Source organism: Metopolophium dirhodum, chromosome 7, assembly GCF_019925205.1.
Source record: "Metopolophium dirhodum isolate CAU chromosome 7, ASM1992520v1, whole genome shotgun sequence".
Lineage (NCBI taxonomy): Eukaryota > Metazoa > Arthropoda > Insecta > Hemiptera > Aphididae > Metopolophium > Metopolophium dirhodum.
This window is the reverse complement of record NC_083566.1, coordinates 34,872,122-35,160,479: the sequence shown is the minus strand read 5'-3', so window position 1 is coordinate 35,160,479 and position 288,358 is coordinate 34,872,122. Positions and strand designations below refer to the sequence as shown.

The window sequence follows — 288,358 nt, the reverse complement described above, 5'->3', positions numbered from 1 at the left end:
TTTTAGGTAATAAAAGAGCTTTTAATAAGAAATAGTACTTTCCAAGAGTTAAGTTTAGATTTTATTGCTTTCACAACAATGATACACCACTATCCTGTACAGAGATAAATGAATATGCACAACACCTATTTTCTTTATTATATCCTGGTTAAATGATAAATAATTAAAAAATATTTATATTTGACTTGTGTTTATTACCAGCTGTTTTCTGTTTAAAATTATGTTATTTTTTTTTTAATTGTTTATATAATGTCTGTAGGTGATAATCTAACCTTGACATTTATTATTTATACAAATTAACTAAAGTATAATGATTAGAACTATATATTATTTTAACATTGGCACATAGGTTTACAAATTTACAATTGTCTAATAATTAAAGAAAATAAATCAGTCTCAATTGATTTCAATTTATAAAGGTCAATTATATATATTTGAGTGAAATAAATATGGAATGGTATTTGATGAGTTTTATTACATTTTTTAAATGCTGCAGAGATAGGTAGGTTATAAAGTTTTTTTATTAGTATTTTCTTATATTATATTGTTTTAATAAATTGTATACATGTCTATATAAACGTCTAATATTTTGTAATATTACATAACTAGTTACTACCTATACCCACGTAGACATAATAACAATAAATTACTTAGGTATATTAGTATTGTAATACTTTATATTGTTTAGTTATAGGTACTACGTTTATATGCAGAATTTAAACCAGTTTAAAAGTTAATACATTTTATTTCGTAGATATAATATAAACGTCCAAAAACCGATCTGAAAAAATAAAACCATATTACATATTTTTAGATTAGGATGTAAGGTATCGTTTTAAATTTGAACGTGACATTGTCGCGTTTCAAAACGTCTCAAATAAGCCACTGTGTTTGATTAATTTAAAAATAGTAATGATTTTGATAAAAAGTAAAACAAGGTGGTTATCTGATTTCACTGTCCAGAGTTATTTGTTCCCATTTTCGCAATTTTATTAAAAATCGTTACCTATCTCGCAAAAACAATCAGTAATCACCGTGGTTCAATTTTCACTTTTCATTAACTAGACAGAGGCTTGTCAGCGTGTAATGTACAATATCTTCTCGAGCTTTGTTGCTTTATCAGAGGTCTGCAGAAAATATGTTTATGATTTATAAATAATAATAATTAATATTATAACAACAAAAATCCCACGTAGGTTAATCTTTGAAACCACTATAAAGTTTTAGGGTGGAAGAAATTCAGTCGACGATTGTTCACACCGATATTTGACATGCATAATATCATTGATTATAAATATTAATTTATAACCAATGGTAATTGGTAATATTTAGGATACCAAATAATCGTGCTTTCTCGTTTTAGTCATCTGTCATTGTATCTGTATATATAAAACAGTACGCTGACTGACTGATCTGCCAGCGCACAGTTCAAAGCCTCAAACCATTGGACGGATCGGGCTGAAATTTGGCATACAGATATTATGATATAGGCGTCCGCTAAGAAAGCTTGGAAATTCAACCCCCAAAGGTGAAAAATAAGGGGCTGTAAGAATACAATAGTGGCGCCATCTATCGAGCAATCTCTAATATAATTATACAATATTGGTTTTAAAATACAAAACTTACGTACTTGATATATTATGGAAAAGTGGTTCCTTTAATGATTTAGATGAGCAATAAGAAAGGATTTTTTGATATTCATATTTTAAAGAGGTGGTCAAACAGGGATCTTAAGATTCACGGTGGAAATTGATACTTTTTTTTGTTTATTAATGATTGCCATTGGTTGCAGGTTATATATACGAATTATTTCACAAAGCTATGGGTACAATTACGTCGATTTGTCCGTAAATATAAAATGAAATAAAATAACCCCCAAAATATACCTATTAATATATTAAATACTCCTAAAAACTCGGGATGATCAACTATGACTTCAATGCTATTTTAGGTACACTGTATAAACATTTCTTTCAACTACAAAGATATACTCATATAGTAAATAGTAATTGTTTTATTTTATCACCCACCTCGCTGTGTCCACAATGAATCCCGGAAAAAAAATCCCCAGACTACAATATTACTCACAACCACCTGCAACATGAACAAATATTTTTTAAACGTTAATTAGTATCTATAATTATCATTTACCACATTATTAATATTCAATTACAAATACGTATATTATACTATATTATATTATTAAAAAAATTATACATTGTAAATAATATTTTGTTTTAAATATTAAGTGTAATTCAACTTAATTAATTTAACAACTTCGCAAATATAGCATATAAAAATATTTCGAATGATCGATACGTCAAATAATAAAATTAAAAACATAGTATACAAAAATATTATACAAAATATAGGTAATAATAATAATAATTACCAAACAATAATTTATTAAATGTAGGCACGATACATATTGCGCATAATAAATTATCGTAATTTAAAACAAAATTGTATTTATAATATACAATTTTTTTAATAACATAATATAATATACGTATTTGTAATTGAATATTAATAATGTGGTAAATTATAATTATAGATACTAATTAACGTTTAAAAAATATTTGTTCATGTTGCATGTGGTTGTGAGTAATATTGTAGTCTGGAGATTTTTTTTCCTGGGGATTTTTTTTCCGATTACCGTCCACAATCTACCGCAGGTTAGATTAGACTGTTCACATAACCATAAGCGAGTCTCACGGGAAACGCCACACGGGATGACTAAAAATTAAAATTTAATATGATTTTGCTTCCATATGCACAGCAAATTATACCCAAAAAGAGTTAATTAATCAACATTTTTTCTCATTCAGCTAGTACAAAATAAGGAGTTGGACTGATGGAATAAAACACTGTTGCTTCTCCTATAATATATTATATAAATTATAAGTACTGTGTATATAATATATTTTACGCAGTGTCGTAAAGTATTTGAGTAAAAGTATTCAAATACTTTTTTCCGTATTAAATACTTTTTATTTTGAAGTATTTGAAATACTTTTTTAAATTGAATTCTTTATTTTTATTCTTTTAATTCTTAATTTGTTTCTATTTAATATAATTCTATAAAAATGCCATTCCGTCGTGGTTATCCTTCAACGTTAAAACAATATTGTAATATTATTACCTATATATATTTATCATGTATGGACAATTGGATATCGGTTTTCGTCGATTATTAGCTTAAATAAATGTTTTTTTTCTCCAGGAACCAGTTTATCGTCGACGACGATCGAAACGGTACATCGGTACCAGAATTAGCTTATTAAATCAATTACAAAATATATATTATGCAATAAGCTTTTCAGCTATTATACTTCTTAAAAAAATTATTAGTACTACCTACCTATTAACCAAGAAAATGGTTACCAATACCTAGGTAACGTTTATCGCCAACGACGATCGATGACGGTACCTATGGGATATCCAAATACATATAAAGCCCTGTTCATTGTTTTATGCTTTAAACTAATAGGTATATAACTCTTTATAGAGAAAAGTTCATTGTTGTGGAGCAAATATCACTAAAAGAGAACTAACACGAGTCATGACTGATCAGTCTTTTGATTATATCAGAACTAAATACAATTTTAGATTCTGAACGGAGCTATGAATGTATTGATTTTACAATGTGTGTTCTTTTTTTATTTTTTTATTTTTGTGCCTGTCATCACCTTTTAGGACGGTAAAAATGCTTAGATTTTCTTCAACAGTATCATTCTGATAAGAAAGTGAATCTAGTTGGTACTTAGGGGGGTCAAAAGTAAATTTTCCCAGTAGTTTTCAAAAGCGCCGTGAAAAACGAAAGAAAAATAAAATTAAGGAAAAACGGGAATTTTTGAGAAAATTGATTTTGGTTTTTGGTGCAACTCTAAAACAAATGACCGTGTATACATGATATTTTCACTGGTCGTTTATATTTGCATTTTCTATACACGATAACATTTTGAAAATATTTTACAATTTTTTAGCTATTTACTGACGTTGTTAGTTTTCTTTTTTTATAGTTTTTTTTTCTACAAATATCAATAAAATTTTATTTGTTGGATAAAAAAGCGTGAAAATTTAATGTAAGGCTCCTGATATATTGTTAAAACAGCAGTTGAAATATATTAAAAATACATAGTCACAGTTTTTTTTTATAAGCATTCAAAGTTCGAATTTTGACAAAGTTTATCAAATTTAAAATGAAATAATTATTTTGTAGTTAAACATTTATAAAATGTTCAACTTTTATAGCTAAAGATTGAAAAATTAAAACTAGGTTCCACGTAAATAGGTTATATATAAATTACTTTATTCACAATAATATCATCAAATATACTTGGTAATATCATAGGCTGACTGACCGTTTTTGCTCAAAATCGTTTTTCTTATACAATGGTGTTATATCATATAGAATTCAAATTTAACAACACCATCCATTACAGTGACCCACTTGTAATCAGCTACTGTATAGCAGAGCGACATCCACTTACCCACCTTTTTTACTTTTACCCCTCTCCCCACCAAAAAAAAAATATACTTGCCATAAAGTAGGTGTTGTTTAATTCTCTGTCATTGATATTCCTATTTAAATGTCAAAACATACAACTTATTACTTAGGTATAACGTCTTCTAAGTTATAAGACATAGGTACCTGATAATGTTCAGTGCAATTAAATTTATTAACTCGTATAAAGTAGGTAATAGTACCTGTTATATTTTATTCTTTTGTAAACCTAAAAAAATAGGGCATTTTAGAAAGGTTAAACATTTCATGCTTTGAGAATCGCTGTAGTTGTGTATACGGTATACCGTATACCTATTGGCTATTACCTATACTACCTATATACTATTTACTTTTAAGTTTTCAATTTTTTATACGTAAATAAATAGTAATAATAAGTAGCGAATTAATGATGTTTTTAGGGAGCGATGGCGGGGGTGTACTTATAAGAAATAATTTAACTGGAATTCATCAAAAATATCTAAAATATAGAATAGTATTTGATGAATTTTATGTATTAAATTTTTTAAATACTGCCAAGATAGGTAGGTTAGCATTATAGTATAGCTATAATCAAAAATATTATTATTAGTAAAATATAATACACTTTTGAACAAATATTTTGATTAATTATCGTTAATTTTTTTAAGTTTAAAACTATGAATTTGTGAACAGTAAAAAATGTTAACTATTTTTAGTAGGCATACGTATCATATAAGATTTTATACATATTATGTTAATTTGTAAATTATGTAGGTTAGGTTAGGTTAAGTTAACTGGACTATATATAGTTATTGAAATTTGAATAGGTAGTTGCCTCTACCTATTACCTTTATTTCTTATTAAAATAATAATTATAGAAGGCGTACATGATCGCTTGTTGTCGCTTGCGCATCACTATTGTTAATTTTGACTTTTTTGTAAGACATCGTTGCGCATCGTTCGATTTTTGGGTTATACATCGTTTGCGCATTGACCGTTTAAAAGGTCGAACATCATTTGCTCATCAATATTATTTAACAATAGAACTGAAAAAAAAGGTGTATACCAAAAACCACAAGTTGTTTTCTAAATTTCTAGTGGTATCTATCATTTACAACAGGCTCCTAAACGTCAAAAACTAGACTATAGTCTATAAATAACATACAACTTTTTACTAATAAAAAACAAAAATTTCGAGATTTTGGTGAGTTTTGTCAAAATCTGAACTTTAAATGCTCACTTAACAAAAACGTATTGCTATGTATCTTTATTATTTTTAAACATAACATTTTAACATTTAACATTTTTCATTAACTATAGGTATAATATTATATGGTGGTTAGATATGTGCATTGTTATGACTACAATTAAATTGAATTAATGCAATTCATTTTTAATTAATTGTATCTATTTATTACACGATATGACAATCATTGAATTTTCAATCAAAAATTATTTTTTTTATACCCTGTTAATTGAGCATGTTGATGTGCATATTATGATGTACGAACGTACGATAATTTGGTGCAGGTAAATAGACAATGCGCAAACGATAATCGGCCACTGATGCGCAAACGATGTACGATGTACATGATAATTAAGTAGGTAAGTAGGTACTTTGATTTTAGTAGCTTTATTTATAATTTTGATTTAGACTACAGAAGATGACTTTGTAAATCGTAGTAAGTATTTTAAGCTAAATTATATTTTTGTCACTTGTTAATTTATTGTATGATTGTTATATATTATACACTATACTACACTATAGTATTATAATTTATAATCCATAATAAATAATAATCTATGTCTACAAATTATAAAAAATAATCACTATTATTTTCATAAATTATAACTAATGAAAAATGAATAATATATATAAATTTAAATACAGCAATAGGTAAGTAAATAAAACTATCTATGCTTAGTATTTTCTGTAAAATGTAATATTCAAAGATAGATATTTTTTAAGAACTTTGAACTTCCAATAATATCAGCATAGATTAAATTAATATAAATTAAGATAATACTTTAAACAATATATTAAGTTTGATGAACTTAAAATTTTATTTATTCGTGTTAATTTATTATGCGGTTAGGTTATAAATTATAATATAACTGTTATATTTTACTGTATACGCTATAATATTTTCTTAACTTATTTAATAATATATGCGTATGCACTATGCATATTATACTGCAGTATATATAAGTATATTTTTATGGGGAGCCCTAATTTATTTTGTACTTAGGTATCTGAATTAGGGCTTAGCATTTATTTGTTCGGGTTTGGGGTTTTGGGTGTTCAAACATCAGAATTAAAAATTTAAACAAACGTTTGGATGTTCAATATTAATAACCTGTAATTATTCGGGATAATATTGGTCAATTATATCATATAATATGTTTATATACGAATATAATATAAATGTTAAAAATAACTATTTTATTAGTATCGCAATTACCTATTAATGGCTATTGGATTTGAATTACAGCAAATTAAGAAAATAGGTTTTCAGATAATTTTGAAAAATGAAAAGTATTGAGTATTTTTTGGTTTTGACCACCTATAAAGTAACAACTAGATTCAATTTGTTACCAGAACTAACCCCCAATCTAGTGAACCTACCGAATAATATTGATTTGCTGTCATATAGGGGATTTCAGTTTGGCGGTAATTTTAAAATTTTAAAAATCACGCGTAATACCTAACCTGTAAGCATATAATCTAACCATCTTTATAAAAATTACCTACCTACTTAAAATACAATTTACGGTCTATAATTTATATAAATAGATTTATTACGACTGGCTAATTTTTTTAGTGCTTAACACACGCCAGAAACTGTTTTATATTAATTATAATAATTATTTATTTACTTTATTTACTAAGTGATTTCTATAAAGTATTTTATGCGTAAAATTGCATCCACATGTTAATGCGTGTTATACTTAACATTTCATTCGTGGCCACAAATGTCAGTAATATTCTAATACATATTAAAGTAGGATATAAATATTTTGTATTACCCACCTACCTATCATCGGTGTATTATATTTTTGTTATTGTTAATTGTTATATCAGTTATACTATGCACATCGTAAATGTGTAAAATACGTCATCACTGACCAGTGACCACTATACAGAGTACAGACCAATGTGATCTCTGTGAAACAACGAATAAAATAATCTGCCGTAGCCCGTACGGAACCTATGTTATAATATTGTACAGTATTCAGTGTTATCTCGCGGTGTAAGACACTAGATGGTAGTACAGTTTTGTCAACATGTTATTCACCAAATAAAATATATTATATACAAATAATGTAGGTACCTATAGTGAAATAGTTTTAAAGAATACTTACTGCAGTTGTAGGTTAGGTAATTGATTACGCATTAGGTACCGGAGTCCAGAAGTCTCACATTAATTTGATATTCAATGGTTATTATATTATTATAATAATATGTGAAGTGATAATGTGATATTACTTATTAATTATTATTATTTATTAATGTATTGTGTAACACTGATAGTTCAAACACTATTATTACAGAAAACAAACAACATTTATTTCTCACAAATTACGGTTCACGTATCACGTTTGACAGATAAAAAAATATCGTCTTAATAAATAAAAGTAACACGTCAATTTTTAAATCGAACACAAGGTTATTTAATATTACTTTTATTACTATATTACTTTATCGTTAGGAGATTTTTGAGCTATCGAATTCTTCTATAGTACAACATAATAGTGTTCCAAAACGGATTTTATACCTAACTTTGTTGTGTTTTACTCCTAAAATTAAAAAATGTTAGTTAGAGGTATAATAATATAATAATTATAAATAGTAGGTACAACATAATTTCTTTTACATTTATTTTTATACCTAATACCATTAACTATACATAGTAATCAAATTCAGGGGCAGCGCTAAACTGCGGGGACCAGGGTGGGCATTGCCCTCCCAACATTTTGCCCCTCCTCTGCCCCACTATAATTTAATGTTGAACATTTTATTCTAATCTGAAAATTCATTTTAAATACTATAATATATAATATAGGTAATACTATCCTAATAATTTGTAATTGTTTATATTCATTTAATACTAATAACTAAAGGTATGTTGATATTTAGATATAATCATAGTAATTAAATAAAATAAATAATTCTAACATAATAAATTGCATTTATTGATTTTTATTTTAATAGGTAATACTAATATGTTGCATTGTTGCTATTTAGATACTCAAAAATTCCTCTCTGTGACTGTATTTGTTTAATTGTAATGAACATAAAATATGAATGTGCATACAACACATTTGTATGTCATAAGTCATAAAACCTTATTACAAGTTTACATAAAATATACTGTAAGTACCTACTTTAGATTATACCTTATACCTACTTTGGATTCCATATTATGTTAAAAATATGTTAGTAAATAAAGACATTTTATTAATTAGGTAATTATTTAATTATTTTTTTTTTTTTGATTATTTAGAAATATGGCATATTATACTCAAAACATTTTTAGCAATACTTTATGAATATATAATATAAGCAAATTAGTGGGTGATCATCAAGTGGTGGTTCATAAATACCCCATCAGAAAAAATTTTTTTTGTTTATAGTTTTATGTTTGTCTATATCAGGTAGGTACCGAAACTCCATCACTTATTTTTGAAGGAGTTTAAAAGCATATTTAATTTATCAGATTATCAGAACGTCATTTTTTATGTCTGTTGAGTTAACGGTCTTTTGATTAACCTCTATGAATTTGTTTCAACTATAGGTAGGTGTTATTATCAATGTGACAGTGTCTATCTGCGTTGATACTATTATTCAATATAGTACATTACGTTAACACGTTGTATATTTTTGAATATCTTATTTAAGAAATTTCCTTTAGATAATGTTAATCTTATAAGATAAATCTAGGACAATTGGTCCCCGCGAAAAATCATCGCATTAGTCCGCACGGTTTATAAGTTAAATACAAAATATTTTTTTAGCATAGTTAGTACCTAAGTATATATTGTAATGCTAGTGTTATTGTAGTGTTAAACTTTATAAGTTATAACTAAAGACCGGATTTATATTCTCTTAAAATACCTTAAATATGATGCTAATATTCTCGAAAAAACCTTAAAATGTTCTCATTATATTCTCTTAAAAATTCAAAAAAATATGCTAAAATATGCAAAATATACAAAAAAAAAGCAAAAATATGCAAAAATAATCAATAAACATCATTATATTTACTTTAATATGCATTTAAAATTTTTTTTTTTTCAATTTTATATTAATATTGAGTTAATTATTAGGTATTTAAAGTTTCGTATTCTAATGGAATATTATTGCACTTTAGTAAGAGTTGGAAATGATAAAATAAAAATTGTAAATGTTCAAAAAAATTTTTTCTGGGTACCGTAATATTAAAATTAAAAATAAATACAAATTTTTTCTCACAATTCACGAAATATTCCAAAATATGCTAAATGAGTTAAATATTCTCTAACCCATAAAATATTCTCAAACATGCAAAAAAAACTTTTTTCTATGCATTCAGAATTGAACAAATCATCCAAATTTTTTACTCTCATAAGACTGCATAGATCCAGTAACGATATGTAAAAACATATAAATCCGGTCTTTAGTTATAACTAAAGACAGGATTTTGCATATAATGCATGTTCGTATTTTTACATACAATTACATGCAATAAATGGATCCCCCCCCAAAAACTGATAATGACCATTCATGGTTCTAAAAACGTATACCCCCCCCCCCCCCCAAAAAAAAAAAAAAAAACCAAATTCCTAACTACGCCACTGATTTTCATCAATCATACTTAAATAAATAATATTACAAATTTGTATCCTGCATTTTTTTTTTGCATATTTTCTGCATATTTTCCATAAAAACGCACGTTTTTGCATAATAGTTACACATTTAAATTTTTTAATTTAATTTTATAATTTTATGTAGAATTATTTTATTTATGTTATACAATAGGGGAATTTGATGTGGTTTGATTGACGGGAGGGGGAAGTCACCCAATGACGGCACCCCGTGGAAATCGATTTAATCGAGTAGGTCTCTACACCAGTTCTTTTTCAGGCGCCTGGGTGGATTACCTGGAATTTGTTTGGAGTTGAGTGATTATAAGATTTGAGTGAGTACTGTATGTTTTGTGTGTTTTTTTGTAGGTGATCATAGCAAGATTATTTAAGGTTGGAATGCAAATGTCTTTATGAAGTGATTCATTGGTAATATACCGGGGCAGTGCCGCATTTAGACATTTTGCGCCCCGGTTTTGCAGCCTAACCACGGAAAATATTTGAGATAGATCCTCATTAACCTTTTAGATTTTGAGCAAAGAAAAGAATATTTGTTTTACAATGTGTGCTTTTTTTTCAAAAATATTGTTTAGTAATTGCTTGATCCTCTCTCCGCAAAGATTCATTTGAATTTATGTCCCTTAAACCTTGCTTATAATTCATCATAAAAATTGTTTTTTTTTAACATATTGAAGTAGGTACTTTATGAATAAATAAAATAAAATTATATAAAACTATGCAAATTAATATTTTATATTTTTTTGTATATAGTATTTTATAAAAATAATGTAACTATATAATATTAAATTAAAATTTTTCTTCTACTCTGTAGTGTTGCAAATTCTTGAATTACTTGGTTTAAGATTTTACATATTTTAAACTATTTATTTTTGCACATTTTGATTAGGTTAGGTTAACTCTGATTAATACATAGGTAGTTATAACTTATATTGTAACTTGTAAGTATAATTTATTACAACTGTTGAGGATTATTCACCAAACAAGTCTTGAATTTTTTTATAGGGCTGGGATTTTAATGCCCTTAAAAAATGAAAAAATGAACTAAACAAATGCATTTAAATTGTATTAATAATAACTTAAAAAATTGGAAAAAAAATTTTAAATTATACTACAATAATGTATTTTTTTTGATAATTTATTGTACGTTGTTACTTTTTAGTTTTTTATGCTTCTGTTTTCTTAATCATTCATTCTAAAATAATAATTTTAATATTTTAACTTGTTTTTGCTAAAAAATGTTGATAAAATTGTTATCGACGATAACTTGTACCTATGTATATATGTATGGTGTAATAAAAATAATAATTCATAATAGGTATATAACGGTGATAATTTTCGGAGAAAAGCCTAGCTATGATGAAATATATGAATATATGATACTATATATAATTTATTATTCGTGCTGTCGGCAGTTTGCCGAATGTTTCTTGTGAATCGCAACAATTTTCGTTCATTTCATGAAGAAATTGTGAAAAATGCTCTAAAAACTAAGAAAATACAAAATAAAAATACTTTAAAATAATCAGTATCACCAAAAACACATTTTATGCTCACGGATCAACGTAACAAAACATCAGAAAAAAAGATGACTTTGCATCAAAATCCCAGCCCTACTAATAAGTAATAAGTAATAAATAATAATTGTGTTGTAAAATAACACGCCGCACACGATAGCTAAATTTATTATACGCCGTATTATTATAACTAACTGATGTCTATTGACATAATCACAACTAATTTGGGAACTGTTATTAAGTATATTAATAATTATCGATCGCTGATAGCTATATTGCTATAAATACATTGGTTGATTGAATAATACATCTCAAACAGCCTAATACTATATTATAATAATACTATTAGATCATATACAATGATCTAAGATAATACTATTATATTAAATTATATTATATAGTACTGATTACTGTTATTAAAATAATTAAAATAATACAATTTTAATAATTCACAAGTAAACAAATTTCTGACCACAAAATTTTGGCGCCCCCAAAATACTGGCGCCCGGGGAAGTTGTACCCAGCGCCCCCCTAAAATGCGGCCCTGTACCAGGGGGATCCTGATATCAATCGTAGACATATAGAGTATAGACTGGAATGCCTGAATAGTTCTAGTATTTGATGGTTTGGCAGAACCCCAAAGTTGAATGCAATAGTAGCACACGGGTCTTAGAAGAGCCATGTTAATTTATTGTTCTTTTGATTTTTAATGAGAGCTTTGAGCGGAGGAAGGGTCGAAAAAGGCGAAGTCTCGAAATGAGAGCTTTACGATTGTTTTTTAAGTGGGGACCCATGTATGTAGAATTATTATATATAAAATTGTTCCACAACACAAAAATTAGAAATATTTTTAAAAATATAATATTACGTTTCCGTAGATCATTATTATTTATTACTTATTAGTTGGTAGGTATATCTAGAGAGTCTATATAAGAATATTATATAAGATACTAGCTAATCCCGTGCACTTCGTTTCCCGTTAAATTTATCAACTCTATATGACTCAAACTTTGTTCAATTCGTTATTTAATATTCGGTGTATGGTGTTCAAAATGTATCTTAACTTTTCTGTTGCCCGGAATAAAAATTCTGATTTGCAGCAGTATATTAACAGGTAGGCAATTTACCTGCGGTAGATCACGGACCCCGTGCTGTTAGTACGTAACTTTATAATTTAACTCTAAAGTATCAAAGTTATACCAAGAAAATGTCACTGAACTCCTCCTAAACGGCTGGACTAATTATGAATTCCGAGTCTGTCGACCAATATTTCCTCCTCGTCCACGAAGACGTGGCATTGTTTTATGTACGTAACTTATATGTGAGTATAATACGCTCAATATTTACGTAATTGCAATACATATAATATTAAAATACAGCTTACAAAAAAATTAAATGCATTGAATGAATACACTGATTTCACGGCAACCAATAATTATTATTATTATAACAGTTTAAAAAAAAAACCCATGGCAACCATTTATAAACAAAAATTTCCACCGTAAATCTCTAAATCCCCGTTTGAACACATCCCCTGGTTGGATGTAGGGGGATGATTTGTGAATCTAAACAATCCGGAGCGTCACCCAAACGCATACAAAAAAATTCATTCAAGTTAGGAGGAGTTCAATCACAACACACGTACAGTAGAATTTGTATCCTATTTACTTCGTCTAACATTATCGACTTATCGTCAATACTATATATATACATAACACGCCGAACACGGACTGGTAAACTCACTACTTTACTTCGAAGCGTACATTCGGCAATAGTCAACGACCAACGTATTATAAAAACGTGTTCATTGTATATAACATTGTTTGTGTTTGTTACTTTACAATGTCAAAGTGTCCAAGTTCAAAATTACCATCACTTAGGAAAATGGATTGAACCATATAACAAATCAAGTGAGGTTTTCAAAACCTTAAATAATAATTCAGTTTTTTGTCAGTATTGTAATGAAGTAGTTGTAGTAGAAAAAAAGTTTCAAATTTATCAGCACGTTAAGTCATTTTCACACGAAAAATATTTGAAAACCCAGACTTCTAAACAAACATTCGTTTATCAACAGCATTAGGTGAAAATCAATCAGTATTTTTCCAAGAACTTTGTTCAGCTTTGATTGCATCTAAATACCGCTGCATAAATTGCAAAATACCAATTTCAGATCTTTTTTGGAAAAATGTACTCATCTACATGTACCTGATAAAAGTACCCTAAGGAAGAATTATGTAATCAAATGTTACACAGTTGTTTTAAAAAAAATACGAAAAACATAGGAAATTCGTTCATATATTTTTGTATCGATGAAACTACTGACCCACGAGGCAAATATCTTATAAGTTATTTATAAGATATAGCGTCGTTGGAATATTAAAATTTTTGGTACTACATATAGCATTATTATTATATATTTTGTGTTATGTCTGCATACCTACTATTGTATAGCTATAGCGTGTTTAGTGTATACCTACAAAAATTTAGTTAGTCATCAGTCATCACTCATCACATTTCGTCAATCGTCGGCACAGCATCACAGCGCATCTGACACTGCAGTCTATAATATTTAATACTTAATACGCATTTGCACTGCGGAGGAGTACCTAAACGGGCAAACGAGATCCAAACAAGATGACGGACGCAGAGAAAAATACATTTTCCACATTTTCCTCAGCCTAGAGTTGGGATCACAGCTACATCACCATAGTATTCGGATTGGCCGTTGTAATCATCGTATCATTCGGTCGTCGTTGGCCTATTTCTTTGGGTTCACCGTGGCATAAAGTATTGTGTTGTGCGATGACATTTTGGGAAAGAAGAGTGAAATCTATATGAATCTATAGTCTACAGCCCTGGTGCACCGTATTGTTTTTAAAGGGACGCCGTGCTTCTGTAACATTTTATATGGTCCAAAAATTGATTTGAAAACCCGACGATGGCGGCGATTGAAACAATTACGATTATGTAAATAAAAATGTTTAAATTATGTATAATTTTAATAAAATACATATATTCATATTACCTACCTACCCATTACAATTTTTTCTGGTTTTTATTTATTTTTATGTTTTTTATAGTTAGTCATGTTATGTTTTTGGAAGGGCGCCCTTAATTTAAAAAAGGCACCGCGAACAAAAACAGTTTGAGAAACGCTGCAGGTCTATAGAATTCTGTATTCACGTTTGCGAGTCTCGTCATTCGTCACTTCCGGTCCGTGTCTATGGTCTATGGTCCCGAGGATTGCCGAGGGCAGTATGTCAAGGTATGACGCACGATTAGTCACGTATATTATAATATACATGGATAATGAATATTATTCACATGTTCCTCGTACTAAAAGACGCCATTATGGTATTTTGTATTTTACTGTTTTACCATTATTTTTTTACAATTTATTGTAGTTGAACATATAATAATTTGTTTATAGTATTTTTATAGTGGGAACACAGACAGTACACACGGGACACGTTTGGGTGTTTAACCATCCCCCCCTCCCAGATTTTATTTTACACTATAAAAAGTAGAAATGTTTTTATGAAACATTTTTTAAAAAAACCCCACATTTCTCCACTTTATTAAATGTATGTATATACCACTGATGTTGTTTGTATAATATTTAATTTTATATATTTTATAAGTTTGTAAAATCCAAATAGAACATTTATAGATACATCTTACATGTATAATTTTCGCATAACTATGTGTTCAGCTTACTTAAAAGTCACACTGTAGTGGTCAAAATTTTATCGTATGTATAGAAATTTTGAATATAAATAACCAGTGTAAATTTCATGTATATAAGTTAATTTGTTTTAGAGTTAATTACACCGAAAACCAAAATCCACTTTGTCGAAAACCGATTTTGAAATTTTCGTTTTTCCCGGCGCTTTTGAAAACTATTGACAATTTTAAATTTGACCTCCCGAATGCACCAACTAGTTAACTTTCCCATCGAACAGGATACTGTTGAAGAAAATCGAAGCAGTTTTACTGCCCCAAACGGTGGTGACGGACAAAAAAATAAAAATTTAAAAAAAAACATACATTGTTGTAAAATCAATACATTTATCGCTCTGCTCAGAATTTTTTTTAGTGTTCTGTGTTGAAGTGGTTCCCGAGATGATTTAGATTCTTGATTAGACCCGGTAGGTCCAACCCGGGGAGGTGCTCAAACAGGGATCTACGGTGGACATTTTTGTTTAAAAATGGTTGCTATTTATTATAGGAGAAATATTTAATATTTAATATAAATTAGTATTTATTATTTCGTTGCCATTGGTTAATCGAGCAAATCAGGAAATCAGGTGCATCAAATCAAAATTTCGCACATTGTTCACGATCCGTCTACCAGGGAGGCTGAGTTGCACCCAAAAGGAGTTGAAAATTCACAATTTATTTTAAATTTGTAATTTTTTACGGGCAACGAAGTGCACGGGATCAGCTATAGTATATCAGTATATGTACCTATAAATGTCAGAGTTAAATTGTATAAGTGAACCAATAATTTTTCTCAAAAAGAACTTAGTTACCTATAGTGTCACTGACTAAACGCATTGCAGTAGTGCAACTAGGGGTGTGGCTAAAGGGTTTTAAATATCCCCCTTAAAATTTTAACCCTATAGTTGCGCCTATGTTCACCTGTAAATTGTAGGTCTTAGAAAATGTTGGTAAAATAATAATTTTACCGTAGTACAGTAGAATATTATTATTATATTGTAACTAGCTGATCCCGTGCACGTCGTTGCCCGTCATGTATCAACTCTATATGACTTAAACTTTGTTCAATTCGCTATTTAATATTCGGTATATGGTGTTCAACATTTATCTTAACTTTTCCGTTGCCCGGAATAAAAATTCTGATTCGCAGCAGTACATTATCAGGTAGGCAATCTACCTGCGGTAGATCGCGGACCCCGTGCTGTTTGTACGTAAGTGTATGATTTAACTCTAAAGTATTAAAGTTATACCAAGTTTGTCGTTTTTACTTACCTAATTCAATCTACGGTGGATTAATATGATCAATTTATACAAAATTCTATACTAACCAAACTAACTGTATACTAAAATCAGATGAATAAAAAAAAAACAAATTTAACCCTTTGTAAATATTAACCTATCTTCTTCCCAGAGGTTTAATCTACCCACTAACTATATATATACACAGACTAAACTCTGGAACTACTTATCAGATCTAATGTATATTGACAAAATATAATAATACAAATCAACAAATATGCCCGATTAACCAATAGCAAACAATATATTATGCACCGGTAGATTTTCCTAAAATTTTCTTTCATATAAACCTTCTCCGTAAAATACTCTTTTGTTTCAAAAAAAAAATCAAAAAGATCTGATAAGTAGTTCCGGAGTTTAGCGTGTACAGAGATTTTCATTTCACATTTTTATAGTTAGATTTTATATTATCCTACTAATATTATAAATGCGAAAGTTTGTAAGTATGTTTGTTACTCTTTCACGTAAAAACTACTGAATGGATTTTAATGAAACTTTACAATATAATATATCTGATACATCAGAATAACACATAGGCTACAATTTATAAAGATATATTGTATGAATTTTTTTATTTTAATTTAAAAATATGTGTAAATTGTATACCTATACCTTTTTTAGTAAGAAATAGTCGCTGGCTGAAAATAAATAACATTTAAACAATAAATAATTTATTCAAACAATTATTATAATATTATTTAGTTTAGCAAAAAAAAAAAAAAAACAACAATTAATCAATCACAAGTGAAGCGTGATTTTGTTTTCTATTTAGTAAACTAGAATTATAATTTTAACTTTCGAGTTTATATTATTAGTAGGATATAATATATAAATGAATGTTTGTGTATAAATTAGACTTCTGAGAAGAAGATAGGCTAATTTAAAAATGGTTAAATTTGTTTTTTTTATTCATCAGTGGGCCCCGTGTTGTTTGTACGTAAGTGTATGATTTAACTCTAAATTATCAAAGTTATATTAAGTTTGTAATTTTTACTTAATTCCACCTACGGTGGATTAATATAATCAATCAATACAAAATCCTAACCTAACCTAACCGTACTAAAATTCGAATAATAAAAAAAAAACAAATTTAACCATTTTTAAATTAGCCTATCTTCTTCCCAGAAGTCTAATTTACACACAAACATTAATTTATATATATCCTACTAATATTATAAACGCAAAAGTTAAAATTATAATTACAAAAATTATAATGCTATACTTGCAAATAATTCTAGTTTACTAAATAGAAAACAAAATCACGATTGATTAATTGTTTTTTTTTTTTTGACTAAACTAAATAATTATAATAATTGTTTGAATGTTATTTATTTTCAGCCAGCGACTATTTCTATTACTAAAAAAGGTATAGGTATACAATTTACACATTTTTTTAAATTAAAATTAAAATAAAAAAATCCACACAATAAAGCTATATTATTGTAAGGTTTCATTAAAATCCATTCAGTAGTTTTTACGTGAAAGAGTAACAAACATACTTACAAACTTTCACGTTTAAAATATTTGTAGGATTGTCATATTTTAAATTCTGAACAAAGCGATGAATGTATTGATTTTACAATGATGATATGCATTTTTTTATTTAGTGTCTGTCTTCGCGATATGCAGAAGGAAAAATGCTTCGATCTTCAATTTTGAGTGTAGTTTTTGATACAAAATTAGTTAAACACCCAAAAATTTGTTGTTAAAGATTTATGAATTGTTCAATTTTTATAGATAAGACTTGAAAATATAATATAATAGGTTCCTCATTAGACATTAATACTTGAATAGTTCATACTAGAACAAAAAATCTAAAAAAATATATACACTAGGTTTTTTTTATAGACATTTGAAACTGGGAATCGTGTTTATAAAAAGTAAATTTTAGGAATTGTGTTGCAGCCCATAAGTTTTTGTAGAAGAAAATAATACATCCATACGTAAGTTCCCAAAAAATAAATAACGAATACAAATTTCCTTTCTTATTCAGACTTTAGTTAGGACTGGTATCATGAATTCATAATAAGGTTCATCTCATACATTTTTATTAAAGCTAGTGGTTTTACAATGGTGTTTTTTTTTTATATATCCTGTATACGAAATTTCTACCAGAAGAAGTGCTTCGATTTCAACATATATGATATAGTAGGTACCTTATCTTTTAGCAAATTGGATCAAGATTGTACTTCAGAGATGTCATTTTTTGATTTTGAATGTTATGGGAATAACTACAGACAGATTACGAAAAACCGTTTAAAATGGGATTTTAATTTCTAACGATATATTAATTCAACTTAAAGGCTATAATAAATAATAAAAGCGGGGAAGTGGATGTCGCTCTGCTGTACAGTAGGTTACAAGTGAGTCAATTTATAATGGATTGTATTTAACTTGAATTCAATGATATAATATCATTGTGTAAGAAAAACGATTCTGAGCGGAGACGGTTTATCAGTCTGGATTTTTGTAATTTTTATTATTTATTATGGCCTTTAAGTTATTATTATAATATTATAATTTTTTATTCGTTGCTATACGGTGATAAACGTTATAATTTAAAATCCCATTTTAAGTGGTTTTTTGTAATTTGTCAGTATTTTTACCCGTGGCATTAAATAACTATTGAGAAAATCGAAAAATGACTCCTCTAAAGTACCATCTTGATCCAATTTCCTAAAAGATAAGGTACTATATGTTGAAATCGAAGCACTCCTTCTGGTAGAAATTTTGTATACAGGATATAAAAAAAGAAAAAGTAGACACCATTGTACGACTATAGCTTCTTCGCTCCGCTCAGAATATAAAATTTAAAAAATCCAGACTGATAAACCGTCTCCGCTAAGAATCATTTTTCTTATACAATGATATTATATCATTGAATTCAAGTTTAATGCAATCCATTATACATTGAGTCACTTGTAACCTACTGTACAGCAGTACAGTAGACATCCAATTACCCGCTTTTTAAATTTTTTATCTAGAAATTGTACAATTTGTAAAGAAAATTTTTACAATAAGCACAAATGTTTTTTTAAATTTATGAAAACTATTATAAAAATGAAAATAAAAAAATTTAATTTAATTTACAACATTTCAAACTAGCCGGGTGTGTGTGAAGTGGCCATCCATTAATGGAACTTCATGACATGTAGAAGCGTAGTCTTACTTCTTACATTTCTATTAAATTCTTCGTAAGCTAACAAGTCAATAATATAACTCTTTAATTTTCAAATGTTTTAATACTTGAATAGAATTCTGGAGTATTTTAAAAGGTTTGTGAATACTCAACAATTTCGAGTAATGGTATCGACTTGACTCGTTTTCGAAAAAACAATTCTTAAATTTATAGTTGGACAGTTGGTATAATATTATAATAAGTAATAGCATATTTTATAAATTTATTATATAATCGAATCCTGGCCGGTGGCCGGTGCATCGTTCCGCGGGCAGCTGCTGATGCCTGTAGCCTGTACTGCACTAGCACTACTGCTATATAGCATGAAAACGCGTATGGGTCGTATTATATTATACCATGCGCGGCGGCGGCGGCGTGGGCCGCTACGGCTACGACTACTTACTTGCAGCACACCCGTCGCCCCGTAATCTAGATCACGGTTTCACATATTTTCCCCATAACCCCATTCCGTGTCCGATTTCCGCCGCCGCCGAGGATGTAAATAACAACAACACTGCCCCGGCAACGATGGTGGGGACTGCGGCGATTGACGGTCGGTGAGTGAGGGGCAGGCCGGTGTGCGTTGTTTTGTCTGGTCTGACGTCCGTGTCGACGCCGACGCCGCCGCCGCCGCCGACCGTCATGGTGTGCTCGTTTGCGTGAGCGAGTGTTTATTGCGCATTTGCTGAGGACCGAGGAGCGACTGCGTCGTATTTTACTATTTTATAGTTGTGTGTGTACGCGCGCGAAGCACATCGCACTTGACTGCGACGTATCTCTATATGCCGTGCGGCGTCCTATGATATTGTATTATAGTTGTACTTTATAATATTATTATTGTCGCTGTCGTAACGCGTAACAACATCGTATGATATAAAAACATTGTTATTATAATATAGTATAAAGTACTGTTGAACATAATATCTTTTACATTTTCCGAAACAGCGTCCGAGTGCGCCGCAAAATCCGGACGTCCGTTTTTGTTATTGCTGTTACATAATTTTTCGTACTGCGAAAGTGTGTGATTTCACGTACGAGTGTACAATACCGGTAGTCGACAGGATATAACATTATGTAGGGTTTACGTTACGTCTGATACTTTTTTATTGTACATACCTAATATCAACTATTTTATTCGCGAACACGAATAATATTATAAACAATTAATAAATTATATACGTGATAACCGATATGTACGTATTATCGTAATATTATAATTGTGTACGACTGTAGCAGACAGCACCGGCTATAGTACTATAGTCCATAATAATAACAACACAATATTATTATTATTATTATTAAAATAGTGTGTGCAAATATAATAATAATAATAATAATAATAAAAGAGATGAGAAAATAAACGTGACATACGCATGGTGTATGGAAATGGTATAAACGTTGCGAGAATATTATTACCTACGTCGCGACGCATATCTGATATAATATTCTCATTCATTAAAACAGCCGAGTGCATATAATAATAATAATAATAATAATAATAATAATAAAATAAACATCGATTTCGTGGACGGTCGGTCGTGTCACGTCGCCGCCGTCATCGTCGCCACCGCCGCCGTAATCGTCGTCGTCGCCGCCGTACTAAAAGTCCGTAGTCGCGTTTTGCCCGTACACTATATACGCTATTAATAATAATAATAATAATAATAATAATAATAATATTTTAAGTGATAATAATATTTAATATATTATTATTATTATTTATTCGTCGTATACGACTAAACACAACGAGAACACAATATAGGTAATAACGAAAAACCACTGACATCACATTATCGTACCCAGTGTAGTTATAAAGTATTGTATTATTATTATTATTAATAATTGCTATTCTTATTGTAAATTATTACAATATTATAATATTATAATATTAACTGTTCATAACAAAATAAATCGCATTGAATATTATAAAATCTCGTTCCCGACTGTGTTGACGAATCCGGGTTTTTCCGTTATGATATTATTTCGCGTTGTTTTGATCGCATCGGGCTCCGGTGTCATTGACCTTTTCTCCGCGGTGCGTGTTGTGTTGACAATGGCGGAGCGACGCGCTTGCTGTGCGCATTTTTCTGTTAAAAACGTCCTCCGCTGAGGGCAATATTCTAACGTTGCTCAGTGTGTGCTCGGTTTTCGCGATCGTTTAGTGACAGCGTATCATTTGCTCCGAGTTATCGTAATAATATTACATACGCAACGATAGTGTCGACAATAAACGAATGCAGTCGGCCGTATTGCGCATTCGGTGTACATAATATTATTATCATATTATATTATCGTACGCGTACTACAAAAACTGCAGAGTGCAGCGACGAAGAGAGATCAAAAAATATATATTATACTGCTACTACTACTACTACTACTACTACTTGTGTGCGCGATAGTGTCATAAATATTATATCGTTATTTCAATAATATTATTGTAAGTCGTCGCCGTCGCCGCCGTTGTTGTTTTTTTATTTGCCGCCGAGTCGAGTGTTTTCCCGATCGAAACGAAAAAAACAAGTGTGCTCGTGCCCCGCCGCCGCCGCCGTGTTCCTAAGATTTGAACGACGAATAGTGCGTCACAACAACACGGATTTAGGAGGTAGGTGCTACAATACCGCATAGATACGGTACACACATTATACCATCATAAACCGACTGCTACAACACCGTGCACAGCGGTTGTAGGATCCAAAAGTACCTAATTATTGTTTTAAATTATATTAGGTAGTAAATAATAATGTTGTGTAAGACGGGCGTCGGTCGTATAGGTCATGCTATAAGCTACATACTACGTAGGTATCTACTATCTACTGTAGAATGTGTGTGTGTGTGTGTGTGGTCAAACGACGAGAAATCTATATAAAAAAAAAAAAAAAAAACCGACAACAATTTAATATTAATAACAACTGTTGTTGTGAATGAATGAGTGACATTGGTGGAGCTGGTCAAATAATAATTGTGCATCTGTGCTATCGACGCGTTAGGCGTCGCACGTTGGTTCAGCGCTTGGAAAACGGATATTACACTGTTACGGTTGTTAAGAACTCAACGAAATCAATTAATGTTACGAGACTGTTTGGTGGTGCGGCGGAAAATTCCGTTTCAACGAAACAAATCGCGGGGTCATTGAGTCGAAAAAATAATAAAATAATGAAAATTTTTTTTCCTCGCGAACAGTTTGTCGTGATAAGTAGTCGGTGCAAAATTATCAGCGCTGATAAGAAATGTATTATGTGTACCAGCTATTATTATGTATATTTACTACTATAGTTACCTACCTACAACCGACTATTATTATTAACCATTGACTTCGCGAATATCTCGTTTCGATAGTTGTGAATAAAGTGTGCATACTGCTTTTCGACCGTCTTCACTTGAGGTTTTTGTTTTTTACTCTCAATTTTTCAACTTTTCGCCGTTGTGTTTTCATTGCTCGTGCAGAAGTGCCTATCCGATTTACATCAGTGTGCCGTGTGTCCCCAATCATATCTCTTGGCCGGTGTCCGGTTTACGCTTGTGTGATCATTACAAAAGGACCCTGCTGCGCTACTTTACTATTTGTTAACTAGGTAGGTACCATAATATTGGTCTATTTTTTTTTTTTTTTTTTATCAACTCAATTATTTTGGTTTGACTGAGAATTGTGTATCTACATTGCACAATAATAATATACATCTTATCATTGACATTCTTGTACTCTTGTACGTATTTTCTGTTTTTCGGTTTCTGGCAATAAATCAGTGTACCTATTAGAGGCATATTCAAGAACTAAATAGATTCATAGTTTAAGAACATTTTAATTTGTTTATCACTATTGAACCGTATTATGTAAGTACAGTTTATTATTGAATTAATTGGTTATCTCCAGAGACCAGAGAGTTATCTCTCATTAGTCATTTCATATTTTCCTGTGTAGGTATTCAATATTATATTTGCAATGTTTGCTTGGCACTAGTTCTATTTAAAACATTTAATGAAACAAGTAGGTATTTATTTTGTGAATAACAACTTTTCCTTATTTGTGTAGGCCATGTTGTCTGACTGTTATTTTTTTTTTTAACATTGACAAAAATAGGTACGTACATAAAAAAACATTTTATTTTGTGATAGTTTGTAATGCATAGGCATTGTTATGATAAAAAAAAATTTAAACATATAGTAGGTACATTATTGTTAATACCTATTAATTTTCTAGTTTTTAGATTAAATTAATAAGACTAAACATGGGTAGGTATGTAAGATATGATAGGTATACTACCTATTGGTTATATTTTTATAAAAATTACTTTTGAAAAATTATATGTTATCAACTATTAAAGAATTTAAACTGTAGTACATTATAATTGGCAGATATTTGTTTATATTATTTGTTCAGTTTTATATGTGGCTAGGTTAATTTTACTTTTTCATTCAGGAATCTCGTTAGTGTGATATGTACAACCTCGAGTACAACAAAAGTGTCCGTCTATAGAATGTTAATTAAGATAAATCAAGTAGGTAGCTCTAAAATATAATTTACCTGTTATATAACTTTACTTATATGCATTCCAATAGGCAATATTTGAAATCAAATTTCAACTATGCAAGAAAATGTCTTATTGATTAATATACATGTTAGTAATATTGTGTTAGTTTAGTAGGTATACAATTTAAGTATTTCATACCAACAGTCATGAGATATTCTCGAGTACATAATATTATCCTGCATATTACCTATAAATATGTAAAAAAAAAAACTATCAATTACAAATAACTAATTTACATTTAGGTTTTTTGAGAAATATTAATGTTACATAATATTATATATGTGTAGAATATCGGTACTCCATTCCAAAATAAGTTCTGCTCACTATTCCTCTCTTTTGCTGGTCATTGGGTCATTATTTAATTTTAAAGGGGATATTGGAAAATTTTAAAAGAAACAATAGGTGGCATAGGTTGTAGTGACAATTTATGGCAGTTGTAGAGGAGATGAGAAATTTCAAAGTTTATAAATATAGCAATTCTTAATGTTTAACTAGGTAGGTAGTAGGTATTTAAAATACTAGGTAAATAGCTACTAATGTATCCGTCTAAAATATTTATTCATCAATATACATCACATAAATTATATATTTAGGCATCTACCTATAGCATATAATTGGTAATAACCATTAAATACCATGCATCATAGTAAAAAGAAAAACATTTTGAATACGTATGTTTAAATAGATACATCCTTCTTAACACAATTTAAAATTATTTTTAACACTAAAACACTGGAGAGTCGAGAATGGAAATAAATTTGTGAGACTGAAAGTTTTTACATAACGGTTTATATCTTAATCTTATAAAGGTTCTAAGCGGTTCTAAGGGAGTACCTCAGCAAAATGCCAACATTTAAATTGAATAAAAATAACATGATATTTTGTAGATAAACATACCTCGATTAAATCAATTGCATATAATACGAGATATAATATGTCTTACACATAATATATTATATGTTTATATCGAACTACAGGATGATTTTTTTTTAAATGTAAAATAATTAAAAGTACTTCCTTAATAATTTCTAAAAATAAAAAGTTATAGTTTCAATGTCTTGTGTTGGTCGTTGGTGAAGTGTACGTCCAAGATTATTTACAGGATTATATCCTACTATAAAATATCTATTATAACTTTTGGGTTCCAATAAAAAAGCATTGATATAATATTATATTACATGACTCAATTATTATAGAATTACCTAATAATATAAAACCGAGTATAAAACTAATTTTTATAGATAGGTAATTAAGTTAGTATTGTTTGCTCGTGGATTTTTTCTCCAGATTCCCTATAATATATTTCCCTATTTTTAAGATTTTAACTCTTAAGGTGGTGCCTATATATCACGGGAAAGGGATAACCAAGTTAATCATACAATTAAACAATGCAAATCAAAACTAGCCAACTAATATAGTTTTATTTAGCATGTCATGGCAGTCCATGCAAATAATTTTAATTTTATATTGACAGATGAATCATTGTATTTAATTTAAATTGTACAAAGTTAAAATATATACGTGATTATAATAGACTGTACATTAATATAATTTGTTGATTATTTATTTATAATTGTTAATAGTTGACTTTAGAATATTATTCGAATTTTGATAAATTTATAATGACTATTGTCTAGTACATATCTCAAAAACACCAACACTTGAAGGAACTGACATTCGTCATGTTTTTTATTTATATATTTATGACTAATTGGTAACTAATAAATGTTGTTTTCGCTTCTACTCTTGCAATGATTCATTAGTTCATTACATACTTATTGAATGTTATATATATTTAAGTTTCAAAAGTTTCAAACTTGGTACTTACAAGTACCAAAATATTTATATATCTTTATAAAAAGAAAATAATAGATTAATCATTAAATTATTGGTTTAAAGTAAATTAGTAATAGTATTTAAAATTTAGATTAGATGTTAAGCAGATTATCTTATAATTTATATGGAGTATTCTAAAAAAGGAATGATGAAAATAATCTGAAAATAATTATAAAATTAAATATTATTACATATGTTGTGTATTATTATTATTTAGATTATACTTTTAAACTAAATACCTAATCTTAAAATTAATATCTTTCAAGCATGAATCAATATCAGTTATCACTTATCACATTCTATTCAAACTCAGTACATAATACTTAATACTATTTAAAAAACAATTACATTTAATACACATATATATATATATATATCTGTAGCTAACATATGCATTTAGTGTGTTTAATTAAATGAGTAGGTAACAAAAAAATTTTACATAGAATACTGAAAGCAAGTAACAACATTATAAATGCAATTTAGTATTTATTATTTTTCTGATTTCATTACCAATAAAAATGATAAAATATAAAATATCCTGTTTATTTATTACAGAAACTTGTTTTTTTTTATCTTATCACATTCCACCGAGAATATTTTAACCATTAACATAATATAATTTTTTTTTTTTTACATAGTAGGTACCTATCAAGCTTGTTCTATTTAGTAAAAAACAAAAATTATATTATACCTATATTATGTATATAGTTTATTTTTAATTTATTTTTATTATATTTTTCAGATTAACTATGTAAAAACATTTTGTTATAATGTGTGGAGAGTGTGACAAAATACGCTGTTTACGTGACAGCTGCCCTGGTTTGGGCGGATGTCGATTATGTGGGAATTTTTCTTCCAATATTTACTATGAACATTACAACTTTTTAAGACCTTCATCTTTAACTAAATTTTCAAAAGTGAATCCAAAACATTACCGAAAACCATGGTTGATAGCGTCAAAATCTGTATGGAAGTCTGACTTTCTATGTATAGCCCTATGGTGTGTTGCTATTCTTAGTGTTAGTCAAGCATCTGCTGAACACCAGACACAAATTACAAGTTTACCTCCAATAGTCACGCAAGCTACAAATAATAGTGGAGTGCACTTCTCAGCTGGGAGAAGTAAGTTTTGTAATTATTACCTTAAATTATAAATATTTATAAATGTATATATTTTTTTTTTAGTATGTCAAAGTAAAGATATTAGAAATAAAGCTGAGAATCTGAATGCTCTTCGTGGTTGTAGAGTTATTGAAGGGTTCCTTCAAATTGTTTTAATTGACAATGCTAATGAAACAAGTTATGAATCGTTATCATTCCCCGAATTACGAGAAATTACTGGTTATTTATTGTTATATCGTGTAAATGGTTTAAAATCACTGGCTAAACTCTTCCCTAATCTATCTGTAATTCGAGGACAAGACTTATTTATGTCTTATGCTATTGCGATTTATGAAATGGTTCATTTGCAAGAATTGGGTTTGTACAACTTAATGGATGTTGTAAGAGGAGCTGTTTACATTACTAAAAACCCAATGCTTTGTTTTACACAAACTATTGACTGGATAAGAATTGCGCCTTCTGGAAAAGAATCACATGATATATATGTAAGTATAAGAATTATAAGAATAATGAAAATTCAATACCTAACATTTTTAATATTATTAGGATAATCGTCCTGTAAATGCATGTCCTGTGTGCCCATGGACAAATGACATAAGTTGTTCTGTTTCTAATCACACTAATGAACCTTTATGTTGGAATACTGAACATTGTCAAAGAAGTAAAGTTTTATTATTAAACCTTTTTTTTTTAATATCTAATAATTAAAATTATTTTTTTAGTCTGTCCACCAGAATGTGGTAACCTTAGTTGTACTGATGATGGCACATGTTGTCATGAACAGTGTCTTGGAGGTTGTACTGGTAAGAAACATGACGATTGTTTTGCTTGCAAGTATTTAGCAGATGAACGGGATTGTGTGAAAGAATGTCCAGCCGAAACATTGACGGTAAGTAATAGTGACTTCAACCATAACGTTGATTTTAATTACAATTTTTATTTTATAGTATCAAAACCGGCGTTGTATTCTGGAACGCGATTGTTATCGTATGCCACGATCAAGAGACTTACAAAATGGGTTACATTTACAATCATGGAAGCCATTTAATAATAAATCTTGTGTAATGGAATGTCCTCCTGGATTTGAGGAAGTCCCTACTGAGAACAGTTATGGAAAAGTTTTTAAATGTCAACAATGTTCTGGTAAAGTCTGATGCATTATGAATTGAAGTCATTAACTAATTGTATATGTTTGATATTATTATAGGACCATGTCGTAAAGTTTGTATTGCAGCTAACGTGGAAAGTATACAGTCTGCACAAAAATTAAAAGGTTGTGTTATTATTAACGGATCGTTGGAAATACAAATACGCGGTGGTAGTAAGTATAAAAGAGTAATAGTAAATATATTGGAAAACCTCCTTATTTTCTTAACACATTGACTGTCATATGGCCGCCGGCGGTCACAAAATATGTATTATCGGTAACGCTTAGCATATTTTTCCATGTCATTTCATTTTGTATATAAATTGTATAAATTGTATTTATAAAAAAAAAACATTTAGAAATATATAAAAAAAATAATAAAATGTTAATTACATCAAAAAATTAGTAATGATTCAGTACATTATTGTAGTGCTATCGCAAAGTTAATAATATAAAACCATATTCATTTACGGTTGCCGGCAATCATGTGGCGTGGTAGTAATGATCTATAACTATAGGCGCTGACAGTCGTGAAAATATAAAATTTTAAAATCATAGATGATTGCCGGCAAACGCATGGCAGTCAGTCAATGTGTTAATATTTCAAGTGTCAAGTATAACAATATTATTATTGTTATTATTTTTTTTAAATTTTGAAACAAAAATAAATTATCCTATACATTGATTTGATAAACATACAAATAAATGATTTATATTATAATCTAGTAACTACTGTATTGATTAATAATCTAGAACATTTAAATAAATTAATATTAACTATATTCCTTGTGTAGTTACTAATTATTTAATTATGTATGTGTATTTTTTAGTGAACATTGTAAAAGAATTGGAAGAAAGCTTAAGTATGATTGAAGAAATTACTGGCTACTTAAAAGTGGTTAGATCATTTCCATTAGTATCATTAACATTTTTAAGAAAATTACATGTCATTAGAGGAGAAACATTAGAAAGTTCAAAGTAAATATTTAATAAAATTTACTACCCATGTATCTTTCTTAAGTTTTAAATGAAACCTATATTTTATTCAAATTAAAGGTATGCATTAGTTGTATTGGACAATCAAAATTTAGTTGAACTGTGGGATTGGAGTACTCGAAAACCTGATGGTGAATTACGAATTGAACGGGGTCAAATATTTTTCCACTTCAATCCAAAGCTTTGTATATATAGAATAAAGCAATTACAAACTAATTTAGGTGATAGATTTAAAAATGTGGATGACCTGGAAGTGGCACCCAATTCAAATGGCGATAAAATGGCTTGTAAAAATTTATTTATTTACATTTTTAAACTTTAAAAAAAAATAATAATTTATGTCTCCAGGTACAGTTAAGAAACTGAATGTATCAACAGAAGTTGTACTCTCAAATTCGGTTCTACTGAAATGGTCACCTTTCGAACATTATGATACTCGTACATTGTTAGGATATGTAGTTTATTATTTAGAAGCACCATATAAAAATGTTTCTCTGTATGATGGTCGAGATGCTTGTGGTGGAGATGGGTAAATATAAAATTTTAAATGAATAGAAGCTTAACATTTTAAAAACATGAATAAAATGAAAGTCCTACATTAATTTAATATTTAGATGGAAAACTGATGATGTGGAATCAACAGAAGTAACTACTTATGATTTGGTTGCTCTAATAACAGGACTAAAACCTTATACACAGTATGCATATTATGTGAAAACGTATACAATGGCCTCAGAATCCAATGGTGCACAAAGTGATATAAATTACTTTCGCACAATGCCAGGAAGTAGGTTTTTTGTATAATTTATTTAGATAAATGTTAAGCCATAAACTTAGATTATAAATAAACCTACATTTTACAGCTCCAAGTCCTCCACAAAATCTTCGTGTAAAATCTGTAACTGCTGATAGTATAAGTATTGAATGGATGCCTCCAGCTGAACCCAATGGTGAACTTAAACACTACATTATTAAATATACATCGATTAACATATCTGGGGATTCATTATTGAAAAGGGATTATTGCCAGAATAGTATGTATTTTTTTTTTCATTTAAATTGTGTTCCAATTAATTTTGTTTATATAATTATAATTAAATATTTAGGTCCAAATGTGAATGAATTTCCTGACAGTTATTCTGGTAGTTTAAATGAAATGGTTAATAATGATCAGAAAGAAAATTGTAATTGTACTGATCAACCAGAAAAAAAACAATCCAAAATTAAGGATGAACAACAAATCCAAATTATGATAGAATTTGAAAATAACTTGCAGAACATTTTATATGTTAAGACGTATGTATAACTTAATATTAGTAAAACACGGCTTTTGATGAATATTTTACAATGGTTTTTTTAATTTTTTTTTAAAACATTTTTTATGTGTGTTACTTCCTATTAGATTAGCAAAATTGCTCAGATTTTCAACTCCAGTATTTTTTCTGGTAGAAAAGTTAATCAAGTTGGTACTCTTTTAGTAGGGGGAGGGATAAATAACTTCAAGTAATTTTCTTAATTATTGAAAAACAATATGATTCGGCATAATCAATTTTCTCGTTATGTTGTAATTCAAAAACAAATAACCATAAATATTTGAAATTTTTACCAAATGTTTATATTATAATTTTCTTAGATACTATAATTTTCAAAGTAATTTGACTTTTTCGAGCTATTTATAAACATTTGAACATTTCAATGTTTCTTCTACAAATTTTGATAAATACAGTTTCACTCTGTCAAAAAGCTTGAAAAAGTAATACAATGTTCTTCATACATTTTTATTGCTCAAATTAAATAAAAAATTATTGTAAATCATTAATTTTTTATTATAGCTGCGTCAAAATTTGTCAAAATTACAGACATTTTAAAATTGTTTTGTAGTTAAAAGTTTTAAATTTTAATAGCTCACGTTTGAAAATTTAATACATGGCTTCTAAGAAGTAATTTTTACCAAAACTCAAAAATCCAATAAATATATTAACTTAATAGCACAGTTTTTTTTTTATAGTCATTTGAATTTCAAATCTTAACGAAATTGAATAAATATTGATATAGATTTTAGTGTTATTTTATTGTAATTCTATGATATTTTTTGGGATTCTGCATTTTATTATACCGGGTGATTCTTTTATTAAACAACACTTATTTCAAAAAATGTACATTTTTTTGAAAATATTTTTTTACATAGATTCAAGTCACTTATAAAACAATGTTTTTATTAAAAAATTAGATTTTTAAATATTTTTTATCTTTATAAATTTTTAAGTTTTTACTTTTTTGAATGACAACATAGGGTTTTAATTTTATATTCCAAAGCAGAATATTTTTCTTAGTATTTCTTAGTATTTTAGTTTTTCTTAGTTTATGAGTTATAAATAAAGACCGGATTTATATGTTTTTACATATCGTTACTGGGTCTATGCAGTCTTATGAGAGTAAAAAATGTGGATGATTTGTTCAATTCTGAATGCATAGAAAAAAGTTTTTTTTGCATATTTGAGAATATTTTATGGGTTAGAGAATATTTAACTCATTTAGCATATTTTGGAAGAAAAAATTTTTTTGAACATTTACAATTTTTATTTTATCATTTCCAACTCTTACTAAAGTGCAATAATATTCCATTAGAATACGAAACTTTAAATACCTAATAATTAACTCAATATTAATATAAAATTGAAAAAAAAAAAAAATTTAAATGCATATTAAAGTAAATATAATGATGTTTATTGATTATTTTTGGATATTTTTGCTTTTTTTTTGTATATTTTGCATATTTTAGCATATTTTTTAAATTTTTAAGAGAATATAATGAGAATATTTTAAGGTTTTTTCGAGAATATTAGCATCATATTTAAGGTATTTTAAGAGAATATAAATCCGGTCTTTAGTTATAAATATTCAAAGTTTAAATGAGCGCAGTGTAGTGGTACGGGGTTACCCCGCGAAATGTTTGTCTACTTCTCCGCTCATCAAAACTTTGAATATTTATAACTCATAAACTACTCACCCCAAATTCTATTTTCATGTATCAAAATACTAAGAAAAATATTCTGTTTTGAAATATAAAATTAAAACCCTATGTTGTCTTTCAAAAAAGTAAAAAACTTAAAAAAATATTTATAAATATAATTTTTTAGTAAAAACGTTGTTTTATAAGCAACATGAAACTATGTAAAAAATGTACACTTTTTAAAAAAATGAGTGTGATATAAGAATCAGCCGGTATTTCACTATATGCAATGTGATATTCAAAATATTTAGATTCCTTTTAAGAGGATGCCACTCATGCATTTGTTGTCTCCGTCTTATACACGTATGACATACCAAATTTTCGTTCAATTGTTTGCTGTTAGTTTTTATATTAGAGTTATTTATATTATCAAACTTTTGGGTAAGAACATTATCATCTGTGTTTAAGCATCATCAATATTTTAGATGTTTTAATTTTTAAGATAGTATGGGTATGTGAAATATCACACTATTGATACTAGTGAACGAAAATTGTATTTTGGTATGTCATACGTTTGTAAGACAGACAACAAAGGCATGGGTAAGCATCCTCTTAAGCTATTAACTATTTATAGTTAACACTGTATAATTACTAATAGTAAAATAAATTACTATAATAATTATTAATAGTAGTATACATTTATGATAATATTAAATACTTGGTAATATAGGCTGACTGAACAACTATTGCAATGGCAAGGTATACTTGACTCTCATTTTACAGCATAGCGGTTACCCACTCTTTCCCTTTTTTATTTTTTGAACACATTTTAACATGTTGAATATTTTTTTTTTAAGTAATAACCCTAAAAGTGATACTTTACCAAAGAAAAAACGGGATGTATCAAATTTTGATCTACTAGAGTTCCCAAATAGTACAATAAGGATCAATCTTTTATCTGATGCAGATAAAAATTTGGAAAGTATGTTATTTATATTTTAATAATATAATTTTATAATAAATATTAATATATATATATTTTTTTAGATGAAAATAAGAAAATAGTAGTTCCTAGTAATCAGTTGACATTTACGCTGCATGAAAATTTAACTCATTTTACTAGTTATAATATTGAACTATATGTGTGTAGAGAATGGCTCAAAAATGAGATTAAAGAACCTAATCAAAACATTAGTAATTGTAGCATTCAAAAAGCAATGACAACAGCTCAAACAAGCAAAAAAGGTAAACTAGTTATTTTTCTAGGTTTTTATTTAAAATAAAACCTTATCCTTATACTTATTAACTGTTATTTTTTATTGTCTTAAATCTATAATAATCTTTATTAGGTGATTCACATTATGTAAATTATTTATTGTTTTTTTATTGATCGTGAAGCCCGGCAACTATGGCCATTAGCTGTTTGTTTTTGTTTGCAGGGGAGGGAACTGTAGGTGTAACACGTGTGTGTAGTTTTGGCAGATTTTTTAGTGGGCACCCGTGGGTATCTGCCATGCCCGGGTGGGGGATGGCGGCACTTATCTTCTGACACCGTAACTTGCCCGAAGAAAAATGCCGCCCATGAACCGAGGTTTGAACCAGCGTCGGTGTGCGTCACAACCGACGCCTTAGTCCGCTCGGCCACTCAGTCCCCCTATGTAAATTAGTCTGGGATTGAAACCAACATACATTTTAGAACTTGTATTTATTGTAATATTATAAAATAATTTTAGAAATAGAAACATTACTCAAATTCTTAAAATCAAGTTTTTAACTGGTGTCCTACCTGAATCTTGCATCGCTATGTTTAAACTGTCGAAATAACCTACCTTAAAAAATAAGTTGATAAATAAAATAAATTAATACATCAAGTTTTTGTTGAAATATCTAGTGAACCCTTAACAAAAGATTACCCATTGTGTAATCAATATCTACAATCTCGGTGAAGATATTTTTTCAAACATCAACGCTAAAATAACTAACTTGGAAACCAAGTGTGCTAAATTCTGACTTTTATTGTTTGTTTATAGTAACAAAAAAATTGTCATAATAGACTAACCTAACTTAACAGTTAACTCATAAAAGTATCAAAATATCTACAGAATTTAGGACGAATTTATGCTTTTCTTAATTATCTTATTATAAATCTACTTAAAATTTTTTTTTTAATTTTAGAATCTGCTGATAGAATCGATCCCTTAACTGTTAAAGCTGTTAACGCGAATACTACCAGCCCAGGTTCAATTAAAATATTCTGGAAAGAGCCTGAAGTTTCAAATGGACCTATTGTTAGCTATCAGTTGGAATACAAAAAAGTCGGAGATCATGTAATATAAATATATATAATTATAAATGTATTAACTTGAAAACAAAATATTAATGTACTCGTTTATTTTTGGTATTTAAATAGCTTAATCCACCTGTTGTTTGTATAACCAGACAGCAGTATCAGCAATCTGACTACTCACATACTTTATCAAACGTAGCACCTGGAAATTATAGTTTTCGATTACGTGCAAGATCATTAGCTGATTATGGAGAATTTACACAATATAGCCATTTTTTAATTCCCGTAAGTCTTAATTTGGATTATTTATTATTTATTATTTATTCATTTTATATTTTAAGGAGGCACTTTCAATTACCACTCCTCAATTGATGTTTATTATATTCATGGTTACTGGAATGATTGGTGCTGTAATCATGTTAATATTCTATGTTTTACATCGTTATTATAAAAATAAATTGGCTTCAACAAGATTATTTGTAACATGTAATCCGGATTACGTTAGTTGTGGTGAGGTTAATTATTTATGATGAACTTTTTAATAATACAAGTATAAATAGTAATATAGTAATACATGTTTAAATTATTGATGTTTATTCTGTAGAATATCAAACTGATGAATGGGAAATTCCCCGTGATGATGTTGAAGTTTTAGAGCCATTAGGCCGGGGTTCTTTTGGTATGGTGTATCGTGGTAATTGGAAGAAAAAAGAGAATGAAATTGTACCATGTGCTATCAAGACAGTTACTGAAAATAACAATTTGATGGTTCGACATGATTTTCTTTCAGAAGCTAATGTTATGAAGTGAGTTCAAACATAAACTTCTTCTTGGGTGCTCTTAACGGCCACTAGGACCATCCCGACAAACCACTAAACCTCTAAGTCTCTCTGCCTTCTACTTTTGTTTTCCGATCTAGACCGTTCCAATTTAGTGATTCTATGTCTATCTTTACCATGCCTTCCCAAACATAAACTATATTATTTTATAATTAATCCATAGTCAACAATTTTTTTATAAGCATTTAAAGTTTGAATTTTGACAAATGCGTAAAAATCACAAAATGTGTAGATCATTTAGAGTTACAAATGACTAAAAATTTTTCTTTTTAAATCTAAGATTTTAGAGTGTAATACAAGATTCCTTATAAGGTTATCTATCTTTATAAAAAAAAAATATCAAAAAAAGTCAAATTAAATTTTATGAGCGTTAGAAGTTTAACTTTCAATTCATATACTTGATAAAATTTTCAAAATATTTTGACTTTTTGACCTGTTTACGGACAATTTAAAATTTCAATTTTTCAAATTATTTTTTTTATAAATATCAATACAATTTTATTTGTTATGCCAAAAAGCTTGATAATTTCATACAAGGCTCCTGATATATTGCTTAAATAGCATTCAAAAAATATTATAATTCCATAGGCACAATTTTTTTTTATAAGCATTTAAAGTTCGATTTTTGACCAAATTTATCAAATTTAAAATTTAAAAATGATTTCATAGTTAAAAATTTATAAAATGTTAAACTTTTCTAACTAAAGATAGAAAACTTACAACAAGGTTCCACGTAAATAGGTTATTCTGTAACCAAAAAAATCTCAAAAATTTAAATCTGTTTTTTTTTATAGTTATATTTTATGTTCAAATTTTGAGGAAATTAACTATTATATTAAATAACCTAGGATAACATTTTTACTTTTTTTATTATAATTTTATAATATTAATTCAACTTGCCGGTTACCGTATTAATAATAAGTAATAAGTAATAACAATATAAATATATTATAAAATATTCACACTGACAAACTGTCATCGCTCAGAATCGTTTTTTGTATACAATGATATTATATCATTGAATTCAAATTTAATACCATCCATTATACAGTGACCCCTTTGAAACCTACTGTACAGCAGAGAAACATCCACTTACCCACTTTTTTTAAAAATGTATTACTATTACAATGTATCTTTTAACAGGGAATTTTGTTCTGCTCATGTTGTACGCCTATATGGTGTTGTATCACAAGGTCAACCAGCATTTGTTCTAATGGAATTAATGCCTCAAGGTGATCTCAAGTCATATTTGCTTAAACATCGTCCAGAAATGACAACTGATCCTTCTCTTAAACCTCCAACATTAAGGGTATTTAATTTTTAGAGATATATAATAATTTGTCTTTATTTTCATACATCATGTAATAAATATATAAATATTTATATTTTTCTTTTTATAGGATAATTTACGTATGGCTATTGAGATTGCTGATGGAATGTCTTACCTTTCATTCAAAAAATATGTTCATAGAGATTTAGCAGCTAGAAATTGTATGGTTAGTGATAACAACATTGTTAAAATTGGAGACTTTGGTCTTACAAGAGATATTTATCAGACAGATTATTATAGAAAAGGTAAATGTTTATCCTATTTGGTTAATATTTTTCATATTTTAATTTAAATGTATATTTAATTTTAGATTCTGAAGGTATGATGCCAATCCGATGGATGGCTCCAGAAAGTCTTCAGTCTGGTCTTTTCACTTGTTTTTCTGATGTCTGGAGTTATGGAATAGTCTTATGGGAAATGGTGACGTTAGCAGCTCAACCATATAGAGTAAATATATCGAAGTATAATTTTTATTTTACAATTATTAATGGTTTGGTAATGTTTTAGGGTGAGATTGACAAAAATGTCATATCTTATGTTAGTAGTGGCGGTATTATGGAAAAACCAGACAACTGTCCTGATATTATATATGACTGTATGAAACTTTGTTGGCGTTTTAAAGCTTCAGAACGTCCTACATTTGCAGAAATAGTGAAAATGTTCTTGCCATGTGCTCGTTCAGATTTTGCACAAACATCCTTTTTTCATAATGAATTACAGTCTGAAACACAGCGACTTGATGTTTCTGAAAATGGTATCACAGAAACAGAGTCTTTGGAGAGAGAGCGTAAGCAAACTGAACGAGACCAGATAACAACAGCATTAGAAAACCAAGCACATTATTGGAGAGGGTCATTGCCTTTTGAACGGTTAGCACCAAAAGCAGATCTGGAAGAAGATGATGATGATGAAGAAGATTCAGATAATGAGTTGCAACGGTTGCATATTGAAAACTTTGCATGTAAAAGGCCACCTAACGGATACATGTCCATACATAATGGTAATGGTATAAATACCACTATATGCTGACCTTAATTTTATTATTATTATTATTATTATTATTATTATTATTATTATTATATATATATTTTTTTTTAATAGAAGTAATTTTTTAGATCAAACTTTTTTTCTCTTTTATATGGTATATTTTGTTTTTATATTTATATAGTTCCTAATTGTTGTGTCAAATATGCAGAGATGGGTCTATGTTATGTGTATAGAAATTTATTTTACCGATAAATCACACTATTTATATTTTGTATGTAACATATATCATATACATATTACATACCTATACACATTTAAATATATTTTACCAATAATATTAAAATGTGTGCGATTTTCTTTAAGTATATACACTATAACAGTTTGTTCATATAATTTTTTAAACATTAATTTAAATAACTTGACTGTTATGGTAGTTAACAGTTATAAATAATGAATACATTTTTTAATTTTTTTAATCTTGTGAAAGAAAAACTTTAAACAAATAAAATTTACTAGTTATATTATCAGATATAAAATTGATTGAAAAAGCAATAGTTTTATTATTTTTAATTTTTAATTAAACCATGACAAGTTGACAAGTATAATATTAACACTTTTTATACATTTTATTTTAAAGTACATATCCCATAAATAAAAGTTTTCATACCTCTGTTTTAAATCTTAAAAATTCAATAATTCACTTATGTTTACATACGCAATTTTTATTTTTTAAGTTTAAAATAGATATTTTTTTTTCAATTTATAATAAAAATATATATAATATTTAACCCATCTTTGCAATATTAATTGAACATTTTTTTTTAACTTCCTGTGAATTACCCGCCACATGGGTAAAATCAGATTGAACTTGCTCAATGCCAAAGCCAGTGTATTTTTTCAATATAGGTTTAGTTCCTTTTTTTCTTTTCTTTCCACAGGTGTGCAATTTAATAGTCTATAGTTTTTTATTATTATTATTTTATTATTATTATTATTATTATTTTATAAATCATATTCCTATAAGACTGTCTTTTATAAATAAACTACTTATGTAGTTTCCATAGTACACACATATTTAAAGTTGAACCTTTGTTACCTGAAACTTAGATTTAAGTTTAACATATAATTTATGTATATATAAATTATATATATATATATATTATCATTATAAGACATGATTCTGGTTCAGTTTCAATATGCAAAAGGAAGTAAAAGGAGAAAACAAACACATAGATAATTTGGTTATATGTATTCATTAATTTTAGTTGAAAGTGTTTTTATACTTTTATTTTATTATTTTATAAAAAGTGGTGTAAATATGTTTTAATTTGATAAATTGTGTAAACTAACATTTTTTTTTGTATCTATAATATATTTATACTTATACTATGTGTTATATAATATGTATATTATATATATATATATATATATGAGAAGTAGCAATCATATGTCTTGACCAAATGTTTTGTCATAAGTGCAGTAATAAATGTATAATTATAATTGTTCCTAATCGCAGTTTGTAGATTCTAAACAAATACATGATTCAATATAATAATAATGATTTCATAAATAGTAATTTAAAGAAAAAAATTATTCTAAAAATACCTTATTAAAAATAGTCATAATTTATTTTTTTGTTCAATATTATTTTGCAGGTTTTTATAAAAATACCGCAAAAAGCAAGAAATAATAAATTTTTAATAGAAATGTGTTAATTATCTAGTATCTGGTGTTCTGTTTACTCAATATCTGGTATGGAACATACCTGATTCTTGAATTTGCTATATTTTATTGAATGTGATAAATGTTTTACTTATTGTATGGAATCATGTTTTGGTATTCTTAAAAAATTAATTATTTTTGTCGAATACAAAGTGCTTGTATATTGCAGTTTTATAGATAACAAAATATCATCACAAATAATTTTGTCAATTTTGATATTGATTACCTATTACTTACTCATAACATTACTTAATTATTTTAAACTATATTTTTTCAGTATATTATATCATAAAATATTTTTTATTGTCTATATTCTTTCAAGTATTCTTCATTCAAGAAAATTTTGTCACATTCGATAAATTAAAAAAAAAATCTCACATTCTCATACTATTAATATACATTATTATAAAATCATATTCAATGACCATTGACCTATAAAGTAATGAACTGGTAACAGTGAAAGTTCTGGGGGTCAAGATTATTGGAAAAAGATAGCGTACAACTTGGTTATCTACTAAGATCATCTGTCCATCAATATCCATTTATAGTGGTAGACGGTAGTGAGAAAGAATTTCATCTTCAAAGATAGTAACATTTTTAGAAAAAGATAGGATAAACTTAAGAGTTTTGGTCCAACTATGCACTGGTATTTTATGTACGTATTCACTATTTCGTTATAAATTAGAAGCTCTGAACACAAAGTACAGTGAACAATTTGTTCTGGTGGTGTGGGTAGTGTATGGATACTATTTCATAGTATAATAATCATGGAAACATGCCATAGGGTAATAACTATTGTAATATGTTATCCATTTTGACATGAATAAACGATATATGAGTACTTTAATACTTGATAGAAGATAGTATAGTAGGTACCTAGTTTAGAATATCGTGCTAAACAGTAAACTTTCAGTTTAACTTTGTTTTTATTGTTTTTAGGTATACGAAAAAAGTTCATATTGTTTCAAAATCCATAATTTTTGTGTTTTTGAAACTTTAATAACTTTTTTAGTAGTTCCGATATCGAAAAAATAAAAACGATATTTCGCAGCCAAAATTCTCCTTTTTATGTGGAGAAAATATTGTTTTTCTTCCTTATGACTGTAACCTTCTCGGTTCTTTCCCACGCTAAATAGTTTTTGGTATGTTTTACATTTATAAGACTGCAGAGACAACGCACGCGGGTGTCGGCCGTAAGCGTGTAGCATCCTCTAAAGGTGCCCGAAATTGTTTTATGAATTTCTAACTCGAAATAATTTGCCAATTGTCATGATTAAAATGAATTTTGTCAACATTTTAACTGTACACGCTCATAAAAAATTATTGTAAATTTGCTCTCAACTTTTTTTAATTTCCACTAACAACTTATGAGGAATGTTGTATTACATTTTCAAGTTTTTTCACCAAGCATAAAATATTATTATCGACAGTAATTTTAAAAAAAAGACGGGTAAGTGGGTGTCGCTCTGCTGTACAGCAGGTTACTGTAATGGATGGTGGTAAATTTAAATTCTATGATATAATATCATTGTATAAGAAAAACGATTCTGAACGAAAACGGTCAGTCAGCCTATGATATTACTAAGTATTTTATGATATTATTGTGAATAAAGTAATTTATATATAACATAATATTTACATGGAACCTTGTTTTAAATTGTCAATCCTTAGATATAAAAGTTGAACATTTTATAAATTTTTAACTATACAAAATAATTGTAAAAATTTTAAATTTCACAAATTTTGTCAAAACTTTGAATGCTTTAATTGAATGTGCTTTATATGCACTTTAAACTTTAAATTAAAAAAAATCGTGCACATGTATTTTTAATATTTTGCAACTACTATTGTAAAGTAAAAGTATATAAGGGCCTTGCATTACAAAAACAAAAAAAAAAAAATGAAAACTGAAAATGTCCGTAAACTGCTCAAAAAGAGTCATAATGTTGTGGTTTATAGAAAATGAAAATATAATCATTCAGTGAAATGTTCATGTATCTATTTATTCGTTTTTGAATTACAAAAAAATAATAAAATCGCTACATGAGAAATCGCGTGAATATCCAATCTTGTAAAAATATGAACTTCAAACGCTCATAAAAATTTGACTTTTTTATAGATATTTTTTTTATAAAGGTAGATAACCTTATACGGAATCTTGTATTACATTTTGAAATCTTAGACTTAAAAAGAAAAATTTGCTTGTAGACATTTTTTTTTTGATAAAGGTAGGAAAACTTATGAGGAATCATGTATTACATTTTCATAACTTAAATTTAAATAGAAAATTTTTAAAATGTTATGGTGTATAGAAAATTATAGTATAAACATTCAATCAAAATTTCATGTTGTTCATTTTGTTTTTCACTGTGCTTTTGAAAACTACTCGAAAATTTTTACGATTGACTCAAAAGTATTAACTAGATTCACTTTCCTATCAGAAAAGATACTGTTGAAGAAAATCCGAGAACTTTTGCTGTCCTAAAATGTGATGACAGATAAAAAAGAAATTAAAAAATTAAAAAAAAAACATTACATTAAAATCAATACATTCATCGCTCCACTCAGAATCTATAATGGGAAAATTATTTTTAGATATAAATTCATAAAAATGTTTCTATTTATATCTAAGCTTTCAAAATGTAATATAAGATTATTTTTAAGTTTTGCTACATTTAACATAAAAAAGGTGGGCAAGTGGATGTCGCTCTGCTGTACTGTAGGTTACAAGTGGGTCACTGTATAATGGATGGTATTAAATTTGAATTCAATGATATATCATTGTATAAGAAAAACGATTCTGAGTGGAGACGATATGTCAGTCTAGGTATAAGACATATTATACACTTGTGTATGGTATTAAAAAAAAAATTGACCTATAATAAATTCCAAATTAATCATATCACAATATCCATTAGGTACATATAACGCGTTATACATCAACAACAAACCGTGATACTATCATCATAATATATCGATGAAAATATTACAAATTAGAAGTTTCAAGTGCCCACGAATAATATTATACAATCACAACAAAATAACTAAAATAGTTATTCTAGGTTTTTATGTAATTTCGTCCAAATTTGAACTTAAAATGACTATACAAATAAACTGTGCTTGTGTATTTTTTAGATTTTTTGGTAACCGAATTATCTATTTACATGTAATCTTGTTTTAAATTTTCAATCCTTAGCTATAAAAACTGAACATTTTATAATTTATTAATTACAATGGTTGATAATTTTCGAGATTTTGATAAATTCTGTCCAAATTTGATCTTTAAATGCTTATAAAAAAAAACTGTGCCTATGTATTTTCAATATTTTTCAACTGCTATTGTAAAAATATATCAGGAGTCTTGTATTAAATTTTTACACTTTTTGGCCCAACAGATAAAACTTTATTGATATTTATAGAAAAAAAAACTAAAAAAATTGAAAACTGAAAATGCCCGTAAACAGCTCAAAAAGTGTCAAAATATTTTCAAAATTGTATGGTGTATAGGAAATGCTAATATAAACATTCAGTGAAATTTTCATGTATCTACAGTTATTCGTTTTTGAATTACAAGAAAATAAGGAAATCGGTACATGAGAAATCGAGTGAATATCTAATGTTGTAAAAATATGAATTTAAAACGCTCATAAAAATTTAATTTGACTTTCTTGTAGAAATTTTTTTTTTGATAAAGTTAGAGAAACTTATGAGGAATCTTGTATTAGATTTTAAAATCTTAGATTTAAAAAGAAAATTTTTTATGAATTTCTAACTCAAAATAATTTGCAAATTTTCGTGATTTTTCCGTATTTTTTCAAGATTTAAACTTTAAACGTGTATAAAAAAAAACTGTGACTAAGGATTTTTAATTTTTTTTCATCTGCCTTTGAAACAATAACCTAGGAGCCTTCTATTAAATTTTCAAGCTTTTTTACCCAACAAATAAAATTTTATTGATATTTATAGAAAAAAAATTTAAAAAAACTGAAAACTGACAATGTCCGTAAACAGTTCAAAAAAAGTCAAATTATTTTCAAAATTGTATTGTGTATAGAAACTGCAAATATAAACAACCAGTGAAAATTTCATGCATCTACGGTCATTTGTTTTAGAGTTACACCAATAACCAAAATCGATTTTGTTAAAAATCGATTTTGCGTAAAAATTCCCGTTTTTCCTTAATTTTTCTTTTGTTTTTCACATCGCTTTTGAAAACTACTGGGAAATTAAAATTTTGACCTCCCCAATGCACCAACGATATTCACTTTCCCATCGAACAAGATACTGAAGTCGAAAATCGAAGCATTATTTCGACTACTTATCGTGTACACAGACACAAAAATAAAAAAATAAAAAAAAAATAAAAAAAAAAATAAAAAAAAAAATAAAAAAAAAAACACACATCATTGTAAAATCAATACATTCATCGTTTCACTCAGAATCTAAAAAACTTTACCGTAAATAAAATTAAAGTTTTCGGGCGTTTGAATTTATACATTGGATATTTACCAGTAAATTAACAAATTCTCATACAATTTTCTTATTTGTTCTTTCAAAAAAACTAATAACCGTTGTCCGTAGATACTTGAAATTTGCACCAAATGTTTATTTTATCATTTACTTGATAAAATTTTCAAAATATTTTGACTTGTTTACGGACATTTTAAATTTTTTAGTATTTTTTCTATAAATATCAATAAAAATGTATTCGTCGGGTTAAAAAGCTTAAACATGTAATACAAGGTTCCTGATATATAGTTACAACAGCAATTGAAAAATAATAAAAATACATGGACACGATTTTTTTAATAAGCATTTAAAATTCAAATTTTGACAAAATGTATCAAATAAAATTTTTTTTTTTATTATATTGAAATATATCTACAATCTATACAATTTTTTATGTACAATAAGTAGGTTTGATAATTGCCAGTAAAGTCGCGGTCGCACGATGATAGTAAAACGCGATAGTTACTATCATGAGAATATGTGATAGTACTATCACACTATCAAATGTGTTCACACAAGGAGTGTATGAAGGTGATAGTAAATTGTGCTAGTAGGTGGAAAATTGATATATAAGAAAAAAGAAAAAGATTTAATAAAAAAAGATGTACAAACACTACAATAGTATGATAGTACGGTAGTCGAGTGTCCGCACGATGATAATTACTATGACTATCGTGAAATCTACTATCACACTATCATGCACGCATGTCACTATCGATCTATTCGCACTACGACACTCTCTTGATAGCAGCTTTCACGATAGTAACTATCGCGTTTTACTATCATCGTGCGACCGCGGCTTAAAAATTATAGGGTTGACATGAATATTAAGATTAGGGAGGATACCAAGTGGTAATAACACCCTATCAAATTTATAAAATGTTCAACTTTTATAGCTAAGGATTAAAAATTTAAAACATGGTTAAGCAAAAAATCTAATCACATATTTTTTTTTTATAGTTTTGTAAAATTATTCAGATTTGGACGAAATTACATTTTAACTAACCTGTAAGAATAACGATATTTTAATTATTTTGTTGTAATTTAAAAATATTATTTGTGGGTACTTGAAACTTCATAAGTATATACAAATAATATTAATTCAACTTATAGACTACTGCGTTAGGTTAGGACTATATGCGTAGGTACATGGTCGTCCCCAGAAAATATTATTATACATCATTCTTTTTCATTAAATATAAATTTCAATCACCGTGGACATTCTCTATACCAAATTGTGTCAGTGCATTTTCAATAAATTTTTCTTTATTTGAATTTACTTTTTCTCTATCTACACTCAACATGCATATTCCATTCAGTCTATCATCACCCATCGTTGATCGTAACCATGTTTTAACACGCCTTATCAATGTACTAAAAGAACGTTCTGCTGTACAGCTTGTAGCCGGAAGAGACAAAAATATTTCCAAAGCAACAGCTATATTTGGAAAAAACGTACAGTTACAATTTAACAAATCGATAAAATCAATATCTTGGCAGTCCTTATTTTGCCAAAAACTGTACCAACTTTCCGCTTCAGCTTAGAGATTATCAATTTTATAGAAATCAGCAATTTTTTCAATGCTTTCAAAATACATTTTTTTTCTCCAAGTTTTTAAAAATGTTGGGGTGAAGATATTGTAGTAAAAATGCATTATCATTTTTTTATCAAAACGTTCTTTTATATAGATTGTAAAATTGAATCGATATATGGTATAAAAATTGAAACTCGGTAATAATCTTCACAACTCTCAGTTTCATAGTTCGCTCTTAGTGACTGTTTCTTTACCGTTCTTGGACGTGTAATGACAATATCTAAATCAATGTCCATATGTGCCTAAATGGACGACCATTTTCCAATTTAAGATCATTTTTATTAATGATAGTTTTCATAGATAGCCATCAGCCGTGCGTTGACATAATATGTTATGGAAACTTAGTAGACCTATTTTTAGAAGGTTAGTCATTAACGACCCATTTTGCAGGATTATGCAACTCAACCACTTTCTGTCACGAACGGAGTATACTTGCAATGAGCTAAAATGTAGTAACACCTCAGTAATGTACCTTTTTTGCCTATACAATTCGCCGGGCAACACATTCTGTTTGTGCGAAAAATTTAAGACAATTAATCCTTATCCATATATATATAAGAACGGGTATTTTTTGTGTTCCCATTTTTTGACGACGCTATTTAACTTTTTTCCAATTTTTTTGTCACAGAGTTGTTCCAAATACCTTCCTGCAAAGTGTCACTATACGTTACCCAATTTTCAAAATTTTGATTTTAAAGGGTTATATAAATCCAAATACCTTCCTGCACAGTGTCACTATACGTTACCTAATTTTCAAAATTTTGATTTTAAAGGGTTGAAATTGGTAAAAATAATTTTCTTTCCTTTGTTTCTAATCTTATACTCTGTATTCCATAATGATCTAAAAATAACAACAGTGCTTGTCGAAGTAAAATTGTATACATTTCATAAGCCGAATTATATAAATTGCATTATCAAAAAAATTTAAATTTAACTTTTACATTACTTTAACGATTAGTTAAAATGTATTTACTTTATGATTTTATATATATTTTCGAGATATACGCCGTAACGCCGAAACACGTAACACCGGATTTTAGGTGTGTTTATTTTTCCAGGGCGAAGTTGGGTGATACAGCTAGTAATAATATATATAACTTTATATGCTAGCTGTTTTAACTTTTATGGAATCAATCAAATAAACTAAATTAAAATAATATTTTTAATGTTTTTTTTAAATTTTATTTTACTTTTTAATTTATTTTTAATAATTTTATGTTTTTTTTCTGTAAATGAAACTTAAAATTTAAATGTTTACTATTGCCCATTAATTTTACAACTCATATTTTAAATTACTTTGACACACATAATTCATATCTCTAATAATAATAATAATTTATAAATTCAATTTTAATCAATTATTCAAGATTTTTTTATTTAGTTGTTTTAGATTCTGATTGATGTGTTTTTTTTTTATTTTACTTTTTTATTTTTGTGTCCGTACACACTACACAATAAGTAGTCAAAATAATGCTTAGATATTTTCAACTTCAGTATCTTGTTCGATGGGAAAGTGAATATTGTTGGTGCGTTAAGGAGGTCAAATTCTCAATAATTTTCAAAAGCGCCGGGAAAAACAACATACAAATTAAAGAAAAACGGGAATTTTTAAGCAAAATTGGTCTTCCACAAAATCGATTTTCGTTTTTGGTCCAACTCTAAACCAAATAATGAACGTATATAAATGAAATTTTCACTAGTCGTTTATATTTGTATTTTCTATACACGATAAAATATTTTGAACTGTTTAAACAGAACATTTTCTGTTTCCAATATTATTAATCTTTTTTTCTATGAATATCAATAAAACTTTATTTGTTGGGTAAAAAAGCTTGAAAATTTAATACAAAGGCTCCTACTAAATTGTTACAATGACATTTGAAAAATATTAAAAATCCTTAGTCACAGGTTTTATTTATAAGCATTTAAAATCCCGAAAATTACTTTGAAACTATTTTGAGTTGAGAATTTATAAAAAATTTTCTTTTTAAATCTAAGATTTGAAAATATAATACAAGATTCCTTATAAGTTTGTCTACCTTTATATAAAAAAAAGGCCTACAAGCAAAAAAAATTAAATATTTTTGAGCGTTTGAAGTTCATATTTTTACAATATTGAATATTCACTTGATTTCTCATTTAGTGGTTTTGTTATTTTGTTGTTATTCAGAAATGAATAACTGTAGATACATGAATATTTTACTTAATGTTTAAATTTTCATTTTAAAATTTTGAAAATATTTTGACTCTGAGCTGTTTACGGACATAGTCAGTTTTCAATTTTTTGTCTATAAATATCAATAAAATGTTATTGGTTGGGTAAAAAAGCGTGAAAATTTAATGCAAGGCTTCTGATATATTGTTATCAGATTTACAATAAAACAATGGTGAAATGGTACTCAAATTATTATTTTAAGTATACTAAAATATAAAGGATGAAATTCTGCAAATTTTGATGGTAATAACTCGAAAAACGTATTTTTTGAGTTGTGTCACTATTTTTATTTTAGGGGTGTGAATTATGTATAATTATTGGTTTGATTTATGGTGGTGAGGGTTTACTTTACATTTTTTATGCGTTACATTAATTTACTTATTGTGCCCGAGTATTATTTAACTTCTTCGGCGCCATTTGTTTTTTAACAACGTTGGCTCTTGGCAAAATAGCAACTCAAACCATGATATAACTGTATGTGACACACTCAGTCTATGATATAAAATATTATAGGTATGCAATATGCATCGAGAATTTAAAAATCTGCTTCGTTTGGCGTTTACCACAATATAGATTAATTTTAAATAGTATTATCACTCTATCATTCTGTGCCCATACCTGTGATTTTGGCGGTTTTATATGAAACTATTTCGTTCTTTCGTATCTCATTAGTGGTTATCAACCCAGGTAAAAAAAAACAATTTTACATTTTACCCCTTGTGGTTGGGACTTGGGAGGATAATATACTAATACCCCCCCCCCCCCTTCCATTCTCTGTATGTAAGTTTGTAACACGGGCATTTGTAAGTACGGCATATAGCTTAGTATAATTTTCTTACTCTTTGGGTCGTTTGTTTAATTTTTAATGGATGGTATATTATACTGACTACTATTATATTATTATTATGTTCATGGACAGCATGCAACATTTCGTATTATAATTATTATTTTCCATACACGCGATTCGGATGCTTGTAAAATATTCAACTCTGCGTGACGACTATATATATCGGGCACAGACATAATTACCTATATTATGTATCTATGACCTATGTTGTAAATAAATAAATTAATCGATATAGTAAGTATCCAGCACGATTTAAGATAGTACTATTTTAAATCGTGGTAGCCAGCACAGAATAAAGTAGAATAATGTAGTTACCTACATGTTCTATGATAAGTGGTGACGACTAAATGACGACCTAAGGGCAGCGTTGGGTAAATTACCTTTAAAAAGTAATGCAATTACGTTACTCGTCACTTCAAATATTTTTATTTATATTACATTTGCGTTACCTGAAATTTTTTTTGACACGTTACATTGCTTTTTCATTAATAAAGTGCGTTACAAATAACGTTACTTTTTTTTATCATTTTTTTTAAAAATCATATTCAATTCATATGATTAAGTATATATTTTACAATCATAGACCTAGTGATAATAGACCTATTATAGTATTATGTACAAATGTACGGGCTATATGTCATAAGTCATAAATCATAATTAATTTTTATTACATTTCATTTTTAAACCGAACTCTTTTCTTTCTGCTAATAAAGTGATAACATTATTCCTGGAATGTTAAGTAATATTGTTAAATATTATCGGAATCAAAAATAAATATAATTGGTTTTTAATTTTTCTGGCATATCTTATCGGTTTGTTTTTGTAATACATTCAAAACTATTATTTTAACGACGTGGAAAATAACGCGTTATAGTGCGTTACTTCATATCAATTACTTTTCAAAAGTAATTTTGTTACAATTGCGTTACTTTAAGTAAAATGTAATGAAATTACTGCTGCGTTACTGAATAAGTAATTGCGTTACGTTACTACCCAACACTATTGCTGGGGCCTGGGGTAGCGTTACCCTGGCACCCAAACGGAAAATTTGATTTTTCTTGGGGAAATATTTAGGTAAAAATTCTTAAATTTTTGGTACAAATTATAGTACAATTAAGGCGCCTTGTGCCGATACTATTTTGTCCTCATATAAATACACTCTGCGGGAATAACGACCGCCCTGTAGAATAAACCAAATTTCATATTTTTTTTTTAATTATGAACTAACTAATTTTTAACTAGATGGAAATATTCTACAGCCCACATCGATCTCTTTTTTCAATATTTTATTCCAAACTTTATAATATGTCTAAGAAAATACAAGACTAAAAATATTTTTTTTACAATTTTTTTAATACAATTATTTAAAAATAAAATACAAAATCAGAGATCGTTGCGGGCTGTAGGAAGTCTTCTTCTATCAGATAAAAAAATAATCATCAAAATCCGACAATTCTACAAAGCTCGAGAGTTATTCCCGTAAAGTTATTTTTTGCGATATAATATACCCCATTAACCCCCCCCCCCCCCCTTAAATATATATCGGATAGTAGATTAATGGAAAAGTCTTATAATTGAGGTCGCAACAAAAATACAAAATTTCATTTTCAAATTTTATAGAATTGTGGAAAATTTGAAAAACTGGCACCGGGACCCTTCAAATATTCGAACATTGGGGTGGCAGGGTATAACCCACCTAAGGTCGTCAACAACTAAATGAACCATTTAATAACAAGAAAAATTATTAACAATTAACAAGCCTGCAAAACGTTATTCCTAAATTTTGTATCAACAAAAAATATAAAGATATTAAACATTGTATAAATTTATATAAATATAAAATCCAAATTCACTAGCTATTGAAGCAGAATTTTCACTATGGCAGACAATATGGACCAAGATTTTTGAAAAAGATAGGTCATCAAACGTTTTTAACGCGTTGTCCCAGTGCAATTTAAATTTTTTTCGTCAATTTCTTACTTATTAAATGTGTCAAGAACTTTTCTGGTATCAACATCAACACTAAAACTTTTCAACTTTTCAACTTTAAACCGCCTCAAAACTTTTATAATACTATTATAATCATAGTATATTATGTCTTAGCGCTTTCTATAATAATAATATAATAGGTAACTGATATTTGAGACTTGAACAATTGATTACTGTATTTACTGGTGGTCGGTGGAAGACCAATGACGTCATGACGACAAATCATGTAAGGCTGTATGACACATAATATTATTAAAATTTAAAACCATTTTATTATGTAAGATATTATGATGTATATATTTGCATACCTATTGCACTTTTTTAGTACTGTCTGTCTGTCTTATTAAATATTTACTGATAACGACAACAACGTAAAAAACACGTACTACGATAGAATAAAATAAAACGAAACACACCGTGATATTTTGTCGTTTGTGTGACCGTGTTCCGTAGTGGAGGGGGCGGCGGCTTTATCAATAATTCTTACTGTTATCGATATCGAGTCGACCTCCACCGTCGGCCACACGCCGATGCTTATTGCAGCTCGTCTAATGTCTATATAGTTGTCTATGCTCGAAGTTCAAAAATAAAAAAAAAAAAACGATTACTCCAAGAACGCCGATAAAAGAAATTATACATTTGTATACCATGGCCGTTGGCTAAGCAACGCGTTATTTCCTTAATAATAAAAGGGTGCACATACTTCGTCCACGGTATACATTGCACACGTACGGACTTTACCATGTCGGTTCGAGGCGATGTCAACAACGATGGAGGTGGCGTCCCCGAGCACGGTTGGAAAGTGGATTTCGATCACCAGTTCCCCGATCCCAGAACGCCGTCTTACTTGCCGAGGATCAAGCAGATATTGCAGTTATTACCGCTGATCGTTAGGTAAAATTAATTCGAATGTTTCGTAGGCTACGTCTGGCCGGAAAACCTGCAGACTGGTTTGGGCCCCTGCATTTGTTTTAGTGCTCATGATTTTTTTTATTTTTTTTTTTTTATTATCATTCCCCAAACAATACTTGGATAAGAATTAATTGGTGTCCACCTTATAATTTAAAATCTAAACCACTAACCAGTTACAGTGTCTAATGATCATTTTGAAATTTCACTTTCAAAACTTGACACAGAGTATCTTTGGTTACTGTGCACCAACCGCATAGGTGTAACTAGGGTTAATTTTTTGGAGGGCTAAAATTTTATCAGCAGCACAGACCGCAGGAGATTCATCCCCGGGGGGCTCCTACCTCAACTAAAATACCGGGTGGCTACTAACAATACACAAATCAATTCATATAAAACAAACTAAGTAGTAAATTATACAATATTAATTAAAATTATAAATAATTATACACCTACCACGACACATTTTTAATTCAACTTTTACTCCAATACAAAATGTACGTATAAAGTACCTAATATCAATCGTATAAAATAATGTTAAACCAATACTAATTTTCTATTAGTTGCTGAAAATGTTTAAATAATTGTTTTTGTGTCAAGAATATAAGTTACATTTCAATATTTATACCATATTAATAAATTTGAAAATCGTTCTTTTCTCAATGTCTCATTGTTCTCTAACAAGCTTTTAATCGCCGCATTGAAGAAAATGAATATTTGCAGGTTAGGTTGGCAACAAGCTATTTTTCTTATTACCAAAAAGCATAATTCATAATGAGTTGATGAAATATTTTTTTATTTAAATGTGAATAAAATTTGAGATTTTTTTAATTTGAAAAAAAATTTTCCAATTTCTATACCAAATTTTTATTTGTTATAAAATAAAAACAAATTTTTAAATTAAAAAAAACCTTGAATTTTGTTCACTATAAAAAAAAATTATTTTATCAACTTGTTATGAATTATAATATTTGGTGATAAGAAAAATAGCTTGTTTAAAATTAAATAAAATGTTTATATTGATGAATGATGATATTAAACATAAAGGGTATAGATACAAATTAAAAAGTAAAACTTACTAAAAATTTGTATACATTTTTGTATAGTTAGGTAGGTTCTTTCAAATAATAATAAAATAAGTACTTACACCTTATGTTGATATTTTTTATAAAAACATAGATGATTTTTTTTTTTTGTTAATATTCTTAACTCTTAAGAGAATGAACACGGGCATTTATTGTCTCTGTCTTACAAGTGCTTAACATAGCAAATTTACGCTCAGCAGGTCATGTTTTACTTTGTTATTTTAAAAATTAGACTGTATTGATTATGAAACTTGATAATAAGAACATTATCTATTTTGTATGTGGGGTTTTTTATGATAGTTAATTTTTTTAGTAAGTTATGATCATTTTTAATTTATGCTATATTATACAAGCAAGACTTGCTAAAAAATTTAACCATTGTAAAAAAACCCACATACAAAAACAGATAATGTTCTTACTATCAAGTTTCATAATAGTTTGATTCATTCTAATTTTTAAAATAACAAATCTAAATCTATTTGTGCCTATGAATTTGTTCACTTACATAAACAAAAAAATAATGTATTTTGTAGGAAGTCATATTCTTTTTTATTCTCTTATTTCTTCACATCTAATGTATAATGATGTTTTATTATATTTTTATACTAAGCAATACATTTAATTTAAACTATTAAATTTCATACTTTGTCTTATATAACTAAAAAAATTGATGTTTTCATTGAAAAAAATGTTCATTAACTAGGTATACCATTGATTATATAGTGTACTAAGTGTTATCGAATTATTATAAATTAATTATTATTGATTTGACATTTGAATGATCCCTGGAATGACCTTATAAAATAGTGTACTTATAAAATAATGATCTGGGATCATTTATAAAAAGTGGTATTATGTAATAAAAAATATTCATAGATCAAATTAGATTAACCTCAAGATCTACTTAATTTATATTAATATTACTAATATTAGTAATTAAACAATTAATTTTCAGTTAACTTATTAGGTACTAACTATAATTTAGTTACATTATTTATATTATGGCTATAATCAGAGTCGGACTGGCCCAGACCACCGAGTGGCGTATTTAGGAACTTTTTATAGAGGGGGTCTAGTTAATTTTCCAAATTCATATAAGTGGGGGCTCCGCTACAGAATATATTAATATATATACTAGATGTTAAGATGGATATTTATGAGGCCAAAAGGGGATCTGGACCGCAAATACGCCACTAGTCCAACCGCTAGTCGGCAATTGGGGACGGAGCTCTGGCCTAATTATGGTATTGGCATAGGCGTGCGCACGGGGGGACCATTCACCAAAAACGACAAGGGTCCTAATTATTAATTAAGTGTAAATTAAATTAATGAAATTATTGACGAATTCAAAAATGTTGTTCCTTTTAAATGTCGATTATCATTATAAGATTGTATATCTATATATTGTTATGTAATATTTATTAGTATGAATAATAAAATAAAATAAATATTTTTAGTGTATTTGATATCTTTAAAACATTTGTCTGTATCTATAATTGTTTTCAAAATTATTGTGGGCCCTAATTTTTAGTGTGCACCCCCGGAACCAAAAGTCTGCGCATGCCTATGGGTATAGGGGTCCCCTAAATTTATATTATATAACATACATTTTCACTGTATAAAGATATTTTAAGTAACCGACTAATCAATTTTAAAAAATGAAATATTACCAAATGGTTGGTCAAATTTATTATTTTTATTGTTAACATATCATTATAATAATTTTTTCTAGGTATGTATTTTACATGCTATCATGTTTTTTAAAAGGCCAGAAACCAATAATGGATTTTCTATTTCCAATTAAGTCAAAGCACATGTACGGTAAGAATTTTTATTGTTAAATATTTATATCTTTACAATTATTAATTAAACAGTTTGGTTAAAGCTTGTTAGTAAAATAATGATAATAAGTAATAACAATTTATTTTGATTATTTTATATTTTTAGGTGTACCTTTGGGTGGTATTGGAGGTGGAACAATAGGCCGTGGATTTAAAGGAGAGTTTTGTCGTTATCAAGTTGTGCCTGGCATGTACGAGTATGAATCGGTTCAAGCAAACCAGTTCATTGTAAATATTCAAAATACCGAAAATATTACTGTATACAATAATGTTCTGTCATGTTTGAAGTAAGAGCAAATGTGCACTATTCATATTATATTATGTATATAAAATTAATTTAACCATTTAATTTTGTACATTAAACATTTTAGGTGTGACAACAAAACATTGTACAGTTGGAAATGGGATTTTCCATCAAATCAATGTAAGTATACCGGTCTCTATCCAAGATCATGGACCGAATATTTAATTCCAGAATTTCATATCAAACTCATTTGTAAACAAATTTCACCCATTATTCCACATAACTATAAAGTATGTAATACCGTTATATTTTATTAAGCTTTTTTTAGTATATGTATATCGATATAACCTAATATTGTTATAGGATAGTTGTATCCCGGGTGGTGTTTTCATATGGACAGTAGAAAATAATAGCGATGAACAATATTCAATAAGCTTAACATTTACATTTGCAAGTGGTAACGGCATTTCATCATATAATTCAGGTTATTACAATAGTATATATTTTTAAAATTAATATATCAAAATCTAATTTAAGTCATACAAATTGATTTGTGGTAAATAGAAAAATATGTTATATTAATTCTTAACTACCATAAAGCCTCTATTAAATATACTTTCTCTGTAATAAATGATAATACTTTTATTTCACTCATACATTTTGATATTTCTAATACGTAAGTAGTAAATATTATTTAGAGATTACACGACTATTGCTTGATAAATGGTACAAAATAGTTATTTCCTATAAATATTTTGTTTTACTGTAATATAAATATTATTAATTTCTCATTTTATAATTACTTTATTTTGTTTTAATTCTTTAGACGAACCTAGCTGTGAACCATTCAACTTAAACAAAGATGGTACTGAGGTTGCTGGTTCACTGATACACAATTGTTTTAAAGAAATGAAATGTACCTATGTTATCGGTGGATTAATAAAAGTAATTAAACTAAATGTTCAAGTATTTGATGTATAATTTTGAAATTAATAAACATTTTTACTATAGGAAGGTGCAGCTTTCAGTCAATTAAATTTTGATCCAAAAGGCAATGGTATGACCATATCAAAAAGCTTACATTTATTTGGAGAGTTGAGAGATATGCAATTAGGGCCTAGTAATATGTACAGTAAGTAAAACATATCTAATACCACATGAACAAACATTGAATGGATAAATAAATAAATATTAATTTTTTATATCCTTTTAGTGAGAAATGAAGAAGTGGCTAGTGCAGTTTGTTTAAAACAATGTTTACTCCCAAACACATCAATGACTTATGAATTTGGATTATTTATAGATATGCCTAAAATTAAATTTCCTAAATCAAAAACAGAATATTTCAGGTAAATTATATCTAATTTATATTATTATCAAATATATTTAAGAATACTAAAAGCATAATATTTAAGGTACTATACTAAGTTTTTTGACAATAATGGAACAGCTGGTCCCGAAATAATGCATTATTCAATGCAAAATTTTAAAAAGTGGGAACAAGAAATTGAAAAATGGCAAAATCCAATTTTAAATAATCCGTAAGTACATAATATAAAAACCTAATGACCGTTTATAATTATTTATTTACAAATAATAACATTGTGTTAATTTAATTTTGTTAAGGTTATCTTACATTATTACATGATCTTTATTAATTAAGTATTTTGATTTCTATTTAAAAATGATGATATTAATTTATCAAATATACAATTTAAGGACATTGCTCATTGATCGTTATGTTTTTGCAGCTTATATAGTTATATATAATCTTATAATAATATATTTTACTTATAGATCATCTAAAATAATATTAAAAATTTTTTTTTGATTATTTTTATTACTAATATATTTACAAAATCATATAATAAACTCATTATTTGAAAAAAATCTTATTAATGATATTAAGGAGTAGTCCAAAATAATATGTTTACCATTATTTATGTTAATAATATTATTCATCTGTGATTAACGATACTCACCAATTGTGTTGGTGACACCTGCTACATATGTTGTCTCCGTCTTACACACGTACAATATAGAAAATTGTTCGCTCAGTAGTTCACGTTCAGCTCCGTTAGTTTAAAAATTATAGTGAATTATTGACATCTTATAAAATTTAAAGGTAAAATTATTACCTAGGTGCTTAGGGTATTTTATAGACTTTTTATTATATTTTAATTTTAAAGCGAGTTATACCTAAGTACTTTAAAATTGTAAATTGTTTGTACATCTTAAAATAATCATAACTTGCTCTAAAATTAAAATATAACAAAAAGTGTGTGATTTACCCTTGATAAAAATGTTACCTTTAAATTTTATAAATGTCAATAATTCACTCTAATTTTTAAAAATTAGTTTAAACTAACAGAGCTAAACTTGATCTGCTGAACGTACAATTTGCTATGTCATACGTGTGCTAGACGGAAACTACATTGCCACGTCCTCTTAAAGTTATAAACCTAATTTTTTATGTCACCCACTGGTTGTTAATTAACTTTAATTTTTTCTATTTAAATTATATTTGTTTTATTTGACTTTTCATGTACAATACATAATATATTTTCATGACGAGTAACTGAAAATGGATATGAGATATTATATATTAAATACATAATATAAACATTAATTAATTAATTTAAAAAATGTCATGCAAGTATTCTTGTCTCTATCTTATAAACAACAGCACGTTTAAACAGCTACACTTAAAAACTATTGAATTCACAGAATAATCAGTATAATAATTGTATATGTACAATGTACTCATACATTTGGGTTCATTATTGAAGTTGGATAATAAGTTTAACTAACCGCTCATAAAAAAAGACTAGATTGATGAACATGTACAACTATTGGTCATATTACCGAGATTTTGCTGTTTTTTGTATTGTGTATTTAATATTTATTAACAATTTTCTTTATTATTATTTTGATTTCAGATTATTACCTGACTGGTATAAAAGTGCTATATTCAATGAAGTATATTTTGTCGCTGATGGCGGAACTATTTGGTTCTTACCTCTCAAAGAAGATTATGAACGGTTAGATGTCACAGATCCAAGATATCAATATGGATATTTTGGGTATTTGGAAGGTCATGAGTATCGAATGTACAATACATATGATGTACATTTTTATGCATCTTTTACATTAGCAAAACTGTGGCCTAAACTACAGGCATGTATTCAATACAAGTTTAGAGATACAATTGATAATGCATTGAATATTACTAGAAAACACTTGTCCTGTGGTACCAGAGGTCTACGGAAATATAAATATAGTGTACCACATGATCTAGGTGATCCAGGTTTGTTTTAATTAATTAATTATTTTTCATTAAAAGGTATTTGTTTCATGAATTATTATGTTGTTTTTTTGATAGAGGAGGACCCTTTTAACTTGGTGAATGCTTATTTAGTACACAATGTATCAGAATGGCGTGATCTTAATTTAAAATTTGTTTTGCAATGCTACAGAGATTACACTATGTTTGGTGATAACAAGTATTTGGCTGATATGTATCCACAAGTAATTCAATTTAAATATTTATCTAAACAGTTTATTTTTACTGATATGAAAATAAAATATTTTGTGTTGTATGTTGTACACTTGTATTTACAATGAATTTAAATAAATAATAATTTACTTATATTATATAGATAAAAAATGTGATGGAGAAATCATTGTCTTGGGATACTGATGGGGATGGAATGATTGAGAATTCTGGAACTGCCGATCAAACTTTTGACACATGGATAATGACTGGCATCAGGTAATAATAATTTTATAAAAATAATAGGAAATTCATTTACTTGATGAAAAAAATTTTTCTTAAAAATGTTCAAAATATTTCTTGTATATTCAAATATTTTTGTATCTTTTTATAAGAACATCTTAACGTTAGGGACTAGGGTACAGATCAGATTAATATCCACCCAATTATCTAACAGTGTGATTGGACATTTTTAAGGGAACAATTTTTTATTTTAATTTAAATTAAATTTAAGTAGTTAGTAAATAGTATAAATAGGTATAAATAATACATCTCAAATATCTATGATTGTTCATTTTTGAATTACAACAGAAAAAAACAAAATTGATTTTTATCAAAATCGTGTGTTTTGTTAATAAACCCATTTTTCCATTATTTTTCGATAGTTTTATCTAATTATTGAAAAAGTACTGCAGATTTCCTAATTTTGATATCCTATAATATTAACTACATCAAATTTAATAAATTTGAACTTGAGTTTTAGATATTTTACAATATTTATGTTTTTAGTGCTTATTGTGGAGGTTTATGGTTAGCTGCTCTTTATTGTACTGTTCAGATATCAAATATTCTTAAACATGAAGATATCAGTGAAAAATATTCGACCATATTAAATAAAGCCAAGGAATCATTTAATGCTGCTTTGTGGAATGGTAATTTGGTTTAAGTTGTTATCATATTAACCTTAAAAGCATTGAATTTTGTGGTGGTCAAATAATTTTGTAATTTATTTATGATCTACAAAGCTCAAGATAGATAAGTGTACTATGAGGTGTACAATGTAAGGCCTCAAAGATATAATGAATGTACAGGGTAAACTCTGGAACTAATTATCAGATCTTTTTGATTTTTTTTTTAAACAAAAGAGTATGTCAGAGAGAAAATTTCTATGAAAGAAAATTTTCGGAAAATCCACCGAAAAAGTAGGAAATCTGGATGTCAAAAATACAATAGTGGCGCTATCTGTCCAAAAACAAAAATAAACTAAATAATAAAATTTGAATTTAGTTGATTGTTACAGATTAAAATAATAATACTGTATTATATATTGGTTGCTTTTGGTCAATCGGGCATGTTGATTTGTTATTTTTTTTATTATTATTATATTTTGTCAATATCTAAATAAATTAATGTTTGTGGGTAGATTAGACCTCTGGGAAGAAGATAGGCTAATTTAAAAAAGGGTTTAAATGGTTTTTTTTTATTCACCGGATTTAAGTACGGTTAGGTTAGGATTTTGTATAAATTGATTATATTAATCCACCGTAGGTGGAATTAAGTAAAAACGACAAACTTGTTATAACTTTGATACTTAAGAGTTAAATCATACACTTACGTACAAACAGCACAGGGTCCGCGATCTACTGCAGGTAGATTGCCTACCTGATAATATACAGCTATGAATCAGAATTTTTATTACGGGCAACAGAAAAGTTAAGATAAATTTTGAACACCATACACCGAATATTAAACAACGAATCTAATAAATATTGAGTCATATAGAGTTGGTATATTTAACGGGCAATGAAGTGCACAGGATCAGCTAGTATATTATATACGGTTAGTCTTTGTTTGGATTAATATTGGTAGAAAGTTAAATGGTGTTTACAATAGACAATGGTGTCAAGTGTATTTTTAATGATTTAACAGAACCTTCCTTGTTGTCATTTAAAAATGGGAAGAATAAAAGGTTAGATTATGATAAAACTAATAAATATGTGTAAGATTAATTGAATATTTAAAAAAATTATGTATTTATTTTAAAATAATGTTCCTACTGTAGTGTATTATTTTTAATTACAATACTTCATTACAACAATAAATAAACATATAACTATCATCTACATTCTATAAGGAAAAATTTAAACTAGATGTTTTATCTTATATAATATTAAGTTAAAAATTGGTTAATATTTATTTGTCACAATTTTTAGTAGAATATTTGATAATCTGTATATTATTAATTGTTTATCACATGTGTATAATTTAATATTTTGATACTTAAATAATTATAAATATACTTAACATTTTGTTATAGAATACTGAACAGAATTAGAATGTTAGTACATTTATTTTTTCAGGTGAATATTTCAATTTTGATTCGTCTGGTCAGCATCATTCAAAATCAATTATGGCTGATCAATTGTGTGGGGAATGGTATTTGAAATGTTGTGGTGTAAACGAAGAGGTAATGGATGATACAAGCGGTTTCAGTTTTAATATGTACATTTTTATCAAATAATTATGTTTTTATTTTAGGTACTCCCAGTTGATAGAGTCAAAAAAGCTCTTCAGACAATTTACAAGATGAATGTACTTGGGTTCAATGATGGAAAAATGGGAGCTGTGAATGGCATGATGCCTGATGGAAATCCAGACATGTTTTCGGTGCAAAGTGAAGAAGTTTGGACAGGAGTTACATATGCTTTGTCCTCTTTAATGATCGCACACGTTAGTTTTATATTGTGAATTATAGTATTACGATGAAGTACATTATGTTAATGATAAACATTTGTTCATAGGGTTTACGTGATGAAGGTTTTAATACAGCCAAGGGTATTTATAATACTGTTTATAATAATATAGGCATGGCGTACCAGACACCAGAAGCTATTTATTCTAAAAATGCATATCGCTCTGTTGGTTATATGAGACCCCTGAGTATATGGTCTATTCAAACTGCATTGGATAATTTAAACAAAGACTAACTACTAAGATAGTATTACATTTATGTTCAATTTTGTATAATGCGATAAAAGTAAAAATATTTTCTAAATATACAGTAAGTGTATTAGGTATGCAAATATGACTATGACTAAATTGAATGAGGATAATGCTGCACAGTTCTTACACATATTTAAGTTGCATGTTTGGTTATTAGAGGTTATTGCATTAAATTGTGCTTCAATTGGTTCCCATGGACAGGTTCGACACTCATCTTTACCCATCGGTATGCCATGTTCGTTGAGTAAAATCATGGCTTTATTTCCATCCCTACATTTGTAAAACACTGCTATTACATTTGATGCAAATGGATCTATGAATGATGTCCTCCATTTTCTAGTTTTCATCTGTTCAAAGTTTGTACTCAGTAATGGAATATTATCTTTTCCGATGCCCAACCTGGCAACCACGCTCAAAACATTAGGTGAGTGTCCAAAGTAAAATATTCCTAATGGTCCTTGTTTCCCTCTGGAAATGTTCCTATAAAATTAACAAACTACATTGTAATTATATTATTTTTTTTTATGTTAATGTTGTGTTGTATTTAGCATAAGTTTTATTAAGTTAGGGTATGGGTATGTTGCTTTTTTTTTAGTACATGAACATCATTAGATTTAAAATCTAGGTTAAAACGATATTTATGTAGTGATATGTTACAATATATTTTATAATTAAGTCTAGTGAGTTAGTTTTAGTAGACTAAAAACAATTATGTAGCATTAGCAACATTGTAAACTAGTTTGTGATCTCTTGACATGGTTACTATAAAAAAAAAAAAAGTTAGATTAGGTTAGGTTAACCTTTTTTTTTATAGAACAAAACAGTAATATAGTATTATATGTTAATATTGTGTGTTTTATTTTGTTGCTGTACCTACAACCTACTTTGTTGTATCTGTAGACTCTTCTCTCTTTCATCCACTCCTATTTTTATAAGCTTTAGCTTAACTTATTTTTCTATGTTGCTACGTAAATGATTTTAGTCTACTAAAATTTACTGACTAGACTTAGTTGTATATTTTGTTACATATTACATAAATGTTTTCTTGATATAGTTTATAATTTTAATAATTTTTATCTTTGATAAATTTAGGAAACATACCTTTACCCTATAAGATTTAAATTGTATGCTTAATACAACAGGTATGTTATTAATTTATTATAAAACAACTCATACTTGAAATTGTCTATCAAGTCCTTCACAATAGGGCATCCCATGCTCTCTCCAATGGGATTTCCATACCCATTGTCATAGTAATATTTGAGATCATCTACGTATTCAAGGATCTTAAGAAAAAAAAAACATTATTGTCAACAAAATTAAGATTACCCCGATAGTGGTGAAGGGTTGTATTATAACATATATATTATTATTTATTCTATTCAAGGCCGACTAAAACATGGCCGTACTCACGACCTTCTTAGTTAACTATTCATACTTAGATAGTAAGATAAAAATCCAACATTATTATGTTAACAGACATTTATATTATTATTTACAAATAATTACTATTGTTATCTTCTTATTGTATAAACACCATTAATATTATTTTATCATGTTAAAATAGTCAAAACTCAAATCTGTGTATAATATTATATCCATAGATGTAGATAGCCTAGGCTAGGGACATCTTATAATTAAATTAATAAAAATAAAAAAAAAAATTATATATTCTCTAATATAATACTGTGGACCGTGGAGTGCCGAGTGATACAATGCAGTAAGGACCATTAGAATATTGGATGCAATCCATTAGGATATCAGTGTTAATTATTAATCAAATAAATGTGTAGGGGCCTAAGGACCTAGAACAGTAGTTGGTAACCTTTTCAAATTCTGAGGCCACCATTCAAAAATTAAAAATGTTTCACGGGCATTGTCAGATAAAAATTAAAATCTTTTAGTCTTATTTTAAAATATAATGGCCCTTACAAATTACAATACTATACAAGTTGAGAAGAGTAGTGTTAAACTGATTGATTTGGGAGCGATTTTTGGATATCTTTCTGGTGTAAATGTTATATGCATAGGTATTAGGTACATAAACTATTTTTAGTCGTAGACTTATTTGATCTATAATTAATACCTCCTTGATAGTTGGAACTTTTCGAGATCTTCACAATTACATAAAATAAACTCAACACATTCATATGCCGCAATATCAAAAAGACTGTTTTTTGATTCATTTTGCTTCATTTCTAATTTTTTTTTTAAAGTTTCATTACCTATTCTACTCTTGGCTGACTTCAGTATATTCCAAAATGTATCATGGTACGTTTTTATCATTTGCATCACGTGTTTGAGATACTACTAGAATTGATGCTTTTAAGTTTTAGTTATACCTTTTCTAAATCAACTGCTACAATTTCTGTTATAGACCTTACACTAGGTTCTTTAGAGGGTTTTAGTATATGTTTCACTTGCACATACAAATAATTTTGCATAACATCTTCAAAAGTTGGAAGTACATTTTTACATCTTTAGCATCTCCAAAAATTAAACATTTATATTTTTACCTGGACAAAACACAAGCCATCTTGAACAAATATTTAACAAACAAACTCAAAAACAATAAACTTCACACGACTCCATATACGAATATACAGCGATACTGAATGTAAAATCGAATTTATCTATTGAATTAATGATGACATGTCACATTAAGATAAGATAGGGCAACTCGTAAATAGAATAACCCAATAAACCAAGCAAAACAATTGTACTATACATTTCATATGCCTTGTGGGACTTCTTAATCTAATCCTAAGCATATTAAAATTATATATAGCATATAGGGACCCAAACACATATTTCCCCTGAAACTATTAGAAAGTTTATATTTAAGATTCATTTTTTCATTCCACCCTAACATAGAGCCATAGAGGAATGTTATTTGGCTTAACAAATCTTGTGGGTTTATAAACCTTACGTAAATTTTGTAAAGACTAGGTCTTCGGTCGGATTATAAGTTATAATTTTGTCTATTTTAAGGTAATGGATATATTTGTTAATATTTTAAATGACTGAATCACGGCTGCTGTAGATTTACAATAGTTATTATCTACATTCTACATCCGCTGACTAAATTATTATTAAGGGGATTCCACCCGTTAATTTTTTTGTCTTTGTCTAACACACGCGTGACATAGTATAGTTTAGACGTGTTTTTTTGTCAAATATACCAAATGATCTAATGAAGCGATAAAAATTCTAAAAACAGATTTGAATTTTTCGTCAAGTCTACTTGAAATCAACTTCCTTGCATTTTTTATATTATAACCCAATTCTCAAAATCGTTATATTAAAAAGAGTAATTAAAAAATTGACGTATTTCAATTTTTGGAGAAGTTAAAATCAAAAATGTGGGAAAGTCAATTTCAAGTAGACTTGACGACAAATTCAAATCGTTTTTTAGAATTCTTATTGCTTCATTAGATCAATTGGTATGTTTGGCAAATAACCCGTCTAAAATCCTATGTCGCGAGTGTGTTAGGTAAAGACAGAAAATCACGGTACCGAATCCTTTCAATAAAACTATAATAGGATGACCCTAAATTGCCTATACAGAGCGCCGTCCTAACTCGTGCGTATTTTGGTCATAATGTCGATAAATCTTATGACGTAAAATGTCCATAAAACACTAAAACATAGCAATGTTTTTAACTAACCAACCTCCCTTGTCCCTACTACAAACAAAACAACTAATGGCCATAGTTTCCGGGCTTAAGCTCAATGAAAAAAATAATAATAATATACCAATAGTAATAATTTAGATTAAAAAAAAAATTATTTTTTTGCAAGCTGAAAAAATACCTTGGGTGAGTTACTCTTTAGCTGCTTACAGAAGTTGAAATTATTAGCTACAAACACTCCAAGTCTCAAGGATTCTATTGATATAACTTTTATTGGAGTAGTTTTTGAGTCTATATTAACTTAGAACCAAAATCCATTTTTGTCTTCTCCCTTGAAAAAATTATCAATTTCCACAGTAAATCTCAAAATTCTTGTTTCAGTCCCTCTCTGGGTTGGACCTATACTATGTCCAATTGTGAATCTAAACCATCCAGGGACCCACTCAAACAAAAAAATTTCATAAAAATTGGTTTAGCCGTTTAGGGGAAGTTCAGTGGAGTACAGACATACCTACAGAAGAATTATACAGGTATACAAACTAAAGATGGTTCGTAATTCGTATATCCAGGGGCGGCAAACGGTCGATCATAAATGATTTCATAGTGGATCTCCTTGGCCCCTTGTTAGAATTTATCAATTATTATTATACATTTAGACATTTATCAGATAAAGCTGTTAAATGCATAATATTTCGGATTGATCTGTATGTGTGAAATGGCATTTTCTCACATTAAAGTTATAAAAGCAGCTGAATACCGAGCTATACTTTCTGATAAAAATTTAGAGCAGCGTCTTCGTTTAATAGTTAGAAACTATACTAATTACCACCTAGATTAGAATTAACTGGTCATGATATGCAATGACACGCTTCTACATCAACATTAAAATGTTTATACGTTTTGAAATTATTTAGAAATATAATGTGAAACGCATCCATTTTATAGATGACTTTACATTTTTTATGTTTATTATTAACTTTTGTGATAAATATTAATATAAAATATTTTTTTGTTCACATTAGTCGATCTTCATCAAAGAAAAGATACCTATAAATTATATTCTCAGTAGATCTGAATCAAACGAGGTTTAGCCACCCCATGAACTATATGCAAATACACAAACAATTAAAGTTTATGGAGAATTATCCAAAAATATATATATCATATTAAAATTAACGATGCTCCACCCACCATTAATAGATCGGACATTGAAAGCGGAATGGTGGAGATGAATACGCGCAAACAAAAAAACCACATTTGAAGAGTTCTAAGTAGACGTGTGAAGGATGCATTTGTTAAAAGGTTGAGTAACTGAGTAAGTAATAGGTAGGTACTATCAGTACATAAATATGACGTGCACCCGCTATAATTAATAGTACACCGATTATACCGAATAATAATTAATAATTGTATCATTTGTATACTGTAAACGTACTTCGAAATCGTACTGCGTGAACACGGCACACCATGCTGGTCGCGACTGTATGTACCAAGCTTTCTCATACTTGCACGATTCCAACATCAGTGAAACATTTTCTAAAAAAAAGAGCAGAAAACAATTTTATTATACTTATATTATACAATACTACGCGTTGCACATATTAATAGTGACGCTATCGTGTAACATAATATAACTTTATTTTTAAATTTAAAAAAAAAATCGTAATTTTGGAAATATTTGAGTTTGGTTTGTACATATTATTATCTCAATTAAAAGATCGCTATCAACAAGTAAAATAATGGTTATTCAACTTCTACATTTTCTGTTCTATCTGTTGCGTCTCACACTGGGGACTAATTTAAGTTTTTTCTAGTATGTAGTGTTTACGCGTATCCTTATAAATAAAATGTATGGTCAACAAATTGTTGATTCATATATAGGTCTATAACAAACATATTTCATGATATCAAATGACTAGGTATACATTTTTTAAAATTAATTAATTTATCTTTGTGTTTATAGTTTTAATTTTGTATTACTAGGTAGGTTTATAATATACAAACTAAAATATACATACTATACATCATCCTATATCTAAAAAAGTAATGTATTACATTTCTAATGGTACCTACCTACAGTGTTCGGACTGATCTAAATGAATATCTAGATAATTATTTGTTCATATTTTATCTTATCTAGATAAATAGTTACAAGATATCTAAACGTTCATCTTAGATAATTTTTTTTACTAACCTTAATAAATTCATCTAGATACATTTTTTATTGATAAAAATCGCGAAATTGTACAAACGCATTTTAAATATTTATATAGATTCTCAAACCAAGTATATGGTTTATAAATAATGTAATTATTTTTATTTATATCATTATTGTTATTATGTTCCTAGTGCCCAACTAAAATATATCTAAATTTAAAACCCATTTAAAAAAAAATTGTATCTTTTTTTATCTAGATACATTTGAGTTCCATTATCTTTATCTTTATCAAGATAAAAAAATACTTATCTAATCCGAACACTGCCTACCCTGTAATACGTTTAGTCTGTATAATACTGCTACATTGACACCATTAAGCGTTCTTTTCGATAAAAATGGTTAGTTCACGTATACAACTAAGTATACTAATTAATTCTTATATATTTATACACATATTATTATAATAAAAAGAGTAAACGAATGTTTCGGCAACGTTTCATATTAAATCATTATTGGAATCACAAATCAAGTATATATTGTATAATAATATGAAATGTGTGGAATCGTGTTTCAGTGTTTGTATATTTCCTTCTTTTTCTTTTTCTCTTCTTCATTCGCCCTCGACTATATGGGGTTGGCTAACCTTGTCCTGCAAATGGTTAGGTTCTACTATATAGCTGAAGTTTTTTTCCAAACTCACGTATGCTATGCATACACATGGGTAATGTACTAATTTTTACCTGTTATGTACTTATGTCTAGCGGGGGAACTTATACTTGCCCTATAATATAATACACTACCTATATATATAGAGACTTGGTTAAATAATAAATAATTCTTTCCTACTATTGGAATATTTTCAGTGATATTATATCAAATGCGGCCACTCGGGTATGTAAATAAAATATTATGTGTAATGATATTTAATATTTTTTGTGTACCTTTACATGGAAATATTAATGAAAGTACAAAAACAATGTCAAGCTGTTCTACTTCTTTGCATACTAGCGCATCCTAATATTTAATAATATATTTATTGAATCATCATAAATTACGAAATAAGTACAAATTATATAATATATAAATATCCAAGCTTTGATCTTACAGTGTGATCGTGATGTTTAGGTTTATAAGCATCAATATTTTTATCAAAACAAAAGAACACTATAAATATATTAACTACCCAATATAAGTCCACAACATGATAACTATATGTTTTTTTTTCAATATAAATCTCAAAAATGAATTTATTGTAACATTAAGTTTATGCATAATACGCGCTCAGCCCCTTGGCCCATACTACTAAACCATATATAACGCAATAAATCAATAAGATTAATACATCGCATCAATAATGATATTACCTGTATGGCTGTATACCGTATAAAAACCAAAAAATTCTATATATTTTAGTTCCCGTCATTTAACACTACCTGCAGGATACCTATAATTATTGAAAAGTGCAACGCCCTAAAAGTTACCTACATATACACGAACAATAGTACTTTTGTTTTCAATACTCATTGACAGCAGTTGACCCACTACAGACAAGTATTCGTTAATATAATATTATATTGACCAAACTATTCTAACAAATCATTATTGTTTAAGAATGTAAAACCATTTTTAGTTTCTGAAACGTTGTAGCGTTTTGGCGTGACGATTACGATGACTGCTACAGCTGGTTTTTGGTAGATTATTTTTGTATTGTAGTATTTTATTATATACATTAAAATGATTCATTGTATTAATCTAATATTCATTTATTATGTATAGTATAATATAACTAAATAGGTACCATATTATAGTATATAACCGGAGGTGAATAGGCCGATAGGGACAGAGGACAAGATTTTCCCTATGGTTCCCGACTGTTGGTGGCCCCAAGGTATAAAAGCATACTTTCTTTTTTTTCAAAAACGTTTAAATATTATAATCTATAAAAAAATCATAGTTTATACTAGAAGCTTTAAATAAAAAAAAAATCCATAAAAAAAGTTATCCATCCCTTGTTATTTGGAGAGTAAACATTTCTTTTCCCATTTTTCTAAATATTGTTTTTCACACCATTGTTATTTTGTTAATAGTTTTTCTTTGAATTTTTGTGAAGGATGTCTGTCTGTAGAAACAATACGTTTTGTGGTTCATGAACGGCTTTGTGTGGTGTGTAATCTGTGCAATTTCAGGTGTGATGTATACTGATGTATAGCCTTATATAATCATATTCTCTATAACAATAAAAGTGCCTATCCACCACTGGTTTCTGGGTGTGTCTGACACGACTGTGTGTAATAATATAATAGTACCTAACTTATAAGCCTGCGCACAGTTTACCAGGCATCAGCTATACGTAGTACGCATAGAACGTGCAGTGGTGGATCTAACACAGAAAATATGGACATTCACACCGTTGTCCGAGTGAGTCCTGTCCCTTCATAATTGTTTTTAAAATTACCTAAACCGAAATGGAAAATTATTCGATTTAATAATTTTAGGAATGGTGTGTCATGTGTGCATGGTGGATCTTCCACAGTAATAATAGAAAGTACCAATTAACTTAAAATATACATATATTATTTTTTTTTTTTTTATCTTTAGCATTAGCCCATTAGAATTTTACGGTTGTAGTCACCCATCCGGGAACTCAGAAGCGCGCTCAGGAATTTTGAATGACCCCCTAAACTTCCCCTTGAGCGTTAGTGACTGAGGCTAAACACCAAGCCACACCAGGCCCCGTAATAAATTTTAATATATATATATTAATGTCTATGATTGTGAATATTATCAAAGACAGATAATTTACCTATGACAAGAACAGAAAGCAGTGAGTTTTACAAGCTTATAACCAAGTAAATATAAATATTTTTATTCATCTTTAAATTTTGCTGTATAAAAGTCTCTTTCAATTTGAATATTTCTCTTAAACTAAAACTTCGTAGTCATGTACAATATGACTGTGAATTTTGTAGACAGATACCTACCTACCAAATTAATTCGTTTAGTTAATTCTTATATAAATTAATTATAATTAAAGTAATTTAACTCATAATATTTATTAAAAAACGCAAATGTTGCTTTAAACCTCCGTAATTATTTTATTGGGACATTAGTAATGTTTACGGACTATGAGCCTTTGTCCTTAAATTCGCCACCGAGTACGTGATTAATGTGTTTTATAGTTGCAAGAATTTGACGAGTCGCTATTAATATAATGAACGACCAAGTTCTTATGGTAATTGAAAAACGTTTGTTTAAACCGGTGAGTGTTATTTATTATTGTGCATTGTACATACAACTGAAGAGTTAAGTCGAATACACTTAATAAATGGCTATTAAAAACAATACTACGCTTACAGGGATCTGCGTGTTCGGGGAGCGGGGTTAGCATATTATAACCATTATTGGAGTTAATCAAATAATTAGTCGAACGAATCCGTTCAATTATATTCGTTTAATTAATCCAATGACCTCGCGTCGCGTAGTTATAGAATATAATTACGGTGATTATCCGGTGGCCGGTGGGCGGTTAGTTCAGTAAGTACCTAATAAAAATTGAAAACACGTGATATTATATTTCAGGTATCTATATAAATAAAAATGAATGTTTATTTGTTGGTTTGTCCTGTGTATACTCATAAGACAAAATACTGTTGGACTGTTTTCAATAAAAGCTATATCAATAGATTCCTTGAGACTCTGCATATGGTGTGTATCAGTGACATGTCCAGGGATTTTCAAAGGGAGGGGGGATGTTATAACAAATTTATAATAATACATTTAAATTAAGTGTAGTGGTAATACCAAAGACACAAATAAGAGGATTCATCGAATATTCGAATAATGGGGGATAAATAGCCCATACCCCCTTGGCCCTTAGGAACGCAACTGGTGTTTATAGCTTATTTGTTCAACCCCTAAAGGTTACTATAGCCTATTTGGAATATTTAGTAACAAAATTCATACGTGATCTATAAACAATAAAATAGTTGCTATTATTGTTACAGTTTATATTACTAGGTACAATAATTATTGGTGGAAATATGGCATATAAAAATGTTTATTAATATATTTAAAAAAAAAATCTTCAAACAAAACAGGTAGGTACTTCTATAAACGCATTTACAATGATTACTTTTAAAATTTGCAGCCAAGATTTGTTTTTTTAATTCTGAACATATTTTTGATGTGAACACAAAAAGAATAATACCAATCTTAACGATATTAGATTTACGTCGTCTTTTAAGCATTTGTTGTATCAGTCTCCAGTTTTTTATGTTTACATAAAACTATGTCCAGAATTAAGAAGTGGAAAATAATAAAATTAATCATTGTAATTTATTATGTTTGTATTAGGTATATATTTCAACTGAAACAAAACGGAAAACGATAGAAAGATAGATTAATTTTAACCTGAGCGAAGTCGGGTAATAAAACTAGTACCTATTATATTTTAATATGATATACATATTTGCAATGTTCCGGTAGAGGCGAGGAAATCGAATTTCATGTACACATCATAACATAGGTACCTACAGCACTACACTGTTGGACGATTTACGAAAACACCGCACCGGGGTCGCTAGCCTCTTGATGTGTATATACATTGTCAGTTGTGTAAGTACTGGTATAAATGTAAAATACAATACGTACCATAATATAATAATAATATATTGTAATTATTATTATTATTTGTCGTCATTACTCATTAACGACGAATAGAGACAACGCAAAAGCTATACATAATTCAAATATATTATAATAGGTTAATCGGTTAATGGATAATATATTGGATACTATACTAAGTAGCAGGTATGTTAAATATTTATGCATATTACATAATATTATTAATATTATATACTTATACGGTTATACGGTTGGATGAGTTGCCAGCCGCGCGTTAAGTTCCTAATAATAATAAATTAATAATTGCAAAAATGTAAAAAGCGTCATGTCATATTATTACTATTTTTGCTCACGCGTGAAATATTGACCTCTCGTACACAAACTCACCGTAACTGAGGTTTTGTTTAAGGCCCATCGCCATAGATACCCTGGACACAACGGACCGCACGAGTGGGCCGTCCTCGAACTTTTTCACTTCTCCTTGTCCCTTTGTGTCGTCGTCGTCGTCTTCGACCTGCTTGCACTTGTACAGCTATTACACATAATTATTATTTAATATACCTACCTAAGTCGTCGTCATTGGCTGCGAAGTGACGTGCCGAAATTAATAAGAGGATGTCAGCGCAATGGTTGTTTTATCTCTCTCACCCCGCGCATCATAGATATAACGGGTTTACGCAGTCTGAGTAGACTCGCTCAGTTCGGGTTCTAGAGTAAAAATACCCATATTAATATGAAAAGATGACAATATTTCGAAGAGCAAGACTGTGCGTTTTTTTCATTATTCCGAATATAACACTCGATATATCGTTTAGAAATAACGACCATTTCATCATGTAACTTCTAACGACCGGTAACTTTCTAAAAAATATTTTATTTTTAAAAAACGCACAGTCTTGCACACCGAAATATACTCATATTTAAATTTCATAATTGGTGTTTTTATTCTAAAACCAAAATGAAATGAGTTCTACCCAGACTGCGTAGGTATACGTTTTGTCTATGTTGCGCGTGGGTGAGAGAGAGAAAAACAAACAGTGCTGACATCCTCTTAAATTTAATTATAATAAGATATGATTATAGCCATTTCCCGGTATTTATTTTTAACTTGTTAACTATTAATCATTTACATGAAATGTACACTTGACACACGCCACATACTGTTGTATAGCTGCATACAAGCTTATGAAATACCTAGTTAATAAATATTTCATAATATTTGTATGTAAATTATTATAATAATAAGTGGATATACACCGACCTTATTTTTCCACCTCCATTACATGACCTAAATGTTTATTATGTTTACACGAATGATGATTTCAGTGGCGTACCCTTTAAGTGCAAAAAGTCACTGAATCGAGAGTTGGTAAGGCATGGGGTATAACAATTATATAATGATAGGTATGGATTTTTTATTGTAATGTAAACAATTATAATTTATAATATATTGTACCAGGTAAATATTGAAGGACTTTTTTTAATATGGTCTCATTTTTTTACGATAGGTAGTTTTCAGGCGCTTACTAGTCTCCCGATATCAAAAAGGTTGATAATTCTTATACGAATTGCCGTCCAGAGTTTCGATTATATAGTATATACGAATTGCCTCCCAAAGTCTCGATTATATAGTATATACGAGTTGCCACTCGAGTCTCGACGTACCCTAAATTTTATCGTAAGCAAAAAGGGTCTATAGGGGCTTTAGTATACTAGTTGCCTCCCAATAAGCATGTACTTCCTAAACAATTCATACATTTTCAAACAGTTTCTCAAAATTATTAATAATTTCAAATTCGAAATGTATGACTTTAAATTTTCACACTATTTAGTAGATAGGTACATTTATATCAATAAAAGATTCCTTTTTCTCTCATTCATGGACATAAGCGTGTTTTTAGCTCTCAGCATATCAACACATGCACGAATACAAATTAGAAACAACATAGATTTCATTGATACTTATATGAAAAAGTCGAATGAAAATAAAATAATATCAAATTTTGAACACATACAAATATACAATATTGACTATTTGACTGATAATAGTGATAAATATAAACTTATAACTTTATAAGCAATCTTATAATAAATAATAAAATATAATAGTAAACTAAAAGTAGCAAGACAATATATTATTTTTATTACATTGTTACAATATTGTTTACCAAATGTGTTTTTATAGACTCGGTAATTATATTACCAAATGTTTTATATTGACAAATTATATTATTATTTTTAACAGATGTGTATTATTTGTACACATGTCTCATGTATATGTTATATTTATATACAAAGTTCGGAATTGTACATTTCGCAATTTGTACAGTGATTTTTGTACACATTTCGAATTGTACAATGGTGCTGTACAAGTTACATTATACAATTCACGATGTGTATAATAATTACTGTACAAATTGCGAAATGTACAATCATTGAACAAATCACAAAATTTAAAAACATATTATATAAATTACAATATGATAACTATATAGTATGTCTTAAAAGTATTTTTTTAACAAATATTACATATTAGTAAATCATATAAAAATAGATATACCTGATCTTTTTTAAGAACATCATATATTTCATCATTATGTAAATAGTATTTAACTTCATTATTTTCTGATCTATTTAAAATCTATCCAAAAAAATCTATCTAATAAAATCAATTTATTAACTTCACCTACGTTTATAATATCGTAGTGATTCAAACGTCTGTAGTCTAATGAAGTCTTATTTTTCCGATGTTTAGCTTCAAGTACCTCATTTATTATTTTTTTGTAATTTTCTTCATTAGCTTTGGCCATTGAATTTACACTTAAATTAATATTTTTAATTTTTTCGTCAAACAAATTTTTTAAATTAATATTTTTTTCAACTCATTTTGCCCGATTCTATAATACTATAATCACACTAATATAAGTTGAAATATTGCAGCAGTTCCGAGTAAAATGCACTAGTCCGTACTAAAATCTGTTTAAATTATATTTCTGAACGACTCAACGACAGTATCGTAAAGTCGTTTAGATAAACTTTATCATTTTTATTGCATTATACCTTTACTAATATGTTAGATTCCACATAACGTGGGAAACACAACTCATAAGACTAAACGAGATGACAATATATATCTTATTATAGATTCACGTATTTTATTTTATATCACAAGATGTACTGTGTACAGTAATATGTAGTTTTATAATAATATTTTTTTATACGAAAAATTGTAATTTATATAATATGTTTTTAAACTTTGTGATTTGTACAATGATTGTATCTACATTTCGCAATTTGTACAGTAATTATTGTACACATCGCGAATTGTATAATGCGTAACTTGTATAATCTAGTTACTTTGTACAGCACCATTGTACAGTTCGCAATGTGTACAGAAATCACTGTACAAATTGCGAAATGTACAATTCCGGACTTTGTATGTAACATATATACCTAAGACTGAGGGTATTTTAATCGTAGTATATATAAATATTTCTAAAAATCTAGAAAATGTGTTTAAAAATGATATTATTATTCTATATCCTATGGCTTATAGCAACTTAAAATAACATAAAATAAAAGCTTACCATAGTAAAACTGAAGCTATAAGACTAATGTTTATCATTATGAAATTATTGTGTAAAATTATTATATTAAATATATCTATGTTACTATGAATCAAATATGTTTTATAATAATCATTACAATAAGTACCTTTATTATGTATAGGTAGGTACTTATATAATTTCATCTATTATGAGGTACCTACATTTTTGGAAAGCAACTCTTATATAATTATGAATTAACTAATCATTAGAAGCAACTAGTGTATATAATAATCTTTTTATTTATGATTAAGGTAGGAGGAAATTCGTATGCACACAACTCTCTCCCCCCCTGTGCACCAAAAAATGGTGTAACAATAATAATTGTGTGTAAGTACAAAATGTATCAGTAATATAATTACGAAATTCTTGTTTTTATAAACCTATAACCTTACAATGGAAAATTATATTGCAGCGTGCAAAATAAAATTAATTACATTTTTGTGGTAAAAATGTAAAAAAAAGTAACTTGCATGTACTTTATGTGTGCCTGATCGTCATTTTCCGACCGTTAAATCCGCTACCGTCCTGGACCTAATCTATTTATCTAATTTATAGTATATACCTAGCTAATCTCTGTAGTCTGTATACTACAATTTATTGATTACTAGCCCCTTTTACTGTGCTAGCACTAATATTAAAAATCAGTATTGTTAAATATAATTTTTGCAGGGCATCTCCTATATACTTACATAGAATCTATCATCGGACGTGTTGACGATCGGTAATTCATTTTCGGGGTTTTGGTTGAACACCGATTGGTAAAACACGGTGGCGCTGTCTTTGGCACGTCGTTTATGCGAAGTCAGAAACTGAAAAAATAAAACGGTCGAACCACATTTATATTTTATTATAATTAATTTAACATACTATAAAACTGTGAAAGTGTAACACTCTCGCATTGTGATAAAGTGACATAAATAATTGTTAGGTACTATTACATATTAGTATATATTACGCGTTACTATAACGTTAGATAAATCATTCCGTGCCGATTTACAGTAAGTTGTAGGTGTAACATAGGCGTTAATTGGGTTTAGTTTATGGGGGTGTCGACTAAAGTGATCAGTAGGGGGCTTGGCCCCCACACCCCCTCCATTTGTACACCATGATTGTATACACCTTCGCATTAATCTTAATATAAGCAATTACCTATGACATAATACATTATTATCTGTATTATTATTCTGATAGTATGTTATTAATATGTTATTATATTATCATATATTTTAATATGTTATTCCTATGTATTATTATTATTATTATATTATGAAAACGATAAGGTCTTAGAAATAAATGTATCCAAATACCTATGGCATAATATTATAGAGTCAACACAAATTCGATGATGCTATCAAAAATTTGGGGGTGCTAAGAAGAAGGTAGATTAAAGTAGGTAGAACTATTACACTGTTAACGTGTAAACCGTGTGGTTAACCCGTTACCACTTATCATATTAATATACTAAAAAACTGAAAATAATCAATTATACCCATTTCACCGTATGTCCGTATGGTTACTGGTTAGGTTATTAATGACTAGTGAAATCGTTTTTTCTAAACAATATTAGTCGATTTGGTGAATAAAGGCGCATTCATAGCTACCTACGTCGAGTGCATACGCAATTTTAAAAATCAGGACTTATTTAAGTATAACTTTGTTCTACTATTAATTTAGAAGGTTTCTTGGCTAATTACGTTTTAGTCGGCGACCGGTTAATTGGATTAGAGAGTGTGATCAATGGAGATACATGGATTTTAGTAACTAGTTTATTGTTGCTACATGGAGTTTTCTGTGACATTGAAAGGCTATAGTTCAAGAAGTTTACCCTTAACCACTATGGCACTATATGCTATGAGAATCTGAGTGAAAATAATTGCCCTAGTCCAATAAAAACTGAATGACGCCACTGTCCTGGAAAGTGTTGATTTCTCACTAACTATATGAAGTATCCGAGCACGTGTAATTTAGATTTGAATAACGAATACTATACGTAATGGATGGTCTAATAATTTGTTTATAAATAAATTAGGATTTTAGAACTTAGTGATGGTTTTGAATTTCAAGCGTGGAAGGTTTCTCAATGTATAGAGATATTATAATATACACTTTAAAGTTATATCTACGTACTTTGAAGTTGGCTTCGGTGTATGGGTTATTGAATATCTGTGGGAATTGTCTTTTGAGCCGAGCGCCCAGTGACTTAAGTTCCTCGACACCCTGCCTCTGCAGCATATAATGGTCGTCTTTGGTCAGATTTGTATTCCAGTTCTTGATGGCCACGATATCTTCAGGGCACATTGTCGATTCAGCTGTTATCATTGTCTTAAGTTCGTTCAACTTCTTTAGTTCTTCGATCTTTTTTCGCGATGGATACCGCGTACCATGCCTGGATACCAGCCATACTTGCATCGGTCGGCAGTCTGTAATCAAGTTTATGACAGCCGTAAACATAATACATTAATAATGTTTTTTGTTTTCCATTCTTATGATTAGGTAGCTAATTGTATTGTTTGTAATACTTTCAAGGATTTTATCTTTCAATATCATAAGTATAAGAGAAGAGCCACTTAAGAGGATTGGGACGATTACATTGAATTTCATCTCTTGAAATTTTAAAACAATTTGAAATTGTTCAGTTTAAAAACAAAACTTTAATAAATTTGATAGCAGAGCAATTACCGAACGAAATAAAATTAAAATATTAAGTATATTATACAACAGTTTAAGAGAAAAAAATAAAATTTGCTATTAAAAACTGAGGGTCCACATTGGCGTTCGTCATTAACCTTCTAAGCGGTTTGTTAACTAAGTAATTTGTTGTGGCACGAGGGCCATAAAAAAGAGTGGTAACCGGTAGATCTAGTGAAACGCCGAGGTACCTTAAAGCATATATTAGCTCAGTCGATTCAACTTTTCCGTTTAACAGTCCTTCGACAAATCTAATACCGGCAGTTCGTCTTCGCTTTGCCAACAAAGAAAGGTGGACTACAGGACATTTTTAAAACATAACTATAAAAACGTATAATAACTAAATAAACTTAATAATAATAATTATTCTGGACTCGTTCAACTTGCCTTACATCCCTAGCAGTATGATGAGGACCCCTAACAATACGCCCTTACTCAAAAATGAAGCGGACAAGGGCACAATATTGTACCTATACTTACCTTACCGGACACACTTAGATTTAGTTCATTAGCCAACCTGATATTATTATCGCCGAACGATTTAAATGACTTGCAGCGCGTATATATTCAATGTGTTTCTTAGGCTCAAGGTTGGAGGTGAACTTAAAACCATGATCTAAAACACTATCAGTTACGCGCAGAATTTTGAATTACGAAAAAAACCACCGGTGATTGGATTTTGGTAAATGTAACGGTCATGATATTTATACACGAGATCGCTCGGGGTAAACATTTATGCAAATATACTATATGCCATTGTGTCAGTAAAGCTTCTACAATCATACTGCACCCCGTACAAAAACAGTGAAACACACACTGCAATCTAAAAACATTATTGTGGTTTTATGTGGCTTATTAGTCATTTTTCATCAGTTAGTCGGACAAATATAAATTAGTAATAATTGACGAGTGATGAATTTATGCGCTGTAATGCATATAGTGTTCAGTTTGAATACAAATTGGAAAACATGCCAAACATTATATTTCCAATACCTCATTATTATTCTTTCATAAAGGTGCAGTGTACCTTGTACAGTTATACCTATAGAGTCATCACGTATATATTTTTTAGTCAACAATAACTAATTGTCCTAATGAATTTCTTAGGAAAACATATAGGTAGGTATAGGTAAATAATAGAAAGTAATGGAACATAAATATTAAATACATTCGAGGAAAAAGTATTCGTCACATCATTATTGTCATAAAGTATAATATAATGTGTAGATAATTATTAGGAAAATTATAATTTGATAAACTAGTAAAGGATAACGTATATAGTATTAAATTCGTCAAGAAGTAATAATATTAGGAATTTAATAAAAAATGTTGATTTAAATTATTTTTTTTTAATAATTATTCAGAATTGAGATCAAATAAGAATAATAAAATATTATTTTCTAGATTTTATCGATAAAATTGTAAAATTTTGTAGATTACCGTCGCGATTCCAATTAAGTTACATTGTATACATTTTACAAGGTATTTGTATTTTTTCATTTTGGAAAAAACAATAATTACATTTATTTAAAACATTTTAAATAGGTATTTATTTTTTTTTTCAAACATAATTATTTGTAAAATAAGTTTAATTCTTTAACGTTTAAAACAATATTATAATACCTTGGTAAATAATAATGTAATGTTTATCCAACACAATATGCTGCATATAGTAGGTACCTATATAATTGTATTAATAACTAATAAAGAATAACCTACTGTGAAGGGGACGGAGTGGCCGACCGGACTTAGGCATCGGTTGTGATGCACACCGGCGCTGGTTCAAACCTCGGTTTACGGGCGGCATTTTTATTCGGGTGAAGTCCGGAGATAATAGTGCCGCCATCCCCCCCACCCGGGCATGGCAGATATACCCACGGGTACCCACTAAAAAATCTGCCAAATCAAAAACACACGTGTTTACTAACCTACAGTTCCTCCCCTACAAAACAAAAAACAAACAGCTAATGGCCATAATTGCCCGGGCTTCACGATCAATAAAAAAAATAAGTAAATAAAAAAAAATAATACTGTGAATATTATTGTATTAAAAACCAGCTGTTGAATAAGTTGAGTTCATGCAAAATTAATTTAAAAAAATAAAATTAAAAATATTATAACATTATAGGTAATAAATAGATAATAATATTTTAAATAAAACTTTGTCAATACTTAACGTCTGTTGTTATTCTTATGTATATAAATGTATTATTAAAAGCGCCTATTCTGTTGTTTTTGGGATGACTATAAAAACATGTGTTTTGTACGTAAAATTGTTTATTGGTATTTTTTATTTATAGCTTTCAATCGTCTGTTTGTCAAAATAAATATAAATATGAGAATTAGAATATTTTAAGAAATTAAACCGTAATAATACACTTAAAACAGTGATGTTTAACTATTTTATTTCTAGCCTGCAAACAAATAAAATTATGTCCCGTACGGGTACCTATATATAACTATATAAGACTAGTACCTATATTGTGATGGCAGACGAAATAAACAAAAAAACACATCATTGTAAAATTAATACATTCGTCGCTCTGCTCAGAATCTAAAAAAGGTATACGGAGTTTAACTTTAAATACATTCGAGGAAAAATATTCGTCATATTATTGTCATAAAGTATAATATGCAAATATTATTATTAGGACAATTTTAAACGGTGACAGAGGTAAAGTGGATACATATGATATTATATGCACCATAGGTATCATATTATTGTGTTAAAAATGTAATATTTATATTTTAAATAATATGTTATAGGTACATGTTTAAATATTAGACGTACATGATAAAAATATGCATGTCAGACCAACACATGGATATATGATAAATAAAACTACCCTACCGAATGTCAATCATGTGTCACTATTCTATATCAATCAAACATAATATATTCTAATGTAGACAATACGAACAATACAGAGAGGAACTTCAAATAAGTCATATTATTGTTGAAACTTTAGATCCAGATCCGACCAATGAATGGAATACCATTCAGTTCTTCAATCAAACACAAATACTGGACTAACTATAAATATCAATAGGTATATTATTATTCATTAATATAATAATATAATAATTTATATCATTATATTATCATCATTCTTAGTTCTTACCATTATTATCATGCCATACAAAAAGTAAAAACCAACCTTATTGTAAATACGAACTGTTATTAAAATAAATAAAACCTGACCATCCATACTCTAAATCTATTTCTATTATATAAAACATCATCCATATGATCTATATTACTCTATATTTATCTATATATATTATATAATTTAATATCGTATTATTTAAACACTATAAGTTAATATCCCAAATATTTTCATTTTTTAAATGTCATATGGTGTGCATATATATTTACATTATAATCTGTAGTGGTAAGTTGCTTTTTGTCCATGATTCTTATGAAAAGTACCAACTAGACACAATTCACTACCAAAAACACGCTCAAAATTAAGATTGAAAGATGGTTAATATGGGAGTTAACTAAGTAATTAGAAGAAGAAAATGAAATGAAATATGAAGGAGTATATCTAGTGGGAAGTGGTGGAACTTTGAAACTTACTTGAGAGAGTAGGATAGGGCAGTAAATTACGTAAAATAAAAGCTTTTTTAAAAATTAAATATTAGCACTACGCGTCTACGATCAGTGAGACTAGATAAACCTAAAGCTATACGGACAGGTTCGTAATCATAAGGAGGACAGGGTGCTTTTAGTACCTACAAAAGCAACAAATGATAGAAATTTCCGTTGGACCCTTTCTATCATTAAAGAGTCTATATAGATAATTTAGGGTCCCAAATAACAGATCCATACTCTAAAATAGGTCGGACTAAGGAGCAAAAGACAATCTGTAATGACTGGTCCAATTTTAATTCAGAAGCTTTTCAATTCTCTCCTCACAATATGACATAATCCCATATAGTTTAAATATAATATCTTAAAATATTTAAATAATGATTTTACCTATGTATCTATTTTATATATATCCTCGATCTTAAAAATCACCTCTGTGCTACTTTCACTGCTATTTCATGCAGCTCCACTGGTGGAAAGGAGGAGACGAAGCTACCCAGATAAATTTTATCGGTACGTTCATAGACTATAAAGAAAAAGTATAGGTATAAGCAGGTTTATTGTACCTATATATTCTAGTAGCTATAGTAGGTACCTATATAATTAGGGATTAACAAATTCTCATATAACTTTTATCTTATTTTGTTTTTATTCAATAACTAAGAAAGTAATAACTGTATAAGTACTTGAAATTTACGCTATATGTTTATTTTACCATTTTTTATACTTGATACAATTTTCAAAATATTTTGAATCTTTTCGAGTTGCTTACGGACATTTTAAATTTTAAATTTTTTTAGTTTTTAAATGTAAATTAAATTTTTCTCGTTAGGTCAAAATGCTTGAAAATTTAGTACAAGGTTGGACGCTCCTCACTTATTGCTACAATACCAGTTTAAAAATACATGGTCAAGATTTTTTTTTTTTATTCGTTAATTTTGGTTTCTAGATATTCAGTAGTTGTATACGATTATAGATGGTACTTCCTATCCTTTTTCCTAACATAACGATCATATAACGTGATTTTACCTAGCTCCTGGCCGGGAAATAATTTTTTATACATTTACCAATGTAACTTTTAACTTTAAATGTAACTAAGTTACACATAACTGTAACTTGTATCTAGTTACTCAACACAAAAGTAGCTAGTAACTTGTAACTAGTTACATAGTTTTTGATTAACTTGTAACTTGTAACCAGTTACAATAAATCGAGTAACTTACCCAATCCTGTACTTAATATATAGATGGTATAGGCAGTAGATAAGTATAAACACTATATAAACTATTTTTTCATAGTAATGAATAATGATAAATGATAATCGTCACAGATAATATTATGTAAAATAAACGAATGTATAATAATATTTGGGATAATCGTCAGCTACTCGGTAACCATTCATGCCGATTTCAACAGTGCAAGCCGTCCAAGTTGGAGATAATTTAATATTTTATACTACACGATGTTCACTCACGATAACACTGACGGCTTTTATTAAAAAATCTCCTAGGAAGATCTTTCACGTGATCGGACATTAAAAATATTTACCTTACATGTATTAAGATGTTGTCAATAAATTATTGTAATAATAAAAATTTGTTAAATATTTGTAATATTATTAATTTCAGCAATATGCATTGTATTTATACGTGGTCATATTATAAAAGTAGGTATACAAAATACAAATTATCTATATTTTTTTTTATATTAAAAACAATACAAATTTAATTTTTATAAGATTTTTTTATTACCCTCCTTGCCTTTAGAAATACGCCACTGAAATGAAGTATGCATATTATATAAGTCATGCCTTATGGCATGTACTTTAGCCACGTCAAGATAACGTCATACGATGACCATTTCGACGGTAACATTTTGTTACTCCAAGTATCCGACTACAGTTTCAGCTGTAGTGATTCTATTCATACAAAACTAATCAAGAGACGAAAAGCCATTGGACAAAATAAATTACATTTTGAAAACACCTTTACACCTGTATTTCTCTGACCGGAGAAAATTTTCCGAAACAATAACAGTGTCCCCTGTACATATTATAATATCGTTACATACTCAATCATCGGCTGCGATGAGTACCTATCCGCAGATATCGACCGGCCACGGAAGCGTTTCGGCGGTCTTCTCCGATATCGTTCGAGACGTACAATATCGCGGTGTATCGTAATGTTTAACGGCCCAAGTCCTGTCGGATAACAAGTCCCCCGGTATATTATGCACACACACCTGGCGGAGTCTGCAAGTCGTTGCCGGCCACCGCGCCGTAAGTGGTCTTCGTGCCGAAGTACATGTACGGATTTTGGACGGTCCGGTAGCACGCGCGGCCGTAGTCGGCCCGTTGCCCGAGCTGCCAGTCGGCGGCAAGTGCGGTCGCCGACGCGGCCATCGCCGACAACAGCACCGATACCGCAAGCGCACGTCCCGTGACCAGCATTGTCGCGACACTGAACGCCGGGCCGGAGCGCGCCGCCGTGGACAACGCGATTCGCAGCCGCCGCCGCCGCCGCCGCCGCCGCCGCTGTTGCATTATTGCACTGCGGGTAGTTCAACGCTGGTCGGCGGTGGGGGGAGGGGATGCGATAGGCGCATCTTCTTTTTCTTTCGGTTCGACGCATTTCTGCAGGTGCAGACGAAAGGCTCGCGCAGTCACATTGTATGAATTATTATTTGGGTTAAAAACATATGGCTAATGATTTAACACGAATTTAGTCGCCTATAGAAATAGAGTTGCGACAATAATTACCATGACAGAAATTTTATGAGTACGATTAAAAATATTACCCATGAATTGTAAAATATTCACGCCTGGGCAGTGTCTGACGCACGATATTATGTCGACCATTAAAACAACCATTATCGAATTATAGGGATGTACTTTATTTTCTTAATACCAAATATGCACCCAATTAAAACATGAAACACTTAAGATCTTCCTCCGATCGAAATTTATTTCAAAAAGAACTTACGGCTACCTGTGAGAAAGAGTTAAACGATCGTGATGATAAAGGCGCGTGACAAGACATCATAGTTAAATACATCAAATATGTGAACCTAAAATAGTTCCATTGACTGAATACTAAATGTTACTCTATTTTCCATCGCTATTTATAACCAGAATATTCAGAGTGAAAGTAACAAATGTTCATCTCTAAGTTCAAATTCCATCATCAAATTTGATGCATATATATACATATATATACACGACCTGATTAACAATTGTAGTTATTATGTTGTAATTTAAAATTTTTAAATCGTTATATACCATATGGGCACTTGAAACTTATAAGAATGTTTTTATATTTTATATACAGTCTGACATTTTTAAATTCAAATTTTCTTGGAAAATAAAATTTAATTTACTGTAGTACTAATTCCTAATTATTGTAAAACAAATCACTTTAATAGTAATGATATAAAATATACTTAGTAATATAGGCTGACAGTCTTTTCTCAGAATCGCTTTTCGTTACAATAATTTTATATCATTAAATTAAAATTTAACACATTCCATTACAGTGACCTAGTAGCTAATTTACAGCAGTGTTACCGTGGGGGTAAAAATTGAAAAAAGTGGGCCCCCCAAAAAATTCCAATTTGTTACTAGATTCACTTTCCTACCTGAAAAGACACGGGAATAAAAAATGTAAGTACCGATTTTTACTGCCACAAAAGGTTATGTCTGACAAAAAATCTGTTTATCCTTATTCCTTCTTATCAAATAACTGCGAGTTTTTTCCATGTCTCCCAATGGCGTACAATCCAACAAGACGGTTTACAGATGTTAATTTTACCAACATTGTTTGGTGATGAGTGATGATATAAATTAATACATTTATCAGTCCTATCAGAATCTAAAATTTAATATTATGTACCTACCTAAATAAGTATATTATAACTTATATGAAATAACGAACTGCAATAGAGGTAATGAATATGTATATATACATTAGTATAGGTACTCATAATACAATTTTAAGATGTATTTAGATATTTGAGCTATACCTAATTGTTTTTAGAAGAAAGCTCTATGAATAATAAAAAAATTGTATTAAACAAGCGAGAAAGAGAATATTCGTAGTTGTACACGCTCTGGAAGCAGATGAATTATTTTCATCAAACGTACACGATGGGCTAGAAACAATGGGATCAAACATATTTTCGATCGACGTCCATGGACACAGAGTACATCCATATTTCTCAACGATCATTGGAACTTCATTGACAAAAAAAGTTACTTTTTTCTCACCGTGGCATTCGTATAGCACGGCCATCAAATTTGATGCAAAAGGATTCAAATATGATGATTTCCATTTTCTATCACGCATATCATTGAAGTTTGAACTTAGCAGATGTGTAGTGTCTCTGGCAAAACCTAGTCTAACAATTGCACTAAACACGTTCGATGAATGACCAAAATAAAACACCCCTTTAGGCCCGGGTTTTGCTTGAGATTTATTCCTATGAAAATAAAATTACTCTTGTAACCGATAAATAAATAAAAATGTACCTACAGTTGAAATTGTACTGTACGCACCTGAAGTTATTCATTAGATCTTTCACAATCGGACAGCCAAGTCTTTCGTTGTTTGAGTTTCCATACCCGTTTGTGTAGTAATACTTTAAATCTTCATCGTACTCAAGAACCTATAAAAGTATACAATAATTAATCACTGAACATCAATTACTTATTGATTATAAATAATATTGATGTATTTACTTCTAAATCTTCTTGAGAAAATACGGCACACCAAGCTGGGTGAGAATTTAAGTCCACTGATCTTTCGAATCGACATGAGTCATACATGGATTTTATTGTATCTATAAAAACATTATAATACAAATTAGGTTTTTAAGACCAAATATAATTTAATTTATAGTAGATTTACTTAACGCCAGATTACGATTAAATCCCAAAATATTCGATACTCTGACAATTACGTTTTGTATGTGTACACTTCTACGAAATTTCTTTAATTCCTCGTTATCATTTATAATTTCAAATTTGGATATCTAGAATTAATAAAGTAACATGTATAACTATTTTACTTATATCTAAATAGAATATAGAAATATTATTTCGGTTTAGAATTTAAAATAAAGTTACGTTTAATTTTATATCATCGCTATTTATTAAAGGTATGTCCGTAACATTCACATTAAAAGCCGATTTTAAAAAGTAAAATGCGCTATCCCTTGATCGTTCTTTATTCGATGATAACACCTGAAAATTCACAACATAATTAAATTATATTTAATGTAGGTATATTAAACGGTAAATAATAAAATTACACTGTATGTTATGGGATTATAAGGTTGGTCAAATATGTCTTGGTATAAACTTTGCAGTCTCGATCCCAAAGATGACAAATCATTAACGCCTTGATTATTGAGTTTATCTCCATCTTTTTCAGTCAAATTAAAAATCCATGTTTTGATTGCCTCGAAATCTTCTTTACATAAACTTGAATTATTGGTCAGGTTATTTTTATACTCGTTTAAATTCGATATTTCATCTATAGTAGCGCTTCTAGGGTGTCGCGTACCATGTCTGGATAATAGCCACAATTGCAATGGCTTACAATCTATTCAAAAATTATAAGATATTAATTTATTGATTATACCTAATATTATAGTTATGGAATTAGTAATCACTTGTTATTCAACCCAATTAATTACATAGATTATATAAAAGACAAGAAAGAACATTATTCAATTATTTATAGAATAATAAAATATATCACTAATATAATCGTTATTACCTATCATATTCATCAGATCAGACGATTCAAGTACCTATAGCTGAACCTTAAAACATTATATTTTGATGAACTTGTATTAATTTAAATTTTCATATGTAATTATAGATTTCAATTAATATTTTATAATATATGTATATAATTTTAATTCAAACGTTGTTGTTTGATATATCTTTTATAATATTGTAAATTTAAAAAAATTAAAAAAAAAATTCTCATATTTAAAGAGGGTGGCTAGGTACCCAAAAAAAGAGGTTATCCCAGTGATTTGAAAAAGGTTTGGCGCCACTGTTAACGAAAAATGATTTGAGCAGTGCATCAGCTTATAATATTACGAAGTATATATTTTAATGATGTTATTTTTAATAAAGTAATTTATTCTACTATTAGACATTAGTAAAACTGCAGTAGGTTAAATTAATTTTTGGCCAAAAAAATTGCAATTAAAAATAACATTGTGCATACAACATTATATTATCTGTATAATAATATGCTTCATAAGTTACAAGTACCAACAGTCTACGAATAATATTTTAGAATTTTAAAATCGTTATTCTTCGTATAAAAATCTAATTTCGTCCTAATTTTTGAACTAATAAAATATCTATAAATTAACACTGTGTCAATATATTTTTTAGATTTTTTGGTTACAATGTGATAATTAGGTACTTATGAGAAACCTTGTTTTAAATTTTCAATCCATAGGTACCTAGTTATAAAAATTAAATATTTTATAAATTCTTAACAACAAAATAATTTGCCAATTTTAGATATTTTGATGGATATTGTCAACATTTTAACTTTAAATGCTTACAAAAAAATAATTCCGCTCAGAATCTAAAATTGGAAATAATGTGACCTCTGATTAAATATTGGTGAGAGTTGAGTACTGGCCGTTGACCATTGTGTATTTGTGTGTGCCGTGCGGTGTTTCGTATATTCGAATTAACGTAGGTACATACCTCATAGGGATAATTAATGTATAATATATTAACATAGCATGTCCCATTTTCTCCAGGTATCTATCCTTGTATTCCATTTTTTATAGAAATTGGTTAGTGTTATCTACTCATTAAGTAATACATTCGACAGTTGCTCCACTAAAAATTATTACACTAAATCATACCTATGCCATAAGCAATAATAATTTTAAAATAATCATGTCACTATATAGTTATCGACTTATCGTAAATGTCACCTCTTCTGAAATCTCTTGAAATGTAGCTATTGCATAATATTAGGTTACTGAAGCAACATTTCTTAAAATAGTTGAAATAATATATAGAAACGAAGGAAACCCGAAACATCAATACTAATAATACTATATGTAGGAATTAATATTAATATTTTTCTATTTTATTTATAACTATCATGTTTGTTTTTTATTTGTACAATCTGTATAAAAATATAATTACAATAAGCACAATGGAGGGGTAATACAATTATAGGGCATTGGTTGGCTCGAAGAAGAAGCTGTTCATTAATAGCACTTCATAATTTATAACTAATAAGTAATAACTTATATAATAGACACCAGCAAAACCTAACTGGACGATATTTCAGGAGTTGGTCATATCATAGTATAAATAATATAACAGGGGTTTTTTTTTATAATGGCTTAATATTTATAATTTGTTTTAAAAACCATGATCCATCACAGTAATGTTAAATGCATTTGGACAAAGTTTTTCCTACAAATTAACCAAAAAATATTAAACGACATCAAGTTTTATTTTATTTTACCATATCGATACTTACTTGGTTGGGTATAGTTTTGTTTTGCTGACACGTAACTATATGCAGTTTTTGAAGCAAAGAACGGAAAAGGATGATCGTCTTGATGAAAGCATTTATCTGATTCACATTTGATGCAATTAATTATCATTAATGGCACTATAATCACGATCAATTTCATTTTAAAATAATTTATATTTTACTATGCATAAAGTACTGGGAATAAAAAATAAATTATAATAAAATATTTTTACAATGTCCAATGCAATTATTCGAATGTATTGCCTGACTATAACAGATGATAACTCTATTTCAACGTTTAAAATCGCGTGCCGTTATACAGAATTGTAGAGTGGTACTCGAACTGTAGTAAAAATAAAGTATAATCTTCACACCCACCGTCTTAAATTGGTTAACTCCCGTATAGGATACTTACATGTTTACGCACCTATTCACTCTGCATTCACAAATAATCGTCGAGTTAATTAATCTATTGTTGTTTGCTTTAGTATTAACCATCGAGTAGGTAATAGATAATATTATTTAATATATATATATTATACTCAATGAAAAGACTACGCCAAACTCCGTGTAAAAAAAAAAAAAAACGATTGTAAAAGTTGTGAAATAATTATTGTATGGCTCAGCTTACATGGACTAACCTTTGAACTATAGATACGATTTATGTTATCATAAATTATACTTATAGTTCAAAGACTTGGCTACAAAATAATTTCACAACTTTTAGAGCCGTTTTTTTTTCGTACACGGAGTGCTTTTATCGGCATATCACTAATTTTGTGTCGATACCTTATTATTATTATTCGTAAGTCGTTGTCGATTGTTACGTGACCAAAAATAAGTAATACCATGGCTTTATGATAACTAATTTTAAATCCCATAAATTAATTATGGTAGTTACTGTATAGTCACTAGGTACAGTCGAGTACGCGAACCGCAGATATATACTATTGTCTACTATACTACTATGTATTGTAGTATCTGTGAGTACGCAACAAGAGATAAGTGGTTTTAGATTTTAATAATATTATGATGTCGTGATCATAGATAATATAAGAATGGATAGGACATATTAAGAACTTGTTACACGAAACTTTAGTGATACTATTTTTAAGGTTATATGGGGCAAATATTGATACGATAATTGATAAATAATAATTAATATTTTTAATATTTTAAATATTTAACAAAGTTTAGAGTAATTTTCCAGGCACAAGTGGTACAACAATCAAAATACAAACTGACAAATATCTAAATATAACTGACTATCATGTTATTCATTATTACTTAATAAAATAGTTTTGCACATAACCTTATAAAGCCCCATATCGTCTTTCTCTCTTTACGTTCTCTGTCCCCCAAAAAAGCACACGGCCCCATATGGAACTGGTATAGGCATGTCCTATCCATTCTTATATTATCTATGGTCGTGATTGAGAGTGGATGTTTGTTCGAGAATGACGTGGTGGAGACAAACACTTGTGTGACACCATGGACATAAATATAGAATACAATATCTATGGCGACACGCGCGTAAAATATCGGCATAAACTCAGATAGTCGGTTACCTAGTTTAGTTCGTGGTATTCGGTGACACTATCATAATATTAGGTGGACATATGGTGGGGGCATAGATAATAAAGACTTATTATCTATAGGGGGGGGGGGGGGTATCCTCCGACGATCGTGGTGTCGGATCTTAGACAATATATAATACGATCTAAGTGTCTGATATAGTGCATCACTCTATGATTGTGATGCGGGCCTCGGGGAATATTATCTAATAAAAAGTTAGAACATCCATAACAAGGTGGATTTCAAAATCCACCTCGATCCATAACTATATATTTTATTTATTTTATCAATCTATAAAACAACAATGATATTTTTTAGTCCCCACACTATTTCACTCGATAAAAAAAAACATAGGTTGACCACCTATATCCAAAATGTTAGTAAAAAAATGAGTGATATCCCAATATTAGTTAGTAAAACACTCGGTCAATTACTTGTAAAAACATCGCTTAGGAAAAAAAACTCAAGTTAAAAATTTTGTGATATCAAAAAGAGGCTAAGTAATTTCATAAGTATAGAAATTGTTTATAATTGTTATTTGTTTGTATTTGATGAAGTGCGATAATTTAATAAAAATAATTTAACTTAGCTTGTCATGGTGTCTTTAGTTGCTTCCCAATAGGCATGTGGTTCCTAAACGACTCGTACATTTTCAAACATTATTTCTCAAAACTGATTACCTACTTAATGATTTCAGTCGTAAATTAATGACTTTAAATTTTCAGATTATTCAGTAGATACATTTATATCAAAAATTCTTTTTTCTCTCATTCGTGGGCATACACGTGTTTAGCATTCAGCGCTATTAAGTTGTTGTAAGTGTAAACAGTGAACAAGTGCTCGAGTACAAATTAGAAACAAAATAGATTTTATTAATACTTAAATGAAAATAAAATATCAAATTTTGATCACATACCTGCAAATTATGACTCATAATTAATATAAACCTATAAGCAATCTTAAACCAATAAATAATAATAATAATAGTAAACTAAAAGTGACAAGATAATATTTTAGATTCTGAGCGGAGCCATGAGTGTATTGGTTGATGTGTGTTCTTTTCTTAATTTTTATTTTTTGTGCCTGCCATCACTGTTTGGGGCAGTAAAACTGCTTCGATTTTCTTCAACAGTATCTTGTTCGATGGGAAAGTTGAAATTCCCAATAGTTTTCAAAAGCGCCGGGAAAAACAACATAAAAATTAAGGAAAAACGGGAATTTTTATGCAAAATCGGTTTTGGTTTTTGGAGTAACTGTAAAACAAATTAACGTACATAGATGAAATTTTCACTGATTGTCTATATTCGCATTTTCTATACACGATAAAATCTTTATAATTTTAATTTGTTTTTAACTGTTTAGGAACATTTTCAGTTTCCAATTTTATTAGTCTTTTTTCTATGAATGTCAATAAAACTTTATTTGTTGGGTAAAAAAACTTGAAAATGTAATACAAGGCTCCTACTATATTATTACAATGATATTTGAAAAATATTAAAAATCCTTAGTTACAGTTTTTATTTATAACTTTATAAACATTTAAAGTTCAAATCTTGACAAAATACTGAAAAATCACGAATATTACCTAGCAAATTATTTTGAGTTAAGAATTCATAAAAAATGTTCTTTCTAAATATAAGATTTTAAAATGTAATACAAATTCCTCATAAGTTTGTCTACGTTAAAAAAAATGTCTACAAGCAAATCAAATTAAATTTTTTTGAGCGTTTGAAGTTCATATTTTTACAAGATATTCATGGATATTCACTCGATTTCTTACGTAGGGATTTTGTTATTTTGTTGTAATTCAAAAATAAATAACTCCAGTTATCTATAGATACATGACAATTTCACTGAATGTTTAAATTCTCATTTTCTATACACCATCAAATTTTGAAAATATTTTGACTCTTTTTGAGCTGTTTACGGGCACTGTCAGTTCTCAATTTTTTTTGTTTTTTTTCTATAATTGTCAATAAAATGTTATTTGTTGGGCGAAAAAGCGTGAAAATGTAATACAAGGCTCCTGATATTGCTTAAATGACAGTTGATAAATATTAAAAATACATAGGCACAATTTTTTTTTTATAAGCATTTAAAGTTCAAATTTTGACAAAATTTATCTAGTTTGTAAAATGTTCAAATATTATAGCTAAGGATTGCAAATTTAACACAATGTTCCACGTAAATAAGTTGTGTACAAATTATTTTATATATACTTGCACGTATACTTCAAGTCATTTTAATGTCATCATGTTAAATTGCCTATATGAATAATTTCCTTAAAACACGACCGACTGGAGCCCACTGAACTAAATACCTACTATTAGTATTACTATACTATTATAATAGTATTTATAGTTCAGTGCTCCCCATAGAGTAATATTAGTCTATGGTGCTCCCTCAATCGTGGTGGTATCACAGAATACATTTATTTTGTGGTATTATAATATGTGATAAGATATATGATAGTGTTATCACACTGATAACAATGCTAATCGAAATCGGAAATATAAATAATATTATCTGTAGCCGGGGTTCGTGATAATAACCCATATTATTCAAGACATCTTGGTTTTAATATTTTTCCATCCGTCAATCGTTAATGTCCCGATGATATAAAATATTCAAATATAAAACTGTAGTTACTTTAATAGTTAGGTACATACTAAATAGTATTATATTAATTTTTCCCATCATAATAGCATCTAAATAACGTACAGTAATAAATACAATTTCGATGATATTTGAAACAGATTTGTAATTACTTTATACATTTATCACAAGGACACTTAATAGAATTTGTGGACGAAATGTCTATAAAATCACTTTGTTCGTTGAACATAACATGGAGCAGGAAAATATTTTTTTATAACAAAATATTCAGATATAACCGAACAATACTAAAATTATACAGTACAAATCCTAAATCAACATGCAACATCGGTAAGTCCAGAAAATTTTGAATATATATTATATAATAATATATTTACATAATTAGTGTGGTACAAATAGGTACAATTGGGCACGTTGATCATGGAAAAACTACACTGACAGCAGCAATCACCAAGGTACTTGAAAAGGATGGTCTGTCGCGTTTTGTAGCTTATGATGAAATCGATAAGGCTCCTGAAGAGAAAGCTAGAGGTATAACTATAAATATAGCTCATGTGGGCTATGAAACGTCAAAGCGTAAATATGCCCATGTTGACTGTCCCGGCCATGCTGATTTCGTCAAAAACATGATCGTTGGAGCATCTCAGATAGATTGTGCTATTTTGGTAGTGGCTGCTACAGATGGTTCAATGCCCCAAACTCGAGAACATTTGCTATTGATTAAACAAGTAAATACCTAACCTTACAGTATTAAAATATAATTAATTTAAAAATTATCATTGTATTGATTAGTATTTGTAATTATTAGTAAAAATCATATACTGAAATGTATATAAATTTTTTTTTAAAATTAATTTGTCTTTTATGCCGAGTTCTTGTAAAATAGTTAACAAAAACTCAACTTTTCTGTCACTGACTAGTCCATCTTAATTGTTATGAAAAACACAAACATTGTTTTATTTTAATTTTGTTATCTTTGTGTGGATATGCTTGATATTTTTTTTGGTTGCATGAAAATATGGGCCACTACAATATGTTTACGGGATCATTAGCTCACTATCGATTCTTTAAATGTTAAGCAATTGTTCATGCAACCAGGTATGAGTATTTTAAACTTTTGATTCACATGATTTTGTTTCTTTTAATTTTGTAACCAGTATAAAATGAGTTATAACTAAGCCTATAGGCCATATTTCCCAATTAATTCAAATCAAAATTAAAAAAAAAAAATGCTGGAAAATGGGTGTCGTTCTGCTGTACAGTAGGTTCCTGTAATGGATGGATAGCCGACACTGTAAAATAATACAACCAAACCGCTGAGTGCTACAGGTTTTTTCCTTCTCCTGTAAAATTTGATAAATATTTCTTACAATTTTTTGACACAAAGCCGACAAATCATGTAATTCATCCAAATTTGAACATATAATAGCTATTAAAAAAACTGTGCATTTAAATTTTTTATAGATTAACCTATTTACAAAGAACTTAGTTTTAAATTTTCAATCCTTAGCTATAAAAGTTAAATATTAAATACAATTTTAAATACAAAATCATTTTTTAATTTTCAATTTGATAAATGTTGTCAAAGTTTGAACTTTAAATGCTTATAAAAAAAATGTGTGTATATGAATTTTTAATATTTTTTAACCGTCATTGTAGCAATATATTAGGAGCCTTGAATTAAATGTTTAAGCTTTTTGACACTACGAATAAAATTTAATTGATATCAATAGAAAAAAAGCTGAAAATGTCCGTTTACCGCTCAAAACAAATCAAAATATTTAGAAATGTTATCGTGTATATGCTAATTTAAACATTCACTGAAAATTGCATGTATCTACGGTTATTTTTTGCAGAGTTACACTAAAAACCAAAATCGATTTTGTCGAAAACCGATTTTGAGTAAAAATTTCTATTTTTCCCTAATATTTGTTTTGTTTTTCCCTGCGCTTTTAAGAACTATTGAGAATCTCAAATGTTGACCTCCCGAATGCACCAATTAAATTGACTTTCCCTTCAAACAAGATACTGTTGAAGAAATTGAAGCAGTGTTACTGGGCCAAACAGTGATGACAGACACAAAAATTCAAAAATTTAAAACAAAAACACACATAATTGTGAAATCAATACTATCATAGCTCCACACAGAATCTAAAATTCTCAAAAATGTTTATTCTACTCACAAATTTTCAATTATTACCTATTTATTTTTATTAATTTTAATGACAGTTGAACTTTTTTAGGTTGGAGTTCAACATGTGGTAGTATTCATTAATAAATGTGACATAACAGAAAATGATGTTATTGAACTTGTTGAACTAGAAATACGAGAACTATTAACAGATTTTGGTTTTAAAGGACATGAGGTTCCGTGCATTTTTGGATCAGCACTTCTTGCTTTAAAAGGCGACACATCAGAACTTGGAGAACAATCTATAAGAAAGTTAATGGATGTAATTGACAATAACATACCAACTCCAAAACGAGACTTTACTTCTCCGTTTTTATTGCCTATTGACAATTGTTTACTAGTACCTGGCCGAGGGGCTGTTATTATAGGCACATTAAAGAGAGGAACGGTATGCAAAAATGATAAAGTCGAGTTATTAGGATTTGATGAAAAAAAAATAACCAGTATTGGGGATATCCAAGTGTTCAATAAATCAGTGACAAGTGCCAAAGCTGGAGAAAATGTTGGTGTATTATTAAGAGGTCTAAAGCCTAAATTTGTTCGTAAGGGTATGATTTTGTGCCCAATTAATACTTTAACACTGAACAATCATTATAAAGCAACAATTTATTTTCTTTCACGTTCTGAGGGAGGACGGTCGAAACCAATCACATCAAATTATCAACAGCAACTATTCAGTCATACATGGAACATTGTTTGCAGGTAATTTACTTGTTCGTATACTTGTATATTTGTATTAAATTACTTCATTTTCTCCTAGAATTGATCTGGATTCTGCAGTATCTATGGTAATGCCTGGAGAGCACGCTGAAGTTATAATAACTTTACTGAATAAAATGATTATGGATATTGGACAACCATTTACTATACGAGAAAATGGAAGAACAGTAGCTACTGGTATTATTAGTAAAATCTTATCAAATGTTAATATGTCTAAAAACAATTTAAGTAAGGTGAAGATAGAAAGTTAATAAAAATTATAAAAAATGTAGTATCTATTTGTATGTTGTGTAATTATTGTTTTCCTAAGACATAGGTATAGGTTGATAAATGATAATAAGATTATAATATGATGGCTTATACTTATACAGTTATACATATATGAATTTATGTATAGATGCGTATATTATATAAATAATACAAACCATAGTCTATTTAACATAAATCACAATGGCACAATATTTAAAATGAAACTATATATAAATTAAAATCAAACTAACAACATTGTTTTATACAATTATTAAGTTATATTTTTATTAAATAATTATTAAAATTGTATTTTACAAAGATGGTAAAAAAAACTTAATTGCCAATCAATATAACAAATTCTCTATAAATCATTTTTTTAAAGTTAGATATAAATTAAAGATACAATATATAATTTTAGATTTTTCATACAATAAAAATATCATATGCTAGTATAATAGTATTTAGACTACATGTCGTATACAGAGTGTAACAGTTCCGTTTACTAGCCTCTTCATCAAATTCCATGCTTCGGTGCGCGACATTCCAGTCACATCTATATCATTTACTGAAACCAATTCATCCCCAGCTAATATTTGTCCACACTGCTCTGCACATCCACCTAGACAAATAATCAATTATTCAATATTGTTGACAGAATGAAGTTAATAAAGTTACTGACCTGTGAATATCTTTTTCACTGTTAATGGTTGGTCACCAGTTGGTGAATTCTTTCCACCTTCTAAGCTAAAGCCTAAACCAGAACCGTCTTTTGATAATACTATTTTAGTTAATGGTCCAAACACTCTATTTGCAATGACATCTGTAAGTTAAAAAAAAATACATTAAGGATGTCTTTAATAAATAATAATTATTATCGTTGAAGAGGCTGTATATCATGTTACAATTTCTTTGCAGAAGTTTTACAATAAAAATCATGTATAATCAATACAACCATTGATAAATGCTGATTTATAATCAACGATACTACTAGGTACATACATATTATTTGACATTTGTATTGTTTTGATTATATTGTTAAGTCGATGAAAACTAAAAGTTAATTAATTATAATTTATAATTTAAGTACCTATACGTCAATTCGGGAGTGTATGGAAATTGATTGCTTTTACTTCATACTTCATACTGATTATGCCAGTATTGTAATGAAATAATAGTTAGGTGCGTATTAAAATTAAATGAATAACTGTTTATTTAGAAATTCGTCAAATGTGATGGCAGGGCAACGTTCGAAACGATGTCACAAAAGTTTGTGGTGTTGTACTAACTGTTATATCAATAACATTATCGATCACTCGATGAATGGCAGACTTATAATATGGTTTATGGGTGATGTAAGTAACCGGATATCTTGACATAATATAGGTATAGACTATAGAGACCGTTGATTTACGAATTGACGAAATAAGATTGAGCGGGGTTTTCCTATACTACAGTCAACTAACAAGGCGGGATTGGAGTTTTGCGTTATTTCTTTCTTGTCATCTATAATATTAAATGTAACTTTATAGAGAAATTATTTGAAGTACGGAGGCATGGACTAAATTTACTATATTGTAGAGAAACAAATTGTAGAAATTCGGACGAAAACAAACCTGATGGTTTGACGTTAAAACAATTTGCCCGCACGGCATTTTAGTATTTTACTCGACTAAGCACCCTCGTCTATATTACCTACCATTTTTGGTCGAAGTCAATAGATCAGCAGATTGATGTAGCCCAACGGGTTCATTGATCATGTCCGACTTGCACCTAGATATTACCAGTACTACTTCAGACCTAGGCGCCTAAAAAAAAATACAATTACAATTAATTAATTAATGTCTGTAGACGTGTAATTGGTTCGATCTCACTTTAAGTATTGCCAATGATTCTCGATGCGTGATTCCTTTCATACTTTTGCCGTTTATCGATAATATGCGGTCGCCCTTTCGTATGCGGCCGTCTTTATCCGCCGGACTTCCAGTCAATACTTTATACACCTGCGAAAACGAATTCATCGGTATAGTCGAAAACTCACGAGCACAACAATTTATTGTACGTTTCGTATCATCCGCGGATAACACCTATTAGACCTTGCCGCTGGACTATAATCATATACCCATGTGCCACCGGCTTATAGGTATAGGTACCTAAACCTAATTAAATTAATAAACGATCACAAATCCTCACGACAAGCGAGGAGATCCACCCAGATGTGACTGATGTGCAACATCCTATTCCCATATACTTTTACGAGCTGCCCGGTGCGTTATCCCCGAGCAACGTGTCGTATATCCTAAAGCGATTTACGCTCGTGTGGATAGTCAATTTATGTGACACACGCATAAAAGTCGTTTCCCCGTTGTCATAACGACGATGTGTCTATACATATTATACCAATATGGTTATATATTATATGATAGGTACGGGCTCGCGAGCGCGAAAAATGAAAAACAGTCGCAGAGAAAACCCACCCTACTCCCAAAAATAAATAAATATATGGTAACCACTATAATGAACACTGCAAAGGCAAACGATGGGTTCCGTAATATGGTACCCACATATAGTATAAGTACTAAGTACTGACCGTTATTTCTTTCGTTTCGTAATCGGCACCGCCGGCCAACGTGATGCCTACGCTACTGGTGGCCATGTCCCGGTGTAAGATGACGACGGTCACTTCCACGGAGTGCGGTGGAACCGTGGCAGCCGTGGAGATGCCGTAACAACCACTGTTGTTCTCTTCCAGCGTTTGATTGGCCTCGTCGATGAGCTGTTGGAGTTCTTGTTGCGAAATCAGACTGGTGGACGACGCCAGCGAGCTGATGCTGCCGAACGGTTCAGCGTTGACTGCGTATTGCATGGACGAATCGTCACTTGTCGTCGACTCGACGGACGACATCCGGTTGTGCGTGTACCTGTTGACGACCGCGGTTCCGGTGGCGAACGTCAGCCCGGACTTGGCGGATTTCGACGCTGGCCCGTCCGAATGCTGCTGGTGATGATGCTGCTGCTGCTGCTGCTGGTGGTAGTGTTGGAGGTTCGGCGAGTATTCGGTCTTGCACGCGTAGTTGTTGGCCGGGGACGACGGCGACACTGGCTGAGGTTCCGGTTTGCCGCTGCTGATCCTGGCTGAGCAGAGAACGTTCTTCCGGTTGATGGCCTCCACGCTTTCGGCTTTCAGTACACGTTTTCCGATATCACACGCAGGCGGGCCACCGTAGTTGGCGGCCGCATTTGTGGTCGGGGGCGGTGGTGACGACGATGGTAGTGGCGGCGGCTGCTGCTGCTGTGACTGAGGCGGTGGCGACGGAGCTGGCGAATACTGTTGGAGTGACGTGCTCGAACGACTAGAACTGAGGGCCGAGTCTTCGTCGCTATCCGCTTTGAACGAGCCTTTATTGGACGACTTGACAGACGATAGCGGTCGTTCGTCGTGTATGTGCCTGAGCTCCTCTCGGCTCGAGTTCAACGACGACGACGTAGACGAAGAAGACGAAGACGACGACGGTGAACTAGACGCAGACGACGGACGCCGCTGGTCCGTCACGGTTATTGCGGGCGCGAGGACGGGGACGACCACGAACGACTGCCGCAACACCGGGTTAGCACGCCTGGTCACCGTACCCGTCACCGGTTCGTTGACGTATGACTTGGTGGGTGGACACAACACCGCGCCGTCGGTATGGTCGTCGTTTTCCGACAGCGGGATTTTGATCACCAGCGGCAGATCGGGAATCGCGGCCGGATGCAGATGCAACTCGTCGGCGCCACCGCCACCAGTGCTGTCCCCGTCACCGCCGATAAACCCGCTTCCGGACCCTGGCACCACTTTTTCCGGTATCACCAGTCCCCTGAGCTTGGACATGCTCCGCCGGCGCTGTTCGATGAGAGCGTTCAGCGACGACCGTCCCATTTCCGCGTACGCGTTCATCGTGTTGAAGTACTTGCTGTACGGCTGTTCGACGAGACTTTGCGACCGCCGGTGGTCGGCGGCCTGCGGCACCGGTGTACCCCACGGTGGTCGCGCCACGGCTAGATACTGTTGCTGTTGCTGTTGTTGTTGTTGTTGCTGTTGCTCGTGTTGTTGTTGTGGTGGTGGTGGTTTGCGCGGCAGAGTGCTGTAGACCACAGACTTTGGTGACGTCGCCGGTGACGAATCTGTAGACGCCGTCGAGTAAGCTGACGACGACGACGACGACGAATCTTTTTTCTCGCCGCCCGTCGCCGTAGCCGTGGCCCGCGAGAACATCGCTATTTTATCACGCACGCTACGGTTGCACACCTCGTCCGTTCTGCCGGAATTAGGTCTTCTCAGTGTCATCGTCGTGACAAAGTTTCTCGAACCGTCCGAGTCCGTTTCCGAGTCCGTCCTGCCGGACGACTCTACAGCCGCTGAATGCGACGACTTCATTGCCGTCGGTTCGCCTCCACCGCTGTACGGAAGGTCTCGTGCGCAGCACGATGTCAGGTCCGGAGTCGCGTCACACTCTGTAAACACAAAAGAAAAAATGTGTGAATTCGGGGCCTGTTATTGTTTATAGAGTGGTCGAAATGTCTTAAAATAAACGGAGAGATGCCTTCTCTCCATATTCCGTTCACTTCGACCACTATTATAAATATTATAATGATAAACGTATATATATACATTTCAATTTTTAGGCCATTTCTACTCCTATAGTCCTATAGTTAGTGCCGTTATTTGAAACGCAAACGGATCAAAAATAAGATTTAATATTTCTTTCTTTGCTTATTGTATATAATATGATAAGTATAGCATTTGATAAGGGTGTACATTAACTCGTAAAAAAATTGAAGCTGGATAAGTTAAAACATTTTTTTTTTAGTTTTAAAATTAACTTAAGTTAGTTAATATTATAATTAAGTTATTAAATTAACTAGTTAAAGAATCAATTGTAATAACTTAGCTTTTTCCAGTCATAAATAATACGTTTAGTTAAAATCACGTTTGTACATAGGTCGTCCATAATTATACAGACTGTAATAATTTAAACTAATTTAAACTAATTTATTATTTGTTTTGTTTAATCACTGGATATATATTATACAACAATTTTAAATACAAACTAATATTCCATATTGATTTAATCATTTAGTTAACACAGATGTGTAACTGTGTAAGTGCCTAAAAATTACAGCTATTGTGCAATAAGAAGGAATAGTATTTTAGTATTTTACCAAAATATTGACTTTCTAGAACAATTGAAAGCTGCTCCATCACACTAATATGTGTGACCAAGCTGGTAATTTATTAAAAAAATAATTGACTTTCTTTTAACTGAATCAAGTTAATATTTTTATCCATCTTAACTTAAAACTTTTAAAGTTTAAATATTAACTTATGGCCGATAATGTTCTTGACGTTTAATTATTTACGTTCACTTGCCCACCTTAAGTTTATTTGACGTTAGATAGTTATATTAACACTAATATGACTAGATTACACATCAAACATTTACTCCATTTAAATGTATATTCTCACGTGCACATAAATCAAGACTATATAAATATATAGATAGATAAAATTATCATTACCCTTCCTGCTTTTGTACTAGTATCTAGTTTAAAAATGCATTAAACTAGAAGCACCACGAACACTCGTGTGTGTGTATTATTCGTACCAATAGACGTTTACAATTTAAAATAGTTTTAAAATCGTTAGCCCAATACGGAAAAGAGTTGTGCCCGAAAATATTATTTTTATAGCAACAATAAATTAATAAATGTTTTTTTTTTTTTTTTATAAAACTGTCAAGATGATTTTCCACTGCCCACACGACGCGCGACGATGACTCTTCGTTTATTATATTATAGAAATATGACTAAATAATAATGTGGTCTAGTGTTTTTACTTTTTATACTAACATATATAGGTGCGTAACGAGTGTGCATTATATTATTATTATATATGAAACTGTATGTAAGTACTATACAAAACTACGACGAAAATCTCGCGCACAAAATATGTTACAGTATATGTGCTGGGTACTTCACCGGCAGGCCACCCCCCCCCCCCCTTCCCACCCACGCGGGTGTACTTGCACGCCCACATTCATTACAGCCATGCGTAATAATGGAATATATAACAATATTGTAATGAAATTCTTGGGAAAAAGATACTCGACACAAATGTCTTAAGTCGTTTGTACGAATGTTCGTTGTCAAAACGAGACAAAATAATATACCTATACCGGATTTATTATGTTTATGTACATATCATATTATGGGCACTAGCTGGTATATAGTACCTACAAACGCGAACCGTCTTTCGTTAATATTATCCAAAACGGCTTCGACGAAACATTGATAAATGACGGTCGAATTGCAAACGAAAAGTGTCGGAAAGTTGTTTTAGTTTTTTTTTTTTTTTTTTACAGTTGTGGACTGAAAAAATTGTCTGTAGGTATATTATACTGCACACTTTTTTTACGTGCCTATAGAATAATAGTCGAACCTTAAGCTTTTGGTATGTAAAAGGCAGAGTGGGTTATATACACGTTTTATGGACGATTTAAATGCATTTAATCTATATTATTTTGTACACTCGTAATAGTCACATATTTCTTTAATTCACACTATACCTATATATACACAGTGGACCAAAATATATATTTAACTATGACAATTGTATATGGTAAGGTAATTATAAGAAAATATGGGTGTCGACATTTTACGTGGAGGTGTCTAATGTCGTAGATAACATTTTGGAATTCGGCGCCACTGCGTATTATACACGGTTACACACTAAAAAAGTTTTGCCGCACATAATATTATAGTTATACATAATATATAAATTACCAGACACAAAATGACCCTTTAAATATTGTTGGCATATACAGTAGAAAGAAATACACACAAGGAAATAAATAATAATATGAATATACAATATGCACCGTATATTATACTTATGCCCACATATATAATGTATAACTATCAATAGTATAAATTAATATAAATAACTACATACATAAGACATAATATGTAGAAAAATATTGTTTTTTTCGTGCATCTCGGAATATAACGGTGACAAAATAATGAGACTGACCATCTCGGCGTGGAAGCCGCGTAGGCAATTATTTTTCTACGTTACACACGACAAATTTCAAAACTGGAATATAATAATATAAATATATTATATACATGATCGTCGCGCAAAAACTCACGCCAAAAAGTGATCAAGCATAATTTTTATAATATTGATTTTTAAAGTTTAAATTTTATACAACATTATAATATGTTTGTATACGTAGCCATTAGCCCTATAGGACTATCGGTGTAGGACGTGGGTGCTTATAATGGTATATTAATTAGTATTCGGTATGCAGGGGTGTATATAGGTAATATTTTTGTAACGGGGAAATATTTAAAGGGTCCTCAAAACTGAAAAAAAATTTGGTCGGTTCGCTCGCATTAGATATTATTCAATCTAACACCTTTACTTATGAATAAAATGTTTCGTGCGAAAACGTATTTTTAGTTTGGTGGGGGCTGCTGGGTAAATGGCATATGAGGAAAATGCTTTTTTTCGGTTGTAAGGGATTTTTGAAAAATTTCACGTAAGGTCGTACAAATTCCATACTAAATATCGGCCAAAAAAAATTGCAAAAACACAATATGGAGGGAGAGGGGGTTAGGGAAACATACAAAGCCCGGCAACTATGGCCATTAGCTGTTTGTTTTTGTTTGGCAGATTTTTTAGTGGGCGCACCCTTAGGTATCTGCCATACCCGGGTGGGGGATGGCGGCACTTCTCTCCAAGCACCGTGACTTGCCCGAAGAAAAATGCTGCCCGCGGACGGATTCGAACCGGCGCCGGTGTGCGTCGCAACCGACGCCTTAATCCGCTCGGCCACTCCGTCCCCCATTTTCGTTATATAATAGTAAATGTTGTACTATATTAGATCGCGTACCTATGGATTTTTAAAAAAATCCTTTAAGCATTGTATTTGATTCCGTATATTTACCAAGAATAAATAGCATGCTAATATAATATAGTGATATCACTCGACGATCCGCAGTTTTCATAAATCAAAAATTACGATTTACGATAAGGGTATTAATTGTAATACATGCTATAAAGTCATCAACCATCAGACAGCTGTAAATTCATAGGTATACGTCACGTGAATACTATTAAAATCTACAAACATTATAATGAGCTGCGTAAGGAAATTTCGTAAAACAGTAAATTCTCACGCGGTTTGCGATTTTTTTATAAGGTCGTCTGTAAATGGCCATAATATATTAATATTTTATTTGACTAGTTATCGAAGCCCACCAAATAAGGTATGTGTGTACAATAACAATGTCTTATAAGTATTATTTTTTTATGGGCGTATTAGAGTATTTAAAAAACAAAAATAATGTTTTTTTTATCAATTATTGGTACTTATATTTATTTCAACAACTGTTGGTGCGGTTATGTCAGTTTCGTGATATATTATTTTTAAATCAATAGTATTGTATACTGGCATTGGGCAATAATCATATAATAGTTTCGATTTGTTGAGAAATTTCATCTCTTCTTTCTCATTTGCAAATATATAATATAAATAGATAAAAACATTTTTAAATCATCTATAGATATAATACTAAATACTACATATATTTATTGAACATTGACCATTTACGCGCTTTAGCGCCAAAACGTTGTCGAAATTATAATATGACGTTTTAGATTTCTATAGAATGTATCGGTATAAAAAATTAACCATTAAACCAGCATATATTATAGAATTAATAATACTCATTAAAATTAAGCTGGTACCTATTCATTAAATCAGATATATATATAATATTATAATAATAATAATAATAACAACAAAACGCCTCGGGTAGAGATTCTTCGACTCGGATTCGCCGTGTATAGCGAGATCGCCTTGCAGCAGTTATTCCGTCCATGGCAAAGGTGTAGATATAATATTGTAAAATATAATGCGTATTAATATACCCATCATCTGCATAGCGACTATATATGGTCACATAAATGGTTTTTTGTTTTCGCAAATTCGATTGTTATCTAATGTCTATACAATATTATTATGACCTATTCAATTACTATTGTATAACACAGTAAATTATTTTTGAAACGAATTATTGCTCGCAGATTTTTTTTTCTTGCCGGAAATATAACGCGCAGGTGGTAACGCTAGGTACCTCATATTTTGTTTTTCGCGCAGTGCATCTCAAATATAATATATTCATCGCTCAAGTTATGTAGAAGTATAGGGCGATTGGAATGGACGAAGAGGACACGTTTCATTGTCACCGCGGTGAATAATGGCCAACAATTACGCCCACGTCGCGATTTAAAGTCAAAAGAAAAAAAAAAACGACACTATATAATATGTATTATATTATTATTCTCGAGTAATAATAACACTGCACGGTAAGCGGCAATAGTGACCTTCACAATTACATTCGTATATATACGTATAGATAATAATATTATGTGCGCGGAGAAGAGAAAAAAAACGTCACTTATCTATTGTGAAGATGTGTGCGGCAATTGTATATATATAAATCGCAGCGGTACATCTCGTGGCAGCTGCCGCCGATGGACCGAGGTATCCGTAATTATTTTCCGACTAAACGTGAACCAGATTCTTGCAAACCTGATTTATAACGTGTATTTTTTAATATAAAAATGTTAGTGGACAGGATGAGAGAGAAACGAGAAATGAGTAGAAAAAAAAAAAAAAATGATAAGGAATAAAAGTAGTACTCGTGTGTAGTACAGTAAATCCAGTAGGTATATATAGATGGCAGGTTGTAGGTAGGTAGGTGTATATTATGTAGCATTATAGGTGGTAGGTATACGAGAATAATATAGAGGTAGGTACCTAACATACCTGCCTATAGGTACCTCGTGCAAAACCATTCCTCCGGCGAACGCGTTTCATATCCCATACCCATTAAACCCATTATAATACGCACGCTCGTGTATGTGATCTAATTAATGATCGAATAATAAGAAATAAATATTATGTGACCTGTGGAAATTTACTTCAATATTAAAATATTGTTGTTCATTATTAAGTACATAGTCTGTATTATGTATTTAGGTATATTATGATATTAACAGCAGCAGCTGACTCGCGCCGTATTTCCGCGAGAGTATAGTTGTTACTGTTTATGATAATTTAGTATTGACAAATTTTAGATATTTTAGATATTATTGCAACGTGTACGTTCAAAATACCTATCATATGGGTACGTAAATTCACTGTATAATATTCACGTTTTGTAATGGTCACGTCTAGGCGTCTAGCCATGCCTATCTTTATAGGATTTTAGTCATACCTACGTCCAATAATAATATGATGACATTTTAATATGTTTATATTGTATTGTTATATTTTGACATCGACCAGTGATTGCACACGTCGTTCGTTTTGCATTAGTCATCAATCATTATTATATTATTATGTATACCAGGCGGACATCATCACATAATAATATAAGAGCGCCGGCTTACCTATAATACCTTTTATAATTCATATTATAATACCTACCTAATAATTAATAAACAATAAAAACGCGATCAAAATTGATGCTACTCTGCAGTCGCCAGTTCATTAGGTACTTGATTATAATTGTATTTATTTTAATACAGAAACCTTGCTCTGCGATAATGACGAATGCGTGAGAATTATTTAAAAATTATGATGTTACTTATTAGTTATTACTGTTATTAGTTATTGAGGAACACTTAGTCCACTACCATGATGATATAAAATGAACAATACAATAAGAGAATAATATCATTATGATACGGAATTACAGTACGAAAATAGCCAGCCTTTCCGACCCAAAATAATAACCGACTAAAAAAATGGTCATATTTTAAATATCCTTTTGTTGCAATTGAAAATAATTTAGGATGTTTGAGTACCTAGTTATTTTTGTTGATTTATAGATAAATAAACAGGTACCTAATCAATAACAGTACCTGTGTAAATTATATTTTTATATTATAAAACCAATAAAAAATAAATAAAATTGAATACTTAAAACTTGGTGCCAAGTACTTAATAATAATCATTAATACATTTTGCAACAAGTGTTTAATACATATATACATATATCTAAAAGGATCAAACAAATTTCTCAGAACGATTATTATTCTAAAAATGCGCACACGCCATAGTCATCTCATCTGCTGACGGGTATTTATAATTGTTTTATTTTAAAATATACAAAATTTCGAATAAAAACTCATTGTTTTTCTAATATGTCCCCTACCCCCCACCCCAATTCGATCAGTCCTAGATACGTGTAGTATATTATAATATTTATATAAAAAAGTAATAAAAAAGCCAAAACACCCACCGGACAGGTTATACGAATACACACAATATAGTTGGCGCATTGCACTTGCGTTTATAACGGTAATAATTTAAAAGTACCTAATGAATAATGATGTTTTCGGACAGAATATTAAATATTTTGTATACTCGTCTCGCACATGATATAAATCAAATGAAAATAATTGTAAACGTTTTGGGGAGAGAGAGAGAGAGAGAGAGAGAGAGAGAGGGAGAGAGAATCTCAACGAAAAATCACAATATATACGTTTCAATATATTATAATAATGGTGTACATCGCCACGAGAACTGTTGCAAAACGATTAATCACAATATTATATTACAGCAATATAGCATAATAGGTATATAATATTATTATTATAATAGCTGGTATGTAGGTAGGTCGTAGGTACCTCAGAGCTCAGTACCTGTGTACTATTATACACCAAACTACTTAAAACTTAATACTACAATTTCGATGACTTATTATATTATTAATGATAATGGAATTACTGTACATACAAGAGCACGATAATCATAATAAAATAGCATAATATATATTATATATATATATATATATATATATATATATAGACACGTCGCCGATCTTCGGGCACCTCGAAAGTAGAAGGGAATTTCATAGCTTAGGTAATATTGTGCACAATAACGACGCATTTTTTCGCTATATACCTGAGCTAGGTACGAACATATAACACATAATATTATGTTCGTTCATATGTATATCGTTTGGAAAGGTGTCGGGCACGAGTGCAGTGCGTTTATATTTTGTACTATATGTATATAGATTATACATTTATAATTTATATATAATATATAAACTGTGCTGTACACCAAATATGGTTACAGTTTGCCGATTGTAAATATCGTTATTACTATTATTACTGCCGCCGACATTTGAATTTATTGTCTGCTCATTACAGACAGTGACTAGTCGACAGAGTTTTTACAATGTTGCCAACCACGGGTGTCTTATCATATTACCTATGTTTGTTAAAACAATTTTTTTTTAAAAACGGGGAACTCACCGTGCTATGGTATATCTTTCGAATGTACCTCGTTATGTACCCCATACGTATAACGGTGATGAATAGTTCCAAGTTTCTAAGGTTAATATTTTTTGAATTAGAATAAAGCAATAACTAAAATTGTTAGGGAAAAAAGGTTAGGTGTATTTCTCACATAGAGAACAAATTTGGAATGATGACAACTTTGGACGTTTAGAAAAAAGAAATTGTGACTGTATTTTCTTTACATTTTAAATTGCTCTAAGAAAGATTTTGATGCAAATTTGACGAGAAACTATTCGTATTAAATTTTCAAATTTTTTGATCATACACGATACACCGCATTGTAGATCAAATAACTTTCCTCTCTCTGCCCAGAAAATAAAATAGAACATCCGCTATGATATGTATATACTTTAATACATATTATATCAATTATCGACTAAATGTACCAAACAGTTTGGCAAATTTTTCATAATATCTTGATTCCAAATCACCGATTTCTATATAAAAGCCGAAATTATTTTTCATTTGTTATTTTAGGCATTATAGTGAAACTAACTACGAACACAGTGCGCATATTATAGGTGCCAATATAATTTATACTATAATATATTAGTGTATTTTACATACATTTTATAATGATTATCGTTGAAGGTAGGTATATTATGTAAATTCGGAAAATGGAAATACACTATTTATATGCTTGCGTACCTATATGGCAAATAATAATACGGTATATACAGACTGAACATTGATCACTGTATGGAATAATATTATACATTAAATGTATATATTATATTGGTACAATAGGTACTAATACCTTTATTGTTGTTCCATCACACACCATGTATCGTAGACATTTATAATATTATGAAAACGACTAACGACTTATATTAGTTATTAGGTATATAGGTCGCCAGGGACGGTCCAGCCCTTAAAATAGGAGTGGGGTGGTGAACATGATATATTATTGTATTCTAGTTAGATAATATATTGTTGTAGGCTAGATGTATACCTAGACAATGTTATACTTGTAATTTATTGACAAATCTACAAACTACGGCTAAGATATTGTTCGATTATTGCATATAGGCACGCATTATAATACATTAATATGTCTTTATTCACTGCAGTCTGAACTTGGCAGCATACAATTTTACTAGGTAGGTATACTTGAAGAAATACATCGAATGTCCCGGATAATCTTATACGCCAAATACTTCATACTTGCCCGTATCCAGAAAACCAGGAATAGCAACCATAACGTTTTTTTAAAAATTATATTCTGTTATATTATATATTGTTTAAAAAAACTTTAATAAAACTTGTTTTAAAGTTTTTTTTTCAATCTATTTAAGGGCAGCGGTATACCTATTTATAATTTTTCATAAAAATAGTTTTAAAATTTTTTTATGCATATATTTGCATTACTTAAAATGTAGAAACCTTTTTTCAGGAGTTTCATATTTTCCATACCCGCCTCACCGTCGCCCAGGTGGGTGCCCACGCTCAAAAATCGTTCGTATCAGCTGTATATGCACATAATTATACTAAATTTGAATAATAATAATAATATTATCTATAAAATATTATAATTGCAGGTAGTGAAAACATTGAGATAAAACCAATTTACAAGCGGGTACATGATACTTAAACTGAAATGACTGCAAAAATTATAGCAACATGAAGATCTTAACTGCAATATAATTTGCTTTCCGGGTTCGGTTTCGCTGGCAGAACTACATATCGTCTCGGTCTTTTCCGGGAAACGCGTCACGTGAATTTATAAAATAATATCATATTATATATTTTTTTTTCTCGACTATACGGTCGGGCGCACCCGTTCCGCCGATCCGCCGCCGAGTTTGTCGCGCTCGGCCGACGACGCGCCGTGGCCGCGGGTAATCCGATGCATCTGCAGCACGTCCGGTACACGATAATAATATTACCTACTATTTGCCCGGAGAGTGAAACCGATTTTGCAGGCGGTCAAATCTCTTCAGATGTATCGTACAACACAAACAGAAAATTTAATATTATGCCTACAGATAGTACCTATACTGTACTATACCCTACACGTATATTTTTGAACTAAAACGTTACGAAACATGATTTTTGATAATTATCTCTACGTATTAGTTGGATGGAGAGAAGCTCCATATTATACAATTGTATTGTAATTAAAATTGTTTGTTAGTAATTACTTTGACACAAAATAAAACAAATTAAATATACCTATTCGATTTTTTCGTCTTAATAATCTTAAATTTCCAATTAACCTAGTATAATTCGTGTTGATATTTTAAGAAATGAACTACTCATTTTCATTATGTAATATGTATATCAAAATAGTTATGTAAGTCTTAAAGTTTTGACCCGAGCTCTATATCATAGGTATTTAGTATTATATTATAGACTAAATGTTAAGTATGTTGTATGTTTAGAAATCATGTGACATCTTTAAAATAATAAAATATTAAATCTATACATAAACTTAATTTATGCATATACCTATTGGACATAATATTATCCTTAAGACACAAAGTTAAATAAATCACTCGAATATAGGTTTAGATTCACTAAAATTCCAAAAAAATTCATACAGTTAACAATTTATAAGAAAAAAGGATGATTTTCCTTTGAAAAAAGCGAAGTTCGTTATCATCATAGGGCACTTTTTAAATGGTAAAAAACTATTCTCCAATATATTTGAAAATATGACTCTTATTTATATGTATATATTATAGTAGTATAAAGTATAAATTATTTTAAAAGTTATAACAATTAGAATTTGATGGAAATGAGCATGCTCGACGACGAATCACTGTGTAGGTATATATTATAATTTATATCATATTATAGAGTATTTAATGTCATGTATAGGTATTTCGATGGACACGTATATACACCGTTTGAAAATTAGAAAAACTGGCTCCAATTGTTTTTCCCGTGTCGTCCGGTCAGTTGATAGGTAGGTACCTATACAACGTACAACGTGCAGTCCGTTCAGTCAGATATATTCATAAAATATAATGTACGGGTAAATTGTAAGTATATACATTTGTATACTCTATGCATAGGTAGGTCACCAGAAACTCACGAATTTTCGAGCTCTCTCTCTCTCTCTCTCGTGTAATATCGTATAATATTATACTCGCGTATATATAATATGCCGACCCCGGCAACGCGTCATTATATAATTACGTTCCCGGCGCGATAATAACAAGTCGGAAAATCGTATTTTTACAGAATATTGTTGTTAACGGTTTAGATGTTAGGTATACCAATGTATATACATATAATAATATAGGAATGGCGGGTCCCCGTGTGCATTATTAGGACACGTTGAATGCTATTATAATGAACCATACATGTGTGTGTGTATTTCAATTATAAAATCGCGAATATCTACATATATTATATTATTGTAGGTATAGGTAACTACATACAATGAAGAAATATGTTCGCGTCGTTTGCAAAATGCAATTTTGTTTTTGCAACGAACAAAGCGTTGTTGGTGTGGCAATTCGATAGAAAATTCGTCGTGACAAATAGAAAATTTCAGCTCATCGTATATAATATTATAATACCTTTGATTATAAATACCTACAATGTACATAGGTGTACACAAACAACCGCAATTATAAACGCATGCAGACATACTACACCGGGATTAGGTTAGTCTTAGTAGAATACTTAAAAACGCTTTTAATGTTAGCCTATAACCACAGTAATATAATATAATATATAGTTGGCGTTATTTACGCTAATATTACGAACACGTTTGCCGGTTTGTCCGATGTTTCCCAATACGCACACATTATATATCTACAATAGGTATTCGTGTACCGCAGTGTACATCTAACATCTATGCTATAATATAGTAGGTATGCACATAATATTATAATATGTAATATTATATCCAAGTGTAAACAGAGTGTAGCCTGTCCGCGGTAGATAGGTAACAATAATAATAATATGACTAATGGTTAAACCGCTTATATCGTTTTGGTTTTGTCTACGCAATCGTATAATATTCTTGTAATATCATAAATGTAGTATGGGTACCCTATATATGTTTTATAGATGTACCTACCTATTAGACACGCGTATGCTGTATACGTAATTATACGGCAACGAACGAAATATAATAAACTGTTGACAAATAAAAAAAAAAATTACCCGAAAAATTAAAAACAACTGCAAAACGCTTATTTATTTTTTGCCTAGTAATAATATTGTTGCCATTTACCATTTTTAGCAACTCTACATTTTTTTAACGTGTTATTACATAAAATGAACAGAGAATTCAGAACATATTTCGCATTTAAACTAATACGCAACACATACATGACAATTGTTATCGTACTAGTAATCAGCCATATGCCCATATACTTATAAAGTTATAAATATTGTACAGTATGTTACAGACGGTTGTAATAAGCTCTCCCGATTTTAATGACCTGTAAACTCTCCCAAAGTTAAACCATCCCGGGTCTACTCCAGTGACCAGTACTACCTGATGAGAACATGTAATCTCTCCCGGGTCTACTTCAGTACTACTAAATTTCATTTAAAAAAAGTAAATTGTAAAATAATAAAAACCAATGCCTTTAGCTGCTGTGAGCTATAATATTATAGTATAATTATTATACTAAACATTTAAATTTAACTTTTATGATCGTACGAACATATCCACATTTAAAAAAAAAAACTTAAGGTTTGTTTTACTTATTTTATTTTGTTTGTTGTAACTTTGAATTTTTATGTACACTTCAGTTTGAAAATCAGTTAGGGCACTAATAAATATAAATATAAATTGATGAGTAACAGAGGTCTAGAGAAATAGCCAACTCATAGTGTATCAATAACATTTAAAACAATTCGGGAGAGTTTACACATTTCCTTCAGGTAAAGATAATATATTGACCCGATGGAGTTCACCATAGTACTATACAATCGGAAGAATTTACCACCACCTATGTTACATACTGACATCAGACATACTGTATGTACGTTGTACATGTAATAAGTACATACATGATACATATAAGGTACTCCTATATTATTATAGATTATAAATTATAATCATCATCGACCATCATATTAACGGTACGGGTGTCCAACTTTTTGGGAGGTCTGGGTCAGAATAAGTGAGTAGAAACAGTTGCTCAAAGTCCCATTCTCCATATTATGCACACAAGTAAAAAATACAATAAATTATCATTTCACGATAATAAATTGTATACATTTGTATTTATAATTACAATAGTGAAGATAGATTATTAATTAATAATTATTATAAACTATAGTACCTATGTACCTATATAATATCTATTAGTTTTGTTTTTAATACGTTAAGTTATTAATTATTGTATGTATCAAAATTTGCCACTCTCTCCCCTTGGCTGCGTAAATAATATATGTGCGCATTTAAATGCGAAGCTTAAATTGATTATGCAATTTGTTTCTACGGAAATTTCTACGTATTCTGTGTCGTTTATATTAGTTGTTTATTTTTGAGGGCGGAGGTACCCCACCTAAACCGATTTGCTCATGAAGTTTTTTACACAATAAACTCAAATAGGTAAACTGAGCGCCGTATTTTATAATAAATGTTCTCGGGCGAATTCGGGTGATACAGATAGTATATTGATTAAATAAACAGTATATATTTTAATCAACAGTATGGAGTATATATCTTAGTTTTGTTGTTGATGTTTAGTCTTGTATATACGGAGTATAGATTTTTTCTTCATAATTTATATTAGTGGTTGTTGGTTTTCAAATTTGGGAGGGAGATGAAATCTAACTAGGTCTGCGGGTGATCAAAATTCTAACTTAAAGGGGATCGGAGCGGTGATTTTCTGTCTTCGTCTAACACACGTGGAACATGGGAATTTAGACGGGTTTTTATTCCGTGATAATTTGGAAATAAAATAAATACTTATTGAACATAATGCTTTTCTAGTATATAAATATAATTGATAAATAATCTAAAGCAAAAAATTTAAATCGTGAATACTTATAAGACGTTTCAAATATGAATTAATAATAATAAAAACAAAATAATTTGTAGGTATTATAGCACATTGCACCTATATACATAACACTATTGTAAATAAAAAACCTACACAATTTGTTGTGTTATACAGGTGGTCATGTTCTATTGTCACAATAATACCAGACTTTCGCTTATTTCGTACGTGCTGTAATCAAACAATATGACATTATTTGCGTCATTATCGATGAATATTTATATGAACCGTAGACGTCACATTGAAATCTGTCCGTTATCCCCAAAACATACATAATATTATATTGTTGTTTTTATTATTAATAATTATTATTATTTCGTTCATCTGACGATGGTCAAACGTAAAAAGTTTAACCCTAGACTTACGTACTATGTCCATACGCACCTACTGAGTGATGTCAAGTAAATACAGTCTAATATACACACACTAACTACCTAATTACTAATAATGTATTTTAACGGCAAACTTGTTTTCACGTTATTATTTTAAATTTTTCATTTATTTCCCCCCCCCCCCCCCATTAAATATTATATACATTCTACATAGAATGCGTAGGATGTATAAAGTTTGTAACAACTACTTTATAGGGTACAACTAATGAAACATTAAAGAACAACAAATGGTTTCCAATTCAAAATATAATTTATATAATATTTGGTTGACCTTTTACTAGACACTCTGTATATAATCACTTATAATATAATATCTATTCCAGGCTCCAGGTCTGTACCCGTATAAATTATACTATCATAATATTAACTTCAAACCATACACTGCATTGTAGTGGTTAGTCATGCACTTGTATAGCTTACATTCTTTTACATCATAATAAAGTCTTTCTTAATCATGGTTTATAATAATATTATACAACTTAACTTCCGTCAACGGTCGACTATATTATAAATAGCTGCAGTAATATTTTGAACCCTTCGGTGGCCGTTTCACGGCACATATACCTATTATATAACCATAACTATAATATTATACATAATATACATACATAATATAAGAATCTGTCGACGAACACGAACATCACAGCCGCACTGGATGCACCAAATATTTTGAAAATCATTCAATAGTTTTAGAAACGACGAGAGTGCTTCGATAAAATAATCACCTGGTGTTATATTATATATAACTTATACCAACTACAGAAGACCTATAACGCAGTATGAGCAGTATAACGCGTCAGTATAGAGGCATAGCCACGATGGTATTTATACGATTATATACAGACGATATAAACACATAACGTAGGTATATACAAAAGCGGCGCGCGCGTTTACTCGGAAGAAGATAAAAAAAATAAAAAAAATGTGGAAAAATAAAAACGTTTGATATTATTATTATTATTATTAATATGATATAATATAATAATGCTCCGATTGCCGCTGCAACCGTTGTCCGTTGCTTATTGGATATGGAATAAAAAAAATCAACAAAGTTCTTTTCCCGTGACCGGATACCACATACCTTTCCGGACCACGAATTCCCATCACCGTCGCAGTTGTAACTTATCGCACGCGGCGGGGGGAGACGCACGCGCACGCGCGCGTTCTCGTATCGGTACGGCCCCCCCGGTTCCGACCGTCTGAATATATGCGCCGTCGCCGCCATCGGTGCAGATCGCCCGAAGGTCACTTGCCTCGAGGAAAAAATGCGTTTTCATCTCGACCGTGACTATCTATCTTTCTCTCTCCCTCACTCTTTCTCTTCTTTCTATATCACTCTCTCCCTCTGTCTCTCTCCAACTCTCAGCACACGATATAATTCAATAATAATAATATTATAGGCAGAGGCGAAGAAACGGAGGACTGAGAAAGGAATAGCGATTTATTTATTTTTTACTCGATATCGTTTAATGTATCGTATACAATATATAATAATAATCGTACAATAATATCTACGCGGTATCGCTGGTATACGAGAAAATCGATAATGTTCGCGAAACGCACATCTTGTGTTACGTATACTATATGTATATAATATATTAAATAATTGCAATCGCACACAATATAGGTCCGTACTCCGTACTATATCAAAATATTTTAATAATATAATAAACCTAACCTAACCTAACCCCCGTGGGAGTCCGTGGGGTCCAGAAACCCCCCCCCCCACTCCATTGCCCACAAATACCTATCTAAACATCTAATATATATATATTAACATATTCTGTAGTGGAGCCCCCCACTTAAATGCACTTGGAAAATTAGCTGGGCCCCTCTATGAAAAATTTCTAAATACGCCAATGCACTACGGTAATTATATAAGGTATCTGATATACCTAGATAACTATAATTTATAACTTACCTATACAGCCAACAATATACTTACTATATTATATCTAAATGTTACGCATGGGTATATTATATAGGTTTCAAATGAAAAAGAAAACATTGTGTAGTTTTAAGACTGGAATCTTTCGATGAGAAAATAGTAAATACCATGGAATTCCAGAAGGGTTAACCTCTAATATTCTCTAAATCTATTCGAAGCAATTTACAATTGCCGAATTACGTATATTATTAAAACAATACACGTGAATCGCTGCGGTGATTTCATTAAAATATGTACTATGATACATTATGGTGTATAATCATGATCTTATTAGCAATGCATTTATGGCCTTACGCGTTTAGCCACCATCATCGCGATCGAAAGAAACTACGACTATATAGTGAGTAGTAGCGACTACCCAATGAATATTTTTGATTTTCTCATTTACGAAAGTTAGTTTTTACTCGTATATTATCCCGGACTCCTCCTGCAGCAAATGCGTATCAGTACTGTTTGTAATATATAATATTTTGATACGAGTGTTCTGCATTTGCAGTATGAGCGGTCGGCGGTCGCGACTCGCGATCCCACCGTTTCATCACAATATCGTACACCGGTGTCTAAAAAACAAGCACGACAATAATTACGCCACACGGATCTCTATACATTTGGCGTCAACAGTTTGTTAATAGGTCCGTGAGTTATATCATGAGCCAGATGCACACATAATAATATTATTTTATCGAAGGCTTGTGACGATAGACGATAGGTGGTGGGGTAGTGCGTGGTACGCATGGTCGACTATAGAATATATACATATATATATATAGGTAATAATATTATGGTACCGACTTGCAGTTACCGCGTTAACAAAGAATCGCACTGCACAGCTGCTGTGAACGGACGTCGGTAAACGACTTAGACGCGCTCACGTATCTCTACATAATATAATACTATAATATATACGCAGCCGCGGCTGCCCGATCGCGGAATGTGGCTCTGGTCTAGCCTCGCGGACGGCGAATGCAGCACCAGTGTCGCGCCGTTGCACGCCTTTCTTGGTACACCGTCGGCTTATATAGTAGCTATATAGTTAGGTAATATACGTATCATATGGATTTCGGACGATATTGGTCCCCTCGAAAACACGCCACATATCATGCGGACGTTTGGCCTCCGTAATCAAGGCTGGGCAAGTTAATGACTTTTTTTAACTCAGTTAAGTTAAGTTAATATGCACCAATAACAAAAAGTTAAAAGTTAAAAGTTAATTTAACTATAGGTTAACTCAGTTAAGTTAAAAGTTAATACACACTTTTTATTAAGTTAAAAAAAAGTTAATTTGTTTATACAACGCTAGCGTACTTAATTTTTTTCCAACCCAAAACTAAATAATTATAGGATATACCTAGTGTTTATACTTCATACAGTATTTCCATATAACCTAGATTCGATTTTTAACTTCAAACAATTTACGATACATATTTTTTGACATAAAAACGAAATAGACTGAAATAGTGAAATATTAAAAAATTAAAAACAAAATAAATTAACTTAACTTATTTCTTAAAATGAAAAATTAACTCGTTAATTTCACGTTAATTAAGAAAGAAATTTAGTAAGTTAACAGTTAAGTTAATGAAAAGCCAAAAGTAACTAGTTAAGTTAAAAAGTTTAAATAAAATTAACTTTTTAACTTAACTTTAACTTTTTAACTCGTTAATGCCCAGCCTTGTCCGTAATATCTGTATTAGGTACCTAATGATTGTATCATTTTACCACTGAAGTCTGAAGAATGTTAATAACGGTATATTTCAAAACAGTTCACAAAAAATAGTTAGTCTAAGTTATCATTTATTACTGATGAATTTTTCGTATCTCGGCTTATCATGTTTAAAAGTGCGCCTCGACTACTGCAGATACTGCACTGTGTTTGTCAGTGATACTAATATAAATGATATCTTAATTTAAATTGTTTGAATATATTATGCTCCAAAACAAAAATAAATCTTCAATAAAAAGTATTACATTGAAAAAAAAAAAATTTGACGGCGATTCATTTATTTTTATAAATATAAAAATGTATCTTATCAAAATACATTATTGTCTGTAATACGTCTTTATTAAAATTAGAAAAAAAACTATATAAATAAATAAATAAAAAAACATTTAAAAAATACAATCACTTATTATCCTTATTCAATCTCTTATTAGGTATATATATATAGGCATAACTTTGGTAATTGTTTGGTAACAGTAGATATGTTGTATTTGTTAAAATAACAATTTTCTAGTAATAATAATAAGTTTTAATTATTAATTGATGCAACTTTTATTAGAGGAACCTGAGGAACCAAAGTGGTTATCCCTAGGTAAAAATTTCGATTTGAAAATTGTTTTGTATTATGTTATTTATTAGATAACTGTAACAGTTTTAAACCAAAAACAATGCGTCGGCCCTTGAAGAGAATATTATTTTTATTTACCTATATTCATCATTTACCTATTCGTATAGATAATCATTATTCGGCTGAAGGTATTCGAAGTATATATAAATGATATATGCATGCGCTGCACTCATACTCTCCCTTCAACAAGTTTAACCATTTGGTGGGGTAGTATAAAATATGTATATACCGTGCATTTGAAAGTACGGTAAAGTCGTTCACTTTCAAAACACGATCACATTTTGTGCGAAAAAACTTATGAAAATAAATTTATTAGCAGTGGTGGCGCAGCGGCTGTAAGATCTACATTATATACATATAGGTACATTTTGACATAATATACCTATGGGTGATAATATAAAAAGATTTTTTTAGATATTTATACATAGGTAGGTACAAACGTACAGCATACATAACGATAACATATCTACATAATGTAAGTATTAGTGTGTTACATATTAATTTAATAGTTATATTATATGACAATATTATACAACGCCGACGCGTTAAACTTTATAACATTCACCTTGGTATTATTTATTTATAATTATCTTCGTTATAGTGAATGTGGTTTAAAAGTTTTGATATTACTTAAAGTATAAAATATATCCGTAAGTTGTATAGATGTACACTACATTATATAGTATAATGTCAATTATTGTCATAATATCGTTATAAATACATTTAATTACTAGACTTATAATATTATAATATATAAAATATACCCGTTGATATAATATTTAAATTTGTAGGTTTAAATTATTCATATTACTTCAAACAAATTAAAAAGTCCATACATTTATTATAAAAGTATTATTATAATACTTATAATAGATAGTACGTTTTGATTAATAATATATAGAAAGGATAAAATATTATTATTACTATTATCATAGACATCACAGACAAACAGCTTATAACAATACGTCGGTTTCCCACGAAATAACGTTTAATCATCGGTTTTTTGTCGTATCTTACAATTTCTGCGGTATATATTCACAGATATTATACATAATGTATTCAAGTAAAATACTGCAGCGATACAGATTATACGCACTTGAAAACAGCCCTAGAAAGATAGTAGGTAGCTGAATAATATAATAAAAATTAATAAATAGTACATTAAGTATATAATATGTTTCCTATGTGTTTAGTATTAAATAATAAATATAATATAATATAGTCACAGGAGAGAAAAGAGACATTTATTTTTCACTTCGAACGATGAGAACAGACTATAGTTATATAGACAAAATAGTTATTTATGCGCATATACGCTTCTATCTAGCGATAAAAAAAAAAAAAAAAACCATAACATCATCATAAAACGAAAAACTCCCGTATTGTAGTGGAGTCGGTATGCAAATAATAAATATTATATATTTTTTTGAGAAAAAAATGGCATTGCTACAGCAAACAATAAATATATAAAAACCAGTTTTCCGCGAAATCGCTTACTCCGGATGCGTGTACATATTATAATATGTGATATTATTATACATATATTATAAGTACCTACAGCTGTTTTTCCTTTGAAACTGTTTAGGAATATTTTGTATACGCACTCGTATTTATTATAACGTGCGGTGTGCGGACGTGTGTAATTGAACAATCTGCAGATCCGTCGGGATGGCGACTCCTATAATGCGTACCTACCACTGTATAATAAATAATAATAATATGGTCACCGTTTATGGAGCCGTTAAAATGTCTTTGTTTCTGTACGTATTATAATACATTATTATAACAAAGCTAGTGTAATTTTGCATTAGTAGTATAATATTTTAATATATTATTACGAATACATGGGTAGCAAAAGTGTAGGTACTCCAGTCGCCGCGTAATGCGTATATATATTATTATTGTCATCGGTATGATAACAAACACACACAGGTAATAGTGTAATGCTAGCTTTATGTACACAGCCAATGCGAATACTGCACGGCCTTACGACGAATATACTATTATAATATAGAATACTATATATTACATATAAATGCATAAATTATACATAATATTATCTACTCACGTATTAATAATATATCATATCAAATGCGCTGCAACAGCCTTTGAATATGTATCAGAATATATTATACCTAATATACCTAATAGTGTACGTCTGTATAATATACGCTCAAGTATAGTATAAGTGTATAATATATAAATAGCCAATATAGGTACATCCACCCGGAGTGGGTATACAGGGACAGCCTACAAGAAGAGCTTCAACAAACGGCACCGATAAATGATAAATTATGCATCTATGCACGCGATGAGTTGTGAATGTGCCAATACAAAAAATGTTCACTAATACTCAATAATATCATCGCATAGAGACGAGATTTGGAAGACTGGAAGAGCGATATAGGGGTTTACTGCAACTTTATACCGTAGCCATTTTCCACGAAAAACGAGATACCGTCAGCAACATTTTATGCTGGTTGTTACCATAGATATTATAAGAATGGATAGGACATAAGAACTTATCACATGAAACTTTAGTGATACTATTTTTAAGGTTATATGGGGCAAATATTGATATGATAATTGATAAATAATAATACATATTTTAAATATTTAACAAAGTTTAGAGTAATTTTCCAGGCACAAGTGGCACAACAATCAAAATACAAATTGACAAATATCTAAATATAACTGACTATCATGTTATCATTATTATTTAATAAAATAGCTTTGCACATAACCTTAAAAAGCACCATATCGTCTTTCTCTCTTTACGTTCTCTCTTCCCCAAAAAAGCACACGGCCCCATATGGCCATATGGAACTGGTATAGGCATGTCCTATCCATTCTTATATTATCTATGGTTGTTACTTGTTTGTTATTAAGTATAACCCTCCCGGCCTTCTTCCCAAAGTTATCCATCCAATTAAGTTTTTAAATCAGTAGGTGCCTACTACCTACAAACACTGTTATACAGGGATCGATATGTTTCCACTAATTGTCGTGTAATACAGTGAAACTTTCATACTACGAAGTCTCGAAGGAAAAAAAAATCGTATTAGGCACATAGAAATTTGTTAAAATATATAGTTAAATAAATTTGATTCTAATTTTTTGATTTGGTTCCCAAAAATATTTCGTAAATAGAAGATTCGCTGTATTATGTTTATTTATAAAATTATCCCGGACAAAAGCGGCACCTGGTTACAATATATTAAGATTATGACTTATCGCTGTTATAAATTATATGAACACTAATTTTGTTGATTATTGTTTACATTTAGATAGGTATAATTAGATGGATAGGTGTACCTACTTCTTAAAAAAATATATTATAATATCATAGGTACTCACTTTTAAAATATTAAATAAATAATATACTACAACGAAGAAAAAAATATTTAATAATTTCTATTTTTGGTATTACTGTATTAGGTTGGTTATCTTTGTACATTTAATACCTATATAAGTATGTCACCATATATTATATATATGATTGCGAGTGTAATATAATATATACAAACTCGTGAATAACATCAATAAACCTGTTGGTTATAAAATTTTAATCTATACAACTATACAAGTACTGAAATACTTTATTAAGGTAGTAGTGGCTTATTACAACTTTCAAGACAAAAACTACTAAAATCAGAACACTATAGTATTGTTACGAGTTACGACAAACGTAAAGATATTCTACGTACCTACACGTTTTGGACACAAGAGTTTTTTTTTCCATTAGTTAACTATGGTCAGGAGGTTAGATGTAATATTATCACTAATTACCGGTTAGAAAAATATTGGCGCAGACGTGCAGTCGGTTCATAGAAGAATGATGTTAACGCGTGTAGTAAAAGTAATGATTTTAATTATAATCTAACCGTAACAATACATTATTTAGGTACCTGCCTAATACATATATTTAATTATTGATACAATATTCGACTCTCCAAACTTCGGAGGATAACAAAAACGATTTTCAAAACTGTTCATAATTTGCATATCATCACGATTGACTTTTTCGGTAGTACAACACGAGTCGCGTTGAACTAGGTAAGTATATTATAATGTAAATGACGGTAGACGCGAGTCAAGTCCACCCCTGTACCCAGGCCTATGAAAACACACGGGAATACGCGGTATGTCGGTATATACATATATTATTATTTATTAGGTGTACCATTCACCTGTTTATTTTAATATATTATACATAAATGTATGCATACAATAATATTATGTGTACTATGCACCGTACAAGTACTGTATTAAACCTACACCGGAGCACGCGATGACCTCATCTCGGCGGCGTGGATTTTGTTTTTCGACCGATGAATAAACGCCGTTTTATTACAGAGTCGTTATAACCGTTTAATTTATATTTTAATGTCGAGGAGCGATCGCCGGGCGACCGTCTCGTCTAAACACGGAATGCATATTTTATGACTATTACATGTAAGTAGCGCAATTTTTGACACGCGCTCGACGGAGGTAAAAAAAAAAAAAAAGTTTAATAAAATGTTAATGAGAAATAAGTTCATGATTATTTTTTTCCGGCGCATTGTATTACTACGCATAATATAATGATAATAATAATATATTAGTATATATATATATATATTTTATTAATCGAACGCGGTACGCCGATAAATCAGATCCACGGGACGTTGCAGGCGAAGTGGCGTGTTTACCAATAGACGATTGAAAGGGGGGGGGGGATAAGGTAAGTGGACGGATTCCGCGGCCAACCTGCCATGCGAAAAGCGGTTTTACAAAACTGTTTCGTCGGGCGATTAAGAGCACACAGCACACTACGCGATTAATAATACGATTCGCGTCTACCCATAACCCATAATATATATATATATATATATCATAATAATATATGAGTATAACAAACAAAAATGAACCGCCGACTTGGGTCTGGAGAGCAAGAGAAATGGCGGAAATTCAAGGAACATGCACCAGTAATTATTAATTATTATTACAGTCGGCGATTTTTATTCACAACGGTTAACTAACTGGTTGTTAATATTATTATTATTATTATTATTATTATTAAACTTAAGTAAATATCTTAAACTCAGAATACCTACTCGCCATTCACACACACGCGCAATAATAATAATATGCAAATATGGAAGTCGATAAACTAAAAATATTTGAATATTATAAGTTTTAATAATATAATCATAAATGGTATATAATAACTAATAACAATGATTCGTGATTGGCATTATTATCGTACAGTATAATTTAGAAATAATATAATTATATGATATAATATGAATACATCATATTATTGCATAAATATGATTTTTTTTTCATCAAATATCGTATTATTGCGACAGTTAGGTTTTAGAAATCCAATCACAACGTCGAATCGAATTCCATTGAAACCGTTTTCATGAATATTTTTATAACTATATAATATAACGCAGGTAGGTACTATGTACGCTAATAAATAACACAGTTGAAAAAAAAATAGATACTATTTCAATTACAAAATGTATTTTGTCAATAGTAAGGTATGAAATTAATATTGTATTGACTGATTGATAAAAGTACTAAGTAGGAGGTTGGTGTTTATGATTCATTGTTAAGACCACAAAATACATTTTTTGTCGTATAGATACAAGAATTGTTCGAAAAGATTATTCGATTACGAAAACAAAATTCAATTACGATAAAATCATATTTTCCAATTTGATTCACGTTTTTTTTTTCAAACATTATAAGGACGACAACGTTAAGGACGTTTTTATTATTATTTGGTAATGATTTATTTTTTTGAAAGATATTTTGTTTTCTGTAATATAATATATATTATATTGTACACGACATTAATTAATTAAATGTGTGTAAATATTAATTATGGTTCATATGGAATATCCAATAAAAATCAACGCAAATGCACATTTAAATGTATTATACCACGCAGATATTGGCTCTCTTACGTCTCTCTCAACTAAATATCGTGCAGCTTGTGTACCCGCAGCGTTCTAGCACAATTATACGAGTACAATATAATATGGCAAATGTGTTTGCGACAACGTTTTATTCACACGACTGCCCACTGCGGACGGGAAACGTTTGGAAATTGTAACTAATGCGCCCGTGTGCAAATATGTCCGATTTAATACGTAACTCAAAACCGAACGGTTAAAACGGAACACTACACAATATGTATTATATGATAGGTGTTAACTGTTCGGCTCATGTAGAATAGTACGCACACTGATGAAGTGTGTGTGTGTGTGCTGCAAGTGCGATAGTCGAGTAAATAAAAATAATTATATTAGGTAGGTATTTTTCACATTTCAGGTAAGGCGCGAATATAATATATTTTATAAATCATGACGTTTTAACAGAAGATCGAGCATGTTGCGATTATTACTGCACACAAATAAACGAATCGCACATTAATAAGATTCGTCACTTGGTCGGAATGCAGGTATAATATATACGGTGATATTATAATATACCTATACGGGTAAGCATTGTATAGTCAAAATGCAGTATGGATACTGTCGAGCACACGAGATAACCAGCTATTGGCCCTATTGCTATGGTACATTATTGTACATATTATATATTATAATATGTACCGCGTATATCATATACTTCGATAAGTAAATAATATTATAATATAACGTCTTTTTATATAATATACTTCCGCCGAGTTTACCATATTATATATGTAAGTACGTGCCCGTATGTATATGTGTACAACATGTATCGTTGGAAATTCCACGTCCATATATGTAATAAGTGGTTAGTCGCCGACGTGACACGACCTACGAGTGGAGTTTGTAGGCATTAACTATTAATGGTTATTATTTTATGTCTAATCGACGTTAATTTTTGAAAAAAATAACATTAAAAACACGAACGGTTTTCAAACGCAAATAACCACAAAAATTAAGTTTAAGATTAAACTATATTCATAGTTCATGCCGAATGTCAATCTATTTAAAACTCGGAGTAGTAGAGAAGTTGAGGATAACGATTAATGATTACTATGTAATTTATTGATCACTGGTTTATATTGTACTTGTTATGAATTTATGATAGCGCTCTATAGTATTAAATAATATAATAAAATATTATGATGACGAATTTATTAAAAATAAAAACAATTATATTTCCAATGCTTAAGTTTGAATATATCAAAATAAAGACAGGGGTGTATATAGTTGCATAGTTCTGTCATTTGCACAATTTAATGTATTATTGGAGTGAAAGGCATGGGAACTAACGAGTTAAAAAGTTAAAGTTAAGTATTAATAAGTTAATTTTTTTGAATACCAGGGCCGGTATTCAAATAGGCAATAGTGTAATTAAATGACAATCTGTACTTTATAATTCTCACAGAGTTCAAATAAAAATTAAACTAATAGTTCGTATTGTAAGCCGAGCATCATCATATTATTGGATTTCGAGAAAATTTGTACTAATTTTACGATTTATTTACAGGTAAATTACAGATTGTTTTCTATTCTGTATACATATATTAATAAAATATCATTATCGGCAGTATATACCATGTCTACGGTAGTTGAACAACGACTGCTGCAGCTGGTGTCTAGTTGTGTTTTGAGCTCACAATTTCTGGATTTGATAAATGATTATCGAAGCAACACGAAAGCGGCGAACCACAAAATACGTACCTATGTTATGTGTGCTCCGAGATTATACATAGACTTAACGGAAATCGGTCATTAAAAGAGTATCTCATGATTTAAAATAAGAACAAAATCGACAGTAGTTATTCTTTCGGCCTATTACCATAGTCATATAAAGTAAATCACATTTAATATTTCATGTTATGTATACACTATACAGACATCATACATACACAGCACGCACGGCCCTGGATTCTGTTCCGTATACTTAAGTTTCCTGAAATAAACCATCTAAAAATACACGTGAACAGCCGTTGACGTCGTCCTCCGTTATCCAGCTGCACCACACACTGCAGTATACACACTAATTATTATGGGCACACGTATTACCCATGATACTAATATATACCACCTGATTGGGGGGGGGGGGGGGGGGGGGGGTGGCTCGTCAACGTGCACCCCCGCGCGCGTGCTTCCGATGGGGACGGATTTGGGCCCGAATAATATTAGGTATACATAATAGTCGTGGTACACGTTTCGCGAGTCCTACGGACTTTAAGTGTATTATCCGTTGCCTGTTCCGGGAACGTCAAACGAAAACTTCACGTTTACCGAAGAATGTTTTTAATATCCAATTATTACAATCATCCGGATTAAATGACCATTTAAGGCCGAGGCTCCGAAAACCGGATTCAATCATAATTCTTTTTTTTTTTTTTTTTTATCAAGTGCAACTATTATAACAAGGGAACGACATGTGTGATTGCAATTTTGCGACGCGGTGTGAGCGGAACCTCGGAATACGCAAGTCGCGGTGCGCGGGGCCCCCTATACTCGTTTTCTGCCGTCGCCGTAGTCTTCGGCGATCAAGCTCGTGCGGTTTTTTTTTCTTTTTTTTTGTCATCCCATGTATACCATATTACGGTTATAAATATTCATTATAACGCCAATTTATTCGACCCACGTCGTGTAATATTTTTTGAAAAATTTCCATTTACCTATAAACTCGGTTTACAATCTACAGTATATACGTAGGTATATAGGAAAACACGTGCGCACAATAAAACGTTTAAATACAATATAATAATATATTGCACGCCTATAAACACTGCAGCAGCAGCTGCATTTCTGAATTAAATGTTTTAGCGTCGGAAAACATGCAAGATCTCGAAATATACAAGGGTTTTTCGATCGACAACATATATGTTTAATAATGTTTATACATAATATATATTATATGAGTATCGTGTTTTTTTTTTTTTATCGAGGCGCGTGTTTTATTAATATAAATCTTATAAATACATATACACACCCTGAACAAAAAAAATTCAAGTGGCGATAATATTTCCGGTGCACCCATACGACGTAACCCTACACGTGGGCCATGTGCCCATCCCACGTTGCTATTTTAGTGTCATAAAATCTGTCGGTCTAGATATGTATTCGTATATATATATATATATAGTGTACACGCCACACTGTCGCCAGAACAACACCGACAATCCCCCAATGTTTCCCGAATGGTATTTTTCCCCTTCAAACAACATGCCGTTTATGGATAAAAAGCGGCAGACTATATTATTAAACATTATAACGGGCACTGATTCCGTATGCAGCACGCGAGCTAGTGTGTATACCTAGCCATAGGTATACATATTATACGCGATGCATTTATATATTATTATGCATTTTCAGACATATGTCAATTATATGACAGTATACTCTAAATGCAAAAGAAAAGAATACAAGTGCCTACAAACTTGGATCACCACCAAAAGCAATTGGTTGCAGACAAAAATGTTTCCTTTTTTCCGCCCACAATTCCGAGCGGACGTCATTTCGAGCTATCTATAAACGTACCGGTTCGGCCGCTCATCGCATTCGTCGTATCTTCATGTCCGACTGTCCGAGCAACTTCCGATTATTAAAACGATGTATATTTTTCATGGGCGAAAAGTGTTAATTAGTGAAAACGCGCTCAAATCGCTACGCTCATAATTTTCGTTACGCAGTTTTCGTCGTTTTGATACTATATCAGACTATCCAAGTCTTCCAACACCATATACGTACCTAGCTTGAACTTGATAATAATATGTCAGTGACGATAATATTATTATAACAACAGCACGGGGCCTCAGACCATATAGTCAGTTCTTGTGTTGGTTATTTATGTCTATCGACACGGGATGGACACGAGAACCCACAGCTGGAAGCGAAATTCAGTTACGCAAGAAAATTGTGTGAGGTGTATGAAACTTTTACGGCAGCGCACACGCCAAGTCATAACATAATAATAACGTTATAAGATACCGTCCAAGGTTTCCTATTGTTTCACGCCGGTTGAAATTTGTTTTTGTTTTTATTTTTATTATTATTAACCCAAATTTAACGGACTTTTACATCACGCTCAATTGTTTGATAAGAGATATTATAGATATTATCTCCCCAAAACACACACACTACACACACACACACATTAATATTAGGTTTCTTTTGTCCGCCCGATGCCCATTATCGGCCATAATATATAATAAACGTACGCAGCCAACAAAAGAACCAATGTTCCATAATGTGCAGCTTTCACTCTGCGCGAGGATACGCTCGTACAACATTTGCACCGACCGAGGAAAACAAGGGAGAACGCGATGCTATAGAATAGAATATATATATACGTATACTGCAATACGCACAATACATAGGTATAACATATTTATATAATATATTATTATGATAACGTGACGGCGAGTAAATATAGTATAATATAGAACTATAGAAGACGTAAGTATAATAATATATAATACACATTTTCAGCATGTCTACACAATGGTAGGTATATAAAATATCATCATGATTAATTATGACTATATATAATATATTATACAGTTAATATGTCTTGCAATTATGGACATAATAATGTACATGACATAATCGGTAATGATATAATTCTTCAATACGCGAAAATACTCTAAAATATTTTAGCGCTTATAAAATGTATTATATAATGATAATATATTACCTGATCAATAAACACGAAACTTTTCATATTCGCATTTAGCTGCCGCAGCGTACACGGGATACCGATTGTAATATATTATGATGAAATATTATAGGTATCTGCGTGACGTCAAAGACGAGAAAAAAATGTTAGGATGAAAGAACAAAATATATCTGACGAGGTGTACCAGTCTCACGCGCAATACCTAATACTATTATCGCCGTATACCGTATAGTGTGTTGTAGCTATAAATACGGACGAAATTGTATTTTATTCTGTCCGTTATTCGTTTCGCGTACGACGGGGCGGATCGTAAAACCTATATTCGTAGGCAGTCGCCGCGCTATACTATATTATACGGAACAAGAATCGCGGATGCGGAGCCGCCGGTACCGATACTGAAACTGCGTTTAGAGCTGCAGACACGATTCGGTTTGCACCGGCGTCGGCGTCGGCGGCGTATTGACCGGGAAGAGGGAGTGATGCTGCGCTATTATACGGCCGAACGGGTTCAACGTTTGTCAATTTCGATCCTGCGGCGGTGGCGGACACACACACACACACGTACGTATATTATATGGACAAGAAAAAGAGAATGACTGCGATGTATATTATATTATTATATACCTACCTACGTAAAGTGGAAAAATAAGAGGAAAAAATGTTTGTGTGTGTGTGTGTGTGTGTGCGAACGCGAAGTTTAAAAATGTTTTTCTCACCCGTTCTTGCCGGTAACGCTGAAACGTACGAGCACACGCTACGTATCGTAAATATATCGTAATAATAAAATAGTGTGCCGCGCGGGTGGAAACGGTCAATTATTATGCTATTATGCCGTCGATATGGTGTCATAAACACACCCGTAGACACCGCAAACGGTGGCGGGCGCATCACTCGATATTGCATTATATTATATTATACGCACCCAGCAATAAAGTATAATAATATATGAGACGTTAATTATTTCGGCGCGCCCGAATTGCGTGGCGCGGTAGTTATTATATTATTATATTATATTTTATTATAATAGAATATTAAAAAATCAAAACGGCCGACTCGGCGCACGCGAGACCATAGTACCGTATTATATAACATATTATCATATTATTACACGTTATATATTTAATATTTATAAAGCGAATATTATATATATATATTTTGTCCGAGCAAAATTATTGGTTGCACACTTGCACGCGCGCGTGCAGGTAGTATTTAAGAACGCACCACAACCGAGAATAGCTCAAATTTTTCGACATGACGGAGACTAAGTAATTCCGATTATACCAAAGTTATTTGTAAGTCCTGAATATTTTCTAAAAATTATGTACGCATATAGTACTATAAATACTAGATTTTGAATTGGGCGACAAAGTCCCCACAAGTCGCCCCCCAATTTAGGCCGATGGAACCTATGTGCATGTTTGGAGTGCACATATATATTTTGTTTAAAAGCATCACCAGAAACTATCGACGCGACGCATATAATCAAGTATAGGTACGAATAATAAACAGTTAAAAAAATGAATGGCTCGTCTTAAACATGCATAATATCAATTGTAATTAATGATTATAATATAGACGCAATGATGAAAATATGCAACTAAGTTACGTGATGCGGGCGGAGTGGCATCGAAAATGATTCTTATACAAAACTGTCGCAATTCAATCGAGATTTCAGTTTTCGGATTGGATGCCACCGCGCTTATTATTAATTCCAGTTGATGAGCTGTCGCAGGCTATAGCAGTTAGCGAGCGCATTTAGTAGACAGTATTAAACGTGACACTAATAATATGATATACCTACCTATAATTATTGCGTAAGTGCAGTAATTTTGCGAAGCTCCGACAGCTCCTCCTGACCGTTCGTGGATTCATCTATTTGCATACACATATATTCTTTGAGTGATTTTGGTTTTATTTTCAATGGAAATCGGTCAAACGAGAATTCGGGAATGTTAAATTAATAACCTCCGATTAAGGGTGTCTGAGCTGATGCGTTTTATTACTGCAGTAAAAACTTTCAAACCTCGTTGTGATATAGTTAAATATTTTGATATTTTTTTTTTGTTTTTTTGAAAGATTAAGACTTTACGCAGGTCACATTGGACTCTCATTTTTAAAACTCCATTTCCAGAAGTTGTTGGGTACATGTAAATGTTGTTGAGTTCTATGTAACCTGAATAAAGTATTCCTCTTTAAAAAAAAAAAAAAGTATATCAAAATCCAACATTTCTTCGAGGCATGATAGTGTTTCCTGTAAATTCGTTTTTGAAATGCCGCCTATGCTTAATATTGTTGTTGAACACGTTTTCAGTTAAATTAATCTTGTCATTTTTATCCTAATTCACATTACATAGGTAATATAATATACCATTCCTGCTAATATAATGATAATAGGGACCTATAATAGTATTTAAGTGACAATTGTATGCATATTATATATAGAATATATATAGATACTAACCCTGCAGAGCGGATGCACGGTTTAAAATGTTCTTACTTTCCGTTCGAAATTATTATAAATAATTAGATTAAATAATTTGCCGTCTCCAGTCAACCATATACCATATACTATAATAATATTATATACATATATTTTAAGCGTCTCTCAAGTCGCGGTGCTGATTCCGCGAGAATTTCGGGTGATGTCACAGTGCGACATTATCGCCAGACTGATTTGAATAAATGCGCGTGGACGCAACCAGTTTTCATCACGATAATACGACTGGAATAATTTGTCTCTGGTTTTTTTTTTAATATAATATATATATATATTTCTTTTTTAAAATAATAATGTCTTTAAACGCAGAGCAATAAATTGGCGTCTGACGATATGTTTTATTAGCTCTTTTTAATCCCACATAAAATTGAGATAAAAATCAGTACATATATTGATCCCGTGACGCGCGGGCGGCACAGCGTCCTAAGCAATCCATTTACTTCGATTTAATTTCTCTCTCTCTCTCTCTCTTTTTTCACGTTATTGTTTTTTTAGTATAACGATTTATCGATCAATGCCCACTGCTGATCATCGGCCATTATACGTCATGCCTCGCGTGGTAATGACGAACGATTTATTTTCATTTTTTTTTTCGTGCGACACTCGTGACCACCACGTAGGTACCTACTATTCATAGGAATATAGTATATTATAATATAAATTAATATATCATATAATAATATCCTTAGTGTACGCATTAGTATACTACATAGGTCTGCAGTACCCATTACATTTTCGAATTTTACTACATATAGTTTATACGGTTGTTCGTCGTAAACTATACGTGTGTAGATACCTACGTCCAACTTCAAGGTTGAGTGTTGAGTAACTTACACTGAAAACCCGGACAAAAAAAAAAAATGTAATAATCAATCAAAAGTTTGATACAACTTATAGCGAGGATTAGATTGTTAATGATAATTCGGGCGAATAGAAAACTTAAAAAGTATAACTCGTCTGTATAAAATATCAACTTGACTTTTAATTTTGAACTTTTATGCCCGGCCTTGGACTCCATGAAATATCATAATATTATAATATAGATATGGTATGGTAGGCAGCAGATATTCACATTTCACACACTGCACGCACCGTGGGCTCGATGTCGCAAACAAAACCCAACGGACGGACGGACGCTATGATAATATTGAGTTTCGACTTCTATATGTACAAATTTTATGGGACAACAAGTCGACCGGCATAACATTATGTACGATATAATATAATATAATATAATATTATTATTATAAATCACACGCGCTCTCTCGGGAGACAACACAACTCTACAGCGCAAGTCACACAACCTATTGCGGCAGAATCCCGTATATACGCCATTGTTCCATTTATGTTGCAGTCGTTGGCCACTTGTTGCACGTTGCGCAACCCCACCAACGATCCCCTATCGTGATACCTACGAGGAATGGCCGCCGTCGCCAAAGCTGGACACGGTTTCGTATGGCAACGACAAAGTGCGGCGCGGAAAACGAAAGGATTTCGTTCGCTCCAGCAGCACCGAGAGCGGCGCAACGGGCCTGGTCGGATTGGATTTGCGTAGGTAGTATAGGTGGTGTAGGTACACCGCGAGTGTAAGGCGATACCGTGGGCGTTCTATTTCGAGAAACCAAGTACACATTTGACTAAATCTTATTGTACAACATAGGGCGATCATATGTTGTATCATAATAACACACGAAATGTTATATGGTGGCTACAATATATATTGAAATTACAGCATTCTCATAGAACTTATCTTACGAACGAGGTATTACCTAGTATGTATGGGCGGTACTTGGGTTTTTTTTTTTTTTTAAATTTATTAACGTGGATCTAAAGTTGTAGTTGTATATTATGCCATTTAAAATACATAATGTTTTAGACTATTTTTATACAGGTATGGTAAAGACCCAATTTTGAAAAAAAATTACGCTTCGCCGTTTTTAATTGCACCTACATATATGGCTTACGTTATTCGAGGACAGTAAGTTGTATACATATAGGGACGTAATAGCTGTTTAAGCGAAAATGGGCGTGTTTGAGGTATCGACATAATATCCAAACTGCAGACAGTGATGTTATTGTTATTGGTTGTAGTAACGCGAAGCGCAAATTACAAATTTATTACTGTTGAATGTTTAAATTATGGCTATACAGTAAAACTTATTTTATCGTCACCTATATCACCCATTCACAGTTACCTTGATCAGTTCCAGACTGTAAAGAGCATACCGTATAATAATATTGTTTTTATTGATTAGAACATAACTTGGTGCATTATTAATTCTATATATTTCATGATTTTATCATTATGATGATAAGTGATAACTGACAATTAGGCTAACACCTAAGAAACGTGCAATTAAAATGCTGAAATGTGCAAAATCGAGCAAAAATAAATTTTTATTAGAAATTATTATTTAGTCGGCATTATAACTATTGAGTATTATAAATATAAAATTTAAAACAATTTAAATAATAATAAATTTTCCAATATTTGATTAAAATGTATTATCATGTACATTTCCAAGTTTTTCTCTGTAAAATGCAACTTTACTGGGCCCGGATTTGTTTTTAAACGTATATTCTTCTATATTTAATTAGAATAATTAAATATGCCGTCGTTTCGAAACGTGTAGATGCTACCTACATAGTTATTATTTCTTTTCTCAATATTTTTGCATATTTGAGTGCAAGATGTGAGTTGAGTGCTATGAATGCAAGATACATTTTTCTTGACGATTACATAAAAGTTGCATATTATTTTATTAACGAATAACATTAAATAAAATAATTAAAATTAACCGGGGAGATAAGCTTTTTCAAGCCTATGTTATAATGTAATGATCGGCTAGAAAAATTAATTATTTTCTGAATATTTTATATAATGCTAAATTAATTTTATAATAATATGCTATTAATGTAATTTCAATTGTATCATAATAAATTAATAAAAATGAAAGGTAATTTTTAGGAGTAGAGGTATTCAGTTGTTTATTAAAAAACTTTCAATAAGCAAGATACCAATTTTGGTAGCGCATATATAGTGTTGTAATGAGGAAATATGATTTAAAATACCTTTAGGTTTTTACTTGTAATTTTTAGTATAATTATTTTTAATAAACTTACTGACATAATTTTGAACATATTTTATGGTCTACGTATTCACTGCAGGTTGTAAAAGTGTATACCTAATCGTACAGAACACATGTTTTACGAGGGCTAGGTATAAGACATAATGATCTACCAGCTGTAGCTCCTTCACAGTATTCCTATAGTTTCTAGGTATAGTGTTTCTGTACACACTACGCCACTACGCTTATTTGATTACACTAATAAATTACGCACCATTGCCCATCGTCGAAGAATTAAATACTGTCCAGTGGATCAAAAATATTCATTGCTAGCCCATTCGTGCCGTATATGTACACGCCGGCACAATAATGACAATTTGAAGGTCCTTACGGCGTGCAACTATACGGTTTTAACTACCTATTATTAGTGTATAAGGTCCGCGTCGTATTTAAAAATGCGTAAATACCGCGGTGCGTAAATAATATTATAATATAATATGCTCATAATGTAATGTTATTTTTCCAGCTTAACGTCCCCCTCCCTCCCATCCCCGGTGAATACTAACTTGCATAAAAACCGCAATAGCCTATTGTCATAAAAGCAACTCCAATGTCATTATGTTATTATATTCTTGTCGCGAAAACAAATTAACTGCTATTGGTTCCACTCGGCGAAAAAACTGCAACGAATTGCCAGCCAGCGGACAGACGGTGGTTGCGGGTGGTGGATGGTAATGAGTCATATGTTATAGAACAGAAATTTAAAAAAAACAAACAAACACAATAAAGACGGTATATATAACTATATAATATCATGCAGTAGTGAAATAGGCGCATACAACATAATATAAATGAAATATTTTCCCCTCAGAGACTGCAAAAACAAAAATATATACGTTCTTATAGAAAATAATCAAGTACCTATAGGTATTTACATTATGTATAAACAACGGACAACAGCGCACATATTATAGTCACAAAGGTGCAGCCGTGCAGCAGGGCATAAACTAGTTAGCTATAAATGTTCTAATTAGGTATGTTATTAACTGAACTAGTTTAAGAATAAGTATATTGTAACAATACTTACATTATTACATTATTATTTTAAATAATTGAAAGTTGCACTACGGTGAAATATACGTGTGAAATAATTTTTTTTAATTAAGTATTAAGAGGGTTCATTCGTTGTCTCCGTCTTACACACGTACGACATAGTAAATTTTCGTTCACTAGTTTTAATAGTGTGCTGTTTAATAGAGTGATTTGACCAATTTTTTAGATAATAACGTTATCTGTGCTAAGCGTTGGCTTTTTAATTTTCAAGCGAGTTATGAGGACCAAGTCCCCCCCTATTTGCGCCAATGTGTAAGACGGAGACAACAAATGTATGGGTAACGTCCTCTAAGTGGTTATTTTTCTCCGTCTAAACTTTTAGCTGTTAGAGTTGAAGTATTGTTTGCTAACTATTAACTTTAAGCTTAACATTCTTAACGTTGAATTTTAACTTAGCTAACGTTAGTTAATTGTTTCCATTAACTTACCCACATTTCAACCTTTGCTAATATAGTTATATAATAGTATGTACCTACTACCTACAGAGCTACACTACCTATACCTATATGAGAGCTAGATTTTTTTAGTTCCAGAAAAGTCGAAAAACCACAAACTTTTTATGAAATCCTTGACTGGTGAAATACTCCTTGACATTACCCATACCAGGGTTTCCACGTTTTCCTGGTGGCACCCACGTTGGCTATTATGAAGAAATTAGAATAGGTTAGGTATTCTGCCAGTCGCACATTGAAAATTATATTTTTGGTATAGAATGGATGATAATGTATGTAGTACGACTGTACGACGAATGTTTTTAACGATTGTTTGAATGATACATTTTGTATAGGTAGGTACTAAAATTTTAAATGTAAATTATTGTGCACGCGTATGACAGGTTCACAAAAGCATAGAAACCTATAGTAAGATAAACGGTATAGGTGGTTGATATAATTCAAATTTAAGGAAAACGAATAAAATCGTTACTACGGGAATTTGGATTCGACTAAATAATTGTAGTGATAGTTTTGAGGACATTTTCAAGAGGCACCTGCTAGATTTAAGTCAAATGTATAATATATTGTGGCGGCCACGAGTCGTAGGAAATACAATCACCGTCGAATAGTGAACAACTCTATTTCAGGGATAGAGGGAGTATTACATTTAATATATATAATGTAGAACATAATATGATAGTATTAATATATTATTATATACGTATTACATATTATATTATATTTTATTTTATATTCAATACTGGCCGCGCCCCAAAGTGCAGTTATCGATTTAACATAATTACTAATTAGATATATAATACAAAAATGTAATTAAAGTGTATACGAAAATTATATTATTATTTAGTTTTCTACGGCGATCATGAACTTTGCATAATTATTGTATAATATAGTATATTGATTTTATAAGATAATATAATACTCATAACAAGTAACAACGTATTGTCTAGATCTGCGCCTAATGAAAATTCTTCCGGGGGCTTATTGACCTTCGTCCAATAAATTACAACAACCGTCGCTATAGCAGATTGGATTAGGATAAATTATTTCATTGTTAAAATTCAGTTCACATGTGTACACTAAACACATAGTACATTATAATGATATTATACAATGTAAGGGCATTATGTTAAAGTGCGAATCACAATGCGGTGAGTTCGTCGTAAACTTATAAGAACTTCTTTGCGACGAGAAGGGATGTGTGAATGATTAAGCCAGTACAGTTTCATTGTAGATACTGGGTACACCGCTTTATTAGATATACACGATGACAGGGCATAGGGCATTTTATGAAAACCTATCAATAGACAATATGTTGATTTGAGTCCAGCTGAGATAAGGCCATTCAACAACACGTATAAAAACAATGCAATTTGTAATTTTATAAATACAAATAAAACAATTAATCAATCTGAAATTCGTTGGAACAACATTTGGGGTTTTATTCTAAGAGATAAAATACAATAATATGTATATGAACACAGTAAACCATAATATCACTGTAATGAAAATATAAAAAAAAATATTGGAATGTTGACGCACTTTCGTAGTTTCGTAATGCGACAGTTAATCGTTTTTCGTGAGGTGAGGTTCGACGTGAAGGAAAAAAAGTTAAATCGAGATGGTGATACGCAGCGAAAAGAAAGCGTATCATTGTGTACCTACACGAAATCTCGTGATTTTAATGACGCGATCGGGTCGAAATGTTTAAACGGTATACGGCAATAATATTATTATAGGTGCCTATGTATATATTATGCATAAATTATGGTATGAATTTTCCTTTCGAAAATTACGACGTTTCGACCGAGATGTCAGAAAAATGGCGTTAACATAATATTGACAGCAGTTTAGCCGGGAAATAAGCACCCAATAGCCGTTTCGCTCGTAATACGCACATAAATATTGTAAAAAAATTATTATGACACGAGACTTGTGAGGCCCGAGGAGAGTTTCGTCGGTATAATACATCGAACCTCGTTCGTGATGATAAATGTGTTCCTATTATATATACGTATGGCGTCAGCAGCGCCAGTAGCCGCAACCCGATCCGCAGCTATACAGCACAAGAGTTATATATATTATAATATAATATGCCGCTCGTGCCTTTGTGTTACAATAAAATTGTAACGTATTGCACTCGATGCACACTCGTGCGATTTATCGCTCATTGCTGAGCGTTTTCTTATGAATAAATTTAAATTGAATTATTTGATATACCTAATATTATTAATTTTCCAAGTACAATAGATACCTATATAGCGCCATTATATTTTTACAAAACTAATCGAATTGTTTAGTTTTAATTTTTTATTTTAAGAAAACACATTTTTCGATACTTATATTCGTCTCGCCGAATCTCAATATACATAGTATGTATTTTATATTTTTATAAGCAATCCATTTTCGACGTTAAATATTTGTGTGGCGACGTTTTAAGAATAATAATATGAAACATCTAGAAATTAGAGAACAAAATGAGATTGTTTTTTTTTTTTTGCGAACAATTAATTAATGTTAAAATAATAGTTGCTCGTTTTCGTACAAATAATGCAAAACAAAAACGCTCAATTAATTACTGATAGACCGATTATCGTCCCGTTTACAAACATGTTACGCTCATACGTAACAATATAATATGGCATGATTATATAGTGAATATAAATATTTAATAATATTATAAATATTATAATATTATATTATGTATGTAATATATAATAATTATATATTCCCACGCACGAGACGAAATACATTATATTATATCGTTGCGCGTCCGAGTTTCTCTTTATTGTTTGCGACGACGACCTTTCGGGGATAATAACAATATTATACCTTTATCGTTGTTATTTAAAAAATGAAATAGGTAATTGATTTTCGTATCGCATTTATTTCGGACACGCGCCTTACGCATATCATATACACCACACACCTAATCCCGCGAACGGGTTGTCTGGGGCTCCTCGGGCAACTAGGAGTTCGTATATAATATAATAAATGTAATATAGGTATACACTGCACAACATATGCACAATAAACAACGATATTGTATTATATATTATTGGACTCGCCGACGTGCGTGCGTGCCGCGAGTTTGAGGTCATCGGTGTCGACGGCCAACTGGCACGGTTGTTACTTTATTTTTTTTTTTTTATCCCCTTTTAAGTCTCGCATACGTATGGTGTTTTGCAACGCCATTGCGGGTGTATATTATATTATACGCATGTATATAAACTCATACGACATACGAAACGCTCGGACCACCCACGACAACATCGTATAATATTTATATATATTCTTATATACGCCAACTGCCGCCCCGGACGAGAGGGACACGCTGCAGCGGTTCCGCAGGTACCTATTTTTACGTAGGTACGTGCATGGACATACCGCATATAGGTACGCCGAAGATTTCGCAATAGAGTGTTTATTATTATTAAGATCGTATACGTATATAAAATATATTATGATATATCACACCCGCCGTCGCCGTTATTCAAGCACATACGCGCCCAAAAGTCATATTGTAGATATTATTGTCATATGACTATTATTAATTCGCAATTATGCCGAGTCCAAGTGTAAAACGCTCTGTGGTCGACCCGGCCCCAAGACTCGGAGAACGCGAATCGCATATGCAGACGGGCCCTGAAACTGCACGACCCGCGGGCACCACCGCCACCCTTAGCATTTCAATGCATGAAACAACGCCTTTGAAGAATTCGAAAAGTTCACGTAAACCGAATGATCTACCTGCTAGGGGAGAAAAATTCGTTACGTGTCGGTATACTTATACGTACCGACTCGTATAGTCGTATATCCAACAGAAAATATGTTATGCCGATATACCGATACGGGACGGTATAAGTTTCACTGGTATATCGAACATGTAAATTCTTAAACGCTCGAAATATGTGATGACCGATACGTATCGATACACACCGATTTCTGCCTTGAAAATCTCGTATTTCTTCTTCTTTCTACATTAAATATCAATATACATATATATTATGACCTGCAGTAATTTACCGCTCAAATCGTCCAAAGAAATAATATGGAACCAATGCCATTTAATGAACGAATATTGATCATACAACATCGTCCCCTGAAGAAAAAAATATTGGTCATAACCGATAGAATAGGGTTGGCGTGGAGATCTGGAATACAGTCAGCTGCAGCGGGATAGTGCACAAGCCCGTGGAAGGATATAAGGCTCCGACTCTCTTGTTAAAAAATAAAAGCTCTGCAAGTCTCCAAGTGAGGGTCCATCTATATAGTGGCGCCGATCTCGAACATGAAATACAATAAATCGACACCACTTGGCCCATCCACCCATATAATATAGTCAACTCCATTCTAATATATAAATAATAAACACATAACCTGCAGCGGCTGCGTCGTTTATCGCAGTGGCCGCCGGTGGCTGCACCTCAAATGTACATTTCAACCCCACCGCAATATTATTTATTTTTAATACCCACCCGGCCGACCCACCCCGACCAAGTTGTGTCACACTACATCACTCGTCGTCGTTTCCGTACACACTATTATAGTTGCACAATTATTTGGACCGCGGGATTCGAAAATCTGGTGGCAATGATACACTATATTATATTATATCGCATAATAACACGCACGTCGTAATCTCGTTTTATAAATAATATTTACGTACATGTATGCATTATAGTGATCGCGCCTATTTGTTTGCGCGCTCCGCTAAATCAGGTCAAGAATGTTTAAATACTTCTCCTGTTGCGCATAATATATAAGTATAATATAGGCATGTACAACGTACAGGTATATATATAATAAGGACCAGATCGTATACTTACACACGTGTAGTATATTTGCTCCCCCGCCCCCTGTCATCGGTATGTGTACCTACATTAATATATTATATACAATAATATATCACTGCGGTACACACGGCGGAATAATGGATTGCGTTCATCGCGATTTCATCAATTTAATACGTTTTTTTTTTCCATCTATAGTATAGATAGGTTAGGTACCTGGCCGGCGTTCAAAACGATGATCGATACACATAATATTATTTTAACGAACCTCAGCTGTAGCGCTGTACGACGGTGACTTTCTATAACGACGCGAGGTAAACCTCGCAAAACCATTATAATAATCGAGATAAAACCTCGTTTACAATATTATAGGTACGATATAGGTATAATATTTTAATGATCCATACTAACGCGATCGCAACCGTCTGGCGAGTTCAAAACACTGAATTCGACAATAATTTTACTATGAATTTGTATACTAAGATGTAGGTAAAGTTGTGTTGTTTATTATGTTTATGATGTGTTATGACAATCGCCGTTTTTGTCTTTATATTGTATTCTCCCCAGTTTATAGTACTCGTCTTATAATAATTGTTTTTTTATATCATTTTCTTAAATATTATATAGACTAACACAAAGTAAAAAAAAAATAAGAAATTTGAAAAATTCAAACTCAAACTTGAACGTTTTATATTTGTTATAATGTTTTTTAAATGATTACTATCAGTATCGACTGCGTTATATTTTTATTCAATAAAAATAACACAGCCAAAACACGAATTAACTACCTACATATTATTAATAGGTACCTAGGTTAATTAAATATATTATTAGTTTTGACTAGGGCTGTAAGGGAATTAGTTCCGTAAGTTGAAAATATGTGCTAGGGAATCCTAATTCTTTTAACGATATTTTGTTTTACATATTTGTTTAAAAATTCAACTGTTTATTGAATTTTTCATGGTTTTAGTGCATTTTTCAAGTTTTTAGAACATTTAATACAATTTATTTTTGAAATGAACGTAATTTGTAGCACCTACAAAATGTATTGTTGTAACTTGTAATAAAAACCAGCAGATTGGTGAGATACAAGGTGGCCAAGATTCATAATATATATTATAGTGTCAAACGCGTAGTATAGAAATGCTATACTTACCGAACACCGTCTTCATATATACAAATAATTATAGAGACTATGACTATTGCGTTTACACTATTTTAGTGTCTTTAATATTTGAAAGTGTATTTGAAAAATAATTCACCATTGTTCATCATGTTTCTATAATATGATTTTTTAAACTGGGAGAAATAAATTGTTTAACATATTTTTATACCTAGTTCATATTTTAAGATTTTTAAGGCATTTTCGAATTATTTAGGAAATAAAAAATTATAAGACTCAATGCAGTGCTAGACCCTAGTTATACACACATATAAGAAGATACACTGCTTAGGAATTTTTTTACGAGCTATTTGAATTTTTATAACTTATATTTTTGTAGTGTCCGTTTAAAAATAATAGCACACCGTGATTCGTGAATGAAACGTATGTAACTATTATACACTGTATACGTTGGTTTTATAACAAAATTTGTAATTATTTTTGCATCACCAAGGTCAGAGGTTCTCAAACTGTACTCCGTGGAGACCTAGAGCTCTAAGAGAGTTAGGTAATGAGTAATTTTTAATGGGTCGCCTAAAAATTAGTTATAAAAAATGTTATTAACATGAGAAAAAGCATTAGCTTTTTTTTGTTTAAAATTGACATTTCCGGTTTTCGGGGCTCCGGAAATGTTTCTGGTAACTTGGTATCCGTGTATACAAAAAAGTTTGAGAACTACAGCTAGGTATAACAGAATAATCTCAACACGTAATAATATGTTGCCAAGGACCTACTTTTATTGCTGCCTTATTTTTTTTCGTACAGATGAAATGTGGAATATGGATAGGCAGTAGGCATTGTACGAAAAACTGATAATTTTGGCTCTACTAAATATTATTGTAAAACACTTTTAATAGATATCTGTGTATACGTTACACCACCAATGTCGCGCTACAGCAATTTGATTAGATATAATACGACATGTCAATATAATTTTGACTATGTCGCTTACTTGCACATATCCGGTGCGCAGAAAAAGAGGAGGGCCGAGGGGTTGCTAGGGGAAGCCCCCCTCAGGCTGCAGCCCTACCCGAATTTCAGGAGTATTTAAAAATGCTTTCGGTGTTCTGTGAACTTATTACGCAAGACGTAAGCACGTATTAAAATTGTAACTTGTTTAACGATTGCTGCAGATGTATAAAATGTCACACACGCGGCATCGATATACCGAATTTATGATTGATCCTAGTTAAGTCTATCCTATATAGTGTATATATTATACATAAACGTATAACGAATAAACAGCTCCTCCCAAAGCAAAACCAGTACCTAGCAGTACCTATAATAATAATACTATACTTATATATTTTTTTATTGAGTATATCTGTACATAATATAATATTATATGATTTTATAAACATTTCGTCGAAGTCGTTGTATTATACGCGGCGGGACGTAAACCAAATACTGTGCGACGCGTGACAAGAATATCGAAGTGCACATAACTACTACATAATATATATCCGAACCTCTATAATAGCGACGTCGATCAATTATTATCAATATATAAATTATATATACAAACGGTGTATTATGTACAATATATAAATTGTAAACATACAATTATATAATATTGGGTTTACGAACAATTTTTATATTTATTTTTTATGATCGTAACACTGATCTTTGAATAAGTCAATGCGCGCACATACCTGTGACGATAATTAGTATCCGTCTAGCGTACTCCGTCGTCATAATCGTCTTGGATACGCGTTATAAATCACTGTTGAACGCGAGCGCGCGCAGGGTATATTATATAGATAGAGGTACTATAATAATATGTAATACAATATGTTATTATTACTTATTAGTTATTATACGTAAACGCGCGATACCGCAGTATAATATTATATTATTATTATAAATTTATAATATTATTATCGCAGTCAGGTGGAGTGGTCTGGATCGCGAAACAACGTCACCGGACGCGCGTCTTATTACTGCAGCGCGGTCGATACAAACTGCAATATTATTATTATTTTAATATTATTGTTATTAGGCGATTCACACGATCCGACGGTCCGCCGGTTCGAGATCTCCGCACGCCGTTGTTATCTCCCATGTTGTTGTTATATTATTGTTATTTTGTCTATAGTGTACCTAACTACGCCCGCAACACTAAACAATAACGATGAACACACGTCATAATATCTTGTCCCGAGTCCTGCTGTAACGACATTTTAATCTCGTCCAATGTACATTGTGTTGTTGTTATTAAGGTACAAATACCAATAAATTGATGTTTTTACGTAAACAAGTGGTTCGATGCAGGTATCCAACGGGCCAGTGGCGCGTGGCGAAATGAAATTATTTATCGGGCAATTCATTTTTTAAATGACCTACCACCCCTTGATTACTTGATATAATGCTTATTGTTGAAGTTATTATTATTATTAAATATCATATTCAGATGAAGTTAGTCTTGTACTTTAATATCACACCTACCACTTTAAAATGATCGGGCAACTGCTCTTCAAAATCACGGTCGACACGCCACTGCAACGGGCAACGGTTCGAAAAATATATTGTTTTCATAAAAAAAAAAACCGGAGGTAACCGTTTATTAGCATTTGTTATACAAATGTACCTCGGCATTGGCAGTACGTTTTTATCGTTTTTTGTTTTACGTTTTGATTCAATGATAAATAATTGTATGAAATTAAAAACGATTTTAAGTGATCCGTCATCCGAAAATAATTCATTCAAAAATATCACTTTAATAATATGATATGTTTATCGTTGTTTATACATTTTGATTGGATTATTGATTCAAATAAAAGCATTTTATTATTAATATTATACTATTCGAAATAATATTTGTCGACAGTTTCAAGTCTGGTTGTTCATTCTTAAATTACAATAAAAAAAAAAAATAATATCTTTATCAAAAACTGTTTTGTGTACAATTTTTGGTTTTTTCGTAATTTAGAGTTTTTCCTGATTATTTTGAAAAGGATCTGTGTAATTTTCTATTTTAGACCTCCCTGGCTCCCTAAGTATAAAGTAAGTACAAACTATCAAGTTACAATTTTCTACCAGAAACCTCCTTCGGCTTATGATCGCAGCATTTTTTTACTATAAAAGGTTTCTTTCTTCAGACTCATCACACACATGATGTACATCATTATAAAACTAATAAATTCATCGCTCCGTTCCAAATTTAAAATCTAACTTTTTTTTTAATATTTCGAGTTTGGTTTATAAAATAATAACTTTTTATGCGTAATAACTAGCTTGATATGTTCATTATATTAGTATAATATTATAATTATTTTTAATATGGTTTCTTTACCTTTTTTCGGATCGTGTTGATCTGCCATTGTTATTTTGTCGTCACTCGATGGCTGATAAATCCCATTGGTGGCAATTCTGAAAAATTAACGTTCAAGAATATCAGAAAAGTATGGATGAATTGTTGAGAAACAAAAACCTAAGTTATATTCGATTCTGCGAATATATTAATATTATATATTAATGGTCGCCGTTCCACTGGCGAGTAGATAAACACTTATACACAGTGGTCGTGGTTAAAGGGGCAGACCACACATATTTGCACCATTGTTGCAACCCATCCGATAATTTTATGTGATTTTATTCGATTTAGGTAGGTACTATTAAAAAAAAAAGTGGTCAAGTAATAGAAACATTTAACTTGAGTTAGGTATTTAAGTTAAGAATCAATCGTCATGAATTAATTTAAGTTATAAGTTAATAGTTAACAAATGATAATTCAAATCTAAACGTTTATAGTTAAGAAGGGGTAAAATGTTAACTTGACTCAGTTAAAAAGACGTAAATTAATCTTATTTTAAATATGGGTGACAGATATTTAGTGATTGTACAACTTTCAAATATTATGTTACAAATGCATTCTATATACTATTCCTTTTTATGTTATTTTCTTATACTTTAAAGTGTAAATGGTTAAGGTAAGTATTACACGCTTGTGTTAATTAAATGATTATTAAATCGAGGAATATTTTTTTGTACTCAATACCATTGTATACACTGAGTGATCAAACAAATAATAGTAAAAAATCAATTAGTTTACAAACTTAAATTTAACTTAACGTTTTATGTTTTAATGATTTGGAAATAGCTTAGTTGGTACAATGGATTCTTTAACTAAATAATGCCCACCTTTGATTATAACAATATATTATGAATGTGATGTCTAATGGATTTATGGATGTCATATTATAATATTAATGCAGAGTCGGTGTAAAATGTATGGAGTAAAAATGGTTCGTTGGACAACACTTAATATGAATTTTACACGAATATTGCAGATTTGTGTGTTTCTTTTGTAATTGCCTACCTAATACCCATATTATGTTCCGATACGTTTTAAACTGAGTTCAGACAAAAAACATTTATCTCATAATTATTATTATTTATTTATTACACAATTCTAAACGCTAAAATGATTAGTGTTTGCATAATAATGTGTTAAGATTTTTAATGTAAAGATTATAAGAATAACATTGATAACTGTTTGATCCGTTCTCAAGACATTCTTCTTATAAAATTACCATAAAGGTATACACTATACAGTATGATAATATTATAAGAAATGTTGTTGTTTGTTATTCTGTACTAATCACTGTTTTAATCTAAATAAATAATCCTTTAAAGAATTTATTACTTATTAGTATAATACAATGATTTGGATATGAAACGAACACCTTTTATGATATTTACTAAAAATTGATAAGTTAACTGAATTAGTCTACGAAAATTAATAACCGCCGAAGACTTAAAAGTATGATATACAACTTTCTATTTTTTAAAACCGTCCTCAAACCAATTCAAGTAGTTTCATCCCTCAGTCCTTCCGATCATGGATATTTCTCATCTATAATTTGATCAAGTTGTATATTTTAACTCAACTATTTTATTATAATATGTATTGTTATAAGTTTTTATTTAATGCGTTCAACTTATTATAATGAGTGATAAATAAGCAAATTATTATCATACAAGAATAATATTCAAAACCAAAGCCAAAATTAAATTGAATACAATTTTTTCAAGTAAAAAAATGTTTTAATTTGTATAAAAAATAATGAAATGTGTTACATATTATAATTCCTAAGATATCTATATGATTCAAAATGCATTGAATATCTAATTTTTAAAGCAGATATTAAAGTAAATGATTGTAAAAAGAAATGTCTGAACTAAATATTAATTTATGTCATAAACTATTAGAAATATTGACAAACATGGTCAAAAATTCTTTATTCAAGTTACATTATTAAAATTAGGATTTGAAAAGTAAAAAAAAAATACGTTTTACGTATTACAAAAACACAAAAGTTCTAAATATATTATTTTCAGAGGGGAATGGGATCTGGGTGGAAGGCAATTTACCATTTCGCTTGAATACCAATCAACGGTTTTCTTATTACAACAAAAGACAATTTATTAAATTATGGTTTACTTTTTAACTGTACACATTTATAGTACCTTTGTGTACGGCAAATTATTTATAATTGCGAAGAATCAATTCGTTGGACATAATACTCGGGTAATGTGAAACAATTAATAAGGCTTGTACATTTTTAGAGTTATATTTTTAAATTAGAAACAATATATTTAAATCTTTTCACAAAGCTATAAATTATTTTAATTACATTGTCATCATTCAAAATTATAGTATCTATTATTTTTTTTTCATTAGGTAATACAATTAAAAATCTAATTTTTAACGATCAGACATCAGTTAAAATCCAAATAAATTTAATGATTTTTTTCTTCTTACAAATAAAGTCATATAAATATCTATAACCTAATTTCCGTTAAACTACGATTTGTACTTTGCAATGTATAGGGGTAATTTATTTAACGCGGAATAATGAGTGAAAGAAATTAATTAACTAGTATATAAAATACCTACTCTTATTGAGATACAATTTTTTAAATAATAACATAATATACATTTGATTATGTATTAAACATTTTTAACTATTAATGAATCATAAAAAATATAGGTTTCAGAGACTATTTTTTTTTATAAAACAATAAAATATAAAATTTTTATACTGATTTTAAAAATATATCAATAGTGAATAAATTTACCTTATTTGGAAAATATACAAGGTAGGTAGGTACACGATAACATTACTTTCAGCTGAATTATTAATTACCTAATTAAATATAAGTATAAATATGTTTTAATATGATCCTATTAGATAGGCTTGTATAAAATATAATAGTTGACATCTAACATACAATATATTATTATATAGTCATATTATAATCTAATCCGAAATATTATAAGGAAATCAAATAAAATTATAATAATAATTAATTTCAAGCGTAGAACCCGAACGTTAAACCTCGATTGCACAAATTTTTACACGATTTAGCGAACACTGAACACCTTAGATACCTATGAGCGTGGAATTTTCAGTAACGGGGTTTTGTCGTGACACGAGCTAGGAACATAATATGGACATCGGTCGGCGGTTGGCTCGAACTTAACCAGCATAAACACGTTGGCGTATGGGTAGTAGTAGAGATTCGATGACAACAAAATAAATATAAATAATAATTAATAATAGGGTTGAAAAAATTAGGCTTTAAATCAATGAGACGGGTAGGCCCGCCGTCGGTGGGTGAGTAGGAAGTTATCGGTTTGCGCCCTTACGCGAAAACGTCGTCGTCGTCGTCATCGTCGTTCTCGTTGACGACTGTCTGCGGCGGTTCGTCTTTGTGCACGAAATCGACAAGCCTGGGCGGCAACCGGTAAGCGGGCGGTGGCGGCGAAGACGGAAGCGGTGGCGGAGGCGGCGGCGGCTTCTTCTTGGGCGGCCGCACTTCCTTCCGGGGCAGTGGTTTGGGTGGCAGCCGGTCCTCTTCGGCCACGGCCACCAGCTTCTCGTACAGGCCCACGTCGTCGCCGATGGCCGCGCTCGATGAAAACTCCCGTTCTAGCTGCATGAACGGCTCTAGCACCCTGTCCAACACGCAGTTCTTGTCGCTGCCGCCACTGATCATGTCGTCGCCGCCGGCGCAGTCTTCGCCAACGGATGATTCAGCAGGACATTTGGACACCACTGTGGAAACGCTGCTGTTGGTGTCGTCCGATTCCGATTCACCGTGGTAAACGAATAACCTGTAAAATGGACATATTTTTATGGTTATTATGTCATACTAAATAATATTATAAAATATATTTATATGTGTTTATTATTTTAACCCAAATTATAACTTATTTACTTGTATATTATGGTCAACAGTTAGCGAAAATTAAACTAGGTATATAAATATAATCGTTATAACATTTACTATAATAATTATAGCATATATTATGATAATTGTTAGAAAATAATTTGCATAGCATACAAAACGATACATTTTCGTAAATTGTTATGCATATAACACATGGTTATAGATGAATCGTTATTTCAAAAGCTTTGTTAGGTAATAATTTTAATAATTTTAATCGTTTATTATAACATAAGTTTCAATTTGGACGATTTGGTTTTGGCTTATGGATAAAAACAAATGAACTATCGGTCTCAACTTTATTATCAGAGATTATACGGGCAAACGCCGTCATCGGTTTTGAATTTTGGAATTGAAGACAGTGTGGACTAGTCAAATTTTTAAAAAACATTCATAAATATATAGGTACCTACTACTTACAAGTAATGTGAAGCCACTTGCGATTATGAACGCAATAATTAAATTGAAAATTAAAAACGTTCTAAGACAAAATTCTAGTACCTACTTATTTTCAGGTTTAAAATATTCCAATACCTTATTATACAGTCTGTGAATAGGTACAATAATGTACGTACATGATATATTATGTTATATAATTGAATATTATAAAAACTCTTATAGGTATAGTCGTATAGATAGTGAAGTTACGCCTATAATACATGTGTGATGAGAATATATTTCATTATTCCAATAGGTATCCAATTATAATGCTAATTGTTTCGATTTGCGAGGGAAATTAAAAGATTATAGGTACCTATCGCACAAACGTTTCATTTTTTAATTAACATTCGACGCCTGATGGTATCGCGTATATAATAATCAACACGGTCATTCCTGCAGGGCAATTCTTTGAACATGGCTCAATAAATAATAGGTTTGTATCTGTTTGGATGAGTTTCGTTATCTATGTATGATATAATCACCGTGTTCATCAATCATTACTAATTAGTAGAAATTGATCATCGATCATCATCTCTGTACCTCCTTTCTCTAAATATAAATGGAAATGTTATCAGATAATAGTTGATAATATTATAATATGATATTAATCACTTTTCGCTTAACAACCCGTTGGTTCATATACTAATATGTTCTAGTTGGATGACTTGGTAAAATATAAGGCAAGCAGAGGTAAATTAAATTTTTTTTTTTTAATAATAATAAAATAATACAAAATCTTACCTATTAATTGATATTGTCTCATCTCTAATTCATATACATTCATATATTATATTATAATATATATTTTTTATGATGTTTGTAACTATAATTTCTAATCTATTACTTAAGTATTTTTACTGACATAATCAATATTATGTATGTTTTCATTTATAGTTAAAGTTGAAAATTTGAGATTTTTCATTCACTACTCATGCCTCATGGAAAGAAAAGACGTTGCGAATTTGCGAAAAATATTATAATTTAATGAAGACTTGTACAATAACAGGGTGAATTATTGTTGGTTAATGGTTAGTATCACAGGTATGAGGATTATTTATTTTATAGGTACCTATGTCTGATGTCAATTCTATTAAACTTATGCCCGGGTTTTGATTGTTGAAATAAGTTGAATTGCTGGAATAAGTCCATTCAATATTAATATGAAAATACATGCAATAACATTTTCAAAGCATTAATATTATAGAATGAAAACACAAGGAAATAGAAAATTGTCGAAACCGCGACTTCAAATGTGTGGGGAAAAGATGCGCTTAGTCTCATCACTATCATCCTTCTTGACTACCGGGCTTTAAGTCACCAATAACTTATTAGTTATTAGTGATAACAGATTACATTATAGGTATACAATACACTTACAAACGTTCCTACACATTTAGGCTTGGATAGAACCTAATATTATACTATGTACTCATTATTTGCATTACGAATTATGATATAATATGTACATACAATGTGGCCCGTGAAGAAGTGACCGGCTGGCGTCATAACATGATAGTATACTTTAAGTTTTGAAAAACATCCCTTTAAAGGGTATGTCTAACTTTTTATTTTTTTAGCTATGGGCAATTTAACTTGTTTTTAAACAAATCGAACCTACCACACATTTTACTGATGTATCTTCAAAACTATTCAACTTATTATCGTATTTTTTTTTTTATTTCTAAACTAACTAGAAATGTTCAAATTATTTTTATTAAATTAACAAAGTAGAATTCTATAGAATAATAAATTTAAATTAAAAACAGTAGTGAATACGGCGTTGTTTGGAGTTATATTATGCGATTTACTTTTATGAATGTTAATTTTTGATCGTGTATGTTGGTTGATAACTTTAAAATAAAATAAAAAAAAAAACGATAAAAAGTTGAAAAGTTTTGAAAATACGTCAGAAAATAAGCAGGTTTTATTTAAAAAAAGTCGAATTGCCCATGACTAAAAAATAAAAAGTTAGGGGTGTCCAACTGTGTCGTCCCCCTCATTAAATGCGTTTTTTTTCCATAACTCAAGGTGTACTATCTTATGACGCCGGACGGTCACTCGCAGGGTACACGTGCAGGGTACTTGCCGTTCAACGGCGTCCGTGTACAGGGTGGACGATGCAATCGGCGGGGGCGGTTCCGGTTTCTTCTGTTTCCGGGGTGGCACGGGCGGCGGCGCCTTTACGGCCAGCCGGCCGTCGACCATATGCAGCTTGACGACCAGCCCGGACTCCTTGAGACATCGGACGCAATCGTCGCGGCTCAGCCTGTTCACCGGCCGACCGTTGATCCGAACGATCTCGTCGCCGGCGGCCAGCGGTCCCCACGACGCCTGAGTGCGGGACGCCGGGCTGCCGTCGGCGCACGACTGGACGAACAGCCGGTTGCACGTGTCCACGCCGTCGAACCGCAACCCGAAGCCCAAACGCTCGCCGGGCAGGCGGTAGACGAGTACTTCTTCGGCGGCGGTGTAGGTCGAACCGTCGGCGGCGGCGTCCTCGCCGATGGACAGCACGGTGACAAACGAATCTTCGGCCGGCTGAACGCCGCCACGGCCACCGCCGTCCACCGATACGACGGTCACAAAGTCTTTGGCGGCCACTGTGCTCATCGCGGCGGTGTGCGTTGTAGTTCTGTAAAAACAAATTATAATATAATATTTAATGAATGGCGTACCTTGCATGTGTTTGACGATTGTATATTACAGTGAAACCTCCCCTAACGGCTAACGAACACCTCCAAATAGCGGACAACATTTCAGCGACCAGGAGTTTCGGGTTTTCGGAGATTTCACTGTATGTTATTATTATTATTTAATAACAATAACAGGCTTAAGCCTAATACATGCAGATGAATAGTGTAAGTGTCTAAATACACAACATTAAAAGTATGTGTATTAAAATGTTAAACTTATGAATGACGGGTATTCATAGGTGAGGTGATCGTCCTATATAGTAAGAGGTTAATTTCTCAAATAATTGGTTGAGCAGTGGGGGTTTAACAAAACAAAATTATTACGGTTGTTTTAGATTGGGATCTTTAAGTTTCTAAGTACACAAGCGTCAAGAAGGGAAGGAGACAGAACTGAAAAATAGTTTTCCAAGTTAGGAAATATTGTGTAAGAGATTGATAACGATCAGCCAAGGAGTAGAGATTTAGAAAACTAAGGTATTACGTATGATTTATATTTTATATTCAGTATTGTAGTATTTATAAAAACACAAATAATTATCAAACGATTAGTTTATTTCGAGCGTAGTATTATCACAGTCACAATTTCCATCAATGAAAGCCACCGGAAACCGGTCAAGTGAAACGGTATAGCGTTAATTTTATATCTGCTCAAATTGGCCACTTAAACACATATACATTTATAGGTATACGATAACTGGGACGAATAGTTGATTAACAACCCTATGAGTCAACTTGTGAAATTAAAAATATAGACGAATAGATTTCAGATCGCTCCGTTTTATTTCACTCACCAAATATCAACTCGAAATGGTGTACCCGATTTTTGGTGCAATCACAATTAATAGAAATTCGAGGAGTGTACAGTTTGCGAATATCTGAAATCAAAATAATAATTACCCATTTAGGTTGTCGTTTACAGAGATCAAAAATCGATTGTACACTAATTTTACAATAATACAACAAAATGGTACAAAACTGATAAATCATCGCGTCGTCGTGAACATCAAAGTGCGCGGTATCAAAACGAAACGTTTTCAGAGATGTCGGCTGATACGCGTCCGAAAAATCGACTCTGCGCGGACAGTATATTATTATATACAACACGTCATACGGTAATAATATATGTTGTGCCCAAGTATAGTGGCGCGCGGGGTACGCGGTACACGGAATTACGTCGGTGAAAAAAAAAACACATGTGAGCATGTTATTATAACGGTGACCTGGACTTGACTGTACGACACACACACACACACACACACACACACACATATATATATATATATTATAATATTGCGGATTTCAAGTGCGTCCGCCCATCGCAGGTCGGGCACGCGAGTGTTCGAGTTTTTACGGGCGCATACATTATAATATACCAATATGTGTGTGTGTGTAGTGTGTGTAGGTACACTTCGAGTTTAAGACGAATTCGTTCGCCGTGAAATCGCAGTGAAAGTATATACTTATATATATATATATTCCGGGTAGGCGTGCGCATACATGCAATGTGCATACGTCGCGATCGCCAGAGAAAAACAATATTATATGATAATGATATTATCATCATCAAACGTTTGTTATTATTATAATTATAATTCTTATAATATTGTTCCATTCGTCGGAGCCGCGCGCGGGAAAGAAAGATAAGGATATAGAGAGGTAATAATAATAATAATAATAATGATAACGACGAGAATAATAAGGACGTTGGCGGTGTTCTGCGTGTCCTATACGGCTAAACGTATATTATATCGTGTAGTGTGTATTAGTATTTAGTGTATATTATACACACAAGTCGATGAGTGCATTGCGCACCGTTTTGTATACAACGATTACATGTGTTTATAGGTAGGTACGCGACCGAAATCGCAAAACGACACGAGAAAAATCATAATAATAGTGTTACGTTTTAACGTCAATGTACGAGCGAGTACGATATTATATTTTGCTAAATAATGGGATATTGTCTAAAATATGAGGTACCTACATGCTATGATGGATGCATAATTAATTAAGAGATTCGTATTATTGTTATTCTTCTAAAGCAAGGTGCTTGTTTTCTTGGACAACCACGTGTGTACTAATAAATCACAGAACTTTTTTTCCGGTAATTTACAGTTTATGTGTTTTGCCGAATAAACTGTTTTTATTATTTATTTCATATATTCTGAACCAGAATATTTTTCCAAAAAAGTTTGGTAAATTAATGTGATGTATGCTGTTTATTTGATGAAGTAGGTACCAGTTGCGGTATAGTTACTTAATATAGTTTTAACAATAACATCCAAAGCTTAAATTAGAAACGAATTTAATAATATGTAAAAGTTTGCGACATTTCTCTTACTAGTTGCTATTATTTTAACTTTAAAACTTTTAAGTTTACGATTGATATGATTTAATGCTTAGTGCACTTCTAATACCTCTAAGTCAAACCTTTTAACATCAGGATTTTTAGAATTTAAATTCAAAGCCATAATTCAAAGTTTAAAATAATATTAAATTTTAAACTAAATAGTATTTACCTTGTAAAAAGGTTTTTTTTTTTATAGAATTTCAGTTTAATTTATTTGATATTTCAAATGATATAGAGATACTAGGTAAGTACAGAAATGGCCTTTTATCGTGTAATAGGTAGTATCTTATAAAACCGATTAGTTTTTAATTTTAAGAACAAGTATCTACTAATAAATAATAAGCATAGAACAATATATGTTGGAATAAAAAATAATTAATAAAATGTATTCTTTATATTTCATAAAGTATTACCTGGTTCACAATAGAAGAATCATAACGTGAATACATACCTATAAATGTATTTCCTAAAACAATTTAGGTACAACCCACACAACTGTAGAGTTAAAGTGTCCATTGCGTTGAATGTCTTTTAATTCGTTTTTAATACATTTATTAGACAACAATTATTGCATATAAAAATATGCATAGACATCCATAGACAGCACTCGAATACAAAAACGTTCGGCTGGCCAAGAGTTTTCCGGACTCGGTAAACTCTTCGCCTGCACGACCGGCTTCGTTCTGGGCCTGGTTTAATCCTTATATGGATATAGTTAGCGCTGTTAACAATTTTTTTATTGTATTACATTTTGACGGCCGTGTCTACGGTTGAGTTTGATATACCCTGTAAGTATGTCGTGTTAAAAAATGTATAAAACGAATTGTATCGCTTCACAGCGTGCGTACTCGTGGTATTTAATAATGGACAAATGCAGTAACTCTGCTTAAATAAAACTTTTTTAAAAAAAAAACGGGGAACTCACTCTTCTGATGTATAGCAAGTACGTCTTCATTGATTAGATCACTGCACTAATGCGGGGTTATATTCAATTCCAATTATAAATGTAAAATAATTATCGTTTACGGAAAATGATTCTGGGTAAAGTAGATGATCAGCCTCGACTTCTAAAGATATTTTATAATAAATTATACCTATATACCGGGCTATACTTATTATTAATACCTAATGAAATAGTAATTTCTTAAGTCAATATAGGTTGAACTGATTTTTTCTAAAAAATAATGCATAAAAGTCTGTACCAACGGTGCGTAGAACGTTGTTAGTGATATAAATAGCTTAAAATTAGTCTAATAAATAGTTTGAGCACAATATCATTTTGTATAGAAAGTTATGTTGTAAGTAGGAAGCTAAACTTTTTTTATTACCATTAAGAACAACTTAAGAGGAACAACTGCGTATTACATTTTCAACCGAGGTGCATATTTAAATTTTAAATTAAAAATATACATAATTTGTACACTGTCATAAAATTTACAAATTTTGCAAAATTATGAACTTCAAACGCCTACATAAAAAAAATTGTGATTAGCCGACTAGACATGTATTTTTAATATTTTACAAACCATTGTATTAAATGTAATATATAATAAAATATTGACCTAAAACAAAAATTGTATCAACATAAAAAATAAAAAAGTCGACAATTTCAATTTGTAGAAATACCTTATTGCAAAAAGTTCCAAAATATTTTGAAAATTATATCATGAATACTATAATATAAATATTTGGTGAACAATTTAAAGCTTAGAGTTAATTCCATCTAAATTACAATTTACAACCAAAAAACCACATTCATTTTTCCGAAAACTCGTGTTGCGTAATTTAGTGTAAATATTCCAGTTTTCTTGGTCGGTATTTTTTGTTTATTTTTCACAATTAAAATGAATTAGACCACCCAAAGTACCAACGAGATAACATTTCTACCAGAAACTACAGTACAATATTGTAGATAGGAACACGTTCTCTGCTCCAAAACATGATGATTCACTAAAATAAATACATCTCTGTGACAGTCTTAAAACCAAAACATCATTCAGCCTTAGAATTCAAATCATATCATTGTAAAAATGTTATTTTTTATATGAATCTAATTAAATTTGTTCGGAACGTATTTTTTTTTTAACCATATTATCTTAATACGGCATAGGCGCATAGCTACGTTTTAAAAACATTGTCTAATAATTTCAAATTTAGTGGTAGATAATTTATGGAAATATTTTTAAAATATTATATAGCTGCCATTTAACTATTTTAAAACGTTTTATAATAATATTTCTATATTAACTAACTTAACTAAATGAACAAAAAGATTTAAATATGTATAGTATATATTATATTTCTAAGACTAGAAAAATGTATTATTTTGTACAATATATAATTGCTAGGGAAAAAAAACTATGTGAGCAGTAAAACGATGAAAAATCCTATCAATGGCAATTACTATTATAGTTAATTACCTAACTATTGTGATTCAATTAAGAACCCCGAATTAATCATAAACATTTTATGTAATGGTTATTGGTAATCTTCACTGCCGTCTGTTGATCAAAAAATTCGAATCCGTACAAAATGCTCACTCGTGTTGATAAGTTTCCCAGCGTTTATAAACTAGTCCATAATAATATATACATTTTAAATATTATAAATCGATATAATGTAGAAAATACAATTAATGAAACATTTAATAGTGTATAGGTACTGTATAGCCGTATAAGTATAAAGTATGTTTATGTACCATACAGATACGCCTTATAATTAGTATAGTAAATTGTATTGTATTCATACTATGCAGTGTTCGAGTGTGTATCAGATAGCTAAAAATGAAATAATATATTGTAACTATAAATATTTTAATAAATTGATATATTGTATTAAATTAGTCCTAGCTTATTCGTTAATCGTTCGACGTATAATATTATCTACCATCATCCACCGTTGTAATCTAATTCGACATGTAATTTTAACGATCCAAAGTCTTCGGACATTAATAAAATGTACGATAATTTTACCATCGCATGCCATTTATGTTAATACTTAATAGGACGGCTAGTGCTTAACAGCGTTTTTGTGATACGCGACGACGATTCTCACGGACATTTTGCACGCCCTATAATTTGTCAAGTCGTAACGTCTAGTGATTTTTATAAAGAAACCTTATTATGAATTTAAAAATATATCCACGATTCTCCATTTATTATCTCTATTGTGTTCAAATTGCCTCAAACGATAAAATATAATAATGTTATGTAGGACAACGCAACGGTCGTGTAATGTAATGATTTTACAAGTACCTACTTTTTTTTCTATTGTACCTACATTAATCCCGGATCTACACTTATCACATCATGTCGTCGGGGTAAAATATCTCAGTCTAAAATCTAATCTGTATTGATGGTACTGATTTATATTTTATTGTCTTTATAAACAAAGAAATACAGCATCGAAATCAAACCATCGATAGAATCAGATTGGGAGGTATATTATATAGGTACACCGCACAAAAGAAAATCATATTGCATTCAATATTTTTGTAATAACAAAAACTATAATATATTGAATATAATAGCATACAAGTATTATATTGTTGTGTAATTATTGTACACACATATAAAACCTAAAACAATATTTCAACTTAATTATATAGTTTTTGAATCGAATAGGTAAGAGACAGGAAGGTACGACTGTGGATAATATTGTTATTTTATACACACTTAGCCGTATCTGCTTAATACGATTTGTAACATTCAAAGGGAAGTCAAGAATGGGTTCAATGTTTTGTTCTGGCGGACCACAATGATAAACATATAATATAATACTATTTAATGTATTATACGGTTCGTCACACAGGATGGAAATTAACGGAAATACTACAATTTTCCCCCTATTTTGTTTATCGGAATATAACACGTATTACAGCCGTACGGAAATGCGGAATCACACGTCGAAAAACACGTTCTGCGGTAATTCAGCTGAAGCCCTCTAAGGCCCAGAGTAACAATAATTTACCAACGATATTATATTATTATTTTTACCAAACAAAAGATATAATTTCGGACGTTGTTAGGATATAATATAATACATGTAAAGAACAAGCGTGAGTACACAGCTTTGTTGTCTATTATTATCGTATACGCTCAATTTGAGGGGTGAATTGGAGGCGCTTAGCCCCTACAATATTAAATTTAGCCCTTCGGAAAAAAATTGTATTTCAAGTGAAGTATTAAACACTTTACTAACTATCTAATCTAATAACACGGTAAATGTTAGAAAAAAAATATTTTATACAGTTTAAAGGACCATTCATTATTCACGTGTTTACCCACAGAACATAATATAGGTTTAGTAATAATATTACAAATTAGAAATTAAAATATTTTATGGATAATATTTCAATTTGTCTAGAGTATAATCAATACTCGATTTGTAGTATTTATTTGTATACATTTCCAATTTCGAATCGACGGTTATACCACAGAATATAACAATATACAATATTATACAATATTATAATATATAAGTACCTAAATGTTTTAATTTGTTTTAATACAAATATTTTTAATTTTAGTAATATAGGTAGATCTATAGTTATAATATATGTACATTAAATGTACGAGAGTGGGTGAGATAAAAATGTATACTATGTTAAAATAAAGTATAATGTATTTTAAAGATATTCATGGGGTGTGAGGAGCAGAGCCACTCGCGGGTCTGTTTAATTTAAATATGTAAAGCCCCTCCAAGTCAAAAACTGAAATTGCGTCTATGCTTACTATTACAAACGTATACAAAGGATACAACGGCCTGGAATCCGGATGAACTATATTTAAGCACACCAATGAGCAGTTAAGTAAACCTTCATTTTGCCGTCCTTCTTACACGTCTTCCTCCCCACCTTAGCATGCATTTTTAGTAACGATATAAATCAAAATGTTTAAACATCTCCCTGGGGCCTAGGCGAACACCTACAGATAATGTGTCCAGACCTGGGTTATAGGTTTACGGTTTTCGTCATTCTATCCGAACCGTACGCAGATCATATTCCGATAGATTGCGCATAATAATATTATATCATTATCATCATCCATTGGACTACGGGCAAGTAATCTCGTAAATTTATATTATCAATACGTAGGTACATATATATATATATTGCCACTGTTTGCGTCATATTTGAATACTCTATATTGTTAGTCCCGTAAGTTTTGTTTGAGGCTGCTTCGAAAGTTTTTGCACGTTCTACAACAGATCGGTGATATTTTATTATTTTGGAATTTATCAATTTCACAACTATAGGTACATTTTATTGCCACATATACTATACAGGTTCCCGTAAATTATCATCACGTACCTATACACATGTCGAATAATGTAGGTGTCATCTACTGACGCCAAATATTAATATATTATTATCATTTAAAAGGATATACGTTAAAAAAATATATCCCTTACAGTTTGCAGGAATTTACCGGAAATATTTCAAGTACGTAGCCATCAAATATTTCAATTCAAGTGTATGAACTGATGGGCACCGATTGGCGCTTCCGGAAACAACGCTGGTTCGGGTAGGATCTCATCTCTCTTTTGTGTAATAACTGGATTTTTGTTCATATTTTTGGTTAAACTATTAAGTTGTTCTTTAAATATCATATACCGTATATTCAGTGTTGTACATCCACCACCTACACACCGCTAAAATATAATTTTAAAAATTAGGCACAACTATAGATGTCAACAAGTTGACACATTTTCTTGATAAAATATTTTTTTTTCTTATACATTTTACACATTTATAGAACTGGTTGTACGAACGCTGATACAATTCCATCAATATCAAACACAACTACCTATTATAATCGAAGAAAAATATGAAAGTAAAATATATATTTATTTCTACACACTGCACAGTTATAAGGGCGCTGCATTTTACTAGCCCCAGGCGTCTTATACGTAGTTATGTCCTAGATCCATCGATATACGACGCGTTTCCAATTTTTAGTTTACATCAATATCAAAAAAAAAAGATCATGTTAATATTGGGGTGACTCTAATTATAGTGTGCGAAGTCAAGAATCAATTTTTCTACAATTATGTGTCTTAGCTGTAATAGGTTATTACTAAACATCAAAACTTGTTATGTGCCTTATTGGCTATTGTTATATTTTACACAGAAGTTCAAAAGTATAAAGAATTGGTAAAAAATATTTCAAATAATAATACAGATTTTGGCAGACTTTGGCAGTTGAAAGAAATGGTAATTTTCCCAGCTTTACAATAATATGAATGGAATAAGATTTCGAGTTCTACATGAACAATTCGATATAATATATTCGAGTTAACGAACTGTAGTATAATTTATATTTTATGATAATATATTAATTATTATTCTCGAATATTGTACACTACGTCACTACCTATATCACTATAGGTACCTATTATATACTATAATAACTGGTCATTGCAATTACCTATGTATATTATATATTATGCATTTATTACTTATACATATAATTATTTTATTAGTATGAAACCTGTCCGGTTTGACAAACCGTATTATAATATCTTAAAATCTCGAGTTCGCGCTATTCGAGTTGATTATAATAATATAAAAATCCTCAGGTCAGTATCTCTAATGCAACAAGTATATACATTATACGCCGTGCCGCAGTGTCGGAACTCGGAAGACAACTCGAAAGTCGGTCAATGGTTTTTATATAAGTGAGCGTAAAGTTTTTTCTCTGGTGAAACTATGCTGGAAATCTTATTAAATGCACTTTTTTAATACTATAATGCTTAATTACACACGATATGATAATAGTTGCAAAGCACGTACCTATAATATTGTAATGCATTCCACGATACGAGTTTCTTTAACGCACGCATAATATAATAATTAAATATGTTTTTGTTCTTGAAATCATTTAACTACAAATTAGTAATTAGGTACAATAAATGTGCCTCGTCAATTCAGAACTGAAATGCTTCAGTCAAATATTAGGATGGTTCAATATTTGTATTATGTAACTAAAAACGGTTCGCTGTTTATGAGTAAAAATTGAAACGAAGTAGGTACATACAACATATTTTAATAGTCTAATGTGAAACATAACTGAGTTAAATGGATCATTTAAAGTACAATTGGCTAGATACAGTGGCACACACTGGAGGGTTCATTTTTTTTGGTATGTGAGTGGCTGGACACCTCGCCCCCCCAAAAAAATAAATTATTGAATAATTATAGGCTTATACAGTTATACCCATTAGCCTATTGTCCAATATAGAGGCAACATGCTACCCCTATTTATTTTTTAGTGACGATATCTGGCTAGATATGTTATGCGTGTGCGTGTGACACTAAAGACGGAGACGACGCTGAACGCGTGTGCAGGGTGTAGCGTCCGTCCTCTTTGAGTGCGTACAATATTATAATAATAATATGAAACTAATAAATTCCATTCCGGTCTTGTAGCAATATGTTTCAGCCGCGTTTACGAAAAGCGCTATGACGATAATAATACTAATATAATAGCAGTGAATTTTATTTACGCGTGCGTCCGAAGCGACGATTACTAAATTTACCAGTTTTTATGCCTCAAACCTGATAAATTGATAAACCGAAATATAATTATGTATTGATTCTTTATAATATTATTATTATGCGAAGTCGCGTACGAGATTCCCGTCCAGTAAGATTATTATTATTTATTGCAAAACGGACCCGCCCGCCAGCATCCGCATCGTTTACGTGATGTTATTATAATATTTTTGTTAAGGTGAAAAAATTGCTCTGGATTTCCAAAGATTTTTTTACTCTTATGGTTAATATGTTTGTGTGTATGTGTGTGTGCGTGCGTGCGTATACATAATAGTTTATAATATGTTTGCAATGTACATGAGCTATCTATAGATTTAAAGTCCGTTTTAGTTGGTCAGAACCAGTTTGTTTATAATATAGGTGTACATTCATATCACGATATGTAGATACCTATACTATGCGTTTAAACCAGATGGCAAAAACGGAGTCTTCGTTTGGTTTTTAATGGGAAATTATTTGATGAAACACACTATAAAAAAGGTACATGGGTATTGTCTATTGCGCGGTCCACGACAATAACAATTGAGTCGTCGAAAACGAAATCCGCTATACCTAACTATAACTGTGCATGTAGGTAGGTATAGGTACTGTTCACTGCTGAGTTACGCATAGGTAATATTGTAATATATTAGTTGATATAACTATATTATTTTAGTTTGTACACGGTATTTCAAAGAGGATATTTGATCATTTTATATATTAAAATTAATGTTTCATAGTATTCGCGCGAACCCGCCGTAATGTAGTAAACGGTATTACATATTATACACACTAGTGTACATTATGTATTGCCTATAGCCATAGTCACTCGTAGCGTAATGTATAATACCTAACCTATACGTGTATGTTGTACCGTTATGAATATTTAGTTGGTATATAACGTATATACAAATATATAATATGCAAACGGGTATGAACAAACGTTGATGTAGTATTCCCACACGCGCAAACAGCATAATGTTATATATTTATACATTGTAATTTGTAGGTACAGGTATATATATATAGGCGCGGTATAGCGGTAACAACAGACCGAAATATAATTCATTATGGCTAGGCGCGGGAACCTATATGCACGTTGTCTTATTTTTACGCCACCTGATATTAAAATATAAGGAACCTAGATATGTGGTTGTAGATCAGCATAGCAGCACGTCATAATGTAATATCCGTGAGGCGTGTTTATACACCGCAAAGATAATGATATATATTATTATTATTAATATTATTATAAAATAAGTTATACTGTTAGATTGCCATCGATTGTGAACAAGGGCAGACAGTAGCGCACATAGGATTTGTTTTCAGGGCTTACAATAGTTTTCCCGAAATAACATATTAGTAAGCAAAAGGGTATCTTTAGAGCTCTATCAAAAATTTTGAATAGGGTTGTCACCCCCCCCCCCCCCCTAGCCCTATATACGCCACTGGGTACAAACGTACGATCAGCGATGTTTACAAGGAGAGATGTGAGGGTTTATTATTTATTGTTTTTACTCGTTTTTAAATTTACGACAAAATCCGTAATTAATTGAAAAACTACAAATTCATTAATTTGACATTTTGTTCATTAAACTCAGAAATCATAAATCACAATACATATAAATATCATAAATCAGTATAATTTGCTTAAAGCGATAGTTTGTGTCTCAAATCTTAATGAAATCTAATCTCTAGATTTTTTTTCGTCATTATTGATGCCCTCCATAATTTTGTAATATCGTAATTTTTTACGTAGGTACCAACAACAATTTGGACACGGAAACGAAATTCAATTTATATGGAAGTTATAAAGCGATTAAGGTCATCGGAGGAAATTTGTGAGCATTGTAATGCAAAAATGATGACTGTCGGACGAGAAGGATGGAGAAAAAAAAATAATAATACTACTACATCTGGTGAAACGTGTCTTGTTTACCCATTTTAGGTTTGTATATAATATATATGTGTATGCATTTATTCGCTAATTTATTCAGATCTTTAAAGTGTGATTAGATCCAAATGGGAAATCATGTATGTACTTAAATATATATTTACATAGGCGCATAAAATCCTATGCACATGATAGACAGTCGGTTTATTTTTCTAGTATTCGTGTATTATGTGTAGAGGTGTGGGCGGATTTGAAGTGAAATTTAGCTCAAGGGCATTTAAGCCATTTAGGATTCCTTGCTGACGCACAGAATTTGCGTGTAAAATCTATACGTTCTTGAACAGTGACAAAATTAAAACTTATTATACCAATATTAATAACAATAAATTAACTTGCTAATATTTATTATCGACACATTATATAGTGTTAAATGGATAAAATTGTAAATAGTTAACTCATCCTAATACGTGCTGATTATATTGAATAAAATACGATTCAATAGATTGTCAAACAATTGTTTTTTCTGATTTTTAAACTTTTTAGCAGTGTTTTTTTTATAAAATCTGGTTTTTATTCTAGTAACTCATGAATCCGTAAATATACAGTTGTATACTTTTATAACAATACTATAATAATTTTCGTAGTGCCTATATATTTTCAACTTTAAACAAAAATTATGTTTTCTTCTTAAATTTCCCATACTAATTTCAAACATGACCTTAGTTTTCTTCACATATACGTTTTTTTCTTGTATTCACTTTGAAATACCTGGAAAACGGTTGTCAACCAACCATTATTATTATGTCCTCGGCATCTTTATTTTTTTCCTATTTAGAAGTTGATTGAAAAGATCGATATATATTAGACATGAGTACATGACACAACAAATTCCAAAACTAGATATGAAAATGGCATAAAAAATTCTTTATAATACACTTCGTATCCAAAATACTATCATGTTGTTTAATTTTATTGATACAATTATTAGTAGTAGGTAGGTATGAAGAGTATTTTTTTAATTACTAAATAGATTTAATTTCTATTTCTAGAATGTTGTATTTTTATTCAACACGGAAATATTTTATCTAAGAACGATTTAATTTTTAGTTTTACCTTATAAATAATTTTAAAACACAAAACATATTTATCTCTTGATGTATTGTATTTACACTGTATATTATAAATAGCATTATAGGTATTATACAGCCTTACAAATACAAATACTTAATTTTTTTTGTCTCACCATTTAATTAAAATTATTCCGAACCAACACCACCTCCGGTTCATTTACATTATGTGTGTAAAATAATCAAATTCTGTTATCACAGAAATATTATATATTCTATTGGGAAACAATTAAGTATTATTCTGTTGACGGTTCCTGCGCCCTGGCCATATTAATTATTTAGACATATCATTATAAACCTATAAAATAGGCGCGTGTTTCTGAAACTTTAGTGTCAAGTGTGTTTACGAATGATGGGGGTGAACGTGGAGTGGATACTACACGTGAACAATTTATTTACAGGCAGTATTTTTTTCATTGCGATAGGTATTCGAATGATGGAATAAAAAATTAAGTCGACCGCAGTACTCAATAATACTTTTGAAACCACATGACTCATGAAACGAAAGAGCTCAACACACCTATTAATGTTGCAAGTACGCCGAACGCACAGTTGATCGAAAGCCGTCGTAATTGTTTGCGCGCTTGTCAGTCACTAGGGCTTTGATCCGCTGTAAAAACCCGAAGTGAGAGCGCAGCTTTCAAAAAAAAAATGAATGGTTTTCTCTCTTGTGAATTCAACTCAAGCGACGAGATGATATAGGTATATATATATATATATACACACACACACGTCATATATTATGTATGCGGACGGTGACGAACACATCAAAATCAGTGTATACATATTAGTTATAACTATTATAACTTATAACTTACATCAAATGAGACGATAAAAACGTTGTTATTAAAATATAAAGATAAGATATAGGTACGAAGTTACATTATGTTTGTAAAAGAAAATGTGCTATTAAAATCGTTAATAACGATTCAAAATATTACTATTAGAACTCAGTTATTTTGTATACGTAACCTGCAAGGGTAGGTAGTACAGGTAGTGAGATAGTAGTGAGGAGTGACAGTCGACATAGATTAACTTCAAGTTGAAAACCGAAATTACATCCAAGATTATAAAAGCTTATAAAGTCCTAACGACTGATCTGCAGCAAAATTATTGCGTTCTAATCTAAAAATATGTTTTTTTTCCATCGCATGCAATTGTAACATACTAATATATATTATTATACTTTTGCCATTAGGTTGAACAACAGTTAATTAGCACGAAATTAAGTGCTTTGTGTAAAGGTTGTAGTATTTAAATATTGATACCAGTAGGTTGAAAATTAAGAGAATAGTATTCGAAATATAGGCAGGTAGATAACAATATAACATTGTGTATTACCTACTGTATGTCTGTATGACTGTATCTATTAATAATTGGGATGTATTTGTTATTCTCATACCTTCAACTGATCACATAATGATATATCTCCAACATTTTCTTTCGTTCATGTATGAAACTGTGTTAAGGAAAATAGGGAATTGCCCAATCACCCTTCATCAGGTGAAATGTTTGAATATTATGTTCTCATCTTGGAAAAATTGTGAACATAAAATTGTTATAGGTCTTATACCTAATTAAATTTACCATAAAACTTTTTTAAAGAAAGACGTTTATACTATTTACCATTTATACAAATCATATCGTAAATAATTATAAATATTGTGTATACCTACTATAAAATAAATGTGAAAGGGCAAGTGCGTGCGCGAAACAAGGTCGACGACGGGGATTCGGGAGTTCGGGACAATCGCCTCGACTCGGGCCGCCGCATTGGCCAATGAACCTAATCGTAATCACCGAACTGACAGTGTTCCCACATGATCGGCGGGGGTGGTGATAACCAATTTCGTCCGTCCTTATCGTTCATCACCGGTTACCTATCCTCCGGAAACCAAGTATAATATACTTTATAGTTTGTATATAAAATATACAATATATTTATATTTTATACCGATGAACACTTACGCTTTTTTGAATTATACATTTTTATGGGGTACCGTTTAATGGAAATTAGTACATTTATATGATGGCGTATAAACGGTTTTAATAATGGTGAATACATTAACTCAAACTATCATTAAGAAAGCGAATATCGGTGGATTCTAAACATTATTTATGGATTCATATAAACGCACTATAATATTATAATAGCGACTATGACTATAATATCATTATTTTAACTATTGTGCGATTATATTATCACTGACCAGTGACCCGTTTTACACACGGTCGTGAATCACACACAGCACTTTTTGAAATATATTGATTTAAGTCGTTTATAATCTATAACGGACTTGAAAGACCGCTACAACGAACGTTCGCAGTATATTCCTATAGCCTATAGGGCCTATAGTATAGGCTATAATACACGTACCAATAATTGCAGTGCAGTCGTCCAGAATAATTCGATTAGAGCGTTAATATAATAGACATGGCTTTATATTTTAAATAGGATTGTACCATTGATAAAAAATACTAGTATTTCTAATCAACGATTATACCTAAATCCCTCCCTTCAGTTAAAAATATGCTGGTGGGGGGGATTTATTAAATTTTAAATCCTCATCTATAATTCCGCTTCTTGAGGGTTCTGTCACTAAACTACGACATCCCTCTTCATAATATGTGATCGTGTAAACTGTTCTCCACTATGTCATAATATATAATATGTTATACTGATTGTAAAATATATTCTATTTTAATAATTATAAAAAATAAGGTTTGTACCTATATTATGATATATATATTTATTAATATTAGGTGCCATTATAGGAGGTATTCGTGTATGTAAAAACCGATGGTATATCGTACAAGACTTACGTGCGCCAAAATGTTCAGAACGTATCCTGCCCCGATGGGTGGGTATTTTTCACGGCAACGGAACACTAGAACCGAGCGATACCGAACTAGATGGGCCGTCGCCTACGATGACGTTAACGCCCGCGGCATGATGCCCGATCGTCGGCGGGAAGGCAGCGGCGACGGCGGTCATCGCGCGAAAACGAAAAAACACCGTCTAGGCGTGGGGAGGGCCTGCCGATAACGAAAAGACCACACGCGGAGCACGTGTACTCGTCATGGGTGGTGGGTGGCGGGTGGGGGGGTGGTGGTATCGGAAGGGTTGTAGGCGAGAATCGACGGGCGGACGACGGACGACGAATAGACCGCTCGTGCGGGGCCGGACGAACATGTACTGCGCGTAATGCGTGTGCGCTCTGTGGTCCGCGCGCGCACCTGTGGCGCGGGCGCCCCGGCGGCGAGCGGCGTGTCTTCTTCGCGGCGCGACGGAGGGGATGGGCGCGGTGGCGAGGACCGGCGGCCGACGGACCCGGTCGAATGTTTCGCACGAAAGTCGCGGCGGCGGTTACCGGTTATAAATTTATAATATTATAATAATATTATCTATAGGTATGTTATGGCAGTATGCGCGCGGCTGTGTCCGTTTGGCGGCGGGCGCAACAGGTTTTTCTCCGTGTCCCGATATTTTGCTCCCGTCTCGAGGGGGTCGTTCGTCGTACTACTTGCCGCGAATAATGGAATACAAGTCCACCGCTGTGACACGTGCGATGTGTCCGAGTGAGCCTTCGTCTGAAACCGCGACAACATCAGTCTTCATATTGTAAAACCGCTCACCTGCATGACTAAGTGCAATGTCTGTTTAATGCGCATTGTATACTGTCGTTATAAAATAGACTTGTCGATAAACCAATATTGTGCAAATCCGTACACAATAAAACAGTTACTTTTTTAATGAAAACATAAACGTTCAATATTATATTGGTATATAACGATACAGCGGTAGCCGATCACTTACGCCTATATATAACAATAGTTTAGTTGACCACTTTTCGTACCTACTCAATAACTCCTTACACCAAATACCATTTAGACTTATAAATATGGGTCTTGTAGTGCTCTTTAGTTACTGGTAATTTAATGTTGATAGTCAACCCCGCAAGAACCTGTGATAAGTTGCCAAGTTATTACAGTTTATGACACAATGTAAATCGAAATGTAGACAGCATTTTGCCACCGTTAAGGTCTTATTGAAAAACACCTTACTTTTTACTAGTGCAGGACTGCAGGAGTGCTATGAATTTAAAAAAAAAGAAATTATAATAAAACAAACATATAGGTTAATATAGGTATCTAACATATTTAAACTTCAATAATAGGTATTCGACCGAAGCCTTGAAAATGTTCAGCAACTTTCTTCATAGTGACTTTTAAATTTTCAATTATTTTTCATTCCCATCGGAAATTACTTACAACATTTTAAAATGTTAAATACTAAGTCTGTTTAGGCTTAATTCAATTTGGCTGGGTAAATTTGACAATGATTTAAAAAGAATATTTTATAATTAAAACAATTTAGTTTTACACATTTAAAAGTGAGAATAGTTTTAAAAAAAATTTTCATAAATAAGTTGTAACAATATTCCTATTTTATGAGGAAATTACAAAAAAACGTAGCACGCTACTTGATATTTTTGGTAATTAGGTAATTTTTACATTTTATTTGTTTCTATGGTGACAACTGATAAACAAAGCGTTGCACAAAATCGATAAGAAAATAAAAATATCTATACCTAGCCCAAAAACATATTGATGTCAAAAAAAATTCCGTTCATACTTTTAGGCCTAAATTAAAATGTGTCGTTAAAATTAGTGACGACTCCGTCTCGGAGGTCAACCGCAGCCAATAGTACGGTAATTAATAATTAAACATTTATACTTTAAGCCTACACGTATACCGTTTGTGTCGGACTTGTGTGTTTTTAATAGAAATACATAATATTTTATTCTTCTGTCAACTGTTGTCGCATAATGTATTAATGTATATACAATTATACATATAATATAACTGAAATGTATAATAAACTCATTTAGTTTTTTTGAAAACCCTTGCGTATACGTTTAGATTCGTAATGTGCCACGTAAAATAAAAAATGTATATCGTCAGAGAATGAAAATAAATCGGTAAAAATCAATGTCGTCCATATAGTATTGCATCGTCCATCGGTATTCTATATACATTATACCTATACCGCTTATAATCGTGCACCACTACGCCGTATCGGTACATCTTATAAATTATAATAAAACAATGTAAGACCCGTATCCCCTCCTTTATCGACCGACGTGATGTCTTACAACTGACCGGGCCCAGACTGCCAGACCCCTACGGATCCGGCCGTAATATGGAGGTCAGTCGCTGTAACCTATACATATAATATACTTGTAGGATATTTGATTTTTTTTTTTACTTGCACCCGTAGGCCTGACCGGGCGGCGGTGAGTGAAACACCGGTTTGTCCACAATTCCGGAACCGCGCGATAAGGCCTCCCTTCCGCTACAAAGCCTTCCGCCATCCGGACGATATAACGTTGATATTGTGTATAATATAATATTATTATATATTCATAATCTATACACGAAGCATGCAACTATAAATAAATATAATTTGACGTTTGTGTGTTGACGGACGTACCGCGGTCTTTAATATTTTTCCGCTTTTATCGATCTCAAAAGTATAATATAATCAGGCATCAGCCGTATTAGCATTATAAACCCGAAGAGTTTGTATGTTTGAACGCGCCAATCTCAGATTTAAAAAAGAAATATACATTTTGAAAAAAATGGTATCGACTGCCGGACCCAATGGTGTTGCTATAATAATTTGTTCAAATAAAAGAAATAATATTAAATTTATTGTTTGTTATAGCCTATAGGTATTCAAATGTACAACAAAGGGTAATGTACAGCGCATAGACTCCAAAACTACCTACTCGACTGATTTTTACTGATGTTTAGAGAGTAGTTTGTACTACTTTTTAGAAGTGTTTGATCTACTCTGAAAATATACCCAGATCTTTACCCAATCCACAAAACTACAACAGATGGACAGCTTCTCCGGGTCGAATAGGTTCATAAATCGAGGACCGATACTGATTTGCCCGTGAACTGAGATACATTAAAACCAAGATACACCGACATAGAGTAACGTATTTTATATCTGTTTGTTTTTTCCTAGACTTAAGTCCGCGGGTTATACAGTAATTACAATACAATACAAATAATACAATTATTATTATTATGAATTATGAGAGTGTGAGTATCAGTGGCGTAATTTGGTCATGTTTGTAGGGGGAAATGAAACATTTACTCCCCCCACCGACCACCAAAAAAAAAAAAAATTGGTTTATATCATAAAAACCTCTCGGTCCAACCATTTTCATCTGTAACAAGTATAATGTAAGAAGGGTACATCGTACATGTATACAATAAATACATAATACATGTAAATAATTACATAGTACATACTATTTAATAAAGTTTTAAATTTATACTTTTTCGAGTAGATTCGTGGAATAATCTGCGAAGACATAAAATACTCAAAATTGCAATCTTCAAAAGGTTATGCCTTGGACTAAGTCCGACCAACAATTTCTGATTGCACCTTTGTAGGTGTACTTAACTCGTAAAAAATTTGAAATATACCTATTAGCTAGATGTTTCCGAAAAAATTCCCAAAAATCGGGCTAAACTGCATTTTTTCAATATATTTGTGCAATATTTAATTTGCAATAGTGATTAGTGATTATTACGAAGTTAATTACAGCTACCATAGGGGATTTGGATTTTTATTTGTTGTTTCTATAAAATATACTATATATTAGTACCAATAAATAATAAGTAATTAAATATGGTTCTTCAGTTTAAAAAAAACCACGGAGTGGGAGGATACGAACCCAAATCCCACTGCAGTGGCGTAGTCAAGGGGTGACGTGGGGGTCGGATCCCCTCCCATTGGCTTTGGAGTGGATAATCTTCCATATTGTGTTTGATGTGAATTTTGAATCAATTCAAATTATATTCATTGTTCCTTATTAGTTATTGTTAAAAATTTTACTGCCTAAGCAAAAAGTTTTGGGAGGGTGGGAGATTTTCCAATTCCCCCCTCCTATTTAGCTATGACGTTTTCTCTTTTTATCCCCTCACCCCCCTTTCATAAATCATGTCTACGCCACTGTCCCACTGTAATTACACCACTGGTGAGTATCTATACAACACTAAATCCGCCGTTATAACTTTATAAGCTACCTATTATAGTATGTAAGTACTAAGTACCCAGAGACCCTTTAGCACACGAGCGTGATCAGACGTGTTCTATATTATGTTTTTATTTTATACTCCACTTAAGTCTTAACATTTTAACAAAATTTTACATATGTAATTGTGTGTGTGTGATATTAACACAGTAACAAGGCTGGGTATTACTAATGAGCTTAAAAATTAAAATTTGAGTTTGAAATACTTATAAATTATAATTAACATTATTTTTTCAAACGCAGCACAAAATATAAGTTACTCAAAGATAGGTTGAAATGCTTTATATATCTACATTATTTCATTAAATATTATGTTTCTAATTTGTCAATATTTAAATTGAAGAAAATATCAAATTAATTACATACCTACCTGATAAGTGCTATTATATTATTTATTATAATAAATATAATTAAATTGTTTCCGTACAATCAGATCATTATGTTAGGTATATGGTAACAGTATTTAACTAGAAACCTATGTATATATATATATAATATATTATTATGGTCAAATATTTCAACCGACTCCTGTAAAATATAATATGTATAATACGTATAATATAATGTAATAGACAATAGTGCTTAGTCATTATTCATTAACAACGTTTTGTGTATGAGAATATAAAATCAAAAATTTAGTTTTTATTTTTATTTTTTTAGTTTGAATTTTAATGATTATGTCAATTATGTAATATAATCATAATATCATTATGGAAAGATTTTTAATTTTTTTATCGTGGTTAAATAATATTTAATTCTGAATGACTATAACGTATATAGCATGTTATCAAATTGTCCGGCGCTATGAACACATAGGTAACATGTACGAGTAAATGAGTTGTTCATGGTATATTTCAGGGGTGGCCAAACTTTTTTTGATTAAGATCTACTGATGGTATATTTTTTCTTTTAGGTTCGACAAATGTAAAAAAAAATATTTAATATTAATCATAAACATACTTATATAAATGATAAAACTGAAGTGTTAAATTATCTGAAATGAGTGTTTCACATTAAATTTCTAAATAATTTTCAAATTCGTATTAACATTATACTGTTGCAGAAGCGTGTCGTTGCATATCATGGCCAAGCGAAGACGCTGTGCTAAAGTTTAAACCTAGCCTACTCCTTTATAACTTTCATGTGAGAAAATGCCATTTCACACTGACAGGTTAATCCGAAATATATGTATTTGATAACTGTACCTATCTACTAAACGACAAACATAACGATGAATAAATTCTAACAAGGGGATCGACTTAGAAATCGTCCAAGATCGACCAGTCGATCGCGATCGACTGTTTGGCCATCCCTGGTATATTTCATGAAACCTAAACGCCCGTCACCCCGTGGTACATGCGTATTTGTGTAAGTAACAATGATTGTATACAAGACTGTTATTTTTTTTAAGTTGTAGGTAGGTATATACCTATATGTTTATTTTAGTGTGCACTTTACATTTTTAAATATTATGTATGATATTACGTTGGTTTTTCGACCTACTCTAATAGAAACAATAATTAAATTGTAATTAAAAAATAAAAACCTTCGCATAACTTTTAATACCAAGTAATTAAAGAATTAATGAGAGAATTTGACTTCCCTACTCATTTTGGGTGGTCTGTGAGGAAATGTCTAACAGTTAATTAAGATATTATTTGTGCTCGTTTTGGGATACAAATTATATCTACTTGACAATTTTTTTTTTAAGAGCGTGCCCACGCAATGTTAGTTATTTTTTTCAGACCTACGCGTAACATAGATAAAACGTATTCGTGTAATATTTTTTTATGATTTTTGAATGATATTATTATAAAATAATAGAAAATAATGTTTTCGAGGGTTTGACACTTTGACACATCAGTTTTATATTTTATTATTATTTGACTTTATATTAGACTTAAACATTTGAAAAATAAAAAAAAAGATTGGAAATTAAAATTGATATTAAAGTGTTTTCAGACAGTATTTAGACAAATCGATATGCCGTACACTACAAAAATATTAGCTACTCAAAAACATATGAAAAAAAATTATGCGTCAATGCGATTTTACAGTGTTGCCCACGTGGGCCACAGAGAAAAAACAAACAATGCGCTGACACCTTCATAATTAATATTATGATATGTGACATAATATGTAAATATGTTTATTCGATATTCATATAAGCATGACGTCGTAGAAACTATTTATAGTTAATAATTAGTACAGGTATAAAGTTATAAATGGTTGTTTTTGTAAAGAACATAATTATTAATAATTCGTCACTTATATTCAATAACAATCAATTGATGTAGGCGATCATAATCCTATATAGAAATCAGATTAAATTGTTGTCTACAAATTTGAAATTATAGTCAATTACATCAATGAACACTAAAAATCATAAAAAAATACGTATAGATATTATCAAAAACATAACGATAAAATATGGACTTTTTAAAAAATATTTTTAATTTTTTGTTACATAATATAATATTAATCTATATTCTATATTATACCGTTCGCTGTCCGGTATACCTGCAAGACAATTTTGTCAGTAGGTTCCTGCTTATATTACAGTGTATTATTGTGCTAATTAATGTTTTGTCACAGTTTGGTAAACCGCAGTCACAAATTAATAAATATGAAAATATAATAAAATATTATATTACAGTACTATAATACATGATAATAATATGTGTATTGAATTATGGACATTATACCTTTATCTACGTACTATAATAATTAGAACATAATACAGGTTGAAATGTAAATAAATATTATATTGTGATTTACGGACCCAGCCACCCTGCAGGTCACAGCTGAGGTATACCGTATTGTATATTATGTGAGAATCGTGAAGTATATAACACTATATTATATATTATCTCCTCCTCGCCAACTTCTTTGGAAAAAGACAAAAGTTATAATTTCCTAGCTCAAAAACTGAACGGTTGGATATGATTTACTAGGCGCAGTTGTCGTAACAGAATAGTTTTATTGCCTGTATGGCTATAAACGTACAATTTAATTGCCTGTATTATATTATATTATATAATATCTATCTACGTATCTACCAAGTGCGATCACTGCATGATGATTTATATACAGGTTGATCGCTGCGCTATCAAATATTGGCAACACGGTCGATATACCGGCACGCGGGTCAATCTGCAACATTGTTATTTATTATAGTTCCACTTGAACATGATTCATAACGAAACACTCACTGAAGGTTTTTTTAGTTACAAATACGTTACAGCAGTACAGCTGCACGTAGGAGACGAAGATGCTTATAGCTACGTAGTAATAAACTTTATAATAAGTACTTATAGTCTATGACAATATTACAACAATATAGGCAATACTGTATAATATAGGTATACACTGTGAACGTTGAATCATAATTTAAAACCAAATAGATACTAAATTATATTTATTTATAATTATTATATTTTATTATTTATTTGGTTTTATTCATGACTGTAGAATAATATGTAAGTACGTGGTGCAAACACTCAAAAATCACCAGTGGCAAACGCAATTTCCACCTTACATGATTGTGGTATATGATATATATTATTATTCATTATACTAATATCTTAGGTAAAAATATAACCTAGTTTTATTACAAAAAATATATGTTGGCTCAACCAACGGATCTATCATCAGCATAATAATACAATGTTTAATTAGGTATTTTATTTAACAAATGTTGTTATCTGTTAAGAGGACGTTACACCCACACAGCTGGGGCGGACCCACAGCTTTACATTTCAGTGTGCCCGGCCTTTTTTCTACTTGTTTTTTTATAGTACAGAGCTGAAGCTATAGACAAATTAACCCACAATACGAATTTTTTTTAGCTCATAAAATATGTCTTCCATATAGGACGGTATATATAAAATAAACCAAAGTTAATAATATATTTTAAGTATCCGACCATTGTTCTCTAAGTTCTAACCAATACTATGTATAACCTATTGTATAACATAATATTTACCTATATGGCTATTGGCTGATACAATAATATACAATATTACTATATGTAATATGTAAGTAGGCATTACTCATGATAATTTATTGTTTAATCTTATAATATATTAATTTATAAATTATTATTTTATATTTATTACTAAATAAACTGAAACAACACTAGTATAATTTATTTATGATACAAATTTATTTTATTAACATATATTTTATAATAACAATCGCCTTTGTAATGGCACAAAATGTTTAAATTCTTCTATAACCTTCAGAAGCTTCAATATTGACCGTTAATTCCTGTTCGACAAAGAGGTTGTTACTTGTTTTAGACAAAGTTAACGATAACATAAACTATGGTGTCTGTGAGTTGTACGAATCACGACATCACGTTAAATGAAATACCAAACTTGAAACTGCCAAAGTATTATTTATATCAGCGCGGTGTCGGTTTCTGAGAAAATGCAATATTTTTTCGCTGAAAATAGTTATCACCGTCTGGCGACAACTACTATAATTATGCCGAAGTTTTCGTGTCAACGACTAATGATAGTCGATAAACAAATACGTTGAAGTGATTTAAAGTCAAAACATCCAGGCTTCATTAACAATGTAAAATAACAATTGGTAAAAATACATGCAACTATTATTTTAGAGAATTATTCTGAAGTGCACTTGAAGTTTTGCTAATAAAAAATACTGAAATTCAATTAATGTGTATGTATATTATTAAATGTTATTCATTTTTTTTTAAATTAGGGTGGGCCTTGGCCCACCCGGAATACCCCGTAGTTCCGCCCATGCACCCACAGGTGTTGTCTCCGTCTTAAAAATGTAAAACATTGCAATATCTGTTTCACGCGGGTAAGAACCACTCAATCTGCAGCCAAAGTCAAGCAACCAAATTCTCACACCAGTAAGAGGAAAACATTGACCGTGCAACGTTTTTAATTTTTCGATATAACAAATACGAAAAGAGTTCTTATTGTTTAAAAATTCATTAGTGCCGAGTTTTTTAAACCTGAATAATTTTTTTTTTAAATTTGGATATTATGGAAAAAATAAAAATAAAAATGTTGCACAGCAAATGTTCTCCTATTTATAGTATATGGAAATTTGGTTACTTGGCTTGGACTTCCGCGATAAATATCGTGCCAACACGAGCGCCCAAGGGCCAATATTGTACCGTCTACGGTTAAACTTCGATTACACTCATTCTGCAGCTGATTACAGATATTTTTAACCGCCGGCCAATTATTAAGCTCCGGTTAACTTTGATCGGAGATGGTACAACCGGTCCTATGTGGTTCTTACCCGCGCATAAATAACGGTTTTCGCCGTGTCTCGCATATTATTCCGAAAGACGGAGACAACGACTATAGCAACTACACACACGCGGGCGTAGCGTCCCATATTAACGCGTTGGATTATTACACATTTCCTATACTGCAGCGCCATCTGACGACCAAGCGGAAAAACCGAACACCGGCTATAGACAGAACCGATGACTGACCCCTCTACAAGGTGACGGTCAGCGCCCGAACGGATAGTATATAAGCGACAAAATCGGCCGGTGTACGTCGTGAGGTCTGGCTCGTGGAACTGCCCGAAATCGCCGCATGGTGAACCCCCGTGTTGTGATAGAGTAATCCGGTCCGAGAGGGGTGGGGGAACTGTCGTGTTGGTAGCAGGAGTGGCCGTTGTTGATGTGTTGTGTTGTTGTTGTTGTTGTTGTTTGATTGACGGGGGATTGACGCAAGTGCCGTGTTTGTTGAAGTACCAGCGGAACTCGTCTGTGCGTATGGGGCAGTTCGCGCTGTGTAACTCACACTTGGCGGATTCCCAGTGTAACCGTAATCACCGAACCTCTGTACTTGACAACCGCCTCCTGCCGCGCGTTCCCCTCCCTCTCCTACCGCTGTCGTCCCACGTCGTCGTTACAAATCGCAGTTTCACGTGCAATCTTCTTCGACCTCCACTAAATTTTTGTGATTTTTTTCGATTTTTCAAATTCAAATTTTGTTAAATCACTCAAATCTTGGACCAAATTATTTTAAAACAGTTTTTTTTTTTAAATATTAATTGTTTGATACTATGTAAATTTAGGTACCGATTAGTGTTTAACCGAAGGTAAATATTCCGAGTATAATACGTATATTATAACACGAATATAGTATAGTATAATGAGTATAATGAGTACCTATAGTATATAACACGAACAAGTAAATTTCGAAAATATAAATAATGATCTGTATAAATATCTATAGATCTAAATTAATATTATTAAATCTTTATAATATTATCTTAGTACCTTAGAGTCCTTAGAGTACTTTAGAGCATGACAAAGTGACAAATTTAGGGCTTACGTATCTTGGTATCTAGTAGTATCTTAGATACTTAGTTCATGATAATATCCAATATTATAGTTTATTATCAATATCTGTGGAGTCCGTGGTAAACGCACAGATTTAATCCATATTTATATTAATTTATATTTATTTTCTGAGGGTAAAATATTATGTTAATTGTATCCTTATCTACAACCGCGGTCCAGACGATAAAGATATGTGATAACGGCAGCGTGATACCATAGATATATCTATGCATGATACTAAATGCTCAATTATTGATAAACAGATTGCGCCGAATGAAAATATCGAAAACGCCGGGTAACTGCCAAGTAATAAAATATAAGTCTTATAAGTATTAAGTATACCGCCGGCGGTCGCAGACGTCGTTGTACTTAGAAAATTTCCCGTGTAAAAAAACTATTACCTACTCGACTTCTGATCCTTCCGAATATTTTTTACATAAATATTGTAATTCTATAAAAATTACATCATTATTACGGTATATATAAGTATATTATAACAATATGGCTGGTACTATACAGTCGTAGATATATAATGTGTGGCGATAGGTACTCACACATTTCATATTATTATATTTCGATTTATTCTATAATAATTATTTTTATTTTATTTAAATTTCCCACTTAATATTACGGCTGTTGCCATGGAAATATAATAATATTTATGGGTTTTGTCACGAATTGCAACAAAGTTATTGACGACTTTCTTTTGTTTAAGTATTGTAGGTATAGTACCTAGTACCTACCCTACTTTAGGCGCTTTGAATTGTTTCAGTTCTATTTCATACCGTTGCGGAAATATTTGACAAATAAAATATCAATAAATTAATCATTTTCGTCAAATTGTTTTATTTTATTATTATTGAGAATAATATAACCCTGTCGGCCACAACCTGCTAGACTATACTAACTGTTGTCAACAATCATTTGGACATCTCAATTCTTAATACAAGTTACAACTGTATTCATTTATGCTGGTCGTTCTCATTATATAGTATTTACCTATATTATTATAATACGTAGGTATGTATTTATAATAAAAAAAAAATTGCACAAACAGAATTATTTGCGTACGCTTACAACTTAAAACTCCGATTGCGTTGTAACGACAGATATCAGCATGAATACAAAATTTATAATAAAATTTTAAAAATACCTATATAATATATTTATATAATTGCATTTTCATTGTAATAAAATGTACCGGCGGAATGCGGATGCCGGACATGTCGTTATAATTTTGAAAGGAACCGATTTCCTTGCAAAGATTGGTTTACTAAATTTAGACGAATGGATTGCTTGGATACTTAATTTTGAGAGAAAATTTAAAAAGGTGCTTCTCCTAAGAATAGGTAATCAATTTTCTATCCGTAGAAAACATGGCACATAACATAAGACTTTATTCATTTTACTTCCCTAAAATATTTTTTATATAATTAACTGCTCTGAAACTATAACGTTCTAAAATCTAAATGCTAACCTAACTTGCACATTATAATATCAACATTATAATTAATTTATATTTAATAAAATGTGATTTTGCTATTAGGGTAATTTTTTTATCATATTTTTAGTAATTTATAAGTAGTACCTATATTACTATATTGCATCATATATGGTAATTGGTAACATTATGCAAGAAGTTTAATATTATACTAATAATATGAATTTCATGATTTTTATCGTTGATACTTGATAATGTTAACACTAAATTATACTGATAACATTAAAAACACTGGAATTTATTTTTTAAATAATTGCTCTCGTACTGGCAGACCTATTCCTGATAGGTGCCTACCTATGTATATAACACTGGACCACATGCAACTCACATTCGATTATATCAAATAATTATTATTCGTATTCAGCAAGGTGTATTATGACTACGATGAATGAAAACCAATTGGATACAACTAACAAGTTCAATTCTATTTCAATTAATGGACCTAGACATTATTCGACTTCATTAATAGTAAGTTTGCTTTCACTACGTTTTATATTATATTTCCGTGTGCAAATGTAGGTAATTCAATTTTCACAATATTTATCTATCATATTGTTTGATTAAAAAAAAAAAATACTTGATTTCAAAGAGACGTATGTACTTATGGTTGAAACACAGGTAAATCTGTTTGGATTGTTTTAAAGTGTATTTTCATTTAATTATTTATAATAACTACAAATTTTCCTGTATTTAAAACGAAAACTGTTTTTGGTATTAAATATATTTTATATCATATTGTAGATAGGTACTGCAAGTTTTGAAAAAAATATTTAATTTTTAGTTTCAGTTTTCTAATTATAAATATATCAACCAAGCTTTTAGGTTTTTAATCCATTAAAAGCAAGTTGATGTAAGTACAAAATTAAAATATAAATTTTTACATTTTGTGCTTCAGTTACGGTAAGCATAAAATGTATTTTATGATATTAAATACTAAACAATATATAGCTATATTTTTTTGTTTAATTCAGTTACTCGGATATATTACATAATATTATATTAGGAGACGCCAATGACTTAAAGTAATACTATAAAATTGTTTTGATATTTATTACAACTTATGACCTAATACTACCCATACTGACAAAATATATATTATTTAAATTATCAAACATTAGATAAAAAAGTACACATTATTAATTACCAACAGTAAATTATTATTTTTGATTTATGTACTTATTATTATCTTGTGTTTTGGTCAAACATATTATTTAATTTGTATATATTATAGTAGATAAATTCGTTAGTAAAAATCTGTTAATTTATTTTAGGCTGGTGCTATAGCTGGAACTGTTGTTGACATTGCATTATTCCCATTAGATACGTTAAAAACTAGATTACAAAGCCAATACGGATTTATTCAGTCTGGTGGCTTCAGAGGTATTTATAAAGGACTAACGCCGACTATTATTGGTGCCCCTTTTACAGGTAAAATTTTTGTTGTTTTCATTACTATTATACAAAACAATTGACACCGATGTTTTTTTTAGCGGGATTGTTTTTTGGCACTTATGACGGTTTTAAAAATCTATTTCCTTCTGTATCAAACAATACTGCTCCATTAGTTCATTTATGCGCAGGAATCGTTGGTGAAGTGGTATACTACATTTTAATTATATTGTATTGTTTCACGTTAAATATTAACATTCAAGTATAATTATTTTTAATGATATATGTATATTACTATTGGATATTATATATACAATATATATACAGGGTGATTCCCCAAGCATGCTCATCCTCATTTTTTCCTTTAGTAATACATTTATTAAAATTATGATTTTTTTGAATTTTCAAATATACTTACTCAAATATTTTTTTCAAATTCTTGAATTAGTTTGTACTTAGTACTTAAGCAGTGTCCTATCGCAATATAAACTTTTGTTTTTCAAATGAGAATCCCCCTTTTTTACTGTAAATTATTAAGTGGATAAGTTTCTTAAAATTGTTGATATACCTAATTCAAAATTTAAACAAATTTTTATTATTCTATTCAAATGTTTATAATAAAGATAATAGGACAAAAATATAAAATAGATGTAATATTGGATCTAGTATTTACTATACTTTGACCATTTTTACATTTTTTTTTTTAATTCCGGTAATGCTTTAATTAATAACTATAATTTTCAGATCACCATTTCTCTGATATCTTTCATTATTTTGGACCTATTATCCTTAATTCCTTAGTGCTCAAGTGCTCAAGTTAAATAACTAAAAAATTACGCGTTCAAATTTTGATTCTGATACATCGGCATATTTAGAAAAATTATCTGCTAAATAATTCACTGTTGAAAAGGGTTCTCATTTGAAAAACGGAAGTTTGTATCTCCACTGAATACTTCTTAAGTAGTACAAAAAACTTGAGAATCAAATCCTAATGTTTATTTAAAAATTCCAAAAATCAGATTTGAATAACTGCATTACTGAAGAAACAAATGGGTGCGCAGGGTTTGGTGAATCACTCTGTATATTCCGATGCTATTAATTACACAGGTTTGTTGTACAACCAAAGTACCCATAGAAATAGTAAAACAAAGGCGTCAAGCATCGCCAAATCAAGAATCCATTTTAAAAATCATAAGAAATGCGTATGCTAACGAGGGAGTTTTTGGGTTTTATCGTGGTTTCTGGACAACTGTTATGCGTGATGTACCATTCTCTATGTTGCAACTTCCAATATGGGAATACTTAAAAAAAGAGTACAGGAATTTTACTGGTAAACCTCTTACAACATTAGAAGTTGCTTTATGCGGTTCTATATCAGGTTATTATTTTTAATTGTTTACAGCTACATTACTCTATTTATTTGTTAACAATTCAATTTTCATAATAACTTTGTTTTATAGGAGGCATAGCTGCTGCTTTGACTACACCCATTGACGTAACAAAAACACAAATTATGTTAGCAAATAGTGCTGTGGATCAAAATTTCTCAATAGTTTTTAAGAACATATACAAAAAAAAAGGACTAAATGGGTACTTGATAAATTTATATATTTTCCCACAGTTTATAACTTATAATATTATATTCAGATAAAAAGAAACACAGTGGCTATAAGAGTTAACAATGCTATGTTTCATAGAGATCACTTATTTATTTCATTTTTTCTAGGACAATGTCCATATTAATTTTGATGATCTATTATCTATTAATTAGTCGTGACATAATATTATGAGAAATTATTTCTATAAAAGAAATAATGAATCGCAGAGCATTATATATATTTATTTTTTAGATATCCCATCATTTGAATGAGTCAAAGAACAAAAAATGTATTGAGTACTATCAAGTTGATTTAGGGCTTGTTTGTTTTTATTGTTAAGTGAGTACTGAAGTTGGAATGTTACCTAGTTTAAGTCACAACATGTTCGTTATTATTATTTCATGTTATTCAGTCCATTTACTAAATACAGTTAGGAATTCAATCATATTTCAATGTTGCTTAGCTTTAAAGAAACTGCTATAAAGTTTTCGCCAAAAAGCATTAATCCTTTTTTTTTTGTCATGTTTGCCAATCTGTGTGGAGGCATATTTAAGAAAATGGACTTTTGATGTGAAATTTCAGGAACATGTTGAGGATTTATGTGTTTGCATATATTATTATTACTATTATTATTGTTTTATTGACAGCAATTTCACATATTATAACAGATATGGTAAAAAAGTATGCATGTGAGTAGTTAGAACACAATAGGACTAATAAAGAAAGTTATTATTCAGAAAAACAGAGTGCTAAATATACATATAATAGTTAAATGATAATTAAGTATAAGTGGTTGTGTGGCCCAAGGATTAATTATTATTTGCAGCTCTGAGCATACGATGCAGAGTATGGTTGTGCCCAAAAAGTCTTATGTCTTATGTCTACATAGAATCGGGATTGATTTCTAGAAGAATGAGAAGGGACTCTAAAAGGTATGGCGTCAAGGAGTTCGGGAACTCTGTTATTATGTCGTTATTGGTATATTTGATATACATTTCACATTGAAAATGAATAAATATTACTTATTTTAATATTGTAACTACATTTATTTTCCTAATCACTACAATACCACTTTGTAATTTGTACATATTGTAAACATTTAGTTATAATTATTAATATTATATTATATTTACGGTTTCAGACTGTTTGCCGGTTTTCTTCCAAGAGTCGTATTGATAATGATTGGTGGAGCTTTATTTTTTGGTGTATATGAGAAAACGTGCAGAGAAATTGAAGATAAAAATAAAAATATAATTTGAACATTTTTAATAGTACCTATATTCATGTTGTATTCTTCTAATTTTTCATTGTTACCAATAATTGTTATAGTTATTTAATTATTAAAACAAAATACATAAATCATAAATGTTTATAATTTGTATGTAATACAATTTTAATCTGATGACGATGTTGATCCATAATCTGCAGATACAAGTGATGCCGTGGAACAATTATTAGTACTAGCAACTGGTAATATTTCTGTTTTCGTTGTAATAGTCGATTGAATGATGCCCACATTAAGACACTTTTTTGGTTTATTTGGGTCTAGCTTAGGAGTTTTGCGAAGTCCATGAATAAATTTTTTTCGTCTTGTTTTCGTACCTTTTTAGGACAAAAAGTATACACATATTAAACAATGCTACTCGGAAAATTCTTTAATTTATCAATACCATGTGCATCACACATGTATATTTTTAAACTCTATTTTAAATATTAAAAATCTGTAAATTTAATATTTATAGTAAACATAATATTATTTGTGCAATTATGTGATATGACTTGATATACATGGAAAAAGCAGCTATCTCCTCTATAGAGACGCTTTAATGCATATTATTTAAGATATTTCTTGGATCAATGATGTGTAAATTAATGATTTCCTAATATTACGCATATTTATTATTGTAAAAAAATAGGCAGTTGACTTTTCAATTGATTTGTAGTGACAAACTATTAACTGAGTATACAAAAAGCAAATGGTATTTTGTAAATAATATGTTATGTTAAAAATGTAATCAACCTAATTTTGGCCATAATGAGTTTTCAAATTACAATACAATAAAATGTATTCTTACTATCAGAAGTTTGATAGCTTAATAGTTTAGCAATTCTTATATCTTCTTCAACTTCATCTACTAATGGAATACTTAATGATAGTCTTTCTTTTAATTCATTGTCATGTTTTTCTTTTACAGCTAATTTCTGTTTTTTTGTCTGAAAATTGAACAGGTTAGTTATTACTATAAGATTACAATGACTATAAATATAAAATAACATAGTTTTTCCGTATAAATTTAGTATTTGCATTATTTGTATTTATTTTTTGTATACCACAGTACCTATATAATATATAGGCTTAAGTACCAAAATATTATGTTTTGTTCATTGAAATATGTAATGAGAAGTTACATCTATTGAATTTTTAAATTAATATTAACCTAATATACAATATGAAAAATGTGTAGTCATTTAGCTTCAAACTTACTCTTAACTGTTGTCTTAATAATGAATTTGCAGAAAAATCATCATTCCATTTAGCATCTTGTGCATCATGAAGCTTAACTAATATTGGAGCTGCCTTTTTAGCCTTGTCTATATCTTCAGTACCATGTTCAAGTTTAAACATAGCATCATCAAACAACCGTTTACTCGTATCCTTGTCCTCTGGGACAATTTGTTCATTTTCAAAGGGATCCCATCGATTTTCTTGTCGACGAGCACCACTTACAATTACATAATCTAAATTCTATTTTTATTTCAAAGAAATTCAGAAATTTTTAAATTATAAAAATATTCCATAATTTTATCATTACCCCAGGATCGGTTTTAATTTCAAAATGGTTATTACAAAGATGACATTTCATTCGGAATTGATAAACTGGCGTTGAATAGTACATCCCAATTTTCTTTTTTTCGGCATTATACCTAAACATTCAAATTAATTAATTAAATTGTTTCAATCAATAGGATATTTATTATACCGAACACCCATTCCAATGTGATTATTGCATCCATCACACCATATGTTGTATGGCATTTCAAAACGTATTATTAAGATGCCCAAATGAAGTTTTTTGGCCCGTTCTCTTAAGGCATGAGTTCCTTTAAATTTATTCAATCCCCCTACTGCAGGATTATAATCTGGCGGGTAGTATTTATTTTGTCCTTTACGTTCACCCATCTTGATTGGTGGTAATAATCAAATTAATATTATCTGTAATATAAAAAACTAAATAATATTTTTTTGATTTCATAGGTGTTTTTAAAATTTGGTTGCAACATTAAAGAATATGCAAATGATTAATAATAAATAATACGTGTTTTCTAAATACCAACTTAAGTGGACGCTACACGGCCATTTGTTGTCTTCGTCTTACAAGTGCATAACATAGCAAATTTACCCTCAGGAAAACGCACTTTGCTTCGTTGGTTTAAAAATCAGGGTGAATCAACCTAACATGAAACTTGATGGTAAGTACATTATCTGTTTGTATGTGGGTTTTTTTAGGATAGTTAAATTTTTTAGCGAGTAATGAGTATAGCGTAAATTAAAAACACTCATAACTCGCTTGAAAACCGAATAATCGTAAAAAATCAACAAATGAACACAAATAATGTTCTTACCATCAAGTTCCATACAGGATTCACTCTAATTTTTAAACTTAATGAGTTAAACGTGATCTGCTGAGCGTACATTTGCTATGTTATGCACTTGTAAGACTGAGACAACAAATATCCGTGTAGCGGCCTCTTAAGAACGTATGTATTTGTGTGTCAACTCATTACTACTTACAATTAATAAAAATGCGTTAAAATAACAATTATTTACAAAATAAAAAACAACAAAAATTATAAAAGTTTACTATAATGTTATTTATTACTTATTATCAATTGACAATTATCAGTTATCACGGCTAACGATCTACTATCATGGAAAATTCTGTGCTACTATCACAGAAAATGCTACTATTGACCACGATCACGGACTAAGATAAATCTTATATATATCTCTATTATATCTTAGTCCGTGACCGCGATTTAAGTCCATCTTAAATCGTGCTATCGACTGCTGGATAGCTGATGTATAAAGTAACGTTACTTTATTAAATCTGTGGTGTAGATATCAGCTTCCCTTCATGACTACATGAAACCGTAGAATTTAGAACAAACTTTTTTTTTAAGATCTAAGTTATTCCGTTATTTAATACAAAATATTATCATACAGTTATTTTTATCTCATTTTATATATAATAAAACAATTATTTTGATATATTATATACTTTGAAAGTGTACCTACCTATAAATAATTATTAGATAAGTTTAATTTAATTAAGCAGACATTTCGGTTTTTAGTACACATGAATAATCCAGGTTCCTTTGCTGGTAAATACAATATTTATATTTTTTTACTAATTTATCTATAGTATATATTTTCTCATTTCAAATACAATTTTAACATTCTTGTATTTATTGTCATAGATGAATTTCGCAGAGTTAAGACGTCAGAACATTATGAATCAATTAATTCTGTTGGTGGACAAAATATTTCCGAAGCTACTTCTAATCAACCTAGCACAAGTAGTGTAATAAACCAATCCCCTGTGAAATCAAATGCATCTGTTTCAGGTGTATTAGTCAACAACAAACAAGTATACAGTTATTTTCTCGTAGATGGATTTTAAATACTTTTAAATATTAATTTGTATCTATTAATAGAAAGGCAATCCACTGCTTAAATCTATCGTTAATGTACCATGGGAATATTCAGATGACATTTTACCTGACTATGTAATGGGACGTACAACATGTGCACTATTTTTATCCCTACGCTATCATATGCTAAAGCCTGACTATATATACAACAGAGTAAAATCCTTGGGGAAATTATATGAGCTACGAGTATTGTTACTTCAGATTGATGTCAAAGAGCCACATACACCTCTCAAGCAGTTGACTAGAATGTGTCTGGTAGCTGAACTTACATTAATGTTAGCTTGGACTTCTGAAGAAGCTGGCAAACTCATTGAAACTTATAAAATATTTGAGAATAAGCCACCGGATCTTATAATGGAGAAGACAGAAGCAGACGAATATTCCAGAGTAAACTTTAAACTTTTGTTTTTATCAAAATAAAATTATAATATACGTTTTATTTTTTTAAATAATAGATAGCCAATGCACTTACAACTATTCGTGCTGTAAACAAAACTGATGCAGCATTGTTACTATCTACATTTGGTTCGTTGGAAAATATTTGTAAAGCTTCTCAAACAGCTTTGGCATTGTGTCCTGGGTTTGCTCAACATAAAGCAACACTGTTATATAATACTCTTCACAAACCTTTCCTGAAACAAAAAACTCTCGAGGAAGACTCACAATCAAAAACTAAATAATAAAATCAATATTATAATGTGATGTTATGTATGCATTTTCATATTATTTTTTTTTTGTCAATTGTATCATTTACTTTTTTAATAATTAATGTTTTTATGGTATACTGTATTCCATTATTTAAACTATCATATGAAGTCTAATAATTACTCATTCAGTCATTGAGTCATTCATGACTATTATAGTTATCATGTTAATAAGAAAATAAAGCAAATTAAGTCCCATCCATTGGAATATGTAAATATTGTTTTAATTTAACCGTCTTTGCAATAAAATTATTACAAATTGCACAAATGTGTACTACATCACTACCTATATAAAGATGTTTAGTTGTTTTTTTGACAATTTATTTTTTGCCTGATGAATTTACTAGGCCAATATTTTTTTCATGAGTGTTTGAAGTTCAAATTTGTAAGAATCATTACATTTTATGATATGATATATATTATCTAACTTATAAATTGACATTGTAATAGCTAAAGCTTGTAAATTAAAGAAGGCTTCCTCGTGATTCGTGTTTCAAAGTTGTAAACAAAGAATGAAGACAAGTGTAAGAAAAGCTTTTATCTTAGTCACAAATTTATAATTTTTAATTTCCTACCTATTATCAATAGTTTTTTCTAAGACCGCAAAAAGGATTCACTTCTCTCAGTAAAATTACTATAATGTGTAGTCGATATTTAAAAATTAAAGATAAAAAGTACCAAAAATTAAACTCGAATAAATAATTTAAAAAAAAAAAAACCTTACCTACCACCATTATACTATTTACACTGGCTATTACATTTGTATGTTATAGTTCATACTTCTCGAGATACCTATAAAAAGGTTAAAAAAAGGTATAATTATTTAATATGTACCAATCACGATGTACACCGTACGAGTGAACGACAAATTACATCTTTCATGGTATGTCGTAGGTAATTAATAAATAATAATTAATATTTCATATTGTAGTTATCTCGTTAAATAATAAATTTAGCCGAAATTCGAATTTGTTTGCAGTGCTCTCGTTGGATATAAAACTAAAAAAAAATCAACGTCGTCACGTTCCCACCCATGGTTTATGAATTTTTCCTCCACGGACCGTATCAGTGAACTTGGTTGATCGATTTTGACTATCAAGTTATCAACAACTGTCGCCTGTCGGTGAATTTCCTTACTTATTAAAACAGCGTGGAAACAAGTAGGTCTCAATTTTAAATTGAATTCCTCTCGAACGACGACAACGTTATGGGTAACGTACAAGCTTCGTCCAATTTACCACCGATGCCGCCTAATATGACACCAATTCCGCCACCCACAACACCGCAAAAGCTGCCTCCCGAAAATCGCATCGAAAACCCCGGATCGGTTGAAGAACTGCACAAGAAATGCAAAGGTTCGTTTTGGGTCATCTATTGTGCAGTTGTCTTTGGTAGTTATTCAATTATTGATCTATTTTCGTTGCAGAACTGTTTCCTATGACCTTTGAGGGCATCCGACTTGTCATTAACAAAGGACTGAGCAATCATTTTTTCGTTAGCCACAGTCTACTCATAGGAGCAACCAGTCAAACATCAAACTACAAATTTGGATCTACATTTGTGGGTACCAATCAGGTGGGGCCCGGAGATTTCAGTCCTCTTTTGATAGGTGACATTGATCCCCGTGGAAATATTTCTACAAATGTTAATGTACAACCCTGGGATAATGTCAAAATCAAACTGAACACTCAGGTAATTAATTATATAATTATATTTCATTGTTTAAAAATAAAAATATTTATGTTATGTTGTTCGCAATAGTTTCAAGAGTTCAAAACAAATGGAGTTCAAACAACCGCTGAATATAGAGCAGACAGATATACAGCTACCCTGTGCTTAGTCAATCCCGATTTATTCAATTATACGGGAATTTATATATCTCAGTATTTATATGCTTTGAATAACAAAACATCAGTAGGTGCTGAAGTCATTCACCAACGTAGTCCACAAATTCCAAATGGGCATATAACAGTATTTAATGTCTTGGGAAGATATATATGTAAATATTAAAAACAATTTCTTTTCATAAACTAAATTAGAATTAGTATAAATCAAGAACTTCATCAACTATAACTTATTTTTCTTTTTAGATGATGATGCTACCACAATCAGTACTACATTGAGTTTAACGGGGTTGCAATGCTGCTATCATTTCAAAGCTAGTGAGCAACTTCAGTTTGGTGTAGATCTTGAAGGTAGTCTTTTACAACGAGATATCAATGCAACTTTTGCATATCAAGCACAAATTCCTAAATCAGATATCAACATTAAAGGTATAAAAAAAAAAATAATAAATTATATAATTTTTTAACATAAATATTATGTTTTTGGGCTGGGTACAGATATTTTTATTTTCTAACCGAATTTGTGTAACGCTTTGTTTATCACCAAAGAAACGAATAAAATGTAAAAATTACTGAATTCCCACTTTGTATATATATAATATATATATATTATATACAATTAATGGTTACTTATTAATAAATATTTATAATTCATGCATTTTCTTCGAACTGGATACCTAATATCATTTATTTTAATTATTAGTTGGTGTATTGTTTATGGGTATCGGATAAGATATTCTTATAAGCCTATGTTACTATTGATAACGTTCTCATGATGAAAATATGATTAGTTTCTTGTCAATTTTGTCTATCTTTCTTCGATTTTATTGTTGCATTTATGTGAAATTATACATACAATTAAGTACAATCCTATTTATCAGATAACATACTCATGTTTGACATATTGTCTTTCTTGTTTAATACTGAATATTTGTGCTTGTTTTGGTATAAAAAAACATTGTTTCAATTATATTTTATGGTATTCAAAGACACATGGTACTCGTTCCATGAGTTTCAATTATGTTGTTTTTACTCAGATTTTCAATTTATTAATTGTATTAACCAACATAAGCTAAATACCAATAAAATAATTGCGATGGGATCGGTATCACAGTATATCCAAAAGAATAGTCAACAATTGTATGCTAATAAATGGTAGACAGGTTGGCATTATAACATCAAATCAATGTGGAGCAATGCTAACTTCAGTAATAGGTTTGAGCTTTGCATAAATGTAAATATTGTTTAAAATAATTAAAATAAATTCATATTAGTTTTCATTTATATTATCATGTTTAAAATCATGAAAAACTCATAACCCATTCTACCCCAATGTGGGTGTAGAATGGAGCAAATTATTATTTTTGGTTTTTTTGATAGTTTAGTAAAAAAGCTGAGTTATTCATTTGATTAAGGAAAAGTAAAATAATAACTTTATTATTAAAAGGAATTCTTATTTATGTTTTCAAGCATTGATTTTTTGTAAATTTAGAGCTTTACATTAAATATAAACTGTACAATTGGGTTTGAACATTTAGTTCCCCATTCCACACCCTGGGTTCTCCTACGTAATATGTAAATATTTTAAAAGAGATAAAACAATAAAACATTGTTTTATACATTAAATAATAAATATAAATAAAAAAAGGTAGCCTATTAAATATTAATTATTGCAAAGAGATATCTATTGACCTATTATATCTAATCTATCTGACCTATGGCCTATGGGCTAAGATATTATCTATAAATGATTCACCAAATGTCAAATTTAATACTAGAGTAGGTTCTGGTCTTGTTTATTATATTAAATTCAAAAACATAATAGTTACGGAGTTAGCTAAGCATTATGTATTTTTTTATTCATTTTTATAACTTACTTTATAAAGTTCTAAAAAACAAAACTATAAACACTATTTTATATATTAAAATATACATAATTCAATTTTATAAAAGTGAAAATTATATTTATTATTTTAATAAAAATAAATAATATATTAAATGAAAATATAGATAGATGAAGTAATATGTTAAATGTAATACCTTTTTTTTTAACATTATTGAATTGATTAGACAATTATTTGTTATTTTAACCTTAATTAACAGTTGGTATAACATAAATATAATAATAATTAACCAACTTAATATGCTAAATTGAAATTTGTAATAATTGTTTGATTTTTTTTTTTTTAGGTAGCATAGATAGAAAGTGGAATGTAAGCACGACACTGGAAAAACGTTTACACCCAATGCCATTTACATTTGCATTGAGTACTATGTTTTCTCCTGCCAAACATCAATTAAGAATGGGAGTTGGATTTTTAGTCGGTTAATTTATACAACATTAAATTTTGATGTAGTCGTAAACATTTTGGACCTTTTTTCATTCCCACTTGTTATATGATATAATATATTGTATTATTATTGATTAAATTCAATAATAATTTATACCTCTAAAATATAGAATTATTTTAAAATTATATCTAGTAGATGTAAAAAAAATTACAACTTTTTCATGCCATTTATGCATTTGTCGGAAGTTTAAAAACCACAAATAAACACAAAATATGACATAGAAATGGCATTCAAATATAATACTTTAAATGCTTGAAAAAAGGAGACAAAAATGTTTTGCAATTTTGAAATTTTTAGAAAAAATTATTATATATTCATATAAAAATAGAAATAGTGACATTGCTTACTCTTTTGACTGAAATAAACACTCCTTTTTGAATTTGATGACCATATTAATAGTAAAATAATAAACTATTCAAAAAAATTCCAAATTGCCAGCAATAAAGTAAATAATTTACTATAAATAAAATATAAGTTAATTTGTTTTTTAATTATATAAGTGTATCAAAGTCCTTTCCAAATAATGTATTTAATTCATTTTTCTTTTCTGTCTGTAGTCCACACTATAAAAAAAATATTAATTTAAATTTATTATGAGACCACACTCAAAAATGCATATTACTTATAATACTATGTACCTTGCAATTAATTTTTTTTTTATATTTGATTTTTTTACTAATCTTAATAAGTTGTTTGTTTAGTTATTTCTTATAACAAATGTTAAATAATTCAAATCTTAATTCAATAAAAGGTAATAGAATGTAAACAAATTAATTTCTGTTTTTTTAAAAAAAAATTGTTATACCATTAATCATATTATTTTGGTAGATATTTTGTTATAACAATTTGTGCAATAGGTTATGAACATTGAACAGGGTATACCATTTAATTTAAATATACCTCTATACTCTTATTTTGAGTCGGGTCATCCTACACAAGACATAAAATTAATATTTGTAATTCAAAAAAGGAAATAAGTGCTAACTTTTCTGGTGTACAGTATCTCGTAATTGAGTAAGTCACTGTAATGTATGTGTTCAGTTTGAATTCAATGATAAACATTGCATATGAAAAATGATTCTGAGCGAAGACATGATAAAATATTTTTTAAATATTGTTATTAAAGTAATTTATTTTACTGTAAGTAAATAGTATTATTGTAGGTTGATTTAATTTTTGTCTAAAATTGTGTATTTTAGATTCTGAGCGAGCGATGAATGTATTGATTTTACTATGATGTGTATTTTTTTATTTTTTTGTTGTGTCTGTCATCCTTTTAGGTATAAGTGCTTGGATTTTCTTCAACAGTAACTTTTCTGATAGGAAAGTGAATCTAGTTGGTACTTTAGGGGGTTAAAAGTAAAAATTTCCCAGTAGTTTTCAAAAGCACCGTGAAAAACAAAAGAAAAATTAAGGAAAAATGGGAATTTTTAAGCAAAATCAGTTTTTGAGAAACGTATGTACTTGAAATTTTTACTGGTTATTTAAATTTGCATTTTCTATACACGATAACATTAAAAATATTTAGATTTGTTTTGAACTGTTTAGGAACATTTATTAATAGATAATAGCTTAAAATTAATCTAAATGTTTAAACAATTTCATTGTGTATATAAAATACAATAATATAAGTAAAAACTTCAAATCCCCACCAAAAAATATTTTTAAATTGCATCAAAATAACCAAAATTTTTTAAATATTTAATTTTGTCAAATTAAACTTAAAATCTCTATAAAAAGGATTGTTTTTATATTTTTGGATTATTCGGTACCAGTATGATCTACTTATGGAGAAACTTGTATTTAATTTTCATGATTTTTGCTAAGAGAAATTTTTTTTATCAATATTTATAGAGCAAATTACCGAAAATGTCATATGGTTTTAAATAGGTCAAGAAGTCATATTATTTTGAAAATTATACAATTGTGTATAGAAAATTCTAAAACAAATATTTGTAGAAAATTAAAATTATTCTATGGTTATTCATTTTTCATTTACTACAAAATATAACAAACCCGATTTTTTCGAGGGTTTTGCTTAAAAGTTTCAGTTTTTTCCAAATTTTAGATTTTGAGCGGAGCGATGAATGGTTTTACATTGAAGTGTTTTTTTTTTTATCTGCCATCACCTTTTAGGACAGTAAAAACTAAAAATGTTTAGATTTTCTTCAACAGTACCTATCTTTGTACCCATCTTTTCTGATAGGAAAGTGAATCTAGTTTGGAGGTCAATATAGTAAATATTATGACTCGTTTTGAGCTGTTTACGGAGATTTTCAATTTCCAAAAAAATTTTTTAGTTTTTTTTTAATAAATACCAAAAAAATTTTATTTGTTGGGTCAAAAAGCGTGCAAATTTAATACAAGGCTTCTAATATATTATTACAATGGCAGTTGAAAAATATTAATAAAAATACATAGCTTGATTATTTCGTTATTCGTTGCTACTGAGAGTACCTACGATATTCAACATGATACTATTACAATATCACATGTGTTGTACATTTTTTTATGGGTGAGAAAAATTGCCACTAAAAAAAACCGATGAGGGGGGGGGGGGAGGGCATTAAAAAAAAAAACAACCATTGTGATTATCCCATAATATATTATTTTATGTATAGGTATAGGTTTAGGTATAATGTATATGCAATATGTGCAGTATACCTTGGTAGACGGTTGTTGGTATCACAAATACTATTATTGCTATTATCTTAATACATGGATGCATTAATGCAGTATAATACATTCGATAATTATTAATTATTACAACTGTAATATTATATACCTACTGTGGCGTGGCGAGCATATTTCAAACGCCAAGCAAAGTATTTAACAATGACCCGTCCAGGGGCTGCTCCAGTGATATGGTTTGAAGGGGGGGGGGGGAAAGTCATAATTTTCAGAAAATGTCGATATTATAATATGTTTTTTTTTTTTTTAACAGTTTACAATTGTTTAGAATTACAGCCCCAGGACCCCTCTATTGCATAATATATACCTAATTTAAAGCTGTACGCTAATTTAGAACTTTTGTTATAGAACGTCATCAATAATGTAATATATAAAAATTCTATAATAATTAATTATACATTCTTCCACACAAATATCTAGGGCTAAGAAATTGCATTAGGTAAACATCGTTAACCACCACGCCACTGACTGCAGTATAGGTACATGTGGTCTACACACTAATGCATTACAGTAAACAGGTATAGCCAGCCGTATAGGTAACCTAACTTTATTTTTTCACAATTGTGAGTTTTAAAATATGTCAATAATCATTAAATAATTGTAACAATATACTATTAAAGTCCTGTTGCTTAAACCAACGTTAAGATACACACTCTTATATCAATATCATAATCACCTCAAGTGCTCGCATGTAACACACTTTCGCTTCGTCAGCGTTTCCCATTTTGATGTTTACCACCGTCAGGTATGCCCATACTTCCTCGTTCTTTATGTCCATAACGTTTGCTTCGTTCAGTGCGCTCTCGGCGGTTTCCAATTCACCAATCTAAATATTAGGTATAATAATAAATAATAATGAAATATATACATAAATATAATAATATGGTTGTATAGTGAAAAAAACAATGTAGTATAGGTATATATGATATACAGTACCTATATATCTATAGGAATATTGAGTATGATATATAATACCATGTATAATATTATGTATATATATATATATGCATAAAGTTACGACTGTCGCGGCCGTATATATATCATATTGTTGAACGCGAATAATTATAATAAACAAATTATAAAATTATAAATGTGATCGCCCCCAGCCGTGCGTATATTATAGGTATATATTATATACATCTACGGGCCACGGCACTGGTATATAGGTACTATACTATATATATATATATATTATGTATAGTTTCTATAGGTAGGTACCTGTATATTAAATGTATTTATACCTATGTAGTAAATCAGTTCACCGACGACAATTTAACGTGTTTTTAATCATCATCAAATGATTCGTTTGGTCTTAGGTGGTATATATACATATTATTATGGAAGGTACATACCTACACACCGCGCAAGTGCACTACCGCCTGTGTATAAATGTATAATATATAATAGAACTATATTGAAATAATTTGAAGGACGAACTATATTGTCTTATTTTTGTACATTATTATATTATTACCTGTATTATATTATAATATTATCTATGTGACTGTATAATATAATATATACCTACTATAATATTGTAATATATGTGTCATCGGCATGTAGATAAACTGCAGCAAGGCTGAACGAGTTGATATTATAACTATAATAAATGGTCATTATTTTAAACATAAACATTCATTATCACGAAAAGCATTAATAATGTTTTTCAAAATTTTTTTTACATAATATATTATTCGAAACAACATTTAAAAAAAGTTTTTTTTTTATATAATTTTTTTTAAAAAATGTATGACCCATTCATTTTTATTTTATATTCTGAAGCAAAATATTCTCCTGGTTATACAAATCAAATGTTGAACAATTAGTTGTTAAGGGGGCTGGTATATAAATAATTACGTAAAACATGCCAAAAGTTAGACAATACTGTGGCCTGTGGGACTTGGATTTGACGGACTTTAATTTTGAAAACTTATTGAAAATCTTCAACAACCCTACCAAATCATGGTCGTCGAAATTTATCATTATTACAAAAATGAATGGTGTACTTAAATATATAATATACCAAAATTCTTGTTTTTTAAATTATCGATATTATATCGAAGAATTTGAATAAATAAAATCCCCTCGGCCATTCCCTAACCAGCAACACTACTAATTAACACCCATTTTCAAAATCAAAATCCATCGAATCCAAGTCCCTCAATCCTGTGTAACTTTTTGTCATTTAAAACAGCATGGTATATTTGATAATACATTAATATTTGTATCGTTGACATAATATGCACCTATGCGTGCAAAAATTTATATGCGGGCGGTGAGCCGTCGGTGCCCGGTACTGGATAACGGATTTTACGAATCAAACACACACTAACATTCATTTACACACAGCTCAAATATAAATGCTATGATATGAAATGCCTAAATATATTACTCCTCTACAACATGTCACGATCCAGCCTCCTTAAATCTAAGGATTTATAGCTTAGACGATTGTGGTTGAGTGCTACTATATAATAGTATGTATAGGGCGTAGGCCGTAGGGGTAGCCGGGTAGGTACCTACAACAGAACAAATATTGATTCCCATTTCTTCCACTGGCTGCACTATTTAGACTCCGTTAATTCAAACTTTAAAAATTATTGTTAGCTATTCCTATGTAACTATAACTTCTGGTTCAAAATTCGAGTACTTATATTATGTATCTATCAGAAAAATATTCTTCTTTGGAATATGAAATTAATAATGTATGATGTATAATATTAATGTCATTCGAAAAAGTAAATGGGTAACTTAAAAAAAAAATAACAACAAAAATATAATTCTTTTTCAAATATAATGCTGTAATGACTGCAGAATAACATTGTTTTGCTGGTGGGATAATTATTTAAGGGGGTTACCCTATGCCGATATCTGCAGCCATTGCCCATTAGCCAATGTGACATCAATGCACGATGGTTTATATTATTGGATGATGATTTGAATTGTGTTCAATTTGACACACTTTGTTCACACAACATAGACATATAGGTGTATTATAATTTATTATACAATAGGTATATTATATTATGGCGCGTACAACTGCAATTCAACCGTATAAATAAAATGAACATTTTCTGCAGTATGCGTAAGCAAAAAAAATGAAAATTTTATTTAATAGCGTTTGCGTTCAAATTTATCGGCCGTCGAAATGTTTTGTTGAACTCCGAGTCTGATGACAGTCTGCATCATAATTTATATATAGTAAGGCACCCTCTTATAAATGGTGTATATAAGTATTTTATATTCAGTCTATATCGTCCGCGGTTGAATACATTTTATACGTAAACATATATTATATACAATGTACATGTATATGCTGTTGTGCGCTGTCAGTATATATAGTGTTTTGTGTCCACGGTCGTTGATTTTTATCAATAACGCGGGGATGGAAAACGAATTAGACTCGTATTTTGGAATCGACGGCAGCGTGTGTATATATATATATATATAGATAATATATAAAATAATAAATAACAATGGGGTGCGTTATGTAGTTGACCTTTTATCGATGGCCGAAGATTATGGAGAGACACACACACACACGACACACATATAAGGCGGCGCGGCCAGTATACGCGTATAATAATAATAATATATACTTGAATTACGTCCGTATAGGAAACGCAATCAATGATATCTTCCGTACAACAGCAGCGTATCTATATATACGACTTGACTAAGTGTATATCCGCAAACAAAAAAACACGCACACTCTCCCATACATCGATGTATATATATATATTCCGACGAGGGGGACATTTAGACGCGTTCTGCGGCGGAGGCGGCGTGTAGTAATATCGGGTGAACGTGAAAACTTGTTTCAACAAAACTTATACTGCACTGCTACAGCTTATCGTTTTTCTAGAAAATCCGGAAACTATACAGTATAATATCATCGTAATGTAACGTGAAATTAATACCTACACGCGGCAGGTAGATGTAATGTACTGCATATTATACAGCGACCATGCCGATGGTTTTGTAGGAGTGCATTAGCCGTTATACGATATATGTATGTAATAAAGCATAATATGATAATGAAACGCGCCAAAGTGAAAATAAAACACATAATAACAACACTATAATATTATATATAACTCCCCGCGTATATTATGACGAAAAGTTACTGCTCGACGTCGATGAAGTATATAATATAATATATAGGCACGTCATTAGATTATCTACCAAAGGGTTAGATCGCGTTACACGCCGCAATAAGAATACATATTATTGTATACCTACACCAGGACCGCGTTATTCCTATTATTGGGAGACCACTGCTCTCAGATATTTTTCTAGAATTTTAAACTTGGACTGCAACGTGAAAATATTCAATGTTCCAAAAACAGTTGTACAACAGTAATTATTAATAATTACTACACCTATTATAGTCTCTACTCTCTGTATAGCAGCTATCTCATGCAGCTTAATAGTAGCCGGTAGGTACGACACTTTTAAAACGTTTCATAGCGCTAGGAACGTTCACCTCTACCAATAATACTGTATAGACTATAGATAGGTACTTAAAAATTATGTTTAATTTGTTGAGCAGATAGTCGAACGTTAGAGTTTCTTTTGATAAAATCGTAGGTCGTGCGAGCACGGTATATTCAGGCAGGTAACCTAACCTATAGTTTTTTTTATCCTACAGCCCAAACAAGGGTGATTATATTATAATGTTTGAATTATTAGTTTATATTATTTATGGAATTTAATTTCCTGCAGTACGTTTATCGTTTCTGTATTATATTTATGATGTAGGCACACATAGGTATATAAATTTCGTTGAGCACCAATACGCGTTTAGTTTACAAATGTCAACCGTCGTTACAACTAAATCATATGGAAATTCAAAACGTAATAATTAGCAACAACTTATTTCCCAACTTTGCTCTTCAGAAATACCAGCCTAAAGGCAAAAATAATCATCATTTTTGCATTGATTAATTTGTATTTAGTATATTAAAATATTGTAATAGGTACCGATTACACATTATTTTTAAATATAATTAAGATAAATATTTTGGCCGAAAATATGCTTTACCTGCATATTAATTATTATAATAATAATTCATAATATTACAAGATACAATACAATAATCAACAATTAATAATTAATAAAATTATTTTTAAAGGTATACTTCGAACTAGTTTTTGCTATGGTTAGTAAATAATATTATTGTTCGTTTTTAATCGTATCAGAGAACTCTTCACATGAATATACTAAGTTGTTTCTTATTAGTTATGACTAATTCTGCCTTAACTGTATCGACTCCCCCTCCCTGGCCCCCAAACGTTTCCTATCATACTAGCAACAACATGAAAAAGTGTTTTGATAGATGATGGGTACAAGTGTCAGTTAATTAAAACTCTTAAATCTGGACAAAAAAACGTGACGATGTTCAGTGAACACTGTATGCACTGTAACTTTAAGAACAAATAATAACGAACAATGTATTATATTATATTTAAAAGTGAAAATTAACATAAACCTGAATGATAATATACTGAATATAAATTACTGCAATGGGAAGAAATTAAAAATTAATAATTTTTAGTTGATAAGAATAAGATTTAATACCAAACGACCAAGCTCAAACGACGTGTGACAATTTTAGGGGGGAAAAAGTACCAGCGCTTGGATGGGCAATGCGCGAACGTTAAAAATGCATTTTCTGATATTATAACAATATAATATGAACGTTTTGTATACAGTTAAATATTGTTGGACGATAGGTACTTATGAGCTTAATGTATGTATTGTAGATACTTAAAAAATATTATACAATAATTGAAATGATTTATATATATATATATATATTATATACATTTTATAGGTTCCATATGCGTTTTACTGTCAATATAAAACTAAATAATTATGTTTTCACACTAGTAATATTAAATCTCGCACAGGAAGTAACGAGTAATTAAATATTACAATTCGTTATCGTAATAGTCTATTGTTCTTTCGCACAGATTATAAATTGAAACATTAGATGACCTAATAACTAATAACCTATTGTTAATATCATTTTTTAATATTTAACTTATAAAAATGTAATGATAAAAATGTAGTGCATACTCAGACTAGATTGTTAAGAAACGTCTGCATGCAGACTCAAAATTAATTCATTAGACATTTTTTTACTGTATGTATATACCTATACACTTACATATATTAAATTTCACGATTTCTTCAGAAATTATGCTAAGCTGCTAAGTGAGAATAATATGTATTGAATGTTAAATTTAAAATTTAACGTATACGACGTCGTATGTAAATGCGTCTAATTAATAATTTAATACAGATTTACAGGTTTTTATTTATATGAATTTTTCGACACTTTTCTATGAGGTTTTTGGTATAATAAAACTAATGTAAGATCAATGGTCATACGTGTCCTTTTGTGAAAATACAAATATTCTTATTTATTAAATTAAACTAAAAAATTACCTGTATCAAACATTTGGCTAACAATATCATTATCATTGGCGTGCGTAATACAGTGCAAGCGATTTGACAAATTTCCGCTCCTTTGATATAACATTTATTTTTATAGCAATGCATAGCTGCTTTTAAGTAGACCAAATGTAATTCTTCACAAGGGGATTTGGAATATATTATGTGTAGCAAGTCATTTTCAAAAATATCGAGCTGTTCGTTTAACTCTATATCGTTAAGAAATTTTAATGCGTCAGTAACTTTCTTCTGTAAAAAAAAAAAAAAGATTCCAAGAAGTTCAATATTAAAATAATATATTATAACCAAACGACTGCTATACGCAAGCGTGATTTGATTTATTAAAATTAATTATACACCTATATGTTTTTACGTTCATGATTTATTGTAGTGTGTTTATTTGTAGTAATTTTGATGTTCTCTTATTTTGATTTAGTATAATATGTGGGTTTATATTATACGATATGTTTAAATAGATACCTTTTAATAGTGATATAAAATTATAGTATTTAAAATGTTTGATGTTTGTATTAGTTTTTTTTTTATTTTAAAGTAAAGTTTTGATAACTATAGAAGTATTATAATAATTAAAATTTGCAGCTCCGAAAAGTTATTCTACACAGTGGTGTCACACATTTTTAAAGAAGATAAAAATTAAAACGTAAGTAAATCATTATTCATACTGCCTAACGAGTTCTTGTTTTTGTTTTTTTTTCACCTAATCATAATTTATATAGTATAAAATAGTAACTTGGTATAATAATATGATACTATGAAAAATATAGTAAATATTAGAATATACCTACTAATTACTTACATATTTTTCTATCAATTTATCACATTTCAAATGTTCTAAACTTGCTAAATGATTTCCCATCTTGTACTCACACAATGCCATGTAATAATGATACTGTTCATTTTGATTTTTCACTAATTTTAAACAATGTGTCGCCAACTTAAAAATATAATGATTTAGAATAATTCTATGTAAATTCTATTATATTCATTGATATACTGTATTTTAACTGACTTTTACTAATTCGAATTTTAATAGTAAAATTACACATTTAATTAAAGGGTTGTTGTCATGACTTATTGGTGTCCAACTCATTAGATTTTTGAGTATAAGAATATCATTTCCAAATTTGTCTTCTTCAACACACCTTTCAGCTGAAAAAAGTAAATAATCAATACATAAATAATTAGGGTGTTTGAAAAAATGAACATTTTAGAGCAATTTAGTGTTATTACTTATTATTACAAGATGTTTAAAGAAAGTAATAATTAATAAACTAGAAATCACTTAAATATTTTTTAGACTCAATTTATGTAAATGTAATAGGAATTGGAAAGATGGAATATTATGTATATATATATATATTATATTATATTAATTAGTTGGTATATATACATTATATAATACTCGTATATGTATTATGCATGATGTAAACATGTTTATTAGGATTTCGTACCATTAATTTAAAATATACTATATATTTTTTTAATCATTTTTTTTTTTTATAGATACACAAATTATTTAAATTGAAGATATGTTGAAGATGTTCATGATTTTATAACACTATTCTGTGGGGGTAAGGATATGGTTTGTCTACATTTCTTAGATACCTGCAAGCGGCAGCTGGTAGCTTTTTATTTGTTTTCTAAGGTTATTTTTTTTTCTGAAAATACTTATCATTTATAAGTGCTTAGTGAATAATCAATATTTAAATTAATTAATTTAACTATACCTATACTAATTACTATTGGCTTATTTTTCTGTTATTTATTAAAATAAATACATAATAGGTATATTTATATTGTGCAGTCTATTTACAAATAAATGATATGTATAATTTTTAAATATATGTTATTATATTATAAGTGGTAATTTAGATCAGATATGTTGAGTACAATAGACCGGTAATTTTTAATTTTATAAATTTTTTATTGTTCTAAGATTTAAGAACATAATAAAATCTAAGTATAAAACACAAATTTACTTATAAGATGATCGTTAACATATATTTTTAAATAAATTAAACTATTAGTGATGTTAAATTGTATATTAAAAGGAAAAATATAATATTTTCTAAATAAATATACTTATAATAATTGCCACACAAAATTTTATTCGTATGAATATAAAAAATAAATCTTACTTCTCCTTCCAATTCATCAACCGTAATATACATAGAATACATTAACTATACTATAATTACCCCTTTGCAGCATGATGTAGCTAGATTCATACATGTTCAGTATTGAATAGTGAACACTGAGCAAGGCGTACACTTCGCTGAAGTCTCCGTGACTCATTATCAAAGATTTCAACATGATTTCGCCATTGTTGTTGTCCTCGTGAATGGTCAACTGTATTGCGGCATACAAAAATAATCTGAATAATCAGATAATTATAAATCAATTCAACCCTTATAATCTTTTTTTTTTATTTTGAGTAATTGTAATTGATTTGAAAAAACAGAATAAAAATTAAAATCATGAATTTTGAAATATTTTTAAACGAATTTATATCGAAAATATATATTAAATACCAGCAGTTACGTAAACACGTATGACGGAAGTAGGTATAAATCAAACAATTATTTCAATAATTGTATCAACAGTTGAAATTCAAATGAAAATGTTATCAATATAAAATGGCATAATATATTGTTATTATAACGGCGCTATAATAATATTGAACATTGTAAAATTGTCGATTTTTATGTACACCTACGTAATATTACTGATAGTATCAACCGTTTTTAATAAGTATTGACATTTTTAGGGCAACCGCATGAATGAATTGCAATGTGATTTGAAAGTTATTGCTGAGTAAATAATAATAAGGAATTGGAATTAACGCAACCAGAGCTTATATTGGTTTCAGTGAATTTGCATCTCGGAATTATTAACTCATTTACGCACGTACATACAGAGTACGCACTGATCGAATGGAAAAAAAATTATATATCTGTACCTACCTATGGTAAATAAATTTGTTACGAAGAAAGTCGGTTGTTTTATTTCGTATATACGACGAAAAAATTCGAATATTTTTCATTAGTGCGATACAAAATACGGACGGAATAAATATCAACGTATTTTTTTTTTTTTTTTGAAAGTGACGATTATAAAAATTATGTGCTAGATTTTTGTCAGTCGATTTCGTTTTTTTTTTTTTTAATTTTTTGTTATATTATGAACGAGTGTTTTTTTTTACGGTGACAGTAACTATACTAGTTTATAGCCCTGTTAAACTCGCCCGATTCGGTTGCCACTGTCGACTAGTAACACTTCTTTGACATACTCCAAAGCCGTATCGAAATCTAGTCGCCTTGAGCATAAACTAGCGTATAATAACCAGTAGTTCGGGTTACACCTTGCACCAGCTGTAGAGTTTAACTGAAATGGACGGGGACGTTAAAACGCGTCGTTATCCTAATTTTTTTTTCATCTGAGATGCTCTTACGTCAAAGTAAAATATTTTGGCACGTTCCGCCTGTTCCATCTCGTCCGCTTCTCTGGCGTAAACGATCACACGATCAAATTGTAATAAGTTATCAACACCGTCAGATTGCGGAAACTCGAACGATTCCACTGCTTTCTTCATTTTGTCCACCAGATCCGCGAAAATACGATTTACTAAACTCTACAACAAAGATATTTAATAACACGCGTGTATAATACCTACTGCTTGCGTATATTATATTGTCTGTATATTTTTAGAATTTTATTCACGGACGCCAACGTATCGTAACGGCTTAAGATAGACGTAAACGGTATGTTATATTGTGTGTATACTGTACAACCATCATCCTGGTTAAATTACATTTTACAAAAAAAAAAGTAAAACGAGATTTTTACAAAAAAAAAAAAAGAGCTGTAGTGTAATTTGTGCATTTTTAGGATTTTAGATTTACATTTGATGAAAATCCATTATTAACGACTGCTTACGAGACACGAACTTATATTGAATATTTACCTGAGTCGTTTCACCTATCAATGGACCTCCGTGGTTGTCTCGAATATACAATTGGATTTCGCCGAACAACGACGAATGCATTGACTCGTAAGTTCCAGACATTTTAAGTTCGTTAACGTATCTTTCTACACTGTTTTGATCATTAATTGTCTCCGACTAATCATTATTGGCAAATAATAAAAATAATAAATAATTATTACTGAAACGCCGTATTACAAAATATGGCATACCGCACAGGTGTGACAACTTAGAAAATCAAATTATGGAAATGCTGTTTGAAAATGTAAGCCTATAATTAAAAATATACCACCGTAGGTTTCACTGCTGAATCCTATATATTATGTCATGTTTAATCATAAACAATTGACTTAATATATTAACAAAATGTACAGGCCGGTTTAACTCAACTAATTTTACGAAAAAAAAGTTACTATTATATATATTAACTTGTGCGCTACGCCATAGTTTTAATATGATATTATTTGTACGTTATTTATCAACGTTTCTATGATGTTTTTTAAAGTTTCTCGATACTTATTTAACTTTGACTGGTTACATATTACATCTTGCGGGCTTTCAGGAATAAGATTCGTCTGCATCAGAGTGATCTGACTATATTTACACAATCAAGTAATTACAATGTTAAATAACGAATTGAATAAATTGATATTAATATGACGTTATCGTAACTTCTCGCGCAGTTACCTTGTTGTTAAATATTTTAAATACTGATCGTAAAGTGAATAAGCCACGGAAATGTCAACGACTACAAAAGGAAATGTCCATTCGGTTGCTATTTGACTGGTCACTCCTCCCCTGTCAGACGTTTCTAGCGCTGGTATTCTAGATCTAGACTAAACAAATGTAATATTTTAATCATTCAATGTGAATATTTTTGTTTGAGTTGTGACGTGTTAACATAAGCAATTATTAAACGAAATCGTTTAAAAATATACCCATCCACAATCCATTATCTTTGCCAGCTAATAGTTATCAAATTTAAAAATTTGTTTTTACACTCTGAAATTACGATTACCACAATCACGCCGGGTTCATGTACGATTTACATCAGATTCCTTTCATTCATAAATCTCACTCAATACAATTTAATATTTTAATGTACATTTAATTATTTAGCTAAAATATTGTTCTATACAAGCATTAAAATAAAAAATATGATATTTTGATAAGTGATTAAAATTAGTTGTCGCTAGGGCTAGTACCGAATTTATTCCCGTGTCCCAATTCCACGTGCCGAATTGGTTCCCGTTTAATTACGCACATATTTCTTCTCAATTTTACAGGCTTATAGGAGTTAGGACTGTCAACTTTAAAGTAGGCCTGGTTAAAAATGTGCGTTAATGTATGTTAAAAAAAGATATAATATATACAATTTAAAATCGTTGATTTGGAAGTCAACTAGTGAACACTTAAGTTAGGTACTTAGGCGTACAAAATACAAATAATAAAATATAATAAATACAATTTAAAATCGTTGATTTGAAAACTTGAAGCAAACTTTCTTTTAATATTCAATTCCCATAAACTTCTCATTAATGTACTCAGTCATACAATTTTTCAAGTGTTTGTTGTTTCTTTCCTGTTTGCTAGTAAGTTTTCTTGTATTATTACATCGAAATTTTATATAATTTAATGTCTGAATGCTATTTAAAGTCTCCATAAAATACAATATATTAGGATGGGCACTTGTAAATTCTTTTTTCAGCTTTAAATGGAACGATTCGCAACAATTTGTAATCCTATCAATATTTTTGTCAAATCTAGCCCAAATTTTCTGTGGAAAAGTAATGTCTATCATTATGTATGTGTCATGAACGTAGTCAAAGAATTGATCCAATTTCGGGCAGCAAGGTTCTATGACCATTAAATCATTATAAAAACAGTCTCCGATGTCTTCGGCTGATAATAAGGGCAGTAAAAAAAATTGTTTCAGAAGTTGTCCGATTTCTGAAGCGTTATATTTAAATTCATTAGAGGGAACAAACTGTTGAATTTTTCTTCACTATGACTGACATAAATGGAACCACTCTGTAACTTGTTGTAGCTGCAGTGAAGTTATGGCACTATGAATAGCTGTTTCAAAATCAACGAAAACCGCGCCAACTGTTAGATATTTTGCGACCTTATTTGATGCAAAAATGTAAGTGTCAGTAGTCTTGTTTAGGAGTAGGGTGAATACGACAGGAACATAATTATTTTGTACCTTGATAAAAATAGAAAATAGTTGATAAAATTGCTTAGGACAACTTTTGAATGTTCCATCGACAAAAACGAAGTAGCTTTCTGGAGTTGTTCCAAGTTTTGCGTGCATGTAAATGGTATAATAATTATATTGTTGACAAAATCATTGTCATAAATAAAGTTTTCTCCGAGATTATAGTTATTAGCGAATATTCTCTGACACTTTTGCGGAGTTCTTCAAGATTAGAAGGTAACTTGGGAATTGTTCTTAATTTAGCAGCATTCATATTTTTAAGAACTCTGTTAATATCATGTTTCATTTAGGACTCACTATTACTGTATGAAGCTATCTCCTTGAGTATACTTGTAGATAGACGCTCTGTGATAAGTTTGTCACATTTTCTTTTTAATGCATTTGTCAATTGCTGTCGCACAACTGTACCATCGCCTTCCCTTTTGTGGTTATGTGTTAAGATTTCTACACATAACAATCTCCATTAAATTTCACGTAAGCTTTACATTTTCGTTTTGTAAATATCCACCTCTATATGTTATCGTTTGCATGGTTCTTTTTTTGGAATCCGAACTTGTAATTGTCAATAACTTAGTTCCATTTTCACTAAACATATAAGCTCCATCATAACGAAAAATTAAAATTAAAAAATATAAATTAAAATACGATCGATGTTTACCCGAAAACAAATTTATATAAGTTATATTATAGGCACGAGTATAAACGACGATGTGTTATTCGAGACTGTACAGTACTCACTGACATTATTTTCATACGTACATTGTACATAGGATATATTATACGATATACCGTACAGCGATAAAAGTACGTATATCTCATTCGTTATCTTAATCGCTCGGAGTATCAGTGATAATTTGCTAAACCTCCAATATAACAATCTATTGTCATTTTATAGTCAATTACTATAGACTATAGAGTGTAGGTACATATTTTATATTTTATACTATTTAATTTATATTTTGTACCAATTATTAAAAATTAAAGATGTAACAATTTTACCTGAACACAAACGGGAACCAATTAAGCTCAACCTAATAAACCTTTTTAAACGACAACCAATTCGACTCAACTTAATAAAATACCTTTTTCAAACGGGAACCAATTCGGTTACTCCCGTCGCTAGGTACCAATATAAATAATAATGTACCTATACTATATGCAAGGTACTAAATATCGTTGTTAAAAACTAAAAAGTAATAAGTAATAATATACCTAGAATACCTAGAATACATAATAAGTAATGTACGTTACGTGATAGTAAATAAAACTGTGCTGAATATACACTTAGTACCTGCACTATGTTATTTAATTTTTTTTTGTCAAGTTACTTGAACACATTTTTACATGAAGATCGGCATATTATATTGAGTAACCATGTAATATTTTATATAGTGTTGCAATATTATACTGACTTTAACTTTATTTTAATGTTAAAATGTCATGATATCATATACTATTGAGTATATGGTATGTATGTTTGTGTATGTGTTAGTCAAATACTAAATATATTTGTAATTTGTTTGAAAGTAACTATTATAAATCCAATAACAATCCAACAATCCCACGACACTATATTATTTAGTATATTTATTTTCACGGTCTATACCCGATTTAAGTCAATAATATCTATGTGTGTGTATTTTACTGAATATAAAATAAGATTAATAAAACAGTAAAACCACAACGGCTGAAATACAGTTTAACCCACCACCTAGCTGAAAATCTAAACGCTGGTATCATCAATGTTCTTAAATTCCTCAGGGATACGACCTTATAAATCATACTTAGTAATGTTTGTCAAAAATGTTTAATATAAACACCTTAAATGTTTTACTATTAAGTTTATATGTCTCTCTTTGTTTTCCTTTTAATCTATTTATATTTGTCATAAGCTTTTACCTATTGTAATAATTTAATTTACCCCTTAATGTAACAACAATGTAGCCAATGGCCTAAGTCGCCGAGGCAGTTTTTATCAATAAAAAAAAAATAAATAAATAAAACAGTACCTTAACACAAAACACTATACATATTATTACCCAAATTCCCAAAAGATTTAATCTTAAATGTATAATAGTTTGGAGATATATTATGTATAAAAATATGATTCAAAACCTTTTTCAAATCTTCTTCGATATTTGTCTTTATAAGTTTACCAAGGTCAAAGTTTTTGAATGACAATTCGTTTTGTTTTACAATTTCTACGTCAATATTATGAACGATGGACAAACATCTTATTGCAGTGCCTATAAATATAAATTCACAATTTCAGACTAAGACAAATATTAAATACGAACAATTTATTATACAGTTTGGCTGTAGCAACATCGACAAGTCCAAAAAGGCTACAAATACAACTTCATTCTTGTTGCTCGCATTTGATGAGGTATTTGATGCCCGCGTGGACAATTTATTAGTATTGTTAACCATCATGGGGTTGTTTTCGTTAAATACAAATGTGACAAGTAGATATCTTTGTCTGATAAAAATAACTCATAAATTAAATTAACATCATAACTCAATAATAGGCTAAGCACAAGTTACAAGGTTCCCATGTAAAAGTATCTCAAGAAAAACGAATAAAAAAAAAACAACTTATAATCGTTGTTCTATGATAAACGGTTGTTATAAATCAAATTAAAAATTACAATATAGATATACTTACTCTATCAAAAATATTTTACAATGTAATTTATTATTTTTTCATTAATTTTCATAAAAAATCCATAAAAAGTACAAATATATTAGGTAATTAATATTTATAAATTAACAGCTACCGCTATCATATTATACTTGAATAGTAATAGCATTAGTTATAAATACTATACTAGTATTTATAATCAATGGTAATAGAAAAGGACACCGTTATTAATTATTATATAATATATTATTTCCTTTTAAAAAAAATTTGGAACGGTTTTTAGCTCTAGATATTTTTTGCTGGGATACTGTTAACGGAACGCCGTTATAATTAAGAATACGTCGCGTCGGTACTTGAAAATGAAGTCTTGTAATGCATACGACGATATTTCGTTCAAGAGAAATCGGTTCCATAGATTCCATTCGAATCTGGGCCCTTTGAACAGTACGTCTTTTGGATTGGGAATTTTTGCCGAATTCACATCTACACCATTGTATTCCTCAAACCTATTATAAAAGAGACAATTTTATTTTCAACATCTCGCTACACACACGCACGCCAACGAAGCTCTTGAGTTTAATTCGGACCACCTGTGTCGATCTGGGAACATTTTTGGACACCAAAATATCGTCTATGGGATTTTTACTGTACAACAATCACAAGACGTCGAAATGACGGGGCAGCACTATATACGGAGCATATACATGTATACATAAATTTATATATTATTGTTTAGTGTATACGTTGTTTTGAATAAACTCCTCTCTATTGTCTTTACATGTATACATATTATAATATTATATTATACTGTGTGTCTGTTTTAAGTGGAGCCTACCCGTTTTGTTTGGTTGTTGGGTATATATATTTTATTTTACCTACCGCAGATCGGCTTCAAGTGGCCAAACACGTGAATTCGTGGGAATAGTGTGATTACGCACCTCTGACCCGTGGTGGATACGGTTGCTGGCATGTTATCCAAGCTGAACCATCGCAGATCGTTTACGTCCCTTGTTACGTCCGTGTATGTTCCACGCTCAAATACAGAGCTATGGATTTCCTAAATAAATTGATATATATAGGTTATGTATCTAACATCTTAATAGTCATCTGATAACTCAGTATGACAGTATATAACTTGGAACATAATAATTGTGCTATCGATGTAAGTATATTTTCCAATATGTATAATGTATATAATCTATATAATATGTTTATTTGCATATAAGCTATGTGCCACAGATTAGTATGACGGATAGTTAAGCGAGTAAGTTTCTTCCTGCATCATAACTATTTTTGTTATATAACACACAAATATACAACTGTGATGAGTATGAATATTGATATCAAAGATTAATTAAAAAACTTAATAATTGATTGGTATCAACCTGTATTCAATAACAGTTCCCATTTATACTAGGTACTTAGTACTTACTATTTAGTGTAAACTAGGAATTGGAGTCGTAATCTAAATAAATGGAACACTGTATCTATATAACAAGTATACAACTCTGTTATCATTGAACTTATCAATAGGTAGGTAGTAGGTAGGTACTCTTACATAACATAATAACAGAACAACATATAAACATAATAATTCATTTTTTATTTGCCGATAGAATCATAACTTATAAGTTATAAATTATAAATATAAATATTACAAATATAATTTTGAAAAGTATAAGTTAGAATTTGTCATTAATTAAATATATTATAATTATAATTATATTTTATTTATATATTTTACAAATTGTATGCAACTTATACTTTTAATAATTTTCAAAATTATATTTTCAATAATTTTTGCAAAATATAATATACTATTTTATTATTTAATATAATTATTATACTCATTAGTCATTACTATTATATTAATTAATGCCAACAATTGTATACTGCTATAATTATTATTATTTATTTATTGGTATTTTTTTTATACAACTTAGGTATAATATATATCTAATAACTTTCTATAATTATAACATAAAGACCTAAAATATATATAATATTAATTAATATTGAACTTTTTGTTTTGGCCGAAAAGGGAAGGGTTAGGTACGTTTTTGGTCGAAAACAGTCTCATCCATACTAATCACAAAAACATTGCCGTGTCAGCTAGTATGATATAAAAGCTGTAATAAATAATAATAGCAATAGATAATTGCTATTTAATCGATAGTCTAATCTCTGCAAATTTTCATGTAGGTACCTACTACAATTAAGTATTCAATAATTACTAAACATTATGATGGTAAGACTCGAGATAAACGAGTTATTGAGTGAGCTGTACGTATGGAATAAGTACCTATTTTATAACATACATCATAATCCGGAATTTATTCAATAAAGAAATTAAACATTTTCTAAAATTATGATATTTTGTACAAAAAATATACTAGTTTATATTATCGGATTGGCTTAGTTATATAAACACTTCGAAGTAGGATTTGTGAATACATTAGGAATCCATATGACATATACATCATACATGCGATGCCGCTATGGAACAAGCGGCAGCGGCGGCGGCGTGTGGGCCGTTTTTGAAAAAGTAAAAAAAAAAAATCGATAAACGAACTCATGCTGAGCGGTTGTCGGTATATTTTACGACGGGCGTATTTGTTTTTTGGCAAAATTTATAGCGCGAGACAGTTTTCTGGAGAAAAAAAAGTAATAATAAAAAAAAATTCCAACCGAATTTATTTATGACTGTTATATTATAATATTATTATTATTATTATATCGGCGCTGCCCAATAATGCGCCTGTATGTATACCTCGAACGTAATATAGAGGTAGGTACGTAACATTATTCGCGTCGTGCGCAGGCAAAACCGGAGTGGGTCTCGTCTCATCCTAGTCGTAAAAACGACAATAATATATACCTACCTACATAATGTGCATAAATGTAATATTACGCTACGAATAAATAAATAAAACGTTTAGATTTTTAAAAAGTAACGAACACAATGACGTTATGACGTGTATACATTATTATACCTATTTATATAATAACAATATGTAGGTACTATACGAATGATGATAGGCGCGCCCCGAATGTTGTTAACTGGTGTTATCGCTAATTTGTTATCATTACCGAGTCGATGGCCGAGGGTACGTGCAATATGGCCGAACACGTGGTGTCCGGGCCGTGAGTGTGACGCCGATGGCCGCTCAACGATGGATTGTACAGGCCATGCATGGTGATGTTCAGCACGTTGTTTGGCGTAGTCGACCCAATCCGACTCAGTCCGGCCGGACACGAAATGGTCGCGTTCAGGTGCGCGGCTTCCGACAGCAAATTCTGATTGCGTTCACCGATCGCCTTCAACGGGTACTGTCCGCACACCTTGACACGTGTCTCCGCTTCATCACTAGTGCCATCTATATGCGAGTATGGTGTATGATGAGTTCGCATATTGTAATCGTAGGTAGGTACATTATAATATTATGTTATAATCACAGGTGGGTATGGATAATGAATTAGATTGCTGTACGCCTGTGTCGCTTATTATTATTGAAATTGACGAACCTGTCATTTGCCACCGTATTTGTGGGCAACGGGAATTCGAGTATCTACATGATCGATAACAAATGTGTACAAAAATATTTCTTATGATAGGCAAGAATGAGACCTATAATTCCCACGAAAATGGCAGATTATGACTTCACATATTATTGTGAGTTAGCAAACTAGTTTAGTCATTTTTATATCTCTGGTTATAATAGTATTGTAGCTGGAGAGCCTAGGTAATAAGATTATGATCTCTAGTTCTAACCTTATATGGGTGACACCAATAATAATAAGCAGGTATAGCTAAACTCTTGGTATCGTTACGCATTTTTGTCATTTTCCTCGTTTTATTTTTGCCTTTTTTAAATCCATAGACGATCGATTTACGATTACGAATATATTAATATTCAATCACATATTAATGCTTAACATGGTTAAAACAGCATATTTTAACCAATTATAGCCAAGAGAGTGTATAACACCTCATTCAATTTGTTTTTGGTTTTATAATAATATACTATAATTATTGTTTTATATATGATAACCTATATGATAACTAAATTCATGAAATTGAAATGTTCCTTATGGATTTAAAGTTAACATCTTCATTGATTATTATTTATAATTTATATTTAGGTATATGCATTAATTATTAGCATTATTCAATAAACGTTAAAGTGGTGTTTAGGAGGTACCTATAGGCTATAGTTACCAAATTAAAATGGAGACATGATGTAAATGTCTTTATAAAACGCTTCTTTTTTAATTAGCTAAGTTCCTCTTTTATAATATAGGTCCATATATCAATTAGAGTACTGATTACATGCATATGTATCTTTATGCGCACAGTCAGAATACTATAATTGTATGATATACCTAATCATATTATATTATGTCACTCAAATAAAACACTCATATAATTAATATATACTGCTATATATTATAGACTGTCCGTCTGTCTAGTCAGAACATTTTTATATGTATAGAAATATCTCCGGTGTAAGGAAAATTTATCATGGACGGTGCGGCTCCATAGGTGGTGTAATTGAAAGACATATTAAGTAAGTTTAAATATTTTTATATTAATGTATAGGTAGGTATTCTAATATTGTTGAGCTAGAATAGTTGTGACTATAGAAGCTCATAAAAAAGTATATTTAATATAAAATCCTAATTTTTGGATGAACCTATCAGGCGGATAAAATATATTGTGTATCTTTCGATTTTAATGATTTATTACCATACACCAAAGGCAACAAGTCTACGACGCAGAGCCACGTCTGTTTGATATCAATTTTTTGATTGCTTGTTAATTTTGGAGGGGCTTGTTCAATTTCAGTCAGTGATTCAAAATAAACTAAAAAACAAATTAAAACAAATAAGTTAATACTTATTTAATATTGTAACTATTAACCAATTATTATAAGAGTACATACTTAAAAATTAAACATGTTGGGAAAATAAAAAATAATTTATTGTTGGCTATAGTCTATAATAGTCAATAATATAATATAACGATATATTAGTATATTATTACAAATATATTTATGATGTAATTATAAAATTCTACACCACGTTTTTTATAAAATATCAATTTTTATACAGGTACCATAGATATATTTGGTTCTTACGACTTATTATTTATTACGTAAGTAATATATTATATATTTATTTATATTTTATAAATAAAACAAAATGTTACCTATTATTTATTTCTTATTAGTTATTACTATATTTGTTTAATTTAATTATTCTTAACAACTCATAAAACACTTAAGTGTACAAATCATAACATATTTATTATTGATAACACCTATGCAGGAAGTGGACAGAGAAATATAGCAGCTGATAATTATTTAATTTGCACTATGTAGGCGTGCCCAATGCCCATATCCGAATAACTACAGGTGGTGCCTGCCGTATTTTTGAGCTCTCTTCTTAATTTGACATCTCTCCTAACAAGACAAGAAACCATAATAAATTATTATGAATGTACCTATTATAGGTATTAATTTAATTTCCTTTTAAACGATTTTATTGGTATAATGTATAATATATGGGGGACGGAGTGGCCGAGCGGACTAAGGCGTCGGTTGCGACGCGCACCGACGCCGGTTCAAAACCTCGGCCGCGGGTGTCATTTTTCTTCGGTCAAGTCACGGTGTCCGGAGAGAAGTGCCACCACCCCCCCCCCCCCCCCCCCCCCGGGCATGGCAGATACCTACGGGTGTCCATTAAAAAATCTGCCAAACTGTGTAAACGTATTTAAGCCTACAGTACCTTCCTACACAGTTAAAACCACCCAATGGCCTAAGTTGCCGCGGGTTAATTAATAATAAAAAAAAAATGTATAATATCAAATTCTATGATATATATTTTATTATGATTATAATAACAATATAACGTGTAATACCTATACAAATGTATAACGTCAGACGCCTATTATTTAAGTTATCGAATTCTTTTATTACTAAACCGAAATCAACATTTGGAGCCATTTATTGTTTTGTAAATAGAAGAATTAATGATTCCAAAAGGTTTTGGATCATGGTACTTCTCTTATTATAATAATATGAACGATGATTTTTACACACAAATGTAGAATGCTTAATGTTTTATGTTAGGTACATTATTTTATGACAACACGGAACCATTTTGTTATTAATTTTTTTTATCACGTGTTGCTTTTTGTTTAAGATCAACAGATAGGTAATTAGGCTTAACCTCTAGGGCCCTAATTTGAAAATGTAGTGCCTAGAAACAACCAGCACGGCTGCTCCCCTCGGCCCATCCTTCCTTCTCCAATCATCTTTTGCAAAGTCACAACTGTTCTGTTATAATAATTATAACTTGTATTGGTGTTAATGATAAATTATCGAGATACTTATAATGAGTATACATCATAATATTGTTAGTAGGTACTTAAAATTAAGGTATCTCATTACGTCATGCTAATATAAATCCAAATCTGTAATTTTTTGATTTTAATAATATGAATAAATCTAAGTCTTGGAGAAGCTTTTGAGAGAAGAAAATGTTTTTAAAGATTAAAGACTTAGCATCGTTAAACATTTTAGAAAAAAAATATTAAGTTTAAAGTTATTTAAATACTTAACACATTTATATATTCTATTAATTTAATTTATTTTAGATTGTGAGTAATGCAAGTCATATATTGGTACAGCCTAGACTTTGAATAGACTTTGTTCTATTTTTTTCAATTGTTTATCTACATTTTTAGCATCATAAGGAAACACCATCAAAAACTGCAGGTATCTGTAGGTACCTTGTCTGACTTTTTAAATTATATTTACGTTTATATAAATAATCTAAATGATCTATATTTTTGTAAATGTTCCGTTTATTTTTTAGATACATTTTATGAATTACCTGTATTTATTTAGTGACGTGTGTATTATGAAGAGTAAAATATCAACTATATGAACTTGTAAAGTTGAACTCGTGATAACGAAGTTAATAATGAGTTACAAATTGTCATCGTATATGTATATACCTAATAAAGATATTTTAATTTAGGTATAAATTATATAACAGTTACTTAGCATGGGATGAGAAGCAAACTTGTTGTATTCTACAATTTCGTCCAAAGGGAAATTCAAAGGAACTTCTAAATCAATTTTTCCACCAATATCCATCAGAGTAACGATTACATCTCCTACACTCAACAAGTTTCCATGAAACTCAAGGTATACATTGAAATTTAGAGGAAATTTGAGAGAAGCTTCCTTAAAAACATGTAACGTTAAACATTTATATCATGGAGATAGATTGTGCTGTGTTTAATAACTTACTAAATTGTTGATACAGTCCAAAAATAATATGAATTCAATACTTTTTTTTTCATTATTTGTTAGGTCTTGATCCATCGTAATACATATAAATTATTCAAAAATATCAAAAATAATATAGAAATATATTTGGTTGTAGGCATTCTGTTTATTTAATGCTATGACCACTCTTTATTATAATTACCTAGCCGGTATAAAATATTAAATTAAAATCAGCTAACACATGTATGTTATATGCCTATACTATTAGTTTTCTTCAATTTATTTTAAAATAAAATGTTTGTTTTTGATTAAAATAGATTTAAAGTTTATTATAAGATTCCTCATACGTTTCTTTAAGTGGAAATTAAAAAATAAATTAGCGTGAAGCCTCATATATTTCTTATGAATGAAGCTAAAATGCTTACGACACAATAACAATATAGGTATCTATGTATCTATTGATTTTTGTTATTTTGTTATTTTTAAAATATTAAACGTATACGTATTCTTATATCCATTCTTGTCACACTACTATTCGATATTGTATACGCCGGTATTGACATAATAGTATGTACTTATATTATAAGTTAATAACACGCTAATAGGTAATAATACTATATGATTATTGTTATTTAAAATATTTAGATAGGTAACGATTTGTATTTTAGAAAAAAATATAGTTCAACCTATCGTAATAATAGAAATAAATTACTAATCAATTTAAATATTTTTCTGTCTGTATATTAAATGGATTTTTTACATTTTATTGGTATACTACAAATTAAGTGTAACTGACAACTGTATAAGACATAATTACATACATTTCAATCGTGTAAGAAAAATACATTGTTACAATAGTTAGGTACTATAATTTGTAATGGGTTTCATTTTAAAACACAATTATGTCATTACAACAAGAGCGATGAGTGAACCAGTGCCGACTTTCTTTAAAAATTGTTTAATCAACTAATGAATAGATAGATGCTTGATGTATAATCTGATCGAGGGTTGTGAGAATGCCTGTCGCCATCATGCTGTAACTTGGATCATGGATGTTCCTACTGTTTAGGTTGATCTCCACGGTGTTTAATTTATGTAGAATTATAAGAGATGTAGGTATATATATTAGTATATTACCACCATTAACCAACAATACCAACTTGCCGTTAAGTTTTAAAATTTGAAGTGGAGGTGCTATATTTTATCGACGAAGAGTGAATAATAAAGAACTTCGGCGTTTGGTCAAAAAGAATGATTCCCCATATACTGACTACACTGCCTATTTACATTTTTGATTGTTTTTGAATCGCCAATGCACAAATAGTATACAATATGTCACAGGTGGAGTATATAATACTATATACAGAGGCCAATGATTGACATAAATCGTATTATTGAGCATTCACGCGGAACAATATTATGTAGGTACCTACATACAACCTCACAAGGTTGCCATGCAAGATTGTTTTTTTTTTTTTTCGTCAGACCGGCAAAAGAGGTAATATTAACTCAGTATATTATGTACGTGAAGATAATATAATGATCGACCGCGGATTATACCATTTATATACCTAATCCGTTTGTGGTGCGGCCGGGCGACCGACCGACGATGGGTTGTCCGTGGTGTGCACGCGTTAAACGGCGACTAGCAGTCTCGAGGTTTTATTACGTGAAGACTGCAGAAGAGGTTTTTATTATATTTAATACTCTATACATATACATACAGCTGTTGGTTCTTTCTCTCTGTCTTATTTAGTATTAATAGACATACCTGAGTTTTTACTGTGCACTTATAATTTATAAACCCGTTGTTTTTTCCTTTCCACCGGTCGTCGTATCTCGTTTCTTTTCTTCTTCTTCTTCTTCTTCTTATACCCGTCTGCTTCTCCTTCGTCTTATTTTTCTACGTGTCTTCCGTCTCCTTCTCTTCTTCCTTCTTTCTAGTCCCATCTCCGCCTCCCGCACAGCACACTCACGCATTATTATTATTATTATTATAGAGGCACTAGTCGCATTAAATTAACTTCGGTGTACGTGTGTGTGTGTGTGTGTGTGTGTGTGTGTGTGTGTGAAAGAGTTTATGCTATAGTGGATGTAAAAAAAAAAAAAAAACTTAGAGAGAAAACGAAATGAAAAAATATAAAAAGAATCTCGTGGTAATAATTTAATATAAATATAGTAGCGGGGGGATATTGAAAAGTCAAATAAAGAAGAATAAATAAATAATAAAACCAGAGCGTTTATAGCGTGTGCCCGATCTCTGCAGCCAGATAGAACTCTCGGCCGTGATTAATGGTCGGCCATAAAGTTCGAAGAAACAAATACCCCGAGACTTGGAGATTGATGAATTTACTGAGTCGGCCTCGTCCGAGCGGACACCTCAATGTCATCAAGAGATAATATAATGTTTTTTTTTTCTTCTTCTTCTTTTCGAAATCGCTCTTTATTGGTCGTAAACGTTTTTACCGTGCGTGTAATGTTTGCAGACGGCGGTGAATGGAATGCAATCGCAGAGCCGCCCGGCTTACGCGTGTCCAGCGCCTGATCAAAGAACCTGTGCGGTCCGCGTGGCGACGTAACTCGTAAGTAAGGGCTGCTGTTGATGTTGCACCGCGCGAGTGTAGGTATAGGAAGTTGATCCCGACCATTCCGTCTTTCATCTTTTATGCATATGAATATTATAATGCGTTACGCGTCCGCTGCGGTCGGTTCATTCTCCCGTCCGAATACAAATTTACCACGTTTGTTCGGCGCACACGGAATATTCTTCGAAACGCGCTATCAAATTATTTTGACAGCTATACGATATGGGCTGCGTACAAACGACGACGATGGAAATATAAACAAATTACATAATATAGTGTTATAATATTATATTATGGTCTTGGAGGAATGAAACGATAACATTTATAGGCCTATGGCCTAAATATTGAAAATTAACAACAAATCAATAGTGTGTTACCTTACCCATATATAATATAATACACTATGCTACAAAGTTTTGGACAAGTGGTGAAAAGATGTTAAATTTGCAAAACATCATGTTACTTGCATATGAATGTATGTAAATTATTTATGAAATATCATATTTATATTTATTATAGATTATTTTGGAGGAAACATTTTAGCTCTATACCCAATAAAAAATGTATTCATAGAAATAAAATAAAGTATAGGTACATATTATATATTATACGAAATATGAATAACTTTGGCATATGGAACGTCACTTATAACGTTTTGTAAGTGGATAATAACTATTAACTAATATTATTTCATTCAAACGTCGGTGGTAATTTTAAAGAAATAAGAATATTATTATATAACTAGATAACTAAATAGTATAGTTACTTATTTCCAAAGATAGTAATATTCAACTGTACGTTTTGAAGCGTTGTTTATATTATTACTTTGACTTCAAGGATAGTATTATTTACACTGCAAAACCGCTTTTAAATAATTCTAAAACATTATTTATAAATGTTTCGACAACAAATGCATGTATAATAATGTATGCTCTTGCCACAACCATAAATTAAAAAAAGTGTTTAACCGAAGTTTAAATTTTGTTTCATTTTTGTGATATTATAATACAATCTGCGTGGACTTTAAAGTACAGGTAGCGTAATATATGCCATTATAAATATAAATATATTATAGGTTCAAAACATATTATTATATCTGATATAGGTATAATATATACATACTTTTATAGTATTAATGTTATCTTAATTAGAACATTGTGTTATAATTAGCTATTTTACTAATTATTTTATGCTTATGGCACATAATAATTTTTAAAAAATGCTTACTATGTAGAAAGTTACCTATTTTAGGTACCTATACCAACGTAATAATATACTAATGTACTTACTTATTAATATTGTTTAGTGAATTATAGATTAATTTACTACGATATCTAACATTATGTACAGTTTATGCGTAATGACGTAGTGAATAATAGTATTTGTTTTATCAAACATGAAATAGAAAAAATCTACTGACCTTCTCATCAAAAAATATTATTTTTATATTTAAACCTCTAAAACCATTTGTAAAATAAAAATTAATACAAACGAGGAATGTGCCTTTTATAAAACAAAAACATTGTGTATATAAAATAATAAATATATTATAGTAAAATATAGTAGATACAATTTGAACGTTGAAAACGAATGATGTCTTTACAATTTATAGCATATAAATTAATAAAATATCGTTGTATGTACTGGCTATAATGAAGTAATGTAGGTATATTAAAAGTATGTAATACTCATAACTCATAACTCATAAGTCATGGCATTACAATACTTGTTACAAACGATTATATGGTATGATAAGTTACGGCTTATGTGTCATGAATATCATAGGCATCATTGTAATTATGTTTTTATACGACACATAGAAGTATATACTATAGTCTATTATAACTAGCTAAAGTAGCAGGTTTAGCCGGTTCACTGGATTTATTGATTATGATTAATCATTTCTTAAAGAATGTGAATTATTTCTGGTTAATTTGTTCAATAATTTATACAATTCAAGCAATTATAACTTTACTCTGAAATTATTAAAGTTATGTTGTTATGTATATTTTTAAGGTCATATTATTAGCAATGGAATTATGATTTCCAGCGTATTCAAAACCTTCTTGCTATCTCAAAATACCTAATGATTTATGTCTTAATAAATTTATGTCTGTAATATGTACCTATAATGTATATTATTGTATATTGATCTAATTTATATAATATTGTTTGTAACGTGCAGTAAATACAATATTTTATCTTTTTTTTATATTATGTATCTACGTAAAATATTTAATCGAATTCGATATAAATTCTAAATATTTATTTCAGTATTGAAATTTGGACTGGTTCTACAAACGACTAGGACGAGGAATTCATACATGAATTTGTATCCGTCATAACAATTATAGGTAATTAAAGTGAATTTTTTTTTATATTGAACCAATATTTATATTATGATTGATACCTCTATAAAAATGGTTCACAATATGTTGGTACATCTAAGTCAAATAATCAATATAAATATACACATGTGTGAAGCTAAATTCCCGTTAAAATTATTCCTGTTCTTAAGCTGTCTAACGTCCTCTGAGTTGTCTAGTAGCTATATTGAATGGCTGCTGGATGTAGTGTCGCTCTGTTTTATCTCATATTTGAGAGCAACTTGATGATTTTTTCTATGACTGTAGGTTGAAGTAGGCTGAATCAGCAACATATAATGAGTCATGAGTGTATAGTGTTGTTCCCTTCAAACCGATATGCAATGATAATTATTGTGTGGCGGACGACATTTTAAAATCATTGTGTGATTGTCACAAGTCAAATTCAGTTTCATAATGGCTATACGTACAGGAGATATTTGTTTTCTATAGATACCTACTTCGAAGTGAGGTCTGACTAGCGTCAGTGATTACTGACCTGAGGGGCGTAAACTTATTTCTAGTAAGATACGAGTAATCATCATGATGTAAACCTTTTTTTAAATTATTTACATAAACAAGAGGAAAAACGAAAAATTAATAATTACCAGTTATTTGTTAAGCATTCGTAATCTCCGCTGAGTATAGGTACATATTATATGTTATAACTTTATTTTTTACTATTAAAAATAAAAAAATTTGGATTTTAAACGATTTGGTTTTTGATGGGGTGGGCCGGGTGGGGGATGAGTATTTTTAAAATCTAAAAGGGAAGGTGCGTGGAATAAAAAAGGTTCGGAAACACTAAACAATTGAGTGGATACGCATTTTGTATTTGATCTGCGATCTTCTTACGTATCAACTGACATTAAAAATACGTAACAACGTTGAAATCAAAATATTTAATTTTAGAAATATGATAATTTTGCTATTCGATATATTAATTAAAATAACTGCAAAATTAATTTTTGACTTAAATAAAATTGTATTCAAAAAATAATTTTAAATAAAATTCATATGACATATTATATAAATATATAATTAAAACAGCACTTACAAGATCTATTCAACGTTTGTTACATAATGTATTAGACACTTATCACTTAGCTGTAGGCAGATTTTCATTACAAATAGGGAATTTTCCGAGATTATATAACCACTTTATAAAGCACATATTTTCACTAATTTTTTATTAAATAGGTATAATATTATACTTATACCAATAATGATATAATTGTTACTAAAGCTATGGCTGGTAGCTCAAATAAATATTTTAAAAAAAAGGATACGATCAACATTTTGGGCTTTTTTACTAAAAACAAAGAAGTTCTAAATTCAAAAAAAAAATTAATTAATTTACTAAAAAAATAAAAGTTCTTGTGAACAAAATTATATTTAATTTGAACTAGTTTGAATAATAGGTTTTAAACATATTATCATATTTACTATATTGTATTTGTAATAATGAAGGTACCTAATAGAATTAATAGATATAAGTAACTCGAAATTATAATATAGTAACGGGTAATCGTTTAAAAAAATCATTTAATTTTACTGCCTCTACCTTTTCAGTTAAATCGAGAAATACATTACATTACCCTGAATTACACACATACTTCCACGAGCCGAACAAACAAGATCAAGAGATCACGTTCATAAATAAAATGGACGATAATCACTTCATGTCAGTGCAACCGTCACGTACCGACGTTTATGCCTTTATCTTTACAAAATATGTTGGCCACACTAACTATAGTTTAATGATGACAACTCCACCTACATTTTCAAATCTATTTTCTGTTAACAATCCAAGATGTACACAAGGTTTTCAACATTTATGAATATAAACATAATATTATAATAAACCATTATAGAAATGATTATCTTTGATCTCAAAATATTCATAAAAAATAATTAATTATGTAGAGGTATAGGTATCTTTAAAAAAAATATTTTAATAATATCTAATTATAATTTATAATAGCATAATACTACTATTATGTACGAGTTGAGTCTGTTGATGTACCTATTTAATATCTAATATACCTACCTATAATATGTGTAGTATTGTGTATAGTATGTTATATATTATTTAGTGACTCATTAATTGTATTTCTATATGCATAAACATGAATAAAAATTGAAATGTACCATCGGCTATCCGTGTAACATTTGGTTGATGAATACAGTTTGAGTGGCTATTACTTAAGTTTTTATTATTTAAATTATTTTGTAATTCGATGAATCTTTGTAATTGTACTTTTAGAATAATTTTTATGTAACTTAAATCAATATATTTAATATTTGGATACTTGCTTAAGATGGCATTAGCTACCTACTATTTTTGTGTATTTTATTTTTTTTTGTCACTTGTTACCTACTACCCATATTATTTTCAATATTCAGCTTTATTTTTAATTATTTATTATTGTCTTAGCTTATTTTTTACTTTACATGTGAAATAATAATATTATGCCAAGAAATGCAGATTTATTTTATTATGAATAATGTAAAGAGGCTGATTTATTATTGCTATTTTCTAATATAATGCTAAAGAAGTAAGTAAGTTTTGTGATAGTTGCACCCATATCTTATCTCAAGTTATACCATATCATAGCCCAGAACATTATAAAGCATATAATACTATATATTTTATGAAAGTGTAAACAATGGCAATAACTATAGATTTATTTGAATGTGTAAATAATTTGAAAAATGTTGATGGGTTTGCATTATAAATATATTTTTTTATTTTTTTACATTAAAATAACTTAACATCGTTTTATTGTATAGATAAATACCTAAACGATAAACGAATTTGTTTGATTCCTTATCCACTATAGTTACCGCAATAAGTAATTACCATATTAAAATAATCGCGTAGTTTCAATTAAAGCGAAAAATGTGTTCAAATATGTAAATAACCCTGTTGCATCACAATCGACCGACCTTATCGCGTGACCGCTTATACATACAGGACACACACACACACACACACACACACACATATATATACACATTATTACTATAGTATAATATGTAGGTATATATACTGTACAGTTATGCCTACCATCACGGTTGGTAATACCAAGTATTATTTTGATATCAAGTTCAAGGTAGCTATACCCGAGAATGAATGCCATATTTTGTCCGTCGTCTAGCAAAACTTTCCGTCAAAACGAGTAACTAAATACCTAGTACAGAATCCCCCATCGAATATCCATGCAATTGTTTGTTTTTGTTTTCTAGTATCCATTTAAAATTTAAACACGCAGATCACGTAAAATAAAATGTTTTTGAAAACATTGTCGGAGCTGAAATAAAATGTATATAGGTACACAATATTTATCGATCCGTCGGGATAATATGACGATTGCTCGTAATTCTGGGCGATAAAACCAGTCGCATATCGCGAAAACGCATTGTGTGGCGAGACCCTAAAAGGATTCGGTCGTGTATAATTTATTTACCATAGGGGTATTCCATTGTCTATGATAATATTGTATTATAGTGCACTAACTAACCACGGAGATTCGTCACGAACCGATCTGTTTCGACGACGGTCACAGAAATGATTATAATATACAGGTGTATACATTGTGCTCGGCGGCAATGGGTCCCCCCCGGGGGCGATAATTTGTGGTATTCATTTTTTTTCTTGTCCGAATTTTACGCACCAACAAAAATAATAATATCATATTATTATAATAGTATTGATGTCGGGCTTTGTCGCACGCGGTCTTAGCCTCAGCTCCTCCTCGTGCCGGTGTTGCCGACAAACGTCGTTCGCGATTAAGACCGCGATGGAAAGCGTTGTACGTGGAACCCAGTGCAGGGTCATACTTGTTATATAGGTACACCGACTATCGCCACCCACGCGTCAATTCGTGGGTCGTCTGCAGCAATGAGCCTCTGGTGTACAAGTGTACAACACCAACAGTGGAATTTCAATTTTTCTCATTCTGATTGTCTGCACCACCGCCGCTGCCGCCGCCGTACCGGCGTTTACCGTAACTAATCCGATCACACAAGACACATATCATTATAGCAGGTATACGTATACACATTCACACACACACGAGTAACGTATATAGGTAAAAACAAGTGATGTATATTATTCCATTTGTCGGCTCGTCGAACAACATCATCGTCATCGTTGTCGTCGTCGTCGTCGTCGTCGTCGTCATCATCATTGCGCACAAGCCTCGCGGTCATGCTGAAATAATAATAATAATAATAATAATATTATTATTATTATGTATTGCCGGACACTTTACTATACATATAAGTATAATACTTGTATATACCTACGAGATACTCACAATGATCATCTGTTATATTATATACGTTTCCTATAACGATTTTTTATTATTATGATTATTTACGTTCTAATAATTAAAACGCGATTCACAATGACCGCAGCTTCCACATAATACAGATCATCTCTTCAACAGTATCCATGTGTACTCGAGCGGTCGCGCGCGCGTTATTTATTATTGTTGTTGTTGTAGTGTTATCTCTCTTTCTCTCTCTTTTTCTACGCGCGTGTGTATCTGTGTGTGTGTAATTGTGCGAGTGTGTGTATACGTATGAATTTGTTCGATATTAATGATTCCATTGTGTCAGCGATGAACAAAGAGCACAGGTGCCGTGGGAACGCGGCGGTATGTCCTTTTTAAAAGTAATAATTAGAAAAAGAAAAAAGGAGAAGGGAGTATGAAAAAAAAGACAAAAATAGAAAAGTCGAACGATTGTCTCGGGCAATAGTGTCTAATAGGAAAGCGACCCGTAGCGGGGCGGTGGAGGTAATCATTGCAATCGTCGTATGCTATATACACGCGCAAACGTATATCTATAATATTATAATATGTTGTACATACATAGGTACCTTTAAACCACCAGCAACAGGTAGCTTACCCTTACCATCATACCAACCCCCTTCTTATTCATCATGGAATTTTAACCTTCGTATTTAGGGGTTCATCATCTCGAATATGAGTAAATATATAAAGTGCATCTACCTATATGTGCGTGGGTGTATAATCATTGGCGGAAATCGGGGGGGGGGGCTTAAAGGGCCCCTTCAAAAGTCCGTCAATCCCTCCTCCTTTTTTATTTTTGTAGGATCGAAACCCCCCGCTCATACTGATATTAATAATGTTGGTCCCCCCAGGAAATTTAATGGATTTCACCTATGTGTATAATATATAGTGATGCTTGCACGCGAAAAATCTTGAGATATGAATGAAAAATTCAAAATGAAAAATAGGTGTAAAACCCCCAACGATTACATTCTATTTACATAAAAAATGATTCTATGCTCATTTCTATAGGTATAAAAATATTTGTCAATACCCCTTAATATAATTTGGCTATTGTGTTTAATGATGTGACTAAGTACGTTTATAAACAAAATCAATATAATAAGCACAAGTGGAAAAAGGTTGGCAAGTGGGTGTCGCTCTGCTGTATAGTAGGTTACAAATGGGTCACTGTAACGGATGGTGTTCAATTTGAATTCAATGATAAATTATCATTATATAAGAAAAACAATTCTGAGCGAAAACGGCCAGTAAGCCTATGATATTACCAAGTATATTTGATGATATTATTGTGAATAAAGTAATTTATATATAACCTATTTACGTGGAACCTTGTTTTAAATTTTCAATCCTTAGATATAAAATTTGACATTTTATAAATTTTTAACTACAAAATAATAATTAAATTTTAAATTTGGTAAATCTTGTAAAAATTCGAACTTTAAATGCTTGTAAAAAAAAATTGTGCCTATGTATTTTTAAAATTTTTTAACTGATATAACAATATATCAGAAGCCTTGCGTTAAATTTTTCCGCTTTTTTACCCAACAAATAAAATTGTATTTATATTTATAGAGAAAAAAACTAAAAAAATTGAAAACTGACAATGTCCGTAAACAGCTCAAAAAGAGTCAAAATATTTTCAAAATTTTAAAGTGAAAATTTAAACATTTAGTAAAATATTCATGTATCTACAGTTATTCATTTCTGAATAACAACAAAATAACAAAACCGCTACATGAGAAATCAAGTGAATATTCAATATTGTAAAAATATGAATTTCAAAACGCAAATTTAATTTGATTTACTCGTAGACATTTTTTTTGATAAAGGTAGACAATTTTATGAATGATCAACTCAAAATAATTTACTAATTTTCGTGATTTTTCCGTATTTTGTCAAGATTTGAACTTTAAATGCTTATAAAAAAAAAAACTGTGTCCAAGGATTTTTAATATTTTTTAAACGTCATTGTAACAATATTGTAGAAGCCTTGTATTAATTTTCAAGCTTTTACAAATAAAGTTTTATTGACATTCATAGAAAAAAAGACTAATAAAAGTAGAAACTGAAAATGTTTCTAAACAGTTCAAAACAAATCAAAATATTTTGAAAATTATATTGTGTATAGAAAATGTAAATATAAAAAACCAGTGAAAATTTTATGTACGAGAGTAAATACGTTCATTTGCCGGCGCTTTTGAAAACTATTAAGAATTTTAAAATTCGACCTCCCGAATGCACCAACTAGATTTAATTTCCCATCGAACAAGATACTGTTGAAGAAAATCGAAGCAGTTTTACTGCCCCGAACCGTGATGTCAGACACAAAAATAAAAAATAAAAATAAAACACACATCATTGTAAAATCAATACATCGCTCCGCTCAGAATCTAATACCGTTTGATACTTTTAATATCTAAGCCCCTTCCCTATTTGTGCCTATGATAATAAGTACCTATTAATAAGATAGTATCTTAAAAACAGTATCGGTTATTAATTTTTGCCATATTATTAAAATGTAATGACATGAAGGTATTTCGTTTCATGCAATAAAGTCTGATTTACATTCCATATTATTCAATTACGATTAACAATAAAGTAAGAGATTGTCAACTCGATGCACACGATTGTATGTATGCCTACACGAAGAGGCTTGATCTTTAAGTATCTTTACTAATATTTGATATATTATTAACCATGAAAACCGTTTATTCTTAACCGTACATAACTTTTTGTTCTTGATTTTAGAGTGAAGCTTTCATAAAAAGAAAATATGTATCCCATGTTAAAGTTATAATACATTTCTATCTGTAGCTTCAAGTATAATTCTTAAACTATGAAGTTATTAAAAAGACTATTAAAATTACATATTCGTGTATTATTATTTATCTTATAACATAAGAATTTTGGTATTTTGAGTGTACGTGGTGCACCATATAAACGATATGCAGTGGTACATAGTACCTATTTTATTAAATCGTTTAAGGGCCTCCTGAAAGTGGAAAACTTCTTAAATCCATCCATATTTTCACATTTTCGTCCTTAAAGATAAGTCAGTAAAAAAGATTGATGATATTATATTATCGTTCATCTTTTTACTTATTTTTCTATAGTCTATAATATTGTAACAGATTGTAGATTATACAATGAAAAAATAAAATAAAAATGTATACTATTTTATACATATCTGTAGTATTGTGTTAGTGTTGAAAATGGTTTTTTTTTTATTAGTCTAAAGCATCGGAAACTATGGTCATTATAATTATCTGGTTGATAGGGGAGGGGGGGAGGGGGGTGTTATGGTTTTTGGTACAGATTTTGTGGGGGGGAGGGGCGCAACTGCGGCCAACAGACACGCCACACCAGGCTCCTAAAAATGGTTTAAATGAGCTTTGACACTAACAATTCACATTAGTATACTGTTGATAAAATTATATAAAGTATTTAATAAATTATATCATAGATTACGAAATGTTTTTAAAATAAAATTTACTTATAATTTATTAATTTATACAGTGTAATATTATTCAATATTAGGTATATATTGTATATATTTATGTATATACGTTTAAATATTAAAGCGAAACATATCATTTTCTTATAGATGTATACATTATTATTTATTACAATACATACAGCTCATAATACTGTCTAATGTATTGGAAATAATTTCCAAATATTCAATTATTCAGTTACTATATTATTGGTAGTGGAAAACATAAAACATGAGCAATTTTAACCAGTATATAATATTGAATTGTAAGTCGTTAGTACATCAAAATACACTTTATCTAAGTGTTTTAAATTTATTTTCACAGTTGAAAAAGGCGGAATAAAGGGGCTCGTTGTAACTCCCAACCCTTCAAATATAAATCCGTAAAAATATAGATTATATAGAGTGAATAGAAGTAAATGGTAATACAAATATTATTTTTATTATTTATATTTTATAATATAAATTTGATTATGTTGGCTAAGTATTCAAAATAAGTAGGTACATTGAAAAAAAATTGTGAACAGATTTTCAATTGTAGCCTGTAGGTTTTTTAAAATTGACTCGAGTATAGTTATAGGTTAGATAATCAGTTAACTTGCAGTTGTTATGTTAAATTTGTATTTTATTTTTTTTTAATATGGCGATTTTAAAATATATAAAAGGATACGAAAATTGGCTCAAATCCGACTTTCGTGTATTGATTTTTATTACTAAATTATAATCCCAAGTACCTATCGATATTTTGGATACGGTCCAATGATTTGTTTTTACATTTACGCATATGTAGAAATGTAGTGTTTGATTAAATTTGTTTTACATTCGAATAAGTATAAATTATAACAAACAGTTTAGTATTTACATAGAAAAGTTGTATATTAGACAGTATAATGGTTTGAAAAATGAAAAGGATTTAAGGATTGATATATATACTTAAATAGTCAAAACACAACAACAAATTATAAAAGCTACACGCGTTTATCAAATACCATTGAGTACATCAATACTCATCTAATAATTATACCTACGATAGGTACTTGTTAAATGTTAATATAGTATATCAATAGAGAAATAAATAAATATTAACTACTAAATTATGGAATTGTTATGGTTATATCTAAATTATTATTAATAGTCAATACTAGAATATTCGAGAAAAGTTCTATTTATAACACTTTCATCGTGTTCAAAAAGTATACAATAGTAACCTTAGTATAGGTAGCTTAGTCAAACTTACAATATGTATTACAGTATTGTAGTATTATATTAAATGTAAAATGACCATCTAAATAGTCAAGAGGAGTTAACACGTGCCACTTTCATGAAATTGTATACATTAATCAACCGCACTCCGAACAACATAATGTGATAACGCGAGTAGCATCACTTTAATCTAGTTACATTGTGTGCTCGCAAAGCGACGACCGTATAGGGCGCGACGGCCGCCGCGGTGGCAGTGGCTTAGGGGTTGTTTGGCAATAACACTGAAACCGTCATTAGAAGGTTCCTTTTATTTGTTATTTTTTTTTTTTTTTTTGAACCCCTTTTTCCGCGCGACCCTCTCGCGCGCGGGGCCGAGTTCCAAACGAATAGTTTCCACCCTCGCTCTCGGCCAATATAATATATATAACGACAGCGGCACACGATGATTTTCGGGCAGTGTCTTGTAACGTTCCAAAATTATAGTCCATATCCTCTATTTCTCGTTCACCGGTCTTATATATACATGATAATAATAATATGTACGTACGCGCGTATAGTATGTAACTATATTCCCTGTATTCACCCTCAGGTTCCTTATTGAGGTTCATTTGGATTTTATTTTTTTATTTGTTTCATTCTATTATTACACGCACACACACACACACACACACACACATACACACACACACACACACACACACACACATACACACACACACACACACATTATACTTTGTGCCCGCGCACTTCTTTCACGGGAATCACATCCCACCATGATGCGTAACAATGCAACCTTATAGGTGTATACAGGTGCGACGGCAGCGGCACTTCACCCTGCGTGCCGGGTTCATCTTAATGACAGGGCACACCGCTGAAGCGCGGGCAAATCACACCGTCGAAATCCCGCACTTAATATCAATATACGACGTGTGTGCATTATTATAATAAACACAAATGGGGGGGTGTTCTTTAATATATATATATATATATATATATATATAAACACGCCTACCATACATAGTTTTGGTTCGATTTTGAACTATTATTATTAGTTTTTTTTTTTTTTCATCTTCATAATATAACAATAGGTATGAAATGAAAAGACGATCGAATTATTATTATTATTAATCCCACCGAATAGGTACCTATATATAACATATGTATAATATATATATATATGTGTGTGTGTGTGTAATGAATTACATATAATGCGTACGTGTCTCGCGGATACAGTTTGTTATTTGGAATGCTTGTTATGTACTTACATACCTATGTGGCTGTAAATAATATATATAATATATATCATGCTTATAGTCGACTTTATGTATAACATCGTAGTCGCGCGACGTATATAATTTCGACCGTTAATGCCGTTTTATCCGGTTCGACTATCTTGTCCGTCCCCCGTACCCTCCCACCGACCACTATTATAGTATGTTGTTCGGCGTAATTTTTACAGTTTCATTTACACCATTGGGGTGTGCACCGGCACGTCCACCCCATTTCTACTTACGTACGAAGAGTGTGTGGGTGTGCTGCAGTGTAAAAGCGTTTTCGACGTTATATATATATATACGACTTGCCGATTTATCATCGTAATAATATTTATGCCGGCTAAATCTAATAAAGAAAATTTTTGAATTTTAAACGGCCAACGCTGCCGTTTCCAAGAGGGCACTAATGTGATTGCTTCCCTACAATAAACACAGCGCAAACGGCCGCGGAAAGAATAGCGATGCGCTTGCTCGCCAACGATAGGGGATGAACGCGCGGAATAAAATAATATATAATACGACCCAACCGGCGTGGCGGCTGGGTGGTGGTGTGGTGGTGGGGGGGAGGCGATGACGTTGACAATTTATTACGTGCAATTAATTCCATGTATAGTTTATGTCTTCATCGGGTATATATTTATACACATATATAATATTATGTGTATGTATGGTTGCTGTTGAGATGCCAAACGGAGATGGTATATAAATATATATTATATTCGTAACCGAACGTTTTCGAGTACAGCCCTCGGGGAACGATCCGTTGGGATATAACATTATTATTTTAATAGTCGTTTTTATTTTTATACTCTAAACTCGGACAAAATGATGACCGCTCGTTCGGCACTATACACAATATACGTCTTTAACTCGCTGCAATAACAATAATACTGTGCAGCGTTGCACTGTCTGCACGAGCAGGCCGACCTCGGCTGCATTTTTTTCTTCAATATTTAACCCACGAATATAATGTTGTGTTTAAATGTTTTTAAATATTCGAACACGTTGGACACATTTCTGAATATTTTTTTTTAAAAGTTCTTAGGTTACTTTTACCTACCTATTTAAAACATATTATGTATTTATTGATATCGTTGTATCCATATACATGTGACTATAACTTATAATTTATGAGTGTTTGTATAATATTGGGTTAAATATGACCGTATGTTATAGGTAGGTACATGCTCCCAGAACAATACGATACTAGACACTTGTTATTTAATTTCAAGCAGATTTCACAGATTTGTGATCACCTAATACTAATTTTTATGCGTAGCCTAAATTTTTTTATGTTTATTTTATATTAAATTAAATGTATTCTTTAGGTAGAACTCAAACAATAATTCCATTATTTGCGTAGGTACCTATTATAGTTAAAAGTTAAAACCAAAATTATGATACTAATAAAGTTGCTATAAATAATAGGCATACCTACGGTAAATTAGTAAATACTTGGCAGTTAGCATATACCTAGTTATTGTCATTAATAAACAAAATAATTAGCTACCTAGTAATCGAATAAACCCCTTAAGAGTTATCATAAATGTTTAAAATATGTCATTTTTTAAATTCATTTTCTACGTTTTAAATTTCATAAAGAATTATAATATTGTCTATGATTATCCTTATTAAGGCCTCGCCTGTCACCTGGTAACGTAGTCTTATGATTTTTCCCCTCAGAAGTCTACCTAAATACAAGATTCAGAACCTTCGATGGGGTTTGGATATACTGTTTCATGAAATAGGCATTGAAATGGTTTCACGTAGGTTATAGTTTTATAAGAAAAATATCAGTAACCCATAAAAATATGATACTATATAGCGTAGACCTAAGGAACTGAATATGAAATCTCGATTTACATTGTTAACTTAGTGCTAATAAAAATATGACTGGAACGTGCCACATCAAAAACGATATATACGGATTCCCCCTAGTGAAAAATCACAAACACTTTCCGCACTGTTGTTCAACCCCAGATAATTTAATGAACCGTAGAACCCAAAACATCTCGTATTAACATTTCGTACACATAACAAAAAAATTATTCAGATGTACTTATTTAACCGACTCGACTGTAATGTTTTATTTTTTTTTTTATATAAAACATAAAATATAATTTATCGTTTATGATTTTCTGTAGACTTGGGTATTTTTTTAAAATATACATATAATTAATTGTTTATTATTTACTGTTAATTTATATAAGTATACCTATTTTTTCAAAAAAAAATATAGAACTAATTTTTATCCGTATCATTTTTTTGTATCCAAGTTAAATTTAAATTGAATCTGGATTCCTAAAATATATTCTAATAATTATGTGTCATAAATGATATTATTTACTAAATTAGTTTATGATTATACGGAGAGAAGAGGACTATTGGATTTATAATTATTTCTTTTTGTTCACACGGTTGTTGGTTAACAAAATGTCCAAAAACAATATTACAGTCGATTTCAACAAAATCTTGATACATTTTTTAGTAAAGCGATTTCTACTCAGAATCGTTAATTGTATACAATAATTTATTATTGGTTTTAAATATTAAAACATCCTGTCAAGTATTTAAAATAGTGTTCTCTTCTTATAAGAATATTATCAATATAATAATTATAATTATAAAATTATAAAGTTTTGAGTTGAAACATACAAATCTAAAATATTCTTGATACCCGCTAATGGATTAGCATAATATGCGGAACGGAATTTTTATTTTTCAACATATTATTACAGTCGTAATTAATAAAAAGAATAAACGGAGAATTGTAACAACATTTGTAACTTTGTACTGGATTACGAAATTATCTGATCGTAAAACTGGACATTTAAATAATGTTTATAATTACGTCATATAGATATAGTCCATTACGTCATTACCTACCGCATCTAGTATAGTATAGTCATTAAGTACCTACTCATTTAACTCGATACCGGATTTACCTATTACCTATAATAATATAATAGTTAATAATATACGAATAATCTGTTAATACATTCATATTTAATGACCATAATAACAATAATAATAAATCGCTAATATTTAAAATTATACATTTAATATTTAATTAGTCATAATATACAAAGTAAAAAAAAAACCAGAAAGATTTTTTGTAAAAATTATGAAAAGTGCACCTGATCACCCGAACCACGGTTATTCACCTAACCACGGTCTAGACATTTATCATTCGAACATTTGATTAATAACAGCGACAATATATAAATGTTACATAAATTAGAAATATTCTTAAATAATACATTAATACATACATACAATTATTGCGATCGTTTAACGACGTAGTAGTGACTATAGTGATGTCCATCGTCAACTGCGTATGGGTTGTACCAACCTCTCTATTGGTATTTTCTCCTCCGTTTTTATAATGCTATTTTATTAGTATGATAATTAGTATTGAAACGTCAGGTCGAAAGATGTTAATGTCTGTGGAATGCAGCTGAAACTGTCGACCCTCGGACGATATTATCGGTCGTATCCTCGGAACGTAGACGCTAATTGGACAGGCCTCTTTGTAATCGTCCTCCTCGTAACAATAATTATTATTATTAGAGTTATATACGCTTCTTCCGTCAGCCGGATGTCGAAAATTATTGCATTTGTACAAGACTCGAAAAATCGTTCTCACCGCCGCAGATGGGTTTTGTATATAATAAATATATATATATATATATATATATGTACCTACCTATATATTTTATTTTATTTTTTTCTTGTCGACCGCTAATGATATTTTTTTCATATGGAATACAACAAAAATGAACGTCTCTTGATGTCATCCCGTACGTAATTATAACCTTCGTATGGAAGAGAAAAAAAGTATTATTCGATTATTTTTCGGAGCATTAAAAGACACGTTAGATATGTCCTCGGGGCGGTTTGATGATATATAGTTTTTGGCAAAAATACTCCCACTACCTACTTTAATTACTTTTTCGTCGTATAATACCCCTATATAACTCTACTGCTTTGGTGGTCCATTCAATAACGCCAATTTGTTGTTTTTATTTATATTTCCACTTAAGACCCAAGTTGGGCTGCTAAACATGAACGAGTAGGTAAAACGATAATTTTTAGTATAAACATTTTTGAAGAACGAGTGCATAAAGCTATTTGTAAAATTTAAATATAAAACCTATATTATTTAAGACATTGATTCAATTGATTTAAGAGATACAGCAGAAAATAACGCAGTATAATTTTACTCAACACATTTTTATTTTAAAAACAAATATATATATTGCATGTTATTAGGTAACATTTATTGTCTGTTATTACTTATTATAAAGTAATTTTTGATGAAGTGCAGTTTTAATTTGAGAACATGATTGCTCAAGAAAGTAATACATTATTTGTTTCAAAATAAAATAATATTGAGTATGCGTATTATGTATAATATAATATTAATATTATATGTTTACAAAATAATAATAATTAAACAATATTATATTTCTTATGAATGTACCTATATACTTAAATATAGTATATAATATTTGTTTAATTGAATTTGATAATTTGAGCATTCGACTAATGTTGAATAATTAGGAATTAACAAAGAAAGAAAGAAAGAAAATAATTAAGGATCCTACCTAACTTTTTTACATTATTTCAGAAAATATTCTTCATCATTTATCATGATAATATAATATAATTAAGTATATAAATTATAATAATACATGGAATACGTGATATAGACTTTATTTATGTGATTACTTTAACTACGAGATTTAAAAGCAATGGATAAATATTTATAAATTACCCACATGACATTTTTTCTTTTTTAAATAGAAATTGTTATAACATTTTAGCTACAACATTTGAATTTCCATTATCTTTAATCTTTTTAGTAGAGTGATAATAAACCATATGACGTAATTGCCAATTTATAGTACACCTGACTTCATGTCTAATATAATAATAATTAATAAAAAATGATGCCAAATATTGTATTTGTATAACTACTATAAACAACATATTATGCAGATATTCAGTTTTAAATAATATGATGAAAATGCTGAATTAACATTTTTATAGCATTACAAATGAAATTCTTGCATCGTTTTGAAATTGTTCAGGAGCCGTTAAAGTTAATGACTTGAAACTTTATACATTTATTCTAGCAAAATACTAATAATTTTATATATTTTGTTTGAAAAACATCTATCATTTTTTTACTTAGACAAAATTATATATTGTAATTAATAAGTTGATGAAATGTAATAAGTTTATATTATAACTTATAAGTTAGTAAGAGATAATGAATAATGGTCATCAGAATACCGTTAATAAAATTATACATATGACTAAGCAAAATGGGATCAGGATAAATTTTATATAAATTTAATAAACTGCAGGGTTTTATTATAATATAAATTAAAAAGATAGATATAAATTTAAAAAAAAAAACTACAAAAGTAATTATATCTATTACCAATAGGGCAATAGGTATATTATATTTACAACTGTATTTTTATACTTTTCCTAAAGATATCATTTATCGAATTTATTTTTAATAATCCGTAAAATTTGTCTAAGTACCTATATCGTATATACTAGATCCAATATTACAGATATTAGATCTTAAAACTACTAGTTAAAATTTTGATTTAGATTTGGATACTTCTTAAAATATGGTAATTATTAATAAAATAATATATTTTAAATATGAAATATATTAAATATTTTAACATTAAAATATACCAACACTGTACTTAATTAAGATATTTATTTTTAATATTAACTATTTGGTTAGTGAAAGTATAGATTTTATAAAGTTGTTTTTATAGAACACTTGACATTCAGTATGAATAAAATTGAATGGACATTTTACAACAATGACACTATAATTAAATTACTAAAATTATCATAGAAGCTCATTCAACATATTATAAGGGTAATAAATATCCTTTCTCCATTAAAAAAAAAACCTTAATTAAGACCCTTTAGAATATTATAGAAGAACAGATGCAATTTATTTTTGTTGATATTTCGTACGCAATAATGTACCTACATATTGACGGACAAAAAACAAAATGAACAATTCAATTATAATATAATATGGTTTTAGATATAATTTATTAATTTATAGACAAAAAATAGCATTATTATTTTAATTAATAACTACTTATAACTTGAAGCTTACGTCTTATAAATTATAATACAACAATAGTAATGAGTTAAAAGTTCTATCTAATACTTAGGTGGTTATTACAAATTATACGTTTTATGTCATATTAATTGTAAATCTTACAAATAGCAATTTTAGCACGAATGCATATAATGCATTACCAACATATTATAATAAATAAACTTAAAAAATGTATACAATTTGATAAAAATGTTAAATTATTTAACAATGCAGCCGAGTGACCTCGCTATTTCTAATGAAAAAAATCTAGAGATATTTTACATTTTATAGACGGTCACTAATATATTCATACCTATATAATAGGTTTAAGTAAATTTCTATTTGTGCAGTTCTATTCTATTTTTGTAATAAATAAACGTACCTATATATACCTAACATAATTAATGTATAATATATTTAAATATTCAATATTAAATAATATCCAAACCTATAATAGTTTCAATAATACTAAGTACCTACTATAGTTTGAAATCGTCTGGATTCCTACTATTTAATATACATATTGTACCTCTGTACCTAGCTATAATGAATTGTTGAAGTATATATTATTATAATAAGTGAATCGGTTGTAGAGAATGTAGGTACCTATAGCATACCTATAGTAGGTATGGATGAAATCAAAGCGCATTCGGGGCGTGATCGCGTGAATGCCCCAGCTCCGTTATAGGATCCGTAAGTAGGTACCTATATACACCGCGTGACTCTGAAACAAACACTATATAACCATAATATAGGCGTGTTATGTATGTATAAAATTTTATGTAAATGAGATATTATGATGGTCTAAAATCAAGACCCGAGCACCCGATATTATAAACTATGATATTTTGATATGGTGTCTATACCTGTCTTGTCTTACCTAGTTTCTAGCCGTAGCATATAGTAGCATATTATATTATTATAAAATCGTCCACAATTTCCAGCCAATATCACCCGAGTGATATAAGTCTTATTAAGTCACTGCATTGTGTGGAGCCGTAACATACATGGGTTACGATATATACAATATGCACATTGCACACAATATGTATAGGCAATTGTACGAATACGCTTTAATGAATAAATATCAAATAAAAATATTGATAAATGTTTAATTTGTATTTCAAAGTTATAACTACCGGTTTGCTGTCTACGAGACTTCTTGGAGCCCAGCCGAGTATATTAAAACAACATTACTGAACAAACCAGCTAGCCATTTGGGCGCTACTCAACAAGACATATACGTGCCCGCATGTGTGCGTGTGGTGTGTGGGTGTGTGTGTGTGTGTGTGTGTAATATATATTGTTCATTCACTTGTCATGGCTAAACGGAAAGGGTTATGGCTAATGTGACTTAATATGATTTTAATTTATTGCTTGCTGACATTAGTGTTTTCAACATTAGTCGAGAAAAACGATGCCAAGAGGATAAATCGAAATGCTGTTGTTTCATATAGTTTTTTTTTTTTTTTTGAGTTATGGCAAAGAAAAAATGTATGCGATTTCCTCGTTATATTTACGTCGTATTATATATTATGAGAAATAATTGGTTGTCTGATTCTATATTATTCCCAAGAAAACAATAATTCTCTCGTGAAAAAAAAAAAAAAACCGTTACCGAATTCCAACTATAATTATGAATCAGACGATTATTTATTATTATATTTTACTTCAATCCACAATCGAGGTAGGTGTTATAATTTAACTTATAAATCATTTTTAATTAAATTTATAGTAAAAAATAAAATGTAGTCGATGCAAAATTAATATGAGGTAATACACGTCTTATACAAGTACCTACACAATAATACTATCGTGTTTTTTTTAATAATGAAATTAAATATAAATATTTACCTACACAATATTATTGTATTTTTAATTGTGTTTATTAGTTGCTTACCTAATTAGCATAATACATATATAATATATTTGTTATAAAATAAAGAAAACTTACTCCAAGCAATGTACACGATATTTACTCTTATACATATTATCTGTATAATATCTAGTTTATAAAAAGTCGTATACCTTTGATTAGTATAATGTATAATGTTAGTAGGTATAATATAATTATTAATTATGTTAAGTAAACGGTTTTGACGCTTGTTCGGAAAAATAGAACATTATTTATATATTATGGTATAATATTGCCATCCTACTATCCTAGTGATTTACTTTACTAGACTGTAAAGTCTATTATAAATAGTGAATACGAATGATTTTATGACAAGTCGTAAAAAAAATTAGTTGGTTTCAATATGTTTATTAAGAATAAATGTACTGGAATGACCAAAAGGTCAAAGTAAAAATATTTAACTATTTTTAAAGGCAATTAAAATCGGCCTCGTAAACTAGTCGAAAAGTAATCATTATTCGATATTGTCGAATTCGTAACTCGTTTTACGTTCAGGAATACGAATCCATACTATGCGGAAGATAAATAAAAATTATAGCGTGTCGTCAGTTTTCGTCGTAGAAAAAGAATTAACTGCAGACCGTGATCGCATAATATAATATGCAATGCGCATAATAACTTATTTATTATTTATTATATATTATAGTCATGTATTATTATGGGTTTTAAGAGCATATAATATATTATAATGGCCGATTAATATACCATTAAACTCCCTGCCCTGTGTATAGTAATATAAAGTATACTGCGGGGTAAGACGCCAAAATCCTTATATTAATTGCTTGGTTTTCTATGCATACGCACATACACCATATAATATACAAAGACGACACACGCTTATTTATCAACTATTATGTATATATTGACACTGTAATCAAATGTGGGTAATTTAACGAAAAAAAATCACTTCAGTCAGTTAAGTTAAGTCCATGTTAAGACGTTATATAAGTTGTAAGTTTATAGTCAATAAACAATATATCTCTGAAAGTTAATACGAAGAAAAATATTGACTAACTCGGTTAAAAAAAGTTAATTAATGTTATGTATTACTACAACTATTTGGTCACACACAAATTAGTGTTTGCGCAAAATTCAATTGTCTTAAATATATTAACAAAATACTGGTTAAAAACACATATTATCCCTAGTATACTATATTTTGCTCTTATTGAAACATAATGGTTTATGCAATATTACACGTTTGTGTCAACTAAGTTATTAAATGAAGGAATACAATATTATACCTATTTGTTTATTTCTATTTAAAATGTTTATAATTCATATTCATTATACATAAAGTAACAGAAAGACTTGACAATAATGAAATAACTTTTGATCTAATCAATATTTAAAAAAAAAAATTTCAAAATAATCAATTTGTATAAATTTAATTTTTAGATACATTTCGATAGTAAGACATTAGGTATGTAAGCCAAGTAGTTATTTTTACAATTTTTTAAAATACCAATATTTTTTCTGAGTAAATTAATTTATTCAATTGAAACGTAATAACTTTTTTAAAAATATTCTTTTTGAGAATTTCCTGACGGTTTGTTTCTTAAATTATTTACTATCCATATATTTTCTATAATTTTTGTCATACGTTTAACTACTTTAAATTTCTATTTCTATTGGTCTGACGTTTCTGTTGCAGTTACACTCTGTGTACATATACATCGTGATTAAATTTAAAAATAATTAATTAATTCGTTTTAACTAGTTATATAGGTATTGCTTATGGATAAATCTGAGTATATATAGGTATATTATTAATGTCATAAAATTTCAAATGAACTGTAAGAGCTAAGTTGTTGTTACTATATGGATTCTTCAACCAGTCGAGTGTTTGGGCTAATTAAAAAAATAACCAGCTAGTTAAGTTAAAAAGATTAATAAAATTTAACTTTTTAGCTTTAATTCGACTTAATAAACGGTTAATGCCCACTATATAGCCACTGTTGACTGTAATTACAACACCATTACTATATATATCGAACAAGTAAACGATCGACGGTGTAGACAACGATCTGCGTGTATCTAAACATAATACGTGTATATTATAATATATTGTATGGTATGCGTATAATGTATTACGCGGGTAACGAAATTGGTCTCGAGGGTGGTAACGAGCGGCGCGCGCGCGCTCGAGCAGACGACGGCAACGACGACATGTTGTCTGTGTAGTTTTGTTTGTTTTACTCAATGACCGCGACGAAGACGACGGTCTGAAAAGAGCGAGGGGTCGAGAACGGGTTAAGTGGATCCACGGCACGCGGTCCGGGCCGAGGGGAAACCGACCAGCAGAGGATAATCGCCGTATTTTTTATTTTATTTTTTTTTTTTTTTTGTTCTCCGTACCTACCTATATATAATAATGATAATATAACCGTTGACCTCTCCCCGTCGCCACATGTACAATATATACCTATATATATTATTTACCGAGACGGCTCGTATACATATAGGTATACCTGTATATTATAACATTACATATTATTAGGTGTATTATATATTCACTGGCGCAGTATAATACAACGGCGGTTATACACACATAATAATAATAATAATAACGATAATCAATTATACCAGGCTGTATATTATAGAGAGATGAATAATAATAATTATAATAATATAATATATTCGTGACGCGGCGGCGGCGGCAGAATGAGACAGGCGGGCGCAGGTGGCTTACTCGTATTATTAGCGGTTACCGCACACACACGCACACGCAGTCGCAGACACATCAAAGGGCGGTCCGCGCGTGAGTCTGCGCGGCGGCGGATCCGTTACGACGTTTTTCCGACGAGTCTCTCCGCCGCCCCCGGTCGGCTTGCGTGTGCTTGGGCATAACATTATGTATGTATAATGTATAATATGACGTGTATCTAAATAGTAGAAGATATTATACCATCTATCTGCAGCTGACGTCTATCGACAACGCACTTCGTTCGGATAACGAGTCGTCGTCGTTTGTGCAGCGGAAACGACGACGCGAAGAACGGAGAACACCGACGACGACGACGACGACGACGACGACGAGAAGGAGGATGAGGAGGATGAGGAGGAAGAGACGGAAAAGGACGAGAAGAAGAAAACGTAAATGAAGACGGAGAAGAAGTAGAAGAACACGTAAGACAAGAGAAAAACACACACACGCGCGCGCGCCTGCGCTGGACCACCCACTGGACCACTCTACGCGCTGTGTTATATACGATTTTTTAAAACAAACATATATACACGTCAATAAAAAACATATATATATAATATACTCGACCACACACACACGCGCGCGCGCTATACACACCATTATTATTATCGTCGTCGTCGTCGTAGTCGTCGTCGTTATTATTGTTTTACGCATCGGTCGCGCGCTTGTAAAATATATAATATTGTAATAATATCATCGTGCTGCCGCCCTGTTATAACTTATTATAAGTCGTCGTTTCTCTCAAATTATCTCCTCCTCTCTGTCCCTCGCACGCACTCACTCCGTTTTCCGAATTATAATAATAATAATGATGTTTCGGTGTACGCAATCATAAATATCCCGAGCTCGTTTGGACGAAAGAGCCTCCTCGTCGATCTTCCGTCTCTGTTGCCCCCCCGTCACCGCGGTTACCGCCAGCCGGCCGCGGGTCTCTGTCTATCTCTCTGTAACTGCGGGTCGTATCATCGCCGCATTAATAATAATAATAATATAGACGTGTATATTATTATTATTATAGTAAACTTACTATTATTATATATTACACATAGGTATATCGGGCCGGGACGACGAGCCGCGTCGTCGACCGTCTCGTGGAATGCTTTCGGGCCGGTACCGGCGGGGCGGCCCGGCTATTGGCGGTCGTTGGCGGTAGGAATGTACCAGACAGACTGGTGCTTCTAATAATTTCACCGCGCGCTCCCCCGCCCACTGAACCACCGTGCCGCGCGGCTTATAACATTATTATTATTATTATTATTATTATTATTACTATACGACGGCGGGGCAGCCAGTGGTTGATAATAAGTCGCCGCACGAACTCTGCAGCATCACCACCACATTATACCACTTATAACACAGCCATTTTTACGTATCATCGTTGTACTAATATAATCCATAGCCACGTATATTATATTATAATATATTTACCCGATGTTACATAATGTTTCCACGAAAATAAGTCAACACGCCGCGCATGGTGCACCGTGTTAGCTTACATCATAATCAGAAATGTATTAGTCATTGCGAACATAAGCGAAATGTTACTATACTTCGTATGCTTTGCATGCTTGCATGACTTGGACAAAACTATGGGAGACTGCATGACGACGCACCATTATTGTAAATCAATATTGTTATTACTTATTAACCAAAGCTCTTCTTTTTTTCGTTCATCTTAGAATTCGCTTGTTATACCTATTTAATTTCGTGTAGTGATTAGTCACCATAAATATGGTGAAATATCAAATAGAAAATATACCGTTTGAAACAAATAAATAAATCTTGATTATTGATTCATGTTAATCTATATGATGATTGATGATGTATGATAACTGATAAGTCATCAATTGTCAATACGACAACTTACGAGACACAATATATATTTTTATATATGCATACAATTATTGAATGGCATTATAAAATGTAAAATAAATATGTGATACACGTCCATACAGTAATAAATATTATAAGTAGGTATAATGGAATTATTAAAAATTAAAAAGATAAAGTTCATGGAGAAAAACAAAACATTCGAAAAATTAAAAATAATAATAGGTATTATATACACCTACAAATTATACAATATAATGATACGATGAAGTTACCTTCACTCAATAAATTACTCTCTGCACTAAGGACTGTTATTAAAGTGAACAAAATTAATTCAGGAAAATGTATTAAACTTATGTCGTTCTAGAAATATTTATTTTCTATATTTATTCGGCAGTCGGCGTAAACAGATATGATAGACAAACAAAATGTATTCAACCCTTCGAAATTTTGATTGTCTTAGACATTATTCGCATTCCGTAAATATCAATATGACTGCAAGTTTAATATATAACTAAAATCTATAGATTAGGTACCTACATCGTACATACCTATGTATCTATCTATTTTAAGAGTTCATGTTCATCGGTTACATTGTATATTTGTATCGAAATATCTGGAACCAGATCGCGTTCCAAATTCGTATTGATATTGTTGAACTTGTTTGATATTTTTAAACCAGATTCAAACTGGATTGATATTTTTAAACCGGGATTCGATATGTAAGCCCTCGGCTATAAACCATTTTGAACCACCTATATCCTACACTGTCATTTCCTGTAATTCTAGGCGTAAGCTGATGCGTTGAGTTGAAATTTTTAATTATACCAACACCAACGAATAAGCGATTTAACATTTTTGATGATATTATGCAATTCAAGAGTTTGTTAACAAATAAGTAGCTATGTATAAATGGTTTTCAATAAGTACTGCAATAGCTGCGAAATAAGAATACTGTATTATTCTTTTGTGTAATATGATTTATATATATAATATGCTTTAAGACTTGAAATTAACAAATACAATTATACATAACACCTATTTCAGTTGCACATCCAGGGAGGGGGGGTGGTGACACATGATTTTCCCAACACAAAGCTGTAGGTTACGCATTTGATAACATCGTTATGGGCCTAGGGGGAGGGTCCGAACCCCTTGGACCCCCCCGTAAATATACCACTGACCTAAATGTATACCAATATAATCACGAACCATGATTACAACTATGAAGTATGCACTTAAGGCCTTAATAGCTTGAAGGTATTATAAAAGCATTATCAGTGACCATCAGATTCGTAGTTGTCGTTAATTTATATTCGTAATGAAATATAGTAGATATAGGTACTTCTTAAACTTATATGTATTAATCTATGTAATATATTGTGTTTAACATTAAATTATTACCTAACTTTTATGCAAGAACAAATTTATAAATCTCCACCTATAATGACCGATGCTGCCAAGGATTTCACTAAACTATAATAATAATAATAAAAAAATAACACATTATTGTAAATTTAAAATTGTAGGTAAGTGCCTATTAGCTTATACGATATGAATTACAGGACCAACTATATACCAATAAGGATCCACTTATTATATTTAGTTAGTTAATATTAAATTAACCTATCTTTGTTCTTGGAAACTTTTAGACTTTTAGAGTTTAAAATCTTAGTTTTGTGAAATTAAAGTTGTAAATAGTAAGCTGTTGGATCTCAGGTATTATGTTATGATTTATTAAGAACGCATTTAATTGAAAATTATTGCTCTATTTGACAGTTTTTCTGCTTTTATATAAAATACAATATTATATAATATTAAACAAAATGAATATTTAATGAAAATGGATAATGAACAAAATTGAAAAATAATATAAAAAGATAATATTGGACTATACAAATGAATGTTATGCTTAGTAAAACTGGAGAAATATAATAAAATAATGGAACATTCCATTCAATGTAAACGACCTTAAATGGTTAAAATCGTCGAAAAATTAAATTTTAAATTAGAATAACCTTGAATTCGAAAAATATAATATACGTTTTGGTTTAAAATAAGTTTAATGAAAGTTTGAGAAAAATATGTAGGTATTTAAAAACAACAATTATGTAATGTACGAGACTTATATGAATATAACTTATATAGCATAATCCTACATAATATATTATTAATATACCTGGATTTTGGAACCCACATTTTAATTGAACGGCTTGAGCATAGTAATATTATATGCTTCTTGTTTTCTAATGGTTTTTGAATTATATAAGAACTATTTAGAAACAACATATATACGTAGGTACTTTAAATGAATTAACCTATTTAATAATAAATTAATAAGTAGTAGGCATGTAGAATGTAGATTGTACGTATACCTACAATAAATTTGACATTTGCGTATTTCAAACTTCAGTAGGTACACACCGCTTCAATTAAACAGGTACTAAATAAATCATGGTTCATGAATAATCTTGGTATATCTTATCAGCTGGAATATTATTATTGATTTTTATATGGTTATAGCATAAATATCCTTAAAAAATGTGTCTACCTACATATACCTACCTGTTTTCGATGAATATTATTTATTTTATTTTTTATTATTAACCTTATAATATTATATATAATATGAGTAGTTTTATGATATATTTTACACTTTAATTATTTATAATTTTTATTCAAAACGTAATTTATTTGTTAAACTCAAGTTCATTGTAATGTATCAATGTGAATATAATGATACACCTATGGTAACTTAATAATGTACTCTTATCTATAGCTTAAAAATAAATTATTTAGATTTTAGAAATTAATTACCTATGTATGTATACCTATATATTTTAATATTGCGACTTATGTACTTTTTATGATTTTATCATAATACAACTCAATACTTTATATCTTAATTTTTGTTGATATCAAATTATTAAAATATAAATTTTAATTGCATATTTTGTGTTACTTAATATCAGGAACGGCCTGGGAGATGAATTCAGGTCGGGAAAATGTATTACGCTCAGGCCACATTGGTATGTCTACGTTATAGGCGTAAATATGTGAGTTTTGGTGGCTGATCATATATAATACCCCCCCCCCCCCCCCATCAATAATATATTTTATAATTATTTATATATCTAACCTTTTAGTTTATATTATATGTTTGAGGACCACAAAAAAACAGTCCATAAATCAGTGTCAACATTTTAGCGTGACTACCTATAAATATTTCAAAAGCCTAGATACGCTTATCTATGGTGTGTATTCTGTAAAAATGTTTTTAAAAAAGTTCAATTTATAATTTATCATATGCAATTACAAGTAGGTAATACCTACTATGCAGCTTGAAGCTTTTATAACAATTCATAATTCATACCCTTAATGGCGTCAGGGCCGGTTCGTTTCTAATACAAAAACATGTCTTACAGGAAAAACTCTCACGCTCACTGTAAAATAGTTGGTTTTCGTCCATTTTTTTTTTATTTAAAAGAACACAACATTTTTTAGGTGGGATCAGTCTGATTTTCAAAATTATAATTATATGGAAATGAAAATATGCATTTGAATAATGCACAATATTTTTTCTTTTTAAAACCCATCTTTCTAACACTATTTAAAGTAAAATGATAATTCGGGCTTTGATCCGACCGAAAATTCTTTCAGATAAAAAAAAAAATTAGAGTATGAAAAAGTTTAGAGGGACCCACGCTCGTGTGCATCATGTAGGTAATCATGGACGATCAGACGAAGCATATAGGTACGCAATAATAATAATGCGTTTATGCGTCCCAAAAATCAAAATATACCAATCTTAAATACCTAAGCAATTATGTTATTAATAATAATTAGTTAGTAGTAATAACTTATTGTATTAAGCGCGTTTGGTTGAATACACAATAACCCAATGCTAACCGGTCACCACAAAATATGCTTCGACAGTACAAAACTCCAAAACAACTAGGTATACCAGATACCTACTATATAATATAGCTTATCAAATTAGAATTTCCCTCTTGTAGTATTGCTTACAATTAATACTAGTAAGTAGTAAGTTTATTTTTTTTAGTATAAAGAAACACTAATTATTTAAAAAAATAATGTCATGCATTCGTCTGGCCAATAGCAAGTCCCAATAGATCAGGCCACCAGGAAGTTCCCGGCACCCCGTGGGCCATATATGCTGTCCCTGGCCCCGCTTGATATCATACATTCATACAAATATTGGTATTTGGTAGTTGAACTCATAACAATTAAGGTCATACTATGCCACTTCAGGAATTTGGTTAGTAAACTATATAAATAATATTATTTAAAATGTTGCAAACATGTTTGCTATGTACTTACTGTAAATTAAAACATTTTAATTTTTAGCAATACATTCTTAATAAATAATAAGTTTAATCGTGTCATATAACGCAGTACAGATTTAATATAGATCGTATCCGGTGACTATCTATATGACCATATAATTTGCATGTATTAATAGAATAATATAAATTAAAACTACATCTGAAAAATTCAGGCCTGACCGTTATTATTAATATATTAATTTAGTTATTTACTTAGTTAAAGTTACGACATAATACTATAGCATCAGTGGCGCAATCAAAATTTTTGGCCGAGACATCCGAGAACTATGATAAACATAATCAATAACAATCTAACCGCAGGTGGATTGTCTATACTTCCTGTATAGTCTACGACGTAGTCCGATGCCTACCAGGGTGGCTGAGTTGCACTTACTGCAGCGAGTTACACACAAAAGGAGTTGAACAAGCACAATTTTTTTAACAGTTGTCATTTTTTACGGACAAAGAAACGCGGGGGGATCAGTTAGTTGAATATATAAATTACAAACTATATAAGTACAATATTCTATTATCAAGTAAATGAAAATAGGCATATGTAAAGTTTTTCACCGATTAATTCCAAAATAATCGATAGTCTGACTCAAAACATTTATCAAACAATCTCAGACAGCTAATGAAGCTATAAATTTAATAATATTATCAATGTTATACATTAAATAAATCGAGATTACGATGTCCCCACTTTACCCCATGTTCCCCTATCCCCATATAATTCCCAACCTTTTTGACACTACGGCCCACTTAACAAATGTTCAATATAGATCATGGGCAACCTCAATTTTAGGGAGATCGTTTTATTTTGCTTTTTATCAATAAGGATAATTTTTTCCACAGATTATTAAAATATATATTTTAGAACAAAAAAGAACAATAATGTACCTAATAACAATATTGTTTTTTCTAAAAAAAAATCGTTGAGTAGAAAAAATCTTTCTAAAACAGGCCATTGGATGGGATACATTGGTTCATACCTACAGACAAATGTGAAATCTTCACGCACCTGAAAAATATAATAAAATATGAGTGACTCTTTATTTTTAAATGGTAATGTACAATACTGGACTTTGATCATTATTACTCCACATTTTTAAACACGGTGATCCATCCATACGTCATAATAACTTACAATTATATAATATATATTATAGAAACAATACATTCACGATATTCAGCCCAAAATAAAATTTCAATGTCCAGTAGGTATACTATAAGAGATTTAATTTTTAAAAAGAAATGGATAAATTAGTTACATATAAGACTTTCATAAAGAAATATTTATATAAATTTAATGGAAAATTATTAGATTAACTAATTAATGCATAATAGAGATTGAGTTTAGTGATAATTGTAGATACCCATATAAATATATATATTATTAAATACTAATTCAAAATCATATTATATTATAAGATACGACATATTTTATCCATGTAAATAATTTGTCGGCTACTTATATATAATGAATAATTAAAAACGCACATTGATTGAACATGCAGTAACAAAAACTTTGTAGATATAGTCATAATGTTTTAATGTTGTTTGAACGCAACTTCCAAAGTAGATTTGCCCACAGAGTAATTTTATTTGTACTGATATTGTAATTCACGATTCTTCCTATCTCTTTTCAGTATATATATATATATTATATACATAAATGTAAATACAACTACAACAACTATACACTGACTCACTTCATTAATCCAATCCATTGTGTTTTAACGTTTTTTTTGTTGTATGACTTTTCTATATGGTTCACTGTTATTCTTTGTATGATGTACCTATACTTATATTATTAAAAGAATGTGCATGAACTATAGGGCCTCGAACGCTTCGGTTTTGCGTATTCTCGTGGGAAAATCAACATAAAAGATTCTTATAGAGAGTTAGAAATTGGTTTTGAGATTTAATATACGCATAGCAGAGAGATTATATAATTTATGGAATTTCTTCAGCCTCCCTGCAGGTACTTGTAATTTGTTATAGGTATAACATTAACTTACTTACAGAAATTACTTATTATAATTATTTTTTAAGGATCTAAAATGGTAATCAATCACAAGTTTAACTAACTTTGGACTTAGGTTTATATAAAAATATAGCCAACATCTATAAGACATCTTTTTGTATTTTATAATTTTCACACTTTTATTGATTATAAGTGTTGATTTTACATTTAATAAACAACAACAATTTCGATCAGCGTGCATTCAAGGGGCCTAACAAGATAATTATATAATATCATATCATATTATATGTCGTCGGACCATCGCGTGTTAAAATTCTAAAGGCTAGTTAAATTGTTTGCAGATTTATAATATATAATTTGCACAAAGGAAATAATCATTTTAGAGCAATAATAATTATACGTCTTAATACAAATATTATAGCGTTGAAAAAACATTACAGTTCGTTATCTATGTTGTACAGATAATCTAAATTGATTTTTTTTTTTACTTGACGCAAGTTAAATATTCCTCGCTTATAATATTATATAGGAACTTTATCAACATTTACCTTATCTTGGGTATTTTCTGCGCAGATTAGATATAGGGACCTACGCCCGCACATCTAAAAATATTTTACATGCATGTGATTTGTGTATATTATATTCTAGATTTTTAAAATAATAATTTACGCAATTTTAGTGAATTATTTGAATTCAATGTTTAATGTTTTTTTTTTTATGCACATATTATATTCGTATAATATAATATATAACATATATTTTTATAGAGATATTATGCATACATATATACAATAATATATTAGTAAATTAGTAATAACTATGCAAGATAATAATATAACGTTGACATTAGTCAATTCCTTACTTGAATTAATATTATCTCAAACTTCGTGTTGGCAGTTAAAAGTTATAAGCTTATATCATAACCATACCTACCTATGCAAATTAAATAAATTGGCAACGACCGGTAAACCAGTTTCGGACGGGCCGGACATCCGATAAATCACTATATCGAATGTATCGTCTGCAGCTGTCACAATCGCGAAGCATACATTATAATATATTATAATATATAGATATTGGTTCATAGTTGTTTAAACTATATAAGTAGGTATACGTGTTTGTCCATTACGTTATTATTATGTGCTTCGTGTAATTCATATAATTATACCGGGTGATTCTTTTATCAAACAACACTCGATATTTCAAAAAATGTAAATTTTTTTGAAAATATTTTCTCACATAGTTTCAAGTCGCTTATAAAACAACGTTTTTATTGAAAAATTATATCTTTAAATATATTCTATGCTTATAGTTTTTAAGTTTTTTTTACTTGTTCCAATGACAACACAGGGTTTTAATTTTATATTCCAGAGCAGAATATTTTTCTTAGTATTTCGATACATGAAAATCGAATTTGGGGCGAGTTGTTTATGAGTTACAAGTATTTAAAGTTTAGATGAGCGGAGAAGTGGACAAATATTTCGCGGGGTAATCCCGTACCACTCCACTCCGCTCATCTAAACTTTAAATACTTATATAACTCGTAAACGACTCGACTCGAGCCTCGAATAGTATAGGTATAATTTATTTAAGTATAAAACATTATACCTATGCCTTAAAAACAGCTGCTAAAATGGACTGGGATAATTATTTTCATACAATTATCGTTTATCGTGTTTTGTATTTCTGATTCGATTGATTAATCGAGTTATTTATTTACTCAAATTAAATATAATCATAAATCATTGATTACAGCCTATATTTTAAACTATCTACACTATCTAATAGAACTAAGTATACATATTTTGTCACCATTTTAACATACAAATTTAAAAAAAAAATATCGTGCTTATGAATTTTAAAGATTTTTAGGTTTCTTACAGAAAACTTTTGACAATATAGACCGTATACGAGATTATCAAGCATTAGCTATAAAAAATAAAAATTTTAGACTTTTTACTATAACCAAACAATTTTCAGTGATGATTTTTCAAAATTATGTTCAATTTAAATTTTAAACACTTATAAAACAAATTTTAATCAACTATGTATTTCGTTAAGAACAACTTATGAGAAACCTTGAATTAAAATTTAAAGCTTTTATACTCACAAACAAAAATAGTACCACACGAAAATCAAAAAAAAGTTGAGAGTTTTAAATGTTTATGTACCTATAGCACAAAAATAACTAAAATATTTTGAAAATTGTATTATGTCTGTTAGGTGCTAATATAACTATTCGGTGAAAATGTCAAGTCTCTACAGTTATAATATTTTTTGAATAACAACAAAAAATAATATCAATTTTAATTTTTGTCAATAACTAAAAATATATAATATTAATATTCAAGTTACTTTTTTAGTTTTTCTCAATTATTTTGAAAAGACAGGCAAATCTCAAAAACTAAATATATCGAATTTTCTCCTGTAAACTACTCTTATAGTTTAAAATCGAAGCCTTTTCACTACCTACTCATAAATGCAATGACAAACAAAAAACACAATACATATTATTGTACAACCAATAAATTCATCACTTTTTTCAGAATCTAAAATATCACAAGAATGTTACACCCAGCGTGACTTTTAAGTTTTGGAAACTGGCCATTTAGTAAGTTGAATGGCCCACCCTATAATAAACCTAACTATAAGATTAAAAATACTTTTATTTACATGCACATAACAATTAATTTGAACTTTTTTCAATAGTTTTATTATATACTGATTAAAAAGGGATAAGATATAAATTAAAAAATTAAAAAGTTCTTATGTTGGTATAATATTATGCATATAATCATAACACAAAATGTGCATCGAGACAAACAATATATAATTGTGACAGGACGATACTTAACATTTTAATTGTGAAAGGTGTATAAGGTATAATATGGAGCATTTCGATTTACAAAATAACTAACTGCAAATGATTCATTTAACACAAAAATTTATTATTTACAAAAATATATGTACAATATAATATATTTAAATAAAAATAGGATACTCTTTTTGAAGTATGAAATAGACATTTTGGAATTTCTCTTTTCTTCAATAATTGTATTCTATTTTACTCATAACTCATTAAATAAAAAAAACGGATCTAAATCTACATGGACAATAATATTATGGTAACATATTGAGGCAAGTCAAAATTTAATAAAATAAATAAACAAACAAAAATGCAGGTATAATATATAATATATAATATAACAACTGTGTAAAGTAATATTTTGGTCGGTTTTGATTTTGGGGGTGAAAAATACGTAATTTATAAATAAAAAGACTAGTATATGAGCATGTTGTTTAAAACAAAATATAATATATTATATAACATACTATATTCACTGGTTGGCGTACAAAAGCTATAAAATAATAAATAAGTAAAAAAAAAGGGACACAATACTATAATAATATCATATAAATTTGGGTTCGATAAGTGTGGTGGTGAATTTACGGTGAACGAATACAGTGGTCGCGATGGGGTCAATTGCGAAGGGCCGGGGAAAATACATGGCAATCTCAGACAACATTGAAAACGAAAAAAATCGATTGCTAAACTCGATGAACAAGGTATACCTATATCATAATAATAAGAGACATCATCACAAATTTAACGAATTTCGGTTAGTGTTTTAATTTATTTTTCTGGCAATACGCGTTTAGAACTAAATAACAGAAAAGATACATTTGTTTGCCATTCCGACTGAACGTAATAATATTATATTACGGAAAAGTTAACGGTACCTATATGTTAAATAAAAAAATTCTCGTCACGTCCATAACGTTGGCATAATAATATAATACTACACAATTATTATTACTACGTTTACAACATATTGTATCCAATAAAATTAATCTTAAGCCGTTTTAACGTTGAAATTACGTAAATGTAGGTAGATATAGGTAGTGGGTAAGTAATGTTTATCGATTTTGTTGGGGATCTCGTTCTATATGTTTGCCTGTGGTCGAAGACTATACTTAATATTACCTAATGTAACTGTGATATTACGTAATAACATATTATACCCGTCCAAAGAGGATGTACCGTCGATGTGTTTCTTTACGTATAACACATAATATTATAAAGATCGTTACCCGTCATCTGCAGTATTGGTGGTTATTCGATTTGTCTATATTACAATATTTCGTCGACGAAAACGTATAATTTAAAAGTACCTACCTACCACGTACAACAATAAATTGCGCGATAGACATCATTTTTATTAAAAACAAAATTCGTTAAACGGGCAAACAACCTCGTTGGAGAAATGCACAATAGTAAAATAGTAATAATAATAATAATAATAATAATAATAATAATAATAATATATACGTAAATATATACCTATATATATTAATAATAATAACTAGCAATAATAATAATAATAATAATAATATCTTTGGGCGACGCTATGTGTTTGTGGGTGTGGGTGTGTATGTGTAAGCGTGTGTGTGTGTGTGTGTGTGTGTGTGTGATGGGTCTAGGCCGAGGCCTACCTGCACCCGCACCCGAGCACTTGCATGTCCTGGTAGTTTTTGAGCACCACTTTGTTGTCCTCGTCCAGGTACAGCATAGATATGGACGCCAACTGAGTGGGTACACAACACGCTTTGGGCACGGCGGTGGGGTTCATGGAGTTGACCAACGTCTGGACGATGGCGTGGTTGGTGGAGTTGAGGTGTTCGGCGACCGGAAACGGACAGTCACCGTGGCAGTAGTATGCGTCGTAACCGGGCGGCGCGACGATCCAATCGTCCCAACCGACGTCGGTGAAATCCACGTAGAGCGGATGCCTCTGGCAGATGTCCCGGCCACCGCCGTCCTTCCGCCGCTTGCCACCGCCCCTGCCCTGTTGCTGTTGGCCGGCTCCCGGCGAGCGTTTCCGCCGCGGCGGGCCGACGGGACGGCTGTTCTTGCCGTCGTCCGAGTACACGAGCAGCGCAGGCCTGTCGGCGGCCCGCAACTCAAACGTGTCGGGTATCGGTGCTCGGACGTCAGCGCCGTCGGCGAGCGTCTCGATGAGCAGCCCGTGATTGCCGGCCGACCACCGGCCGCCGTGCTGTGACCACCGCTCCAGCGCAGGGGTCACGTCCAGCGTGACCGACACCTCGTCGTCATGTTCCGCCATCGTCAGCGCGTCTGGCAGGTCCACGTACTGTGAGTCGAGTAACCGGAGCACTGGCTTCGACACACCCCGGACGCCCGGTTGCACGATGTCGTGCACGAGCACTTGCACGCGGCCCGGATGTCCGGCAGGCCGGTGCCGCGACGGCGTCAGCCTCAGCTCCGCCGCGGTCAGCCATTCGCCCTCCGGCAACGGATCGACTGCGAACTGCAACCTGTACTTGCGGCACTTTGGCTTTTTCGGTTCGGACTCTGAAAAACGAAACATGGTATAATAATATGCTTATAGGTATAATAACGTCGAGTGGTATAGGTAATTAGTATAAGTAATTACGAAATTAGGTACCTATAGTTTTAATTTCACTTAAAGATATTTACAAACATGATTTTAGCTTGACGTATTGTTTTTGTCGTTACAATGCATTATTTAAGTAAATAAGTTAATGTTACCATTGATTTTATAATATAAAATCATTGGTATTATATTATACTGTGTACCAATACATTAACTATAAACTAGTCAAGTACAAAAGTTGAGGAAAAAACATTTTAACTAGGTAGTTGAAACCCGTATTTTATATATTAGGCATTATTGTTTTGCAGTTATGGGATGAGAAGATCGACTTAATATTTATAATCGTTTAGAGGACCAGTGGAGTATATAATATTGATAAAGTACCTATATTAGAGAGTGCAAATGCACTGGTCATCTCTTGCTATACGTTTCGAAAACTCATGTTATATAATATAATAAATCATATTAATAAAAAAAATATTTTTAAAATTTACAAAAATGTACTGTAAATTAATGTAGGTAGGTATACATTTAAAAACGCTCTGTATGTAATAATATAATAATCGCAGTGTCATAGCTCATAAGTTGGTAATTCATTTACGATTATTCAATCACGTCGAAACGGAATGTGTTTTTATGACGGGACAACGGGTTAATATTAATTAATAATGTGTATTTTTAATTTATTCCAATATAATTATCTCTCAATTGGTTTTGCTATAAAAGCTAACAACGCAATACGGAAATAATTTTTCTGCTCATACCTCCTATGTAGGTATACAGTGCATCTATGTACATTATACGTTTAGTATAATATGGTACTTGTATGGATACTAATTAAGTCAATATAGATTTATGTCATAATTATTATAATACATATACGTTTAATATTTTAATCAAATTTTAGGTTACAGTAAAAAAACATATTTTCTGAATATAATTGTATTTATTACCCGCTATAAAATACAAAAAAATCCCTGTCCATAAAGTTTAATTAGTTATAGTCTTTGAACATTACCATATGAGCTTGCTATATGAACGACGATATATACGTCTTAACGACTTGACTATTACAAGGCGATAAATAATACCAAGATCCCAATCATATTTTAAAACGGTAAAGTAAAAATAATTTTATAATTTTTCGTTTAATTTACATATAGTATGTAAATTTGTAATCACTAATCATATTTGAAAAAATAACTTTAATAAGCTTATAAATAAATGTGAAATATATAATATTAAAGTCATGTGCATTTTGGAATTCAAGGAAAACAATATTATTTGAAAAAATCTTTAAAGCTGTTAAATTGTAAAATTGTTGTAGGTTATTTAATTATTATTATTGCACATAATGCAGTAAATATGCATTTATATTTAGTGATTCTTAATTTCATCAGAATAACAGAAACGTAATAACAATATATACCTATTACCCACTGTGCATATGCTTTTATAATTCACATTAACGAATCTAATACAGCTACTACCTAGAAGCTTTCCATAAAATCAATTTCTAAATTAGTGATCTTTACTGTTCGATGTGGTGCTGAGTGAGTGAAATGATAGGGAAATCCCTTGAAAAATATCCATGATTAGGATTTACTTATTTTATCGATCAAGTTACTAAGCTCTTGGTTTTGTATTGTAATCGTCCTGTAACTATTATATACATATATCCACAATACCTATCTAGTTTGTGATTTCGTTATCGTTTCGTTAATTATAAGTAATATTTGTTATAATGTATTATAATATTCAAATTTATAATCATATTAGCTTGTATTTGCTACTATACTATTACGTTCGGATTAATTTGCAGAGCCATTATGATAGCGTCGCTTGATACATATTATACGTGTTTTTATCAAATTGTTTTTTATTTTCAAATTATTCGACCTTATTGTACCGAACATATCACACAACTGATCTATAGACGGACAATCTTTTCAGCGTAATGAAATATAAACAACTATAGTTGTTTTATACATAAAAGTATATCAAAAGAGTAACAGAGTACAATATGTTTTTTTTTTTAAGTTACCTAAGTCACTCAATTATAATAACATTTCATATTAAGACTTTACGTTTAATTAATGCATTTGCTTGTATATTATGTACATTGTACCGAACATAAAAAGTTTGGATATCAAAATGTTTCGAACTAATCTAGCAAGATAAAGACAATATTAATGTCAGCGCGGCGGTGACTTACGTGATGCTTCGAAACAGTCGGATGATGCTAAACCAAAAATCACTATATCATCACATTTATAACAAACAATAACATATAGGTACAGTGTGGATGCTAAGGAATGGTTCACACGTGAATGTTGTTGTAGATCACAAAAATCGAATATTTTCTTTTTGTGTATATTATAGTTTTGATATTGGTTACAGAAATAAAAGATACTTTTATATAATCTATATAGTATAAAAAAATAAATGTATGTTTGTGCTTGTATACTCAAAAATTAATTGACCTATTTTTACGAAAATGTCAGGGATTGTTTTTAAAGACATCGAAAATGTTTAGAGAGTAGGTATAGTATGAACCACGTTCAGAGATACAAACTGCCATATCCAACCCCGACTGGCAGTTTTGTTAGTTTTTTCCCTGGCGAAGTCGGGTTATACGGCTTAAATTGGGAAATGGCGGAGAGTGAGTGAATATTAACCTAGTTATATATTATATTATGTGCTCTAAATACAACAATTTCATAGTCACCACGCCCACACGAATGTGTAGATTTTTTTGTAGTTATCCGAATTTTCGTCCAATTTATAGAGATGACAATCCAAACCGACGACGAGTTCAGTCGTACAACAAGTGCTATTACAAAATCCAACAAAACATGAATAGTTTCGTTATCGTGAACCATATACTCAAGTACGTTACCTACCTATTTATTATTATAGACTCTAGAAATATTTGACGTATTTATTTTCAGTTTTAAAATTTTAAACTGAATCAACAGATTAGGAATATTATTTGAAAACGGCAAAATGGTTTTTGATCATATCCCTCCAAATTCCACGAAACCGCTGTTGTCTATTGTCCCTTGAAATACATCTTTACGTGAACGTAATATGTACCTACTCTTCTTCAAACAACCATTTTGACCGAATTACGCCATTATTCTACAAACTGGGACACTGTGATTAGATAGTGTTTTATGTCTAGTGTATGGGATTTATGGGATATAAAAGATACGGTTCATACAATTAACGATGTAAGAAATATAGAACATTTCCTTCAAAAATAACCATGTCATATGATATTTTTAAGTTAATTTATAAATGTTTAAAATCAATACCTATATTATTTAAAATAACAAATAGGCACAACCAATAAGTAGTCACAAATGTAATGTTAATTATGTGTATTATTACCTTTGCGTGATTATAATTTAATCTAAATGGGTGGTAATTTTATCGAGTTAATCATGTAAATAATTTAGTTTTTAATTATTTTATATGACTTACAGGAAGTTATAATAAAAATGTATTAATAGTCAATTACTTAATTTCATAAAAGTCAGTTATTTGATATTTTTAATAACACATTCAATATTTAAAATCACCAAATATATCAATATTTATTATATATACCTTCATGCACTTAATATAATTTAAATAAATAATACAGAAATGTTACTTTAATATGCATATGCAATTATAACATATGTTATTTATCAAATTAAATAATTTAATACAATAAATTACAAAATGGTTGTATAATTTAATACAAAATAGTGAATACTAAAAATAGTTAATTAAATTTTGAACGATAAAATTACAATCTAAAGAAAAAAATGTATTTTATGATATCAAAACCTCAGTATCCGAGAAATGTTATACAACGTATTGAAAGCAGCTATTCATAACCAATATTCAGAAAAATAAAAAATAAAAAAAAATGTTAAAATGAATAGAGTTTAAACAAGAAAATATAAACTATAAAAGCTAATTCATATATAATTCGGTCTATACTATTATTAAGGCAAATGCCAATTTATGATAATTTGTTAAGTCAACTAAAGTATAAAATGTTTGCTAACAACACGGTTATAATAATTTTTAATCAAGCATTCAATAGTCCTAAAAAATAAAAATTTAACCAATAATATAATGTTTCTTAATTTATGCTTTTCAAATTACAGTAAAATTACTATTGTACGTCAGTAAATATAAGTATTCAGTAGTCACGTACCTAATGGTTTTCTAATGTTTTACTATCATTATTCGTTAGTAAACGACATGAAAAAAAAATGAATCATAAATAAATAAAAACAATACAGTTTGGATCTGTGTATATAAACATTGAGCAATTAATTACAATAAAAGTTGATGTAAGTATAAGTATAACTTACAAGTAGGTACCTATATTATGGACACCGAAGATGATATTTCTCCGATCTATACACTGTGATATATAACGTAATTTACCTTATAACAGTTATAACTGTTTCGTACGTTGAAAAAATACTCACGTTGGACTTAAGAATTTGTATCCCACTTAATAAGATAATTTACTTTGGCCGATAACGTGTGAGCACAACGGAGAACCCTCGTGCAGTATAAGTTATTTACGACACAAGACGACAAAAAAAATCAATACTAACGTAATATAATGTATTCCATAGTGGTACATAAATAAAATAATAATGTCCGTGTACAAATGTACAAAAAGTATATTATGATCCACATTCCACATCTGTGATCGGAAATCTCATCGGACGAACAATACTAATTCGAAAAACAATAATACTTCTTCGTGAAATTGTCGAACCTTTAAATTTCACGTTGGCCGAATAATATTGAACAAGGTACCTATGTCTTATTCAATATTCTGTCAATTCGCATATCTCTGTAGGTATTTTATGTTATACTACATTTAATCTGTAACTGCCGATTTGTTAATATATTTGCGGATGTTTAATTGTCAAAAACCTTTTTTTGCAAATTTAATTAAGTATGTTTGAACTAGGTATGCAATTCAATATTGTACGGCAAAACCGCATGTAATCTTATGTAGGTATAGATATATAATATATGTTATAGAATATTATAAAAGTCACGCGACTCAGACTACAAGGACAATAATTCATTTTAGGTGAAATTTAAACACGTCGGCTCTACACTCGATTAAGTTATTTCGAAAGTTTATTTTATTTTTTTCATTAATTTATCTAAAATCGATTGTACAGTTCCGTGGTCCTTATTAAAAAATAAAAATAAAATAAGCATATTTTGATAATTTAACAAAACCGGTTAAGACACTTTTCTGATCTGACTGCTAATAGAATACATCACAATTCACAATTATGCCAAAACAAAATGATACCACAATAATTTTAAATAACATTCACGTCATGTGGTTTTGAGAGCAATTTAAGTGTATACACAATTAAACAAAATATAGAAGTGCATACATTTTTTTGATTCCTAAAGATATGCCTATTATAGATGTTTAAATTAATTTAGGAGTATCTTAGGTATATCTGAAATCACTACTAACCACATCAAACTATGTCGATCGAATTTTTATGATGTCGTAGTAAAAACATAATAATATAGCCAAGCGTACCTATCAATATAATTTACCGACAATATGAAAATAATAGAAAACCAAGATGGTTTATCTAAATACATTTTTTTTTTAATTGAACAAAATTTTTTATTTACAATCTGAATTTACATGTTATACAAAGAGTGATTTGGGTGGGGGTTTATTGACGTGAAGGGGAAGTCCACCCATTGACAGCATCCCGTGATATTATACATTTAAAATATAATTTGATTTTAGATGTTAGTTAGATTATTATGTGAAAATGTTAAAATTAACTCCGATTGTATTGTTTGTTATTTAATAAAATACCTAAAGTTATTCAATATATTAATGTTAACAAATAAATATTATAATATATAGCTTAAATATGGCTATGGAATAACATTTAAACTATCAATATTAATTAGTTATACCTAGGCAGAATTTATTTATTAATAGTAACAAAACATAATTTAGCATTTTTAAGTAGGTATATGAGTCATAATTCAAATATGCATGGAATTTAATAAGTATTAGATATTGCTGTTGAACGGTTTCGTCATCATCCATCAACTGACCTAAGCCAGTATTATATTTTACCAAATTTATAATGTATAAATTGTTACTAATTTATTACTCTAAAATAACAACTAAAATATTGTGCACGCAGTTTCCAAATAGTTTCTAAATAAAAAAGCCAACTATATTCTTCTGCATGAAAACAACTAGAAATTGTATAACCTTGGTGTATCGTATTATGAATTCATTCCGTATCGAAAAATTAAATTTTTTTATAAGGTAGGTACAATGAATGATTCATTATACATTTTACAATTCCATAAATGTTACTGGTGAAAAATATTTAAGTTCATGAGTAGCCCATGAATAGGATTTTTTTTTAATGTTAAATTTTTTTGAATAGTCACAATGCACATTTAACTAGATTAATTTTGTTGCCTGCATAAATTATGGAACTATAATATCTGTTAAATAAATTACATTTTCGAAATTTGGAAAATTACTATCGACATATTGAAGTAGTTCCAATACTTCGACCCAATTATTTTTGTCCTGTTTTTCGGAGGGATTTCGCGTGTTTGCACACATTTTCCCACCATATACGTGCGTGTCAATAGCCTTCTATTTCTAGCCGCTTGCATGTTAATGTCTAATCAATGATTTGGACTCCTGCTCGTTATAAATACAGTTATATTACAATCGCAATAGTTATTTTGCTTAAATATTGTCGTCTACATGTGTTATATTATGCAGCGGACATAATATAGCTGCACTATTTACTTTCGTTATAACTTATAACAATACATAAGTACATAACCTATGTAATATATGTATAATAAATTACATAATACGTATCTTCTCGTATTATATTCGAGATCTGCCCACGCTAACAACAACCAATGTACCTATTATATAGGCTGTCAATATGATTTTGTCAAAATACTATTCTAATTATTGTAGTATTGTTAGACTACATATTTTGACAATATCAATTACATAAATGTATAGAACAATGTTTTATTCATCAATGTTGGACAAACATTATGACCTTGGGCTTAGGTGATAGCGCTGATTAGTAAATATACTATTTATTGCCATCATTTTTTTATTTTAAACCTAATTCAAGTCGTATTATGTCAACTTTTAATTTGGCAGATAATGAAATATTGCGAAGTACTTACAATTATGTTATACAATAATTTGTATCTTATTTATAAACATGAAGTGTATTAAAAGTGCACTTTTAGGTTAAGTGTATTACAAAATACTATAACATTTTAACTATTATATTACACAAGGTGATTCTTTAATAAACATTCTTTTTCTCGATATGTATTAACGTTTTTTTGATTTTATTTTTACATAATTTTTAATACTTACAAAGTAACATTTTTAAGACATTTTTTTTTCAATATTTTTGTCATTATATAATTGCGTACTTTCTTACTTATTGAATGACAGCGTATGTCTACCAATCCACTAATCTAAATTTTAAATACTAATAACTAATTAATTACATAGGTACCTACTCGTTTTAAATTCTGTTTATATATATTATGATTCTTAGAAAAATATTCTTCTTAGGAATATGTAATTTAAAATGTATGCTGTCTTTAAAAAAGTTAAAAGTTAAAAAACTACAACGATAAAAAGAAGTAATAAATATTATTTTTTTACCAAAAATATACATTCTTCAAATTACGTAAAAATATATTTCCGAAATCCTAAATACTTTTCGATAAAATAAGTATTTACCTTTAAATAAACTAACTTGTGTATCAAGTTCTGTATCTCGGTTATAAATAGGTATGCAACCCAATAATTTTAATTTTAATTTACAAGAGAGAACATCTAATTAATGCGAACGTTTTTAACTACTCAAACAATACAAGTATTCATAAACATTTTTTTTATTCCTAGACTTTTTATACGAGACATAAAGCTACCTAAAATATAGTTTGCTAAAAGTTACATTATATTATTACGATTTATGAGTATTCAATATGGAAAATACATATGTTTTTATTTTTCATAAAATAACGAAGCGATTTATGAATTTAGGATAATTTATTTTTAAAGTGTAATTGGTCTATTTAATGCTTGAGCATATATTTTATCGTTAGTTAAACTTTATATTGTATTATTTATTTATAACTAAATAATAAACACCCAACGGCTAACCTATTATATAATATTAAATTTAAAACTAAATGTAAAATAAATAGCAAGTATTGAAGTGTTACTTTTTTATTTGTAATAAATAATAGTTTACCCAGTGGTAAACTTGAATTTTTATGTACACAGCACATTAAAGTTTTTATATTTATTTTAAATATCGACTATAATATGAAGTTTGGTTTTCTTCCTAATCATATAAGTATAATGATATAAATGTCATAATTAGTTTATCACGGACACAAACTACACACATACAAATAAAAGCAAAAGCGTTTTAGTTATATTTAATTTGTATCATTGTAGGTCACATAATATTAGGTATCATATTATATTATAATATTGAGTATTTTTTAGGTCAAAAATAGCATGTCACATATCAGACTGATATCATATAAAATTGAAAATCGTACACATGTCATATACATTTATCAAAAAGTGTTTTCAGATATAAAATAAAATCAATATTACACATTAAGTTTAGTTAAATAAACCAGGCCATTCGGATAGATTTCCAAACATACGTTGCAAAATGATATATTACTGAGGAAAGCACACCTCTAAAGATTTTAAACATAAATCTATATAGGTACTTGTTAGCTAAGATTGTAATATTTAAAATTTAAATATGATTTAGTTTTTACTCACCAACGTGCACTGTTATGAATTTAAAGAAGATAAAGGATCGTTCTATATCATATTATAGATTTCTTAATCAATATAAAATATTTTTATTTTTATTTTTTGTTGTTAAATTTTATCACAACTTCATAAAGTGTTTGTATGATTTATACTTTTCTGTAGTTATTTACTACTATAAATTCGAAAATATTTGTTATCTGTATGTGCTGCATCATAATTTAACAGAAATGATAGGTATGCTGCGCACGCATTTAAACTAGAAAAAATTGTTATCAGTACTTATAAAATTCAACTGTAGATATAATTTACAAAATGTATGTACATTTTTGTTGGATGGGTAACTGACGAATGAACTAAATGAATCGCCTGCAACTCGCATTTTATTGTATAGATCAAAAAACTATACGGCCGTCCGATAAGTATTTTAATCCACAGTACTGACGAAATACAACGTTATAATATGCAGTTAGATGTAATTTAATGAAAAGTCCCACTGGTCAGTATTATGATTTATGAGCAATAGTTTGTACATTTAAATGTAATTTTCCAGAATAAGCCAAGAAAGTTATAAATCTTTTATTTAACTTACTATACAGCGTACTATTGTTTTAATATAAAACTATAGTATTATAAACTATTAAGCCTTATTAACAGTAAAGGGGATGTTCGAGATGATATTTACATGGAAAATTAATAATTTTCTGACAATTTAATTTTTTTAATATTATTTATTAGAATGATTTAGAATTAATTTATTTAGTACCTTATTTGATATTTCAAACATGATAAATTGTCGATATTATTTAAATTAATAATTATTAAATACTATAGTATAATATATATTTGACCATTTGAAGTATTTCCAATAATTAAATTAAGTCTACATAATACAATAGGTAATCATATTGTAAATATTTTTAAATATGTATAACTGTAAAAGTGTGTTTTTTTTTGGCTGACGCTTAATGAATCAGTCGCTTATTTTCTTACATTAATTTGTATTTAAGTTGGAAGAATCTCCAATTTAAATGTAAATTATAACGAATATACTAAACATTTAAATTTAAAACGTTAAACTGGTTTATCAAAAACCTAAAATGTATAAAGAGAATAATAATATTGGTAATATATTATTATTATATCGATTGAAATACTCGGAATTGTTGGTCATACTCATACATAATATATTCCTCCATTTTGGTTGGTCATAACTCATAATAGATCACCTAGGTAGACATCTGAAATATACTGAAATCATCTACGACTGTTATCCTGATAACTCTCCGAAAAATTCAAAAAACAAACTACTGAAAAAACTGCAAGTAAAAATACGACACATCTTTTTCTGCCAAATAAAATATATAAGTAATGTACCTACACATTTTATGTGATTTAATAGAACGTTGAACCAAATAGAAAATGTTAATAACTGGTTTATTTGTTCCGTGGGGTTTTTAGTTTATACGATTTGAAATTTTAATGTCAAAGGATGGAACAGATGAATTCAACGAAATAATATATTATTTTGTGGTGTTCAGTGTTATTTGTCGAAAAATCAAATGTTTATGTTCAAGTACGGGTTCGCGTAATGCATCGCGTTACACCATCATATCGTATGGCGTTTTTAGAAAACACATCGATGAACCTAACCTACCTAAACGACAATGACGCGCAGCATATACCCATGCATGGTATGTGTTTGTACATTAAAATCGAACTTACCTCTATGTAAGTACGTCCGGGCGGTATTCGCGGACTTGACATGGTGTCCCGGCAACGGCAAGGCCGTGGTGTCGAATTCGTACGACATCTGCATCCTGTAAAGCTCCAGCATGGCGGCTGGTATCTCCACTTTCGACTTGTCCACCACCGGTCGGCGCTTCATGCCCAGCGCGGCCAGCAAGTGCCTCTCCGCCTGGCCGGCGTCCTTGAACGCGGCTCTAGCGCCCGACGGTCTCGGCGTTTCGCCGCACACTATGCCTGATATCACAGCCACCATCAACAGCACACCGCTTATCATTGTCGATCAAGCACCTGCAAATCAATAAACACATCGTTAATTTGTTTTTATGTTCGGTCAGTATTATATTATTATTATTATTATTATTATTATGTGTTCGGACGGGTAAACAAAATTATATTGGCCGGATCAATTAGTCAAATAATATGATCGTATCAGACGCTGGACACGTGCCTATAAAACATTAATCAGCGCATTTGCCACATTACGATAATAACAATATTATACGTATGCCTAATTATAATCTTTATTAGCTTCGATTTAATTATCATAATTATTTATACGCCATCGGTGGTCTTGTTTAAGTCGGTATACATACGTACCTATCAAAACATTACGGTAAATATAATAGTTCCTACCTATATATTATTGAAAAAATAATTTACTTTAAAGTCGGGTTGTAAGTGTAAATTGTACATAACATTTTATTGGAATTTTTGTTGTATTAAACTTATTCATTTTTAACTATTTTGAAACCACGTGGGTTCAATATTTTTTTAAAATCATTTTCTAAACAGTAAAAATACAAAAACTTATTATTCCTATGTTTTGATTAAAACCATAATTTGAAGTTTCTAATCCGGCTATTCAGGCTTTAAATATTACTCCAATGTTAGTCGTAATGTATATTCTAACAATATTTTATACGTTTTAAAAATCTTTACACGTAAATCATTTTAATAAGAAATTTAAACTTGGATACAATAGATCAATACTTTCACTGATCTGAGTACCACCTACGGGATCTTTTTTCGAATATCATACAATTTATCATTCTAAATTAGGGTGACCATTTTAAGAAAATAAAAAATAGGGACAATTGTTATTTCCCTCCAAAAAAAAAAATTATCTTCAGTCTAAATACATTCGATGGCGGTGGCGATAAAATAAGTCCGGACATGATTTACTGTCATCGCTGCAGTGTGTGGGGACCTTAACTTTAGTTATAAAACTGTTTTATATTTGTTTCATACATTGATTTCGTTTAAAGATACAATGTAATAAAATGGTTAAAAGGGATTAAAACGGGACCATCTTCTAAAAACTGTATAAAAAGGGTCCCGTTCGAAGTTTGACGGGACAACGGGACATGCAGATGGTCGAAAAAGTGTCAATCCCGTTTTAAACGAGACGCCTTAAATAAGTACTAGGTATATACAATTATGACTATCATATTTAACTAGACATATTTCCGCCAGTTTCTGTATTTTGTATGATGGAAAAAAGAATATATGATATTATGTAATACACTTTGAAGAAACTGATATTCTTAAAGTAAATTGTAAAAAATATAATTGTTTACATATTTACAAATTTACTATCGATATCTATATGGGCTCAATCAACCAATTTTATTTTTTTATTTATTTAATTTTTTTTTCTTTTTACATTTTTATCACATTCTTATATAGATGCCAATATACAAATAAAAACAAATCAAAATATAAGTCGTAAATTGTAATTGGTGTTATAAAAGAAAACGAATACATTTTTTTCCAAACAATTGACGATCAAATAACTGAAAATATGTTGTCTGGGGAATTGGTTGAAAATTGTACGTATTTTGCGTATAAACTGTAGGTAGGTACTTAAATACAATAACTTTCAGTTAGAATTTTCAATTTTATTGAATATCTCAGTATTTAATTTGTTTAAAGGAAGAGTAAATACAATAGAATATCAATAACCAATATATACAATTATTGAATTGTAATTTTTAATAAATAGGTATTTACATATTGTAAATATAGGCTTCATAGTAATCATCTAATGAACTTATAAAATAAAAAAATATTGATCAAGAATCTTGTTAAGTATATAAACTTAAATAAAATTATTATTGTTCCTCATAATATTATAATCAAACCGGAGTAAAATTTAAAAAAACAATACCGCAGAATGCAGAGATTATAGTCATCGAGAGGTCAAAGACTAAATAATTTTTCGCGGAATCGTAATAAGTTTTATTTACAATATGTACTCCTGAAATTTACTTTAAATTAACTACTAACTATAGGTCTACGTAGGTATAATTAATAACAATTGTAGTTTTTAATTATTTGAACTTGTGCGGAGCAATTATTTTTTGGATGTATATTATTCAATATAGTACTCAATACACGTACTGGTGAAAATGAAACCTGTATTTAATTGACCGGCTACCGTAAAAGGCTTATAATATTAGAGTTAAATTTACAATCTTCACGAGTAAAGAAATACGAAGACAACGAAAAAAGTGCAGCACGTGACAATCATTGCGATTTTATGCTTCATTGATAATAGTTTTCTTTTGTGTCATTCATTTTATGATGTCTAAAAACGTTTGTAATTAGTATTCCACAAAGCTAATCCATATATATTTTTTATATTCTTTAAGTGCTGTGTTCAATTATATAGTTATTTTCATAAACGTATTCACGTAGGGTTCTAAGAAAACGTCTTAAGATCACACCCTGTCACCCTGATGTCCGTAGAGCTAAATTTACAAACTTATACGTTTGAGTATTATTGCTTCATTCTCCGAATACAAAGTATATTCTATAAAGTTAGAATATCGAATAACTAACAAAGTAACAAACAATAGTTTAGGTAATTTAATTCAACTGGTCACAAATAATTGGTGTATTTTATACCTACCTTATTAGTTATTACTGAATTGAATTTTACTGAGAGGTCATTTCAGCAGTTCAAATGGTCGAAACATTAGGTTCTCATGAATATTTAATTAAATACTGTATGGTATGGTGTAGTATGGTACCTACATATTCACGTTATATAGTGAAATATAATTTAACTTTGAATTTGATTCAATCGAAATAAGTACAAGGGAAAAAAAAAACAATTTTTTTGAGTTAATTTCGAATACCTTTTGTAAAATCTTAATTTTGTATTTGTAAAGTATACCCATTCAATATTTATAAATTGAAAAAAGCACATGAAATATCTGTAAGTTTGATAATAGTGAGGATAACAGACAACAGTGTACACATAACTGCAATTCAGCATCATAATAATCAGAAATCTCGAATTCAATAATTTATTGTGTATATTATAATGCACACTGCCATAACGAAAAATCAATATTTTTTTTTATCTAAAATAGAAAACCAAAAATACAAATATTCAAATAGAAATAATACTGAATATAAAAAATTTGATTGAACTTATTAAGCTTTTCATGTCCACTATTATTTTTATAATACAACATTATTATTCGTTTAATTGTTTAGACAATTTCAACGTATTCTATTGCCACACTATGCAGTGCTTGTTATTTCGAATTAATCGAGCGGGTACACGCGCACGATGGCAAACGTCTGAAATCATAATAAGATTTCAACAATTAGGTATATAGTTCATTGTACAAATACTGAAATATTACGCACATAAAATACAGATTATGCAAACACATATAGCGTATAATATGTAAAATTATCTTCGTTTTCAATTGATTACTGTTTTTCTAGGTTAAAGTGTATTTTATAGTCACGCTGTATATGGTCAATGAATTTTTTGATCGATGAAATAAAAAAAATTGTGCATTCATATTTATACGTTTAGGTACCTACATTATATATCATAGGTACATAATATTATTATGATCCTATATGCGGTAACCGTCTTACAACACGAGATATCTACGAACGGTTTCAAGGTGGACAGATGACCTTTCGAAAAGTGACAATGGGTGTAATACGGAATCGCAAAATAAAAAAAAAAAATCCATTACCACCGTGAAAGAGAAAGGTCATAGCCATTGGTTAGATTAACGGCATTTTGGAACAGGTTGTTATCGTTACAGGTGCCTATACCGCGGAATGATACGTGCAATGTGAATACGTGATACAGTACAGGTGTTTAGGCGTTCAAAAGTTGACGAAATAACGTGTTTTCAATAATATTTTCTGTATTGTTTACAGGCCGATTTACAAACACGCCGAATGCTGACGATGATCGATATTTTATACACTGGCGAACTTTCGCGGCAGAAGTACGGGTTTTAATGTTCTTCGGTCCAATCGGGTCCGATGCGGATCAAACCATCTATTAAAATACTTTCTGAAGTATATATATTATTACATTGTGTTATATGAAATAAACACGTTACGCTATGATTATTATTACCACTTATATACGTTTATTCGCGCGTTTGTGCATTAGGTGTGTATTCGCCTATATATCAAAACCCTATGCACGGTAGGAAAGAAAAAACTAAACGACGAAAACTAAAATAAATTATCACAGACAGTTGATAACACGTTAATTATTTTTGTGTTTTTTTTTCTCATACACACATAGTAATATTATGATAATATTATTATGTTACATACATCGCTCACGCGATTAAATGCGATAACGACGAGAATTGATCGTCGCGGGCCCCCCAGACATCGTGGAGCCAACAGACACGAAACCGTCGTTACACGTGGTATTTTTGACTTATTATTTTTTATTTACGAAAGGCTCGCCGGTAATAGGTTAAGTAGAACACACGACACGTACCTGTGACACGGTCTTTGTCGGTTTTCATGCCGACAAATATGGCCGGCGTATTCGTTCGTCGTACTAAATATCAACAATCTCGGTACGGCCCAAGAAAGCGACGCACCACGAAATCAATCGGAAATTTCATAAGAAAAAAAAACCGACGACAACAATACTAATAAAACGGAAACCGATATTGAAAGTTTTTATTGTTGTTGTATTCGACGGAACACTACTAATATTGAAATAATAATGTATACTGTTACTGATGCAGATCAGAGGTAATCGCGTAAGGCGTATTCCGCGGTCAAAACGAACAAGACGTCATGATAATAACTATTATTATTATTATTATTATTATTGTTGTTGGCGTGACGGAACTTTCGAACCTTCAAAAAAATAAAAAATAAAAAATTCTTTAATAAAATTGTGATACGAACGAACGCGTATTTAACAGGTAATAACGGCGTAAGCGTATAAACCCCGTTCGCGAACGTGTTTCGTCGTCGTGTGGCGCCCGACGCACAGCGAGAGACTGCGGCGAGAGTAAGAGCAGTACCGCGCGGTTCGAGAGTGGCCCGTGAACTGATGACGAACGTTGGTGCGGTTGCCGGCACGGCTGGCCGGCCGGCCGGGTTGGCGGTATAAGACAGCTCCCACCGAGTGCCGCCGTGGCCACGCGACGACGGCCGGCGGACGAGCGGGAGGACGGCCGAATGGGCGGCGGCAGCGGAGGGGATGGCGTGACCACCTATATGCCGACACCCTCCCCTCCACGCACGCCATCCCCCTTATCGTCGTCCCCTTAAAAATAAAATATTATTATTATGTCCCGACGATTCTTCGCCCTCGCCCACGCCGCCGATGACGCGCGCTCGACGCCACCGAGTCGTCTGCTTTTACGCGAATCCTCGCAGCCGCCCGCGAACCATATTATATACTATATACATATTTTATTATTTTCCAATAGTTAAATTATTTTTTTGCTTTACTTCATATTATACGCATAGCCGCATATGAGCGATGACACTTTACAATAGAGCTGCGTACGGTGTTTCAAATGTCGATATACTGATAGCCGATAATTAATAGGTATCCATTATTTGTTCACTGTACCGGTATCAACGGTATATAGAACCGATAATATGGTATTTTCGGCAACTACCGAGAAAAGAGAGGAACTCCATTAGGTTGATGTAAGCATGTATACGTATTACTTTACATTCAAAGTCAATCCTATACTCTATGAAGAATTGAAACATTATTTTATTTACATATAAATATATTGACTTAAAAATTATCGCGAGTAAGATCCGTTATTTTTGGTAACAACTGTGATTACCAAAAAGGCAAAAACACGGTATACCGGTATTATCACATATCGAAAATATCGCCAGCCCTAGGTTAATTCCTGTGACACATAATATAAAAGCGGAAACACGTATCTTCCGAAATATAGGTCAATATTGATGAATATAAAACGAAAACAATTTTCATTTGTGTATCTTGTACAACAATACTAACTATTTTCCGCGGCTTCTCTGTATCCGGTAATGAGTGATGATGAGTAAGTGAGTTGTACAAGTGTACAACTTTAAAAAAAGATGAAAATGTTGTTATAGAAACAAAAAGCAATTATATACAAAGCCACTATATACTCAGTTTAACAGGACTTTTGTAAAATTAAAAAAACAACTTTGCTTACCTTACTTATTAATGCTCACTTGTAAAAAATAGTAAAGAATATTCATATTTATATAGTTGATGCTTAAGAATATGTATTACTTAAGCTATACTTATGACTCAAATGAGATTCATAAACGAGACTTTGGTTTGAGAAAAGAAAAAGTATTACTTAAATTAAGGTTGGTCGAGACCTACCGCTTTTAGTTACTATCACAATTTTTATTTTTTAAATTATCAAAATTAGCCTATGCAATACTTATTCTTATGTATCGACTATATGATCACAGCCCTGATAATCTACCACCCCCTTAGGGTTTGAATTTTTAAAAACGCCAAAATACATTTTTCATTTTATTTGAAAAGCATTAATACCAAGTTATAACTTTTAACTTTTAAGTAAATTTTAATAAAAATGTATCATTTCTTAAACAAACTTGGCCACCCTCTTCGGCTTTTCTACACCCTAGTGGTTAAATTTTTAACCAACCCTTTTTTAACGATGCCTACAATATAAAATTGTAACTCTCTCCAAATTTCAATTTTCTATCCATGCACTTTAATTAAATTTTTTAAAGTAGCTTATGTAATTGCTCAGGGGTCAAGCTACCGCACCATACCAAATTTAATTTCATTAAAATCTGTTCAGTAGTTTTACTATATGAATACAAAATAAACAGATACTTAAATACTTTTACCATTTATAATTGTATTAATATTATTATTAGTATATGTACCTACTACTATGTAGTATGTACTATGAAGTATATACTATAATATATAGTATACTAGTTTAGTATATAATATATTATAGGTAATGTATATATGTGTGTGTTATATAATATATTTGTATATAACATAACTTAAGATATTGTTTTTTACTATCTGAAATCATGGTAGGTAATTTTAATCAAGGTACTTGACTAAATTCAATTTTATTAATCTACTATAATTTAATTTTTTTCTTGTTTCGTTGTATGATAAAATATGTTTATCAAAATTAAGAGAAGGGATAACTAAAACTATTATTGCCCTCCACCTCTCCCGAGCTGATAATACACATAGATATAAAATATCATAATATCAAAAACTTTACTGCTATGGTGTTAAAGTTAATATATAAAAACATGTTTGTTGCTGAACGATATATAATATACTACAAAGTAACTGTTTCTTTGTTACACAGTATTAAAATATATCTATATAAAATGCATTATGAATACCTAAGGATACCTATAAGATATAAGCATAATTAATCTGTATTACCTGCATAATACATATAGTCATGACAATCATGCGAGTTAATTCAACCTACAAATCGATTTTGTTTTTAATATATTTTTATTCTATGTCGTGGCTATAGTTTAGTTTTTATTCCTATTTATTTATTTTTTTACAGGTACAACTGTACGAATACAATTAATATTCCAATATTTGTATTCTAATAAGAATCGTATGCATTTTCCACAACTACTTTGGTATTATTTTTATCAATTTAAGTTCAAAAGCCTTTTTTAGTTATACACCAATTAATACACGGTGTAATCAATTGTTCAAGTGAAGAGCGTTTAAAAGTGAAACGATGATGACAATAAATAATAATATGTGTCATAACTCATAACTCACAGCAGCTGTACCGTATATACAAAACACACACGGTTACGATTGATAAACTCACTATTAACATACCAACGGAAAGATTCAGCGATTATTCGTCGTTCTCGTTCGTGATTGATCTCTGCATAAATGACATCGAGACTTATTAAGAGCATTACACATTTTATTGACCAAACCAAACAAAAACGTGCGGTTTATCATTGTCGCAGAAAAATATTTATCGACGAGCCGGATCGGATAAAACAATAGTACAATGGGATGAGATATCACTATTACTCCTTCCCGTCGTCGATTTATTTGTGCGTTTTCGACGTGAGCACTCGGAAGACATTTGTTACGAAATACTTAAAATAATAATGGGACCTGCGCGCATATAAAATAAACATGTACCTACCTACTGCAAACGCCTTATCGATTTGATCCACGTGCTCTTCGCGTCAACGGCATGTTTACACGATGATTAACGACACGACGTTCCGTATAATATAATACAAACTGGAAATGACTCGTTGCGTGGAATGGTAATTTTCATTTATTTTTAAAATTTTTTTCGTAAAAAATCAGTACACCTTCGTCATAATGTATGCAGAGGAAAAAAATCCGATTTTACTAAACGTAACCGCTCGTCAAGAAAAAAAAAAAATCTCCGCGTTTCCCAGTCGGCAGTCGAGCTGCGGACCGGGCGTGCGCGTGTGTGCATACACATTAGTGTCAATAGGTTACCGACTTGTTTACAACATTGATCGATTGTAAAAAAAATGTGCTGACACGAAAAACAAGTTTGAAATGGAAAAAAAACCGTACATTCCGAATGCCACGACGATACGCGCGTGATTAAGTACGAATGCGCCCTGGACGCGCTAAACGGAAGAGAGAGAGAGAGAGAGAGAAGAATATTTATTGTGTGTGTGTGTGTATGTGTGTGTAAGAGAGAGTGAGAGAGATGGTGATAGATATAGTGTGAGAGGGAGTGGGAGAGAGTGACAGAGAGAGTTCTATAATGGATCTGACCTGGCCACCTGGGTCCGCGAGAAGAGTTCCCGTGGGATTTCACTGGCATGAGGTGGGAGGGGGTCTCCTACATACATCTTACTATACGGAGCGTTCTTCAGAGAATGAACCGTTTACATTTTCAAAAGTTTGCCCGGTTTTATTCTTGTCTTGGACGTTCATTCAAATATTCCAATATCTGGATATTATATAATATGACTATAGTAGTAGTTCAAATCGACTTTATCCGTTATCAATTTGTTTTTATTCCACCGGCCGCGATGACTCGATAATAGCAGTAGCATACTATCACACCTGCAGATATACAGCGAGTTTGGCAGAAATTCGAATAGCGTCTAGATATCGTTCAGGTGGTAGTGGTGCCGCAATAAGGATATGGGGGGGGGAGGAAGACCTTGCACCCCAAAATTATAATAAAAGCAATTTTTTACGTTATTAATTGGATTTCGTGTAAGATGAATTTAGCCCCCCCCCCAAAAAAAAAAAAAAATTAAGGTGGAGCATATTGAACATTTGCGAGAGTACCCTGTAACATGTATGCTATATTCGTGATGGTAAAATCTTTCATCAATAGAATTGATGTATTAAATATTCAAAATCAGTTCATTCTTTGTTGAACTTGAACTGCAGTAGGTACATATTCTTCTTGTGCATTGGGCGAATGTCACGTTGGATGACGGTCGTCGACAACTTTATTAATATTATTAGGATGACGCGGCGATCGGTGGTCCTCGCACAAGCGGCCACAGCAGTGGGCCTGCGGGCCCGGATGCGCGCCGCGTGCCACCGGCGGCGGTGCAGCCGGAGGCGCGTGCGTGCGTATATTGCCGTGACCGCGCGCCCGCGGTAGCACCGCGGCAGACACTCGGACGCCGCCGATAGCGTCACGGAGAGACCGGTCTCCTTTTGATTGGCAGCGTGGGTGTGGTTTCGTACGTGTGCGTGTGCGTCTGTGTGCGTGCGTGTGGTTGTGTATGTATACGTGTGCGTTCGTAAAATACCGCTGGCCTCAACCGGTCGTCGCTGCGTGCGTGTGCGTTTGAGCGCTTGTGTGTGCGTGTGCGTGTTTGTGTCTGCAAGCCGCCGCCGTCGTAGAGACGACGCGACCACCGCGATGACGAGGATACGCGACTCCTCGCTCCTGCTCCTGGCCACAGCCGCCGCCGCGTTTTTATGCCTCTTTTTCTCTTATCGTTTTTCTCGGAGCAGTCCCCTCTGTGGAGGTTCTACATTATTTTTTTTCCATTTGTGTTCGATCGTCGCATTCCGCGCACCGCTTCCAATATTTATTATATAATATAATATATAGCTGGTATAGAGGCAGCTGGTTCAGGTATACGGTACGCCACCTAACTATATATATATATATATTATAATATTATAAAGTACGAATGTCGTTAAAATGATATACAAATACCCGCTCACTACGGAATGCGCCGTGGTTATCGGTATACTCATGCAATACTCATCAGACTTCAATAATGTTTGTCGTATTTTAAAATTCCATCCACGGACGTGTAGTGTGTGTATATAGGTACTGTATTTTAGGTTACTATACTAGATTTCTGCCTCCTGGTACCTATACCTAATTGAAATATAATATAAATTAAATACACCTACCCAATGAAATTTATTAAACTCAATTATTTTTATGAGTTATTTATTCTATAATTCGTAATCGATTTAATATTGTACAACAATATTCCCAGTATCTTGTAATTCCCATGAAAAATATTTCAAAATATATAAAACTTTTTTTTTTAAATGGTTTCATGTAAACAATTTTATGTATAATAATATGACGCGTACCATGTATTCAATAGTGAAGTTGTTGGCATGGCCGGATTGGTATGTCGTATGTATCAGCCCATCAGTGGCGTGTAACAAAGGGTCCAAGTGTTGCTCAGGCAACACCTTAAATATGGGTGGGTGGTTATTGATAGAAGAAAAATAGGAAATTTTATGGGTCGGTACCTATAACAGAATTGTGAGGGGTAGGTCACCTGAAATTATTTGAGCAACACCAATTTTTTTTATGATACACGCCACATCGAGATGTCACTTCTAAGCGATCAATTTACATATTCATGGCACTGGCTCAAAATTAAGTCTAAAATCGTTTCGAGGTTATAGGTGGCTAATCGTATTTTAAACATAAATTTATTTCACCCACACTCACACGACTGGCCCAAACTTTAAGCGACCCACCGAGATTTTCTCGGTAGCTCGCCTAACCAATCCTGCCCTGGAATAGTTATATTGGTATACCCACGTTATGCTATTAATATTTGAAAATTGATTTTCAGAATTTGCAAATCAATAATTTTTTTTGGCGAATTTTAGAAATGTTTGCCATACCTGAATCAATGTCGGCGTGACAGGAAAACGATACCTCCCAAAATGTCATACGGGGGGTTTAAATATCCTAGAAAATTTGTACCGGGGTACTATTATCCTAGGAAAGTCATACCCCCCGGGTGGTATAATTATCTGGAAGTATCGTTTTCCTAACACACCTGCATTGATTCAGATATGGCAAAAAAAACTTGTTGAATTCGCCAAAAAAATTATTGATTTGCAAATTCATAACACATAACTTTCCAAAAAATTTGTTATGGTGGAGATGGCCGACTTCCCGCACGTGTATATATTGTTGTATTTAAATAACCTGTAAGCAAGATGAAACTATGAAGCATGTTTGCGGACTAGTTCCAGGCAGCATATAAAATTAGTTAATTTAATGATTCTTCACAATCACGGCCCATAGGCCACTAAATCATGTTTAAGGGGCCATTAAAGCCATTTTCAATTGATTCACGAAATAATTATCTAGTGATTGTTCATGCAAAGCGGTACCTGTAGGTAATTTTGACTATTGCTTTCTTATAGTATTATACATATCGTATAATACGTACTTATATACTTATAGTTTATATACATTAACTTCACAGCGATAACACAACCGGTAATAATTTCATATGTTTACATAATATAAGTATACTAATCCGGATCTTTAAATTATACAGTCCATTAATATTTAATAACCTTAAAACTAAACTGTAATCTTTATAGTACATTATAATTTATAATAGTACCTATTCAATAAAAAAATATATTGCAATTATTTTACTTTGTTGTAGTTATACAGAAGTCTTAGGTACAATCTTAATCAGTCTAAACATCACTTTTGTTGTAGCAGCTGCGGTTGGTCTAGAAGTGTATTTTGTGTTGTATACATTATAGATCAACAGGTATAATATCACAGTTTAACTACTTCTGCAATAAATATTACAAAAACATTATAATATAAATAATATTAAATATATATAATAATTAATAAATAATCGTTTTTCATATTATTCTAACGTCATATTATAAATTCTACCTTGATATGATATGTAAATAGATTACATCATAGGACGTAGACAACTTTACGAATTATAAACAATACATTGGCACATTTCACAATATTTAATTAAGCAAAACAACATAGTAATATGTTATTTAATATGCATAAAGGTAGTTAATAATATATTTAAAGCTTGATTCACTAATTTAAATTATAAAAATCACTTTCAAGTTTTGGGATAGTTAATCTTTACTACCTATATAGTAGTGATATTAGTGTGCCATTGCAGGATTATGAACACTAAATGGATATAATATGTTATTCAAATCGATTTGAATTATTATTTTCTTCAGTTCAAAGTTGACTTGTACAATATACATAAAAATTAATAAATATAATATGTTCAAGCAGTGAACACTAGGTAGTAAAATTAAAAAAAACCATGTCCAATAGCAATATAGTCAATAGGCAGTGGGTTAAGCGGTCATGTCCCCCCCCACATCAGCTGTATTTTTTTTATTGACATTATATGAGTACGTCCATAGACAAGTCTACCTAAATAATATAATATGAGTACGTCAGTTCCTATGATAATATGAATAGATATATATGATATTATGATATGTAGTTCATATACAATTTTTTTTTTTATTAACTAACCCGCGGTGGTTTTTAACTGTGTGGGGGGAGAGTACTGTAGGTTTAAACATGTTTATACAGAATTTGGCAGAATTTTTAGTGGGCACCCGTAGGTATCTGTCATGCCCGGGTGGGGGATGGCGGCATTTCTCTCCGGACAGGTTAGGTTTCTGTCCGAAGAAAAATGCCGCCCGTGGCTGAGGTTTTGAACCGACGTTGGTGCGCGTCGCCACCGACGCCTTATAGTCTGCTCGGCCACTCCGTCCCCCTTACATAAAATTATAGTGATAGAAATTGTATTCATTATCAATTTAGCGATTCAACACTGCGCAGAGCTATTTCCAAATAGAAAAAAGATTCTTCAATTATTTTCTACGCTGCATGTAACCAGGGCCGTCCTTAGGGGGAGGGGGGCGAGCAGGGCCCAGGCCTGGCCCTCACGCTTTTTGCTTACATTTGGAGGCCTCACGTTTGAAAGAAGTGGTAAAATTGGTTTAAAAATTGGTATTTTCCCTGGGCCTCGCAAATCCTTAGGACGGCCCTGCATATTGTAACATCTGCTTCCGAAATGTATATTTTCTGTTCTAAAAAGACTAAAAACATATTTAAATGCTACAATGAATAAAGAAAGGTTGAATGGTGTGGCCTTAGCTACAATAAATAAAGATGAATTAGAATATGAAAACTTAGAAATAAAAAGTAGAAATATTGACTGCTTTTATTTAAAAATCTCCTAGGAGGATAAAAACTATTTAGATTAGACACAATATATGGTAATGTTATATTATAAAGTACGAGTATATAAGACATAAGTAAGTACCTACGTATTACGTAAGTACCTCATTATGAATATTTATACCTTATACGTATTTAAGGTTTTTGCAATAAATTATTATAAAATAAATAAAAAGTTGTTAAATATTTTATTCATTTCAGCAGCATGCATTTAATTTTATATCTGGTCATATAATAAGTATACGGATTATATTCATTTTTTTTTTATAATGTAAACAATACAAATTATCCCTCTCCCTTTTAGAAATCCTGGTTATGCCGCTACCGATAGGTACCAATTGGAATTTAGTAAAGATAATGATAATGCAGTAAATTATAGATGTATCAATAATAAATACAATTAATTATTTCGTGAGATTTCTGAAGTTACCTGGTTGTTCAGATTATACTTATAATAGTTTTAACATATTATGAATCTAATAAATTAATGAAAATTAATAATAACAATTGATTTGATATAATATAATTTGTCATTTTTGCGTACATTTAACATTATTCTTCATTATACAAAATCGTCAGAGCTAGGGATTCAAATTATTACTATAGCTATGTAAGCAAAAAAATATTGTAAAAAAAAATAAATATTCAAACATTTTTTTTTATTTTTTATTTTTTTATATAAAACTATTATTGACATTTTAACGAACTATTGCATTCAATGGTTAAGTACTCATAGGGGAAAGTACACATAAATAAACCTCAAAGACCACTAACGAACTTGTTGAGGTGACACTCGAACTTCTTGATTTTTAAACTGCCTAATCGTCGAGGTCTTCTGCAGTTTCAAAAATCTCTACGAGTCTAATTGTATGGCTACAAATAATAGTGCGGTAATACATTATATTAGAATATGGACTTATAAAAAAATTCTAATACATAGGTATTTGATACATATATATATAATATATATACGAAAAACTATAAAAATCACACTACCTACAGTTAAATGACCGTCAATTAAGTACGTTTAAAATGAATTGTTTATTGTTCAATACGTTATCCCAAAAATCATCACCAATTATTAAATCGTCACTACAAAAACTAATTTTTGAAACATTAAAAAAACCGGTTACAAGAGTTGAATAGTATAATACTATTCAAGTTTTTTAAACACATTTGCCCGAAATATTTATAACGTTCAATGATTTCAACTAGTTGCCCTCACGACTTAAGTATAACCTCACGCTGTTACTCTTAATATAGAATATATACTCGGAGACCGGAGTACCGTACTCCACACATGGCACAACTGTAATTTATATATTATTATTGTTGTAATATTAATGTTTTAATCATGTTTCACTTAAGCATAATATCACAATAATAAATAAACAACTCAGAACTACTGCACCACGACTACGAAAGTACGAACTAGCACACGTAAATATTGGGTCGACGTTAAGAAAACAAATAGATAAGCATAATAATAACACTGATTAATATTACGATGTTAATAAATATACTATTTATAATACGAGTAGTTACGTTGTTTATTGATTTCCAAAGGGCCAGTTGTACCATCTCTGATCAAAGTTAACCGTAGTTTAATCGGCCGAATTTGCCCGGTTAAATATCTGTTATCAGCTGATTAAGCTTAATCGAAGTTTAACCGTAGACGGTACAACTGGCCCACAGTATAACAAATTACTTTAAGTTTGCACTACGAAGATTGAAGAGTAAACATTTAATCATAATTTAATTTTAAATGTTTTTTTTTTTTTTTAACTAACCACATCTTATGCGATGATAGAAGCTGTATACAATTCTATAGTATTTGAGTATTTAAAAATATTACTCAATTCGACGAGAAATGTCGTAACTATGCTGTAAACCTTTTCGATGGTAATATATTTTTTTTTTATTTACTTAATTTGAACACGGCAACTATGGCTATTAGCTATTGTAGGGATTACGGTTGGTAGGGTTGATACGGATGGTAAGGTTGGTGCGGTTGAAACGGTTGGTTAGCAACACGTGTAGGTTTTTGCCACTGTGAACCCGGGTGGTCACCCATCCGGGAACTACTGGCAGCGAACATTACTTAATCTCAATCACGTTGCGTGATTGATATAGCAGCCACCGCCCCACGTCAAGCTACACATATAATATTGTTTAAAGTGAACAGCGAACCATCTATATATATATATCAATTAATTTATAAATTTGTAATATACAACCTAATAAATAATAATAACATTAAATGATTATATTAATAATTAACTGAAATGTGCACCCCTATCATATATACGAATAGGTAAATAAAATACCATGATACATGTATATTTATATTATTATGCATAATATGACATAGCTAGTAACACTTATGTAGTTATGCCTAAACACTCTTAAGCAGACATTTGAGGTGGGGCTTACCCCCCCCCCCCCCCCAAAAAAAAAAAACCAGATAGGTTGCTCAAGGGCTCAGCCCCCGATCATATTGATGTTGAAAATGTTAGCCCCTCCCTCAAGTGGTAATGGATTTCCACCGATACGGCGATACCTCATACCTAAGTATACATATATCCATACAATATTATATATTGTATACTTATAGATACCAACAAATAAATGACTATAAAGTGTAAGGGCTTATATTTTAACTATAAATTGTCATATAATATAAAAGTCGATACGCAGTTATAAGTATATTTTATAATTATATACATTTTGTTTTAACTTTAGCCGACATATAATAATAATAATATGATTACTATACGTGTTTTAATGATTTATCGGTTCAATGATCTCGTTTGGAATATTATACTGTTTACGATTATTTGGTAAACAACTGTCAGTTTAATAGGCTTTCTGGGGAAACTCAAAAATAATACATTATACTTATATAGTTACTCCGTACTTTTTAAAATATGTAAAAGTATATTTTATATTAATTCTGTTAATAATATTTAGATAATTAAATGAAAAATATATTCATGTTTTCAGAATTAATATAATATTTCCTTTCTTCATTAAACATATCACACAACAATATACTTTTATATTTTTCATTCGTTTTCTTATACCTACCAATTATAAAATATTCTGGTTATAGGTACTGGGTATAAGGACCATTATAGTATACACTATACCTATACGGCTATACGTATAGTTTTGCAAGATATGAATATAAACAAATAATTTTAGACTTTAGTAATAAATAATTGAGGTCAGTAGAGCTGAGTACAATTTTGAAATTTATAGAAATAACCTTATTTTTTGACTCCGCTCTTCTCATCTCTCTCACTCAAAAGTATTCTGTGAATTTAATTTAATACACGTGATAAGGGTATGTATTTATTTAGAACTTTAATCCTACGACGTCTAAAGTAAAAAAAATAGTTACATACCTACCTATGTATTTATATAGGTATAGACATATTATACTTATACTTATACAATTAATATGAATATAATAATTAATTAGTTAAAATAGTTATATGGTATATACTTTAAAATCTACACTATGTAATATATTATAATATGTACACTATATAATATAGGTATACTGATGTAGGCATTTAAGTTTGTAAAAGCCGTCTGTTCAAATTACGAATCATTAGTTGGCATAATGCATTATGTTTATCATATCATTTACAAAGGAAACTATCTGTTTTTGATTGTATTTGTTTGTAACTAATAATGATGTATCGGTAGACTGCATACCTTCGTTTACTTTAGTCTGCAAGTACAATAAATTGTATAATATAGCGTAGGTACATAAATTTGTTTTTTAAATTCTTACTTGGTATTGTTTTTAAATTGCAAAATATTTACAGATGAATCAAGTTATAAAATAATATAAATACAAAATGAAAAACTATTATAACATGCCAATTATCAAAATAACATTCAATACAGAGTTCCAAGTCACGGCTGACTATGATTATCATTACACTACAGATCACTGCGAAAATTATTATGGTGTTTTGATTGTTTTGTATTCCGAATGTCATCATTAATATGTTAGCTAAAATATAATGTCAATCTTTTATGTAAGAAAAATGGTGGAATAATAAAAAATAATAATATAATATGTTAGTAGGTAATAGGTATACCGTATACAGTATACATCAATTAATAAGTCGATAGCGGAGCCAAATTGCACTAAATAGCAACGTATATTTCTATACCTAATGAATCATTGAATAATTTGTTTTCATTTGTATTCCAGTGGTACTCTTAATTAGAAAATAATATAAATACATACGCTAACACTTACAAAATGTTCTTATAAAAGTTCTAAGGTTCATATTATTGTAACTTGATACGTTTAAAATGTTTAAATTTTAAGTAGTAGACAAATATTTTATTAAATATTAATTTATCCGGTTATATTATAAAATTAAAATAAGTAATAATATTGTACAGTGTACACCCACAATTAACTAGTTAGGTATAAAATATAATTGATGTAGCTGGTTATTTATGATGTTAAATAGTTTATATTAGGTGGAGTGCATATATTATTACATTATGTACTAGACACTATAAATTATAAGACATAAAATACTTTAAAATACTAGGTATTCATTTAGAGTATACCTACTAATATAAGAGTAGTTATGATATTGAACAACATTTAAATTCACTCTAAAGAAAACCGTTAAAATTATACAATTTTGTAATTCAACT

The 288,358-nt window shown here is 30.2% G+C and overlaps 13 protein-coding genes across 27 annotated transcripts; 6 read left to right on the top strand and 7 right to left on the bottom strand.

Moving 5' to 3' along the window:
- Nucleotides 1-21,144: 21,144 nt before the first annotated feature.
- On the top strand, nucleotides 21,145-39,154 carry LOC132949791 (insulin-like receptor). Of its 3 annotated transcripts, none has more exons than XM_061020872.1 (23): nucleotides 21,145-21,824; nucleotides 27,170-27,549; nucleotides 27,613-28,034; nucleotides 28,096-28,210; nucleotides 28,272-28,438; nucleotides 28,497-28,692; nucleotides 28,757-28,870; nucleotides 29,527-29,674; nucleotides 29,753-29,979; nucleotides 30,041-30,221; nucleotides 30,307-30,479; nucleotides 30,556-30,726; nucleotides 30,799-30,988; nucleotides 33,503-33,627; nucleotides 33,693-33,890; nucleotides 34,821-34,972; nucleotides 35,056-35,217; nucleotides 35,274-35,442; nucleotides 35,537-35,738; nucleotides 36,915-37,080; nucleotides 37,172-37,346; nucleotides 37,412-37,548; nucleotides 37,609-39,154. In XM_061020872.1, the coding sequence occupies exons 2-23, from the start codon at nucleotides 27,198-27,200 to the stop codon at nucleotides 38,128-38,130; spliced, it is 4,464 nt and encodes a 1,487-aa protein (XP_060876855.1). In that variant the 5' UTR covers nucleotides 21,145-21,824; nucleotides 27,170-27,197; the 3' UTR covers nucleotides 38,131-39,154. The 3 variants fall into 3 exon arrangements, with proteins under 3 accessions (XP_060876855.1, XP_060876854.1, XP_060876851.1); XM_061020871.1 differs by having other exon boundaries at nucleotides 21,146-22,664; XM_061020868.1 differs by having other exon boundaries at nucleotides 21,146-23,634.
- Nucleotides 39,155-51,440: 12,286 nt separating this feature from the next.
- Nucleotides 51,441-61,524, top strand: LOC132948446 (non-lysosomal glucosylceramidase). Its single transcript, XM_061018899.1, has 16 exons — nucleotides 51,441-51,859; nucleotides 54,692-54,780; nucleotides 54,907-55,087; nucleotides 55,172-55,334; nucleotides 55,408-55,528; nucleotides 55,871-55,989; nucleotides 56,056-56,176; nucleotides 56,258-56,393; nucleotides 56,460-56,585; nucleotides 57,984-58,351; nucleotides 58,427-58,572; nucleotides 58,704-58,816; nucleotides 59,327-59,469; nucleotides 60,898-61,004; nucleotides 61,076-61,267; nucleotides 61,339-61,524. The coding sequence occupies exons 1-16, from the start codon at nucleotides 51,708-51,710 to the stop codon at nucleotides 61,522-61,524; spliced, it is 2,463 nt and encodes an 820-aa protein (XP_060874882.1). The 5' UTR covers nucleotides 51,441-51,707.
- A 63-nt stretch (nucleotides 61,525-61,587) lies between these two features.
- Nucleotides 61,588-84,381, bottom strand: LOC132948447 (multiple inositol polyphosphate phosphatase 1-like). The gene is made up of 7 exons (XM_061018900.1): nucleotides 84,083-84,381; nucleotides 77,689-77,981; nucleotides 76,251-76,370; nucleotides 72,341-72,485; nucleotides 66,608-66,708; nucleotides 62,717-62,826; nucleotides 61,588-62,020 (listed from the first exon to the last, which is right to left on the bottom strand). Exons 1-7 carry the CDS (start codon nucleotides 84,288-84,290, stop codon nucleotides 61,588-61,590), a joined length of 1,410 nt encoding a protein of 469 aa, XP_060874883.1. The 5' UTR covers nucleotides 84,291-84,381.
- A 1,400-nt stretch (nucleotides 84,382-85,781) lies between these two features.
- LOC132948911 (multiple inositol polyphosphate phosphatase 1-like) lies at nucleotides 85,782-89,712 on the bottom strand. Its single transcript, XM_061019601.1, has 7 exons — nucleotides 89,371-89,712; nucleotides 87,146-87,438; nucleotides 86,961-87,077; nucleotides 86,743-86,866; nucleotides 86,574-86,674; nucleotides 86,391-86,500; nucleotides 85,782-86,314 (listed from the first exon to the last, which is right to left on the bottom strand). Exons 1-7 carry the CDS (start codon nucleotides 89,525-89,527, stop codon nucleotides 85,882-85,884), a joined length of 1,335 nt encoding a protein of 444 aa, XP_060875584.1. The 5' UTR covers nucleotides 89,528-89,712; the 3' UTR covers nucleotides 85,782-85,881.
- Nucleotides 89,713-93,482: 3,770 nt separating this feature from the next.
- On the top strand, nucleotides 93,483-96,953 carry LOC132949751 (elongation factor Tu, mitochondrial). 2 transcript variants are annotated; one of them, XM_061020806.1, is made up of 4 exons: nucleotides 93,483-93,888; nucleotides 93,958-94,286; nucleotides 95,802-96,451; nucleotides 96,510-96,953. In XM_061020806.1, exons 1-4 carry the CDS (start codon nucleotides 93,756-93,758, stop codon nucleotides 96,718-96,720), a joined length of 1,323 nt encoding a protein of 440 aa, XP_060876789.1. In that variant the 5' UTR covers nucleotides 93,483-93,755; the 3' UTR covers nucleotides 96,721-96,953. The 2 variants fall into 2 exon arrangements, with proteins under 2 accessions (XP_060876789.1, XP_060876790.1); XM_061020807.1 differs by having other exon boundaries at nucleotides 93,746-93,888; nucleotides 93,944-94,286.
- Nucleotides 96,954-96,973: 20 nt separating this feature from the next.
- LOC132949749 (uncharacterized) lies at nucleotides 96,974-169,969 on the bottom strand. 3 transcript variants are annotated; one of them, XM_061020804.1, is made up of 10 exons: nucleotides 169,603-169,968; nucleotides 154,666-154,749; nucleotides 153,268-153,813; nucleotides 150,160-150,627; nucleotides 146,800-146,876; nucleotides 99,306-101,209; nucleotides 98,590-98,718; nucleotides 98,415-98,523; nucleotides 97,398-97,538; nucleotides 96,974-97,337 (listed from the first exon to the last, which is right to left on the bottom strand). In XM_061020804.1, the coding sequence occupies exons 3-10, from the start codon at nucleotides 153,789-153,791 to the stop codon at nucleotides 97,180-97,182; spliced, it is 3,510 nt and encodes a 1,169-aa protein (XP_060876787.1). In that variant the 5' UTR covers nucleotides 153,792-153,813; nucleotides 154,666-154,749; nucleotides 169,603-169,968; the 3' UTR covers nucleotides 96,974-97,179. The 3 variants fall into 3 exon arrangements, with proteins under 3 accessions (XP_060876787.1, XP_060876788.1, XP_060876786.1); XM_061020805.1 differs by lacking the exon at nucleotides 154,666-154,749 and having other exon boundaries at nucleotides 169,594-169,969; XM_061020803.1 differs by lacking the exon at nucleotides 154,666-154,749 and having other exon boundaries at nucleotides 169,603-169,966.
- A 9,494-nt stretch (nucleotides 169,970-179,463) lies between these two features.
- On the top strand, nucleotides 179,464-186,007 carry LOC132948191 (mitochondrial S-adenosylmethionine carrier protein-like). 8 transcript variants are annotated; one of them, XR_009665005.1, is made up of 9 exons: nucleotides 181,400-181,587; nucleotides 182,104-182,207; nucleotides 183,011-183,167; nucleotides 183,230-183,336; nucleotides 184,236-184,506; nucleotides 184,589-184,718; nucleotides 184,979-185,065; nucleotides 185,374-185,658; nucleotides 185,868-185,910. XR_009665005.1 is itself a non-coding variant. In XM_061018555.1 (8 exons), the coding sequence occupies exons 1-7, from the start codon at nucleotides 181,434-181,436 to the stop codon at nucleotides 185,632-185,634; spliced, it is 1,005 nt and encodes a 334-aa protein (XP_060874538.1). In that variant the 5' UTR covers nucleotides 181,391-181,433; the 3' UTR covers nucleotides 185,635-185,658; nucleotides 185,868-186,006. The 8 variants fall into 8 exon arrangements, 5 of the variants coding, with proteins under 5 accessions (XP_060874539.1, XP_060874541.1, XP_060874540.1 ...); XM_061018555.1 differs by lacking the exon at nucleotides 184,979-185,065 and having other exon boundaries at nucleotides 181,391-181,587; nucleotides 185,553-185,658; nucleotides 185,868-186,006; XR_009665006.1 differs by lacking the exon at nucleotides 185,868-185,910 and having other exon boundaries at nucleotides 185,553-185,571.
- On the bottom strand, nucleotides 185,749-190,047 carry LOC132948193 (coiled-coil domain-containing protein 130 homolog). 3 transcript variants are annotated; one of them, XM_061018563.1, is made up of 6 exons: nucleotides 189,912-190,047; nucleotides 187,708-187,940; nucleotides 187,540-187,651; nucleotides 187,212-187,472; nucleotides 186,802-186,940; nucleotides 185,749-186,328 (listed from the first exon to the last, which is right to left on the bottom strand). In XM_061018563.1, exons 2-6 carry the CDS (start codon nucleotides 187,905-187,907, stop codon nucleotides 186,120-186,122), a joined length of 921 nt encoding a protein of 306 aa, XP_060874546.1. In that variant the 5' UTR covers nucleotides 187,908-187,940; nucleotides 189,912-190,047; the 3' UTR covers nucleotides 185,749-186,119. The 3 variants fall into 3 exon arrangements, with proteins under 3 accessions (XP_060874546.1, XP_060874545.1, XP_060874547.1); XM_061018562.1 differs by lacking the exon at nucleotides 189,912-190,047 and adding an exon at nucleotides 188,520-188,634; XM_061018564.1 differs by lacking the exon at nucleotides 189,912-190,047 and adding an exon at nucleotides 188,063-188,478.
- Nucleotides 188,755-190,353, top strand: LOC132948194 (DNA excision repair protein ERCC-1). Its single transcript, XM_061018565.1, has 4 exons — nucleotides 188,755-189,109; nucleotides 189,206-189,375; nucleotides 189,443-189,826; nucleotides 189,895-190,353. The coding sequence occupies exons 1-4, from the start codon at nucleotides 189,085-189,087 to the stop codon at nucleotides 190,117-190,119; spliced, it is 804 nt and encodes a 267-aa protein (XP_060874548.1). The 5' UTR covers nucleotides 188,755-189,084; the 3' UTR covers nucleotides 190,120-190,353.
- Nucleotides 190,354-191,249: 896 nt separating this feature from the next.
- LOC132948192 (mitochondrial import receptor subunit TOM40 homolog 2-like) lies at nucleotides 191,250-194,464 on the top strand. The gene is made up of 5 exons (XM_061018561.1): nucleotides 191,250-191,498; nucleotides 191,570-191,835; nucleotides 191,905-192,142; nucleotides 192,234-192,416; nucleotides 194,178-194,464. The coding sequence occupies exons 1-5, from the start codon at nucleotides 191,351-191,353 to the stop codon at nucleotides 194,315-194,317; spliced, it is 975 nt and encodes a 324-aa protein (XP_060874544.1). The 5' UTR covers nucleotides 191,250-191,350; the 3' UTR covers nucleotides 194,318-194,464.
- Nucleotides 194,465-197,685: 3,221 nt separating this feature from the next.
- LOC132949183 (cilia- and flagella-associated protein 70-like) lies at nucleotides 197,686-204,652 on the bottom strand. Its single transcript, XM_061019949.1, has 3 exons — nucleotides 204,308-204,652; nucleotides 203,485-203,739; nucleotides 197,686-197,856 (listed from the first exon to the last, which is right to left on the bottom strand). Exons 1-3 carry the CDS (start codon nucleotides 204,386-204,388, stop codon nucleotides 197,686-197,688), a joined length of 507 nt encoding a protein of 168 aa, XP_060875932.1. The 5' UTR covers nucleotides 204,389-204,652.
- A 1,083-nt stretch (nucleotides 204,653-205,735) lies between these two features.
- On the bottom strand, nucleotides 205,736-238,891 carry LOC132949705 (uncharacterized). Its single transcript, XM_061020716.1, has 13 exons — nucleotides 238,600-238,891; nucleotides 238,170-238,437; nucleotides 217,100-217,216; nucleotides 215,443-215,729; nucleotides 213,291-213,409; nucleotides 212,706-212,858; nucleotides 212,021-212,190; nucleotides 211,827-211,957; nucleotides 208,181-208,329; nucleotides 207,964-208,087; nucleotides 207,476-207,631; nucleotides 206,963-207,142; nucleotides 205,736-205,885 (listed from the first exon to the last, which is right to left on the bottom strand). Exons 2-13 carry the CDS (start codon nucleotides 238,216-238,218, stop codon nucleotides 205,736-205,738), a joined length of 1,785 nt encoding a protein of 594 aa, XP_060876699.1. The 5' UTR covers nucleotides 238,219-238,437; nucleotides 238,600-238,891.
- Nucleotides 238,892-258,180: 19,289 nt separating this feature from the next.
- On the bottom strand, nucleotides 258,181-275,256 carry LOC132949025 (protein decapentaplegic-like). The gene is made up of 3 exons (XM_061019775.1): nucleotides 274,651-275,256; nucleotides 269,850-270,161; nucleotides 258,181-259,197 (listed from the first exon to the last, which is right to left on the bottom strand). The coding sequence occupies exons 2-3, from the start codon at nucleotides 270,145-270,147 to the stop codon at nucleotides 258,314-258,316; spliced, it is 1,182 nt and encodes a 393-aa protein (XP_060875758.1). The 5' UTR covers nucleotides 270,148-270,161; nucleotides 274,651-275,256; the 3' UTR covers nucleotides 258,181-258,313.
- Between the last annotated feature and the right edge of the window lie 13,102 nt (nucleotides 275,257-288,358).

Excerpts from the sequence above, each read along its gene's own strand:
- LOC132949791 (XM_061020872.1), top strand. The coding sequence starts at position 27,198 with ATGTGTGGAGAGTGTGACAAAATACGCTGTTTACGTGACAGCTGCCCT. Across the intron at positions 27,550-27,612 it reads GCACTTCTCAGCTGGGAGAA|TATGTCAAAGTAAAGATATT; the intron begins GTAAGTTTTGTA and ends TTTTTTTTTTAG. Across the intron at positions 34,973-35,055 it reads ACAAAAAAGTCGGAGATCAT|CTTAATCCACCTGTTGTTTG; the intron begins GTAATATAAATA and ends GTATTTAAATAG.
- LOC132948446 (XM_061018899.1), top strand. The coding sequence starts at position 51,708 with ATGTCGGTTCGAGGCGATGTCAACAACGATGGAGGTGGCGTCCCCGAG. Across the intron at positions 55,088-55,171 it reads AATGTTCTGTCATGTTTGAA|GTGTGACAACAAAACATTGT; the intron begins GTAAGAGCAAAT and ends TAAACATTTTAG. Across the intron at positions 58,573-58,703 it reads TGGCTGATATGTATCCACAA|ATAAAAAATGTGATGGAGAA; the intron begins GTAATTCAATTT and ends TATATTATATAG.
- LOC132948447 (XM_061018900.1), bottom strand. The coding sequence starts at position 84,290 with ATGCTGGTCACGGGACGTGCGCTTGCGGTATCGGTGCTGTTGTCGGCG. Across the intron at positions 62,827-66,607 it reads TCACGCAGTACGATTTCGAA|ATCCTTGAATACGTAGATGA; the intron begins GTACGTTTACAG and ends TTTTTTCTTAAG. Across the intron at positions 62,021-62,716 it reads GACTTGATAGACAATTTCAA|GAACATTTCCAGAGGGAAAC; the intron begins GTATGAGTTGTT and ends TTAATTTTATAG.
- LOC132948911 (XM_061019601.1), bottom strand. The coding sequence starts at position 89,527 with ATGAAATTGATCGTGATTATAGTGCCATTAATGATAATTAATTGCATC. Across the intron at positions 86,867-86,960 it reads GCGATGATATAAAATTAAAC|ATATCCAAATTTGAAATTAT; the intron begins GTAACTTTATTT and ends TATTAATTCTAG. Across the intron at positions 86,315-86,390 it reads GATCTAATGAATAACTTCAG|GAATAAATCTCAAGCAAAAC; the intron begins GTGCGTACAGTA and ends TTATTTTCATAG.
- LOC132949751 (XM_061020806.1), top strand. The coding sequence starts at position 93,756 with ATGTCTATAAAATCACTTTGTTCGTTGAACATAACATGGAGCAGGAAA. Across the intron at positions 94,287-95,801 it reads ATTTGCTATTGATTAAACAA|GTTGGAGTTCAACATGTGGT; the intron begins GTAAATACCTAA and ends GAACTTTTTTAG. Across the intron at positions 96,452-96,509 it reads ACATGGAACATTGTTTGCAG|AATTGATCTGGATTCTGCAG; the intron begins GTAATTTACTTG and ends ATTTTCTCCTAG.
- LOC132949749 (XM_061020805.1), bottom strand. The coding sequence starts at position 153,791 with ATGAGCACAGTGGCCGCCAAAGACTTTGTGACCGTCGTATCGGTGGAC. Across the intron at positions 150,628-153,267 it reads TACACGGACGCCGTTGAACG|GTTATTCGTTTACCACGGTG; the intron begins GCAAGTACCCTG and ends TCCATTTTACAG. Across the intron at positions 97,338-97,397 it reads AGTGAAAAAGATATTCACAG|GTGGATGTGCAGAGCAGTGT; the intron begins GTCAGTAACTTT and ends TTATTTGTCTAG.
- LOC132948191 (XM_061018554.1), top strand. The coding sequence starts at position 181,434 with ATGTACCGGCGGAATGCGGATGCCGGACATGTCGTTATAATTTTGAAA. Across the intron at positions 182,208-183,010 it reads ATTATTCGACTTCATTAATA|GCTGGTGCTATAGCTGGAAC; the intron begins GTAAGTTTGCTT and ends AATTTATTTTAG. Across the intron at positions 183,337-184,235 it reads CAGGAATCGTTGGTGAAGTG|GTTTGTTGTACAACCAAAGT; the intron begins GTATACTACATT and ends TTAATTACACAG.
- LOC132948193 (XM_061018563.1), bottom strand. The coding sequence starts at position 187,907 with ATGGGTGAACGTAAAGGACAAAATAAATACTACCCGCCAGATTATAAT. Across the intron at positions 187,652-187,707 it reads CACATTGGAATGGGTGTTCG|GTATAATGCCGAAAAAAAGA; the intron begins GTATAATAAATA and ends TTGAATGTTTAG. Across the intron at positions 187,473-187,539 it reads AAATTAAAACCGATCCTGGG|AATTTAGATTATGTAATTGT; the intron begins GTAATGATAAAA and ends AAATAAAAATAG.
- LOC132948194 (XM_061018565.1), top strand. The coding sequence starts at position 189,085 with ATGAATAATCCAGGTTCCTTTGCTG. Across the intron at positions 189,110-189,205 it reads TAATCCAGGTTCCTTTGCTG|ATGAATTTCGCAGAGTTAAG; the intron begins GTAAATACAATA and ends TTATTGTCATAG. Across the intron at positions 189,827-189,894 it reads AAGCAGACGAATATTCCAGA|ATAGCCAATGCACTTACAAC; the intron begins GTAAACTTTAAA and ends TTTAAATAATAG.
- LOC132948192 (XM_061018561.1), top strand. The coding sequence starts at position 191,351 with ATGGGTAACGTACAAGCTTCGTCCAATTTACCACCGATGCCGCCTAAT. Across the intron at positions 191,499-191,569 it reads ACTGCACAAGAAATGCAAAG|AACTGTTTCCTATGACCTTT; the intron begins GTTCGTTTTGGG and ends TTTTCGTTGCAG. Across the intron at positions 191,836-191,904 it reads AAATCAAACTGAACACTCAG|TTTCAAGAGTTCAAAACAAA; the intron begins GTAATTAATTAT and ends TGTTCGCAATAG.
- LOC132949183 (XM_061019949.1), bottom strand. The coding sequence starts at position 204,388 with ATGGCATTGTGTGAGTACAAGATGGGAAATCATTTAGCAAGTTTAGAA. Across the intron at positions 203,740-204,307 it reads ATAAATTGATAGAAAAATAT|AAGAAAGTTACTGACGCATT; the intron begins GTAAGTAATTAG and ends TTTTTTTTACAG. Across the intron at positions 197,857-203,484 it reads TAGCCAAATGTTTGATACAG|ATTGGTGAATTGGAAACCGC; the intron begins GTAATTTTTTAG and ends CCTAATATTTAG.
- LOC132949705 (XM_061020716.1), bottom strand. The coding sequence starts at position 238,218 with ATGGACATCACTATAGTCACTACTACGTCGTTAAACGATCGCAATAAT. Across the intron at positions 213,410-215,442 it reads TACCCTCGGCCATCGACTCG|GAAATCCATAGCTCTGTATT; the intron begins GTAATGATAACA and ends CAATTTATTTAG. Across the intron at positions 212,859-213,290 it reads GTATCCACCACGGGTCAGAG|GTTTGAGGAATACAATGGTG; the intron begins GTGCGTAATCAC and ends CTTTTATAATAG.
- LOC132949025 (XM_061019775.1), bottom strand. The coding sequence starts at position 270,147 with ATGATAAGCGGTGTGCTGTTGATGGTGGCTGTGATATCAGGCATAGTG. Across the intron at positions 259,198-269,849 it reads CCGGACGTACTTACATAGAG|AGTCCGAACCGAAAAAGCCA; the intron begins GTAAGTTCGATT and ends TTCGTTTTTCAG.